Source organism: Leucoraja erinacea, chromosome 23 (assembly GCF_028641065.1).
Source record: "Leucoraja erinacea ecotype New England chromosome 23, Leri_hhj_1, whole genome shotgun sequence".
NCBI lineage: Eukaryota > Metazoa > Chordata > Chondrichthyes > Rajiformes > Rajidae > Leucoraja > Leucoraja erinaceus.
In genome coordinates, this window is record NC_073399.1 from 16,001,659 (window position 1) to 16,253,822 (window position 252,164).

The window sequence follows — 252,164 nt, forward strand, 5'->3', positions numbered from 1 at the left end:
AAACCCTGCTGCAGGGGAGCATGGTAGCTTCGACACCTCATTCAGGATTCTGCATTTAACAGCTGGATGGTGCTGTGAGCCTTGGGTATAATGATGCCCAATGGTTCAATTGCAAAATCTGGACAATGTATTAAAAATACTATTCTTCAGCTAGACTGCACCAGTTTCTGTGCCAGAAATTGCAACTGCAAGTAAGAGACTAAAATATTGTTTTCACGTTCAAAAAATGAATAAACCCCACCAATTTCTTGGGGAGTAGCATATATGGACTGCATTGAGGATTAGACAATCTTTATGTAATAGCAGTTTTAAAATGCAGAATTTTCATACTATCATAGATTTCATCAAGTCAGTCTCCCAAAAACTCCAGCATTAATATAAAGTTTTAATTGTTTAATTAATCCCTTTATGCCTTCTTGAGTACATGCTCCTCCTGTTTGACTCGCAATAGAATCCGTTTCTACGAATATGAGCTCAGGAGAACATTTACAGGGTAATTTAAGATCACTCTCTTTTTCAATCGTACAAGCTGGTGAAAATTAAAAAGAACTGCTAGGTTACTCCACCTCAATAATATAAAGCTAAATGCTCCTTCGGGACTTCCTTTCATGCTATTAAGTTCCAAGTGAACATCTTGACTTTACAATAAAACAAGCTGACCTATCCAGTTCTGCGATGATGTGCAGTTTTCAAGTTTTAAGTTGAGGTGTATTATTGTCACGTGTACTGAGTGAGGTATAGTGAAAAGCTTTGTTTGGCAAGATAAATGTTGTTTCTTTCAAACTTCATCCAATCCCTCAGAACATAATCACAAAATGATTTTATGAGTGCTTATTTTTGTTACACGAGTGAAATTATTCATTTGTGGGTGCAAATTAAATGAATGGTTTTAACTGAACGACTCAGATTGTGAAAAGGATAATCAAATCAGGTGATACTATGCATGAATAAAATCAAGCCAAACTCAAGTGCAAAGATAAGAATGCAGAGTGCAGAATATAGTTTTCAGCATTGTAGTGCATCAGTTCACAATCATAACAAACATAAATATACCCGTGCGGTTTAGTTATATATTAATAAATATATATACTCGGTATATATACCGGGGGGCGCCGTCGAGTATGGCTGCCCAGCCTGCAGCTATCCATCCTTTCATTTTTACATTTTTTAGTATGTTATATGTTTGTTTGGAGGTCTAATCTTTTTTATGTGGGGGGGGTGGGGTGGGAAGGGGGAAACTATTTTTCTCAGTCCCTACCTGGTCAGACTATTTTTCTCAGTCCCTACCTGATTTGAGATGCGGCTTTTCTCTGGGCCGTATCTTCGCCCCTTCCTCGCGGCCTACCACCGGGACTGGAACGGCGTTTCCTACTGGGACCGGCCAGAACTTCGGCTTCAGCAGCGGCGCAGCACAGGGGCCCGACCATGGGTGAACAAGTTCAAGTTCAAGTTCAAGTGAGTTTATTGTCATGTGTCCCTGTATAGGACAATGGAATTCTTGCTTTGCTTCAGCACACAGAACATAGTAGGCATTTACTACAAAACAGATAAGTGTGTCCAGATACCATAATATAAATATATACACACATTAATAAATAAACTGATATGAACAAGGGGAAGAGGACTGGACTTTGTGCCTTCCCTCACAATGTGAACCATTGTAGGGGGATGTTTTTATGTTTTATGTTCAATTCTTTTTTATTGTGGTGTCTTACTTTTATTGGTGTGCTGCAAATGGCAACTCAAATTTCACTCCACCAGAAATGGAGTATGTGACAATAAATGTCCTTTGTCCTTTGTACTCTGCTTTCACAGAAAAGAATATCAATAATAATTAATTGGAAACTCAACGTTGCTGTATGATACAATGCAAATATTTTTTTCATTTAAAACTAATTGATTTGCAGTATCCATGTCAAAATAATCAGTTGATTTTTCTGTAATTGTTCAGTTGAAAATGTCAATCAGCACATGTAGTCAAATATGAAAATCTGGACCTTCCTACCAGATTCAGAAGTTTGAACTTTGGATTGCATGGTTAAATTGTTTCTCAGACCCTGTGTAAACATCGCCTGTCCATGTTTTCCAGTGAGGCAGCCTGACCTGCTGAGTTACTCCAGTACTTTGTGTCATTTTTTTGTTAACCAACATTGCAGTTTCTCGTTTCAAACTGTGTCAGGTTTGATCAGGTGCAGAACTCAATATCCAATCTATTCCATTGGGAATCAGAGACCAAAGAATGTGGGAGCAAAGGTGAAATTACTTATTAAAATGTATCTTGTTTCATTTCAATTTTTTGTTTGCAAGGAAGCATAGAGGCAGTGAAGCAGATAAGGAGAAAAATGTAGAACACAGGTTAATACCTGGAAATAACTGGCAGGGGAGGAGGTGGAATCAGATATAATGACATTTGAGAGACATATAACCATATAACATGGTTAAGAATTACATTTAAGAGATATATTAAAGAATAATGTGAACTAGCTGTAGAGTCCTGTGACTATCTTCATAATTTCTAAATATTTTTGGCATATTTAATTAGTTATGTTAGTTTGTAATCATGTTTTAAAGATTATAAAACAATTACAATTGAAGAAGATGTTATAGAGACACAAACCTATTAAACATTGTAGCTTGTGCATTAACAAAGATCCAGTACCAACTTTGCTTACTGTCAAAGGCTATGAAGGGCATTCTGGAGTCAGGGTCTCTTAACTGCACTCGTAGGATCCTGGTCACCTCTCAAGCTTTACCTGCATATCTTGGATGTGGTGGTCTGGCTGGAATAGACCTTCCAGATCTGGACATAATATGTGGCTTAGATGGAATAGCACAGAAAGTGGCCATTCAAAGAATTATGCTAGTACCAGTTCCCTGAAAAAAACACACCAAATATTCCCACTTTCTTGCATTTCCCTTGCAGCTTTGAGGTTTCGAATGGAGATCCAATTCCCTTGCTATATTTACATTTGAAACCACTTTGATCTTTGAAATGGATCACCCTTTCATACAAAGTATTCTTGATCACGATAAATAACTGTAATAAAAAATCTTCATCCTCGTATTTTTTGCAAATTGATTCAAATTTATGACCTTACTCACTTTAATTTTTGTTTTAAAACAGGTAGATTTAGAATTTCTTTCAAATCTCATCCAATCTCTCAGAACATTATCACAAAAATGATTTTGCAAGTACTTATTCTTGTTACATTATTTAAATTATTGGTTTGTGGGTGCAAATTAAATGAATGGTTTTGATTGAATGACTCAGCTAGATAGTGAAAAGGATAATTAAATCAAAATAAAATATTTTCCTCCTGACAAATGAAGATACAGTCATAAATCACCAACTTTATTTTAATAAATAATTCCCTTAAATGGCCTGACAAAAACCTGTGTAATTGATTGCTCATCTATCTGGAAGAGCAAAGGGGCAAATTAACTGTGAAAGGTCACAGCCTGTTAATTGCTTTGCATAATGATTTTACTGTAATATTTTTGAAGTTGGCATGAAAAATAACATACAGGATATTCTCAGTCAGCGTCCACAGGGAACGCAGGTTGCTAGTTGTAGGAATAAGTCAGCTGTATGAGACTTGTTAAAAAAAAGACTGTACACCACAAACTGTAAACCATAAATAAATTGGCAAACTATATGTCATCTGCTTGTCCTTTTAAATAACATTGTTTTACTCTGCAATTCTATATTTTAAGGCTAAACAGTATTAATGCAAGGTACAACAAAAATAAACCAATTCATTGCAACAAAAACAAACTGCTGGCAGAACTCAGTGGGTCAGGCTGCATCTGTGCAGGTAAAGGAATCAGGACTCAGCTGACTGACTGCTCTCAATATCACATGAAGTGCCAAATCTTCAATGAGGATGTTGCTGCAAATCAGCCTAGGTCTGCACTGCCCTTATTAATATATGTAAATCAACTAAAATTATACTTTATTGTAATTATTATGCCAACACTCAAAACAAAATGTATTATTTGAGCTTATTCCAAGGTTTAGCACTTTGGTGTGAAAACATGGCAGCCAATCAAACAAAAATCATAATTCATTTGACATTTCCCAAAACATTGAAGAAATTTAGGAGTTTAGAAGGATGAGAGGATATCTTATTGAAACATATAAGATTGTTAAGGGTTTGAACACGCCAAAGGTAGGAAACATGTTCCCAATGTTGGGGGAGTCCAGAACCAGAAGCCACAGTTTAAGTATAAGGGGTAAGCCATTTACAACGGAGACGAGGAAACACTTTTTTTCACAGAGTTGTGAGTGTGGAATTCTCTGCCTCAGAGGGCAGTGGAAGCCAGTTCTCTGGATACTTTCAAGAGAGAGCTAGATAGGGCTCTTAAAGATAGCGGAGTCAGGGGATATGGGGAGAAGGCAGGAACGGGGTACTGATTGGGGATGATCAGCCATGATCACATTGAATGGCGGTGCTGGCTTGAAGGGCCGAATGGCCTACGCCTGCACCTACTGTCTAAATTACGCGAGTGGATAAAATCACTGCTTTGTTCAAGCATAAAGTATCATTTTCAACAATTGTTTTAAATGGCATAGACACATAATAGCTAAACTAATAATTAGAATCATAGAAACATAGAAATTAGGTGCAGGAGTAGGCCATTCGGCCCTTCGAGCCTGCACCGCCATTCAATATGATCATGGCTGATCATCCAACTCAGTATCCCGTACCTGCCTTCTCTCCATACCCCCTGATCCCCTTAGCCACAAGGGCCACATCTAACTCCCTCTTAAATATAGCCAATGAACTGGCCTCAACTACCCTCTGTGGCAGAGAGTTCCAGAGATTCACCACTCTCTGCCACCAATCCAATAAGAAATATCCATGATATGCTTTGAGTAAAATAATACGGTAGGAATTTTCCTCATTCCATGCTTATAGAAAAATATATAAAAAATCAAGATACTTGCTTTAATTTGAAAGGTCTTGAAAGTTTTCAGGATTGTCAAATTAGTATATAAACACTACTAGACCAAGGGGGGGGGGGAGGGAGGGGGAAGAGAGAGGGGAGAGGAGAGAGGGGGGGGGAGGGAGAGAGGGGGGAGGAGAGGTGGGAGGGGGAGGTTGGGGGGGTTTTGAAAAGTTTTAAGAAACTGTTGAGAACGTTTTTTGGAGAGGTGTGGGGGGGAGGGAGGGAGAGAGAGGGGGGGGAGAGAGGGAGAGGGGGGGAGAGAGAAGAGGAGGGAGAGACAGTCAGAGAGAGAGGGGGGAGAGAGGCAGGAGGGAGAGAAGAAGAGACAGAGGTGGAGAGGGGAGGAGAGAGGGGGGTAGAGAGAGGGAGAGAAGAGGAGAGGAGAGGGGGGGAGAGAGGGAGAGGGGAGAGGGGAGCAGAGAGAGGGATAGGGAGAGAGAGAGGTGGGGGAGAGAGAGAGGAGGGGAGAGAGAGAGAGAGTGGATTTTAATTCAACCCAAACAAACATTTGCAGGCAGTGCTTTTTTACTTCAAACTAACTATATTTTCATTTTCAAACCAAATTAAGGGTACTCACAGTGCTGTAGACATTTGTTCAGTGTCATTCAGAGCTCAGAGTGACAGAGACTAATTGACAGAGCTCCAGCTTGCAGAGACTAATTGAGGCACACCACTTCCTGGTTTTATAGTCCCTTCCCCTGCCTCCAGCGGGGGCAGCAGAGAGAATGGGGAATTTTGTAAAAACATTAATATCTCTGTCATTTTTCATCGACAGGAAAAATCCTCGGCACACATATGGCGGAGGGGGGCTCTGAGCAAGGTGGCCAAAAATGACAGCCGTAGGTGGCGGCGTTCTCTCGGAAATCGCAGCACAGATGGGCAAAACCGGTCAAGAACAGACTTTTAGCAATATAGATAGATTTTCAGGTTATCTGTGCTGCTAGTTCAGCCATGACGTGTCTTCTCTACAATTTGGCACATCACATTCATTGTCCATCCTAATAATGAACCAATGTATGTGAAGATCAAAGATAGACACAAGGTGCTGGAGTAAGTCAGCGGGTCATGCAGCATCTTGGCTTGGCTTCTTCCTGCTCCTTTTCGGATACATACGATTTCATTTACTTATAGATATTGTTTATGACACTTTATAAATATTCTTGTTTTGTTTTTTGTATGCTGTTTCACACTTGCTTTTTATTCTTTTATTCTGTTCGAAATAAATAATTAAATAAAAATTAAAAATTAAATCTCTAGAGAAAAAGGATGGGTGACATTTTGCATTGGGACCCTTCTTCAGACTTCACATTTTAACTGAAGATCAAGCTGCTCACTGTTTTTCTGCCCTTTTCAATTGTCGCCTTGTGCTTCCAACACACTTGAGTGCCTACATAAACAATCTGGGTCTACAATGCCGTTGTCAGATTAGCAGAAATTATTTTTTGTTTTCTCAGCTGCATGTTATAATTTCTATTGTTGGGTGTTTGCGGAAGGCTGCAGCTCCTTGCATTTGGCAAAGATGGGTTGATATTATAGAATACGTTGGAAGTAAAGTAGAAGATGATGCTTTGTTATCACATTAATGGTTTCTAGGCCCCATAGCAGAAACGTCAAAAGTCGCGGGGCTGGAAACTGGAAGTATCCCGAGCTAATTCTGCTACCACCATCATCTATTGCAACAAGTGATGGCTCCCACTGATTGTCGCCGGAAGCGTGCGTCCTTTTCAGGATGGACGATGACAGCGATGTCAGCATTTGAAACATGGTCATGAAAGAAGAAGAATGGTTTTTAGATTACACTGATTTCTCTACTCCTTATGACAATGGTATAAAGTATGCCTCCATGATTCTGCCACAAAGCCATGTGTGTGGAGAGATGGCAATTCAACCTGATCCGTTTGCAAATGAAACAAGAAAACCAGTGGCAGCTTGTGCTTTATTGTCTGGTACTGATACCTTAAGAAATGTAAACCCATGTGCAGCAGAAATGAAATAAAGTGAATCATAAAAATAATATTAATTCTTGTCGCTTTTCTGCCTTTTTAGTACAAAAATGCTGTTAAATAATTTTGGCAGTTTCAATCAAAAGTCCGTTGCATTATATAAATTGTGTATTCTAAAATACGAATCATTTAATAAATCATGCACGATTTTACATTTCAAATTTAATTCTGCATATACTGACTGCATGGCACTGATAAAAATGACTTCCTTTAACAAAAATTAAAAATGCAGGAAAATTTCAGCAGGTCAGGCAGCATCGATGGTAAGAAACATAAAATTAACATTTCACTCAAAAATCCTTCCTCAGATTCTTCCACCAGAGACATTTATTCTGTTTTTCGCTTCATAAATACTATTTGAACTGCTGAATGCTTACTTCATTTTTCAGATTTCCATTAACTATATATTTTTCAGATTTTCATTAATTATATTTTTTCTAATTATCATTTATTTTAACTCTTTCTGGACTTTACCATTGGTTAACATTCATTTTGTGGCAGTGGCTTTCTTCATATAAGTAGATCCAGCTTCACTTTATTTAGAACCAGGTAATTGTGAACTCCTCACCCATAAAAACAGAGAGATTCTGTAAAGTCAACACCTGAAAAGTAAAGTAAGATGCATGACAGAATGGACACAAAATACTGTGTAGATATTGTTCGAAATGCAAAACGTAAAAATATTCCATGGAAAATTAAATCAAATCTCTTCCAGGAGCTCATTTAAGCATGATCAGGTGAATTTCAGAGCTAATGCAATTCTACTTCCCCCACATCCCAAATTATTATCTCCCCACACATTAAATAGCTGCTTTGATTTATCACATTCAGGGCTTTAACCAGTTGGGAAAATAAACACTGGGATTTTGTCTGTGAGGACAAGGTCAGGTTTAGCAGTGATTACCCATTAGCATCCCCTGCTCTACCTGTCAACTCCCAAATACTCAAGAGTAATAGCCTGTCAAATCCAGTTGAAAGACGTTAACTTGGGTACTTAGATTCTTTGGAAGTATATCCAGCAAGATATCAACAGAGTCAGCTTAAAAAAAAACAAATTAATAGAATGTGAAAAAGAAACACATTCTAAATTTAGCTTAATTTCATTTGTGTTCCACCAAGCAATTAAAGGCAATCTGGACTGAAACTTGGCCCTCACCTTTGTGTCCAAATTATAGGAGAAGTCTGGGAACCAACGTCCATTAACAGAAACTTTATGTGGGGGAGATGGAACTCCAAAAACAGTAACTCTACGTAAATGCAGGTCATCGGCTTGGCTGTTCAAATGAACTATCTCACTCAGCAGCATATTCTGGGGGTGGAGAAAACAGCTTAAAAGAAGAAAGGCCAATCAAATATCCACACAGTTTAGACATGCTAGTTTCTCAAGAATGTTGGTTTAGAAATGAGCAGCTAAATAAAGCCAGTGAATACATCAAACTGATAACAAAATGCTATTTCAACATTATGTTAAATTGCAAAGGTTAAAATTCAAAAGGTTAAAAGATTGTTCTTGGTCTTTTATATTTTCTTCCATAGTAGCAATAAATCCTTCTCCATCAGATTCCTCCTCAGATTCTTCAGGGGTTGTTTTCTTTGACTCTTGAACGACCAGCAGTCTGGTTCTTAGGTGGAGCCGGTAAATTCCGTTTTTTCATTTAAAAATAGCGGTATCCCGTCGGTGTGCGGCAATTTCTGATGACGTCACTTACGCGACGTCGGGTATCTGCCGGTAGATATTTTTAAATCGGTCCCGCTAAAACGGGCGCCTGCTTCCTACTCCATGGCGCCACCGGAAGTCCATGGCCGTTTTTTTTTAGGGTTGTGCCCTCTCACTGCGCTGCTGTCTTTTTGGTGCCATCTCTAAAACACGTCTCCTCTCCAAAAAACTCTCCAGCTATGAATGAACATGCCTTGGAGTGGCAGAGGTGACGTTCTGCTGTTTAAATAACCTTTTTTTTCTATTGACCTTTTTTTCACCCCAGAGCTATTACCTTCGACTGCCTCTGACCACCTACGACTAGCATCACAACCTACCTACGACCTACCTACGAGTAAAAAGTGTCGATATTTTTCCAAGACGGCCTTTTTTTTTTAACTTGTGGACATTTTTTTATCAGGCTAGAAAAAACGCCGTGATCTACTTGATGCCACGAGTACGCGGAGACCACTCACAAGCATGAGGAAAACCTCCCACGACCTCCTACGATCTCATGGCGACCATGTTGCTAGCACGAGTCAAGGGCAAACTCGGTAGAGGTCGTGAATTAGGTTGTGAAAGTGGGACAGGGGCTTAAGACAGTAGCTCTTCCGTTACGCACTGTGCCGCCAATGGTTGCATTTAACATGCCTTTATAGGTGCTCCCAAGTTCCAGCCAAATTTATTTTGTGCAACAGAAGCACCTTGTTCAGAAAAATTGCTAGTGTTTAAATGGTTATTGCATTTTATCCCAAGAAGGATGTGCATATGATTCAACTCACATGATTAATAAAGTATCGGAAATCAGTCAAACTTACGTTTTTTGCTCGGAAGATAATTTCAGTATAATCACCAGTTTCATAAGTCAGTAGACTGTCACCATCGTCCCAGAAGAGATTGCCTCTTGCTCCTCCTTGATTGGACAGAGCCACAATCAGATCAAGTGGGTTCCCACGAGAGGCAGCAGTTGTGGTACTGGGCTCCTTAACAAAATGCAGAATGCCATCAACACTTGAATGCATACTTCATTTTTATGTGACGGTCACAGAGCTAAATCTGAAATCAGGTTACTTCCAAATGTATTTGTAATATGTTCTTGATAACAGGAATGGGCTATGCACTCAGTTGCCCTCAGGAAAGAGGAAACATTTGGAAAGCGGAGGGAATTCTAAAAAGTGGTTGGAATCTGAAACATGCAGCCTGAGGAGATGTTAGTCTCACAACCGCAGATAAGTTCTTGCATTGGCAAGGCATAAAAGGCCGTGGAAAAATACAGATAAATAGGATTATTGTGGTTAAGTACAATAGTCGTCGTCGACATGGTGGGCAAATGGACCTGTTTTTATGCTGTACATAGAAAATAGGTGCAGGAGTAGGCCATTCGGCCCTTGACTACGATACCATGGCTCTATCACAGGAACCCATAAACTTACTATAGTTTTATAATTCTGTAAATTGAAAGGATACAAACATCAAAACATTTTATCATGCAAAATGTGTAGGAAGAAACTGCAGATTCTGGTTCATACCGAAGATAGACACAAAGTGCTGGAGTAACTCAACGGGTCAGGCAGCATCCCTTGAGAAAAAGGATGGGTGACGTTTCGGGTCAGAACCCTTCTTCAGACTTCTTTACCCATCCTTTTTTTCCCAGAGATGGTGCCTGCCCAGCTGAGTTACTGCAGCACTTTGTGTCTCTCTTATCATCCAAGTTGACTGTGGCTTGTGGCAAAAGTGATCTTTTGAAAACATTCAAGTGCAACATAAACTCAGGATAAACTTCAACTTTGGTGGGGGTGCAAAACAGTAAAAGTTAATCTGTGGGATTTCCAACAAGGGGCTGATCTGCTATTATGCATTTTGCAGTTCTGCTGTACTTAAACCTTAGTCTATTTAACGTTACTTGAATCTACTTACTTGTATTGGCAAAATGAAGCCTCCTCGCACATGGACGTTAATAGTATCCAAGGGAGCCTGTAGTACAATATACTGGCCTTTGCTATGAATAGCAGAACCCTAAACATTGAAATGTACAAATTAAGAGACAGAGAGAGATATTAAAATGGAGACTACTTTATAGATGCACAAACACAGGTAAGAATATTTGGTGCACACTGGGATTAACGTAGTTGACTTCATATGATCCATTAAATAATTTTCAGTGTGTCGGGGAGTAAATTTTGAATGGAGTTGAAATCTCCCAGCATTGGATTCTACAACACCATTATTTGTCACTGCTTTGGAGTGAAGCTTTTTTTTTGCGAACCCCCTTCTCCCTCTATCCCCCTCCAGCGATTATAATAAAACTGCATGAAAATTAGCGAGGTAAATTTGCACTGGAGAGCCCAAACAGGAGGAGAGACATGAAATAGACCACTGCATAAAATGGTAAGGTATATTATTGACATCTCAATAGACAATAGGTGCAGGAGTAGGCCATTTGGCCCTTCGAGCCAGCACCACCATTCAATGTGATCTCAGATCAAGCAGTGATATAAATGTAATTACAATAAGTATGGGATATAATAAACATGTAGAATACTATCTGTGATCATACATGGCAACATTTGAGAATGAGAGGTGCATGACACTTACATTGTACAGATTATACCATGTACTTGAGGGAAAGTAGCCAGACACCTCCACTGTTTTAGGCTCTAGCACAGGAGTAATGAGAAGGGCCTCCCCCAGCATGAATTGACGATCAATGCTCCATGTATTTGGATCTTGAGAGAATCTAAAACCAAGAAAGAGAATGTTTAGTTATCTGTATATCTCCAACATAATTTACACTTGTTCCTATTAAGTTGCTTTTTAAATGGATGTCTAAATATCTATTTTATATGTATTGTAAAATAGATATTTTAATACATTCCATAATGCTAACTGATGACATAGGCACTCATTTCTGATATTGCAGGTCGATCCTGCCCAATTTCTCATCTTAGGACATACCTCTTATCCAAGAAATTAGGTTTAACAAACGTTATTTGCATCATCTTTAAGACAGTCATATCCGTTATTATCAAAGGAAACTTAAACTGAATATAGAACTCTAGCTGTCATCTCACCAAAGTCCTGTCCAGGGTTTCCTTATTTGCGTACTTTAGACTCTATATTTTTCCTATCTAAAATAGCTGACGCATCTTGCAAATTTAGCCCCCACCTTACAATTTACTTTGCCAACAAGGTTATTACACCAGGAAGTTTCCAAATGGTGAAAAGGCCTTGGGCCAATGAAGCCCTCATCACAAATAAAAATCCTCTCTTCCAGTTAAGAAATATTACCAGACGAGGACAAGAAAACAGTTTTTAAAGGAGAAAATAAGAAAAAAAAAATGCAGATGTTGGAACTCCAAAACAAAAATGCTGGAAACAGGAAATTAAAAAAAAAATTTAAAGGGTTTTTGCTTCATTTGCAAGCCAAAGTCTAAAATATAAACACGGTGTTTTAATTTAGAATCAACCCGTGGAGAAAGTTTGGTTTCAAATTAGTATATGATTGGGATTATATAAAATAAATCCATAGCACAACACAGTGTGCTGCTGGTAATGGAAATGTCTCACAGTTCTAGCAATCCAGGTTTGATGCTGACTTCTGGTGCCTTCCATGGAGTTTGCACATTCTTCCTTGACTGTAAGGAATTCCTCCGCCTGCTCCGATTTTCTCCTACGTCCTCAAAGCAAACTAGCAAATTGCCCCTACAATAGATGACTGGTAAGAGTATCAGCAGAGTGGGAGTGAGCATGTGTGAAAGAATAGATTACAAAGAATAGATTACAATGTGGGTGATTTGGTTTGAGATCTGATATAAACCTCATGGGCTGAATAGCCTACTTCTAACCTCATTGGGGTGCAAATCCATTTTATACACATTACTGTAAAGATAACATACTCAAATGACAGTGGTTCAACGACCATCTCTCCAGCAGAGTGTGCTTTGTGAAAAAGTGTATAAAGAAAAGGCAGCAGTGTGTATCTGGTAAAGAGAGCTTTCCGCATTGCAGATTGTGCTGATTCACTGAAGACATAAGGTTCTTGAGGCTGAAAAACAAAATGCACAGTCCTTTCTTTACATAAATTGTGCACATTTTAGAATAAATACTAGCTCATGTTTTTATCCTCAATATTACCGGTAGATCCTTAATATTAGATCCTCAATATCATCCAATTGATTGGCTGAGAAATTCTAAATGGCTATCTACATGATGCATGCCAAAGAAGAGACTTCAAATGCAGGCTATTGCATCTCTGATAGAAACCCCCAAGCAACTTTGCGAAGGCAATTTCATAGTGGGGATAGAGAAGAGGGGTTTTCGAGGGGTGTTGGGAATGATGTAAAAGAGGAGGAAATAAGGGGGAGGTCGGGAGAGGTATTGATTAGCATTACCTCAATCTGTGGGATCATATCAATTAAGGTTAATTGTATTTAATTGCTGTGCATCAACTGTGAGCTCATCTGTTACATTTATGTGGAAGCAAGTTTGTGAACAGATTATCCAACTATGCACTGAACAGCATATGTCAAACACTGCATGCCTCTGTGAATAAAGCCTTTAAAGCAACTATTGATTAAGATCACCACATGTTAAAGAGTTTGGTGAATGGTTCTTTTGGGCTACCCAATAATGGAAGCACTGAATACTTTCTGAGAAATGGAAACATCATCAAGCTGTTTTACAGAATGTTTCCTTCCCATATTCCCAGTAGATAGTAAAGTAGGACAACAAGGCATCAAGTCTTGTTATGACTCCCATCATGAACGTCATTTCCTTTTAATAAAGTTAAACCCTTAAGTTGAACATGGGTAAAATTTAATAAACATAACATAGCCAAAATTGTTCTCCAAACATTAATTCCTCTAGTCTTGTACATGCTAGGCAACTGCCACTCATATATTTATCTAAAATTTCAATAGTTTCCTTTTTTTTTTTCAAAGCATTGCCTCCAGTCATGAAGCTGTTATTTATAGCTGAGGAAACCTTTGCATTAATAGTGGTGCCAGATAACAAGCTTTAGTACTTCGTCTTCTTTTCGTGTCCATCTTGATACAAATGTTGACCTCGCTGTCATCGCCAGTCCTGAAAAGTATGCAAGCTTCCAACAATCAGTGGAAGCCATCACGTCGCAATAGATGATGCTGGTAACAGAATTAGCTCAGGATACTTCCAGTTTCCAGCCCCACGACGTGGACTCTTCTGCTATATGGCCAGCTTTAGTACTGAACAGATAACTAACAATCAACCATTTCACTCTGTGCATCCTACAGTATTAAACACTCGCTACTTCAAATAGGTTTGTGTCTTTTTTCATAAACAAGCATCTGCGGTTCCTTGTGTCAATAAACTGCTAAGTGTCCTTCCTGAGATCTTGTGCAGAAAATGAAGCTTTGTTGCTGGACAGTTAGAATGCTATTTTGGTGATGCATAGTGCCCCAAATCAGGAGTAAGGCAATCAAAAGCTGAGATACAGCTGCAGAAGCATTATTGTAGGTGACAAAGTAAAAAATCAACAGAATAGAGATATTCAACAAAATGAATGTTGCAGGATGATAAGCTGCTGCCTCACTTTACCAGAGATCCTGATCTCGGATGCTTTCTGTGTGGAGTTTGCATTTGTGGAATTTGTGGATGTTCTCTCTGTGACCGTGTGGGTTTCCTCTTGATGCTCCAGTTTACTCCCATATCCCCAAAACATGTACATTTTGCAGATTAATTGGCCTCTGTAAAATTGCCTCTAATAGGTAGGAAGTCAATGAGAAAATGGGGATAACAGAGCTAGTGTGAACAGGTGATTGATGGTCAGCATGGACTTAGTGGGCTGAAGGGCCCATTTCCATGCTGAATCTCTAAACTAAATTTCTATGCAATCTTTGATACTGACCAGCTGCTTCCAGGCATTGTGATTCCGCATAAATGGGTAGAATGATCCAAGTTGAGTCCAACGCACGCAGAGTTCTTCACTGGTGGCTCCACCAAAGCCACACACATCCGCTCCCACAAGAGGAATTCCATACATATTAAACAGCATTATAGCTACAATGATAAAGCAAAAACAGGTTTTCTTTCTCATTTTAAATTTCATAGTTAAATTGTACATTATTTCACAATGTATTGTATGACCATGCTACTCCTGAATAAATCAACAATTACAGCTTATAATAAAAAGGCTTTGGTGGAATAATACACATTGCACATTGGATTTAGAATCACACGATTATAACTTCAGTTTCTCCAGATTGCAGAAACATTCATGCACCAGGAATTTTAAAACAAGGAGATTTTTCATATGCATGGTTAGTATACAACAGCTAGGGCAAAGACTGAGAACAGTTGTCAGCTCCATTGTCAGCTAGTAATGATGCTTGGTCCATGTGTTCAAATTAAATAAAAAAATAAAAATCTAATTTGTGAAAAATAAAATATACTAATAAGTTTTTACCTTATATACACCTAGTTAGATATGTATAGATACTTCCTGTATCTCTCCATTGTCTCTGGTATCTAGGTAGCTCACAACTACATGCTATCCTAAATAGCTGGTACAAACAATAGAAAGGCCTATTTAAATCTTAATATAAAATATAGAACAAAATCAATTTTTAAACTTCTAATTTAAAAATAAATTCAAATGCTTCTTTACAAACATTTTATAGATCATCATTAATTACAGAAAAAGGAAAAGATTAGTTGCTTGATACATAATTTACATGACTATGGTATTAAGTTTCCAATTAGAATAACAACTATATTCTAATAGTTACACCTTTTGGAAGGACTCAAATCTCCATAAGTAAAGTGCTGGAAATGCTCAGTGCGTGGAGAATAGCTTTGTAGAAAGGAAGTTACGGTTAATGTTTCAAGTGAATTTACAAAAGAAGGATGCTAATTTGGATACCTGGGATGGTGTAGTACATGTCATTCCAGTTGCTTGAGATGTCCCCTGTCCAGTGTCCAGCATAATGACCATGACTGGGAAATGTGGACCGTGAAATCACAAGAGGACGCTTCCCAATCACCTTGATCAATGCACTAAATGCATGAAAGGAGACAATGTGAAGGCACATGGTGGTTTAACATTTGACCAACTGACTCCCGCCATCTATCTCACTTTAATTCAACATATGGAAGTTCTCTTCAGTGATACATCAATCTCACTTCAATATTCTTTGCTGAAGTCAGTCAGTGATGGATTTTTAAGATTGCTATTGACAGCCACGTCCTTTAATCATTATTGTTCTGCCAATCTATTTAACTTAAAAGATTTAATCACAAGGATCTATTGGTATCTGCACAATTATAGTCCTCACGTGACCTTGCTAATCTCATTTATAAAGCATTAACATGCACTCGTGAAAACACTCCTAGCACCTCAGTAATGTGTTGGTACTGATGGTGCTACGATTTGGAGAAAGCAGAAACAGACAGGGAAAGTTCTCCTAACTGCAAACTCCTAAGTTATATACCACACCAGGGTCTGAGCAGATCAAACACTGGACAATAAGCAAGGAGAACAGGAATACAGGGCATGATCCATAACAGGTTGTGGGGCAATGCCAGAGCACTGGCTTTTCAACAGCCCAGCAAGATCCTGATTCAACACCAAGGTTTCCCAACAATGATAAGTAGCCGAAATATTCCGACTCAGAATAATCAAATTGGAAAACTAGCTCATTATATAAAAAGCCAACAGATTTATAAATGTTACTTTAAATTTAGAAAAGATCAATATGTTGTTCTTGGCTGCCGAGCTATATATGGGAATCATGCTGCACGTGTTTACTTGTGTGGATTTTGTGAGCTCTTGGCATCACATTAAACTGAAGTAGAACAGCATGATAAATTAATTTCCAAAGCTCACACTTCAATAGTTAATTGCTCAGGATACTGGAAAGCAACCAGCACCACGGAAAAAAAGTGCTTTGAATACTTTAAATCCATTCTGTACAAGTAGCATTGCCTGTTATACACAATATTGTGGCACAGGCCCAGTGGAATTAATGCTTAGCTATTATAATTGTCACTCACTTATGGGTAGCAATGGCCTCAGTCAAGCCATACAGACTGTGCAGGTTATAATGTGATGACAGGTACAGTTTTCCAGTCATACAAACTGTGTGAGACCTCAGATATCCTCCAGTCACACCTGCAACAGGCAAATAGACAGCAGTCATTTTCATAGCAAGCGGATTACATTCTTTCATGGAGAAGAATTGTGCAAACAGTTAAATCCCATGGGGAAAAATGCAGAAAATTCCTAATCAGTTACTGCCAATCAAGGCAGATTTGGTAGAAACATAATGAAACAATCTTTTTACTTTACAGAATGAATTCATTTTTACCTGGAACATAAGGAGGATTTTCTAAATTGTTGTCTGGACAGCCATTTATTGCTCCATTAACAAAGCTGGATGGTTCATTCATATCCTGTGAAACAAGGACCTTGATTTCAGTCATTGAGCTTCAGTCAACCTCAAAGAAATATGCTGCTGATGATAATTCTGGCCAGTACCTTCTCTCACATCTTTTAAGATACACCCAGTATACTGTCTTCTAGCATCCCTTCCATGCACTTCAAATCTACTTGATTCTCAAAAATAAGTTTGTGTCAAATGCGTATGTACAATTTTCATGAATAAAGGCAAACTTCTCAATGGAAAATAATTTACTAACAACCTCTAATCTTAATTCCACCTCATAAAGTCATGGTGCTAGAAATAATAAAATAATTATGCACATTTGAAAAAGAGGAGCAGAATTAGGTAATTTGGCCCAGAATCATCTCTGCCATTCGATCATAGCTGATCTATTTTTCTTTCTTGACCCCATACTCCTGCCTTCTCCCCGAAACCTTTGACGCCCTTACTAATCAATCTCCACTTTAAAAATACCCAATGACTTGGCTGCCACCGTCATCTGTGGCAATGAATTCCACAGATTCACCACCGACTGAATAAACAAATTCCTCCTTAATAATTCCTCGTTTTACATTTTAATTTTGTGTTAAGCTAAGTTTTATTAAAGAAATGGAAACACATAGTATTTTTATGTGATAAATTATCATAAGCATATGGAATACAAATTATCGAGTCATACAGCATGGAAACAGTCCCTTCGGCACTACATCCATATGGACCAAGATAGCCCATTATTGATGTGACCAAGCTGGTCCCATTTGCTGGAGTTCGGCCCATATTCCTCTGCACCTTTCTTATCCTTGTACCTGTCCAAGTGTATTTTAAATTCTGTTACAGTATCATGCTCAAGTACCGCTTCTGGCAGCTCATTCTATTTACCCACCACCCTCTGAGTAAAAAAGCTACTCCTCAGGTTCCTATTAAATGTTGCTCCACTCAAGGAACAATCTAATGCACTTTGCACAGCTTTAGCAATTTTTTTTCCTTCAGAAGAAAAATTGGTGAACTTAACTTACATACTTACAATCCAAATTCCATCAAATGGCACCTGATCATGAAACTCTTTAATGTTCTCATACCACCATGCCTGAGTTTCTGGATTTGTAAAATCTGGGAAGGCTGTTGGTCCAGGCCAAACCTAAACAAAGTAATCACAGCACTATTCAAAGACACTTACAGAGGCCGGATGGAGTGGCAAATTAAAACCCGAACTAGATTGATAAAATGAGAGTCTGTGGTGTGGTTAGACTGCACAATATATGCAAATAGTTTCAAGTTCAGTTTGTCGTGAAAGTGGTTTCAAAGCAACACATTTAGAAGTCAAAAGATGGCATGGGAAAAAATTATAAAAATCATGCTATGTTAATAAGATTCATTTGAAATTGCAACTGTGACAGAGTACACTTAATCAAACCTTTCAACAAAGAAATGCTTAATGATAATTTGAAGCCCGTAAAAATGAATAATTTTTCAGTCATTTCACTCCAAGTGGAAAAGATCTGCAGACTTTCTGTTTCTAAATCCTATTCAAAGGAACAGAGCACAAACTTGTTCTTTGTATTAAGTAGGTCTCTCAGCTATTTTCGTGCAACCCTGATGACATTTCACTGTATAATAAAAGATAAAAAATCTACGACGTGCATCTCCAACTCAGTAAAGCTTTATGCAAAGCTGTCAGTTCAACATCATATGTCTTAGTGATTATCCTAATGGGATACACATAAATGTGACAACAATAAAAGTCAATGGAACAGTATATGTATCCACACTGGGACTGAACTTTTAGTGTTTAAAATTAATAGACTTTTAATAGAGTTGGCAATTTTTTAGATTGAGGTTCTGCTCTGAGAGGCATTTAACAAGCTTATTTGTAAGCCAGCAATTGATAATTTAAGAACCACTTATGGTATTCTTACGAAGAATATTTCTAGGATTTCTAATTTCTTCATGTGAGAGCTAGTTAAATGATGTTGTCAATATTACTTAACATTTGGTGAAATGAAAATGTAAAAATTAAATAAAAAGACAGGACAAACTTGTCTTTGCTACACGAACCTTGCCTATAAATGGTTCACCAGTTTCATTTGTGATAAAAACTCCTCTCTTTAGGCCTTCGTCATATGGTTTATAATTTCCTGCTCCCTGTGAACTGCTGATTCCTGGATCCTGCAGTAGAAAACAAAAGAGCAGTTACGAGGAACCCTTAAGGAAAAAGAAATATAAGAATAATAAAAATTATACAGGTAACCATAAGGTGAAAAAGAGGCACATTGGCATATTATGAAATCAAAGGGCATAACATAAGATCATTAGGCAAGGGCAGGGTTGGCTAAAAAATAGTTTCAGCCTTGGCTATCTTGGTTCATCAATAGAAAATAGCAATGTGCTGTACGATAGTATGTCTGGTGTCGACTGAATTGTATTCTTCCAAGAGATTATATCTTCAGCTAGAATGGATTTGATGGATATATAAGTATTGAATCAGAACCTAACAATGTGTGTGGGTGGGGGGGGAGGGGCATGTGGGTGGGGGGTTGTGTGTGGAGAGAGGGGTGTGTGGGGGCACAGGGGGAGTGGTCAGGGGAGAGGGGTGTGTGGGCAGGGGGGGAGTGAGCTTGGAGAAAAGATGGGGGAAGAGCCATGGGGGAGAGGGGGCATCACGAAGGAGGGGGGCGGAGCCAGCGAGGGGGACCAGAGGGGTAGTTGTTGGAGTTTCTGGTGCGATGGGGACTTACAGCGGGTGCTGGTCGCTCTCCTCCGCTGGGATCAGAGTCTCCGCTTTCCGTTTGGCGACATCTCTGACTGGGCTGGGTCGGGTCTCCGCCACTGGGCTGCTGCTTGGGGCTGGGCTGCTGCTTGGGGTGGGGCTGGCTCTTTGGGCGGGCCTGCTGCTTGGGGCGGGCCTGCTGCTAGGAGAGGGGCTGGGCTGCTTCGGGTCCCTCTGAAAGTCCGGTTGGAAACCTCCACCGACATACTCAGCTTTAGTAAAGACGCCATGGTGCAGGAAGGGGCGGACCGTCCCGGGGAATGACAGGGGAAGAGAGTAATTTGCGCGGCGCTGACTGGCAGGAGAAGAGATCGATCTGCGCATGCGCACTTTTAAAGATTTTTAAACCTCGCTAACATTTACGACATTCAACCGACCTTAACAAAACTTGGTACACTCGCAGCATAGGAGAACAGTGAGTGAACTGGTGAAAAATCGTAGCGCTATCGCAAACCGTTTTTGCGCAAATAGAAAGCCTGCCAAACCGGATGATAACAAGATCAGCGTTTTAGTTATGTACAAATTAATAGATAATTTCTGCCTTTTTCTTCTTACCACAATCATGACATATTTCAACCCCTTTTTGTGAAATTCATCAACCATCTGAGGATAATCTCCAAAGAACTGCAAGTTGTACGTGAAGTCTTTCTTCTTGTCCATGTAATCAATATCATTCCACTGTACATCCTGAAGAAAGTAGAATGATTAATAAAGGAACAGTTACAGGAGTAACAGCTCGGCTGTTCCAATTTTTCTAATTAAAGTCCAAATCAAAGCAAAAGGTCAACTAAAATGCAGATGGATTCCCACGGAGTCTGAAGAAGGGTCCTGATCCCCAAACATTATCCATTCTCTCTACAGATGCTGCCTGACACACAGTTCTTACAACATTTTGTTTTTTGCTCAAGTCCCAGCAGCTTAAATCTCTTTTGTCTCTGTGTTTCCATGGAACAGTACCACAGGTGTTGGAATAGTTCAACATATTCAAACAAATGGCTGTGTGTTATATTTTTGTGACTACGTATTTCAGGATTTTACAGACTAAATATAATTCAGTACAATGTAGACATAAGGAACTGTAGATACTGGCTTACAAAAGGATGCTGGTTTTCCCATCCTTTTCTGCTTTCCGCAGACTGCGCTCTCTCTAACTCCATGGTTTCCGTCTCTGCTGCTTTTGCACCCAAGGTGAGATTTTCCACATGACATCAAAGTTGTCCTCTCTTTAATAAACTTGGTTCCTCCCCTCCCCCCCCCACCCCCACTCGCTGTTGAAGATGGATCCCTCACCCAGGTCTCCTCTGTATCTCGTAATTCGGCTCTTGCTCCCCCTCCTCCCAGACGGAACAAAGATAGAGTTCCTCTAGTCCTTACTTTAATAATAATAATAATAAATTTTATTTATGGGCGCCTTTCAAGAGTCTCAAGGACACCTTACAAAAATTTAGCAAGTAGAGGAAAAACATGTAAGGGGAATGAAATAAATAGTAGAGACATGACTAGTACACAAATTAAAGACAGAATTCAATTCAAAACACAATATGAGGCAATTCATGCACAGATGAAAAGGGAGGGGGACGTGGGGCTAAGGATAGGCAGAGGTGAAGAGATGGGTCTTGAGGCGGGACTGAAAGATGGTGAGGGACACGGAATTGCGGATCAGTTGGGGGAGGGAGTTCCAGAGTCTGGGAGCTGCCCTGGAGAAGGCTCTGTCCCCAAAACTGCGGAGGTTGGACTTGTGGATGGAGAGGAGACCGGCTGATGTGGATCTGAGGGACTGTGAGGGTTGGTAGGGGGAGAGGTCAGTGAGATATGGGGGGGCCAGACGGTGGAGGGCTTTGTAGGTGAGGACCAGGATTTTGTAGGTGATCCGGTGGGAGATGGGAAGCCAGTGAAGTTGTTTGAGGACTGGAGTGATGTGATGCCAGGATTTGGTGTGGGTGATGAGTCGGGCGGCTGCGTTCTGGACCAGTTGGAGTCGGTTGATGTAGGTGGAGCTGATGCCAAGGAGAAGTGAGTTGCAATAGTCCAGTCGGGAGGAGATGAAGGCATGGATGAGTCTTTCAGCAGCGGGAGGTGTGAGAGAAGGTCTAAGTTTGGCGATGTTGCGGAGATGAAAGAAGGAGGTTTTAATGACATGGCGGATGTGAGGCTCAAGGGAGAGGGTGGAATCAAAGATCACGCCAAGGTTGCGGGCCTGGGGAAATGGGGAGACAGTGGTGCCGTCGATGGTGAGAGTGGGGTTATTGATTTTGCTGAGTGTGGATTTGGAGCCTATGAGGAGGAATTCTGTCTTATCGCTGTTGAGTTTGAGGAAGTTATGTTGCATCCAGGTTTTTATAGCTGACAAACAGGAGTTGATATGGGAGAGGGGGGGGTTGTGGGGGGATTTGGTGTCGAGGTAGATCTGGGTGTCATCGGCGTAACAGTGGAAGTTGCGGAGTATCTGACCTTGCACCCAACCCGCCTCTGCATCCAATACATCAGTCTCTAACAGTTCCAGCATCTTCAATGTGATCCAACACCAGTCACATCTTCCCATTCCCACCCATTTACACTTTCCGCAGAGACTACTCCTTGCACAACTCCTTGGTTCACTCATCCACACATTTAAATCAAACCCTCCACAAGTACTTTCCTCCTCAACTGCAGGAGATGTAACTCCTGTTCCTATACCTTCTCTTTCACATCTATCTAGGGACTCCAGCAGCCCTTCCATGTGAGACAGAAGATCACGTGGACCTCCTCTAAATTCATCTATTGCATTTGGTGCTCCAGATGTGGCCTCCTTTACATCGGCGAGATCAAACAGACTAGGCAACCGTTTCGCCGAACCTGTGCTCAGCCTGCCAAGGCCTGTGGGATCTCCTGATAACTAACCATTCCCTTCCCATTCCCATACTGATCCTTCTGCCATGGGCCTCCTCAACAGTTGGGATGAAGCCACACACAATCTGGAGGAACAGCACCTCATATTCCGCCTGGATAACTTTCAACCCGATAGTATGAACATTGAAGGTAGACACAAAATGCTGGAGTAACTCAGCGGGACAGGCAGCATCTCTGAAGAGAAGGAATGGGTGACGTTTCTGGTCGAGACCTTTCTTCAGAACATTATGAACATTGAATTCTCCAATTTTAGGTGACCAACCTACAAACACATGCCCTCTAGTTTTTGCCCCCTCTCTTTCCTGTGCCCCAACTGGATGCACTCCATATGCTCCCTTTTCCGTTCCACCTACATTCCTTCCTCTGACTTCACATTTAACAACTTTTTTCTCCTATCTAACTACCTTTTCTCTTTTCACCTCTGGCCTTTGTCCAATCATCTGCCAATCAAAACATCCCTCATCAGTATATACTTATCACTTCTCAGGCATTTTCCGACCCAGCCAGCTTTCTCCCCTACTACTATCAGTCTGACGAAGGGTCCCTTTCCATGTCCTAAAGCAATGCTGCCTAACAATGTTCTATATTGATGCTGTTTAATCCACCGAGTTACTCCAACACTTTGTATCTTTTTGCAATCGAGCCATTTGCAGTGTATAGATTCATGATATGGGAAAAAAGTTTAGTGCAAGATGAAGTCACAAATGTCCAATCCAGGGTAGTTCGAGGGTCACCAAAAAGGTAGATAGTAGTTCAGCTCAGCTCTCTGGTTGTGGTAGGATGATTCAGTTGCCTCATAACAGCTGGGAAGAAACTGTCGCTGAAGCCGGAGGTGTGCGTTTTCACAATTCTATACCTTTTACTGATGGGAGATGGGAGAAGAGGGAATGGCTAGGGTGCAACTCATCCTTGATTATGCTGCTGGCCTTGTCAAGGCTGCGTGAGGTATGAATGGAGTCAATAGAAGGGAGATGGTTTGTGTGATGGTCTGGGCTGCATCCACAATTTGCTGCAATTTCTTGTGGTCTTGGATGGAGCTGTTCCCAAACCAAGTTTGGTGCAGTTTATGTCATGTGTACTGAGGTACACATGACAAAGCTTTTTGTTGCATGCTAACCAGTTGTGATGCATCCTGATAAAATGCTTTCTATGGTGCATCTGCAGAAGTTGGTGAGAGTTGTAGGGGACATGCTGAACTTCCTAAGGCTTCTAAGGAAATAGAGGTGTTGGTGTGCTTTCTTGGTCGTTGCTTCAATATGGGTGGTCCAAGAGAAGTTGTAGGTGATATTGACTCCTAGGAATTTGAAGTTTTCAACCTCCAGAAGGTGTGGTGACCCATGTTCTGGATCTGCTGTAGTTTCCTATTAGCAATGTCCCGTGAATTACCATTAACTAGAAATTCAGTTGGACTGTCTCCGAGAATTGTGGATATGTGAATGGGAATAAGGCTGGGTACAGGGTCTTTTCAAATTTATAAAAGGCATGTCCGGATAATGATGGCATTCTCTCCACTTGCCTGAATAAATGCAGCTTCAACTAAATCCAGAACAAAACAAAATTAGCAACCCATCCATCACTGATTATTCACTGCCTTACCATTTTGAACCACATGTTATGATATAGCAATGAAAATGCTCATTAACTCCTATATTTTAAAATAAAATATTGTTCGAACATATTTGCTTAGATTCAAGTGCATTAAGAGATTGTTACATTTTATTAAACCAAAATCACCTGTGGCATGTTGGCTCTGGCCATATTCTCCACAACCTGTCGGGTGACATTTGTGCTCTTGTAACCAAACCGACACAGATGGAATCCCAGGCTCCAGTATGGAGGCATTATTGGGTAGCCTATGCAGTTATAACAAATTACAGGAAGATACAACATTATACAGTGATAAAAAGCAAATAATTTGAATTTGTATAGTACCTCTCATAACATTCTTTACAAAATACTCAAGTCAAGTCAAGAGAGTTTATTGTCATGTGTCCCAGATGGGAAAATGAAATTATTGCTTGTTTGCTTGCTTGCTGCAGCACAACAGAATATTGTAGGCATACATACAGAACAGATCAGTGTGTCTATATACCATCTATATTACTAAAAGTCTGATCTTGACCACTTCCTGTTGTTCTGTATATTGATTTTAGAAAAACGCTGCCACTTACGGCTGTGATTTTTGGCCATCTTACTCAGCATCCCCCTCCACTGCGCAGGACAAGAGGATTTTTCCCATCGATGAAAAATAAGAGAGTTATTAGTGTTTAAAAAATGTTGAGATTCTCTCTCCTGAAGACCACGCCCCTTCCGGAGGAACTATAAAACCCGGAAGTGTTGAGTGCCTCAGTCAGTCTCTGCAAGATGCGGGAGCGAGAGGGTCACGTCTCTCAGTCTGAGCTGTGAATACCACTGAACACATGTCTACTAAACTGTGAGTGGTTTTACTGACCTGTCAGTGCCCTTAATGGTTTGAAAATATAGTTTGGAAATGCTAAAGCTGTGTGCCTTTGGTTTGGAAAGTTGCTGTTGCCCAATTAAAGTTGCCTTGCCCAATTAAAATTGCCTTGCCCAATTAAAATTGCCTTGCCCAATTAAAGTTGCCTTGCCTAATTAAAGTTGCCTTGCCTAATTAAAGTTGCCTTGCCTAATTAAAGTTGCCGTGCCTAATTAAAGTTGCCTTGCCTTCTATATAATTAATAATCTAATCTTGACCACTTCATGTTTGCGCTTTATATTGGTTTTAGTAAAAACGCTACCACGTACGACTGTGATTTTTGGCCATCTTACTCAGAGTCCCCCTCCGCTCATCAGGTGCCGAGCATTTCTCCCATCGATGAAAAATAAAAGTTATTAGTGTTTTAAAAATGTTGAGATTCTCTCTCCTCTCAATCACACCATGAAGACTACGCCCCTTCTGATGGGAGATGGGAGGGACTATAACACCCAGAAGTGAGGGCGCAGCGCAGTCTCTGCAAGATGGACGAGGGAGAGGTCACGACTCGCTGTCTTTAGTGGCCTTGCACCCTGCTTGAAATGGTATGAAACTGCACTTGAATTTGGTGGCCTTGCACCCTGCTTGATGTGGTAAGAAACTGCACTTGAATTTGGTGGCCTTGCACCCTGCTTGAAATGGAATTTCAAGGAATAGCCATGAGTCAACTGCCAGCCCACCAGCGTGAGTGAGTGAGCTGCCAGCACAACAGGCTTGAGTGACTAAGCCGCCAGCCCAAGAATCCATTCCCACATAATAACCCTCTGGAAACCAGCCCCTTCAATCCACAACACCCATACTAGCGCTCCAGAAAGCCCCCCCCCCAATATTGGAATTGGTGGAGAGGTGAAATATTGCGTTGGGGGATCAGCTTAGTCTGTACACATAAATAAACAGATAATGTCCAATAGGCTGTTATAGTTCAGAGTTTGTTTGAAGTTGTGTTTAATAGTCAGATGGCTGTGAGGAAGAGGCTGTTCCTGAACCTGGATGTTGCAGATTTCAGGCTCCTGTACCTTCTACCCAATGGCAGCGGAGAGATGAGTGTGTGGCCAGGAAGGTGTGGGTCCTTGATGATGTTGGCAGCCTTTTTGAGGCAGTGACTGTGATAGACCCCCTCGATGGTAGGGAGGTCAGAGCCGGTGATGGCCTGGGCAGTGTTTACAACTTTTTGCAGCCTTTTCCGTTCCTGGACGCTCAAGAAGTCATCCCAAGCCACGAAGCAACCGGTCAGCATGCTCGAGAGAGAGAGTCCTCCTTGACATACCAACTCTCCGTAATATTCTCTGGCAGTAGAGGTGCTGATGTCCTTTCTTTATAATTGCATCAGTGTGCTGGGACCAGGAGAGATCTTCGGAAATATGCACGTCCAGGAATTTGAAGTTCTTGACCCTTTCCACCTTCGACCCATTGATATATAAAGGGGATTGTGGGTCCCTATCCTACCCCTTCCAAAGTTCACAATCAGTTCCTTGGTTTTGCTGGTGTTGAGAGCCAGGTTATTGTGCTGGCACCATTTGGTCAATCGGTCGATCTCACTTCTATACTCTGACTCGTCCCCATCAGTGATAATTCCTACAACAGTGGTGTCGTCGGCGAACTTGATGATGGAGTTGCACTATGTCCGGCTATGCAGTCATGAGTTTAGAGTGAGTAAAGCAGGAGGCTGAGCATGCAGCCTTGAGGTGCTCCCGTGCTGATTGTTATCGAGGATGACACATTTCCACCAATGCGACCAGTCTGTGGTCTTTGAATGAGGAAGCCGAGGATCCAATTGCAGAAGGATGCACAGAGACCCAGATCTGAGAGCTTGGTAACCAGCTTGGAGGGGATGGTGGTATTAAATGCCAAGCTGTCGTCCAAGTTGTCCAGAGCGGAGTGGAGAGCCAGTGAGATCGCATCCACCGTTGATCTGTTGTGGCGGTAAGCGAACTTCAGTGGGTCCAGGATTTTGTTGAGGTAGGAGTTGATATGCGCCATGATCAACCTCTCAAAACATTTCATCACCACAGACGTTAGTGCCACTGGTTAATATTCATTGAGGCACGTCACCTTGCTCTTCTTGGGCACTGGTATTATTGATGTCCTTTTAAAGCAGGTGGGAACCTCAGAAGTGAGAGGTTGAAAATGTCCATAAAGACATTTAGCCAACTAGTCCGCACAGGTTTTTAAAACACGACCGGGTATACCATCAGGTCCAGACGCTTTCCGAGGATTCACCCCTCTGAAGGATCTTCTGACGTCGGCCTCTGCGACTGTGACCGAAATACCATCACGGCGAATGGTGGCTCGGGAAGGCACATCAGTGTTCTCCCTATCAAAGCGTGCGTAAAACGCATTTAGCTCGTCAGGGAGTGATGCTTCGCTGACATTTGAGCTGCCTCCTGAGCTGCCTCAAAAGGTCTTTGTTTAAAAATTAACTTATAATGTTGGAAAGATAGCTATTAAGTTTTGCATGGCTGTGATGAGATAAGGACCAGATAATCTGCATTAATGAATCACAGAAATTTATGTCATGGCAGTAGGCCCCTCACTCATTTGTCTCCTTTGAGATTTTAATCAATCTTCATCTTTATAGATTTCAGTCCATACGTTCTGATCGAGGTTCAACCACTCTAGATATTGAACTACAGATACTAATTTGCCTAGCTGAAATTTTTTTTTAATTATTTCATTGTTATCTTAATATTATCAATTCAAAAAAGGAAAAATAGCATTTTCCATTCATCCAATATAATCAAGGGATATGGAATCAGCCCAGTAAAGTGGTGCAGAGGCCATATTTTGAAAGGCAAAGCCAGATGGCCTACTCTTTTTTCTATTTCTAACGTTCTTATGTTCACACTACCGAGATCAAAGTATGTTTGTTGGAAGTGTGGTAACGACATGTATTGTGCTATTCTAGGCCATTTAAATCTAGTTCTATGCAGACATTGGTTCCAGAAGACAGTAAAGAAATGTAATATAAATGTCATATATGTGTAGTTCCGATTGGAAATATAATGCCACCATAAAATTGCAACACTCTTTTTATTAATTTGTTGAGTTAATGTGGAGATGTAGAAGGTGAAGAGGAAATTGTTGGTTGGCAAAGCTGATTCTGGTGTGCATTAAATATTAAGTGAACCATTTGGAATAATGTTTTCTTTTTTCATTTATTAAATTCTCTCCTGCTTCATAAATGTACATTTTTATTCAGTTTTCTTAAACTGAATTTAAAATTGAAAGGAGTAATACACACAATCCTAGATTGTTTTCAATCCTTCTCAATTATTTGTTAATAATATTAACATAAATGCATAACAATCAGATAATTAAAGATTACTCAGCTGTAATTTAATTCTAAATGTACAACATACATCACAGTGATAGCTTCAATCTTACCAATAATATCCATGTATTGCCTGATCACCGTTTTTGGATTTGGACCCAAGAACACATAAAAATCAAAGATTCCTCCAATGGCCCTCCAGGTAAGAGCAGGAGATGGCTGAAGTAATACATCTGGATAAAATAAAATTGCATGGGTTCTCTAGTACAGTATTAACTTAATAATCATTACCACAAGGAGAAATATAAATAAGATTATTTATGATTAGTGATCCGTGGAAAAATGCACCTCATGGATGTGAAAAGGGTATCAAGGAAGTTTGTGTGAATGATTCCAGGAATGAAGGAGTTCTTTGGGGGGAATGATTAGACTGTGATTGGTTTTGTTTGGAGCAAAGGAGATCAGTTGAAATGTGAACAAAATGTTCAAAATTCTTAAATTTATGATGGAATAAATCAGAAAATAGTTGCAGGAAGGATAACAAAAAGATACATAGTTTAAAAAAAAATAGAGGAGTGGAAACATAATTACTCTGAACTTTCTAAAAGGAATTGAAGAAATAGAAATGAGCAATGCAAGTGACAGCAGAGATATGGGAATAATTGAATATTTCTTTCAATGAGCTGGCACAATGACAATGGGCCAAATAGCCTCATGTTGAGCAATGGGATTCTATTAATATAACATTTGAAGAAAAGTCAAAAGAAACAGCATGCAACACATTACTTTGGTAAAGGATGAAAGAGAGACAGCTTTGAATGTTTTGCAAAAGCTCATACAATTATATATTTTTTTAATTCAGTATTTGATTTATATATTGAGTATTTATTGCAAAAAAAGTGTCTTCAAGGAAGTGTAAAAGATCAAAAACAAATTAAACTGCAACATGCAGCATGGCAAAAATGCTTAACCTGCATTGTGGTTCAACGAAAAAAGATAGTTTAGTATTAAACAGGGACTCGTTTAGGAACTCGGCGGGTCAAGCAGTGTCTATGGAAGCTGGTGACACGGTTACTGTTTCAGGTTGAGAAGGACCATAAGGATCTGAATTTTGCGCCAAATTCCAGCATCTACAGTCTCTGTCAGGTTTGAAACAGAGTTTAATTTGCATGTACAAATTGAATAATTTCTTACCTTGGGCATTACTGTTTAACAGGAAAACACCATGAGCTGACCCATCCCCTTCCATCACCAAATAAAAAGGGTGTGAGCCATATAAATTGGATTTTTTCTGTAAAAAACAATGCAGCATTGGTGATAGCACACAGAAAAAAAATATCATCTGGATTCATAAATTTCCTGAAAATCTTTGCATGGGACATTACGACGCAGCCATACAAGTCATTGGTGAGACCACATGTGGTGTACAGTGTGCAGTTCTAGTCATTCAAGATTTAAGAGAGTTTATTGTCATGTGGCCTAGATAGGACAATGAAATTCTTGCTTTGCTTCAGCACAACAGAATATAGGAGGCATAAATAAATACAGAACAGATCAAAGTGACCATATACCATTGAATATATATAAACACACATAAATAAGCAGATAAAGTGCAATGGGCTATAAATGTTCAGAGTTTTGTTTGAGTTGAGTTTAATAGCCTGATGGCTGTGGGGATGTAGCTATTCCTGAACCTAGATGTTGCAGATTTCAGACTCCCGTACCTTCTATCTGAAGGCAGCGGGGAGATGAGTGTGTGGCCAGGATGGTGTGGATCCTTGATGATGCTGTCAGCCTTTTTGAGGCAGCGACTACGATAGATCCCCTCGATGGTAGGGAGGTCAGAGCCGATGATGGACTGGGCAGCATTTACAGTCGCTGCCCAGTCCAATTTGGGAGACACAACAGACTGCAGATGCTACAATCTAGGGGGAACATCCTTCCTTCAGCTACGAGATGTTTGGTATGTATTACTGAGGTCACTTGTCATTCGTCTGAAACAGAAGCAAACAGTACTTACATGAGGTGCTTGATCTCGATTCCAGAGGGTTAATCGAGTCCAATTGACATTCAGGATTAGATTTGTCGAGTGCTCGCCCAGCCCTGAAATGTATTGTGAGGCCAGGGAAGTAGAGATCTGCAGAAATTGATCAGCATAAAACAATGGCCCCACTGTGGTATTCAGCCTGGAAAATAAAAGTAATAGCACATGCTACTTCTTGTCACTTAAATAAACTAGAGGACCTCATTAAAATATTAGATCATGATTTATTTGTTAATTATTTTTCCAATGTTGTCTACTGCAATATAGCAAATTTAACCTGCAGAAAACTGCAGTGTATATAGAGTTATATTACAATAGCATTGAATCATAGCTAATGCACCAGACTCTTTGTTAAATTTAGTTTTATATCTTTGAGGACCATGCATATTATTATTAGAAGTGGATCACACAATTACTACAGACATCCAGCTGGACATTTACGTCTGCATTAATTTTGAATCGGCATTATCCCTTACTTCCATGGCCTGCTGACATGATCCCACTCTCACACTGCTACTGTTGGGATTCCACTTCTAATGTTGCTGCTCCCACTCTGTTGCTGACAGAAAAACACTCGGAGAGCATAGTGGTGTAGCTTGAAGAGCCGATGTCACACGGCACCAGAGAACTAGGTTAAATTCTGGTCTCAGATGCTGTCTGGGATGAGTTTGTGCATTCTCCTTTTGACCTCCAGCACAAGCTGGAGGAACTTAGGGTCGAAGGATCTGTTTCCATACTATGTGACTCATTGATTTCCCTCTTTGATGCCTATAAAACCACCCTGTCATATACCATGAATTCAAGTTCGTAATTTCAGTTCAGTTACTCCCAAGAATCTGATTTCATAAAGTTGAGAAGGAAACATCAGAATGGTCATAAAACTGGTTAACATATATGCATTTTTGCAAAAAGGAAGTTCGCCTCTCACCTCTACTCACTGAAGTCAATACATCCTGCTGTCAATGCTCAAATCCTGTGCGTCCTAACCACTCACAGTGCTATTCTTGTGGAGCTTTACAATTGTCCATATTGAGCTAACAAAATGGAAAATTGCTCGCATAATAGCCCACTTACAATCATTAACGTGATGGAAGGGCTCATCAACAAAGCTAAAATATTGTATTAAATTACTGGGAAAGGTTCACCAATGCTTTCAGCTACAAATGTTAATGTAGATAGGGAACAGCACTAATTCAGTGGGAAAGAACTGCAGATGCTGGTTTAAATCGAAGGTACACATTAAATGCTGGAGTAACTCAGCGGGACAGGCAGCATCTCTGGAGAGAAGGAATGGATGACGCTTCAGGTCGAGACCCTTCTTCAGACTGATGTCAGTCCGTCACTCCCCTGACATCAGTCTAAAGAAGGGTCTCGACCCAAAACGTCACCCATTTCTTCTCTCCAGAGATGCTGCCTGTCCGCTGAGTTACTCCAGCATTTTGTGTCTACCTTCTAGTTCAGTAGGGTCAGGTTACATGTATATTTGTGTGGACCTTTGTTCTCACTTTCACGCCACCAAACTTCTGAAGTATAAATTGTACGTGAAGAAGAACATAGAAAGCAATGCCAAGTGTAATTACTTACAATACAAGACCATTTGACTTTCTTTGTACAATAATACCAAAAGGTCTGGAGGTAAAATTAACAGTGTAGAGTTGAGTTGAAGCTTTTTCAGTAACAACAGGAACATCAATAGGAACTTCATACCGCTTGTTCTCTGGATCCTTGAGCTGAGAAAGCACAAAGGTTTCGTAAAGAGAAAAAAAAAACTTATACATAAACCTTATAAACAATAAAGCTGATTATTGACCTTTACTGGCGATGTTATTAATTCTGATTGATTTGTTAGTTTGTACCAAATCATTTTGGTTCAACTCCAAATATATATTATGCAATTAAATGAATCTTGGAACTAGCAAATGCATTTGAACACTGAAAATTCATTGTGTTGTAACAATTACTCTGACATGCTCAGAAGACACAAGAGACTGTAGCAGAGATGAGTAGCTGGAATCTGGAGCAAAAAAACAAACTGCTGCAGGAACTCGGGCAACATTCATGAAGAGAACTGGACAGACGCCGTTTTGGGTTAGGGCCCTTCTTCAATCTATTGAGGTGCTTGGAACTTTGGTGTTGCTGGACTGACATTTGCATGCTATTCCAATTAATACTCCAATATTCTTTTAATTCACTTTTTTCCTTAGACATTAGACAGTACAGTAGAAGAAGTGCAGAAACTAAGGTTCTGGTATGTTAGAGGGAGCAAGTGATTTAACACCCAGTGAGCCTGATGCTGAACTTTCAGCATGTCCAAACAGATAACAGAACATTAGTTTCAATGTAATACCAGAATTAGAGAGCCTATCTCCAAATTGAGACAGATAATCTGCGACAGTGCAGATATTTAAAGAAAGGGGAGACTAATACACAAGACTTATCCTGAGCACTCTCAGACACCTAATGTTGCAGAGTCAGAAACCAATTAGTCAACTCATCATTGGAAGCTTTATAGATAGTTTGAAAAATACAAGGCAAGTTTGAACATTCTATGATACTATTATATATGGTGATCCATTTATACAATAGACAATCTCTTGTAACTGAAATAAATGACTGCAACACCAATCAGCCAATAGCTTGCACGATAGTGTCTTGGTGGTAAATCTCAGGAGTTCAGTTTTGAAATTTGCTGCCCATTTTCAAACATTTGCCTCTGATTTAGATTAGTAAAGGGTTATGGGAAGAAGGCAGGAGAATGGGGTTGATAGGGAAAGATAGATCAGACATGACTGAATGGCGGAGTAGACATGATGGGCCAAGTGGCCCAATCAGCTCCTATAATGTATGAACTTATGACTTTGGCCCGGGGAGGGGGTGGATGCTGGGAAACACATACGTGCACACCATGACAAATGAGACAATTAGGAATTGTGTACTGATATCGTCCTACTGATGAACACTATCTGGATAAATTGTTAAGAGGGAAAAGAAACCACAAAAGGAAATCCCATCATCCTTTTAACTAAAAATTCTAGTTTCTAGTGCTTAAAAGATAATAAAACTTAAACTTGTTTTTCTTCCATTGTTTATATTCCTATTGAAGGATGACAGATGTTAGAAATAAGCATCATAGTCATTGTATTTATGCAATTGCAAAGAAAGGAAATGATACAGCATACTGACACCTACAGTAATTTGGAGTGATAAAAATGATTCCTTTGTGAAAAATAATGTTGCAAATTATTCAAAGCTCTTTACATTGTCATTTGTTTGAATGGATCTTTGCTATGTTTATACGCACTAACAAACTGGGTTTTTTGTTTTGTATTGTTAAGGATGGTTAATTTAATCTCGGACTTTGTGCAAAGTGAATGTGAAAGTTAGGCACATAGAAGCTATAGGTAGCTTTGTAACTCCTACTTACAATATAATTGAAACAACTATACTTGATATTAACAAAGAATCCTCAATTTAAAATCAAGAAAACCTATATTAATATTTATCTTTGTCACTGAAAAGTGGATGGGAAAGTGAGATAACAGAACTTGTGTGAATGGGTGGATGGTCGGCATGGATTCAGTGGGCAGAAGTTTAATTAACGTCAAACTACCTCCAAAATTCAAATATAACTATTTACATCAATGGGCGATTTAAAGAGATACTTAATGTGTATATCAGTTCCCTTAATACTTTGACAGGCTCTGCCCATCTGCATGACCTCATGAAGATGATCCTTACCAATCGAGATTACTTACAGTGAAATGAAGTCTTTCTGATGTCTCGTACATTATGTTCAACTGAAGTGTCCTTATGTCATTTGGGAACAACGTCCTCTCTTTGCGGCTTAACGTAGCTGTATAGCCTGATTTGGTTGGTGAAATGTTTTCCATGATGTAAGAAGGATAATTTGATGGCAAGAAACAAAGGGGGGCAGTCTTATTGACAGCACTGACCACTGGAATCCAGCAGCAACCGCGGGCTTGACATTCCTTCTCATTCATCAGTTTATTAAAAGCACAATCCAACCTACTATTAGGATCGATATCACAATGTGAGCCATTGTGATTACCCTTATTGAATGGTGAATTATTCTGTTTTTCTGCAGCTTTAGTGTCATTTTTATAATCTGGAGATTGCCACAAGAGGTATAGCTTAATTTTGCCCAAATAAGTGGTTTGATGGATTTTCTGAGAATAATTGTGGTAAGTTATCAAACCAAAAAGAATGAAAATAAAGAAAACGGCCCCAAATTTAAGAGCAGTAATAGTTGGCATTCTTGATTTAGCCAGAGATAAAAGTCCAATAAGTTCCATTCATGAAACAAGAGCGCATATCTTTGATTGACAAACTGGTAGAAATCAGATGGTTGAAGGCCTTGAATTTAGAGTTTTATGCAAATACCTAAATGAGACAGAGAAAACAGTGTGAAAATAATTCTCATTCTCCACAATTACCACTTTTTGCTGATAATAAATCATTATGCTAACAAAAAATTGCTCAAGAAAAAAATATTTAATAATTTTTTGTTTTGTTAAATTGCTCAAATGTTGTGCAGCACATCAGATGCTCAAAAACAGAATCTGCAAAAATTCAGTTTCAAATTTTTCCTGACAAAATGCATAATGAATCGAGCATGGAGTAATTATTTTGACAACTCTAAGCTTGCTCCCTTGCACTGTATACTCATGAAATACCTACATTGTTGTTCTGCCTTCCCATATTTGACTTTGCTGTTTCAAGCCCCCTCTTCACTATTTTAATTACTTTTCAAGTCCCGTCCTTCCATTTTCTGTACTTCTGTTGACCCTCCCCCACTTGTTTTCTGCACAACCCATTGTTGGCCTTTCCTTTCACCAATACATGAATATATCAGTCCTCTCACTGTTGCATGATTGCATCTTTATCTCTTCCAAGTCTTCTGTTCCCAGACTTCTGCCAGGTTGATTATCACATTGAAATCTGCCTTCCCCAAAGAACTTTAATTTCTTGTCTATCCTAGCCCTTTCCCATAACCTTAAAACCTGCATGTTATTTAATATATTTCTAAGCCATACGATGCAGATATAGCGAATGGAATTATTTTCAGGGGGGACCTTATTGTTATGCATTATTAGAAATAATCAGATTCAAATGTATATCTGTGGTAGACTTTAGTTTCTTAAAATATTAATATTAATTCAAAATAAGCAAGAAGCCAAAGCATGTGTATGGTAACAAGTAAAAAGCCAGTTTGTGTGAAAATATGGTTCTTGCTTCCAGATTAGTAACTTGTGCAGGTCATCCACTAAGCCACATGCTGAGATTGTCTTGCAAAATCAACTTCTTGTCTCATTATTCTTGCCTATTGTACATCCCCAAAAGTCATCATATTAGCAAATATACTCCAAATAAAACCGTTCAGGAGAAGTAGGGCAGAAACAACAGTTATAAAGTTTATTTCCCTGACAACAGAAACAAAAAGTGTTCAAAGATCCAAAAACACGGTGCCAGAGGATCTCAGTGCATCATACTCTTAAAGCACACGGCATTGGGGGTTCAGTATTGATGTGGATAGAGAACTGGCTGGCAAACAGGAAGCAAAGAGTAGGAGTAAACGTGTCCTTTTCACAATGGCAGGCATTGATTAGTGGGATACCGCAAGGCTCAGTGCTGGGACCCCAGCTATTAACAATATATATTAATGATCTGGATGAGGGAATTGGCAATATCTCCAAGTTTGCTGATGACACTAAGCTGGGGGGCAGTGTTAGCTGTGAGGAGGATGCTAGGAGACTGCAAGGTGACTTGGATAGGTTGGGTGAGTGGGCAAATGTTTGGCAGATGCAGTATAATGTGGATAAATGTGAGGTTACCCATTTTGGTGGCAAAAACGGGAAAGCAGACTATTATCTAAATGGTGGCCGATTGGGAAAGGGGGAGATGCAGCGAGACCTGGGTGTCATGGTACACCAGTCATTGAAGGTAGGCATGCAGGTGCAGCAGGCAGTAAAGAAAGCGAATGGTATGTTGGCTTTCATAGCAAAAGGATTTGAGTATAGGAGCAGGGAGGTTCTACTGCAGTTGTATAGGGTCTTGGTGAGACCACACCTGGAATATTGCGTACAGTTTTGGTCTCCAAATCTGAGGAAGGACATTATTACCATAGAGGGAGTGCAGAGAAGGTTCACCAGACTGATTCCTGGGATGTCAGGACTGTCTTATGAAGAAAGACTGGATAGACTTGGTTTATACTTTCTAGAATTTAGGAGATTGAGAGGGGATCTTATGGAAACTTACAAAATTCTTAAGGGGTTGGACAGGCTAGATGCAGGAAGATTGTTCCTGATGTTGGGGAAGTCCAGGACAAGGGGTCACAGCTTAAGGATAAGGGGGAAATCCTTTAAAACCGAGATGAGAAGAACTTTTTTCACACAGAAAGTGGTGAATCTCTGGAACTCTCTGCCACAGAGGGTAGTTGAGGCCAGTTCATTGGCTATATTTAAGAGGGAGTTAGATGTGGCCCTTGTGGCTAAGGGGATCAGAGGGTATGGAGAGAAGGCAGGTACAGGATACTGAGTTGGATGATCAGCCATGATCATATTGAATGGCGGTGCAGGCTCGAAGGGCCGAATGGCCTACTCCTGCACCTAATTTCTATGTTTTTATGTTTCTATACTGCATCTGTAGGTGCAAGTGGACAGATGTTTCAGGTGGAGACCCTTTTTCATATTGAACATCTAAGATGATCCAAATGATAGTTAATCAACCTGCAGTGTGGTGCCAAAAGTTAAGGGGTTATTCTGCTTTGATGTGTAGTATCTTTGTACAGCAGATCTCAGTTTCCCCAAAAGAACCACGAAAACAGAAGTAAGAACAGCTTATGGGCCTGCTTGCCATTCAATTAAAAGTTGGTTGATCTTTTATCTCCTGTTACTTATCTGCATTTACTCCATATTCCTTGTTTCCCTTAACACCCTATAATATCATTCTGTCTTGAATATCCTCAGCCTCCACTGCCCCCTTTGGAGAAAGCTCCAAAGATTCGTATTCGGTATCGAACAACTCGAAATCTTTGCAGAACAAAACGTAAAATTAAAGTGCTTACCCTTTCATGATTTAAGAGTGAGAGTAATTGATTAGGGGACAAGGCACAGATATATATATATATATATATATAGAGAGAGAGAGAGAGAGAGTCCCGACACGATGGTCTGAGTGGCCTCCTACTGTTCTCACAGGAGTCCCTTCGCCTAGCTGACTTCGCCAGAAGGTGCTAGAAACACTCGGCCCATCGGGCGATCCCTGTGACTGAGCTTCCCTAACTTCTCCCCTGAATGTTCCTGGGCGGGCGGAGACTTCGATAGACTCTGACGGCGGGGAACAGGATGGGGATCCCAGCGGGGCAGAGACTTGGATCTGAGGCGGGGAACAGATTAGGGATCTGGTCGGTAACCAGGGAGCGAGCGGCCCCGCTGCCGGGCGCCGCCATACAGGGCGAGGGGGTGTCTAGTGCCCGTCGGCCTCCTCCAGCTGCAACCCTGAGCCCACGGAAACTCACCCTCCCCCCGCTGGAAAGTGGCACAGTCCCGCACGGAGGCGGCGGGTTGTTGGCGGCGTCTCCGAGCGACCAGGAACATGGCGGACGGGGAGAGGTGTGGAAAGGAACTGCAGATGTCGGTTTACGCCTAAAATAGACATAAAAAGCAAAGATACTGGAGCCGGATTAACTCAGTGGGTCATGCAGCATAGCTGGAGAAAATGAATAGGTGACGTTTCGGGTCGAGACCCATCTTTAGACGAGGAGAGGTAGAAAAAAGGAACTCCAGATGCTGGTTTACCAAAAAAAAAAGACACATAGTGCTGGAGTAACTCAGCGGGTCCAGCAGCATCTCTGAAGAACATAGATATGCGACGTTTCAGGTCGTGACATTTCTTTAGATCTCTAGATTCCCTCTCCCCTGACTCTCAGTCTGAAGAAGGGTCTCGACTCGAAACTCCTTTCCCCAGAGATGCTGCCTGACTTGATGAGTTACTCCAGTCTTTCTTCAGACCTACTGTGCTGGGTGGGGGAGAGGCGAAGAAAGATGGAAGAGAGGAGGGCAGGATAAAGCATGGCAGGTGATAGGTTTTGAATTAAGACGAGGAGGGCTTTTTGATAGGCAGTCGTAGGACAAAAGACAGAGATGATAATAAGAGAAGGTGAGACAAAAAGATTGAAGATACAAAAGGACACAAAGTACTCAGCAGCTCGGGCAGTGTGTCTAGAGAACATGAATAGGTAATTTTGGGGTTTTTTCGACAGGCATGTGGTTGGAACAAACGCCAGATCGTGAAGCTAGAGGAAGGAATATGCGTGGAAGGGGAGGGAGAGGGGAACAATAGGTGCGCGTCCTGATGGGGCACAGTGGAGAGGCGGTGGAGGTGATTTAGGGGGGGAAGGAAGGAGAGGTGGAGGGTTGTGTAGTTACGTAAAATTGGAGAATTCAATGTCCATATTTTTGGGTTGTAAGTTACCCAAGAGAAATATGAGGTGCTGTTCATCCAGTTTACATGTGGCCTCACTCTGTCAATGGTGGAGGCCCAAGACAGAAAGGTTAGTGTGCGAATGGGAAAAAGAGTTATGGGCTTGTCCCACTTACGCGTCTTTTTCGGCGACTGCCGGCACCTGTCATAGGTCGATGCAGGTCGCCGAAAATGTTAACATGTTGAAAATCCAGCGGCGACCAGAAAGACGCTACGACTGTTTGGGCGACTGAGGAGACTACACACAATCATACAGGCGACACCCTGGTGACATTGAAAAATTTCAGCGACCTGCAATGACCTATGACAGGTGCCGGCAGTCACCGAAAAAGTCGCGTAAGTTGGACAGGCCCATTAAAATGGTTCTCCACTGGGAGATCCCGTAGGCCTTGGCGTACCGAGCACGTGTGCGGCGAAACGGTTGCCAAATCTAATGTTGCTGTCAATGGTGCACAGGAGGCCATGTCGGGAACACACAGGTCACAGGTCGGAGCGGCCCAGCTCGAGGGTGGAACGGCACTCCTGTCGGAGCGGCTCAGCTCGAGGGTGGAATGGCGCTTCCGTCGGAGCGGCCCAGCTCGAGGGAGGAACGGCACTCCCGTCGGAGCAGCCCAGCTCGAGGGAGGAACGGCACTCACGTGAGGGCGATCCGGCTCGGGGCTGGAACGGTGCTCGGGTGGCTGGGACGGCGTTCTGGCGGCTATGACCTGAGTCCTGGGTTCAGCTGCAGGCCAGCGGCTGCGTCCGCTGGACTGGAGGGCGGCAGCTTCGACCACCCCGGGCCGCGGTGTTTGAGCCGGCCGGTTTGCGGGGTTCGGTGAGCCGCGGGACTGTTTGTGCCATCGCCCGGTGGGGAATCACCTCAGCGCAGAGGGAGAAGAGGAGGGAAGAGACTGCAGCCCTAAGATTTTTGCCTCCACCACAGTGAGGAGGTGCTTGGAGGATACACTGTGGTGGATGTTAATTTGTGTTTAGTGTTGTTTATTATTGTATGATTGTATGTATGACTGCAGGCACGAAATTTCGTTCGGACCGTAAGGTCTGAATGACAATAAAGGAATTCAATTCAATTCAGTAGATGAAGTTAGAGAAAGTGAACGTGAACCTCAGTTTTATCTGTAAAGACTGCTGAGGTCCCTGGGTGGAGGTAAGGGAAAACATATAGGGATATGTATAAGATCTCTTGCGGTTGGAAGGACAACTATCTTGGGACTAGGTGGTTATGTAAATATTGTGCTATTGGAGTGGCCAATACGTGGTGGAATTACTTTACATTAGAGAGCATACTGACTGGTTGCATCATGGCCTGGTTCAGCAACTCAAATGCCCTGGAACGAAGAAAATTGCAAAATGCAGTGAACACTGCCCAGTCCATCACAGACACAGAAGGGATCTACAAGGATCACTGCCTTAAAAAGGCAGCCAGCATCACCAGAGACCTACACCACCCTGGCCAAGTTCTCATTTCACTCTTGCCATCGGGAGGAAGGTATAAACATAGAAACATAGAAAATAGGTGCAGGAGTAGGCCATTCGGCCCTTCGAGCCTGCACCGCCATTCAATATGATCATGGCTGATCATCCAACTCGGTATCCTGTACCTGCCTTCTCTCGTATCGGAGCCTGAAAACTGTGACGTCAAGGTTCAGGAGCAGCCTCTTCCCTGCAACCATCAGACTATTAAACTATACAAACTCCAAATAGGCTCCGAACTATATTAAACAAAATTGGAAGAATTGCCCCCAGACTCCCCAAGCGGAATGAGGTGCTGTTTCTCCAATTTCCAGTGGTGCTCGCTCTGGCCATGGAGGAGACCCAGGACAGAGAGGTCGGATTATTTATCTGTTTTTCACTGAACTTTTTTGTTTATTGTGGGTTTTACTATGTTTACATATCTCTTGTGCTGATGTGAGTAAAAAATTAATTGTCCTTATTTTAGATATATGGCAATGAAACACTTGACTCTTGGCTCTCTATCCACATCAGGAGTGTGGTGGGTTATTGTTCATTTCTTGTCTGGGTGCAGCGTCTACAATACTCAGGATGCTTTATTGAAATTACTGGACTGACATTGCAGTCGGCTGGGGTTGACTGCTTATCCAAATCACATCACAACAGCAAGGGAATTTAAATTCAATTAACTAAATACATGGAGACACATGAGACTGCAGATGCTGGAATGTGGAGCAACAAGTAATCTGTTGAAGGAACTCAGCGAGTTGAACGGAAATGCGATGTTTTGGGTCGGAACCTTGCATCATGTACTAAACTCCCCAAAGACCTGCTAATTTCCTCCACAGCAGGTTGTTTGTTAATTAAATATGTTCTGAAAGTGTTCCAGCAGCACATCATTTATTGTCCTTGAAAAAATGTTGGTGATGTCTTTGTGAAATTCTGCAGTCTTTCTGGTCATGGATTTTGAGGAAGGAAACATGTCCTCTTTACCATGTCTGGCCTGTATGTGATTTCAAACAGAACATTTGTTGACTTTTCCAAACTCTCCATAGAAACATAGAAAATAGGTGCAGTAGTGGGCCATTCGGCCCTTCGAGCCTGCACCGCCATTCAATATGATCATGGCTGATCATCCAACTCAGTATCCTGTACCTGCCTTCTCTCCATAACCCCTGATCCCTTTAGCCACAAGGGCCACATCTAACTCCCTCTTAAATATCGCCAATGAACTGGCCTCAACTACCTTCTGTGGCAGAGAATTCCAGAGATTCACCACTCTGTGTGAAAAATGTTTTCCTCATCTCGGTCCTAAAAGATTTCCCCCTTATCCTTAAACTGTGACCCCTTGTTCTGGACTTCCCCAACATCGGGAACAATCTTCCTGCATCTGGCCTGTCCAACCCCTTAAGAATTTTGTAAGTTTCTATAAGATCCCCCCTCAATCTTCTAAATTCTAGCGAGTACAAACCGAGTCTATCCAGTCTTTCTTCATATGAAAGTCCTGACATCCCAGGAATCAGTCTGGTGAACCTTCTCTGTACTCCCTCTATGGCAAGAATGTATTTCCTCAGATTAAGAGACCAAAACTGTACGCAACACTCCAGGTGTGGTCTTACCAAGACCCTGTACAACTGCAGTAGAACCTCCCTGCTCCTATACTCAAATCCTTTTGCTATGAATGCTAACATACCATTCGCCTTCTTCACTGCCTGTTGCACCTGCATGCCTACTTTTAATGACTGGTATACCATGACACCCAGGTCTCGTTGCATCTCCCCTTTTCTAATCGGCCACCATTCAGATAATAGTCTACTTTCCTGTTTTTGCCACCAGTGGATAACCTCACATTTATCCACATTATACTGCATCTGCCATGCATTTTCCCACTCACCCAGCCTATCCAAGTCTCCTTGCAGCCTCCGAGCATCCTCCTCACAGCTAACACTGCCCCCCAGCTTCGTGTCATCAGCAAACTTGGAGATGTTGCATTCAATTCCCTCGTCCAAATCATTAATATATATCGTAAATAGCTGGGGTCCCAGCACTGAGCCTTGCGGTACCCCACTAGTCACTGCCTGCCATTGTGAAAAGGACCCGTTTACTCCTACTCTTAGCTTCCTGTCTGCCAGCCAGTTCTCTATCCACATCAATACTGAACCCCCAATACCGTGTGCTTTAAGTTTGTATACTAATCTCTTATGTGGGACCTTGTCGAAAGCCTGAAAGTCCAGATATAACACATCCACTGGTTCTCCCTTATCCACTCTACTAGTTACATCCTCGAAAAATTCTATAAGATTCGTCAGACATGATTTACCTTTCATAAATCCATGCTGACTTTGTCCAATGATTTCACCACTTTCCAAATGTGCTGCTATCCCATCTTTAATAACTGATTCTAGCAGTTTCCGCACTACCGACGTTAGACTAACTGGTCTGTAATTCCCCGTTTTCTCTCTCCCTACCTTTTTAAAAAGTGGGGTTACATTAGCTACCCTCCAATCCTCAGGAACTACTCCAGAATCTAAAGTGTTTTGAAAAATTATCACTAATGCATCCACTATTTCTGGGGCTACTTCCTTAAGTACTCTGGGAATCAGCCTATCTGGCCCTGGGGATTTATCGGCCTTTAATCCATTCAATTTACCTAACACCACTTCCTGGCTAACCTGGATTTCACTCAGTTCCTCCATCTCATTTGACCCACGGTCCCCTGCTATTTCTGGCAGATTATTTATGGCTTCCTTAGTGAAGACAGAACCAAAGTAGTTATTCAATTGGTCTGCCATGTCCTTGTTCCCCATGATCAATTCACCCGTTTCTGACTGCAAGGGATCTACATTTGTTTTAACTAATCTTTTTCTCTTCGCATATCTATAAAAGCTTTTGCAGTCAGTTTTTATGTTCCCTGACAGTTTTCTTTCATAATCTATTTTCCCTTTCCTAATTAAGCCCTTTGTCCTCCTCTGCTGGACTATGAATTTCTCCCAGTCCTCTGGTAGGCTGCTTCTTCTGGCTAATTTGTACGCTTCATCTTTTGTTTTGATACTATCCTTGATTTCCCTTGTTATCCACGGATGCACTACCTTCCCTGATCCAAAATGATCCAGCAACTCAATCAGCTCTGCGGTAATAATTGCTGTCCTTGCATATGTCACTCTTTGTCCCTTGAATGAATAACAATTACTTCCAGGACAAAGCATCCCTCAAGACCGGCATTTCATCCACCACTTTGAACATTCACTGCCTTCACCACCGTCAGCATATACAAAATACACCACAGCAACTAACATAGGCTTTTTTGAGAGCATTTCCCAAGCTCGCAGAATAAGAGCGGCATGTACCTAAGAACTCTACCTGATTAAACATCAGATATGTTAATATTTTCAAATAATGTCATTGACAATTGATGAGAGGATTAATTTTGATGTCAACTCGTGTTGAGAGTGAGTAATACGATGAGGAAAAGCGGAGGAATGGGACTAAAAGGATTGCTCTAATTGGAACCAGTGCAGACGCTGTGGCCTTTTACTACACCGATACGATTCTGTGATACTGTAAATATGAATTGATAGAACGCCATTAATTTCTTCAAATTAGATAACAATTAGTACTGATCAAAGCAGTATTTTCATAGATCCATGAAAGTGCTCTAGATGCGGTAGTTCACCTATTCAAGGGCATAAAGAACTGTGGCTGCATAGATTAATCATGCATAATTGGAATTGAATTGAAAAAGAAATGGGAACAACAGTAAATGGATAGATTCAACTGGACAATGAAAGAAGGAGCTGATTAATATGAAAACGAGATATGCTTCCAGACAGGAAAGCCTGAGAAAAGTGAACTATGTATTTTGAATAATTTGAGAAAAATAATTGCTATGGCTTTTAGGATGCAAGGAACGGCATCATAGAATAGGAGAGCAGCAGGAATCATAGAGGGGGAGCAGTGAGAGAGTCTTACATAACTCACGTCAGAGAGAGGAGGAGAACCCCTTCAAAGTGGGCACACCTTGAGAACATTTAGTGCGGCCAATATTACAGTGCTAGTTTAGGTTCAATGACCTGGGATCAGGAGTTTAAATATGATTGTTGTTTATTTTTCTGTTATTGGACATCGATGTCAACTTAATTTCCTAAAGTTGATATTAATGTAGAATGCGCATGATTAACATTCATATACAAAGACTGAAAGAAGAAATCTGGACGCCCTCATTTGATCTTCCCAGATGTCAATGCCAGCTTCCACCTTGGCCAATCCCTCTGGACAACTTTTGTATTTTTCTTGTGCTGCTGTCCTTCAATAATAAATTCACTCTTTGCCACTTTTAAAATTCCAAAAATACTCTCCAACAACTACCAGACTGACTAAGCACAATTTCTAGTATCACAATACCTCAGACACTGACACCGTAATGCTAAAAACAATCTTATGATGTTGTCAGACCCTTTTCACAACTCTATGTCATTACATCCTCATTCCCAAAATTATCTTTGGCTGTCCACCAAAATTGCGAAATACATGAGTTTCTCTGGGTTAGGTGGTGGAACCCCATCATAATTTCTCTAGCATATCATTCAAAATTACGAGTATTCTTGATCTATTATATTTAACTTTACACGTACATCCTAACAATCACAGGTGAGACACCCACATATTTGAAGTGTTAACATTCTATCTATCCATCCATCCATCCATTTCTAAAACTCTAATCTTGTGCTCTTCCGGTTTGCGTTGCTTTTACATTTGCACAAAAATGTGCTGCAAGTGCAACACGATTTGTTCCGATCGGTGGTATAATATTGTAGTAGCCATTTAGCTTAACTCAGTTTATTATAATTATATCTAGTTATCTTTAATTTTATCTGCCTGGATTTATGTGGGTGGGATTTATACGCAGTCTCAGGCATATTCGTGGTTAGGTTTCTGACGCAGTCCCAGATCGTTTTTAGTTTAGTTTGGTGAAGATTGTGGGGAAGATATAGTTTTCGACCATGATCACGATATAATCACGAGTATGATAGAAACGTATATAAATGTTGGAAGACGATGTACTTATACAAGAAGTTTTTATGAGTAATTTTACTGTTTTGTACTACTACAATAAAGAAACTATTAATCAAGAGACTGTTTCTGGAATATTCATCTTTCGATGGCTTCGAATGTCTCGTGGCGAGCTCGTGGAGAGCTCGTGGAATGTGTAAGATTACCTTCTGAACGACGGTCAGGCCCTGGTCCCGTCCCTCTCTCTCCCTCACTAACCCCTCACTCACCCCACTCCCTACGGCAACGGCGGACCCGTCTACCCGTCCCCCTGGATGAATGGCTGCGACTGTCTGTCTCCTCATCCGCCGCCGCGTTAACTCACCCTCACAGCCCTCTCAGAGGAGATCTTCTCCACCAGCTTCTCGAAACTCGTCGTGCCCAACGTGACAAACACCAACGCCATCCCTCCTCCCGTGGCCTGGCCCGACCCAGCGGCAGCAGCGAGCAGGCAGGCTGGTGGACAGTACGGGGACAGGCCGAGCGGCAGCAGCGGGCGGGCGGGTCGGTGACAGGCCGAGTGGCAGCAGCTGGTGGTCGGGCTGGGCCGCAGTGGGCAGAGGGAGGGAGGGAGAGTTGGGATTCAGGGTGGCCGGGCAATTTGCGTGGAGTTTGAGTAACTCAAGCACATACACACACACAATGCAATCTGGTCCAATCGTCAAGTCAACTGGATCTAAATCACAGATAATGATGAATGACTTCTGGAGGAAGGAAATGCAGATTTATTTTATGGAGGAAGGGAGGGAGTGACAGAGGGTAGGGGCAGGAGAGGGAGGGAGATAGCTTGCTCTTTCATCTTGCTGACAGGGAAAGATTGTTGGCACTATGTCACTAAGCTCTCTATCTATTTCCTGTACTCTGTCTCTTCATTGTTCAACATTCTGCACACTGCAGTGGTGTCATCTGCAAATCTGTAAATGGAGTTAGAGCAGAATTTGGACATAGTGCCCAGGAAATATAGTAATTGGCTGAGAATGCATCCTTGTGGGGCGCTGGTGTTGAAAATTATCATGAAATATGTTTTGCCGCCTATCTTCATTGATTGTGGTTTAAGAGTCAGGAAGTTAAGTATCCAGTGGCAGATAACAGGCTCTAATTAAACAATTTCACAAACCTGATACGCTATTATTCATAGCAAATTACATGAATCCTAGACCTGAGGGAATTTCAAGAGAGGCGTAGCTTTTAATTCATTATATATACCGGTAATCATAGAAACAGAAACATAGAAAATAGGTGCAGGAGTAGGCCATTCGGCCCTTCGAGCCTGCACCGCCATTCAATATGATCATGGCTGATCACCCAACTCAGTATCCTGTTCCTGCCTTCTCTCCACACCCCGATCCATTTAGCCACAAGGGCCACATCTAACTCCCTCTTAAATATAGCATGTATAATCAAATTATATATTGTATATAATTCATTATATATAATCTATAATTTGATTATATATAATGTAATTCATTATGTATAATCAAATATAAATTTGAATGTAGAGAAATGGCATTCAACGATATTTAATTGCAGCTCTCCAATTATAATAGCTATGTACAGCTGAAAATAATCTTGAAAATATCTATAACCCATGACTTTCGATTTGCTGTCATTTCTAATGTGAGTTACAGCACTTGATAAGTATTAGCAAGCATGGCATCGAAAACTATTAAAAGTAACTATTATATGTGTTTATTTGCATTGTATTTCTTTTCAAAGCTTTTGAATGTAGGTTAAACAAATTTATTCCTACCTTCAGTGGGGCTCTGTATCTTCAAGAAAATCCTGAGTGTGCAATAGTGTTTATCCAGGTGTATGTGGTAAATGCTGTTTATGAAAATATTGCACCTGCAGTTTATCCATACAATGTAAAAATGTGTCTCAAGAAAAAGATATGTGGCTTTAGTGTTCAAATTGAGAATCAAAATACCAATAACTGAGTATGAAGTAACAATACTGAATCTTCATGGTACAATAGTTTGTTGTCCCAACACAAATGAAAACCACCTGAATATTTGCTCAGCCATTTGCAATTTAGGTTGAGTCTTTATTATATGTCAGTCATGTTAAATAGAGATCATTCAAAAGGTAAACGTAATAGTATGTTTTATTGTTTAACTACAAAATTGAAATAACTTTCATTAAGGTTAATGACATAATTATTAACATAGTTCCAATCTAGAAGATATAGATTGAGGTGATGGTGATCGATGAGAGTAGGGCAGTGATGTTGTCTACATGGATTTTAGTAAGGCATTCCATAAACTTCTGCATGGTAGGCTGATCAAGAACATTAAGATGCACAGGATTAACAGTGACTTGGTCATATGGATTGAGAAATGCCTTACTGAATAAAGAAGGAAAAAAAAACTGGCGGAAGAACAATATTCAGGCTGGAGGACTGTGACCAGTGGAATTCTGCAAGGAACTGTGCTGGAATTCTGTGATATTAATAACTTGAATGTAAACGTAGTTGAGCTGGGTAGTAAGTTTGAAGTTGACACAAAGATTGCTGGGCTCTCAGACTGTGAGGAAAACTGTTAAAGTGTACAGCGCAATATAGATCAGCGACAGAAATGGGCAGAGAAATGGCAGATGAAGTTTAATCCGAGCAGGTGCGAGGTGTTGCACTTTTGGAGGTCGAATGTAAGGGGAAATATATAATTAATGGCAAGCCCCTTAACAGCATTGATGCACAGATGGATGTTGGGCTCCGTCCATAACTCCCTTAAAGTGCAACACAAGTAGAAAGAGTGGTAAATAAGACATATAGCATGCTTGCCTTCATTGATTGGGGCATTGAGTATAAGAGTCAGGAAGTCACGATGAATCTTTATAAGACTTTGCCTAGGCTGCATTTCGAGTGCTGCATGCAGTTCTGGACACCCTATTACTGAATGTGGAGGCTTTAGAAAGGGTGCAAAGTAGGTTTACCAGTATGATGCCTGGATTAGGAGGTATTAGGTGCAGTGTTAGGTTGGACAGACTTGGATTGTTTTCTCTGGAATGCTGAAGGTTGACCTGATAGAAGTATGTGAAATTATGAGATGCACGAAGCCTGTTCCTGTGTTGTACTGTTCACTGTTCTACCCTGTAAGAATTCATTGAATAGAGAGCAAAATACTGAGACTGACTGAAATAAAAGGCCGTGATTCAAATAAGACCATTTCTCATAATTTTATATTTAATTTGATATCACATAAACAATTTATCTAATTTGATATCAGAAATCAGATATAGCTGGGATGTTTTTCTAATTCTTTTCAGATAAAGTTGTATTTGGTAACTGTTGTGAACTAATTACTGTGCAGAAGTAAGTTTGGTCGAATCTTTACTTTGAATAACATCTGTTTAGACAAATCAATTATAATCTGTATAGGAGTTTTTTTGAGGGAACTTTGTTTATCTTTAATGCAATTATGAATAATATCCACAGGACAAGGATTGTTTTGGCAAAGAAGTATCATTACTTCACTCCTTTCTACTTATGCGCATTGGATATTTGCATGGACGCCACCTATATTGAGGAGTTTTAATTGTCACCTCAAAAGGTATCAGAGCACACTCTCATCAAAATCATTGCACTGTGATCAATAACATCATTAAATAAAATGCATTTGTAGAGCTATATACAAGTCTTACTAATGTTTTAGAAATTGAAGGGCAAGTGCTTGAACATGACTTACATTTGTAGATATTAGACTTGTATGCATACGAAACAAGTGGAAACAGAGAAACCTTATATTTGTCTAGAATAGACGGATGGTTTTTCTGCTGAAATCTTCTATTGCTATGGTTACAGATGATTGGGTTGCTAGGAAACAGGAATGGAGCTCCCCCATTTGAAACTTTCTAAGGGATGTCTGAAGAATATTCATACATGTGAAATATTTAATCTTTTGTAGCAATTACTGTCCTGTGGAAATATTACATAACATGATTAACAGAAAGATAACATGATGCATACTTCAAATGGTAATAGTACTGAATTCAAAATGACACAGAACTTGCTTCACTTACAGTATAGAAATTATGTTGCATCGGGTTATACACAGAATACTTTCAGGGTACCAAAGGTGCACCTTTTGGACAACCAGACAATCTTTGGTTGATTAAAAAACAGACCAACAGTACTTTCCTTGAATGTACACTGAATTAGAGCATGTACTATCAAGGTCTATTACTTTAGGTCATCAAGTTTATTTCCATCACTTCCAGCCTCCTGTTACAAGTCTCAAGATACCTTCAGGATTGCTCTCAGTGGTGAATCAATACTATTGTATTTCTTAGCCATGCTCATTTGTGAAAGTGAAATAAGTGCATGGATGCCTACTAACTTACTTCAGGATGAATCACATCAAATTACTTTCACCTATTACTCTGTTGCAGATAAATCCATTCTGGCATCTTCAAGGTTTGACCAAAAGAGCAAAGTAAACAATGAAACCTTCAGAGGTCTACTGTGGCACATTTGTGCATCAGATTACAGAAGAAACGACTCGAGATGCTGGAAGTATAACATTTAGCAGAAATTGCTGCAAGTACTAAGGAATTCATGAAGTATCAGTGAAGAAAATGATTTCAAAGGTTTCAAAAATGATTTCAAAAGGTCTTTTATTGCCACATGTACCAATTGAGGTACAGTGATATGTGAATTATACAGCCATACGAGTAGCAAAAGTTTCCCCCTACACCTCCCCACCTCACATAAAACAAGCTAAAGAACGCTAAAAACATACATTTAACATAAACAATTAAAACACAAAAGAAGAAAGACTGTTGGCGAGGCAGCCATTGCTGGCGCCACCCAGTGGTCCGAGTTACAGGTGAAAGGCAATTGACTTGTAACTTCATCTGATATTATCTGACCAGTTCAATCTTCCAGCATTTTCTGTTATGATTTTGCGATATCTATCTTTATGATAATAATGCAATTATTGTAATTTGTTAACAATCAACATCAACCTTTAAATTTAGGTTTGTTTAGAGATGGAAACAGCGTGGAAACAGGCCCTTCAGCCTACCGAGTCCATGCCGACCAATGACCACCCTATTGTGTCCTACACACTAGAGATAATTTGCAGATGCTAATTAACCTACAAACCTGTATGCCTTTGGTATGTGGGAGAAAACCAGAACATCCGGAGAAAACCCACACAGTCACAGGGAGAATGTGCAAGCTCCATACAGACAGCACCCGTAGTCAGGGTCGAAACCGGGTCTCTGGCACTGTAAGGCAGCAACTTTATTGCTGCACCACTGTGCAGCCCTAAATCAAACTGATAATATTTTTACCATATTTGAGTCGCTGCTTCAAAAAGCCAGCCAACATCATCAAAGACCCACACCATCCTGGCCACACACTCATCTCACCACTGCCATTGGAAAGAAGGTACAGGAGCCTGAGAACTGTAACGTCAAGGTTCAGGAACAGCTTCCCTTCAGCCATCAGGTTATTAAACACTACTACATCATAAGCTATGAATTATAATAGACTATTATTATTATTATTGCACTGTTATTGTTTGTTCTTTTTTCTGAGTTTTTGTTATATTATTTATTATGATTACATATTCTGTTGTGCTGCAGCATGTAAGAATTTCATTGTTCCATCTGGGACACATGACAATAAAACACTCTTGACATCTTGACTTCTAATGGGTGGTTCTTACCTATTTCACAACATAATGGGTGGTTCTTATCTATTGGTGAAAATATATTTTAATTATTTTTACAATATGTCTGCACAAAATGTTTTGGACTTGTATTCTGAAAGAAGGAGTGGTACGACTGGCTGGGAACTCACTATCAAATGTGGTCAATGTCATTGAAAGAATTTAGTGTCAGAACATTTTGAAATAGAACATATGGCACAAATACTAACCAGTTTATGCCAGAAGATATTGTTTTTGATCAAATGCTACAAGAAGTGATTTAAAAGAAAAGGTATACATTCACAGATACGGGCAATATGGGCAAGGCTACAAATGATTGTCTGCACTTAAATGCCCTTAAGAAGTTACTGTGAATCACTGCAATCCATTTTTTGAAGATGTTACCATGATTTGAGGGTCATGGAAAGATTTTGAGATGTCAAGAATCATTGCCAAGCATCTGCAGCATCTAATCTGCTCTTCTGGCACAGTATTTTTCTGGAAGGTGCAATTAACAAGTTGGCCAATTATAATCACCCCCCCCACATCAGGATATTGGTAGCATGGAATTTAATAACAAAAAGCTCATGGTTACATTTTCTCTCCTATCCAAAAAGGTCATAACCAATCAGCTCGGATTTTCAATGAAGGAGTCCTTCTTCACGTCCTCAGAACCATCTTCAGCTGCTTTATCAATGACTGCCTCACCATTACGACAGAATTTCACTCATGATGGACTGTCCAGTTTCATTCACAATTCCTCAGATGAAGAAACCCATCACAGCTTGATGCAAAATCTCAGAAGCTTGGGGTATCAAGTGGCAAATAACATTTGTACCCTACATTTAAAAAAAACTTTCACAAACTTAACCTGCAGCTCATCTGTGTGGAATGTGAAAAGAGTATTTCATGAAGAACTACTTCATGGCAGTGTCCCTGACATTAAAACAAAATGCTTACATTTAAAATCTGAACATTAAACACAAATGACTTCTGTAGGATGGCATCCAATGCCGATCATAGATTTCAAATGAAAATTAGCTACTCTAATTTGATTTATTCAAAATCTATGTTTTTTGCTAATGATTGACAGAGTACCCTGATGGGCCTATGCTCCCCTTCATGCATCTTCTGTGGTAGAATCATCAGCTCCCCCACACTGAAAGGAGGAATATTGAATATCCATCCTTTCAACGTGGCCACAATCTTGAGAAACTTTGGTATGTTGCAAATCAATACAATTTATTGGAAAATGTCATGGACAGTTCAATGAGTATTGGACACAAGTGTGCAAAATAGTTTATCCTTGTTAAAACCTCAATTTGTTTCTAGAAAACATTACAGGTGCACAACCTTTTATCCGACGATCCAAATAACGAAAACCTCCGAATAGCGACATTTTTTCAGTCCTTGAATAAAGGTCCTTGAAAACTTTCACCGAGGGCGGCTCGCAGAGGTGACAGCGGAACCTCCGGTCGGTCCTCGAAGAAAGGGGAACTAAATCCCCATTCATAAAAGAGAAGGTGAGGGTATATTGCGCGGGAGGGTTAATAATTGACAATATGCTGCTGCCTGCCCGCTGAGTTGTAAAGTTCCCACGGTAGACTCACGATACACAGTGTATCGTGAGTCTTGCGTGGGAACTTTTTTAACTCAGCGGGCAGGCAGCAGCAAATTGTCGCTCCCTTCAGTTTCACCCCACCTACACCCACCCCTCTGCTTCCCGGCCATGTGTGTGACCCCTTCCCTCCCCGCACCGGCGCGGGGGTGTTTGCACTGTCTTCACGCCGGAGCCAGTGCCAGTCACCGGAGACGTCAGGACCAACGGGACACCGACCCCCAGGCCCACTGCAAGCACAGAGAACCCAGAGACCCACAGCCAGCAGCGGCCCAGCCCCGTTCCAATTCCAGAGGAACACGCTCTCCGCTGTCCCCGTAGGGGCAGAAGGTGATGGCTCGGGCTGTGACGTCTCCGGCCACTCCCCTGTACAGGAGCTGAGACTGGGAACTGTGGGGTTGTTTGCAGTTGCAGAGGGAGGGGGCAAGGGCGGTAAAGTTCCCAGTCTCAGCTCCATTCCAGGGGGGTGACTGGAGACGTCAGGACCAACGGGACACCGACTGCAAGCACGGAGATCCCAGAGACTCACAGCCAGCAGCAACTCTAGCCCAGCCCCGCTCCAACTCCAGAGGAACCCGGGTTGCGGATGAGGGGGCGCAGCTCGGGCTGTGGGCGAACTGCCACTTGTCGCTGTAGCGGCGCATCGGGGAGCGGGTTCCTGTTGGTCCTGACGTCTCCGGCCATCCCCCTGGACAGGAGCTGAGAGACGTCAGGACCACCAGAAGCCGCTCCCCGATGCGCCGCTACAGCGACAAGTGGCAGTTCGCCCACAGCCTGAGCTGCGCCTCCTCATCGGGACACCGACCCCCAGGCCCACTGCAAGCACGGAGATCCCAGAGACTCACAGCCAGCAGCAACTCCAGCCCAGCCCCGCTCCAACTCCAGAGGAACCCGGGTTGCGGATGAGGGGGCGCAGCTCGGGCTGTGGGCGAACTGCCACTTGTCGCCGTAGCGGCCCATCGGGGAGCGGATTCCTCTGGAGTTGGAGGGACAGGGAGACACAGCGGCTTTTGAGAATGGTGGGCAATCACTTCCAAAGTTCTGCCCACACAGTCAGTACACCTCTCCTACACTTGTCTCCCGCACTAAGATCATCTCGCAGAGAATGATCCCAGCCTAACCCTCCCTATTCTCTCCTATTCTGCAAGAAAAAACTACATTGAAGACTCAAACTCGCGATCGAGTAACTGCCGGGATCGAGGCGCAAACTCGCGACCTTGCGGATATGAGCCGAGCACTCTACCACTGAGCCAGCCGTTAAAATCTACGCTAAAAATCTTCCATTCCGAAAGCCGAAAAATTCTGAATTACGAAAAGTGTCTGGTCCCAAGGCTTTCGGATAAAAGGTTGTGCACCTGTACCATGTTTGCAGAACATGGTAATTCTGCTGAATAACAAAAAAAATCTCAGCATAAGACTGCAAGTTTTTTTATTTAATCAAAGATCTTTACCTAATTTGAATTCATATTATTAAGACAAGTACATACAGTACAAAGACCAGAATTGATAGGGCAGACTAAGTGTTAAGAATACACAGATATTGTCCCAGGTTCCCAGATCTGGAACAAATATTTATAGCTGAGGTCCATCTGGTTCAGACTAATTGAACGTAAACAAGATTAAGAGACACTCCATACAACGAGTCTCAGAAAATGAAGAGCTTGGGTCTTGGGGTAAAGATGACAAAGGAGAAGATGGAAAAGGGTTTCCTGTTAACACTGGGTTGAAAGGAAATGTACGTTATACTATCTGTAATGAAGGTGAAAAAGCTGTAAGGAAGACAGACACAATGCAATCAAGACATCAAAGCCCAGAAGAGTGCCTGCGGGCGAGAAGAAATATGATAGCAATTGGCAATTCTATAATTAGAAAGATAGATTACACCCTCCACATCCTTGAACAAGGTCAGAAGAGTGTTTTGCCAACTTGTTGCCAGGGTAATGGATTTCTCAAGGTTGCTGGAGAGGAAAAAGCAGATCAGTTAACATGAAGCTAAAGGGCCAGTGTGTAAATTAGTTCCTATCTAATGGACAATGCATTGCTATTTGGAGAGAAAGGAGCTGTACAGGTGGAGTGGACTCTATCTGGATCAATGTGCGACCAAGTATCCAAGTTGATAGGGCAAATGGGCAGATAAGAAATGAGTAAAATGAAGAGAAATGAAATTCTTACTGGATGCTCAAGAGTGCAGCCTTTTATTATTTAAGATTGTTTAATAAAGTAAACAAGAAAGGAGACCACAGGACATAATTGTATGATATATTATATTAATTTGCAGGATGTAGATGTGATAGGCAAGGACAGCTCATCTCTAAAGGTAGTTTGTAATCATAGTTCTCATCCTGTCACACTTGGACATTATGCAAATTCACTCAAATATTCCTAATTGCAAAGCCTGAAGCTTTATGCTCTGACAAATAGCAGGATTACTCCGTGTGTTTCTTTGTCAGTTCCAGTCAGGTCGGCTACTTAAAAGCAGAGTGTGCGTGACAGGTTACCATGGAGAATGCTGATTAAAGTTGTATAAACAAAAGTGATCCTGCAAACATGCATGTAAACTGGTTTACAGCAAGTCTATCTAGATCAAAGTTGATTAAGATGCATAACACACCAGACCTTTTTGAATTGCAGCTTTGAATAATGCTCGATTAAAATACTGTCCTTTTTCCTCGGATATCATTGAAACAAGAATCATTCTAAGCGTCCTGTTTCAATGAAATGAAAAACATTTGTAAAGTAACAATTTCAGTTTCAAAACCTCGAGACTCACACTAATCACACTGACACATTAATAAAGATGCTTGGCACTCAGCATTTCCTGTGAGAATATTTTAAGGCACGAGGCATTGCAAAAGTCAAATGACACCAAGCTTTTCTCTCAAGCAATTTCTGCATTAAATACTCAATAGACAAGGTGCAGGAGTACGCCTTTCGGCCCTTCGTGCCAGCACCGCCATTCACTGTGATCCACAATCAGTACCCCATAATCCCTTGACTCCGCTATCTTTAAGAGCTCTATCTAATTCTCTCTTGAAAGCATCCAGAGAATCGGTCTCCACTGCCTTCTGGGGCAGAGAATTCCACAGATTCACAACTCTGAAATTGTTGGAAAGATAAATGAAGCTCTACGATTAGCCATGCAGCATACTCCCTACCCAGAGGAAAATAGAGCCAATTAAATGAAACATTAGTCCGGAATACGTATAATTAGCATCGAGTAGTATTTTTGAATTACACAAAAAGATAAATAGACGGTTGCATTTAGTTAAATTATGGTGTTGTTCAATATTTGTTTAAAAAAACAGGACAATTCAATTTGTAATTTCACTTCTAATTCAGAAAACCTTCATTGATTTGGTTGAGTCTGTGGAATAGACAAAAATAAAAATATTTTAAAAACAAAATCGAGTGTTTATTATTCATATGCACCAGATATGAAACGGAAAACTGAAATTCCTTCTTGCTGTAGCTTTATAGGCACATCAATGGTTTACATCAATAGTGAGACTTTTGAAGAGAGGCAGTTCACCTTCATGGATCTCACAGTCAGTGCTCTCCAAATCCTCCAAAAAATTGATTCAATCAAAACTCTGTTTAAGTATAAAGTTATAATTTATTCCATTTCAAATGATGTGTAACAACATTATTCCTTTATCATGTAGTGGTACACTGTGGATGGCTTGACTGTAATCTGCTGAGTGGTTAGTATGCAACAAAAGCTTTTCACTGTACCTCAGTACACGTGACAATAAACTAAATAAAATGAAAACTAAAAAACAAATCACATCAGTCTAATATTTAGTTTCAAATCATGAATATTTAATTTTTCTCTACTTTTTAATCATTGATTTTGAACCAGCGGTTTTGTTCCAGAGAATTTTTTGATTCGCTTTTTTCTTCAGAACCATGCGATTATGAATTGCTCTCCTAATGGAATAGCGAGATTCTGTAAAGTCAGCACCTGAAAGGAAATTAAATGAACAAGAGATACAAAATATTTTATTGTATTATTGCAAGAAAAATCTATGACATTATTATTTGCAGGTTTGGTATATATGATTTGTAAAAGCGAATTCAAACCCCTATAGTAGATCAGTTAAGGGAATCTACTTGTAGAATCATACAAACAATACCATCTTAGCCTCTTTCCCACATTCTGGCCTCCTCCCTTTATGAATAAAGCTTTTAATCCAATGGAATTTACCTTAATCTTAGAATATATAAAACATCTCATCAACCATCTTATTAGCCACTTCTTTTAAGACCCCTAAATGAACCCTATCAGATCCAAAGACATCACTCCACAGCTCCAATGTTATAACCCATAGGAGCACAGGAGGCCATGGGGTGATCTTATGGAGATGTAAAACATCATGAGAGAAATAAATAGAGTGAATGGGCAAGGGCCTGTCCCACTTGGCCGTCATTTAGGCAACAGGCTGGTCATCATGCGTCCGCACAGAGTGCGTGACGTCATTTGAATACCCAGTTTATGATATTTATCCAGTTTATGATATTTATGGTGATTTTCTAAAATGTTCCAGTTTCTTGAGTGGTGCTAGCAATTGGAAAAACTGCAGATGTAGTGCCCCTATTCAAAAAAAGAGGTCAATGAAAAGTTGCAAGCTGCAGACCAAATTAATCGGTGGGAAGGAACTGCAGATGCTGGTTTAAATTGAAGACAGACACAAAATGCAGGAGTAACTCAGTTAGCATTTCTGGAGAGAAGGAATGGATGATGTTTCAGTCTGAAGATGGGTCTCGACCCGAAAGGTCACCCATTCGATCCGAAACGTCACCCTGTCCCATTTGGCCGTCATTTTCGCGACAGGGCGGTGGCGCGCGAAGATTTCGTACAGGACGAAATCCTGGTGCGCTGCGCGATACCGTTCGCAACTCCACGCCACTCCATGCGCCCGTCCCTCGCTACCCACAAACTACCAGGTCGCGTAAATGGCGCGCAAATAACGGCCAAATGGGACAGGCCCTACAGAGTCTTTAACCAGAGAAGCGGAAGCAAGAACCAGAGAACATAGGTTTAAAGTGAGAGGGAAAAATTTAATAGGAACCCGAGGGGCAATATTTTCCACAGGTGTAATATAAGGAAAAAGCTTCCAGAAAAGGTAGTTGATGTATGAAGTTGTGGAAATAACGACAAGTAGTTTAACTTCATATAAAGTTTAATGACCACATTTAAAATACATTTGGATAGGTACATGGACAGGGAAAGGTTTAAAGGGCCAAATGCGGACAGATGGGACTAGTATAGATGGGGCATCATGGCCGACACGGGCAAGTTGGGCTGAAAGGCGTTTCCGTGTTTATGACTCTATGACCAGTTGGGCAAAAATAACCTAGACTTTATCCAATCTATGTAAATTAAAGTCTCTCAACTGTGATGTTCCATTAGCAAAGGGCCTTTGAATAATTTGTTGTTGACACTAATGCATTGGAAAGTGTGAACAAGGGCAATAGCATAAGACACCCTGGCAAGAGGACATTATCAGGAATAAACAATTTTAGCAGAATCAGAAATACATTTAAACATCAGAATTAATTGCATTTGTTTTCAATATAATGTTCATATGGCCTCACCTTTGTGTCTATTCGGTAAAAGAAGTCTGTGATCCACATTTCATTCACCAAAACTTTATTTGGGGCAGATGGAACTCCGAACACAAAGATATTATTTAGTTTCAGGCCATCAATCTGGTTGTCCAGATGAATTATCTCACTGAACAGCACATTCTGGGGGTGTAAAAAATCGAGCTAATGAAAACAATACAAAGAAAATCATATATGCTCATAACGTGACAATTTCACAATTTGTGACCATCCATTAATTGGGAATCATATAGAAGGAAGTTGTTATGCGCTCCCTCTGCTGGTGTTATAGGGTACTCACCTGTTTCTGTTTTCTCCTGAGTGCAGGCGTGGCTGTGAGTCAGGAATCACGGGGTTAAAGGCTCCTGTACCCGATTGGCCAAGCTGCGTCAGGTGACGGGTGACTCATCTGAAGCTTAAATACCAGAATCTCCCAGGATTCTCTCTCTTCTTCGTCGACCCTGACTTGTGAGCAGTCTGCTGGTGTGAGCTGCAGAAGGCCTGGCCACATGGCATAGAACTTTGTGTACTTTCACCATTCCTTGTTAACAAATATTGAATTGGGACGGATAAGGGCTGACCTTAGTGTTTTTGTGTATTTTGTTTCAGGGTTATATCTCTTTAGGCAGGTTTTAGAGTCTCTGGTTCGACGGTCCATTACGTGGCTGGCTGGAGCACTGTTTAATTGTTTGTCAGTCCATCCATATCCCTGACTGGGTTGTTTAAATCAGGTTTGGGTTTTGTGTTCCATTGAATAATTAAAAGATTTTTGAACTTGAACCTGGTTTTTGAATTATGTTACGCGGCTCTGAAGTACCTGCATTCGGGAGTCGTAACAAAATGGGGGCTCGTCCTAAGCTTTGAGGACCCTAGACGTTTTTGGGGGTTTTTTTTTGGTAGGCTTCTGGTGACTGAGGAAGTCTGTGTGTTGTGAGGGAATTTTTTCTTCCCTGTTAGTGGTAGCATTTGTGCCCAGAGTTTAGCTGGTGGTTTGGTGCTACATTTGATATGGAATTTAAGGTGCAAGACTTTGTTGAGGCTCCTAGTCGGGAGTTGTTTGATAGGTGTACTAGGGGAGAGTTTGATTTTGCTGGCAGATATCTATGGCGTGTCTATTGATAAGCATTCGAAGAAACAGTCTATAAAGACGGTGTTATGGTCTGCTTTGGTGAAAAGTGAGGTATTGCCTGGTTGTACAGTCAGTCCTCCATCTTCTATACAGCCTGGTCAGGACATGGAGGCAGTCATTAGGTTGAAGGAGATGGAGCTTGAGTCACAGAAAATGGCCTTGAAAAAGGATGAGCTAATGCATGTTCTTGAAATGAAACGACTTGAGGAGGAAACCAAGAGAGGCAGAGATTAGGCTGCGGGAGAAGGAATTGGATGCCTCCCGGGTTTCTTCTAGGGAACGGGAGTTTGATATGAGCAAGAACATCCGCCTGGTTCCCCCGTTTAGTGAGAAGGATGTGGACAAGTATTTCACAGTGTTTGAACGGGTGGCTTTGTCCTTGAAGTGGCCTAGGGACATGTGGACCATGCTATTGCCTTGTGGGTAAAGCACGGGAGTTGTACTCGTCTTTGTCTGTTGAAAGCAGTCTGGACTATGAGTGTGTGAAGTCTACAGTATTAAGGGCTTATGAATTAGTTCCAGAGGCGTACCGGCAGAAGTTCCGGCGCTATAGGAAGTTTGATAGTGAGACATGTGGAGTTTGCTAGGGAGCGGCCTCTGCAGTCCGTCTGTATTTTCATTATTTTTGTCTTGTTTCTATGTAGTTTTTTATTATTTATTTTTTTTATTTTATTTTTTGTCGGGGTATGTGTGTGCGGGGGGTGTGGGTGGGGGTAACTTTAAAATCTTTCCCCTGCACGGGAGACCCGACCTTTTCTTGTCGGGTCTCCGTTGTCGTTGGGGCTGCAACGTGGAGCGGCCTCCAACAGGAACGACCTGGGGCTCCAGTTGCGGAGCTGCGGTCCTACTCACCGCCGCGGAGCTGGCCGATCCGGAGCGGGTGAAGCTGTGGTGGAGCGCTGCTGCGACCCGACCCCCGGAGATTCGGAGGCTACAACCGCGGGTCTGGCGGACGGCAACACCGGAAGCCCGCGCCGCTTTTCGGGGCTTCCACAGCGGCGACTTCTCCCGCCCGAGTTGCGGGGTTGAAGAGCACCTGTAGCGGGTACTTACCATCGGCCCGCGCGGCTTGGAATGGCCGCGGGACTTTGCAAGCGCCCGCTGGGGCTCTAACACCAAGACCCGGTGCGCGACCTTGCATCACCCGGCGTGGCTTTAATGGCCGCGGGACAATCACCATCGCCCGCCGGGGGCTTTGACTTTGACTCTGACATCGGAGGGGGGAGAGTGCAGTGGAGGGATAAGTTTTTTTGTTTCCTTCCATCACAGCCATGTGATGGATGTTTATGTAAATTGTGTTGTGTCTCGGGTCTTTTTCGTTTTGTAATGTATGGCTGCAGAAACGACATTTCGTTTGGACCTCAACAGGGTCCAAATGACAAATAAATTGTATTGTATTGAGAAGGAGGCACTTTTTGACAGGTGGTGCGCTTCTCAAGGAGTGAGGGATTTTGAGCTACTGGGGGCCTTGATGATTATGGAAGACTTTAAGAACTGTCTCCCTGAGAGGGTTGCTATTTACCTTAATGAGCAGAAGGTGAATGAGGTGTCTAAGGCCGCGGTGTTGGCAGATGAGTATGTATTGACTCATAAATCTGATTTTGTTGGGCGATCCTATAGTTTTGGTGCATGGCCGGTTGATCGTGGTGGTGTCGCCGGTGGCAGTGTCAAAGCTGTTTCTGTGCCTGCAAGTGGCAGCACATTGATACAGGGGGAGGTCCAAGCTGATAAGGTTGACGGAAATTTGAGGACTAAGGAAGGTCCTGTGTGCTACTATTGTAGAGAGAAAGGGCACATGTTAAAGTCGTGTCCCGTTCTGAAAAAGAAGGATGCAAAGCCTGCGGCTTTGGTGGGTACACAGAAGACACCTGTGGTTCCTGAGTCTGATGCGTGTAGGAATTATTCTGCGTTCATCATGAATGGTTTTGTTTCTCTAGAGGATGGGGGTGATAGAGTTCCAGTATCCATCTTGCGTGATACTGGTGCTACTCAGTCCTTTATATTGGATAGTGTACTGCCGTTTTCTGGGGAATCATCGGTTGGGTCAAGTGTCCCAGTGGTAGGATTCGGGATGGATGACATGGTAGTGCCTTTGCATACCGTGAGTCTCGAGTCCGAGTTGGTTTCAGGCCGGGTAACTGTTGGGTTACGGCCGTTTTTTCCCATTGGGGGAGTTTCTGTGATTTTGGGAAATAACTTGGCAGGAGGTAGAGTTTTAGTTACTCCTGAGGTGACGGCTCTTCCAATGGTGCAGAGTCCTGATAGATTGGCTATGCAGCATCCGAGGGTCTTCGCAGCTTGTGCTGTCACGAGGGCTATGGCTAAGAGCCAGGCGAAGTTTGAGGATGTAGTGGACCCGAGTTAGAGCATTTTTGGGGTTCAGGATGATAGATCCTTTGTTGTGAAGGGTGTTTCTACATCTCAAGATGGGGTAGTGTCTGGAAATGTGCCGGTGTCACTGTCACGTGACCGGCTGGTTGAGGAGCAAAAGAGTGATCCAGGTTTATCTGATCTGTTCGACTGCGCGGTGCTTGAGGGGGATATGGATTCCACAGCAAAGGGGTATTTTCTAAGGGATGGCTTACTGATGCGAAAGTGGTCTCCCTTGGATATATCTGGGCATGATGATTGGAGCGTGGTTGATCAGATTGTGATACCTCGTCGGTATAGGGACGAGATACTCTGTTTGGCTCATGATGGTCCTCTGGGTGGACATTTGGGGGTCAATAAGACGTATGACCGTATCTTACGGAATTTTTTTTGGCCAGGGTTGAAAAAGGACGTGAAACGGCACTGCAGGTGTTGACACATTTGCCAGGTGGCAGGAAAGCCGAACCAATCGATTGTTCCTGCGCCTTTATATCCAATCCCTGTGGTCGGTGAGCCGTTTGAGCGAATACTAGTTGATTCTGTGGGTCCTCTACCTCGGACAAGGGTGGGCAACAAGTTTTTATTGACAATTATGTGTGCGTCTACCCGCTTTCCGGAGGTGGTCCGTTTGCGTAGAGGTACCATTGTGAAGTCCCTTTGCGTTGTTCGGTTTGCCAATTAGAGTGACCAAGGCCCCAACTTCATGTCGAATTTTGGTCAGGTAATGAAGCTGTTAATATTTTGTTACTAAAAAGAGCCAGGGAGCTCTCGAGAGACCAGACTTTGAAATTAAATTGGCTGCTGGAAAAAGCTTACATGCTTATTCATCTAGTCAAATTTGCAGTGCGTGAGGTCGTGCAGGAGTCATTAGGGTTTGCCTGTGTGACCTGGTGTTCGCGCATCCTGTACGTGGTCCGTTGAGGGTCAAGTGACAGGCAGAGGCAGGAGGCTACAAACCGTAGTATTTTAGGTCCAATCTTTAAAGTGAGATGCCATAAGGAGGGCAATGACCAACTGTTTATGGGGGAGGATGCTTCTGCTAAAGCAGATGGCCTACGTTTATGAGGGACCAAGTCTACAAGGAAGATATCTCCAGGTGACAAGGTATATCTTGTACCATGTAAAAAAAAAAGTTTGATGTGATGCATTCTGTGGAAACCTTTTCCAGTACTTCTGAGAATGACTAATGAGGATGTGGAATGTGATAAGACTCAGCTCTGTCAAAAACCTATTTAAAGCAAGTGTAATTCTGTTGTTCAGAGAAGGTGGCTGAGCACAGTCAAGTGTCTGTGTTGGCACTTGACTGGAGTTCTCCCTCCCTTCCATCGGCCGATGTTAAGTAAAGTTTTGAACTGGTCTACCAAACAGTTTGTGTGGTGTCTGTTTATTAAGAAGCGAACCTGGTTTAGTAGTTAAGATAAGTAGCTTTTTCACTACCATTGTGAAGTCTCTCACTTAGTTTTTTTCGTTGTTCGGTTTGCCCAAGGTTGTGCAGAGTGACCAAGGTTCCAACTTCATGTCGAAGGTTTTTGGTCAGGTAATGAAGTTGTTAGATATTAAGCATTGTTACTCCAGTGCGTATCAACCTGAGAGCCAGGGAGCTCTCGAGAGGTTTCACCAGACTTTGAAATCTATGTTGAGGAATTACTGCCTGGAGTTAGAAAAAGACTGAGATGAGGGGGTTCATCTAGTTATGTTTGCGGTGCGTGAGGTCGTGCAGGAGTCATTAGGGTTCAGTCCTGTTGACCTGGTGTTCGCGCATACTGTACGTGGTCCGTTGAGGGTCCTGAAGAAGAAATGGTTGCAGGAGGATACAAACCGTAGTATTTTAGACCACGTCTGTACTTTTCGGTCTAGACTGAGGAGGGCATGCGAACTGGCAATGGGTAATCTTGCTTCTGCTCAGTCTAGGATGAAGGACTGGTTCGACAGGAAGGCTTCTAGTAGGAATTTATCTCCAAGTGACAAGGTCCTGGTGTTGCCTATTCCTGGTTCCAGTCTGCAGGCTCGGTATAGCGGTCCCTATCAGGTGGTTAAGAAGGTTGGCGAGAGGGATTACGTTATTGGTACCCCTGATCGAAGACGTAAGACTCAGCTCTGTCATGTCAACATGCTGAAGCAGTACCATGAGCAGGAGCCTGTCGAGGTTGATGGGGAGGAGCTGTGTCCGTCGGTTTCATCTAAGCCTGTTTTGGCTGCAGTGGTGCTGCCCCCTGACACGGGTGGTGATGTGGGTGAGGCACGGTTGTCTGTGGCAGTGACACAGGGAAAGCTGTGTAACTCTGAGGCTTTGGAGGTGCTTCCCTTGCGGTTGTCTCATTTGACTGGAAGTCAGCGGGGTGACCTGCTTGCTTTGGTGGAGTCAAATGGGTCACTGTTCTCGGATGTGCCTTCTCAGACGTCTGTGCTGCAGCATGACATTGACGTGGCCGGTGCTGCGCCAATTAAACAGCATCCGTATCAGGTCAACCCTGACAAGCGTCATTGTCTAAGGAGTCAGGTTGACTATATGCTGCGGCATGGCATTGCTGAACCTAGTTGTAGTCCATGGAGTTCTCCGTGTCTACTGGCTACGAAGGCTAATGGGGAGGACAGGTTTTGCACGGACTTTCGGAAAGTGAATGGTGTAACTCAGCCGGATTGCTATCCTCTCCCACGGATGGAGGATTGCGTAGATCGTGTGGGAAGTGCATCTTTTGTGTCTAAGTTGGACTTGTTAAAAGGGTATTGGCATGTTCCTTTGACTAGGCGGGCGAGGGAGATCTCTGCGTTCGTTATGCCTGATGACTTTCTTCAGTACATGATAATGGCATTTGGGATGCGCAATGCGCCGGCAACCTTCCAACGGTTGGTGAACATTGTATTGTCTGGTTTATCCTTCTGTGAGGCATACCTTGATGATTTGGTTGTGTGCTCCAGGTCGTGGATCGAACACATCGGTCATCTGAAGGAGTTATTTCATCATCTAGCGGAGGCAAACCTAACGATCAATCTGGGGAAGTGTGAGTTTGGCCACGGTAACGTATCTGGGTAAGGTGGTGGGCCGGGGTCAGGTTCGCACTCTCGAGGAAAAGGTGGGGCATATTGTCGCATTTCCTGCTCCAACCTCTAGGACTGAACTCCGTAGGTATCTGGCTATGGTTGGGTACTATAGAGGATTCTGTCCAAACTTCTCTGCGGTGGCTGCCCCTTTGACGGATTTGCTGAGTCCGAAGGTAGCTTTTGTGTGGTCCGCAGAGTGTCAACAAGCCTTTGATCATACTAAAAGTCTTCTGGTGCGCGCACCTGTGCTTGCGGCATATCTCTTTAGGCAGGATTTAGGGTCTCTGGTTCGACGGTCCATTACGTGGCTGGTTGGAGCACTGTTTAATTGCCTGAGGCTTCTGCTTCCGTTTGTGGTGTTTTTGATGTTTCTTTATTTTACACGTCTTTTCCTAATATTTCTTTTGATTGTTATTTTTGGTGTGTATTAACTTTTTTGTCAATGATTAGTGATGTACAGCACTTTTGTTGCAGCCATGTTTGTTTTTAAAGTGCTCTATAAATAATATTATTATTATTATTTATTATTTATTATTATTATTATTGTTATTATTATTATTATTATTTGTTAGTCCATCCATATCCCTGACTGGGTTGTTTAAATCAGGTTTGGGTTTTGTGTTCCATTGAATAATTAAAAGATTTTTGAACTTGAACCTGATGTTTTTACTTGTGTTACGCGGCTCTGAAGTACCTGCATTCGGGAGTCGTAACAGAAGTACATTAACAATACAAAACAATACTAATATCAGCATTCTATCAATGTCCCTCAGTTTCCAATCTACCCATTACAACATCTAAAATGAATTGATTTTTGAAGCCAAAATATTCAAAAGGCACTCAAAAAAATCATGCAGATGCTCGAAATCTGAAATAAAAAAACCCAGAAAATTCTTGGTACTCAACACAATCTATGAAGAAAGAAATAAGTTAATGTCTTTGACTTTAAAATGCTTGGTAGATTACACGATAGGAATATGCCAGTATATAAGATTTCAAATATTCGATCAATATTCATATAAATCAAGTTTGCTCCTTAACATTCCATTAACTTTTTTTTGTCAGAGATCACAGGTGAAGTAACACCCAAGGTCATCCTTCCAGGTTATTTGAAAGGAGCTATCCCGCTTAATTCCCCTTCCAGCACTTGTTCTGTAACCCCCTGCTGGTTACTTTGGTGTGCTCCTATGGTGCACACCAAAGTATTGTATAAACATTTTCTGATAATGTGGTGCAAATCTTTACATTTTACTATGATTTTTTTTCCCAGTCTCCTCTTTTGCAAAGGGGGAGAAAATCTCTCAATTTCCCATTGCAACCCTGGCATCATCTCCTCTCAATCTATTGTTCTTGTGGAGCTGTTTGTGGATTTTCCTGGCTGCTACTGATGTTACTTCATGATGAAACATCATGAGTTACTGTGCTAGTTTAGTTCAATTAGCTTTAATACTGGTTGCCACACTAATGTGGTTTAGAGTCACAACTCAGTTTTGTTTTTCTTGATTGACATTTCTGAATAAAATAATTGATTCATGAAGTTTACAGTGAATATCAGGGAATATTTGGATGGACGTGCTTCAAACTTAGGTTCTTTACAATCTACATTCATAGTGGCAACTTTACCATACATACCTCCTTTGCCAGGAAAATAATTTCACAATAGTCACCATTTTCATATGTCAGCTGACTGTCACCATCATCCCAGAAGAGTTCTCCTCTTGCAATTCCTTGGTCAGACAGTGCCACTATCAGACCAAATGGGTTTCCACGAGAGGCAGCCGTTGAAGTGCTGGGCTCCTCAATACAATAATTTAAATGCAGTTATCACTTGGATGCAACCAAAACCAAATTATTTCATTTTAAATTTATTCTTTTGTCTAAAACTTTATTTGGTTGACTGGGATACAGAATTCACACACATGCTCTTGGGATAGTGGGAAATCCTGTCGAGAAAGTGTGGAAAATTGTGATTTAAAATATTTTTATATTTTGAGGTGAGAAACTGAAGTGTAGAAAACATTTCCTTTCCACTTTTTTTTTCCCCCCAAATGAGCCAATCATAATTAACAGGTTACAAAGAGAAAGAAAATGGCACTCAGAAAGAATGATTTAATTGCCAGGGATGTTCTCCTGGTATTCAAGCAGAACGCACAACTACTGTGCCTTGAGATCAATACACTTTAGACATATGCCTGCTGAATCCTGGTCAGAAAAACCCAATTAAACAAATAAAAGTTTTTATATCTGATTTGACTCGGGAATGTCTTAATTTGTACACAGAGTATTTTGAGGTGGAAAGTTGGTCATTAATAGCTATCTGCACATTCAACTCATTGGTGATAGATTGGTGATAGATAGAATATATCCAGTTATGTAACCAAAAGCACTTTGAGAAGTCAAATGTGCTTAATTACGTTTAAATTTACAATTACATTTACAATGCATTTAGACAGGTATTGAGTTGGGAAAGACACAGAGGCAAATGAGATTAGTGGAGATAGGCATCATAGTCAGCATGGATGAGGTGGGGTGAAAGGGCCTAATTCTAAGGTGTACAATTCTATATTCTAAGATAAAAGAGGTAGTGGCTTTTTCAAATGGTAAGGATGACTGCATGTAATTAAATACAGGTATCACCACTTATTGTTACTAAATGCTGATATACAGTCATATGCTCAGAATCATAAAATCACAGAAGTGCACAGCACAGTCCACTAAACTTTCTGAAGGCTAATCCCACTCCCTCACTCTTCCCCCCCCCCACCCCCCGTACATCTTTTAACTTTACTATTGAAACTATTGCACTCCTTAAAAAAAAGTAGCCCATTCCAAGTCATAACCACAATGTTATCTCCGCTGCGTAGTCTCTTCCATCTAGCAGCAAGTAGAATACATAAATTAAAGCAGTTTTAAAGCTAGTCTTGATTTTTATCAAAACATCCCTTAATCTTTGTAGGAACCAACTGCAGATCTTGGTTTACACCGAAGATAGGCACAAAATGCTGGAGTAACTCAGCAGATCAGGCAGCATCTCTGTTGGAAAGGAATAGATGAAGGGTCTGAAGATGGGTCTCGACCTGAAAAGTCACCTATTCCTTTCACCAGAGATGCTGCCTGACCTGCTCCTCTGAATTATGGGAATTGCCCTACGTGAAGAAATTTAGGTAACACTATGTCAAAAGTCGAGAGTGCTTCATTGTTTCAAGAATTAAACAATGAAATTAGTAGCATAGTAGTACAGGTACAGCGTTTCTAAGATAGTTGATACGTTATTGTAAGAAAAATCTTTCCCCTCGGCTGGGTAAGTCTAGAACTAGAGGCTACAGAATAATGGATCTATCAAAGACAGAGATGAGAAATTTCTTCACTTAGATGACTTTCTGACCTATACGTCTGAAGGCTCAGTATATTCAAATAATAGATTTTTAGAAATTAAGGGAATCAAGGGATTTGGGAATGTTTAAAATGAAGGTCTGCTGAAGATGAATGGCAAATTGGAAACATGTGGCTCCCCAGCTCACAGTTCTCAAACCTTTCATGAATCTCTGCTAGCCTTTCTTTGCTGACATGTTTGTTCCCATTTAAGTTATTTATATACGCTTACCTGAATAGGTAAAATACAGCCTCCTCGCAAATGAACATTTATTGTATCCAAAGGTGCCTGGAGTATAATATACTGACCCTTACTATGAATTGCAGAACCCTAAAAAAAAAGGAGAGACTCTGAAATGATGACAAATTCACAGCTACCTGCACATTAATATGGTGAAATACAGTACTAAACACAAAATTAAAAGAATAAACCTGAATTTTGTAAGAAATTGTCAATAATGTTAAAATATTCTCACAGGGGTGGCACAGTGGTAGAGTTGCTGCCTTACAGCTCGAGAGATCCGCGTTCAATCCTAACAAGTTAAACTCTGTACTGAGTTCCCACGTTCTCCCTGTAAGCACTTGGGCTTTGCTCCACATGCTCCGATTTTATCCCACATTACAAAGATGTGCAAGTTTGTAGGTTAATTAGCTTCTGTAAAAACATTGCTCCTGGTGTGTAGGATAGTGATAGTGTACAGGTGGGCCGAAGGGCCTGTTTCCACACTGTTTCTGTAAACAAAACTGATTTCTGTCAGCAATTTTGGGGTTTCCAGGCCTATACATGCAAAATTCCTGAAGCTGAAGTAAGTTATTCATTTTGACTTTCCTGACTGTGCTCGAATGTTGGACTTCATGTAGTTCAGTCAAAGAACACCAAATTTTCTATGACCTTTGGAGCAGAATCTACACAAACTGTCAGCACCAAGATGGAGCTTAAAGAAGAATAGTTGCCTCTCCATTTATTCCATTGGAGGGAACAGTTACAGGGTCTTTGCAAGTATTAAACCATCTGGATTCATTTTTTAAGATATTTGAATGTTTTAGGTCTTTTCATTCAGAAACATTGCATGTTTTAAGCATTTGACATTTTTGATACATTGCCATGAGGGATCCTGTTGGTTTTGCTTTGCAAGATGGAGCTCTTTAGATTTCAGGTAAGCTTAGATCAGGAATCTGGAGCAAGGATGGGGATTTTGCCATGCCCATCATACTTTGGGGAACCCTAAGATTTCCAGTTTGGAGTGAATACTTATTTGCAGAAAGAAGGAACTGCAGATGCTGGTTATTACACTAAGGACACAAAGTGCTGGAGCAACTCAACGAATCAGGCAGCATCTCCGGAGAAAATGAATAGGTGAAGCTTTGAGTCAAGTCTGAAGAAGGGTCTCGACCCGAAACGTCACCTGTCAATGTTCTCCAAAGATGCTGCCTGACCTGCTGAGATACTACAGCACTTTGTGACTTTTTGTGGACATTTATTTGTTCATTCGCCAATTACTAAAACATTTCCGGAACAAGACAATAAACTTGAACTCTGTCTTGCCCCAGACCCTGAAATAAAAATATTTTCATGAATTTCCTGAGAATTTAATAAAAACAAAATATCTGTGTAAAGGCGAACGTGGCAAACTTACACTGCTGAACACACAAACTGAACAGAATGAATGCAGTGAGCATGTCACACACCAATATAATTTTCTTTCTGAGATCACATTGAAAATGCAGTACTTACAATTAGAAATTACAATACTTACATCATATAGACTGTACCATGTAGTTGGGGGAAAATAGCCAGACACCTGCACTGTTTTCGGTGTAAGTACTGGAGTGATGAGAAGTGCATTCCCCCACATGAACTGACGATCAATTCTTATCGTATTTTGATCTTGAGGGAATCTAAAGCCAATAAAATACAGCATTTACACACATGGCATAAATTAAGCTATTTAAATAAAATATACTTTATTCAAATGTACCACCTTGGTGATGTACCACCAGCAGCATCGGTGCCTAGTTTTAAGATCAAATACCACAGTGCTGGAGTGACTCAGCAGACTGAAACAGTCTAAAGAAGGGTCCTGACGTCACCTATCAATGATCTCCACAGTTGCTGCCTGACCCTGCTGAGTTAATCCAGCACTTTGTATCCTTTTATGTAGTAACCGACATCAACAGTTATTTTTTTCAACTGCTTAGAATTCATTGTATTGGTGAAACTAATGGAGCTGAAAGACTGAAATGCATGTTCAGGACCCAATGACCCGCATCCTTGGGTATTGAAGAAGGGTGCAACCCACTGGTTGACGTTCTTCAAACATTTTCCAGGTGCAAGAACGGTTCTTTAAGATTACAAATGTAATTCCACTATTTAAGAAAAGGAAAGCAAAAAATAGGAAAGTATAGATCAGTTAGCCCATCCTCGGTAGAAGGGAAAATGCTGTAATCTATTAATAAATGAGTTGAAAAGGGATATTTGGCAAATAATAATAAAACTAGGCATTCACTGCGTAGTTTTTGAAAGAAAATCCTGATTGGCTATTCCTATTATTATGGAAGTTTTCTAATTAGCAAAACATGAAGGGCAAACCAGTTGAAGTGGCGTACTCACACTTTCTGTAGGTTTTTAATAAGGTGCAATACCTTTGATCATTAAACCAAATTGGAACACATGGCTCTTGGGGCTACATGGGGTATAAAACCCCATGAGGTCCAATTTAGACCCCACACAACTAAAATACCAACTTCCTTTGTTTTAGTATCCTATAACAAGAAGCTTCTGATTTTCAATAGAAAAGCAGTCCAACAAAGTTAATGTCAGAGCATTGAAGAATTCTAATAATGCAAATCAGGAAATAAATGGGTCAACCTTTTAGTTGATTTTTTTTAAAAAAATCTTTACAGAAAATAAAAAGTTTGCAGTACACAGAAGATTAAAATGGTAGCTGAAACAAAAATATGTAACATTTGGAGCAGCACTGGAAAGCCACTCCCCCTACTTAAGTGACCTGGGTTAAGTTCTGACTTTCATTGGTGTGGGTTGAGTATGCACTTGTTCACCATTACTGTGCCACAGATTTAAGGTTTTTGCAGTGAGTGAAGTCTCTGAAGAATTTAAAATTACAGGCAACAATTTGTGAATTTTACACAGTACAGTCCACTTTGGAATGTGCAACTGCATAAAGTTGCTGTCAGTTTTTCAGCTGCTACTGATGGTTTCATTGTTAATCAATTGTTGGACATTATCATTTTTTACTTTGCGAACTGATAAAGAGTACTGAACCATGCTTAAGATGCATCTTCAATGACCAAATATGAACACATTTGGCTCCTAATGACCCAATTTTGGCTTTGGAGTCCTCATGGAAAAAGTCTGAATTCAGATTAAAATGGGATTGGATCACTCAAAACAAACCCACAGGCAAAGTGATTAGATCTAGTTTTAATCTATTTTCCAACTTAATTGTATAAATATTTCACATGCCATATTAAAAAATTAACATACTCAAATGATAGTGGTCGAACAACCATCGCTCCAGTAGAATGCGCTTTATGGAAAAGTGTATAAAGAAAAGGTAGCAACATGTATCTAGTGAAAAGAGCTTCTCGCATTGCTGATTGTGCCGACTCACTGAAGACATATGGTTCCTGAGACTGAAAAACAAAATATAGTTCTTCCTTTATACCTGGCGTTCCATTCAAAGCAAAAATATTAATTTATATTAAAAATGGTCTCTCAAATAGTCTGAATGACCATGTCTAATCAGGAGCCCCAAGCCGCAATATCAAACAGTGGAGTGAAGGCCCAATGCAAATGTAGAGGAGGTTTTGCTGTTCTTTACTTGCAACTCAGGTAAATCACTCTGATTTGTTCTGGCATTTTCCTAATCTCCAGCTTTCCTCCTCCCCATCCACTTTCAATCTGAAGATGGGTTCCGACCCGAAATGTCACCCATCCTTTTTCTCCAGAGATGCTGCCTAATCCGCTGAGTTACTACAGCACTTCATGTCTATCTTCAAGAAAAGTAAGTTGGTCGGCATAATGTAGTGACAGAGCAGTTAAATTACTAAAATAATCACCTTGAGGACCACACTATGAACTTGGAGACCCAAATTCAAATCATCTGATTGACACTTAAATGTTCAGTGAAAATTGGGTAGAAGCATTCCTGAGAAAAATAATAAATTTTAAAAAAATTGGTGGGGTCAACAAAACAATCTGGTTGGCAACGAGTACATGCTTCTTACCCAGGGCCGGATTTAGATGAAGAGAGGCCCTAAGCTATTTCACTTGAGGCCCCCGACAGCCCCGACTTGTGAAGCGTTTTAAGGCAGCAACTCTACCAAATCTCCACGTCCCATCCGCTATCTCATCCGGTCCAGATCTTCATTAGTGCTAAGATCTATATTTAACTCTCTTGAACACATCCAGTGAATTGGCCTCCTCGGTGGGGCGGCGAGGTTCGATGGGTCCGGTGAGGCAGCGAGGCGAGTAGGCCCTCCTAGATCTCGAGGCCCTAAGCTTAAGCTTGTCTAGTTTATACATTAATCCAGCCCTGTTCCTACCCAACCTGTTGGAGACCCATTATGAATTGAAACATTGGGGTTGTACTATATAATTTAAGCCCTGGTATTTCATCAGGAATGTATTGTTGTAGTTTTCATCTCTGGCTTACTATTGCCACTACATTGCTTTTCAGAGAGGCAAAGAGCCTAGTCGTGATTTCTCTCAAAAATGCCCTTAACAAAAAAAAAAAAATCTTTTGATTGAAGATGATCAAATTTAATAGTACAATACCGCTCTAAAATTTAGCTCCTGGCAGCAGTTTAAATTCTCTCAAGCATATTGGGAACATTTTACAGACACATTTTATTTTCATAAATACATAATATTACTTTTGATAAGTTTTCAGGTAGTCACCTTTAATAGAATAGAACCTAACTTGAGAAGCAGGAATTCATTATGCATTTTTTTCTATTCTGTAGCCAATTTTTTTTTAATGAAATGGCATGATTGGAACAATGCCATCAATGTGTTATTTTTGATATAAATCAATGAAAGGCCAATTTAACTCTGTTTTCCTATTTCGGGCCCTCACCTTTGCACTTTTTATTGAGGACAGCCAGCAACATCCAGGTCACAGACATTTGAACCCAATGGATCCAGTCATAAAGTCAGAGTTGTACAGCACAGACATGGGCCCTTATGCTCACCAAGTCTATGCCAACCATTTTGGTTATTTACACTAATCCTCCTTGCCTGCTCTGTGACTATCATTCTACTGTTTCATTGTGTATCATTCTATCTCAGACACAATTAACAGTTCAAAATTTTTTTGCGACTCGAATGCTGCTATTAGTAATGAAAATTGCACGAAGATGAAGATCCTAAAGGGGAAATTAACCAATTGGCATTTTCATTGATTTATACGTAAAAATGTTGCTATATTTGCGATTCATTAAAAATTATTGTATTACATTTGCTACAGAATGAAAAAATGCACAATTTCCACAATGCAAGTAAAGTTTTTTTCTAATCATTAAAGTGATCTAGCTGAAGATATTACTACTTTCTTAATTGCTATACAGGATGCCTATCAATTTATCCTTATACATTTAAAAGGAATGAATATTCACTGTGTTTAAAAAAATACAAAATTTGCTCTCTCAAGGACTCACCGGCTGTTTCCGGTCATTATGATTCCGCATGAATGGGTAGAAAGATCCAAGTTGTGTCCAGCGTATACAAAGTTCTTCATTGGTTGCCCCACGAAAACCACAGACATCTGCTCCCACCAGTGGAACTCCATACATGTTAAACAGCATTATTGCTATGAAGTAAACAATTTTAATTTTTTATCTTTCACTTTACAAGTTTCGTATTTAAATTATTGTTGTACAACAGATAAAAAATTGTTTCATCTCTTCAAAAAAAATTAACAATTATTGGCTGCAATAAAAATAATTTACTTTGAGGTTGTATAATGTACACAAACACTTGTATGTACAAAGTATTCAACTAGACCTCTATTGCAGGATGAGATGAGGAGGTGGAATGCTGCTTTTTTTATACATATTTAAGTTTGCAAGCATATAACAGCAGAGACAAAGCACAAAACCTCGGATCAGATGCCTGTCTGTTGTTAGCCAGTTGCTGGAATGTGAGTTGCTGGAATGAGAGATTTCGTGAAAGGAAAATGAAAAAGATCTCAATTATTAAAAATTGAACTGGGCATGGAATCCTGTTGAAAATTAACTTTTCTCTGGTACAATCCTGCCAGATAACCCAACAGTTATAATTTGGAAAACCCATAAAATTCCACAAATAACAAAAGTAACATATCAGCCAACATCCTTGGAGAAAGGAAATTAGCATTAACTTCTCAGGCGAATGAACAAGATCCACGTTAATTTATCTACCTGGGATGGTGTAATACATGTCATTCCAGTTGCTCGAGATGTCTCCAGTCCAATGTCCTGCATAATGACCATGACTGGGAAAACTGGACCGTGAAATAATAAAAGGCCGTTTTCCTCTCACTTTGATCAAAGCACTAAACACAAGAGAGGTTGCATTATGGCTTAAAGTTTGCAATAAATTCCTGCCGCCAACAGACAATACTTTTGTTCCACTTCGACATTATTTATTTCCTCCTTTTTCTTGGCAATACCTGTTGCTCCTTTTTTGCTGTTGGCATTTCTGCGCCATACTTGTTGTAAAAGATTCAGTCACTAGTCACTGAGTTCAATTGGCATCTGCTTCTAGACTCCTTGGATTCCAAACCCACCCCCTTCCACCACCTCAGTCTACAGTAAATTACCATTTAACTGTGATCAGACATCATATACAGTGCCCTCCATGTTTGGGACAAAGACCCATCATTTATTTATTTGCCTCTGTACTCCACAATTTGAGATTTGTATTAGAAACAATTGCATGTGGTTAAAGTGCACATTGTCAGATTTTAATAAAGGCCATTTTTTTACATTTTGGTTTCATCATGTAGAAATTACAGCAATGTTTATACAAAGTCCCCCCATTTCAGGGCACCATAATGTTTGGGACACAGCAATGTCGTGTAAACAAAAGTAGTCATGTTTAGTATTTTGTTGCATATCCTTTGCATGCAATGACTGCTTGAAGTTTTAGCTTTGAAAAACTCCTTTGTTGCCTTAGCAGTATGTTTGCGATCATCGTCTTGCTGTAGAATGAACCGCCGGTCAATGAGTTTTGAGGCATTTATTTGAACTTGAGCAGATAGGATGTGTCTATGCACTTCAGAATTAATTATGCCACTACCATCAGCAGTTGTATCATCAATGAAGATGTGAGGCAGTACCTTCAGCAGCCATACACGCCCAGGCCACAACACTCCCACCACCGTGTTTCACGGATGAGGTGGTATGCTTTGGATCTTGGGCAGTTCCTTCTCTCCTCCATACTTTGCTCTTGCCATCACTCGGATACAAGTTAATCTTTGTCTCATCTGTCCAGAACTGTGGTTGCTCTTTTAAGTACTTCTTGGCAAACTGTAACCCGGCCATTCTATTTTTGTGGTTAACCAGTGGTTTGCATCTTGCAGTATAGCCTCTGTATTTCTGGTCATGAAGACATCTGCGGATAGTGGTCATTGACAAATCCACACCTGACTCCTGAAGAGTGTTTCTGATCTGTCGGACAGCTGTTTGGTATTATGGAGGGGATTCTTCTGTCATCAGCTGTGGAGGTCTTCCTTGGCCTACCAGTCCATTTGTGATTAGTAATCTCACCAGTGCTCTCTTTCTTCTTAATGATGTTCCAAATAATTGATGTTGGTAAGCCCAAGGTTTGGCTGATGTCTCTAACAGTTTTATTCTTGTTTCTCAGTCTCATAATGGCTTCTTTGACTTTCATTGGCACAACTTTGGTCCTCATGTTGATTAAACAGCAGGATACCTGGAGCGGGGCCTTACAAATCGCCCGGCGTGGCTTCAAAGACTCTGAAGGAAAGACCCAGTGCTGAGAGATCGGCGCTTATACAATTGCATTAAGGAGGGGCTCTGACTTTGACTCTGACACGGGGGGGAGAGGGAAGAGCAGGGGAGAGATACGCCTCTTCCATCACAGCGAGGTGGAGATGCCATGGATGTCTGTGTAAATTGTGTTTTGTGTCTTGGGTCTTTTTTTCTTGTATGTATGACTGCAGAAACAACATTTCACTTGAGCCTCTATGAGGTTCAAGTGACAAATAAATTGTATTGTATTGTAACAGCAATGCACATTTCCAAAGGTGATGGAAAGACTGAAGGAAAGACAGTGCTGAGAGATCTCTTATACTTGCATTAAGGAGGCAATTAAACACACCTGAGCAATTACAGACGCCTCTAAAGCCATGTGTCTCAAACATCATGGTGCCTTGAAATGGGGGGAGGGGCGGGGGGGGGGGGGGGGGGGGGGGGGGGGCTATGTATAAACACAGCTGCAATTTCTACATGGAGAAACCAAAATGTACAAAAATACCCTTTAATAAAATCTGACAATCTGTCACCACATGTGTTTATTTCTATTGCAAATCTCAAATTGTGGAGTACAGAGGCAAATAAACAAATGATGGGTCTTTGTCCCAAACATTATGGAGGGGTGTTTACCATTGTATCTGTGCTGGTTCTGATGATGTTCTCCGATTTGGAGTTAGGCAGGTCATCATGAAGCAACAGGGGCTGTGGGCCAAAATTATGTCTAGGACAACGCATTGGCGCAGACCTTAAGACAATGGCTATTCATTAAAATCTCTGCGACCGTTAAATGCATTCAGATTAGGAGTTTGCAATTTGGCTACTGGTTCCTTCTGAGTGGTACAATTCAAATATAGCCTTGGAATAGGAAATTAAAAAATGTATTTCCTGTTCAGAGGCTGGAATTCACGCCTTTGTTCAACCACCGAAGCCAAGATTGGGCTTTAATGCAATGTACTTGCCCGACAACATTTACTTTCAAACTCACACAAAATTAGCAATTAGCTCAAGGAATTAGCAGAAAGGTGAACTGTACATGAAAACCTTCTCATGAAAACAAAACTGCAGTGTTCAGAAACCCCTGACTAATTCATGTTCAGTACTACTAATACTGTATTTATGATTAAATTGATACTCACTCATGGGTAGCAATGGCCTCAGTTAACCCATACAGATTGTGCAGGTTATAATGTGTTGAGAGATGCTGTTTTCCAGATGCACACAGTGTACGAGATTTCAGATATCCTCCGGTCACATCTGCAGCAGAGAAATGGAGATTTACTAAATTATTTTCCACAAAAGTCAGAAATACAAGGAAAAGGGAAAACTAAAGATTTAAACAAATCAAAACACTCAAAACAACTAATTACAAAGAAGGGCATAGAATGGTTTTGAAAGTGAAAGTTGGATTTTACCTGGTACATAAGGAGGATTTTCTAAATTGTTGTCTGGACAGCCACCTATTGCTCCATCCACAAAGTTGGATGGTTCATTCATGTCCTGCAAAACAGTTTATTTAATTTTTTTTGACAATGTAAAAAACGTTATCTCAGACAGATGTAGCTCTTTCACGTCTTTTAAACCTTCTACACTTATTTAATCTACAGACATTACCATCTCAGTGCTTGAATGAAGAAGTCTAGAATGACATTGAGGCAAGGGCTGTACCCAAGCCACACAATCAGAACAACGTAAAAGGAGTGCCTTTTTTCCCCTCAAATCAAACGTCATTTATGGACTGACCATGTTGGTCATTGCTAGTGGTTTTGTTTCTAGTGCTGAAGTTTAACTGTTTCCATGTCAAGTCTCTGACATCTGCAAAGACGAATATTTGGAACTTGCAAACCGATGTGCAAGTGTAAAAATAGGCAAGGTCCCACTGAATCAACATCTTTCAAATTCTCAGCATTGACCAAAAATACTCTGCCGATGAAAGGAACAATTTTATTTCAGAAGGGTCCCGACGCAAAACTTCTTATCCTTTTCCTCCAGAAATGCTGCCTGCCCCACTGCGTTACTCCAGCCCTTTGTGTTTATTTTTCATATTGTTCCACATGATATGTCCATGCTCCATTCATTTACCCCATCTAAACAACCTCCTCAAATTGTTCTACATCCTTCTCACAGCCCGTTGCCCATAAGAGTTTTCCATCATCGGAAAACTTGGAGCTGCTATATTTGATCCCTTCATCTAAATAAATGATATCTTATGATGTTCATTATCTTAAGTGGCCAAAAATGACCTGTTATTCATTAGATGCCTTTTGTCCCTTATTCAATCCTTAATCCACACCAGTTTTCATCCCTGATACTGGGTGCATTAATGTTATTAATAAACTCTCTTGTGTGGTACTTTATCCAAGCAAACCACATCAATTGAATTGCCCTTACCTATTCTGCTAACCACAATCTCCAAATCCTCTGAATTTGTTACTTGCCAGGAGTGTCTTGGGGGCAAGGGCTGTTAACTGGGCAGCCGTTGGTTTTACTGCTACTGAGACCACATACAGGACTTCAAGGCACAGTAAGGTCCTGCCTCCGGGAGCAGATTACATAAATATAACTGTACTTTCTTCTGTATTATACTCAGAGCTGCCAAGTTTTGCCAGAGCATTTCAGTATTCTAGTACCAGAAATTCAGTATTTTACAGAAGAAATCAGTATTTTTACGCAGTGCCATTTTGCTGAAAAAAGATTTTTTTTTAAATGTGCGGTCATACCCATGTAAGAGTACAAGAATGCATAACTTTGCTACCAATTGACATGTCTTCTACGCACCTTACTTGACAGTGCATTCATTGCCATCTCTTTGTATACTGCTGCTTGAACGGCTAGAGAGAGAGACAGCGAGCCTTTTTACTTCAACCCAAACAACCATTTGCAGCCAGTGTTTTTTTCCCCTCAAACTCACCATATTTTCATTTTCAGACCACATTATGGCTCCTCACAGCTGTGGAAACATTTGTTCAGTGTTATTCAGAGCTCTGAGCCACCATTTGCAGTAAGTAGTGCCTTTCAACTTCAAGCCACCATTTGCAGTATGTAATGCCTTTCAATTTCAAGCCATTGCACCCAAGCCACGGGAGGGGAGAGCGAGGGGGGGGAGAGGAGGAGGAGGGGAAAGAAGGAGGGGGGGGGGGGAGGAGGGGGAGAAGGAGAGGGGGGGAGAGGGGAGGGGGGGAGAGGAGAGGAGAGGAGAGGAGGGGGGAGAGAGAGGAGGGGGGGGGAGAGAGAGGGGGGGAGAGAGGAGGGGGGGGGAGAGGGGAGGGGGGAGAGAGGGAGGGGGGGGAGAGGAGGGGGGGAGAGGAGGGGGGGGGAGGAGGAGGGGGGGGAGAGAGGAGGGGGGAGGGGAGGGGAGGGGGGGGAGAGGAGGGGGGGGGAGAGGAGGGGGGGGAGAGAGGAGAGGGGGGGAGAGGGGCGGGGGGGGGAGAGGGAGAGGGGGGGGGGGGGGGGGGGGGGGGGGGGAGAGGGGGGGGGTGGGAGAGGAGGGGAGAGGGGGGGGAGGGGGGAGGGGGAGGGGGAGAGAGGGGGGGGGGAGAGGAGGGGGGGAGAGGAGGGGGGGAGAGGAGGGGGGGAGAGGAGGTGGGGGGAGAGGAGGGGGGGCGGAGAGGGGGGGGGAGAGGAGGAGAGGGGGAGGAGGGGGAGGGGAGAGGGAGGAGGAGAGGCGGGGAGAGGAGGGGGGGGGAGGGAGGGAGGGGGGGGGAGGAGGAGAGGGGGGGAGGAGGAGAGGGGGAGAGGGGGGGAGAGGAGAGGAGAGGAAGGAGGAGGGGGGAGAGAGGGGGGGGGGGGAGAGGGGGGGGGGGGGGGGGGGGGGGGGAGGGAGGAAGAGAGAGGAGCAGGGATAGAGAGAGGGGGAGGGAGAGGGAGAGGAGGGGGGAGGAGAGAGGGGGGGAGAGGAGGGGGGGAGGAGAGAGGGGGGAGGAGGGGAGGAGGAAGAGGAGGGGGGAGGAGAGGGGGGGGGGAAGAGGAGGGGGGGAGAGAGGAGGGGGGAGGAGAGGAGGGGGGGGGAGAGGAGGGAGGGCGAGAGAGGGGGGGAGAGGAGGGGAGAGGGAGAGGAGGGGGGGAGGAGGGAGGGGGAGAGGAGGGGGGAGAGGAGGGGGGGAGAGGAGGGGAGAGAGGAGGAGAGGGAGAAGAGGGGGGGGGAGGAGGAGGGGGGAGGAGGAGAGGGGAGAGGAGGGAGGGAGGAGAGGAGAGGGGAGGGGAGGGGAGGGGGAGAGAGAGAGGGAGAGAGAAGGGGAGAGAGAGGGGGAGAGGAGAGGGAGAGAGAGGGGGGGAGAGGAGGAGAGGAGGAGAGGAGGGAGGGGAGAGGAGGGGGGGAGAGAGGGGGGGGGAGAGGAGGGGGGGAGAGGAGGGGAGAGGGAGAGGAGGGGGAGGAGGGAGGGGGGGGAGAGGAGGGGGGGGAGAGGAGGGGGGGGGAAGAGGAGGGGGGGAGAAGAGGGGAGGGAGGAGAGGAGAGAGAGGAGGGGGGAGAGAGGGGGGGAGAGAGGAGGGGGGGAGAGGAGGGGGGGAGAGGAGGGGGGAGAGAGAGGGGGGGGGAGAGAGAGGAGAGGGGAGAGAGAGGAGGGGGGGAGAGGAGGGGGAGGCACGAGAGGAGGGGGGGGAGAGGAGGGGAGGAGAGGGAGGGGGGGGGAGAGGAGGGGGGGGGAGAGGAGGGGGGGGGAGGGAGAGGAGGGGGGGGGAGAGGAGGGGGGGGAGAGGAGGGGGGGGGAGAGGAGGGGGGGGAGAGGAGGGGGGGAGAGGGGGGAGGGGGAGAGGAGGGGGGAGAGGAGGGGGGAGAGGAGGGGGGGGGAGAGGAGGGGGAGGAGAGGAGAGGGGGGGGGGGAGAAGAGGAAGGAGGAGGAGGGAAGAGGGGGGGGAAGAAGAGGAGGAGGGGAGAACAGGGGAGAAAAAAAACATTTTAGAAACCAAAAGACACTTTTTGCAGACATTTTAGAACCAATAGACACATTCTGCAAGCGTTTTAGAACCACTAAGGGCACTTACATTTGAATAACATGTGTTCAGTGTTATTCACAGCTCAGAGAAACGTGACCCTCTGCCTTCCTCCAGCTTGCAGACACTGATTGAGGCACACCACTTCCTGGTTTTATAGTCCCTCCCCCCTGCCGCCAGCAGGGCAGCAGAGAGAATGGGGAATTTTGTAAAAACATTAATATCTCTGTCATTTTTCATCGACGGGAAAAATCCTCGGCACACATACGGCGGAGGGGGGCTCTGAGCAAGGTGGCCAAAAATGACGGCGTTCTCTCGGAAATCGCAGCACCGATGGCCAAAACCGGTCAAGAACAGACTTTTAGTAATATAGAAGATAGATAGCGCTGTCGCCAACAGCTCTTCGTTTACATTCCCACGTTAAACTGACAGCGCTCTGTTTAAACCTGGAGTGTGACAGGCAGATCAAAGCTTACAAAAATAATCATCCAGATCTTGAAATTTAAAATACTAATAGATTTAATCTGCGATCATTTTTAGATGTACAGCATGACTTTTTATCTATCTATCTATATATATATAAAAGTCTGTGGCTGCCGCCTGCCGTCCGGCTGCCACTGCCTTTCTTCCTTTTTATTCGCTGCTCCTTCCTGTCAGCTTCCAACACACTTCGAAACAAAGTTGCAAGACAGGAACACTGAACTTTTCACTGCTGCAGCAGGCAGGGGAGGTGCAATTGAGGGAGGCAGGGGAGTGCTGGAAACTTACATTTGGCAACGGCTTCAGTTCCATTGGAGGAGACGGGTGCATGGTGGAATATTGGGTTGGGGGAATCACACCATTGGGGGAGCAGACCCAACGGGTCTGCACTTGGTCTAGTATAATATTAAAACTCTCGCCCCATCCGACCGCCTGCCGTACGGGGCCCTTCCTGCCTTTCGATTCGTACCCGCCGTACGATGTCACAATGCCCGATGCTCGCGGACGTCCAATCGCGATGCCCGACGCTCGCAAACGTCCAATCGGAATGGATCCATTTGCATGTACGGCTTCCAGCCGCGTTTCTTCCTTTGATTCCCCGCAACTCCGAAACCGGACGCAGAATCGCCGACATATTTTCCATTTCGGTAGAGATTTCACTTTTCTTTCAAAGTATCCGCTCCTCATTACATTTCGTCGTGTTTAAGTACACTTTTTTAATCAAATTCTTCACCCCCCCACCACAATATTTCAAAAATAAACTGGTTTCTCACCCATAGAAGCAGCACCTGCCCCAGCCCCTGGTGAACGTTCCATCGTGTGATGTCACAATGCCCGATGCTCAAATACATTGTTGCCATAGAGAACGCTCAGTGATTATTCAAATTCTTCACTAACTGTCATTCTGACTTTGCTTGTGAAAAGAAAAGTCCTGAATTGCATTTGTCTGATGCAGGAAGATTGTTCCAGATGTTGGGGAAGTCCAGGACAAGCGGAACACAGTTTAAGGATAAAGGGGAAATCCTTTAGTACTGAGATGAGGAAAACATTTTTCACACAGATAGTGGTGAGTCTCTGGAATTCTCTGCCACAGAAGGTAGTTGAGGCCAGTTCATTGGCTATATTTAAGAGGGAGTTAGATGTGGCCCTTGTGGCTAAAGGGATCAGGGGGTATGGAGAGAAGGCAGGTACGGGATACTGAGTTGGATGATCAGCCGTGATTATATTGAATGGCGGTGCAGACTCGAAGGGCCGAATGGCCTACTCCTGTACTTAATTTCTATGTTTTCTATGGGGGACCTCTCCTCACCCCTCCCCACCCCTCTGCCACCCATCTCTCTCTCCCCCACCCCACTTCCCTCTCTCTACCCCACCCACCCCCCTACCACACACCACTCTGTCCCTCTTCCACCAGTCTCTCTACCCCTTCCTCCCCACTCTCCCCTACTTCTCTCCTATTACCCCACCCCTCTCCCTCCTCCACCCCCCCCTCCCCCCTCCCCCCCCCACCCCCCCCCCCCCCCCCCCCCCCCCTCCCCCCCCCCCCCCGCCTCCCTCCCCCTCCCCCTCCCTCCCCCCCTCCCTCTCTCCCCCCACCACCCTTCCACTTCTCTCCCCCCCCCCCCCCCCCCCCCACACTCTTTTCCCCTCTCTCCCCCCACCCCTCTACCCCACCCATCCCACTCTCCCCCTCCCTCCACACTCTTCCCCCTCATTCCCTTACCGTGCACAGTCTCTGCCTTTAAGAAGGAACTACATATGCTGGAAAAATCGATGGTCGGCATAAAAAAAGCTGGATAAACACAGCGGGTGCGGCAGCATCTAGGGAGCGAATTGAATGGTCAACGTTTTTGGCCAAAACCCTTCTTCCGGGTTTCGGCCAAAAACGTTGCCCCTTTCCTTCGGTCCATAGATGCCGCTGCACCCGCTGAGTTTATCCAGCTTTTTTGTTGATGTTCCAGCCTCTCTCTCTCTGACCCTTTCTCTCTTCTCTCGACTCATGCACACCCGCTCCAACCCCTCCCCCCCCACCTCCCATCCCTCCCCCTCTTCTTCTCCTTCCCTCCCCCTCCCCACCCTCTTCCTCCGCTTCCTCACACAATATTTTTTGTGGGGGGGCGGGTCCACAGTGCGTGTGACTGTTTGTGGAGGCAGCCACTCGCTCTCCATTCAAGAAGACGCTCATCTGTTTGTGGAGGCGCGAGCTTAGTGTGTGACCAAAGATCTTATAGCGGAGCTCACCGCTACAAGATCTTTGTGCATGACGACACACGCTCCCCTCCTCCCCCCCCCCCCCCCCCCTTTGGTGCAGGAGGCTCGCGCAGCATCTGAACGTTCAGCGATTGTTCGAATTCTTCATTAACCGTCATTCTGACTTTGCTTGTGAAGAGAAAAGTCCTGAATTGCATTTGTCTGATGCAGGAAGATTGTTCCCGATGTTGGGGAAGTCCAGGACAAGCGGGACACAGTTTAAGGATAAAGGTGAAATCCTTTAGTACTGAGATGAGGAAAACATTTTTCACACAGATAGTGGTGAGTCTCTGGAACTCTCTGCCACAGAAGGTAGTTGAGGCCAGTTCATTGGCTATATTTAAGAGGGAGTTAGATGTGGCCCATGTGGCTAAAGGGATCAGGGGGTATGGAGAGAAGGCAGGTACAGGATACCGAGTTGGATGATCAGCCATGATCATATTGAATGGCGGTGCAGGCTCGAAGGGGCGAATGGCCTACTCCTGCACTTAATTTCTATGTTTCCCTCTCCTCACCCCTCTGCCTCTCCCACCCATCTCTCTCTCCCCCACCCCCCTTCCCTCGCTCCCGCCACCCCCTTCCCCCTACACCTCTGTCCCTCTTTCACCACCCCCCCCTACCCCTCCCTCCCCACTCTTCCACTTCTATCCTCTTACCCCACACCTCTCCCCACCCCCCACCCCTCTCTCTCTTCCCCTCCCTTCCCCTCCTCTCCCCCACCCCATCCCCCTGTCCCTCTTCCACCACTCCCCCGTCCCTCTTCTACCACTCCCGATACCCCTCAACCCCTCCCTCCCTCCCCACTCTTTCACTTCTCTCCCACTCTCACTTCCTCCCCTCTCTCTCACCCCCTCTCCCATCCCTCTCTCCCCACCCCCTTCCCTGTCTACTACCCACCCCCTTCCCTCTCTCCCCCCACCCCCTATCCCTCTTCCATCACTCCCGCTACCCCTCTCCACCTCCCTCCCCACTCTTCCACTTCTCTCCCCCTCCCCTCCACTCTCCCTCCCGACTCTTTCCCCTCTTTCCCCCCCACACCTCTCCCCATCCCTCCCTCCTCCCCATCCCCCCTCCCCCACATCTCTCTCCCCATCTCTCACCCCCTACCACGCTCTCCTTTCCCTCCCAAATCTATCCAGTTTCCTCCTCCTCCCTCCCCTCTTCACACCTCACGCCCCCCTCCCCTCCTCCCCCCCAAACGCTGTTGGGGAAACAGACCCAACGGGTCTGCACTTGGTCTAATATCTTTTTAAAAATCCGTATTTAACGCAAAATCGTACATCAGTATTCTTATCACATTTCCGTGCAAAATATGGAAATTCCGTACTACCTGGCAGCTCTGTATACTGCTCACATGCAGATTAAATAATTTTCGTTGTTTAACTGACCTTGGCTAAATCTTCTGAACACAATGGAAACATTTAAAAAATTGAGAATATTAAAGTACCTATTCAACTGTAATTTTTTTCACTTTACACAGCTTTTAAATCTTACAATTTGAGTTTTTTTTATTTTCTTCATATACTTACAATCCATATTCCATCAAATGGCACTTGAGCATGAAACTCCTTAACATTCTCATACCACCAGGCCTGGGTTTCTGGGTTTGTAAAATCTGGGAAGGCTGTTGGACCTGGCCAGACCTAAATAAAGCAATCAGAACAATCTGAATATGCTCCAGCATGAGGATTGGGATTATTACTGGCACAACAATTAAGCATCTGGACAAATTGTTAGCAGCAATATTATCTGGATACAACACAACATTATTTAACTTGAAGGTACACAAAAATGCTGGAGAAACTCAGCGGGTGCAGCAGCATGTATGGAGCGAAGGAAATAGGTGACGTTTCGAGCCAAAACCCTTCTTCAGACTGACTTATTTAACTTGTGTAATAATTTGTTCTTAATGTCATGATCACTCTGGCAGGATCCATAAGTTTCTTTGCTTGAATTTTCATTTAGCCTGGAAGACTGATGTTAAATTAATGTGTAGGAAGGAACTGCAGATGCTGGTTTTAACCACAGATAGACACAAAAAGCTGGAGTAACACAGTGGGTCAGGCAGCATCTCTGGAGAAAAGGAATACAGTAGGTGACGTATTGGGTTTGTTTTGGCCTCACAGTCTGTCTTCACAGATGGTTTGAAGAAGGGTCTCGACCCAAAACGTCACCTATTCCTTTTCTCCAGAGATGGTGCCTTATCCGCTGAGTTAAGGGCCTGTCCGACTTGGGCGTCATTTACACAACATCATTAACTTTTTCCTGTGACAAAATAATATTGCTTGCAATTAATGATAAGAAAATGGAAAAAAAACATACAGTATGTACAATTCAAGCTGCTTCTTGCTGCACTGACCTGTCCTATTAATGGTTGGCCCGTTTCATTCTTAATAAAGACACCTCTCTTGACACCATCGTCATATGGTTTATATTTCCCTGGTGTCTCTGCACTGCTGATGCCAGGATCCTGCATCACAAGAAAAAATACACAAAGAATTCTCAAAGGAAATGGAATCACCTTTCTACAGGCATAAAATTAAACTTAAAATGGTTGCTAACAATTAGCTGTATTTCCATAGAGAAAATCTCAGGACCGGGGAATACCTAAGGGGCCTGTCCCACGTGCGCGTCATTTACATGACAGGTCGTGCGCCAAGTGTTCTTGAGGGCCCTGCTTCTTTTGGGAGCCATTTGCGATGTCGTTCGTACATAGTCCGATCTCCAGTGAAAATCAAAGATACTATGGTGAAAAAATTTCAAATCTACGCCTGCTCTATCCACGAGTGGTCAAATGGCGCGCCGACTGCATACGGGCAGCACATGGTTACCGACGTTGACGCACGGTGATCCATAATAAATGAGCATAGGCAATGTTCGTGCTTCACAGTGCGTAACCATGCGTCACCACGCGCTACACATACGCCGTCAGTACGTCAGCGTACGCCATCAGTACGTCAGTGTGTGCAAGGGATACGCATGTGGCGCGCGAGGATTTTGAGCACTGCAAAATCCTGGGGCGTCGCGCATCACTGCATGCGCCACCACGCCTCACCACCCGCGTCATGACACCAACCAATTTTTAGGATGTCGCGTCAAATGACGCCCAAGTGGGACAGGCCTTTAAGAAACCGAAGGAGGAAGAGGCAGCAGCTTCATCCCATTCAGCTAAAGATGGTAAGAGAGCCCATGGGTCGGTAAAGACATGAAGCGGTCACTGATAATCCCCAACAAAGTCCACCTTGTTCCTTCCTGCAGATCAGACTGCAGCCCTGGATCCCCTGAACCCCACTATGTATAAACACAGCTGTAATTTCTACATGGTGAAACCAAAATGTAGAAAATACCCTTTGATAAAACCTGACAATATGTCACCACATGTGATTTTTTTTCTATTACTAATTTCAAATTGTGGAGTACAGAGGCAAATAAATAAATGATGGGTCTTTGTCCCAAACATTATGGAGGGCACTGTATATTTGAAATAAAAAACACAGTAATGCTGGAAATACTCAGATCGAGCAACATTTGTAGAAAGATAAACTGATTTAATGTTTCAGGTAGAAGATCCTTCGTCAGAAATTGACCTTCCTCGTTTTCTCTTTCAATGGATGCTCCCGATCTGCTGAGTGTTTCCAATATACAATATCAGATACAACAGTGTATATTCTCCACAGAATTTGTGAAACATGGATACTTTCCTGTTCACGTTAGCAATTAAATCAATTTGAGCAACTACTTTTTGAAGTCTGAATTATTTATGTATTTTTCTTCTTACCACAATCATGACATATTTCAATCCCTTTTTGTGAAACTCTTTCACCATCTGTGCATAGTCTCCAAAGTATTGCATGTTATAGGTGAAGTCTTTTTTCTTGTCCATATAATCTAGGTCGTTCCACTGTACGTCCTGCAGAAACAAAACTATTTAACAATTTTCTAGCCAGCTAATTAAGTGTAATACAGAAGGGTAAGGCAAGACCTTCTGCTAAATATTGGGCTGCATTATTCATTCCTGTGTATCCAGATTAAATGCATGCCATTTGAATGCATGTCAAACAGCAATGGCCCCAGCACTGTTCCCCGAGGCACGCCACAGTCTGAAAAAAACCTTCTGAATAAAGCCCTCAATTTCATACCATCAATCCAATACTGTATCCAGTTAATTCTAGAATGAACCATAGGCCTTGGTGGACTGAGCACAAGTGTTCATGAAACCGTCGTCAAGTCTACGCTTGGTCTCGCTGATGTAACGGAGACCACATCAGGAGTACCGGATGCAGTAGATGAGGTTAGAGGAGATGCACGTGAACCTCTGTCTCACCTGGAAAGACATCTGGGATCCCTAAATGGAGGTGAGGGAGGAAGTAGAGGGACAGGTGTTGCATCTCCTTGGTTGCTGGGTCCACGGAAGCCCATGGTATCTCCCATTTGATAACCATTTTAACTCCCCTTCCCATGCTGTCCTTTTTATCCTGAGCCTCCTCCATTGCCAGAGTGAGGCTACACGCAAACAGGAGGAACAGCTGACAACCCTACAGTATGAACTTTCAAATCTCCAATTTTAGGTTCTTGAGAGATGCTGCCTGACCAAATGAGTTGCTCCAGCACTTTATATCCTTTTGTGTAATAACCAGCATCTGCAGTTTATTGTTTCTTCAGTTAATTATTTCTGTGTTTCTCTTCCACACAATGTTTTTGTTTATTCCTGACACAAACAGTTTGGGTTATAAGCAGTTATCTAAAATAGATTGAGATTGTAACCTGAAGATTTCCTGCCCCCATCTTTTACCCATATTCTCCATTCTGTGGAAAAGCAAAAAAAATGTTGGGATTAATACTCCCTGGAGTCAAGATGATTAGGAGAGATTTAATGGAAACGTTTCATGGCAGTAATGTGATCAGCAAAAGACATTTCCACCAGTAACACGGAAATCAAAGATAAAGATTTCAGCTAATTGGCCAAATGTCCATGAGAGGAAGGAGGATAATTTATTTTATATTGCAAATCAATATAATTTGGATTACATTATTTTAAAAGACTCAGACTAAATGGTAACTTTCAAATGGGACCTAGAGAAGTGCTTGAAAAGGGGAAAGGGAGAATGAATCTCATTTGATCGTCATCCTGCACCATCTAATAGATTAATTAATCTATGCACCTAAATATATTACAGTTCAGTGCTCATATCCTGCAGCAGTTACAGAGAATATAGCCAATGACCAGACCTTTCGACCACAATGCCTGTGTAAAAATGACATCAAGACCAACTCCTATTGGCCTGCACATATTCCATTTCTCTACATTATTTGTATATCCATGTGCCTATGCAAAAGCCTCTTGATTGCCAGTATCGTATCTTTTTAGAGTAATAGAATCATACAGCACGAAAGCAGGCCCTTCGGCCCATCTTGTCCATGTCAATGAAGATACCCCATCTACACTCGTCTCACCTGCCCACATTTGGCCCATATCCCTCTTAAGTTTTTCCTATTCGTGTACCTGTCCAAATGTATTTTAAATATTGTTATAGTACTGCCTCAACTACCTCCTCTGCCAGCTTGCTCCATACGCCCACCGTGTGGAAATGTTGCCCCTCAGGATCCTGATAAATCTTTCCCCACTCACCTTAAACCTACGTCCTCTGGTTCTTGATTCCCCTATTCTAAGTAAAAGACTGTGCATTCAGCCAATCTATTCCCCTCATGATCTTACAAGTTCAACCCCCAACCTCGTGCACTCTAAGGAATAAAGTCCCAGACTGCCCAACCTCTCCCTGTAGGTTAGGCCCTCAATTCCTGGTAACATCCTCGTAAATCTTCTCCACTCCAGCTTAACAGCATCCTTCCTATTGCAGGGTGAACACAGAATTCCAAATGTGGCCACATCAATATTTTGTACAATTGTAACATAACATCCAACTTCTATACGCAATACCAGGGCTGATGAAGGTCAATGTACCAGAAGCGTTCCTAATCACCCACTCTACCTGTGATCACACTTTCAAGGAACTGTGTACCTGCACTCCTAGATCCCTTTGCTTTACCACACGCCTCAGGGCCCAACCATTTACTATGAAGATCTTGCCTTGGCATGACTTGCCAAAATACAACATCTCGCACTTATCTGCATTAAACTCCATTAACCATTTCTCAACCCACTTGCCTAACTGATCAAGACCCTGCTGTAATTTTTGATAACCATCTTTACCATCTACAATACCGTCTGTCTCCATCACCACACCTGGTAGCACATTCCAGGCACCCACTACCCTCTGTGTAAAAAGAAAACCCACGCACATCACCTTTAACCTTTGTCTCACTCACCTTCAAGCTGTGCCCTCTAGTATTTGATATTTCCATCTTTGGAAAAACGTACCCTATCTATGCCTCTCATAATTGTATAAACATCTATCAGGTCTCCCCTCAAACTCCGGCATTCCAGAGAAAATAATCGAAGTCCGACCAATCTCTCCCTTTGGCTAATAACCAAATCCAGGTATCATTCTAGTAAGACACAAAATGCTGGAGTAACTCAGTGGGACAGGCAGTATCTCTGGAGAGAAGGAATGGGTGATGTTTTGTCTTGAGGACCTTCTTCAGACTAGTCAGGGGAAAGTGAAATGAGAGATATGAACAGTGATGTAGAGAGATATAGAACGATTGAAAAATATGTAAAAAAGTAACGATTATAAAGGAAACAGGCCACTGTTAGTTGTTTGTGTAGTGAGAATGGGAACTTGGTGTGACTTAGGTGGGGGAGGAATGGAGAGAGATGGAATATAGGGGTTACTTGAAGTTAGAGGTATCAATATTCACACCACTGGGTTGTAAGCTGCCCAAGTGAAATACGAGATGCCGTTCCTCCAATTTGCGATTAGCCTTAAAGGGCTTTCTCACGGTGCGACCTGACCCAAGACTTAACAAGAGTTTAACATCGTGGGAACCTCCTGCGATAACAGTACGGCATTCGTGGACCACCGAAGACCTCCGTGGCGCTAACGGCAGGTAGTCGTGGAACTTTGTAAGGTCGGGAGAAAATTCAAACATTTTTGAATTTCTCCAAGAGTGACTTGAGCACTTTGTGGTGAGCGTTGCAACATTGTATGAACGCAGATGCCAGTGCGATATCCGTGCGATATCCGTTATGACTCTTGTGGGTACCGTGGGAACTCCTGCGAACGGTAAACCCGGAAGCTTGACAGAGGGGACATAAGGTGAGTAAAAAAGGTGGTCTCAATATCGCCAATGGACCATGTGTCCATCGAGGACGTCCCACCTAATTGTCATTGTTTGAGAATCTTTTTTACAGTAAGACGTGCAGATAAATTAATAGTTTAAGAACTCAGGATAGCAAACTGAAAACAAAACTGCAGGGCAGAGAAACCATAGGGATTAGCAATATATTCGTGTCATTGTAACATTCTTTACACTTATGAGTTACTAAGTAAAACTGCGACTCTTGATCAGAAAAGCCAACGTTTCTGAGATGAATTGGTTCACTGTATCTAAGAGCAGAAAGCCTGAATCTGGCAAAATGAATAAATTCACAGTTGTTTTTGAGACTTACAACAGAGAAAGTTGCAAACTGTATTAAAGAGTATAATTGGACATATACTGCAAAGAATTAGGCTGAATGTAATTATTTTGTTTGTGCAGCAGATGCTCTTGGAAGCTGTATGCTCTCAGTAATTTTCATATTTCCTTAGCTCATCTCAAATCTGTCAGCATATATGAAATATAAAAATGTTGTTTTTTTAAGCTGTTTGAGTATGTACTGTATATGGATAAGTGAGGGTGTAATTTCCTACACACTGATTTAAATATATACGCTTAATTCCAATGTAGATTTGTGTGTTTTTTTACTTTTAAAACCATATGCAAAATGTTGTAGTTGGAATAAGGGGGTCTTGTAAGCTTTTACAAGATCCAACGATGCACACCATTGTTTTTCAAAGACAAAATGTGTAGGAAGGAACTGCAGATGCTGGTTTAAATCGAAGATAAACATGAAATGCTGGAGTAATTCGGCGGGACAGGCAGCATCTCTGGAGAGAAGGAATGGGTGACGTTTCGGCTCGCGACCCAGGGTCTAGACCCAAAATTTTCTCAATGGTCTTAAACTGAATACTGAAGAGGGGTCTCGACCCGAAACATCACCCAATCCTTCCCCAGAGATGCTGCCTGTCCCGCTGAGTTACTCCAGCATTTTGTATCTATTTTTCAATGACATTTTGTTATAGGATTCTTCTGTCAATAACCATATGAAACACATAGGGTTGAAAGCAGGCATCTCATTGAAGCTTCGACAGATACCTGCAGGGATTTCTGGATCAAGGGTATTATCAATGCCACCTTTATATTTTTTAACTGTTAATTATCTCGCCTCATACAACTTTTTCATCTGTACATTGAGTATATGTTCCAGTATATAGATCATTCCAATACAACCCACTGTTTGCAAGCAGTTTCAGTTTAATCTCATGAAACAGTGATATGATAAAAGTTTGTTGCTGAGTCTATTTAAAATAGTGCCAAGGCTTGCTGCATAAGTCTTGCCCAAGGGAAAGATGCTGGCTTCTTTTTTTATTTGCTGACTATGTTATTTTCCTGCACCAACACACTGCAGTATTTTGTCAATCTGGGTTATTCTTCATTTAACCCTCGGCGATCGGAATACATGATTGCATCCTGCAGCATTCTGCGGAGATCTAATATTATGGAGGGGCAAATTGCAAGTTTATTTTTGGATCGCATGTGCATCAAACAATTTGTTTTGATATCACCAAATATTTATCATGCTGCAGGTCACAGACTGTCTTACATGACTCGATGGGCTTGGAGATACCTTGTTATGTGAATAAATGTATAATGTGCTTCTATGTTTGAATGCCTTCCTTGCATCTATTTGCAATGTGCTGCATTAATACGATTGTCATGTCTTCTAGAAAAGTATTAAAATTACATTTACAAATGAAGCAATTGATTTAATATAATGTAAATTGTAACACCCAACGATCAATATTTGAATGAACGTATTTCAAGTATAAAAGTAATCTTTTTTTTTTTCATTTTGTGACAGGAGCACAGCAATGCTAATAAAACATGGAACTTATTGTTTCCTTCAGTGTTTGTGTTATGTTATCGAAAGAAATACTGCGTGGTCCATTGGTGATATTGAGACCACCTTTTTTATTCACCTTATGTCCCCTCTGTCAAGCTTCCGGGTTTACCGTTCGCAGGAGTTCCCACGGTACCCGCAAGAGTCATTACGGATATCGCACTGGCATCTGCATTCATACAATGTGGCAACGCTCACCACAAAGTGCTCAAGTCACTCTTGGAGAAAGTCAAAAATGTTTGAATTTTCTCCCGACCTTACAAAGTTCCACGACTACCTGCCGTTTGCGCCACGGAGGTCCTCGGTGGTCCACGAATGCCGTACTGTTATCGCAGGAGGTTCCCACGATGTTAAACTCTTGTTAAGTCTTGGGTCAGGTCGCACCGTGAGAAAGCCCCATTACTCTGCAATGGAGGACGGGGTCCCTGGACAGAGTTGAGGGAGGAGGTATAGGGACAGGAGATATAGGGCTAGTAAGCCTCATCTGCACCTTTTCCAAAGTCACCACAGCCTTCCTGTAATGGGGCAACCAGAGCTGTACACAATACTCCAAATATGGCCTAATGAAAGCGCTATAATGTTGCACCATGACTTCCTAACTCTTTTACTCAATGTCTAACCAATGAAGGCAAGTATACCATGTGCCTTCTTATTGAAAGTTATTTGGAAGATTCTGTGGGGTTTTTTTTTTTACAAGAACAAACTCTCTTTCCACTAAAAATGATATTTTGACTTTGTATGCTCACCTGAGGCATGTAAGCTCGAGTCATGTTCTCCACAACCTGTCGGGTGATGTTGGTGCTCCAGTAACCCCACCGGCATAGATGGAATCCTAGACTCCAGTAAGGTGGCATTATTGGATAACCTGTACAGTCGTGATAATAAAACGTTATGCGAGACTAAATTCAGAAGAAAAATGGATTAGTTAATAGTCTTTATTTATTTATTTATTTATTTAATTTATTAGAAGCAGTGTACAAAAATATAAGCAGCGGCATATGACATAATACAGTTATTGTACAGCTTCAATTTTAATTTTTAGCTAAAGTTAAGAGAAAAGAAGAGAAAAATAAGCAAGAGAGAGAAAAAGTGGATGTGGAAAAATAGAACCCCTAGACGACCAAGTTGGTGTAGCCCAAGAGTGAGTAAGTAAAAGAAATAAGACGTAGAGAAATAAAAAGACAAAAAACAGAAAGAAAAACAAATGGTGATGATATACCTGCATCGTATCCCTCCCCACCCATCATTCAACCCGTAATTAGATTTAACTCCAAAATTGTGTTGCACCATACTATCTTTGTAATAAATCAATGAATGGTGTCCATGTCTTCGAAAAATGCTCTGGTTTTTCTGCTAAGACAAGTCTAATATTTTCAAGATGGAGCATCTCAGACATGTTTGTGATCCACATTTTGAGAATAGGGGCAGATGTATGTTACCAAAATTTTGAGTATTAGTTTTTTCGCCGTTATCAGACCATAATTGAGGAAACGTCTTTGAAATATTGTTAGCTCAGAGCAGTCTTCTGACGTTACTAGAATAATTAGTTCCGTATCGGGGTCCAATTTTGTTTTTAATGTTTTTGAGAGAATTTCAAAAATGTATCTCCAAAAGGTATGTAATTTTATGCAAGAGGCGAAGGAATGTGTTATAGTTGCTTCTTGAAGGAGACATTTGGAATACATTTGGAAAGATCTTATTCAGTTTAGACTTTGAATAGTAGAGTCTATGCAGTATTTTAAATTGAATTAACGTAGTCTAATGTTAATCGAACTATTGTGTATATATAAAAGGTTTTCTTCCCATTGATAGTCTCGAATTTGAAGATATCTGAAATATTGATTACCTTTCAGGTGATATTTCGACTGTAATTCCTGAAATGAGAGAAAAGTTCCCATCTCGTAGAGATCTCCAAGTTTTTTGATTCCTAGTCTTTCCCAATATCTAAACGTTTTATCTATAATAGATGGCTTGAACAAAGGGTTATTGGCTATTGGTGAAAGATGAGATAAATTTCTTAGTTTAAAAGTTGATTTTACTTGTCTCCAGATTCGTAGAGTGCTGTGAATAATCGGATTTTTATTATATAGTGTGTTCTTCAAATTTGTTGGGGAGAAAAGAATCGCGCCTATATTAAAAGGCAAGCAATCCTCTCTCTCCATTATTAACCAGTCTACCTGTTGGCATGAGTTATCCAATTAATATTCTTCACAGTACTGTAACAGTAATCAAAAGATTGAAGTTTAGAATCATGTGCATGTGTGAGAATGCTAGGTGTTTACTTGTCATCAATAACATAATGGTGTCAGTCTTACCAATCACATCCATATATTGTCTGATCACTGTTTTAGGTTCTGGACCCAAGAACACATAAAAATCAAGGATTCCCCCAATGGTCCTCCAGGTTAGTGCAGGGGTTGGCTGGAGCAAAACATCTGGGTAAAACAAAATGGGTTAATTTAACCATATCTTAATTACCATCATTGCATGGCTCACACAAATAGCATTATGGACACAGTGACCATGAATCAATGTATAAAATAATCACATGCTTACTTTTCCAAGGAAGGCAAGAATAGTTTAAGACTAAACAAAACTTCCAAGTCTCTAGATTCAAACCGAGTTTGAATGAAGTTAAGTTAATGTCTTACCCTTGGCATTACTGTTTAACAGGAAAACACCATGAGCTGACCCATCGTCTTCCATCACCATGTAGAAAGGGTGTGAGCCATACAAGTTGGAATTTGGCTGCAGCAAACAGGATGGAGAAAGGAACTTTACAACTTCTTTAAGTAGTTTCATAACATTTCCCAACTTTCTCCCCTCTTTGTTCAAGGCATGTCATGCTGCACTTTGTTCAGGAGACATCAGCAGCCCTCTGGTAATTTAGCCAAATCGCCCTGGAAAATGTGGTCTACTTTCCATATCTCAAGAGCTATTTCTTAACAAAAGCAAGCTCTGATGATGAAATTCACCATCACTTCCAATGTACTCCATGAAAAACTGGAACATCCTGAATTGAAATAACATACGAGTCGTTGGCCCATGTGGAAAATGGAAATTGGGATGGCAGTGAGAGCCTGAAGTATCTTCATCAGAGGTGTACAGAAGCTGAGTAGAAAATAGTGGAAGCAGCACATCACCTCCTATACTGTCCACCTGCTCCTGTCCCAGGGATCTCACTTTGGGTTTCATCACCACCTTAGAACCCATTAGAACTAAATTGGAAGCAAGTCATCCTCCACCCCAGGGGACTGCATAAAAACAGAAGAGGAGATTTGAAACTGGGAGTTACTATTGACTGGAAACTGAATGGAGTAGTCACATACACAATGTTGCTACAGGAGCAGGTCGGAAGCTAGGAATCTTGCAGTAACTTATCTCTGAATTTTCCAAAGCCTGTCCATCACATACAAGGCTCAAATGAGAGTGTGATGGAATACTCACCACTGGCCTGGATGCCTCAACAACATTCAAGAGCCTGACACCAAGCAGGGTATAGCAGTCTGCTTCATAGGCACCCCATCCATAGCCATTTACTCACTCCGCCACTGATGCATGGTAGCAGTAGTCTGTTCCATCTGCACAATGCACGGCAGCAACTTACCAAGACTCCGAAGACAGCAGCATCCAAATCCATGACCTCCATCAGCTAGGGATGGCATGGGAACCACACCACTGGAATTTGCCCCCCAAACCACACACCATCCAGACTTGGTAATATTTTGTTGTTCCTTTACCACTGGGTCAAAATCCTTGATCTCCCTTTATTGGGGTCCATTACGTCAAGGACTCCAGCGGTTCAAGAAGCCAGCTCACTACCACCTTGTATAGCGCAGTTAGACATGAGCAATTAAATGCTGGCTTAGCCTGTGAAGCCCACGTGGAAAATGGAAATGAGCTGAAGCTCCATAAATAGTCCCATGTGATGTTCAGTTTAGAGAAGAAATTCAGTATTTCCAAGTGGGAACATTCTATGGAATAGAGGATTATATTTCAGGCTATAATAAGTCATCCAGCTTGCTCTGACATTATATTTTGCACCATTTAAGACAACCATGGGATCTTCAGCACAAAATGTACAATTTATTTCTGCAGCAAAATGGGAGATGAGCTTATGATAGACACAAAAAGCTGGAGTAACTCAGTAGGACAGGCAGCATCTCTGGAGAGAAGCAATTGGTGACGTTTCGGGTTGAGACCCTTCTTCAGACTGGTGAGCTTATGCAGTCTCACTGGATGATAGTAGCATATGGAATAATTTTCATTAGACATTAAATACTATTAAGTGAGCGAGACGAAGGGACTGGTGTGTGGCACCCAGTGAAGTAAAAGATTGCTTTGGGTTTACATTTAATCTCACCAGCCTGAAGCACAGTACTGACCAGTTTCACATTTTCGTAAATTGTTTCCACGAAATTTCAGAATGGAAAATCAATACACAAAGCAATGATGAAAGAAAAGTATAAAACAAATTGAAACTACACTTGTTTCCACTTGACTTGGAGAGGGAAAATTAATCAGCTATGGTGTACCGGCATATTCTGTTGCAAATAGTTACATGTACAACAACTTAGGTTTCATCAGGATTATGTTTTATGCGGACATGTAATCCTTACCACATCCAGGACCAGGATTGGTACTTTGAAGGCCCAAGAAGCAAAGGAAAAGAACACACAACTCACACTAGGGCCTTGATCCCGATTCCAAAAAGTTAATCGAGTCCAGTTGACATTGAGGATCAGATTTGTCATGTGCTCGCCCAGCCCCGAAATGTGCCTCGTAGCGAGAGAGGTTGAGATCTGCAGAAACTGGTCAGCATAAAATAATGGAGCCACTGTGGTGTTCAAGCTAAGTAAACAAAAAGAACCTTAAAAATCTTTCATACATGGCAAAATACTAACTCGCGGTATTTTATACATGACATTAGAATCGACTTGCCATTCTGTTTGATTCAAACCGTTAAAGTTATTGAAGCTATTGTACGTTTGAGCATTCTCAAAATACAAATTTAGTTACAAACCAAATTCAAACTGGAAAACTGAAATTAAAGGTATTGGAAATACACATCAGATGAGGCAGCATCTGAGAGAAAGAGAGAGAGTTTACATTTCAGGCTAATGATCTTGCATCTGTGATAAGACAGAAGGTATGAAATTAAATCAAATATATTGTGTTGCAAGGCAAAAGAGTTAAGGTAATGGGTCAAATGAAGACAAGGTATAGGTGGGAAAAGCAAAATCATTACCAACTGCCATTGGAAAAAATGGGGAGATGGTCCCGATCTGGTTGCCGAACTCAGTATTTTGTTAGAATGTGGTAGTGTCCAATCAATAAGTGAGATGCTGTTTCTCAAGCTTACATTGAGCTACATTAGACACTGAGAACAATGCCAATGATGAAGAGGAAGCACATGGTGGGACAAAGAATTATTTTATAAAATGCAGATAACCTCATGTTCAAAAATGCTGGCCACATCCAGGCTCCACTAATTCAGAGAACACAGGTTCAAATGTTGAGAACGAATTGTTAAAATAAATAAATCTGGTTTATAGAATTGGTATCCATAAACCTACTGGGTTCTTGTAATAAAAACAAACTGATGATTTTTGAAATATGAACCTGCCATCCCTACCTCTGCCTCTTAACTGCCCTCTAGTGGTTTAGCAAATAAGTCTCCAGCCAATACAAAAAGCAAAATATTGAGGAATCGATATGAAATTTAAAAAAAAAAAGAAAATGTTGAGAATACTTGCAGAGCAATCAACATGTGCAGGAAGGAACTGCAGATGCTGGTTTAAACCGAAGATAGACACAAAAAGCTGGAGTAACTCAGCGGGACAGGCAGCATGTCTGGAGAGAAGGAATGGGGTGACGTTTCGGGTCGAGACCCTTCTTCAGATGGTAAGTCAGAGGAAAGGGAAACGAGAGATATAGATGATGATGTCGAGAGATATAGCACAATGAATGAAAGCTATGCGAAAAAGTAACGATGATAAAGGAAACAGGCCATTGTTAGCTGTTTGTTGGGTAATAACGAGAAGCTGCCGCGACTTGGGTGGGGGTGGGGAGGGGGAGAGAATGAAGTTAGAGAAATCAATATTAATACCACTGGGCTATTTGCCACCCAAGCAAAATATGAGATGCTGTTCCTCCAATTTGCATTTAGCTACACTCTGACAATGGAGGCGACCTAGGACAGAAAGGTCAGTGCTGGAATGGGAAGGAGAATTAAAGTGTTTAGCAACCGGGAGATCAGGTAGGTCCAGGCAGATTGAGCGAAGGTGTTCAAATAAAACAATCTTTGGAAGTGAAATAGTCCTATAAATAAAATGAAACAGCAATGTTTTTCCCCCCTCTCTGCACTGCCGCTTGACTTACTGAAATACAGTGCCCTCCATAATGTTTGGGACAAAGACACATCATTTATTTATTTGCCTCTGTACTCCACATGCTCAATTGGGTTGGTAATTAAGATTTGCAATGGAAAAAAAATCACATGTGGATAAAATGCACATTGTCAGATATTATTAAAGGCCATATTTATACATTTTGGTTTCATCATGTAGAAATTACAGCAATGTTTATACATATACCCCCCCCCCCCCCATTTCAGGGCACCATAATGTTTGGGACACATGGCTTCACAGGCATTTGGAATTGCTCAGGTGTGTCCTTGTGCCAAGGAAGACCTCCACAGCTGATGACAGAAGAATTCTCTCTATAATAAAGAAAAATCCCCAAACACCTGTCCGACAGATCAGAAACACTCTTCAGGTGTGGATTTGTCTGTTGCAGACTTCATGAACAGAAATACAGAGGCTACACTGCCAGTTGCAAACCACTGGTTAGCTGCAAAAATAGGATGGCCAGGTTACAGTTTACCATGACGTACTTAAAAGAGCAACCACAGTTCTGGAAAAGGGTCTTGTGGACAGATCAGACGACGATTAACTTATATCAGAGTGATGGCAAGCGTAAAGTATGGAGCAGAGAAGGAACTACACAAGATCCAAAGCATACCACCTCATCTGTCAAACACGGTGGTGGGGGTGTTATAGCCTGGGCATATATGGCTGCTGCAGGTACTTGCTCGTGTCTTCATTGATGATACAACTGCTGATGTTAGTAGCATAATGAATTCTGAAGTATATAGACACGTCCTATCTGCTCAAGTTCAAACAAATGCCTCAAAATTCATTGGCCGGAGGTTCATTCCACAGCAAGACAATGATTCCAACCACACTGCTAAAGTAAAAGGAGTTTTTCGGTCAATTCTTGAGTGGCCAAGTCTATCACCCGATCTGAACCCAATTGAGCATGCCTTTTATATGCTGAAGAGAAAATTGAAGGGGACTAGCCCCCAAAACAAGCATAAGCTAAAGATGGCTGTAATACAGGCCTGGCAGAGCATTATCAGAGAAGACACCCAGCAGCTGGTGATGGCCATGAATCGCAGATTTCAAGCAGTCATTGCATGCAAAGGATATGCAACGAAATACTAAACATGGCTATTTTTACATGGCATTGCTGTGTCTCAAACATTATGGTGCCCTGAAATTGGGGGAACTATATATTGCTGTGATATATATAAACTGCTGTGATTTCTACATGATGAAACCGAAATGTGTAAAAATGGTCTTTATTAAAATCTGACAATGTGTACTTTAACCACATGTGATTTTTTTTCTATTACAAATCTCAAATTGTGGAGTACAGAGGCAAATAAATAAATGATGGGTCTTTGTCCCAAACATTGTGGAGAGCACTGTACTTTCCCTTTTTGTTTCTATTTCAATCAGTTCAATATACTTCACGTGATATTAAGAAACAGCTGAGCACACTGGCCCAGCCACAGACTTTAACTAGATCATGACGGCCTATGTTCAGTACTAATTCAATCTAAGGTATTTTTATGTGATAGTCATAGAGTTATACAGCATGGAAACAGGGCACATGGACATAATGTGTCCCTACTGACCAAATGAGCTTGTCCCATATCCCTCCATACCTTTTCCATCCACGCATTTTAAATGTTGTAACTATACCCACCTCTACCACTTCCTCTGGCAGTTTATTCCACATGTCTACAACCTTCAGTGTGGGAAAACTATCCTCCATTTCCAGGTAAGCAAACTCTCCAATCAACTGTTCATCTGTCATTATTGACATCACTATTTCATCTTACCATCCTTGGCCTCCTACGATGAGCTGCTAAAACACAAAGTAATTGTGCGGAACAAACAGTATCTTAACTTTCGATTTATCACCTTATTGTGTTCCAGATTAAGCAATGAGTTTAACAGTTTCAGATGATTATTATTTTCTATCTTTCCCCAGACAGCAGTTATTGATAATCAAGAGTTTCACATCTCTCCTATTCATGTTTTGATCTTCTCCTTGTTCCACCATCCCTTTTTTCTTGTACCATAATCCTACGTAATTCAATAACACCTGACTTTCACTCTAAAATTGACCTTACCTTTTCATGTTTCTCTCATCGCCACTTTCTCATTATTAGTTTTAAATCAACCACATCTCATTCATTGATCTGAAATTCCACTTTCTTTCTATCTGATGAATACCTATATTCTCACACTGTAATATACAGCCAGAGCGAACTACAAGTTTTGACTGTTAAGACCAAAGATGGAAATACCAAGGCTAAACGTACTTACAGTACAAGACCATTTGATTTCCTTTGTATAATCATGCCAAAAGGTTTGGATGAAAATGTGACAGTGTAGAGCTGTGCTGAAGCTTTCTCATTTACTTTCGGAACATCAATGGGAACCTCATATCGTTTGTTCATTGGATCCCTAAGCTGGAATGACAGAAACAAGATTTACTGAAGAGTAAAGCAGTAGCTTCCAATCGTACCTTCAAACTGAAAAGCTTATTATGTAAACTGAACAGACCGCAGATGCTGTAATCTCAAGAAAAAAAAAAAACAAAAGCTGGAATTCAGGAAGTATCAGAGGAGGGAAATGAAAGACGGCATCTCAGGTTGGAATTCAGGTCTATGATCCTTCAATTCATTTTATTAAAAAAAGTCAAAACGAATCTGGTATCAGAATTGGCCAGCATCTATGTAAACCACATAGAAAGTAGTAGAACTGACTGGGAGTTCTCTTAAAATTGCATTGGAAGTGACCAATATATTGGACAGGCAATCTCTCCAAAAAAAAAAACACAGACGACCCTGCATCTAACAGTTGCTGTTATCTGTTTTATGTAATTGGCAATACTCCATTGAATTGAAACTTGGGTCCTATTGCTGATCTTAAAATCCGGTTCTTATAAAATCATAGAAATGTACGGCACAGAAACAAACTATTTTTGCACATCATGTCCATGTAGACTGTAATGTCCATCTACGCTAGTCCCGATGTTGTACAAGGCCCATATCCATCTATGTCTTCTTTTATTACCCATACCTGTCCAAATGCCTTTTATTTCTCCCTATTTCCCTGCCACCACCTCCTCTGGCAGTTCTTTCTAAATATTCGTCACCCTGTGTGCAGAAAAACTTATTTCCATTAGATTTGTCCCTTCTCACTTTAAACCTATGCCCTTGCCCCCTATCCTTGGAAATCGGTTCTAAATATTTAACCTATCTATACCCTTGATAATTACATTTAACACTACTACTGCCCATTTATTTTTTTTAAAGTGCTTCCCCTCAAATAATTTTGATATCTTGTCAGTTAATATTCATGCCAGAGGGCACTCCCATTTAAAAAGTCCTTAAGTGTTATATGCATCTCTGTAATCTTTTGATGGAATATTATTGAAACAACTGCACCTGGGAATAACAAACAAGATTCCTAATTTTAAAGTCAAAAGAATGTTCGATTATTTAGTGATTTTAATATAAAGCATCCTAAAATAATTCCCTTCAGCATAGTCATTCAAAACTGGATACCAAGACATATAGATGGATTTTAAGAATGATATTAATTTATAAGGGAACATTTAGAGAAGAAATATCAAATTGTGAGGTAAATGTAACACGCCAAGTAAAGCAAAATAAACTAGATTAATTTTGCCTTTAAATGAATTATATCTATTCTCATGCAAATTAGAATCAATATGGTCAACCTCTGAATAAGAGTGAAATAAATTAAATAGACATAATGAACAAAGAATATTTTATTCATTTTAGCCATTCTTACCAGTGGTAACAACTTACATTCATTTAATTAATGTCTATAAATTTAAGCAATTTGGTCCACTTCTTAATATTTTTTATAAGGTGGCTATTGCATACAATAATTGTTTTTTTTATTAATTTGGAGGTTGTCTTCAAGCATGAGAGACAAGCACGAGTGTGTAGAAAGATAAAAAATGTTCAGAAATCAGTCTTTAGCTAAGTAGAAACAAAATGTTGCAGAAGGCATCAGATATAGAAAACTTCAGAAATGTTCTTCTATATTCAAATTCATTTTTCATGCTGCAATCTCATAATTTGATTTTATTTGAAAATATCAAATGTAACTAACAACATCAACTGGAAATATGCTATGATAGATAATAGCTGTATCTTTTCTGTTATTGACAGCTACACACATCTTCATGACCACACTAAAATTAGCATTTCTAATCAGGATTACTTACCGTGAAATGAAGTCTGCCTGCTGCCTCGTACATTACATCCAACTGAAGTACCCTTATGTTATTTGGGAAAAAAGTATTCTTGCTTCGGCTTAGTGTGGCTGTAAAGCCTGTCTTGGTTGGAGAAAGGCTGTCCATGTTGTATGTAGGATAATTTGATGGCATGAAACAAAGAGGGGCAGTCATATTGACAGCATTGACCACTGGAATCCAGCAGCAGCCACGAGCTTGGCATTTCTCCACGTCAATCTGTTCATTAAAAGCACAGTCAAACCTTCTATTGAAATCAATATCACATAATGAGTGATTGTAATAACCCTTACTGAATGGCAGCTTGGTAGTTTTTTCTAAGGCTTCTGTTCCATGCTTGTAAATTGAAGATTGCCACAATAACTTTTGTTTAATAATTTCTATGTAACTATATTGTGAAGCGATTAGAAACTCGGGTATGGAATAAGTGTGGTAAATAATCATTCCACCTAGAATCACAGTTAAGAAGATGGTTCCATATTTAAGAGCCGTTCTTAGATTAGTCACAGATGACAGTCCATTGGATCCCATTCTTCAATTTCCTGAATAAAAGGCCTCAATCTGCATATCACAAAGTACTGGAAATGTGATGAAAAGACAAAGTCTTCATCTCGAGATTTAGGATTTTACCCTAGATGATAGCAGAAAAGACATATTTTAAAATAAGCAACTTGGTATTTATAATACAGGAAGTTAACAAACATTTCAAAGTTAGAATAAAATGCGTAATGTATTGTTGACAATATCCAATTTTCTTTCTATTGCAACAGTTAATTTTTGTTCAACTGAACAAGGAAGACAGAATGAAGCATACACTGCAAAGTTTAAAGGACAGATTATTTTTTGTGAAACTACAATAAAATGAGTCTTAAAAGAAAATCATTTAGTTATTCTGGGTTGAACACAATTAATGTTCTTATTATTTTTTATGGAAATATTCCTATTTTTAATACATGCACAAACATTATATCAGGATATCTATTACAATCAGATTCAAACAACAAATGTAGGCCTTATGTGTAGGAAGGAACTGCAGATGTTGGTTTAAACCGAAGATAAACATTGAAAGCTGGAGTAACTCAGCGGGTCAGACAGCATCTCTGGAGAAAAGGAACAGGTGACATTTCAGGTCCTTGAATCCCCCTGGTTCACATGGTTCACAACAGAGACAGTTAAAAAAAAATTACATTCAGAAAACTATACATACAAATAATAATACTGTGGACTAAATGCTGCCCTTGCTAACATGTCAATGCCATATGCTTGGTTGAAATTAAGCAGGACTTGGGTTGCATTGATCACGTCCCAGTCTCTGTATTGCTACTTCCACTCCTATCTCTCCTCCTCAATTCCATCTACCAATTTACCTCTCCACACCTGGACCTATCTATCACCTGCCAGCTCTTGCTCCTGACTATCTCCCTTCCACTCTCCCAATGGCTTTATTTTGAAAATCAATTACAGAAATCAAACACACAGAACATATGTTTTTTTGGTATAACCCAGCCTTGATATTTCATCTCTAGATAGCTATTTGGAGTTGCACAACTTAGCTAAATATTCTGGTTTTCTTGACTACAATCCATAAAGTTAGACACTTCAGGAAAATCTTTTAACCCAATCAGGAGAAGCAGAGCAAAGCAAAGTTCAAAATAAATAACACAGAAAAACAATGTCAGGTGCAGGTGATCTAATTAATCGTTACACAATCTTATCCACGACAACAAAGGCAAGGCTGGATTAGTATTTCAATTACTCAGTTATCTGACAACTGGCCATTAGAGACAGATTTTTTATGAACTCTCATATTGTACCTTGGTCCTTGGTATCTAATCTTTCTTCTGACTCTTCATACATCAACCTTTATCAGAAAACTACCTGGCCTCCATGTTTTCTTTGCAGAAAATATGCCCTAAAACTTGCTCAACTAGAAACCTCATTTTTTTTTAACAAAAAAAAAAAATAGCAGTAGATACAAGACTTGGATCAGTTGTGGTCTCACGTGCAACACATGTTTGTCAGCACATTCTGAGCATAAAAATGTAGGTTGGTGCTTCAGCACGGTACATCAAAGGAAGCAAGAGGAAAACCTTTGGATGATGCATTAAGCGAATGGCCCTATGATGTATGCTCTTATGGCACTATTAAAGTTAACTCTGGTCTCTTGACTAGTATTTTCCTCTCCTCTGCACCCTCTCCATCGCTACGACATACTTTTAATAGCGTGGTGACCAGAACTGCACACAGTACTCCAACTGAAGTCCGACTAAGATTTTTATAAAGTTGGAGCATAACCTCCCATATTCAATATTTGATGCCCTGATTAATGATTACCAGTATCCTATAGGCTTTCCATCGTCTATCTAGGTCGCCACTTTTAAGGATCTATGGGCTTGTACTCCAAATTCCCTCTGTTCCTCAATACTCTCCTACAATTCCTATGTATGGCCTAGCCTCACTTGTACTCACGAACACGTCACCTCACCTTTCAACCCATCTGCCAATTTTCAGCATCAAATCATATTCTCTCTGCAGCCTGGTAGCTTTCCACTCTAACAGCTCTGTCAATCCTTGTATTATTCATGAAGATTGATTATGCCTCGTATATCTACATCCGTCAATCATGTGTATTGCAATCACATAAGACCCCAGTGTTGATCCTTCTGAAACACCACTAGACTCAAGTATCTAATAACAAAAGGGGAGTGCAGCGTAGGTTCACGAGGTTAATTCCCGGGATGGCAGGACTGTCATATGTTGATAGCATGGAGCGGCTGGGCTTGTATACTCTGGAATTTAGAAGGATGAGAAGGGATCTTATTGAAACATATAAGATTATAAGATTACTAGACTAAGTGGGACCCGTTGGGACCCAGCATCACACGGGAGGGCTGGTCCCCCAATGCAATATTTCACCTCTCCACCAATTCCAATATTGGTGGCCAGTGAGGGGGGGGGGTTCTGGAGCGCTAGTATGGGTGTTGCGGGCTGAAGGGACTGGTTTCCAGAGCGCTATGGTGGACATTGTCGGCCGAATGGATTCTTGGGCTCGCAGCTCAGTCATGCAAGCCTGTTGTGCTGGTAGCTCACTCACTCACGGCTGGCAGTTGACTCACGGCTATTCCTTGAAACTCCATTTCAAGCAGGGTGCAAGGCCACTAAATTCAAGTGCAGTTTCTTACCACTTCAAGCAGGGTGCAAGGCCACCAAATTCAAGTGCAGTTTCATACCATTTCAAGCAGAGTGCAAGGCCACTAAAGAGAGCGAGTTGTGTCCTCTTCCTCCTCCATCTTGCAGAGACTGAGCCATGCCCACACTTCTGGGTTTTAAAGTCCTTCCTCCCTCCCACTAGAAGGGGCGTGACGTTCATGGCGTGATTGACAGGAGAGAGAATCTCAACAATTTTTAAACACTCATGGGAGAAATCCTCGGCACCTGATGAGCAGAGGGGGACTCTGAGTAAGATGGCCAAAAATCACAGCCGTACGTCGTAGCGTTTTTTTCTAAAATCAATAGAAAGCGCAAACAGGAAGTGGTCAAGATTAGGCTTTTAATTATATAGAAGGCAACTTTAAAGGCAAGGCAACTTTAATTAGGCAAGGCAACTTTAATTAGGCAAGGCAACTTTAGCATTTCCAAACCAAAGGCAACACAGCTTTAGCATTTCCAAACCAAAGGCAACACAGCTTTAGCATTTCCAAACCAAAGGCAACACAGCTTTAGTATTTCCAAAATAAAGGCAACACAGCTTTAGCATTTCCAAACTATATTTTCAAACCACATTAAGGGCACTGACAGGTCAGTAAAACCACTCACATTTCAGTAGACATGTGTTCAGTATTATTCACAGCTCAGACTGAGAGATGCATCCCCCCACCCCCACCATATCTTGCAGAGACTGACTGAGGCACTCAACACTTCCGGGTTTTATAGTCCCTCCGGAAGAGGCGTGGTCTTCAGGAGAGAGAATCTCAACATTTTTTAAATACTAATAACTCTTTTATTTTTCATCGATGGGAAAAAATCCTCTTGTCCTGCGCAGCGGAGGGGGACTCGGAGTAAGATGGCCAAAAATCACAACCGTAAGTGGCAGCGTTTATTTCTAAAATCAATATACAGAATAACAAGATGTGGTCAAGATCAAACTTTTAGTAACATATAGATTAAGGGGTTGGACACGCTTGAGGCAGGAAACATTTTCCCGATGTTGGGGGAGTCCAGAACCAGGGGCCATAGTTTAAGAATAAGGGGTAAGCCATTTAAAACAGAGATGATGAAACACTTTTTCACCCAGAGAGTTGTAAATCTGTGGAATTCCCTGGCTCAGAAAGCAGTGGATTCTGAAGTTTCCAGAGAGTTGGATATAGAGCTCTTAAATATAGTGAAGGGATATGGGGAGAAGGCAGGAACTTATGGATGATCAGCCATGGTGCTGGCTCGAAGGGCCGAATGGCCTACACCTATTGTCTATTATCCACAATCATCCTCTGACTCTTTGCCAAGCCAAATATTGGATCAAATTTGGCAAAACTTACGTTTTGAACTAGTGTCATGTCTCCCATATGTCAAAGGCCTTACTTAAGTCCATCTACTATCCTTCCCTCGTTGCTACACTTGATTACCTCTTCAAAGAATCCAAAACAAATCTGTCGCACAGTACATAAAGTCATGTCGGCTGTACCTTCTGGTAACTTATGGAAACAAGGAACTGCTGATGCTGGTTAATACACAAAAGGCCATAGAGTGTTGGTGTAACTCAGCAGGTCAGTCAGCTTCAATGGAGAACATGGATAGGTGACGTTTCGGGTCGAGACCCTTCCTCAGAGTAGGTCTGAAATTTGAGGAAGGGTCCCGACCCGAAATGTCACCTAACCACGTTCTCAAGTGCCGAGTTACTTCAGCACTTTGTGTCCTTCTGGTAACTTGACAACTCAACAACAAGAAAACCTATCAAAAAAATGAAAGCAACCAGACATAAGAAACATAAGTGCTTACCACTTCATATTTCAGGAGTGAGAGCAATTAATTAGAGGACAAGGCCGAGAGTAAAGTTGTGATGCTGCGCTGCAGACCCGTTTCGATGGGCTGAGTGGCCTCCTGCTGTTGACTCAGCCAGAAGGTGCTGGAAACACTCGGCCCATCGGGCGTCCCTGTGACAAAGCTTCCCTAACTTCTCCCCCGAATGCGCATGGGCGGAGACTTGGAGAGGCCGCCAACCTGGTCGGTAACCAGGGAGCGAGTGGCCCTGCCGCCGGGCTCTGCCACACAGAGGGAGGGGGTGTCCAATGCCAGCCCGACCTCCTCCAGCTGCAATCCCGAGCTCACGGAAAATACATTCCCCCCTCGCGGGAAAGTGGCAGAGCCCCGCACGTGATCCGCGCTGAGGCGGCGGGTTGTTGCCGGTGTCTCCTAGCGACCGGGAACATGGCGGATGAGGAGAGGTACTCTGCTTTGGGAGAAATATTGTTTCCGAAACACTAATTTCAGATGAGAAAAGTTAACTTTGTCAAATAGATGTCGTTTCTTATTTCGTTACAGTTCATGTGATCACTAGATCATTTAATTGTGGCTGAAGTCCCATGGTTTTGGGTTTGTTTTTGTAGCCTGGGGATATTGGTCAATTTGAATTTAACTTTTGAATTTATCTGGATGCTCATAGTTATTAAAAATGTCATTTATGTCAACTTTTGATTGTGAAAAATTACGATTATATGGTGAAGGTTTCTATTATGTGGCGATTTGGTAATGACAATGCATATCCATCCAGTTTTATGTGTCTATCTATATGTCCCTATTTGTTCTTTAGGCAGCCCCCACGCTGCGACCCTGTTGTTCTCAGCTGCACCCCCTCGCCAGGTCCCTCTTTATTCTCAGCTAAAGGCTATTCGTTGTAGGCTGAAAAGCTGTATGACTATTACGTTTTTTTAGTATGAAAACATACTTCTGTGGATCAGTCACATAGAGGTTGTGCACAGAGAAACGCATTGTTAACCTTTCCATGTTGAAGAGAAGGTGGCTATTCAGCCTATCAAGTATACACGCACTCACACAGCAATCCCATTCCCTCAACAAATTTCCTTGTTTCCTCAATCCCTTCAATTTCCCTGGATTCTATCACATCTAAAATTGGAGCAATTCATAGGGGCCAATCAAATTATTGGTCTGCTGTCTTTGGATGTGGAAGAGAAATGCAGCAACCAGAGGAACCCTATGCAGTCACATGGAGAACATCCAAATACCACACAGCACTGGAGGTCAGATCAAACCTGCTTTGCTGGAGCAGTGACTCAGCAATGCAACGAGCTGTTTCATCACAACGGAAAAGTGTTAGATGTCTCATAGGTTTAAAGTGCTTACAAAGGTATTTGGAAGCCCTAAGGCAAGAAATTAAAACATAGCACAATGTGACTTTATGGAATTTTAAGGATCAACATTTTTAATATTCATAAAAGAGCTTGGAGGAAATAGATGCATGACTCTCCTCCTAGATAGCAAATAACAAGTGTAGTGATATGCATTTAGGGGTAGAATGGCAATGAAAATGATAAAGAATAGAATACGTCATCAACAAATGTGTACTGTGGTTAGGGTTGAATGATCATTGGAGAAGGTGATGAAAATGTGAATACGCAGAGCAGTTTGAGAGGAGATGTAATAACTTTAGCACAAAATAATGTGATATACTGTACATTTATTGACCACAGCACAAGATTCTTTAAAACCAGCCAAATGCAAAAACAATTAAAATGATTCCATGGTGGGATACTTTCATTTTAAAAGAGAGAATGGTGAAACTACTTATAAAACCAAGATATAATTGGAAATTGCAGACTGGGATTAATTGGGATAATTTGAAATTGCAGACAGGGTTGCAGTCCCAAAGATTGGGACTGCAACCCCTGCAACGGGGTACTGATTGGTGATGATCAGCCATGATCACATTGAATGGGCGGTGCTGGTTCGAAGGGCCAAATGGCCTACTCCTGCACCTATTGTCTACTGAAACAAAAAGCACAATTTAAGCAATCAATGCATTCAACTATTAATATTTCTAACATTTTTAAGTATGCAACTAATATTATTTTGGAACGGTTTTGATTAACATGCAAATTGTTGATTTTGTCCAATATTCTTAACTAGAATTATATATTTTTCCTTTTCTTGAAGTATATCTTTAAAATATTTGTTTTTTTAGTAGCATTAATCTGGTAAATTGCTTCCATATTTCTGTACATAATTTATTTTGGGTGATGGCTGTTTAACTGTAGTTTTTTTCTCATCCCTAGTCACACTCCAGAGATTTCTGAAAACTTGAAGCAAGATCAAGATGAACCAGAGAGTGTACAGGAGGTAAATATAGCTTTGGTTGATTCATTTTCCCTGTATCTCTAACAGCAGCTGTCCCATGATTTAGCTGCTGTATCAGGAACCTCTGTTGATGGGCTTGAATGATCTTTTAAAATTGCTCCAAAATTTCATGACAATTTATGCCATGGAATATTTCCCCCATTTAACTTGTCGCTTTGCAGACTAAAGAGTCCAGTCAGAATAGAAATTTCAGTTATGGTACGAGATTCAGATCTGGCATTGTAAGGACTGTGCATGGGTTTCCGTTTAAAATGATTGCATTGTGTTCCATGTTTCTGCAGTAGCACACTGAAGCAACTGATTGTTGAAGGTGCAAAAAGGGAACGTGCTATGCATTGTTTCTCTAATAGCAACTGGAGATATAGATTTAGTTTAGAGACATAGTGTGGCAACAGGTCCTTTGGCCCGCTGAATCCACATCACCAACCAATCACCCGTACACTAGTTCTATGTTATCCCATTTTTGCATCCCACACATGACGGGCAATATTACAGAAGACAATTAACCTACAAACCTGCACGTCTTTGGAATGTGGGAAGAAACCCACACGGTCAATGGGAGAACGTATAAACTCTGCACAGACAGCATCCGTTGTCAGGATAGAACCATGGTCCCTGGTGCTGTAAGAAAACAGCTCTACCGCTGAGGCACTGTGCTGCCCTTCTACTGGCAGTTGCAGTTATATTTATCATTTGCTTGGCTCTTCAAATCATCCATACATCACATAGCATAAGATGAAAATTTTTAAAAGGCAATAATGAAACTAGAGTTGATATTCCAAACATGATGGCAGAACCACAATTTGTGCGAGTTACTGCCTTAAATTCCTCTACCATCATCTGAAACATCAAATATTGGAGTGAAACTATTAAATTCAAAGCAACAAGATTAAAGTTAAACTACGAGAAAAGCTCAAAATCCTGAAATAAAAACAAATTATGATGGAAGTATTCAGACAGTATTATGGAAGCATTATGTTAGAGTGTCAGACAATACCTCTGAAGTGAAACATAGTCAAATAGCCTTTGTCTGAACTGGGAAAGGGAAAACAGGGTAATGTTTAGTTGCAGAAAGAGTGGGGGGGGGGGGGGGGGGGGGGGGGGGGATAAGGCAAAGGGAATATCTGGGGGGGGGTGGGGGGGGGGGGGGGGGGGGGGGGCACCTATTCCTTTTCTCCCAGAGATGCTGTATGACCTGCTTTTTAACATAGAAAATAGGCGCAGGTGTAGGCCTTTCGGCCCTTCGAGCCAGCACCACCATTCAATGTGATCATGGCTGATCATCCACAATCAGTACCCCGTTCCTGCCTTCTCCCCATATCCCTTGATTCCGCTAGCCCTAAGAGCTCTATCCAACTCTCTTTTGAATGCATTCAGTGAATCGGCCTCCACTGCCTTATGAGGCAGAGAATTTCACAAATTCACTACTCTCTGGGTGAAAAAGTTCTTCCTCGTCTCAGTTCTAAATGGCCTATCCCTTATTCTTAAACTGTGGCCCCTGGTTCTGGACTCCTCCATGTTTCCAATCTAGCTTGTCCATCCCTTAACAATGTTTGATCCTCTCTCACCTTCTAAATCAGTACCCCGATATAGATATGCCATTCTCCCCTATACATGTACAGTGAACTGAAAGCTCCGCTCAGCCCTAAGAGCTCAATCTAAAACTCTCAGAAGGGAGATGAAAAATAGCATTCAGTGGCGCTAATCGGCCTATACAGATGGAAGCCCGTTCTGAGTCAGTGCAGAGAATTTATGGTAGACAAATTCTCGGGAAGCAGCTATTCCTGAGTCTGTATGTCCTGGCTTTGATGCACCTATAGCGCCTTCAAGAGGGCAGCAGGTCGAACAGTCCAAACGCAGGATGGGAGCGGTCTTTGGTGATCTTCTTTGCCCTGCTAAGGCAGCGGGAGGTGTAGATGTCCATCAGGGAGGGGAGAGGGCAACCAATGATCCTCTGCGCTGTCCTGGTTTCCCTCTGAAGCCTCTCCCTGTCCATGTTTGCCTGCATCCATGCTGTAATGCAGTATGTCAGCAATCCCTTAACAATTTTATCCATTGTTCCTGAGGACCCTCAGAAGTGCAGCCGCTGCTGAGCCTTCTTGATGACCGCTGTCGTGTTGTCCGTCCAGGAGATGTCAGCCGCGATATGGACGCCGAGAATACAGCCCAGTCGTTCCATTCTTTCATCATATGACAGTCCCGTCATCCTGGGAATTAACCTTGTGAACCTACGCTGCACTCCCTCAATAGCAAGAATATCCTTCCTCAAATTGTGAGACCAAAACCACACACAATACTCCAGGTGTGGTCTCACTAGGGCCACATGTACAACTGCAGAAGGACCTCTATATGCTCCTATACTTAAATCCTCTTGTACAAGGACACCCCAGGTCCCATTGCACTTCCCCTTTTCCTAATTCGACACCATTCAGATAATAATCTGCCTTCTTGTTCTTGACACCAAAGTGGATAACCTCACATTTATCCACATTGTGGTGCATCTGCCATGCATCAGTCCACTCACCCAACCTATCAAAGTCACCCTGCATCCCCATAGCATCCTCTTCACAGTTCACATTGCCACCCAGCTTTGTGTTATCTGCAAATTTGCTAATGTTACTTTTAATTACTTCATCTAAATCATTAATATATATTGTACTAGACTAAGTGGGACCCGTTGGGTCCCATGTTCACACGGGAGGGCTGGTCCCCCGACGCAATATTCCACCTCTCTACCAATTCCAAACAGAGTGCTAGGCCACCAAATTCAAATCCATTTTCCTACCATTTTAAGCAGGGTGCAAGGCCACCAAATTCAAATGCAGTTTCTTACTTCTTCGAGCAGGGTGCAAGGCCACAAAATTCAGGTTCAGTTTCCTACCATTTCAAGCAGGGTGCAAGGCCACCAAATTCAAGTGCAGTTCCATACCACTTCAAGCAGGGTGCAAGGCCACCAAATTCAAGTGCAGTTTCATACCATTTCAAGGATGGTGCAAGGCCACAAAATTCAAATGCAGTTTCATACCATTTCATGTAGGGTGCAACAACATCACATACAAATGCAGTTTCATACCATTTTGTGCAAGGCCACCTCATTCAAATGCAGTTTCATACTATTTCAAGCAGGGTGAAACCACCATAAAAACCACCATAAAACCACACAGTAGACATTCAGTGTGTTCAGTTGATTCACAGCTCAGTCGTGACCTCTCCCTCCCCATCATGCAGAGACTGAGCCACACCCACACTTCCGGGTTTTATAATCCCTCCCCCTCCCACCAGAAAAGGTGTGGCCTTCATGGCGTGATTGACAGGAGAGAGATTCTCAACATTTTTTAAACACTAATTTTTTCATTGATGGGAAGAATCCTCTGCACCTGATGAGAGGAGGGGAACTGACTAAGAAGGCCAAAAATCACAGCCGTAAGTGGTAGCGTTCTAAAATCAATATAGTGCAAACAGGAAGTTGTCAAGTTTAGACAACCATTTGCAGGCAGTGCCTATTCACTTCAACCCAAACCCCCCAAACAATCATTTGCAGGCAGTGCCTTTTCACTTCAACCCAAACGCCCCAAACAACCATTTGCAGGCATTCTCTAGGAAATCGCAGCACAGTGGGCCAAAAGCGGTCAAGATCAGACTTTTAGTAATATAGACTAAACCAAGTGCAGACCCGTTGGGTCTGTTCCCCCAACGTGCGGTTGTGGGGGGGAGGCGGCATGCAGCGTCACACATTAACTACCCCCCCCCCCTCGCCGCCCCGCACTCACGCTAATGGAGGGGAGAGAGAGAGAGAGAGAGAGAGAGGGGGGAGGAGAGAGGGAGTGCTGAGAGGGGGGTGAGATGAGGGGCGGGGGAGAGGTGGGGGGGAGCAGGGAGGGGAGGGAGGATGGAGGGAAGGGGGTAAGGGTGTGTGGAGGGGAAGGGGGTTTAGGGGAGGGATGGGGGGGGGAGGAGAGGGAGACAAAGAGAGGAGGAGAGGGGAGAGGGGGGAGAGGGGAGGGAGGGGGTGGGGAGGGAGGGAGGGGGGGGGGAGGGGGGGGGGGGGGGAGAGAGTGCCTTTTTACTTCAACAACCCAAACCCAAGCAACCATTTGCAGGCAGTGCTTTTTTACCTCTAACCATATTTTCATTTTCAAACAAAATTAAGGGTACTCACAGTGCTGTAGACATTTGTCAGTGTCATTCAGAGCTCTGATTGAGGCACACCACTTGCAGAGACTGATTGAGGCACACCACTTCCTGGTTTTGTAGTCCCTCCCCCTCCCTCCAGCAGGGGCAGCAGAGAGAATGGGGAATTTTGTAAAAACATTAATATCTCTGTCAATTTTCATCGACGGGAAAAATCCTCGGCACACACGCGGCAGAGGGGGGTTCTGAGCGAGGTGGCCAAAAATGACGGCCGTAGGTGGCGGCGTACTCTCGGAAATCGCAGCACAGAAAGCCAAAACCGGTCAAGAACAGACTTTTAGTAATATAGATATATATTAATATATATATTGTATATATATTAATAGCTGTGGTCCCAGCACCGAGCCTTGCGGCACCCCACTTGTCACTGCCTGCCATTCTGAAAGGGACTTGTTAATTCCTACTCTTTGTTTCCAGTCTGCCAACCAATTTTCTATCCATGTCAATATCCTGCCCCAAAATTTTGTGCTCTCAATATAAGGTGGTGATCTTCTTGAGGTGTACAAGACCATGAGAGAAATAGATAGGGTAAATGCACAGAGCCTTTACCCAGAGTAGGGGAATTGGGAACCAGATCACATAGGTTTAAGGTTTGGGGGGAAAGATTTAATAGGAACCCGAGGGGCAACTTTTCTTTTTTATACAAAGGGTGGTGGGTGTATGGAACAAACTGCCCAGAGGAGGTAGTTGAGGCAGGTACTATTACAATGTTCCTTACATTTGGACAGGTACATGGGTAGGACAGGTTTAGAGGGATATGGGCCAAATGCAGGCAGGTGGGACTAGTGTAGATCGGGCGTGCTGGTCTTCGTGGGTAAGTTGGGCCGAGGGGCCTGTCTCCACGATGTAGGAGTCTATGAAGCTATTAGAAAACAGTGAGAGAAGATGAACTATCAATGTCAATAAATAAATAAATCATCATAGCAGAGGTTAATGTGAAACCTTGAATTGCTTTTCAACAGTTTGTGAAATAAATTGTACTAAGTACTATCTTCTTACCAAAGTGATGATCTGTTAGAGCCATACAGCACAGAATCAGGTCCTTTGGCCCAACTCCTCATTTATATGTCAAATAGATGGCTTAATTTGTTGCTGGTCATTTAATTGATATATTGATGAGGATAGTTAAAAGAGAAAAAAACATCAAAGGGACAAGTAACAGCTGCGAAACACAGATCAAAGCTGTAGGAGATGCCCAGAAGATTAGGTTCTGTCAATGGTGAGGAAAAATAGCTGAGTTAATGCGACAGATAGATTACTTGCAACAGAACTGGCCACCTCTGATATCGAGAAAGTAAGTTGGAAATTGGATTTAATATTATGCTCAGATGAATGATTAAGTGCTGTGCCTCAAACATAAATGAACCATGTGTGAGAGGCCCCAGAAGATGGGCCTGCGTAAGAGCAGCAAGAAAATTTGAAGTGACAGGCAACGGGATGTTCAGTGTCGTTCTTGTGGATTGAATTAAAGTCCTTTGCAAAACTGTCACATGATCTGTGTTTCTCCATCCTATAGAAAGCCAGATCATGAGCATTGAATGCAATTTATGAGATAGGAAATGTTTTTTGTCCCTGGATGTTGGAAAGAATAATGTAAAAGACCAAACGTGGTATCTTGTGCGGTTGTATAGGAAAGTAGACTAATATAGTCAAAATGGAAGATCACTAACAGTTACAAATTCTCTTCAGAATGCTGAAAGCAGGGAGGCTAATGGTGGAATCTCATCGAAAATGGTGAAAATTTGCAGGGAAAGTACATTGGTGCTGATGAAGCAGTAGGTGAACACCTGTGGATCTCTATAGTTTCTCTATTCACGAAGAGAAGAGGGCATGTGGAAATAGAGGGCATGTGGTCAAGGATGTTGCATGGAAAAGTTTAAGGAAAAAGTAAGAAACATATGGAGAGAATCATTGTCCAAGCAGTGGACTTGGACATCTAAATGGTGGCCGATTAGGAAAAGGGGAGATGCAGCGAGACCTGGGTGTCATGGTACACCAGTCATTGAAAGTAGGCATGCAGGTACAGCAGTCAGTGAAGAAAGCGAATGGTATGTTATCTTTCATAGCAAAAGGATTTGAGTATAGGAGCAGGGAGGTTCTACTGCAGTTGTACAGGGTCTTGGTGAGACCACACCTGGGGTATTGCGTACAGTTTTGGTCTCCAAATCTGAGGAAGGACATTATTGCCATAGAGGGAGTGCAGAGAAGGATCACCAGACTGATTCCTGAGATGTCAGGACTGTCTTATGAAGAAAGACTGGATAGACTTGGTTTATACTCTCTAGAATTTAGGAGATTGAGAGGGGATCTTATAGAAACTTACAAAATTCTTAAGGGGTTGGACAGGCTAGATACAGGAAGGTTGTTCCCGATGTTGGGGAAGTCCAGGACAAGGGGTCACAGCTTATGGATAAGGGGGAAATCTTTTAAAACCGAGATGAGAAAAACATTTTTCACACAGAGAGTGGTGAACTCTCTGCCACAGAGGGTAGTTGAGGCCAGTTCATTGGCTATATTTACGAGGGAGTTAGATGTGGCCCTTGTGGCAAAGGGGATCAGAGGGTATGGAGAGAAGGCAGGTACGGGATACTGAGTTGGATGATCAGCCATGATCGTATTGAATGGCGGTGCAGGCTCGAAGGGCCGAATGGCCTACTCCTGCACCTAATTTCTATGTTTCTATGACTTGCTATTGATATCAATTCCCCTTTCCCATACCCATCTTTCTTGGGCCTAGAGGTTGGCCTGACTGCCTGATATTGTAATATTCCAGAGCTGGTAAAAACAACTGCCACCTGATTTTTAACCTGTGAACTATCAGAGTTATGTTAACAAGGGCAGACCGAAAATGTTTGTGAGAAAATGCATTTTCCTCATGACTTTTCCAATCTGTACCTTGGAAATCTATGTAAAGTTCTCCCTTCCTTCACCAACTTCCTTAAAGTGTACCTTTTGATACATTTTTCATTTATTATTCCAATCTCGTTCCCCTCCTCAAGCTAAAGGAATCAGGGCATATGGGGAAAAAGCAGGAATGGGGTACTGATTTTAGATGGTCAGCCTTGATCATATTGAATAGCTGGCTCGAATGGCCGACTCCTGCACCTATTTTCCTATGTTTCTATGGTGCACTTATTTTTTACCTGTGTTGCATGGTGAGCAATGTATTAGTATACAAAGTTATTATGAAAATGAGGTTATCATCTGTTTAAAAAAAATCTAATAGCTACAGAATGCAGTCTATTAGTGCCTGCATTTTGGGAAATTGTGTAATTGTAGCAATGTCCAATTTCCGGTCCCGCTGCACTATGGGCTGAAAAGGAATTAAGGGAAGGAAAGGAAGACATTAGAATAGGCGCAAGGATGAATATATATATGCCTGTGTGTGTTTTCATATACACGTGCTATGTGTGTACAGCAGAGCCTGGTCTAAAATTGTCTTGCATCCCCTTACCATTGGATGATGTTCTCATCTTGTCAAGAGTGTATGCTAACTGTCGTGTGCAACTCCGAGTCATCTCATGGTAGATGAATTCATGCCCATTGCATAGGCATCTTACACATGTATGCGTGTATGGAACAAGCTGCCAGAGGAGGTGGTTGAGGCTGGGACTATCCCAATGTTTGAGAATCAGCCAAACAGGTACATGGATCGGACAGGTTTGGAGGGATATGGACCAAATGCAGGCAAGTGGGACTAGTATAGCTGGGTCATGTTGGCGGGTGTGGGCAAGTTGGGCTGAAGGGCCTGTTTCCGCAGCATATCACTCTATGACTCTATGAAATCTCAGAACTGGACTTGAAATAAATTCATTGCAACCAAAAGGGTTGCCTGTGGAAAACGTTCTGTTGGGCTATCTTGCGGGCACGCATTTGTTAATTGATTGCATTTTCTTGCAAATCAGGAAGAAGCTACTGAGGATGTGGCTGACGAAGGAGAACCCACGTCACTAGATACTCAAAATGTTCCAGAGGACACAGAAACAAAAGTGGTAAAAGTCCATAACATTTTAGAGCCCTTTTTATGTGACCACAATTACAGAAACATGTAGCATTTTGCATATTAAGATCAGTCATGATCACATTGAATGACGGTGCTGGCTCGAAGGGCCGAATGGTCTACTCCTGCCACTATTGTCTATGTATCTACACATTATCATTGGTATCATTTACAACTGGTTTTGCTATTTCATACCTTTGCAGTCTTGTTCATTTCTATTTTTCAAACTCTGTTCAATAAACTCTAGCCTCCTTTGCATCCTCATTCTCTTCATCTATTATCACTGGAAAGACTGATAGCCTTCTTCAAAAGTTTCAAAGGACTTTTATTGTCACGTGCACCAATTAAGGTACAGTGATATTCATATTGCCATACAGCCATACTAAAAAAAGCAACAAGACACACAACTACATAAAAGTTAATATAAACGTCCACTACAGTGGATTGCCCACATTCCTCATTGTGATGGAAGGCAATAAAGTCTAATCTTCTTGACATCAAATATGCATTTCTCACCCTTAATTTTCTTTATCAATGGTCCAAAAAATAACCAATTCCAATTTGTCCTTCAAAAACACTTCCCTCACCACGATGAACCTGTCAAGTTTAAAACAAAATTTGTTCACATGTTCATTTGTTCAGTTGTCTTAATTGCAGGCAATTACTGTAAATCCCTATATGTTAATGGAATAAATTGTTCTTTGAAAATGTATTGCTGATGAAAAACAAAACAAAATTGATTTTTATCTGTAAGGACTAATTTTATGGAAGAACCTTATCATTGGTAAAATTTACATGCAAATCAGACCCTTTCCAAGTATCAATCTAATTCACCAAAATATTTTTTAATTTCCCTTTAAAATTATACAAAATGGAATCAGAAGTAAGCTATTCATCCCCTTGTTCATGCTCTACCATTCAGCACAATCATTGCATGATCATCCACGTAACTATTTATTTAACCTAATCCCCTCATTGCTTTATCACTTTGGAATAATTTAATATATCTACCTGCCTGAATATATTTAATGACTTTATTGCCTCTAACCTATGCAGCAGATATTTCCACCATCTAGACGAATCCATTTCTTCAGACAGGGCTTGTATACACTGGAATTTAGAAGGATGAGAGGGCATCATATTGAAACATGTAAGATTATTAAGGGATTGGACACGCCAGAGGCAGGAAACATGATCCCAAACATGGGTGATTCCAGAACCAGGATCCAACCCTTAGACAGAGCACTTAAAGATAGCAGTCAAGGGATATGGGGAGAAGGCAGGAATTTGGTACTGATTGTGGATGATTAGCCAAGATTACAGTGGCTTGAAGGGCTGAATGGCCTACTCCTGCACTTATTGTCTATTGATTTCCAGTTCTCAATGTCATAGTTACTGGCCCTGTGGTTTTGCAGAAGAATACCTTTTTTTCACTTCTCTAGTTAAAAGGTACGACCTTCTAATAATATCTATCTTGCATACTATTTCCACCAGTTCACATTCAGGTGAGAACTTTAGCCTTTTTAATTCCACATTTGAAATCATTACCTAACCTTCTGCATTGTGCTACTTCCTTCAATTGCCTGCTTAAAAACTAACTTCAGTCATCATTTATAATTCTTATTTTTCATTTTGTAGCTCCTTGGTTCAATGTAGCTATTTAGTTCAAGGTTTATAAAAATCTGTGACAAATCAAATGCAATTATCTAATAATTGGTTCATTTTCATGCATATCAGGAAGAAGCTACTGTGGAAATTCTTGACGATGAAGATGATAGACTGTCTATTGATGTTCCCATATTATCACGTCCAGGAGATATACCGGCAGATGCGGTAAAGGGTGGCATTTCTATAGTGCTTTCCATAATTTTTATTTTGTGAATTGTTCTTCTACTTTGTAAATTTTAAGATAAGAAACCTCATACTTCGCATGGGTAGTTTACACCACAGCAGTATGAACATTGACTTCTCCAATTTCAGTTAGCCCTTGCTTTCTCCCTCCTCCCCCTTCCCAGTTCTCTGACAAGTCCTACTGTCTCCGCCCACTTTCTATCTTTTTCCCATCCCCTCCCCCCCCCCCCGATAGTCTGGGGAAGGGTGTCGACCCAAAACGTCACCCATTCCTTCTCTCCATAGATGCTGCCTCACCCGCTGAGTTATTCCAGTATTTTGTGTCTACTTTCATCTATTCCTGCAGGTCACTGATAAATAGAATATTGTGTATGATAAGAAAAAGCAGTCTCACTTAAAAAAACAAGTGTTGATAGCATTTTTATACAAATTCAGGAAGGAAGTAATGAAGATATGACTAAAGAAGAAGAACAGTCACCCACACAAGAATCTGTCACTACAGTAAATTTCGCCCTGTCTGATACAGACACTGCACAAACATATATGGTAAAGTGTGTTATGTATTATTATCGATTTTCTCTGGATTGTAGTTTGTAAATTATTAGATTATTAAAACCTCCCTATGGCCTCTAACCTTGGTATAGAGAGTGCCACATATGATGGTATTTCATGCATAATTGGAAATTATTAGTCATTCTTCACTCTCAATATCTGATAGCAACTGTTTTTGGACATCTGTCAAACAAATTCATAGAGTAGTATAGCTCCCAAAGGGACCATTTTGTTTATCTTTACAATCTCCCCTTCAAATATTTATCCAATTCTCTTTTGAAAGCTTATCTGTTTACTCCACCCACTTCGGCACTCATTCCTGAAGTGCTAATAATTTTAGAACTCCCATCAACGCTTGGAAAACGCCACGGCTTTTCCAGTTTATTGGTTTAACCAAAACCCCATAACTCTTGAAAATGTCCTATGTAATATATCCAAAGTCTTCATCTTCTTTCTAAATTCTTGTGCTTAGAGAAAGTTCTGGGCACTGGCTATCACAATTTTCTGAAATTTGAACTGTTAAAACATGCCACATAAAGGAATGGGGGGACATTTTCTTGAAAATGTTCTAATTTTAGATATGTAATTGTGTTCTTTCATCTCACTAGTGAATTATGTAAAATTACAGTGACACTGAAGAAAGAGAATTGAAATAGCTTAGAAATAAAAGGTCCCAATGGCAACAAATATTATTCCTTCACCATTCCCATCAGCTGCAACAAGATCTCACTACTAGCCACATTTTCTCCTTCCCACTCTTTTCTGCCTTCTGCGGGGACCATTTCCCCCCGTTCCATTCATCCTTCTCCATTCAACCATTCCTGGAACTTTCCCCTGCAAACACAGGAGGTGTAACAGTTGTTTTAATATCTCCTCCCTCAATCCATCCAGGACCCCCAAACAGCCTTTCAATAGACAATAGGTGCAGGAGTAGGTAATTCGGCCCCTTCGAGCCATCACTGCCATTCACTGTGATCATGGCTGATCATCCACAGTCAGTACCCCGTTCCTGCCTTCTCCCCATATCCCTTGACTCAGCTATCTTAGTTACAACTTTCTGGGTGAAAAAGTTTTTCCTCATCTCGGTTCAAAATGGCCTACCTCTTATTCTTAAACTGTGGCCCTTGGTTCTGGACTCCCCCAACATCGGGTACATGTTTCCTTCCTCTAGCGTGTCCAATCCCTTAATAATCTTATATGTTTCAATAAGATCTCCTTTCATCCGTCTTAATTCCAGTGTATACAAGCCCATTCGCTCCATTCTATCAACATATGACAGTCCCGCCATTCTGAAAGGGACCCGTTAATCCCTGCTCTTTGTTTCCTGTCTGCCAACCAGTTTTCTATCCATGTCAGTAAGCCAGGCAACGCAAAGATTCACATGCACCTCTTCCAACCTCGTCCACTGCATGCAGTGCTGCTAGTGTGGCCTCCTCGACATCAGCGAGACCATGTGCGGACCTGTGCTCTATCCGCAAAATTAATTTTGATCCTTTAGTACTATTATGCAGGCAATAAATGCAATCAGTTACCATATAACCTTTAATCAATAATTATTTTAAACAAAGTTGATTTTATATATTTGAACTGTGTATACTTACTTACAGACGGTGCAAGATGAAGTTGCCTTAGGGACTGCTGAAATGCCACCAAGGAATTTAAATTTGACGGTTGAGCTAGTTGATTCCCAACAGCCGATCACTGTGGAATCCCAAAGTTTAGCACTTGTTTGTCCAGATACATCAAATAGAGGTAAATTTGATAGCTTGGCCTGGTCTTTGGCCTCCTACCCACTGCTATGCTAGAGGCCCAAATGAATGGCCACTGCAAACACCATTGTTGTAAGGTTTAGGACTGTGTTCAGACAGTTTAGATTATACCACCTCAACAATTTTACTCAACCAGGAAATTCCTATTGCTTGCCACTTTAGTTCTCCATCTAGTTCCCTTTCTGACCTGCCTTTGTCCTTCTGCACTATTACCAATGCTAACTTGAGGAACACTACCATATCTCCTGGCTATGAAATTTGCAGCCTTCTAGGCTGTAATAAATTCCACTACTTCAGTAATTTGCTTTCTCTGTCTGTAGCTGAACTCTCTATTTCTACTGCATGTTCCCTATTTGCAACTTTGGCTCAGAATTTCTTCCTGCATAAGCACAACTTCACTTGCAAGGCATAGATAACGGCATTGTATTTCACGATATTTTATCTTCCATGGTCAGTATTTGTTCTATCTAATCCTCTCTTCACCTTCTCTGTAATTTAAAACTAACCTTTTCTTCCTTTCCCAATTCTGACCATCAGTCTTCAATCTGAAATGTTCTGTTCTTTTAACCATAGTTGCCACCTGACCAGCACTCCTTATTTCATATTTCCAACATCAGCAGCTATTTTTAGTTTAGTTTAGAGATACAGCACTGAAACAGGCCCTTCGGCCCACCAAGCCTGCACCGATGAGCGATCTCCGCACACTAACACTATCCTACACACACTAGGGACATTTAAAAAAATTAATTAACCTACAAACATGTACGTCTTTGGAGTGTGGGAGGAAACCAAAGATCTCAGAGAAAACCCATGCAGGTCACGGGGAGAAAGTACAAACTCCGTAAAGACAAGCACCCGTAGTCAGGATGGAACCCGGGTCTCTGACGTTGGAAGACATTAGCTCTACTGCTATGCAACCTGCTGCCCTCAATTTTGATTTCCGTTTACTCAACCTGATTCTGTCAAATGTCTCAGATGCCTATCCAATTACCTGCTCATTAAGGATGCCTTTAACAGTTCTGGCAGCTCTGTGCAAAAGAATATATGAAACAGGAGCATGTGAACCAATCATAGTAGAATAACATCACTAACCCCACCCCATTGTATGATTCATACTAACACCTACTTCCTACACTGGTCAGTCTTGGATGCGGTAACAATGCACTGACAACTAACGACCTGCTGTAACGTTGTATGTGGGTACTGATTAAAGATGATCTTGAACTACAGATTGTGTAAATTGCTTATTTACATGGTGTCATTAAGCTTGGAGTAACCCACTGCGCCTGTTTACCGGTTTTTATTTTTGTTTATCAGTTTTTTTTCTTGATTCGCTATGGCTCAATCATGCAGAAAGCCTGCGCAGCTTATTTTTGATTCTGACATCGGCGAGCGATGGAGGCTCTTTGAGATTGATTACGGACACTACATCAATATCGTCCACCGAAATGAACCAGACGCTGTCAAGGCTTCCCTCTTACATAACCTGGCGGGACCCGAAGCCATGATGAGAGCTCGGACTTTTGAATACGCACCAGCTGTCCAGGACGACAACTATCAGGTAGTTGTGCCTGCCGAGTCTATGCATGACCCTAATGTTTTACTGCGCAAATTCCGTGAAATATGCGCCCTGGGCTTCCCATGTGCCATCATCGTAGACGATATCCTGGTTTATGGCAAAGACACAGCGGAGCATGACAACAACCTAAAGCTTATCATGGACCGGGCACGTCAGATCAACCTGAAATTCAACCCTAACAAGTGCAATTTCAGTGTTCCAGAGGTCACCTATGTCGGACATGTATTCACTCCTGATGGTCTCAAACCAGATCCGAAAAAAAACTGCTGCCATCACAGAGATGTCAGCCCCCACCGACGTGTTTAGCCTGCAGCGATTCCTGGGTATGGTGAACTATCTGGGAAAGTTCATACCGAACCTCAGTGAACTGAGTTCGCCTCTGAGATAACTGACTCGAAAGGATACTGCCTGGTCCTGGTTCCAGCAACACCAAAAAGCATTTGATGCTTTAAAATCGAGGCTGACCAGCGCTCCCACCTTGACATTTTTTGACCTGAAGCGCCCTGTGACAGTTGCCTGCGATGCCTCACGATACGGGCTTGGCGCCGCCTGCCTACAATCAACTGCCGATGGGACTTTATGTCCTGTCGCATATGCCTCCTGCACCATGATGGACACCGAACAGCGCTACGCGCAAATCGAGAAAGAGCTGCTGGCTGTGGTCTTCGCTTGTTCTAAAATCAAAGACTTCGTCTTTGGGAATGTTTTCACGGTCGAGACAGGCCACCAACCTCTGGTGACCATCCTCAACAAACCTATCCACGCAGCACCTGCACGTCTGCAGCATATGATGATGCAACTCCAGCGATTTGACTTCAAAATTGTTTGCAAAAAGAGTAAGGACATGCTCGTGGCTGACACCCTGTCTCGCGCACCACCGGCATCCAACGAACGGCACCCCTATGAACGGGACGAGTTTACGGTTCTCTGCATTGACTTTGTTCCCACAAAACAATTGTGCCGCCCAGCCGAACACACAGCCGCTGACCACCCTCCAGCTACTCTCATCCATAATCAAGAAAGGCTGGCCAGACAGGCAATCCAGCATACCACTGGAGGTGCAGCCGTTCTTCTTAGTCCGCGATGAACTGGTCATACAGGACGGTGTTATAATTAAAGGCCACAAAGTCGTGATCCCTTCATCACTACGTGACGAATACTACAAATAGGCACACAGCGGCCATGCCACGCTGGCCCACGCACAGAATATGTTTTACTGGCCTTGCATGGCCAAGTACATACGGGACAAGACAGCCTCGTGCCCCATCTGCAACAGCCTGGCGCCACACCAATAGAGACGGCCCCTGCTGCAACAAACTCCACAGCACTGCCCTGGACGTTGCTGGCGGCAGACATTTTCGAGTGGCACGATAAACATTATCTAGTCCCAGTTGACCCCTATTCTAACTGGTTTGAACTTGATTTACTGCCTTCTATCACATCAGAGATGGTCATTCAAAAGCTACATAAACACTTCTCCACATTCGGCGCACCTGTCGACTTGCAAACCGACAACGGAAGACAGTTTACCAATCACGCCTTCAAACACTTTGCCAACCGATGAAATTTCCACCACGTCACGAGCAGCCCCGAATACCCACAAAGTAACGGGCTAGCTGAACGAGCCGTCAGAAGCGCTAAACAGCTAATGGAATGCGCCCACCTAGCCAAGTCAGATGTGTATCTCGACCTTTTAAACCTCAGGAACATAGCTAGAGACGGGGTCCTGGGCTCACCAGCCCAACGTCTGATGTCCAGGACAACAAGACCTCCAATACCAATTGCCCAGCAGACGCTGGTGCCGCAGGTGCTGAAGCCAGCCACGATCCAGAAGCGTATCCAGGAGAAACACGACATCCAGAAACGATCTCATGACATGCCCAGCAAACCACTTAAACCACTACTACCGGGCCAGGTCGTCCATTTGCAAACTCCTGTGGAACATTCCCGTCTAGGTTGCGTTGTTGGCCCGCCCGAAGAACCACGATCTTACCTTGTTGACATCGAGGGCGTCTTGTACCGTCGGAGCCGCCAACACTTGCTGGCTGCGAAGGAACCACGTCCACCACCAGCCGATCCTTTCGCTATGACTAACAACAATACTACCTCTCCCGCATGCTCCCCCTGTCGGCCACCACATGTGTCCCCTGCTGCTTTCTCACTTCCGGGTTTACCGCCTCCCTCTGACTTTTCTGGCGAAGGGGGAGAGGGCTTGGTCCGTACGCGTTCGGGCCGTATTAGTAGACCGCCTGACAGATATGGCGAGTATGTTTGAATTCTAGCTGCATGTGTGTTTAACTATATTCGCTCTTTACGGGGAAGGATGTAGATTGGTTATTGCATGTGAACCAATCATAGTAGAATAGCATCACTAACCACACCCCACTGTATGATTCATACTGAACCCACTGGTCAGTCTTTGATTCGGTAACGATGAACTAACAACTAACGACCTGCTGTACCGTTGTATATGGGTACTGATTAAAGATGATCTTGAACTTCAGATTGTGTAGATTGCTTATTTACACTCCCCATTCCATTATAACCAGAAGTCTATTGACCTGTGTTGAACATTATCAATGACATCCCTCCATTGCACTGAAGTGTAGAGAATTTGAAAGATTAATCACACTTTGAATGAAGAGATTTCTCCTTATTTATGTTCTAAATAGTCAACTTATTTTGCCATGACTCCATTTGCTTGATTCCAGACCTAGGGGAAATATCTTCCTTACATCTATCCTGTTGAGCCCTCTAAGAATTGTGTATGAACCAATGCAGTCACCACTTATTCTTCTAAAAAACAGAAAATAAAGACCTAGCCCACTCAATATCTCCTTGCATGACATAGCTGCCATCCCAGGGTTCACTCTAGTAGGTCTTCACAGGACTGCCACTGCAGTAGAGTATAACCTTTTTCACAGAAGGAAACTGAAATTATACACAATATTCCAGTGTAATTTGTAGTAAGATATTTTCACTCTCGTACTCAAATCGTCCTTCACCAGGTTTATCTGATTTGTTTGTTCTATTATTTTCTTTCTTTCAAGGGTGTTGAACATATTTTTTCCTGTTTGCCTAGGCCTTGATATAGAATGTCGCCCCATGGTAGATGAGTCAAACGTTGAAGAAGATTTGGATACAGATGAAGAACAAGCAGAATTGATTGTGCTTGACCCAGATCATGTAAGAAAACCTTTCGCATTAGACAAAGTATCTGTTTCAGAGCTTGATGATCGTTATTTTCAAAATCATTATGGGTTGCACTTTAAATTACAAAATTGATGTACATTTATCATAACAAAATTAAAAAAAAATGTGTATTAAAGAATATAGTTACAAGAGGCATAGATAGGGTGGGCAGTCAGAATCCTTTTCCCAGGGAAAAAATGAGAAAGATTAAAGGCAAAGTTTAAAGGAGACTGGACTAAGTGGGACCCGTTGGGTCTCAGTCACACGGGAGGCGTGGGTGGGGGAGGGGAGGGGGAGTGGGCGGGGGAGAGAGGTGTGTGGGCGGGAGAGGGGGGGTGTGTGGGCGGGAGAGGGGGGGTGTGGGCGGGAGAGGGGGGGTGTGGGCGGGGAGAGGGGGTAAGGGGGGGGGAAGGGGGGGTGGGGGGAGGTGAGGGAGGGGGGCGTGGGGGGGGGGTGAGAGCTTGGAGAAAAAGACGGGGGAAGTTCCAAGGGGAAGGGGGGGGGGGGAGTCAGCGAGGGGGACCAGAGGGGAAGTGGCTGGAGCTGGGGGGCAGTGCGCCCGGCCCCACCTGTGCCCGGCCCGGGCCTCAGCCCCACCTCACAGCCGGCCGGGCTCTGGGCCACTCCACACTCTGCTCGCTCCACTCCTTTAGCTTTATTGTGACAGAGGCACCGGCCAATCAGTTCAGCGATGGTGCGCAGGAAGGGGCGTCGCCGTCCCAGGTTACTGACAGGAGAGGAGACCAATCTGCGCATGTGCGGCTTTTAAGATTTTTAAACCTTGCTAACCTTTACAATAGACCAGCGATCGGAACGAAACGTGTTGCACTCACAGCACAGGAGAACGGCGAGTGATCTGGCGAAAAATCGTAGCGCTATGACATACCGTTTTTGCGCAAATAGAAAAAACGCGCAAACTGAAAGAGCACAAGATCAGAGTTTTAGTTATGTAAAGATAGATATAGATAGATAGATGTGCGGGCAAGTTTTTTTACACAGTGGACAGTGGGTGCCTGGAACGTGCTGCCAGGGGTGATAATGGAGGCAGATACGATAGTGGTGCTTAAGAAGCTTTTAAATAGGATATGGATATGAAGGCAATGGAGTCATATGGATCATGTGCAGGCAGATGAGATTAGCTTCTTGGCATCATATTTAACACAGATATTGTCGGCCGAAGGGCCTGTTCCTGTGCTGTACCTTTCTATGTTCTATATTAAAAATATGTTATTATGCTATAAACCAAATAATCCAAATAGTAATCTGAGGAACTGATAATTCACACCTGAAAATATAGACTTTCTTGGGTCATAGGGAATATTATGTGGAAATTATGATGCCAACAATGCCAAATTAACCTGAAATCCCAGACTCCCCACACAGACCCATTGACTGTGGCAAATCCTATAAAGTGAAGTTAAGGGGCTGTCCACTGCGGCGACCTAATTAGCGAGTTTAGAAGAGTTTAGGAGAGTTTGAAAAAATGTCATGTTGAAGATCTCCTTTGACTATGTACAAAACCTCCTTCGACCTCCTTCGACTATGTTGAAGACTAGCTTCGACTAGCTTCGGGAAAATTGGACACATAATAGTGGAGAGTGAAGACGACCTCCTTCGATTTCCTTCAACCTCCCTTCAACTATGTAGAAGACTATCTACGACTACCTTTGATTACCTTTGCCTACCCTCGATTACCTACGAATAACATGCTGACCTACTACGACCTAATTCGACTAAACCTACGAGTAAAAAAAGTATCGATTTTTTTCCAGGGCAACCTTTTTTTACTAGCGGACATTTTTCAACGTTAAAAATTATGCCGCGACCTAGTTGAGGCCTCGAGTAAAAGGGGACTACTCTCGAGCATGAAGGAGAGCTACAAAGACCTCCTAGGACCTCGTGTCGACCATGCTGCGAGTTTGAGTCAAGGGCAAACTCGCCAGAACTCGCGGATCAGATCGCCCAAGTGGGACAGCCCCTTAACTTAATTTACAAGTTTGATGGTGTCAAGACAACAGCCTTTCCCTCAATGTCAGAAAAATGAAGGACCGATCATTGCTCTCAGGAAACGGGATGTAGTACATGTCCGAGTCTGCATGAATGATGATGAACTGGAGATGGTTGAGAGCTTCAAATTCCTTGACGGAACTATCACCACCTTATGTGAGACGCAAATTTATTAAAATTAATGAATGCGGCCTCATTATTACAGACAAACCTAATGCCTAGAATAGTATCATCACATAATTGATTCATGTTAAAACATTAAATTAATCACAAAATCTTTGGTTACTCCCCCTCCCACCACCTCAACCAAGAAAGTGAAATAATTATGGCGGGCGAATAAGCAAGCCACGCGTGGTGAATCAAAGAGATCTTTATTGGAGAAGTAAAGAGAACAATACACACGCGAATAGGAGAAGGCTGACCCGGGACTCAATACTTATACTAGGGCACACCCCTAAACCTCGTGACAACTCCTTCCCACCATTACCCAGTCATGTAACCCTACCCCCGACTGCCGAGGGTTCGCATAGTAAGTGGCCTAACCACCGGGTGGCGCCACATCATGAAATTTTCCTCAGTAGGTGGATTAGTATTGATATATATATTGTTCATTTAAAATATTGGATGAAATGAATCTAATGGACAGCTGAGGAACCAACCGTTTTCATCTTCTTATGGCTTGATGCATTCCAGCTTTTCACATTTGTTTGGCTAAACATGGAAGTCAGATGTGGACAAGAGGTTGAATGGCAGTGTATCTGACTTCCTGGCTTTGGACACAGCTGCATACTTTTTAAAAGGCCCAAATGCTCATCTTCATCCCAGGATTGATTGAAGTATAGAAGGATTACTGAACCTGTGGAAAAAGAGTTGTTATAGAGTCGTGGAATTATGCAACACAGAAACAGGGCCTAGGAGGAACAAGCTGCCTCTCTGATCTTGTCGTTTGTCTGCATTTGGCCGATTATTATTCTTAGCCTTTCGTATCCATGTACCCACCCAAATTTCTTTTAAATGTTGTAATCTGACTTTATTTTGCACTAAATGTTATTACCCTTTATTGTTTGTCTGCACAGTGTGGACGGCTTGATTGTAATCATGTATAGTCTTTTCTTTGACTGGATAACATGCAACAGAAAGCTTTTCACGGTACCTGTGACAATAATAAACTAAACTAAACTAAATAAACTGTATCAAGGGGTGTTCAACTACATTTCATCTTTAGTTATTTAAATTTAATGGATTGTAATATTTATAAATGTTCCTGGCTGTTAGAAGCATTTAAAAACCCCTCAAAAGCCCTCGGCAAAGAGGAGCTTTTAAAGACTGTTAGGATATTTCGGGCACATGGTCTCAGCAGTCAGTGCAGGTAGTGCAGTGCATAATTTAAACCATTACTTTGTTATGTAACATGGGGAGATTTCTGGTTTTCTTTAACCAGCAATTCAATGGTGTAAAACGTTAATCTGGAAATAATGGGTGCACATGTGCATATAGTTCCGTAATAATAACCAATTCTGTGTACTTCTGTAAAATCCACTCACATTTTGGTTCTGTGAAGAGAACACCTTTGGTTTGCCACATCAACAGACATAACTGATCCGCAATTCCGTGTCCCTCACCATCTTCCAGTCCCACCTCAAGACCCATCTCTTCACCTCTGCCTATCCTTAGCCCCACGTGCCGTCCCTTTTCATCTGTGCATTACTTGCCTCATACTGTGTTTTGTATTGAATTCTGTATTTACTTTGTGTACTCGTCATGTCTCTACTATTTATTTCATTCCCCTAACATGTTTTTCCTCTACCTGCTAAATTTTTGTAAGGTGTCCTTGAGACTCTTGAAAGGCGCCCATAAATAAAATGTATTATTATTTATTATTATTATAACATTACATTATAAATGTGAAAATAGTTCCATTCTCAGCATTTGGCATTACTTTTACAAATAATTTGTTTTACCTTTACTTTTAATTTCAATAAAATGAATATGTAAATAACCTTAAATAAATCTCTCTTTTAATAATATAGCCTCTAATGAAGCGCTTTCAGGAAGCCCTGAAGAACCATCTTTCAAAGCAGTTGGACAAGTTAACTCTGGAGCTGAGGGAAGTGGTAAGTAGCGTAGCATAGTCCTTGCCTATATATAACCAAATAATATAAAATGTAAATTATAGCCGTCCAATGTTAATAAATTTCTATCGCAGTAATGGGTATCTTGATTGCTATATTTTATTTTTTGATTACAGATGTTTCAACTTGACAGCACTTTACCTGAACTTAAAAGTTTGAAACATTATTCGATCGACACTCGTGCAATGATACTCTGTAAAACAATGTAACAAATAGCATTTAGTACTTTTAGCTTGCAGTAACAAAAATAAGTTTTTAGCTGTTAAAAAGAGCTTTGTATTAAAAAATAACTCGGTGTTTCATGGAGGGGGCCGCTAGATGGTTGGAGCGAATCCCTTACTCGGTTATAGCAGCAAATCGGCAATAACGGACTCCAATCACCCTCCTATGGTCTGATAACGAGGGTTATCTATGTACTGGAGGTCCTAGATTTTAGGTGAGAGGAGGAAAGTTAAAAGATTTGTAAGACAATTTTTTTAACATGAACAATGGTAGTTGTCTGGGAGCATATTTGTGCACAACATTTAGGATGCATTTAGACTGGCACATAAATAGACAGGGATGCACATAAATAGACAGTGATGGACAGACATAGACTATGTGCAGGTAGATGAGATTAGTTTAAATTGGCATCATGATTGGCACAGATAATGTGAGCTGGATGTTCTCAGCTCAATGTTCAAAATGCATTTGAAATATGTGCTCAGTTGTGAGCCAGTTGTAATGACAGCATATTGTTGGAAGCTTGGTGTATGCAATGTGTTTGTGTGCCAGAAGAGGTAGGTGGAAACCAAACTCGAAGCACTATTCTGCCGGGATCTTTACGAATAATTCATCCAAATGCTACAATAGTGACTAAAACTCCAGTAATCTAGCCACAGCTAATTCATAATCAATCCTCACAGCCTCCTCACACCATTATAAAAATAAAAGTAACTGCAAGATAAACCTTAATTTATAAATTAAATTGTGCTTTATTGCATACTAAAGTCAACTAATAACACGTAGATTCTCTGAGTGACCTACAGTATCCTTCTTCAGTAAAGCAGCATAGTTAGTGGGAGACAGTGGAGGCATTTGCAGACAGTCTTGTAGGATAAACTCATTCAGCCCTGTGTCTTGAAGGCACAGCTGAGTGCAAAGTCATATTGGCATTAGTCGCAGGATTCCATGCTGCTTGGCTGATGCATTAGCCAGAGCACCATTGGAGTGGCAATAAAGGAGGGTGCATGAAGGCATGAGACATTGCAGATGCTGGGACCGTGAGCCAAACATAAAGTGCTGAAGGAGCTCAATGGGTCAGGCAGGATCTGGGAGGGAATGGACAGGTGACGTTTCGGGTTAAGACCCTTCTTCAGGCTTAATTTATTGAGTCTTTATTAATTTAGCCTGAAGAAGGATCCTGATCCAAAACATTGTCTGTCCATTCCCTCCCCAGACCTGTCTGACCCACTAAATTCCTCCAGCAGCTTGTGTTTTGCATTGGAGGGTGAATGTTCTCTTCCTGTGAAAGAGAGCTATTGACATTTCCCAGGAGCAGTTAACAATTCTGGTTATCTATGAAACCAATTATTAAACTGATTTTGCACCTTTCTAGTCCTGGAAAAGGAAAAGTATATCTATTCATTTGTTTTGTAGGGAAGGAGGAACAAGGGGAAGGGGGGAAGGTGAAATGTTGGAGAGTGGACTAGAACTCTCATCCTTGGTGATTACTGTCGCTTCAGAAATGCTATCCCATGACTCTGGAGTTTACAAATGCAAGGGGATTCCACCTTTAGGTTTGCTTTTACATCCTTTGTTTGTGACCCATCCAAGTACTGCAAGCGAGGGGAAGTTTTTAGTGGCTGTCGTGCAAAACTATTTGAGTGATGTGAGAAACAAGATTCAGTAGCTGGCAGAGTGTGCAGGTTTTTATAAATGTGAGAAAGCCTTTCAACATTGCTGATTTTGGAGCAGGAGGTAGAGCATGTGACCATTAGATGTGAGTATTAATTGATAATGTTGGTATGTGATGTGATGTAGCAAAAAGATTTTGCTCGAGGCTGGCAGTGCAGCTGTTTCCGTTACCTATCACCACTTGAGATATCAATGAACTACAGTAGATCCTTGGAGTTTGTCCTGCCATTTGCCACCATGGCCTTTTATACCTTCTGCCTGTGTTTGGTGGGTTTCAACGTGCCCTGCAGGTGGTACAAGATAACTTGCATTATTTCCAGATTCTGGTCCACTCTATTACAGCATTGGAGAACTTTCGAATCAACTGTCCACCGTATTGTGCCATTCTTTAAACATTTCCAAAAGTAGCTCCAATTACTACCAGACTGGGGTACTTGCTGCATGTTCAAACCATCTCCTGTTTCAGGTGAAGGCTGTCTTTAACTGTTGCTAATCTGTCACATTTTTGAACTTCCACTGGTGTGTTTTGCATGCTGATGTGCTGTGGCCCATATTTGTGGCTTAAATGTTCATTATTCTTATTACTCGAGTGTGTACATGGTGGAGGACATTTGATACATAGAACAATGCATTGTAATCAATTCTCCAAAAACTTTATTTTGATGATTTGAAACAAACTATTGAGCCAGCTCATGCTGACAGCTAACATAGACACCAAAAGCTGAAGTAACTCAGTGGGTCAGGCAGCATCTCTGGAGAAAAGCAATAGGTGACCTTTTGGATCGAGACCCTTCTTCGGTCTGAAGAAGGGTCTCGACCCAAAACATCAGCTATTCCTTTTGTCCAGAGATGCTGCCTGACCAGCTTTATGTGTCTATCTTTGCAGTAAAACAGCATCTACAGTTCCTTCCTACACACTCATGCTGACAGTTTATTGGCATATTCATAGAGATCTCCTGTCTAGCAGCAAAGTGCCTGTCACCAGACTTGCAAAATAATGAATTCAAGGGTTTTATTTAACTTTCATATCCAGCCCTTCAGCCTTATGCTAGCCACTCAGCATCAGATAGATATAGATATGCCATTTATTGTCACTATACATGTACAGTGAAACTGAAAGCTGCTCGTACTCAGTGCATACATACAATTTTACACAAAAAACAAGAAACAGAAAAACAAAACAGAAGGGAGATGGGGGGGGGAATAGGTGCACAAATTCTACGGCGCTACATACATATATACAGATGGAAGTCCTGTTGGGCGGTGTAGTCAGTGCATGTGTGGATTTGAATTTATGGTAGATATAATTCTCGGGAAGCAGCTATTCCTGAGTCTGGTTTGTCCTGGATTTGATGCACCTATAGCGCCTTCCAGAGGGCAGCAGGTCGAACAGTCCAAACGCAGGATGGGAGCTGTCTTTGGTGATCTTCTTTGCCCTGCTAAGGCAGCGGGAGGTGTAGATGTCCATCAGGGAGGGGAGAGGGCAACCAATGATCCTCTGCGCTGTCCTGGTTACCCTCTGAAGCCTCTCCCTGTCTTCCATGGTGCAGCTGCCATACCATGCTGTAATGCAGTATGTCAGCAGGCTCTCGATGGACGAGCGGTAGAAGGTCAGCAGCAGGTTAGAGTCCAGGTTGTGCTTCCTGAGGACCCTCAGGAAGTGCAGCCGCTGCTGAGCCTTCTTGATGACCGCTGTCGTGTTGTCCGTCCAGGAGATGTCGGCCGCGATATGGACGCCGAGAAACCGGAAGGTGTTGACCCTCTCCACACACTCGCCGTTAATGTGTAGGGGGACTAAGTCGGTGCTGTGCCTCCTGAAGTCGACAATGAGCTCTTTTGTGATCACTCCTGTGATTTGAAAGAGACCTCCAACATCGGTTCAGAAAAGTCTTTTTTTTTTTGCATCTGAATATTTATGGTTTTAATTTGTTCACACAAACAAATGTATTCTTAATTTTTCACTGTTATTTATAAATCAATTTGAATTGTTTTTAAATCACTGATGAACAGATAATTTTAATAGAAATGAAACTGCCTGCTGTCAATTCAAGTTGCCAGAAGCAGTCAGGTGATTAAGCATTGGAGTTGCTGCAAATCGGTGGGAGGGAGGGGTGGGAGATGGGGGACAGAAAATGTGGGAAATACTGAGCATGTCAGGCAGCATGAGCAGATCCAGCATTTTGTGTTTACATTGCATTATTTAGAGACTTGATCTGCTCAAGGCAAGATCATAGAACTCGGGTCTTGACAGCTGAGCAGCCATCAAAAGGTTAGTTCAACATTGGGGTTAGCACAGTGTGGATGGTGATTGTGTTTGAGTGTGTGTGGTGGGTCACATTGAGGATGGCCAGTATTCACTGGCTTATTACTTTATCTTTAAGTCATGGCGAATGAAAAAGCTAACAACTGAACGCGAAGACACAGGAGTGATTCTTTATGGCATACAACAATCTCTTGCACAAATGCAAATGGAGCTTGAAAAATATGATAGCCGTTGCTCATTGGCTGCAGCAAAAAGAAGAAAGGTCGAGGAAGATTTAGCATGTGTAAAGAATCTTTACCAAATGCAACAAGCCAAAACAAATAGTGAGCGCTCAAAAGGTAAGCTTAATGATTTACTTAATTATTTGCTGCAGCTAGTGATTTGAAACAAAACTCTGATTGAAGTCAATAAATTATTAATGAATGAAACCCAGCAACTGAAATAAGGTTGTCTTTGTTGGATATGTAGAAAGAAATAAGGATGGATTGACCCTCAAATGTCGGGTTGGACCCAAATTGAATGAATAATTAGAACATTTTGGCAAACTCTTCTGTGTATGCAGCTGAATCAAATAAGCACTTTAATTTTAAGTAAAGTGATCCCTTCAATAGCGAACAATAAAACAGCGGGACACAATCCAAAGTTTTGACACAAACCTGTTTGGCACAACAGTCAAAGGTGAATGTCAAGTCAAAATACTCATCAAGTGGGTACCTAAAACAAAGTACTTTAACCACACTTTAATGAGGGTCTTAAACAAGAAAGGCAGGAAAGTGTAGAGTAGGTATTGTAAAGAACAAAGACAGTAGTTACTTGAGCAATGAAGGATGGAGAGCATCAGAACATTTGTAAGGCTAGAGCAATAGGTCAATGGCGTTTAAACATGGGTTTGAAATTTAAATTGAAGCCAATGGAGGTAATCAATTGTATTGATTCTCTCTTCTGAACCCATCCTCCATGTTCTCCACTTTTCCCTCCTGGTTCTATCCATCCAGAAATGAGAAAATCCTTTTGTTCAGCTGCAGGGAAGATAGGGGAGAGGAGTGTCTTTGACAGCAAAAAACCAAGATGACCATGGGGATAAACTGTAAATTGGGTTATTTGGTCATTGAGTGAACGAGGAGCAGTTAGAGAATGAAATCAAAGAAGAAAGAACATAGATTAAATATGGCAGGAACTGCAAAATGCAGAGCAGGAACCATGCCCGGCAGATTCGACTGGTCATGCCATCGACTGCGAGAGAAGGAAATGAAAAATAGGGGTAGAAAGCAACAAACAAGCTGAGCCAATATTTATAGATGTAGCAATAGACAATAGGTGCAGGTGTAGGCCATTCTGCCCTTCGTAAAACTATGCTGCACTCCCTCAATAGCAAGAATGTTCTTCCTCAAATTTGGAGACCAAAACTGCACACTATACTCCAGGTGTGGCCTCACCAGGGCCCTGTACAACTGTAGAAGGACCTCTTTGCTCCTATACTCAACTCCTCTTGTTATGAAGACCAACATTCCATTAGCTTTCTTCACTGCCTACTGTACCTGTATGCTTACCAAAGATGCTGATAGAAATCAAGGGACCTGAAGTTGTCAAATTCAAGATTAAGTCCAGAAGGCTGCAGTGCGCCCATATGGAAGATGAAACGCTGTTCCTCAAACTTCTGTTAGACCTCATTTTAACAGTACAGGGGACCACAGACTGATTGTTCAGAGTATGAATCAACGGACATGGATTCTGCAGAAAAGTATCACTGAGGTTAAAACAAGATTACGTGATCTTCTTGAATCGTGGAGCAGACAAGAAGGGCTGCCTACTTCTGCTTCTATTTCATATGTTCTTGTGTATAATGTGGCTAACCTATTTATCGTTTATAATAAAAGTAATGCAGATGTGTAGAATCACAGAATTCAGCTAAACAAAATTAACTATTTTATGGATTTTTGTAATTGTAAAAGAAGTGTTCCTGTTTAATGTAAACAAATGGGGATAATTCTAGGATATTCTTAAAATTCAATGTAAACATTTCAAAGTAAAACCCTCTGTAGATATTAAATATTCAACATGTATGGAGTCCGATTTGTTTGATGGATTGGATAGATGCAAATATTTAATATTGCTGTACAAAGAAAAATCTTTTGATATTCTAAGTTGCAAAGCTCACTGAACTTAGTCATTGTGTTATCCATCCAAACCCTTTTATGTGTTTTTAACTCATGAAAATATTTCATCAACTGTTATTCCTCTTGCTAATAGATAATTCATCAGCCGGAAAATAGGTGTCAATCTTGTCAACACAATATCATTAATTTTAATTTGCTATAAATGGGTCACTGGCAATTAGATGGAAATCTGTTCTCTGTTGTACATGTGAATTGTGTAACACCTCAAATTTGTAAAACGGTATCAAAAAGACAAATGTTAGAACATTGCTTGTTTAATGCACACAACAGGGGACACGTTTATCTCCTCATTTTGCAAGTTGTTATAGTGTAAAACATTTAAAAAATTCAAAATATTGGAACAATAATACTTAATTCAATAATTGATTAATTCAATAATTGCTGTTTCTATTTTAATGGCATATCCCAATTTCCTTTCTGATCATCAGCTTGAATAAATCTTTGTTTATTTTTTTGGATGTAGGTTTGAAAAATGTTGTTGCAATTTTTTAAAAACTATTTTTCCCCAAATATTAACAATTGTTACAACCCATTAAACCAATGCTTGGTGCTCTTGGTGAATAGCAAATAGAACATTTTCGATAAACATATGCCTCCTTTAGACATAGACTGGTGAGATTATGTTGATCTAATCTTATTATCTCGTCATAGTATCTCAACTACAAACGGATGTTGAAAATATTGCATTGCGGCATTTCTACATGAACAGCTTACAACAGGATACGTCTTCTGACATTATGGTGATGAAGCGTGCCACAGAAAAGTTGGAGACTGAAAAATTACAGGCAACAAAGCTGAAACAGAAGCAGGTACAGCAGATCACAAATTTATCTTTATAATTATCTCAAAGCGAACCTTGGCTCCCTTAATTGTGAGCATGCAGAGGCCCATCAAACAGAGGAATGAATGCACCTCCTCTCACACAATCTGCCCATTAAATATCTGCTAATTTGCATATTGGTTTAAATGGCTATTTCTGCTCCCACAAAGCTGGGGCAGAAGCACATCATGCTCAATCCCAAAAGACTTCATAAGAAATATACCTTAATTCATAACAATGTTTCAAATAAACATGTTACTGAGTGGGAGCAAAGTAACAATACAAAGAATTGGATAATCTAGAACTCTGGAGAACTTTTTCCCATGACATTGTTCTGAATAGGTACTTGGCATTATGTGAATAAAGTGTCAACTTTCTCATTTCTCATTGGCCTTATACAACATTGCAGCAAGGTTTTGTGATAGACACAAAATGCTGGAGTGACTCAGCGGGTGATGCAACATCTATGGAGAGAGTACATGGGCGACGTATCAGATGTCTTGCCCATTCCTTCTCTCCATAGATGCTGCCTCACCCGCTGAGTTACTCCAGCATTTTGTGCCTACCTTCGATTTTACCAGCATCTGCAGTTCTTTCTTACACAGGTTTTGTGATATCTTTCTAGATTAAAATATACAATTTTCCTGCCACCTAATTTATTCAAGTAGCTTGTGAAAATTGGCAGTCCCTTTTTTCAGTTTCTATTTGCATCAGTTTTATAATGTTACTTTATAGTTTTAGATTTCCACAGGAAATTTAAGAAAATGTTAATAAATCATTCTACTTGCTCCTTAGCAATATACTGTACTAGAAACTAATTAGCCAAAATATGTAATTGTTGCGTGTGTAAAGCATGAAAAATATATTTAATTACATATATTTTAAGTGCTTGCAGTTGTTTCTTAATGATGACACCCAACTGGAAATTTGGCTGAGCACTTTTTGTACTTGGATCCCGGCTCTTACATCATTACCATGTCATATTTTGTGTGTGATGACATCAGCAACTGTGGTATGTTTTTGATATTCCCATGGAAATTGGATCAAAACGTTGCAACATTACTTATTCAGTAAAATCACACAATATCATATCTATATTACTAATAGTCTGTTCTTGACCTGTTTTGGCCATCTGTGCTGCGATTTCCGAGAGAACGCCGCCACCTACGGCCGTCATTTATGGCCACCTTGCTCAGAGCCCCCCTCTGCCATATGTGTGCCGAGGATTTTTCCCGTCGATGAAAATTGACAGAGATATTAATGATTTTACAAAATTCCCCATTCTCTCTGCTGCCCCTGCTGGCGGCAGGAGGGAGGGACTATAAAACCAGGAAGTGGTGTGCCCCAATCAGTCTCTTCAAGATGGAGGAAGGCAGAGGGTCACATTTCTCTGAGCTGTGAATAACACTGAACACATGTCCACTCAAATATAAGTGCCCTTAGTGGATCTAAAACGCTTGCAGAATGTGTCTATTGGTTCTAAAATGTTTGCAAAAAGTGTTTATTGGTTCTAAAATGTTTGCAAATAGTGTTTATTGGTTCTAAAATGTTTGCAAAAAGTGTCTCTTTTGCTTCTACAATGCTTGCAGAATGTGTCTTTTTTGGTTCTAAAATGTTTTTTAAGTTCTCCCCCCCCCTCTCCTCCCCCCCCTCTCCTCTCCCCCCCCCCCTCCTCTCCCCCCCCCCCCCCCCCTCCCCCCCCCTCCCTCCCCCCCCCTCCCCCCCTCTCCCCCCCCCCCCACCCCCTCCTCCCCCCCCTCCTCCCCCCCCCTCCTCCCCCCCCTCTCCTCTCCCCCCCCCCTCTCTCTCTCCCCCCCCCCCCTCCCTCTCCCCCCCCCCCCCCTCCTCCCCCCCCCCCCCTCTCCCCCCCCCCCCCTCTCCCCTCCTCTCCCTCTCCTCTTCTCTCCCCCCCTCCCCCTCTCCTCTCCCCCCCTCTCCCCCCTCTCCTCTCCCCCCCCTCTCCTCCCCCCCCCTCCTCTCCCCCCCTCTCCACCTCCTCTCCCCCCCCCCCCCTCTCCTCTCCCCCCCTCTCCTCTCCCCCCCCTCTCCTCTCCCCCCTCTCCTCTCCCCCCCCTCCCCTCCCCCCTCCCCCCCCCCCCCCCCCCCCCCCCCACCTCCCTCCCCTCCCTCAATCCCCCCCCTCCCCCCCTCCCCCTCCCCCCCCCCCCCCCCCCCCCCCCCTCCCCCCCTCCCCTCTCCCCCCCTCCCCTCTCCTGTCATACTTCCTCTCTCCCCCCCCCTCTCTTCCCCCCTCCTCTCCTTTCTTCTACTCGCCACTCTTCTCCTCCCCTCTCCCCTGCTCCCCTCCTCTCCTCCCCTCTCCTATCCTCTCCTCTCTCCCCCTCCCTCTCCTCTCCCCCCCCTCTCCTCTCCCCCCCTCTCCTCTCCCCCCCCTCCTCCTCCCCCCCTCTCCTCTCCTCTCCTCCCCCCCCTTTCCATCCCTCTCTCTCCCTCCCTCTCCCTCTCCCCCCCCCCCCCCCTCCTCCCCCCCTCTCCTCCTCCACCCCCCCCCCCCCCTCCCCCCCCCCCCCCCCCCCCCCCCCCCCCCCCCCTCCTCCCCTCTCCTCCCCTCCCCCCCCCCTCTCCTCTCCCCCCCCTCTCCTCCCCCCCCTTCTCCCCCCTCTCCCCCCTCTCCCCCCCCCCTCTCCTCCCCTCCCCCTCTCCCCCCCCTCCCTCCCCTCCCCCTCCCCCTCCCCCCTCCCCCCCTCCTCTCCCCCCCCCCTCCCCCTCCCTCCATCCCCTCCCCCCCCCTCCCTCTTCCTCCCCTAAACCCCCTCCCCTCCACACACCCCTACCCCCCCCCTGCTCCCCCCTCTCTCCCTCCCCCCTCTCTCTCCTCCCCCCTCTCTCCCCCCCTCCCCTCCCCCCTCCCCCTCCCTCCTCTCTCCTCCCCCCCTCTCGCTCTCCCCCCTCTCTCCTCCCCCCCTCTCCTCCCTCCCCCTCTCTCTCCTCCTCTCTCTCTCCTCCCTCTTTCTCTCCTTTCTCTTTCTCCTCCTCTCTCTTTCCCTCTCCCATCTCTCCTCTCTCTTCTCTCCCCCCTCCCCTCCTCCCCCCCTCTCTCCCCTCTCCCCTCCATCCCCTCCCCCACCCTCCCTCCCCTAAACCCCCCCTCTCACCTCCCCCCTCCCTCTCCTCCCCCTCCCTCTCACCCCCTCTCCCCCCTCTCCCTCCCCCCCTCTCCCCCCCCTTCTCCCCCCCTCTCACCCTCACCCCCCTCTCCCTCTTCTCCCCCTCCTCTCCCACCTTTCCCCCCTCCTCCCACCCCCCTCTTCTCTCTCCCTCTCCACCCCCTCTCCCTCTTGCCCCTCTCTCTGTGTGTCTGTCTCTGCCCCTTCTCTCTCTGCCCTCACTCTCTACTCCCACCCCACCCCCTCTCTAGATGTGATTGCAAGTTGGGGGCTATGCGTCAGTAGATAGGGTGTATATGGGGTAAAAGGAGCAAATTAATAATATTAATATAATATCAAGGGGGGTAATTAGCGTGAGTGCGGGGGGGGGGGGTTAGTTAGTGTGTGTGACGCTGCATGCCGCCTCCCCCCCCCCCCCCCCCCCGCACAACCGCACGTTGGGGGAACAGACCCAACGGGTCTGCACTTGGTCTACTATGAACTAAATGCTCCCTGCTGGGACATTCTTTTTATTACTGTATTTTGTCCATTTGATTGGTACCCTGTCTTACACACTAACGTTTATTCTTACCACCCAAGTGCAACTGCACAGTGATAGCACTTGGTTCTACCTGCTTAACTGCAGTTACATTTCTAGGTTCTGACAGCACCTCCCCAAAACACAAAGAAGCACAAGGACAGTAGGCACATTGGAGCATAACCACTTGTGGGTTTCCTTCCAAGGCGCACATCACTCTGATTTGAAAATATATTGCTGGGTCTAAATTCAGGAACTCCCAACCACATCATGATCTGAATGCCTTCATCAATGTTCATGGACTTGTCTCAGCAACAACTTCACAAGAGTAAGGAGTGATGTAGAGAATGCAATAATTGTTCTCTATTATAGAGAAAGGTGATTCTGGTTAAAATGCATATAGTAAAAGTTCCCATCAAAGAGCAAGTGTCTGAAAATTGATGTAACCTATTTATGATGTGCAAAAATAGGTGTCACAATAAAAAAAAAATCAATATTTTAGTAATCCTTACTGTTATAAATCGCTACCATGGATGGTGAGAAACCTTTTGAGTTTTTTTGTTGGAATTGCACTTATTCTGGCAAGCAAAATATTCCATCACACCTCTGGCTTGTGTCTTGCAAATTGTTGCAAATGGTGGAAAGGGCTTGGGGTATCAGAAAGTCCATCAGTCACCAAAGGATACCCAAATGTCTGACCTGCTCTTAAGGTTTTTCTGATCAATGGTGACTACCAGCAGATTGGTGGTAGACAATCTCTTGTACGGATGATCATTGCCTGTCACTATGATGGCGCAAATGATACTTATTTTGCAGTCTGTGCCTGTGTGAGCTATCCTGTGCATTCAGTAGTGCCATACAACCACAAATATTGCTTACCAGTTATAATTTATTTACATGAAATATATGAATCATTTAGAGGAGCTCATATATTTTACTTTCAGATCCACTGTTTGATGGTAACAAGGCTGTTAATTCATCCTTGTCATCTTCCGAATGCTGTCTGACTGTTCATGGTGATGCTCTGGTGTTTCTTTCTTGAGCAGCTGCAGACCATCTACAACGGCAATGGGTAGCTACCCGAAGAAAGTGTGTACTTGATTTGAGCACTAACATGAAGTCCTTCAATAGCAAGAGCTTATATAATAATGGCTTCTCCCAGTTGTTTTCTTCTTCAGGAATGAGGATACTTCAACTCATGTTTTGTTGGTTTGAGGTGTTTGATGAGCGAATTTTGGAACCAGAGATGGGACAAGAGGCCCTCAAAGGGTAAATTGATGGGTAGTTAAATACTGAAAATTATTTGTGTTCTAGGACATGTTTGTAGACCGTTTGGTAACTCAAATGGATGCATTGCGAGAACAAATTGCGATGTATGATGCCCAGTACTTAGCGCAAGCAGAAGAAACAAAAGCAGCAAAATATACAGTGGCAGAGGTGAGATAAAAATCCTTAGTGCACCAGTAACTATCTTTGATTCTGCCTATTTTACTCTGTATGTATTTCATTGTTGTATTTTAAAATAATTTGTTACTTTTGACAGCGATGTATTCAGAAGGACTAATTCTAAATGTCTGAATTATTTTTTATTAATTTTCAATTATAAAAGTTTCTAAATGTCATTTTTGCATTACTGAAATCCTTGGTAATTTATCAGTAAATTTTGAATCAGTGACACTTGTCCGACTAGAAGCAACCTCCAGATTGGAATGGTAGATATACAAGCTAAACGGCGAAGGGAAACTCCAGGCTGATAGTATGGTCAAAGCCGCTCTGATCCAGCTGGTAGGCCGCGAGGTGGGGGGCGAGGATGGATGTCGCGTACCTTACCCTGCCCTCCCCCTCCCCCATTAAAGCCCCCTAAAACAGAAAACTAACTAAAAATATAAAAAAAAGATAGAAATTAGCTGTAGGTAGAGGCTGCTGCCAGGGCAGCGCCTACCGGGAGAAATTCAAAGACCAGCAGAGGAGGACAAAGGGCTTAATTAGGAAAGGAAAAATAGATTATGAAAGAAAACTGGCAGGGAACATAAAAACTGACTGCAAAAGTTTTTATAGATATGTGAAAAGAAAGAGATTAGTTAAAACAAATGTAGGTCCCTTGCAGTCAGAAACAGGGGAGTTGATCATGGGGAACAAGGATATGGCGGACCAATAGAATAACTACTTTGGTTCCGTCTTCACTAAGGAAGATATAAATAATTTGCCGGAAATAGCAGGGGACCGCGGGTCAAAGGAGTTGGAGGAATTGAGTGAAATCCAGGTTAGCCGGGAAGTGGTGTTGGGTAAATTGAATGGATTAAAGGCCGATAAATCCCCAGGGCCAGATAGGCTGCATCCCAGAGTACTTAAGGAAGTAGCTCCAGAAATAGTGGATGCATTAGTAATAATCTTTCAAAACTCTTTAGATTCTGGAGTAGTTCCTGAAGATTGGCGGGTAGCAAACGTAACCCCACTTTTTAAGAAGGGAGGGAGAGAGAAAATGGGGAATTACAGACCAGTTAGTCTAACATCGGTAGTGGGGAAACTGCTAGAGTCAGTTATTAAAGATGGGATAGCAGCACATTTGGAAAGTGGTGAAATCATTGGACAAAGTCAGCATGGATTTACGAAAGGTAAATCATGTCTGACGAATCTTATAGAATTTTTCGAGGATGTAACTAGTAGCGTGGATAGGGGAGAACCAGTGGATGTGGTGTATCTGGACTTCAAGAAGGCTTTGGACAAGGTCCCACATAAGAGATTAGTATACAAACTTAAAGCACAAGGCATTGGGGGTTCAGTATTGATGTGGATAGAGAACTGGCTGGCAAACAGGAAGCAAAGAGTAGGAGTAAACGGGTCCTTTTCACAATGGCAGGCAGTGACTAGTGGGGTACCCCAAGGCTCAGTACTGGGACCCCAGCTATTTACAATATATATTAATTGTAATTGTAAATTGTAATTGTAAATCTTTATTGTCATTTCCTGAGTATTCACATACCCAGAGGAAACAAAAAAACGTTGCTCAACCAGTGTCCATTCAGTTTGCATTAAAAAATAAATAGGAATTAAAATTAAAAAATACATGTCATGAAACAAATTTAACACTCTACTAAACATTCAACAGCCGTTCCGACCGGCAGCGGCACAACAGTGGCTCTGCTGCAGTGTGGGGGTTTGTGCGCGATACTTGGCAGGGGGCAAAGTCCATTTAACAGTCTTATAGCCTGTGGGAAGAAGCTGAGGAGCATCCTGCTGGTTTTGCAGCTAATGCTCCTGTACCTCTTCCCAGATGGGAGGATGGAGAAAATGTCATGCGATGGGTGGTAAGGGTCTTTGATGATGGAGATGGCTCTGTTGATACATCTCTTCTTGTATATGTCCAGCAGGAAGGGGAGTGGGATTAATGATCTGGATGAGGGAATTGAAGGCAATATCTCCAAGTTTGCGGATGACACTAAGCTGGGGGGCAGTGTTAGCTGTGAGGAGGATGCTAGGAGACTGCAGGGTGACTTGGATAGGCTGGGTGAGTGGGAAAATGTTTGGCAGATGCAGTATAATGTGGATAAATGTGAGGTTATCCATTTTGGTGGCAAAAACAGGAAAGCAGACTATTATCTAAATGGTGGCCGATTGGGAAAGGGGGAGATGCAGCGAGACCTGGGTGTCATGGTACACCAGTCATTGAAGGTAGGCATGCAGGTGCAGCAGGCAGTAAAGAAAGCGAATGGTATGTTAGCTTTCATTGCAAAAGGATTTGAGTATAGGAGCAGAGAGGTTCTACTGCAGTTGTACAGGGTCTTGGTGAGACCACACCTGGAGTATTGCGTACAGTTTTGGTCTCCAAATCTGAGGAAGGACATTATTGCCATAGAGGGAGTGCAGAGACGGTTCACCAGACTGATTCCTGGGATGTCAGGACTGTCTTATGAAGAAAGACTGGATAGACTTGGTTTATACGCTCTAGAATTTAGAAGATTGAGAGGGGATCTTATAGAAACTTACAAAATTCTTAAGGGGTTGGACAGGCTAGATGCAGGAAGATTGTTCCCGATGTTAGGGAAGTCCAGGACAAGGGGTCACAGCTTAAGGATAAAGGGGAAATCCTTTAAAACCGAGATGAGAAGAACTTTTTTCACACAGAGAGTGGTGAATCTCTGGAACTCTCTGCCACAGAGGGTAGTTGAGGCCACTTCATTGGCTATATTTAAGAGGGAGTTAGATGTGGCCCTTGTGGCTAAGGGGATCAGGGGTATGGAGAGAAGGCAGGTACGGGATACTGAGTTGGATGATCAGCCATGATCATATTGAATGGCGGTGCAGGCTCGAAGGGCCGAATGGCCTACTCCTGCACCTAATTTCTATGTTTCTATGAAAGAGAATGAAAAAGGACTACATCTGTATTAAAAGAAATTGCAGATGCTGGTTTATACCAAAGATAGACACAAAATCCTGGATTAAATCAGCAGGTCAGGCAACATCTCTGGAGAAAATAGATAGGTGTTCCCTGGAGCATAGGAAGCTGAAGGATGACTGGAGCGAAGGAACTGTAGAATGACCTGTTAAATCCATATAAGATTATAACAACCAGAGAAAGGGCAGATTGTCTCAATTTATTTTCCATGGTAGATGTATCCAAAAGGAGAGGCCATAAGTTTAAGGTGGTAGGAAGGAGTTTAAAAGGGGATCTGAGGTGCAAGGTTTCATTTAGGAGTGGGTGATACCTAGAATGTGCTGCCAGATCAGATCCTGGGTGGAATCAAATATAATAACGTTTAAGAGGCCTTTAGACAGCATTTTGATAGGCAAGGCATAGTAGGATATGGTCCTAAGGCAGGTAAATGGCATTAGTGTAGATGGGGAATAAGGTCAGCGTGGATGTGGTGGGACAAAGGCCTTGTTTCTATTGTCCCACCCTCTGACTAACATTTTTTATTTTGTTTCATTCACCTTGATTTCAAACTGCTTTTGGTTCAAAATATTCTTAAATTAGTTTTAAAATACTCTGAATCCAGTTTTTTTTTTTAAGGTTTAAGATGCATGTGTGCAGTCTTTTTCTGTTATGATCATATATGATTATATTGCGACTAGAGATGAGAAGAAATGTGTTAATCCGGAGGTTTGTAAATCTTTGGAATTCTCTACCTAATATCACTGTGGAGCCCAGCTAATTGGGAGTGATCAAGAAATAGCTTGATTAAATTTTTAGATATTTAGGATATGGAAATTGCACAGGAAAATGGCACTTGGGTATCGTATTAGCCATAATCTTACTAAGTGACAAAACAGGCTCCAGGGACCAAATGGCCTACATTTGCTAATATTTTGTATATTCTGACTGACAGTAATTTTAATGTTAGGAAATACTGGCATAGTCCCATCTAAAATCTAAGTGTTCTTTTACTTTTTTTTTCATGTTTAATTACACCATTATTCTCCTTATTAAATCTGTCAAATAATTTCCTAGGCCAGCACAGAAATTGTGGCAATTAACCTTGAGAAGAAGCAATTATTTGAGCAATGGAAGAGTAGTCTAATTGGAATGCAGCGACGTGATGCGGTCTATGCTGCAATGCAGGAAGCTGTCAGGTATGAATGGCATCTAATTGCAGTGATAACAGTCCAGAAAATGTTATCAATTTGACATATTTTACTTTGAGTTATTGTGTTTGGCACACCTCTCAGCCAATATTAGATTTCTCTGTTAAAAAACTGATTGAAAACAATACAATTTACAATTATTGTTATTACCCTTGTTTGCAGACATTAGACATTAGCTGCATGGCTTGTTTTCAGACTGCATATTTGTTTTAGTCTCCAGGCGCTACTCGGATAGTAAGAGAGAAGAAAGATTTATTCTAACAAGTAGATACAAAATTACACTGATATATATCATTTGGTTACTGTAGCTTCATAAAAAGGTATTTATAGATTCACGTTCATTAAATGATTTTTGTTTCTTCAAAAGGTGAGAATTTTCCGATGTACTTCTTCTATCATGGAATCAATAGTCAATAGTCTATTTAATTGTCATTTGGACCCCTGGAGGTCCAAATGAAATGCCGTTTCTGCAGCCATACATTACACACAAATAGACCCCAGACACAACATAATTACATTTTACATAAACATCCATCACATAGCTGTGATGGAAGGCCAAAAAAACTTATCTCTCCACTGCACTCACTCCCCCCCGATGTCAGAGTCAAAGTCAAAGCCCCCGGCTGGCGATGGCGATTGTCCCGCCCCCCCCCCACCCCCCCCCCCCCCCCCCCCCTCCCCCCCCCCCCCCCCCCCCCCCCGCCCCCCCCCCCCCCCCACGATGTCAGAATCAAAGTCAAAGCCCCCGGCTGGCGATGGCGATTGTCCCGCGGCCATTAAAGCCACGCCGGGTGGTGCGAGGTCGCACACCGGGTCTTGGTGTTAAAGACCCCGGTGTGCGCTCGCAGAGTCCCGCGGCCATTCCAAGCCGCGCGGGGCAGTGGTGTTAGGCCCCGCTCCAGGAGCTCTTCAACCCCGCAACTCGGGCGGGAGAAGTCGCCGTTGCAGGAGCCCCGAAAAGCGGTCTCCCTCCAGGGATCCGCGGGCTCCCGGTGCCGCCGTCCGCAGACCCGCAGTAGCAGCCTCCGCATCAGCAGCAGCAGCGGCAGCGGCAGCGCTCCTCCACCGCTCCACCCGCTCCGGTCTCGGCCAGCTCCGCGACGGCAACGGTGAGTCGTAGCACCAGAGTCCCCGGCTTCTTCCTGTTGGAGGCCGTTCCTCGTTGCGGCCCCAACGACAACTGAGACCCGATGAGAAAAGGTCGGGTCTCCAGTGCAGGGAGAGATTCAAAAGTTTCCCCCCCCCTCCCCCCCACCCCCCCCCCCCCCCCCCACACACACACACAACAACAAAAATAACAAAAACTACATAAAAACACAGACAAAAAATAATAAAAACGCGGACAGGCTGCAGAGGCCGCTGCTGACCAGAGTCGCGCCGCCTACCATTTATTGGAATTTATATATTCCAAGTACATTTTCTTAATACAACTCATAACATGCAATATGTGTGTTGTATCAATTGTTGATATTCAAGCTAAAGCCTTTGTAATCTTTGAAAACCTGACATTTGTCAGTCTCGGCTTGTAATTTCGCAAAACCTTAAGCATTATTTTATAGCTTTTTTTTCTATGCTACATTTCATGATTGTTTCTAATGTTTTTGCTGTTTTCATCCAGACAGGCAAAGCAACAGGTAGAAACACTGAGGACTGAAATACAGGCCTATAAAAAATTTATCGTGAAGCAAGAGGAACGGAATGAGGCTCTCACTGTTGGTCTGAACAGATTGTTGAATGACGTTAATATGACCCAGAAACTGATTATGCAGAATCTGGCGAAACAGGAAGGTTTAAAGCAGGAATATACCACCTACACTCGGACACTGCAGGAGACAGAACGTTTGTTCAACAAAGCCACATTAGTAAGAGCATTGTCATCTTGAATACAATAAATAGTTTAATATTAATAATAGAAACCAATAGATATCTAGTTACCTCCATGTATTTGCTGGATTCCAGTTATAAAATCCTAACATGAACTTGGTTCCAGGAAAGTAGACATACCTAAAAGAACGGTCTCAACCCGAAACGTCACCCATTCCAATATCTCCAGAGATGCTGTCTGTCCAGCATTTTTTGTCTATCTTTGGTTCCAGGAAAATTGGGTTCTAAGTATATCATTTGACTATCCAAAGAACAGAATGCAATGCTGGCATGAAAACTCAAGTTACTTTTCTCAGGTGGTTGATGTCTCATGTTCTCGGATACTAAAATATTGTTGCCTTGAATTTGAAATGTATTTTTAAATCTGAGGCACACAGCCAAATTAATATTAAAATTATTGACTCACTTCTCATGAAAGACCGATTAGCCATTGGCTCCAAATAATCCTGGTTGAATTGGATCGAACATTCACTAAGATTGGGATTAGGTTTCCTATTTAAGAATGTGAAATATGTTAATTAGTTTAAAGTGGAATAATAAATCTACTTTTTGTGAATGTTTTCAATTTTGATATGGAACTAAAGCGACTAAAACGTAATTGATAAATGGTCCTACAAATTAAAAATGAAGACTGGAATTAAAATGTTGCTTTAATCTCATCATAATTGTCATGAATTTTTTTAATTAAAATTTATAGTTTGTCTCATATTTCCTACTTAGGACCAGAACATGCACCAAAATGATGTGAATGTTCTGCGAATACAAGCAGAAAGGGAATATGCAACAAAGGTGGAACTAGAAGACAAGATTATGGCAAAATTGCAGAGTAAATTAACCATGAATCAGGAACACAATTACTTGAAAAAAATGGCAAACAAGTTTCGAATCCAAAAACGTCAACAGGTATGTATACTAATGTTCATAAATATTTATAATGCTACTTTGTTCAACTTTTCCAACTTTGAATTCCAAAAAACCAAAAACTCTTCAAATATTTCCTCATGATAAGTTTTAATGCACAATATAAGAGTACATACTATTAGGGCAAATATATTAACTTCGATAAAGAATTGGTTAACTAACAAAGGACAGGGTCTGGATTAATACAGCACTATCACTTACAATAAGATATCAAACCGATATGATATCGAACAGATACGATAGTGGCATTGAAGAGATCTTTAGATAGGCATATGGATATGCAAGGAATGAAGGGATATGGATCACCTGCAGGCAGAGAAGATTAGTTTAACTCGGCATCGTGTTTGGCATGGACATTGAGGGCCAAAGAGCCTGTGCTGTACTGCCTATGCTGTATGTATGTATTCACTGTACTGCTCACAACACTAACTTTAGTACATAATAGCCTCTTAATTAATCAACGTTATCAGCTGTAAGCTCACATTCGAAAGGAGAAAACATGAGTCCCAGTGTACATTGTATACTTTAACATAACAGTGGATCTTGTAATATTAGCCATTCATCCTGCATATTTTGACTTTCCTTAACTAATACATGTTAAAGGAACTTACAAACATATCCACAGTTCAACACAGTTCATCCTCTCCTTGACACTTGCAGAAAAATGGAATATAATAACTTTAGCAAATACTTTAACTTCCAATTAATAAGGCAAATATATGATTTTTGTTTGATCTATTTAATTGTTATCAATGAACTATTAAAATATTTCTTGTCTGCTTTACAGGAAATTGATTATGCAAACTTAGAAAATGATTATGCTCAGGTAATGCTGGACATAAATGACAGAAAGGTGGAACTGAGCATACTGGAGAAATCTCGGGATGACCAGAACAATGAATTGAATGAGAAAAATAACATTATCTCAAATAGTGTAAAAGAGATTGCAAAAAGAATGCTTGTCATTCAAAACAAACAGTCGGTTCTCAACATGCAGAACAAGAAGATTGTACAGTTGATAGCAGATATGGGAGTAAGTTAAAAAAATCTATGTAATTTGTCAATATAATGGATAGTATAATAATTAATGGATAACTTTGCAAGTAAATGGCTCTATATAATTTTTGCATGAAAGTAAAAAATTATGGAAATACCTGTTCTGCTCTACAAACATTGAGTCGAGGTATATATGACATACAAATGTGAAATCTAAATAAGAGTTTAAAAAAAAATTCTCTTCTGAGGCAGTTCCTCAAGAACCTGTTTCCACTCCACTGGGTTTTGAGGTGACCGTTAAATACAGTGTAGACTTATTTATAGGTGGAGCAGGAGTTACTTTAAACAAATGGTGAATGGATGGTTTGGTGATGGTGCACTCCTCCTGATATTTTATCTGAACTTTTTGTTCTGGATACATGACTCATAGTTCTTACTGTCATCTCAAATGGTTTATTCTTTAGTTGTCCATGAGACCGAGATGCCTATGAATTGATAGGGATTTAGCATTTCCTCAAGGAGGCTTCAAGAATGCCTTTGAATCTTTACCTTTAATCAACTTACTGTGATGGTGCTTGGAATCGAGCGTTTCATTGTGGGAGTTTGGAGCTGGGCAGTAAATGGTAGAGCTTCCACTTGAGTTTGATATGTTTGCTTATCCTGCTCGTATATTTAATGGATTTTACAGAGTAACTTCAGAGTGCCAGATATAGGTAATCCATGTTGAAAAGCATACAGGAGAATGTACATATTCATAACCGAAAGATCATATTATCAATGAAGAGGACAGGATATGACATGAATGGATTTTTCAGTGACGTTGAGACCATCTCCTGTCCAAATATCCAAATATGGTGTCAAGCAAGGCTAGTGAGTGTGGATTATATGGGAACTGATCACCAGTTGCAATAGATATCAGAGAAGCAAATTTGGAGGATGGTAGATAAATGGATGAGTGTGTATATGTACTCGGCCTTTTTTGAACACTGTAATATTTAATATAGATTCTTATATTCAGCTCTATAATGGCAAATAGGTGTGTACCTTTGTCACAATGTAAAAATACCTTTCCAAATGCCCATCAGAATGACATTAACTGACAAAACATCAATTTTTCCTCACTAAGGGTTTGTCCAAAGCATTTAAAACCTATGAGCCACAAAGGAAAATGAAAATTTGGATTAAAGTGGATTTTCTTAGGTAAAAAAATAGGTTCTGCCTGATTTAGATGTTAGAAATTTAACTATGAAAACATTCCAGGACTACTGAGGCCAATTTGCACAAATAATGTTTATAGCTTGTATGTAAGTTCGAATGCTCTATTGCAAGCTGACCCATGTATAATTTCAAATTAGTACATGGGGGAAGGAAATGAACTATTAATTCACTGCTTGTTCGTCCTTGGTCTTCAGGGACATGAAATGAGCCCTCAGGAACTTAGAATCAAAACCTTGACGATAAAGATTGAGGAACATAACAAAGAAATTGAATCACTGCAACAATTTTGGCTTCGACAACAGCACGAGCTGGTCATGCTGACCCAAGAAAGGGAACAGCAAATGGCCAACGTGGAACTGCAGAGGAAGCAAGTCACTATTCTTGAACAAAAGAAAATCCGCACTGAAAGTAAGCCGAGGGCAACCTGAGTAATCGGATTTTACCTTGATGTTCAATACTCAAAATATCTTTGTCTGTGCCGCCTTTGGAATATACATAATTTACTGTATAAATGTTCCGTTCAGATTTTGCTTTGTCCATGCTAACAAGAGAATTTGGCAGTGATTTGTTCTAAATGTGATAAAAACCAAATACTTAGACATTTAATCTCAATATCTCTCAGCCCACTTCAACATTTTGTCTATTAGTCATGCCTTGGGAATGGAATAACACAAAAACATGTGACGGAGATTGCTGCTGCAGCTGGCTTCCCATACCAAGGGAGTTATATTCACAAGTACAATGCACAATATGAAGATTAAAATGAATGTTAGATCCCTGGATACCTCTGGATTATAATTCACAGAATACATATCTTAATGAAGGGCCCCAAAATATCAGTGTCCAGATAAGGTGACAGAATGTCTGATGTGAACCACAGGATAAATGACTCTCCATGTGAAATTAGATTCTTGCTCGAGACAAATTTTGAACTATATCTCAGGTTTTAATTATTTTGCTTTCATTCTTGTATTTGCACATCTGGCCAAATGGCAACGTGGTCAAAAAATGCATGAACGATTGATTTCAGAAGATGAAAGAAAAATTGGGATGAAGAGGAATGTGGTGTGAATAAATATCAATGTTGTACTTAGTAATTCTGTAAGCTAAGCAAAGGAGTATAGGTTTCAATGCAGCTGCTTCAATGGAAGCTACCCAAATAAACCTACAATACAATACAATACCTTTTATTTGTCGTTTGAACCTCACATGAGGTTCAAATGAAATTTGGTTTCAGCAGCCATACAAGAAAAGAACCAAGCCACACACCACTCCAGAGATCAGAATTACCATCTTTTATTTATCCATCTCAACCACATTCCATGACACAATACTCTGTCCATTCTTCAACTTTCACAACAAACTTTCTTCCACTTTGTCAATGTAGCCTGATATAATAAATCCAGTATTTTCCAGTATATGGCTTAAATGTACCAGTGATTTGACAGGACAGCACACAAAACTGTTTTTTGCTATAATTCATTGCATGTGACAATATCAATCTTTTTTTGCCATCTAGATATGATACAACAGGGACTAAATGCAAGGAAGGACATTGAACGTCACCTAGGGGTTCTGTCCAATGATATGGTGAAGCTCAACACACTTTTAACAAAGAACAGTTCCCTAAAGGATGTACTTGAGAATATGAATGTATTCATGGAAAACGAATTTGTAAAATCATTGAAGGTTAGTTGAAGCAGAATACATAATTGAATACCAGGCTAACAAATAGTTTTAGTTTTTTAGTTTTAGAGATACAGCATGGAAACTCCATCGCTCCATCAAATCTGCGCCAACCAATGATCACTCACACACTAGTTCTATCCTACAATAGGGACAATTTACAAAAGCCAATTAACCTACAAACCTGCTTGCCTTTGAAATATGGGAGGAAACCAGAGCATCCAGAGGAAACCCACAGTCAAAGGGAGAACGTACAACACCCGAGGTCAGGATTGAACCCAGGTCTCTGGTGCTGTAAGGCAGCAACTCTACTGCTGCCCCACTGTGCCGATTTATAATATTTTCCATCATAAAATCCAATAGCAGCTGTGAAAAAGATTTAAAAAAAGACTTCAAGAGTGAATTACAATTTTAAAATAGTTACTCCGGCAAGAATAATTTAGTTCAGTTTTATAGGCCGAGATGAATCCAAGGAATATCTACTTGAAGAAACAAGAACATGAATAAATTAGACGTTAGATGAAATTAACTTAAAATTTCAAACTAAACGCTATTTATTATCATTCAGGATGCAGAGCGACAATCTATTGCAAAACAACAGTATCTGGACCAGCTGAAAGAGGAGAAAGAGCGACAGCTTAACAGTCTTGTGGAAGCAGAGTGAGTAACTATTACTGTATGTGGCTCTGATTTTGGATTGGCAATCAATAATTCAATAATATGATTCTTGAATGGTTTAAACAACATTCCAATGTGTTTTTCAGCTAGGTAAGAAGATAAAGGAAGAGATTGAAATTCCAATCAGAGTTAAGTTTCAAGGAGAATCTTAAAGGGGTTAAAAAAACATTGTTTCTGGGAGAGAATTCCAGTGCTTGAGCCATCTGGCTAGCTGTTGGATTAAGAGAATAGTTCAAAATCTGGAATTACAGGAAAGCAAATCTTTAATTGATATCAGTCTGTCTGGAGAAAGTTACAGAGGCAAATCTTGGATATAAGAACAAATCATTGATAAAATAGAAATTGAAATGTTGGTTGCCAGTGAATAAATATAGGTGAGCAAGGATTGGGTGACAAACGAACCATACTTGGTAAGGGTTAGAGTGCGAGCAGTGTTTTAAAAAAAAAACAATCCTGACTGGACACTGGATGATTAGCTTGCAGAAAGTGGAATATTGGAGACTGTTTTGGTGAATGTTGGAGAAAGGAAAATGTCGTCAGCAGTTGGGCCGAGGCTGCGGTTGCACAGATAGCTGTGAACAGTCTTTGTGCTGGGGTTAGAAACTTACTTCAGAGTTCACATAAGATTGCAACTTCCTGAATAGTTTGGCCTAGTCAAAGGAGGTGACCAAGGAAGGTGTTAGTAGCATGGGAAGGGAATTTGTGATCGGAGGCTGAAGGGAATGTCTTCAATTTTCCCAATGCTTAACTAAGTGGTTCACTCAGGCCAGAATATTAAAGAAGCAGTCCAGGAGGACAAGAAAGATGATGATGTGACAGAGCTGTGTACAGCTAACATTTCCACTCAAGACCCTTCATCTGGACTTGAATGGAGGGGAGATGGCCAATATATGGAGGCTAAGGAGCTGGGGTAAGTGCTGATAAGTAATGGGTAGATCCAGGTGAAGAGGAGTATATTGGTGGATGGAGTCAGGTGGGGGAGAGTGGGATGGAGATAGCAACAGAGTCTGGGATTTGATTGATGGAGATAGCAACGGATTGCAAATGATGGAACCTCCAACGGGTGGCTCCGCGATGGCAGCCTCGCCAACAGTCTGTCTGTCTTTACAGTTTTTTTTTGTTATTTTTAGTGTGTTTTAAAAGTTTGTGTTAATGTTCTCTGGTTTGTTTTATGTGGGGGGGGAGTCGGGGGAAACTTTTTTTCAATTTCTTACCTTGTCAGAGATGCGATTGTTTTCCGTATTGTATCTCCGGTTGCTCTGCGGCTTAACATCATGGAGCTGGCGGCCTTGCTCGGCACTGACTTTGAGCCCCACCGCGGGGTTGTGGACTTACCATCGGAGCCGATCCCTTGCCTGGGATCAATGCGGATTTCACCATTGAGGAGCTCGTAGTCTCGGGTAGAGACCGATATCGGGAGCTTCAAACTATGCAAAAGGTTTCGACCAGCCCTGACCCGGAGTCAGATCGGCCAGTGCGGGGGAGCTGAGATTCCCTCCCCGATGCAGGAGCTTGATGGCCCCGGAGAACTAATGCCTTACAGCGCCAGAGACCCGGGTTCGATCCTGACTACAGCTGCTTGTCTGTGCAGAGTTTGTGCGTTCTCTCTGTGACCTGCATAGGTTTCTCCGAGATGTTCGGTTTCCTACCACACTGCAAAGACTTACAGGTTTGTAGGTTAATTGGCTTGGTATAAATATAAATTGTGCCTAGTGTGTGTAGGATTGTGTTAGTGTGCGGGGATTGCTGGTTGGTGCAGACTTGGGGGGCCGCAGGGCCTGTTTCCCCGATGTATCTCTAAAAAACTGTCTGTCTGTCCCCACGCAGACACATATACACGCCCGTGCGTACACAAACACAACTGAAGAAAATGGAACAGAAAAGACGATACAAAGCAGAATTGTTCTTGCAAAATCTACATTCAATGTTGAATGAAGCATTCAATTAAAAAAATCCAACCTTTTAATAGGTTAATATCTATTTTGCAGAAGTGTGCTAAAGACAAAGCAATCAGCAATGAATAAACAATTAATCTGTTAAGAATTTCTTTGTACGTACAGAATCTGAGGTGAAGTATGCAAAGATTGGGTCAAATTCACTTCTAATCTTTCATTTTTCTAAGCAACTTTTAAGGGAATAATAGCATAGGGGTTATCTAAACTAATATTACCAGAGCCATGTATAAATGAACAGGAGCCATGAGTTCAGATGCTACCATAAGAGAATTTAATCAAATAATATGGAATTTTAAAATAACATGCTCACCTTGAAACTCCTTGGTTGTCAAACCCACTTAACTCTGCAAACCCACTTAACTTTTATTTGCAGCCATCTGAAGCTGAATCTAGGATAAGAGGTCTGACCTCCAGATTAGTTGAGCAACAGCCATAATTATGCTTTACAGACAACTTCCCTGGCAAACTCAGAATGTGATATGGCCTTGAACATTATCTGCATTAACTCTGAACATCATCTTTATATGGCATCAGGTCAACCACAGTTAATGAATCTTTTGCTGAATTCCATCCACCACCTTTTTTCAGCTGTAGGTTCATTATTCACTCCCACTGAAAACCATTCACCAGACTATACTCTGGGTGGGGTCTTTAGTGCGAGTGGCTCAATAGCACAACTGCAAAAGTAGCCAGCTTAATCATGAGGATACAGCTGACAGACTGGGTAGGAGGAGAAAATGTAACAACCAAAGGAGATAATGAGTGAGCCTCAGTCGCACAAATCTACCCATTATTGATAGATCTGTCCATGATAGTTTGGGTCGGTGTGACCCTTGCATAGTAGCTCTGCAAATGAAAAACCATCTTAAAACTGAAGACGCTTCAGGGACGACACGTGGTACAGCGGTAGAGTTGCTGCGTTACAGTACTTTCAACGCCAGAGACCCGAATTCGATCACGACTATGGGTGCCGTCTGTACGGAGTTTGTATGCTCTCCCGGTGGGTTTTATCTAAGATATTTGGTTTCTTCCCGCACTTCAAAGACGTTCAGGTTTGTAGGTTAATTAGCTTTGTATAAATGTAAATAGTCCCTAGTGTGTGTGTAGGATAGTGTTAATGTGCGGGGATCACTAGTCGGTACGGACTCAGTGGGCCGAAGGGCCTGTTTCCGAACTGTATCTCTAAAACTAAAACGCTCTCTACAGTGTTGTGTGGCACATCTATCATGTTAACTCTGATAGATTTGGAGTTAATCTCGTTGCACCAAACAGAGATTCCATTAGATCCTGTGGGCCAACAACAGCAGCAACATTTTATTTCACCATGTCTAATTTCATTGCTCAGACAAATAACTACTCATGACTGTGTAGCCGGACATAGTGCGAACTCCATTTTCAGGTTTGCTGATGACACCACCGTTGTGGGACGAATTACAGATGGTGATGAGTCAGAGTATAGAAGTGAGATCGACCGATTGACCAAATGGTACCAGCACAACAATGTCAGTAAAACAAAAGAACTGGTTGTGGACTTTGGAAGAGGACGGATGAGGACCCACAAACTTGTTTATATCAAGTCAAGTCAAGTTTATTTGTCACATACACATACGAGATGTGCAGTGAAATGAAAGTGGCAATGCTCGCGGACTTTTGTGCAAAAGACAAACAACAAAACAACCAAACAAATTATAAACACAATCATAACACACATATTCTTTTACATAATAAATAATGGAAGGAAAAACGTTCAGTAGAGTTAGAGTTAGTCCCTGGTGAGATAGGCGTTTACAGTCCGAATTGCCTCTGGGAAGAAACTCCTTCTCAACCTCTCCGTTCTCACCGCATGGCAACGGAGGCGTTTGGCTGACCGTAGCAGCTGGAACAGTCCGTTGCATGGGTGGAAGGGGTCTCCCATGATTTTATTTGCTCTGGAGTTGCACCTCCTGTTGTATAGTTCCTGCAGGGGGGCGAGTGAAGTTCCCATAGTGCGTTCGGCCGAACGCACTACTCTCTGTAGAGCCTTCTTGTCCTTGGCAGAGCAATTCCCAAACCAGATGGTAATGTTCCTGGACAAGATGCTTTCCACCGCCGCTGCGTAGAAGCACTGGAGGATCCTCGGAGACACTCTGAATTTCCTCAATTGCCGGAGGTGGTAAAGGCCTTGCCTTACTCACGAGTGCTGAGGCGTGTGATGCCCATGTCATATCCTCGGAGATGTGGACTCCCAGATATTTAAAACAGTTCACCCTATCCACAGGATCCCCATTTATCCTCAATGGAGTGTGCCCTCCTAAAGTCCATGATCAGCTCCTTCGTTTTTTTGATGTTCAAGAGGAGGCTGTTATCCTGGCACCAGAGTGCTAGATCAGCCACCTCCTCCCGGTAGGCCTTCTTGTCATTGTCTGAGATCAGGCCCACCACCACAGTGTCATCAGCAAACTTAATTATTGAGTTGGAGCTGAACCTAGCCACACAGTCATGTGTGTACAGGGAGTACAATAGGGGGCTGAGGACGCAACCCTGGGGCGATCCTGTGCTCAGGGTGAGGGACTTCGATGTATTCCCTCCCATCTTGACTACCTGGGGCCTGGCAGTGAGAAAGTCCAGGACCCAGGCACACAGGGAGGTGTTGAGCCCCAATGGGACGATGGTGAAGAGAGTCAAAAACATCAAATTCCTGGGGGTGCATATTTCCGACGATCTTTCCTGGACCTAGCACACTGATGCAATCATAAAGAAAGCACATCAGCGCCTCTACTTCCTGAGAAGATTACGAAGATTCGGCGTGTCAAAGGGGATTCTCTTGAATTTCTACATGTGCACAATAGAGAGCATACTGACTGGTTGCATCGTGGCCTGGTTCAGCAACTTGAACGTCCTGGAGCAGAAAAGATTGCAAAAAGTTGTAAACACTGCCCAGGCCATCACCGGGTCTGACCTGCTCTCCATCGAAGGGATTTATCATAGTCACTGCCTCAAAAAGGCAGCCAATATCATGAAAGACCCACTCCATCCTGGGCACACACTCCTCTCACCACTGCGATCGGGAAGACGGTACATGAGCCTGAGAACTGTAACGTTCAGGAACAGCTTCTTCCCGACACCCATCAGGCTATTAAACACTACCTCATAAGCTCTGAACTACAATAGACTAATATTATTATTATTATTGCACTATTGTTAGTTCTTTTTTTTTCCCCTGAGTTTTTGTTATTATTTATTATGATTACATATTCTGTTGTGCTGCAGCATGTAAGATTTGTATTGTTCTATCTGGGACATATGACAATAAAACACTCTTGACTCTTGATTCTAATTTCATTTTACCTTATTTATTTGAAATACCTTGTACATTCAGTACCATAAAATAAATATTTGCGATTAATGATCATGACAATGGCCATGTTTAGTCACAACAGTTATGTTTGCACCTTTAGATCTTCAATGACTCTTTTTATGAGTCTGGCATAGGCTCCGCTGGCACAACTCAGGCGATGGTTGACCTCAGGAAAAGAGTCTTTGAAGACCAATACCTAAAGGCTCAACCAAAACTGCTGGTCTACAGTGCCGTTGTCCTACCCATCCTGTGGTATGGATCCGAGTCATGGATCACCTACAGCAGGCACTTGAGAGCCCTAGAACATCAAAGATCCTTACAAAAGATTCTGAGGATCAGCTGGGAGGACAAATGCACCAACATCAGCATTTTGGAGGAAGCCAACTTGACCAGCATTACCACCACAATAATGCAGCACCAACTTTCATGGACTGGCCATGTCATCCGCATGTCAAACACACGTCTCCCTAAACAGATCCTGTACTCGCAACTGAAGGAAGGTCGGCGGGCCCCCTGCGGGCCAAAGAAACGGTTCAAGGGCAACATCAAGAACAGTTTGAAGAAATTCCACATCCCATCGAGCAACTGGGAGCAAATTGCACTGGACAGGCGCACCTTGAGGAAATCCGTGCAGGAAGGAGCTGCACGTCATGTCGCAGAGACAAATAACAGCACCGTAAGGATGGAGAAGGGGGCCCAACGACTACCAACCACCGCCAGTCTCCACTGCGCACGTTGCACCAAGGTCTGTGGATCGCAGATCGGCCTCTCCAGACATCTGCAGACCCACAAGTAGATGACCCTATGGAGAGGAGAGGTCAGTCATACTTGTTTCGAGTGACCGCCGATGATTAGTCACAGGATAAATGAACAAGGCAAAATGACACTTTTACTTTTAAACAATGATCCTGCTGATGGACCTTTGTTGCAGAATGCACAGAAATCATTCGGCTTTCCATATTTTAATTTCGGATTCAGATTAGATGATTGTGATCAGCATGCAATGAAATTCCTTGTTTGCATGAAATCATTAAACAGTATACATAGTTACGACGAATACAACGATGAATGTAAAGGAGCAGAATGGTGCATAGATTGTAGTATAATCTGAAGTGTGCAAAAAAATGTAAATGCAATAATGGAATATCCAAATGAGATAGTTAAGGGTAAAGGGCCTGTCCCATTGTACGAGGTAATCCAAGAGTTCTCCCGAGTTTCCCCTGATTCGAACTCGGAGAATTACGCTAGTAGCCGTTCGTAGGTACTTGGGGCTCTCATGGACATTTTTCACAGTGCTGAAAAAACTTCACCAGTTACCGCGTTTCCCGAGTACCTGTCATTAGCATTACGAGCTGCTTCGAGACATCCACGAGCTCTGACGTGGCCGCTATGTACATTCTACGTACTTAACACGATTTTGATTCTTTTTTTTAACTCTGGAGAGCTCTTGAATTACCTCGTACAGTGGGACAGGCCCTTCTATATATGTGGCAGCACCTATGGGAAGTGGGTGTGAAAGAGGTGATTGGTTCAAGATAGACACAAAATGCAGGAGTAACTCAGCAGGTCACACCTGTCTCTGTCCAACAATTGGCCTATCAGGGAACCTCCTTGCCTAATATTATGTTATTGGCCCTAATTTTCCTGTTTTTTTCTGCTTCTAGTCCCCCCCCACCCCCTACTCTCCCTACCATAATCAGTCTGAAGAAGGGTCTGACCCGAAAAGTAACCTATTCATTTTCTTCAGTGATGTTGTCTGACCTGCTGAGTTACTCCAGCATTTTGTGTCTATTTTTGGTATAAACGAACATCTGTCATTCCTTTTTATTACGTTATGATTGGTTCAGGAGCAGTGCTGGATTTAGATGAAGAGAGGCCCTAAGCTGTTCCACTTGTGAGGCCCCCAACGACCGGACAGCCATGGCGGCCAAATCTCCCACAATTCAAAGCGAGGGAGAAAGTGCCCAGCGTCGACCAGTTGCCGTTGCAGTGCGCATGCGCAGGGCGGCCGATGATGTGCTGGCCGTGGTTGTGCGCATGTGCAAGGCGGCCTGCCGTGCCGGCGGATGAGGAGCGAGCGGAGCCCGGCGGCCCGGACACGGATAGCGGGGGAAGATGGAGAGAGAGAGATAGAGAGGGGGGCCGCCCAGAGTTGAACGGTAGGTGTTCTGCCTTGGCCAGAGGCCCCCCTAGACCTCGAGGCCCATCAATTTTTTCGGGGGGCCCCCTAGAAAGTCGGGGCCCTAAGCTATACGTAAATCCGGCACTGTTCAGGAGTCCGATAGCAGCGGGGAAGAAGCTGCTCTTAAGCCAGGACATCTTGGATTTCAAGCTCTGTATCTTCCCCAGTAGGTGGAAGAAAGAAAAATGATTGGCCAGGTGGCAAACATCCATGATGATAATTCCAGCCATTTATTTCCACAATTGATATGAAACTTTATTTCTAGAAAAAAATCATCACATATTTGTTTTTACAGGCGTCAAATTATGCTGTGGGAGAAGAAAATACAGTTGGCGAAAGAGGCAAAAACAGCTGTTGACTCGGAGATTGGACAGGGTGAGATGCGAGCCATGAAGGCTGAAATTCATAGGATGGAAGTGAGTTCATCTGCAAACATGACACACAATACTGAATTAACAATATTTCATTGGTAATCCAAAAGCAAAATGCGGAAGATGCTAAAAGACATTTTTCTAGATATCCCTGGAAGAAGTTTTGTTGACTCCTCACATCCTATTCTATCTGCTCCTGAGCTACCCACCAAATAATGGGCGGCAAGGCCTGACATCTTATGATGTGGCATTCAGTCAGTCTCCATGAATCTTGACAGAAACTGTGTCAGTTATCCAAAGACTTATCCAGAACCGTTAAATCAATGGAGCAATTTTATTTTGTAGCAGAACAAATGTCTTCATTAACAGATTTTGTGATCCAGCACAACATATATTGAGTGGATACTGCAAACACATGCATGGATAATGCAGCAGAGTTATTTTGAAACATTTCGGCTTTTTGCATAAACCTTAGATTTGTTTGCAGTATTCATTCCATGTTTATAACCATACTTCACTATGCTGTGTTGGATAAAGGCATCATGTCTATTGCCGTAAGGTTTGTTGATTGCAGTCAGAAACTTAAAGGATGTTGAGGAAAAGGAAAATTTTCAGATCTGATACAGGTTAAAACTGACATAAAAATTTTGCAAACTTATATAGTGCTCACAATGGCATCATCCACAACAAAGATACCTGTAATCTCATCATAGCTCCTTGGTCTTTCACACTGGTCTCTGGCAAAAGAGAATGAGATGTAGTTAACTTGCTTTGAGTACAGTGATGGCCCCTTAAGCAATAGCAGTCAAACTGGCAAGATCGTATCTGGCAAGATGTCCTGCTCCATCTAGGAAGGAACAAACATAAAAGTTCATTGATATTTGAATAACCACTGATACTTGTCCTTCTTGGTGGCTACATTCTGTGAAGTCATCCTTGTTGATGCACAGATGTCTCATAATTTATTTAAGATTAGTAAATTAATGGCAATAATTTGCAGTTATAAGTTATATACCCTCTTCTTTGATTGTGGAAAGTAGCCAGATATTTCATTTACCTAATTTTTCTTAAAATTTGATATTCCTATGGTGAACATCTCTGGCACTGGATTGACAGATGTCTGTACATTTGTATTCTTGATTCAAAGATACGTCACAATCAGATTATGAGACTGCAAGAACAAATGATTCGTGACATGGAGGCTACTGTTTCACGCAGAGAGACAATTTTGACACGCGGGGAAGCACAGGCAAGTGTGGACAAGAAGCACGCGACTCGGAATGATTATCGTAACAAGATACAGGACCTGTGCAAGAAAATTGCTGATGTGCAAAAGGTATCATAAAACAGATTATTTCTATGAATCTATGCAAGTAAATAAAAAATATTGCCTATTTTCTTCCAATTCCGCTAAAACTTGTTCATACATTGTAACAAAATCTTGATCAAATAACCTTTCAAAATCTGGTCAAAATTAGTAATATTCAGTATTCAGTATTTTTGAAAACTCAAAACATTTGTTGTTACGAAGCCCTACTAAGTAAGCTTTTTAAATACTTAGTAGCATAAAGATCGAAAAAGGTAATAATTGGGGTTGTCAGCAAATCACACTAAATGTACTTGATTTACAAAATTACAACTAACGTCATTTTTTAAGCAGACCACTCCACTCCCCAAGAATATTGCCAGACTGCCACATCTGAATCCTCCACTCAGTGAAGTGGTAGAGAGATGGGTGGGAAGGGGTGGGCAAGATAGACAGTCAGAGGGAGTGAAATAATAGGGTAAGTGTAAAGGGCTATGTATGTGTGGAAGAGAGAGAAAGGGAAACAGAGGGAGATGGAAGAGAGCACAAGGGTGAGCAAAAAAAAAAATCAGATGGGTGAGAGAGAAAGGAGAGAAGGAGCAAAAGGGACGAGAGAGAGAGAGAGAGAGAGAGAGTCAGTCAAGTAAGGAAAGAATAAATGAGAATTAGAGAAAGAGTACAGGGGAGGGTAGGAGGCAATGTACAGAGGAAGGAGGAGACATAACAAAGGCCAAAACTCTCCACAACTGAATTCAGCAATTTTGATTGAGAGCCAGCTCAGTTATTTCACTGCCTACTAAATATGGGCTTGAATAGTACTAGCCACTTTTTTTTTTATCTTTGCTGTTCCTTACTCTTCTATCTCTACCTGTTTTTTTCTCATCCTCCCTGCCAAATCCAATGTACTTTATTTCCAGATAATTATAAACTTAGAAAGTTTAGAGAGAAACAACATGGAAACAGGCCCTTTGGCTAACAAAGGCCATGCTGACCATCGATTACCCATTCATACTAGTTCTATGTTATCCCACATTCTCATCCACTCCCTACACACAAGGGGTAATTCATAGAGGTCAATTAACCGACATACCCGCACGTCTTTGGGATGTGGGAGGAAAGTGAAGCTCCCAGAGGAAACCCACAGTGTCACAGGGAGAATGTGCATACTCCACACGGTACCCGAGGTCAGGATCAAACCCGGGTCTCTGGCACTGTGAGACAATAGCTCTATAAGCTTCGCCACTGTGCTGCCCACTATTAATGTTCAATTATTGTTTGAAAATGTGGATTAAGTTAAAATTAAGTTTTGATATTTTTATTGTTCAGTGCCCTCTACTAATAATGCATTTTGAAAGAATTAGGACAGATCTAAAAAATGTGCCATTGTAAAATCATAATTACTTGAAATTGCAACATTAGACAAACTAATTTGGCCTGATGTATCAACACTGGTACCTGTTCTCAAACTATCAAATCTAATCCCAAGATTCTTAGTGTACAAAATTCTGTATTCAACATTTTCAAGCATTTAAATACATTTTAAGTTGTGTTATGGTACTAGCCATTGAATATTCTTGCAATAAAGATTCCTTGATTTGAGAAATGCAAAACTCCTGGGAAATGGCTAGACTATGCCACAAGGTTGTACCACACCTATGATCGTACCATAAACAGGATTTCATTGTATCAGTTGAGAGTTGCATGTCAATTTGGCTGGATCCTTAAATCTCATTATACCAGTCTCACATTGTACAAGTTGGTTTCTGAAGAGGTGTCTTCTGCTCGGGCTGCAGGGAGTATTTGTAAGTTTGCATATGAAATAAATATAAGATGAGTTTGCACCCTACCGACTGAATTGACCTACATAGTGAAAAATCTTTGCTTATTTTCTTGGTTGATTCTGTGGTCCACAGAGGATATTTAAACTGAGGCCCATTTTAATTAATTACTAGACTAAGTGGGACCAGTTGGGTCCCAACATCACACGGGAGGGTTGGTCCCCCAACGCAATATTCCACCTCTCCACCAATTCCAATATTGGTGGCCAGTGGGGGGCGGGGGGCGCTTTCTGGAACGCTAGTATGGGTGTGGTGCGCTGAAGGGACTGGTTTCCAGAGAGCTAGTATGGACATTGTGGGCCGAATGGATTCTTGGGCTGGCGGCTCAGTCATTCAAGCCTGTTGTGCTGGCAGCTCACTCACTCACGGCTGGTGGGCTCGCAGTTGACTCACGGCTATTCCTTGAAATTCCATTTCAAGCAGGGTGCAAGGCCACTAAAGACAGCGAGTCGTGACCTCTCCCTCCCCCATCTTGCAGACTGAGCCACGCCAACACTTCTGGGTTTTATAGTCCCTCCCCCCTCACGGGGCATGGCCTTCATGGCGTGATTGACAGGAGAGAGAACCTCAACATTTTTTAAACACTAATAACTCTTATTTTTTATCGATGGGAAAAATCTTCGGAGTGGAGGGGGACTGAGTAAGATAGCCAAAAATCACAGCCGCAAGTAGTAGCGTTTTTACTAAAATCAATATAAAACGCAAACAGGAAGTGGTCAAGACTTTTAATTATATTGAAGGCAATGCAGCTCTAATAAAGCAAGGCAGCTCGCTTTAGCATTTTCAAAACCAAAGGCAACACAGCTTGCTTTAGCACTTTCAAAACCAAAGCAGGGCTCGAAATTAACGATTGCCCGGGTGCCAATGGAGACCTAAAGTCCCGCCGGGCAACCTAAAAGCCTGCCATTTTAGAAACATAGAAACATAGAAATTAGGTGCAGGAGTAGGCCATTCGGCCCTTCGAGCCTGCACCGCCATTCAATATGATCATAGCTGATCATCCAACTCAGTATCCCGTACCTGCCTTCTCTCCATATCCCCCCCTTAGCCACAAGGGCCACATCTAACTCCCTCTTAAATATAGCCAATGAACTGGCCTCAACTACCCTCTGTGGCAGAGAGTTCCAGAGATTCACCACTCTCTGTGTGAAAAAAGTTCTTCTCATCTCGGTTTTAAAGGATATCCCCCTTATCCTTAAGCTGTGACCCCTTGTCCTGGACTTCCCTAACATCGGGAACAATCTTCCTGCATCTAGCCTGTCCAACCCCTTAAGAATTTTGTAAGTTTCTATAAGATCCCCTCTCAATCTCCTAAATTCTAGAGAGTATAAACCAAGTCTATCCAGTCTTTCTTCATAAGACAGTCCTGACATCCCAGGAATCAGTCTGGTGAACCGTCTCTGCACTCCCTCTATGGCAATAATGTCCTTCCTCAGATTTTGCCCGGTTTGGCAAGCACACAGGACACCTATCGTTCAACTCTGAGCAGACATCTCTCTATCTCTCTCTCGATGTCGTTCTCCGTCTCCGCCCGCCATCCATATCCGTGTCCAGGCCACCGGGTCTCCGCTCTCCACCCGCTCCTCATCCCCCGGCACGGCCGGCCCCTTTACACATGCGCAATGCCACGGCCTGCACATCCTCCCTCTGCACATGCGCACAACCACGGCCAGCACATCATCAGCCGCCCTGCACATGCGCACTGCCACGGCAACTGGCCAGCGCCGGGCACTTTCTCCCTCCCTTTGCATTGAGATAGATCTGGCCGCCATTGTTGTCCGGTGGCCGCTTCACCGCGATCGCTGAAAACCAACGCAGAATCACTCCCTGGACCTGGAGTAACTCCCTGGGGTAACTCTTGCTTCTTGGTTTCCTGGTCCTCCAAAAATATTCCAAATGGAATTTAAACTGGAATGGACCTTCCACCACCAATCTCCAAACTCTGAAAAATAACAGCCTATTGCACATTATCTGTTTATTTATTGTGTATATATATGGTCTATGGTATATAGCACACTGAACTTTTATCTCTTGTTCTGTATTATGCGTACATATTCTGTTGTGCTGGGGCAAGCACGAATTTCATTGTCCTATCTGGGACACATGACAATAAAACTCCCTTGACTCTTGACTTGGACTTGAGCAAAAAAAGGATTCTTGGGGGAGGAAAGAGCTACCTTAAGTTTAGTTGCGTCTGGTTGGGTAACTATGTTTGGGTGAAGACTATGCCATGCTTTAATTGTGCGGGGGAACTCCATGGAGCAGCCAGCATCTCTGGATAGAAGAAATTGGGTGACAATTCATGTAGAGACTCTTCTTTAAACTCCCTCTGGTTTTTGTCTTTTTAGTTTAATTTAAAGATACAGCATGGAAACAGACCCTTCTGCCCACCGAGTCCACACCGATCACCCGTACACTAGTTTTATCCCACACATTTGCGACATAAGTCAAGAGTCAAGAGTGTTTTATTCTCTCACTTCCCAGTTAGAACAATGAAATCCTTACTTGCTGTAGCTCAACAGAATATGTAAACATAGTACTCTGTAAACAATGTTATAAATAAGAAAACAAAACAGTGTATATTTATATATGAAAATATAACTATATATATGTGTGTTTGTGTGTGTGTGTATAATATAAATACCCACACACACACATACTTTTCATCCTGAGATTAATAAAGGTCTATTGTATAGTATCGTGTGTGTAGGAAGGAATTGCAGAAGCTGGTTTAAACTGAAGATAGACACAAAAAGCTGGAATAACTCAACAGGTCGGACAGAATCTCTGGACAAAAGGAAAATACTATGTTTTGGGTTGGGTCTGAAAAAGGTTCCTGCACACCTTTGCAATGTGGAAGGAAACAAGAGCACCCGGAGAAAACCCATGCAATCAAAGGGAAAAGGAGCAAACTCCATACACACAGCACCCATATTCAGGATCAATTCCAGGTCTCTGGCACTTTTAGGCAACAACTTTGTGGCCAATGTACTGCCCCTTAGTCTTGAACTGAAATAAAACATATAGTAGCTGCAAAGGGGGACAGAGCGTCACTTAAAGATTTAAGACTGAAAATGGATAGTTTCTTATTTTAGAAACCAAAGTTATCACCGTATAATTTTTTGTGAGTTGGAAAATAATATATAGTGGCACAGCTGGTAGACTTGCTGCCTCACACGCCAGAGATCTATGTTCGATCCTGTCCTCGGGCACCGTCTGTGTTGAATTTACACATTCTCCCTGCAAGTGTGTGGGTTTCCTCCCACATCCCAAAGATGCATTGGCTATGTAGGTTAACTTGTATCTAAAATTGCCCCTAATGTGTAGGGAGAGGGTGAGGAAAGTGGGATAACAGAACTTGTGTGAATCGTAGACAAAAATGCTGGAGAAACTCTATGGAGTGAAGGAAATAGGTGACGTTTTGGGTCGAGACCCTAATTCAGACTGATGTGAGGGTGGGGGCGGGAGGGGGGGAGAAGAAAGGAAGGGGTGGAGACAGTGGGCTGAGGGAGAGTTGGGAAGGGGAGAAGAAAGCAGGGACTACCTGAAATTGGAGAAGTCAATGTTCATACCGCTGGGGTGTAAACTGCCCAAGTGAAATAAAAGGTGCTGCTCCTCCAATTTAAGGTGGGCCTTACTCTGGCCATGGAGGAGGTCCAGGACAGAAAGGTCGGATTCGGAATGGGAGGGGGAGTTGAAGTACTGAGTCGCCGGGAGATCAGGTTGGTTATTGCGAACTGAGTGGAGGTGTTGGTCTCACCAAGGTTGATCATACGCTGAATAATCCAACCACATATTTGTTTGGAAGTGGAAAGAAATAATAGAAATTGCATTCATTGCAATGTGTAAAAAGAGTTGAGATACTGTATTATAATTTTGCTGCATGTCATTGTGGTATATATCATGTCTTGATTGGTGAATATGTTTAGTTTGTGACTTTATTTGAAGCAGAAATAATATGTGAATGCTTCATTGAGCATAATTCTAACTGGTAACTACGCACTTCGTCCGAACACAATATCGCACGCTTCATGCAAGCTGTCTTAAATGACCACCTAAACTGTTATTTGGCAACCTAAAAAGCTACCAAGGTTGCCTGACTGACAACTGAGAAAAAAATGTGAGAGCCCTGCAAAGGCAACATAGCTTTAGCACTTTCAAACTGAAACACACTTTTGCATTTTCAAACCACATTAAGGGCACTGACATGCCAGTAAAACCACTCATAGTTTAGTAGACATGTGTTCAGTGTTATTCAAAGCTCAGACTGAGAAATGCGACCTCTTGCTCCCCCCATCTTGCAGAGAACTGAGGCACCTCCACACTTCCGGGTTTTATAGTCCCTCCGGAAGGGGCGTGGCTTTCAGGAGAAAGAATCTCAACATTTTTTAAACACTAATAACTCTTTTATTTTTCATCGATGGGAAAAATCCTCTTGTCCTGCGCAGCGGAGTGGAACTCTGTGTAAGATGGCAAAAAAAGTGGCAGCGTTTTTTTCTAAAATCAATATACAGAACAACAGGAAGTGGTCAAGATCAGACTTTTAGTAATATAGATATCAGTCTTCATGCAGATGTATACTGTGGATAGGGTTTATGTTACTGAGACTGACCAGAGATTGCCAATAATGATGAAATGGCTTAAGAATTCAATGGAGTAAACATTTTAACAGATCGTTATTGTGCTAAATTGGCATTCTGTAACAGGTTGAAACTGCTAGACCATGCTCCTTCAGTGAGGAAAATTCATGGCCTTTGGTTAGAAAGCAAATCACCTTTTCTATCTTGCTATTGTAGATATGTTAAACAATCTACCAATATATTTCAGTTTCCTTAATTTAACTAATTAATTACATAATCTAGATTATTAAATAGTGTTATCGATGTAACTGTCCTATTTTCATAGAATATTGAAGAGTTTGACAAAACTATTCAAGAGTTGAGGACATCGCAGAGAACTTTGTATGAGAATTTGGGTGGAAAGCAGTGTGAGATTCAAAATAATAAATCTTCAATCAATCTTCTTGATGCAAGCATTGAATCTCTACAAGAAAAGAAAGGAGTGGTAAGAATAATTTCTGGAAGACAAACAGCATAATTGATTTGAAGAAACTTAGCTGACATTAAAATAACTAATTTTGAAATTGTTAAGATTTTACATGATAATTATATGCAATTAAGCTAATCATATGGCATTAGATTATTTTTTACAAAAGCAAACAGCTGGAGGAATTCACCGTGTCCTATTTCCCTCGAGAGAAATGGACAGACGACATTTCGGGCCTGGACCCTCTTTCATCCATTTCTTTCGCCAGATGATGCCGGTCCCACTGAGTCCCTCCAGCAGTTCATTTTTTGTTCCAGACTCCAGCATCTGCAGCCTTTTGTGTGAGCATTAGTTTAATGTTATTTCATGGCAGAGAATAATTGCTGTTCATTTAAAAAAATTGATTTTCCACCTAGTTCCTTTGATGTGGGATATCCTTTGAATGCAGTCAAATCTGAGTTAATTTACAATGAAAGTTGAGCAATCACAGTAAGGTTAGAAGTACACAATGAATAGGGTTTTCATGGAGGTGGTAGAGTAAAATAATTCCAATTTGCAAACTAAAATTTGGACAAAATCAATATAAAAAAGGCCCTACAAGATGATAAGCTTTTATGCAAATCATGAACATGGCTTTTAAAAAAAGACGTTCAATTTTCTCTCCAGCTTACATTTAAGACCTTGGGAGCATCACTTCAGATATATTGTCCAAGATCCAAATGTCTTCAATAGCTCCATTAATGACGTTCCTGGCATCATAATGTCAGAAGTGGGAATGTTTGCTGATGACTGAATAATATTAATTTTCATTCACAGCTGCTCAGAAAGAGTGGCAGAACCGATCGAACAGCATGCAGAATTACGATAATCCGATAGGGCCTCCAAAATCATCTACTTCTGTCGCCAAGAAGAACATTATCACATGCAATCTGCTCTAAGTCATTTACTATCCCTACTTGGAAATATATCACTGGTCTATTAACGCTTAGTCTAAATCATGGAACTTAATGCACAACAATTTTATGGTTATCTTCTCAAGAAGAGCTGCAGCAGTCTAGAAAACATGGCTCAGCAACACCTTCTCTGAGCAGTTGAGAGTAAACAATAATTGCTGATCTCCCAGCAATGCACATGTCCCATGAAAGTAAACAAAATTATATAGAATTGCCATGGTTGCTAGTTGTTTGCTGGCAGTTTGGGCAATCTTGTTAATTGTTGGGAATATCACAGATTGTAGGAAGTCCTCAGGTCAGAAAAGGTCTCTGTCTTGAGAACTCTTTGTAACCTAAGTTGTTTGAAGGATGGAAATTAACAAAATACATTTGGGAGAGGATCACAGTTGTGACAGGAAAACAAGCAGAGGTCTTGTGCAGGTCTTAGTGACTCGGTGAATGAGCGAGTCTGCACAGCATTCTCTGCTCCAGATTGTGGGTTTACAGCAATTCCCTGTTCCCAGCCGGCAGTGGTCCCGCAGCAGCTGGCAAATCCATCCCACTGATCCCCCAAATACTCGCTCGTATGTGAGGGGTGTCCATAAGTCAGGCATAAGTCGGTGAGACCAAGCGCAGGCTTGGCGATCGCTTCGCCCAACACCTCCGCGCAGTCCGCATTAACCAACCTGATCTCCCGGTGGCTCAGCACTTCAACTCCCATTCCCATTCCGAATCCGACCTTTCTGTCCTGGGCCTCCTCCATGGCCAGAGTGAGTCCCATCGCAAATTGGAGGAGCAGCACCTCATATTTTGCTTGGGTAGTTTACACCCCAGCGGTATGAACATTGACTTCTCCAATTTCAGGTAGTCCTTGCTTTCTCCCTCCTTCCCCTCCCCTTCCCAGCTCTCTCGCAGCCCACTGTCTCCACCTCATCCTTCCTTCTTCCCACCCCCACATCAGTCTGAAGAAGGGTCGCGACCCTAGACGTCACATATTCCTTCGCTCCATAGATGCTGCCTCACCCGCTGAGTTTCTCCAGCATTTTTGTCAACCTTTGATTTTTCCAGCATCTGCAGTTCTTTCTTAAACATAAGTCAGGTATTTATAACCTGGAGAAGACCTGTATATTGTAATCGATCTATATATCCATTGCCACTGGATTGCTGATTAAACAATTGGAGCTAAAATCAGTATTCTTATCTTGGATCCATATTATTATGATTTTTTTTTGTACACCAGTTATTGGTCTAAATTACATAAACATTTTAGTACATAATATTACTCAGTTTTGTGCATGTCTTCATGCATTTTTGTAATTTCCGGTTGAAGACTTCCACTGAGAAAGTGAACTAGGCATAAACCAACCATATTCGATGTTGGTCTATTGTGTGTGAATGCAACTAACAAAAAGGAGATGCCCCCTTTATTCCTTCAGAAAACGGTGGAATACTGCATTTCCACAAATATAATCACTTTACCCTTACTGTTATCACACGTTTCTATGTCAATACATTATTAGACTAATTTTAGAAAACGTATCTCATCCTGGCCTAACTTCTACAGCTGTGCAGTCCATTTAAATAATCGCTATTTTTTTCTTCAAGGGTTGCTGAGGACAACTGTAATACCTCACTCCCTTTTGGTTATGAAAGCTGACTCAGCACAGACAGAAATAAAATCTGAATCTCAGTACTGCATAAATTGATGCAATTGTAGATCGAATTACAAAGTGTGCAATGATTTTGTAATTTAGAAACATTAATCATTGTTTCCTTTTATTACATTTTGATTATTTACTTAAAGCCAGAAAATGGTACTGTGGAAATAATCTCTGCACTTTGTATAGTTCATAGTGCAAATTAGAAAATGAGAGGTGAAAATTAATGGGAGTCCAAACAACAAAATGGTTCCAGAAACTGAACTGCAACTACTCTAAGCTAACACTGAAGTTTTTTGGTCATCAAGTATTAGCACATACTGCCAACTGGCACATACCTCGGTACACATGGCAATAAACTAAATTAAACTAAACCACAGTGCGGGAGTTCATCTGAGGGATGCACTGAAGCTTTGTGCAGGCACACAAAGGCTTTGGAGGGAAGGACCACTTCCTTGGGTACTGCTGCCGCTGATGTCTGAGGGGCTGGGCCTTGTGTAACAGCCTCTAAAACACTTCATGGATGTATTGTTTAAGGAGGAAATGTGAATGGTGTTAACAATTGTCAGAACATTTATTGAATTTGATTGTACAATTAATATAGTGAAAGAGGTTTATGAAATTGTATTGATGGTATGTATATTTTGAATAAAGTATATTTTGAAATATAGAACAATATCAACCCAGATGTAAATGAGAGTGCAAATATTTTTCCATGCTTTGATGTTTTAACTTTTTGGCTTTTTCCCACTGCCAGAGAAGCAAGCCATTTTCTATCTGCCTTTTAAAGTCTTCATTGGAGATCTGGAAAAACTAACAAACAAATATCATTCTGTCACTTTATGATCCAGTATAATGCATCAAGGCAAAACTTTAGCAGGCTATTGAAAATGAATTGACGACTAGGAATAATAAAAATACAAAGTAAATAAAACCATGCACAAAATCAAACATATTTCTATATCTTGTTGTCTAGAATCTGAACACGATAGTGACTTTTCAGACTCGCCTCAAACACCTCCAGGCTGTGAAAGAAGGAAAGTACGTAAAACAGTGCAGATCTGAAGAAGCACTGAGAAGCGAACTACAGAAACAAGTGAAACGAATCCACACCATCGACACTATCGTTGACCGTGTCAAGGAGGAGTGGCCCCAATACCAGGGAGTGCTTCGTAAAGTGACTCTTGTATTAGTTACACGACGCACATTACAGGAATGACTTTCATAAAGAGATACTCAGAAATTATAGCGAACTAGATGGTGGAAAGAACTAATGTAATAAACAATCAAAATTTGATAATTCAGTACCCCATTATATGTCAATTACTAAGGCCAAATGGGGGCTTGTTGACAGAGTGTTTCTGAAGAAATATCTGAAATAATTTTCTTGTGAAAGTGCAAATGTATGCTGGTGTGAATTCATATTTTCAAATAAAAAGATTTAATTTAATGATGATTTAATCATTTTAAATAATTTAATCAGTCAAATTAAAAAGCATTTAATGTTTGAGTACAAACTGATATAGACATAGAACCACAGGAGGGATCGTAATCTGAAATTTAATCAATTGCGAAGTGCTTATGAAATACACACAAAAAAGGAGACGGGGTGGGAAGATAGATATGATTCAAAATATAAGTAGACAAATAGGAAAAATGTATGAATGTGCTGTGAAATAAATATTTGATTTCTTTAGAGGTTCAAAGAATTGCATTCATTGATTGATTATTTTAGTATTAAAAAGTACAAGTTAACGTGCTATATTTAATTTAGTAAATTGTGTATCAAAAGTTGTTGATCATTCTCTGTTAAACAGTTGGCTCAAAATTGAACAAAAATAAACTAGATGAGCAGACATGAATAATAATTATAATTGACCAAGAGAAAGCTGCTAAAAATATTCTCAGGAATATTGAGAGAAGAAAAGGTGAGTCATAAAGCCAAATAATCCTTTTTATAAATAAAAACATTTTCACAAACTGCTCTGGAATGCCAAATACATACAGTTAAACATTAGCGTCAAAGTGTCTACAAGAGGAAACAAAAAAATAATTGAATTTCATTTCAAATCACAATATTAGATGGGGATAACCATCTTATTTTTGAAAGTGTGCTGTTTTGAATAGCATGAAATAAGCATTTTGTCCACGTGTGCATTACATAAAGATGGCATACACCACTGTTGCCTTGTGTTTCAACTTCGTAGGCCCTCCCCAGTCAAGCCTGGGCGATGTCATATGGAGGACAGGCTGTTGCCCATGCAGCACGTCCCCCCTTTTCACGTCGTTGATCGATCCGAAGGAACAGCAGGGCCGTTACAGTTTGGCACCAGCGCCGTCGCAGGAGCTGCCAGAGCGAGGTTGTAGATAACGATGAATTGCCTTAGGGGCTCTGACTCCAAACTACAGGTGCACAACCTTTTATCCGAAAGCCTTGGGACCAGACACTTTTCGTAATTCAGAATTTGTCGGTCTTCGGAATGGAAATTTTTTAGCGTAGATTTTAATGGCTGGCTCAGTGGTAGAGTGTTCGGCTCATATCCGCAAGGTCGCGAGTTTGCGCCTTGACCCCGGCAGTTACTCGGTCGCGAGTTTGACCCTTCGAGTGTTTTCTTGCAGAATAAATGTTTGTATGAAATGCAGTGTAGGAGAGGTGTACTGACTGTGTGGGCAGAACTTTGGAAGTGATTGCCCACCAGTCTAAAAAACCGCTGTGTCTCCCTGTCCCTGGGATAGCAGGGGGCGATCAAACAGCACAATACCCCCCTCCCCCTCCAACTCCAGAGGAATCCGCTCCCCGATGGGCCGCTACGGCGACAAGTGGCAGTTTGCCCACAGCCCGAGCTGCGCCTCCCCAAGAACACCTTGCACACCATCAGCTTCTGCCCCTACGTGTTCCTCTAGAGTTGGAGCGGGGCTGGGCTGGAGTTCCTGCTGGCTGTGGGTCTCTGGGATCTCCATGCTTGCAGTGGGCCTGGGGGTCGCTGTCCCGTTGGTCCTGACGTCTCCGGCCACCCCCCTGGACTGGAGATGAGACTGGGAACTGTACCACCCTTGCCCCCTCCCTCTGCAACTGCAAACAACCCCACTCTCCTGCAAGGGCGGTACAGTTCCCGGAGGATAGCAGGTGGCCGGAGACGTCAGGACCAACAGGAACCCGCTCCCCGATGAGCCCCTACGACGCCCCGAGCTGCGCCCCGTCATCCGCAACCCAGGTTCCTTTGTAGTTGGAGCGGGGCTGGGCTGCTGCTGGCTGTGGGTCTCTGGGTTCTCCATGTATGCGGTGGGCCTGGTGGTCGACGTCCAATTGGTCCTGACGTCTCCGGTGACTGCACTAGCCTGCTGCCATCGCCGACGTGAAAACAGTACAAAGCCCCCGTGCCAGTGCAATGAGCGGGGAGCTGGAGAGGGGAGGGATGGGGTCACACACATGGCCAGGAAGCAGAGGGGTGGAGGTGGGGTGAAACTGAAGGGAGCGACAATCTGCTGCTGCCTGCACGCTGAGTTAAAAAGTTCCCACGCAAGACTCACGATACACTGTGTATCGTGAGTCTACCGTGGGAACTTTTTAACTCAGCGGGCAGGTAGCAGCATATTGTCAATTATTAACCCTCCCGCGCAATATACCCTCACCTTCTCTTTTATGAATGGGGATTTAGTTCCCCTTTCTTCGAGGACCGACCGGAGGTTCCACCGTCACCTCTGCGGGCCGCCCTCGGTGAACGTTTTCAAGGATCTTTCTTCAAGGACCGAAAAAATGTCGCTATTCGGAGGTTTTCGTTATTTGGATCTTCGGATAAAAGGTTGTGTACCTGTACCAGCCACGTTTCTGAACCGACCATGATCTGTTTTTCTGTAAAGGATTAATTAGTGATTTGTTTCTTGCTAAATTCCATGATGAAGCTGTTAACTTTAGTATGCTTTCCCCAGCAGAGAAGCAATAGAGTTTCTTTAATCCTCATCTTTCACTCCACCAGCCTACAAATCCAGCACATCATTTCTGCCACATCCAACGTGATCCCACCACTGATGGGTCTCAGTTTAAAACAACATTTTTCTCTACAGGTGCTGATTGACCCATTGAGTTCCTCCAACTGCTTTCCTTTTTTTTGTTACAGATTCCAGCATCTGCCCTCTCTTCTGTTCCCTGTCACATCTTCCCCTCCCCCCATCTTCACAATTCTACAGGGACTATCTTGTGACCTGCAACTCTTCTAATTTGATCTTCTGCATTGAGTTCTGGCTGCATTGAGTTCTGGACGTGTGTGGCATCCTCTAGACTAGGCATTCGCTTTGCAGAATTCCTGTACTCTGCATGTCATTTTAGCTGCCTTTCCATTCTCACTATAATCTGCCTATCTTTGGTTTTCTTCATTGTTGCGGAAAGATCAAGATGAAATTGGACGAGCAACATCTCATATTTCACTTGGGAACTGTGAATTTGCCAATTTCAGGTAATCCACTTCCCCAATGTTCTCTTCCCACTCCATTGTCCACCTAGATTTCCTCTTGTTCACCTTTTCCATCCCATCTCCACTCCATCTGGTTCCATCTGCCAATCACCCTCTCCCATTTAATTCCACTTATCACCTACCAGGTCTATTTACTGCTCTGCACTTAAAATCTATCCTGTTCCCTCTCAGCCTTAAGGTCATACAGAATAGGAGGATTAAGGCCCTTCGGCTCATCGAGTCTACTCCGCCATTCAATCATGGCTGATCTATCTCTCCTAATCCCATTCTCCAGCGTTCTATAACTTCTGACATCTTTAATAATCAAGAATCTATCCATCTCTGCCTTAAAAATATCCACTGGCGGCCTCAGCCTTCTGTGGCAAAGAATTCTACAGATTCACCACCCTCTGACTAAATAAATTACTCCGCATCTCCTTAAAAGAACGTCTAGTCCTACACTCTACCACTAGCGGAAACATCTTAATGCAGATCTCGACTTAACCTTTAAATTAAAAAGGTCAATTTAACCTTTTACATCCACAGATGCTGTATGGCCCATTGAGTTCTTCCTGCATTCAGATTTTTGCTCCAGATTCCAGAAGCTGCAGTTTATTTAATCTTAGTAATATTGGTTACATTTTTTTGGCAAGGTGGAGTGCACTCCTGAGATTTTACTAGTTTTTATTCACTCACTGAGCCTTAGTGAGTGAACGACAATGGCTTAGAGGGTGGGTAAATAATTCATTATCTCAATGAGCATCCATGAATTTGTGTTTTTTTAAATGTATTTTCTTCCATTTGTATGGATAATTAATTACTCACAAAAGGAAAAGAATGTCTACTTCCAGGAAAAGCCATTTTGGAAATTAGTCAATAAATGTATTTGAAACAAAATGAACATTTGTGTATATGTAGATTTATATAACAACAATGCTGCTGCACTTTAATTTGACCCTGATTAGAAATCCTGTGATAAACTGGTCTGCTATTTGTGGATAGAACAGAAAGAATAACATTCTTTGTGTCAAAGATTAAGCAAAGTACATTTACAATCTCAAGCTTGCATGGAAAATTTAGATTAGAAGTTTTTTTCTTGTACCTTCAAGAGACAGTGGAAATAATAATATTGCTTTAAAAAAGAACAAATTTAGCCTGGTCAGAACAGCGTGTTTGGTTATTTTCTGTTCTCCGATAGGTACCATTATATCTATTAAAGTGGTTCTTTAAAAATAATTATTCTTTGTGGGCCTGGTGGAAAGAAATGTTGAAAGAAATTAATTTATCTGCTCACTTTCTTGCAAGTTGTGTATGGCTAGAATGGCAGAACTTGTTTTGACATAACTTTGCAATCAATTATCTTATGATTTGTTGTTAATATCTGCTGGATATAACTAATCTTGTCTATTTCTCCTTTCCTATTTGTTCTGAATTTTTTCCCCCTATATTCTATTCGCATAGGTAATATGTGGTTGAAAGTACAGCATGTTCTCCGTCATTTTGAATAAAATGTTTCAGGCTGTTCAAGAGTTTTAGACTTTTGGGACAAGCAAAAGAATGTTCAGGTTAAAGGAACTATGCTTGTGAAAAAGACTGGAGTATTGTTCCATCCGACATTTAAACTCAGTTGTGGCAAATTGGAAGTTGATGTTTTATTTTGCACACTTAAAAAAAAAGTAAGATTGGAAGTTATGGAACCCTGCCAAATCCTCACACAAAAAGGGCACATAAATAAATTGTGAACTTGAAGGTTGAAATGCTGATTCTAGCCCAATGAGATCTTGATACAGTCTAAACAAAAAGTTTGGCTCTACCTTCGTGCTTCCCATGTGCACCATACACTCATCTGAGGTCTCCTGTGTCTGGCCATTGGTGATCTAAGATTTTAATTCCTGCAACATTTCTGGCCATGCCTTAAGTTCCAGCTCTGGAATTATTTCCCTAAACAGGTAATTTCTCCTCCATTAAGACACTTTTCCTTGTCGGAATTATCTGTCCTTTAAAAGGTCTGATAAAATTGTGTCATAGAATTAGATTTTTATTGATAATTTTTCCTGGGAAACGCCTAATGTCTTAATGGGAAAAGTGTTTGATGCAGTAAACTCTATTCACTGGTTTAGTGGAAATATTACATTTAATGTCAATATATATCTACAATTTTTGATAATTGGACAATTTTACAAGAACAGAAGAAAAATAAGTATGAGGGCTTTTTAGCCCCTCATGCCTATTCCAGAATTCAATGAGATAAAGGATGACCCTTTACTTGAGTACCACCTTCCTGCACTTTTCCCACATTCCTTGCGTCACTAAATATATAAGAAATTATTGATCTCTTTCTTGAGTATATTCATCAACTGAGACTTCTTAAAAGATTCGCTAACCCCTCGGTGAAACATGTGGATAATCCCATATATGGATGGTTTACCAAAAACAAATCTGACTGCTTCATCATAACCTATCGTCTTCATAGAAATTTCCCAGTGCAGCACAGAATGTATTCAAGATTCAAGAGAGTTTATTGATAGGACAATGAAATTCTTGCTTTGCTTCAGCACAACAGAACATAGTAGGCATGACTACAGAACAGATCAGTGTGTACATATACCATTATATAAATATATACACACATGAATAAATAAACTGTTAAAGTGCAAATAACAGATAATGGGCTACTAATGTACAGAGTTTTGTCCGAGCCAAGTTTAATAACCTGAAGGCTGTGGGGAAGTAGCTATTCCTGAACCTGGTCGTTGCAGTCTTCAGGCTCCTGTATCTTCTACCTGAAGGTAGCGGGGAGATGAGTGTGTGGCCAGGATGGTGTGGGTCCTTGATGATGCTGCCAGCCTTTTTGAGGCAGCGACTGCGATAGATCCCCTCGATGGTAGGGAGGTCAGAGCCGATGATGGACTGGGCAGTGTTTACTACTTTTTGTAGTTTTTTCCTTTCCAGGGCACTCAAGTTGCCAAACCAAGCCACGATGCAACCGGTCAGCATGCTCTCTACCTTGCACCTGTAGAGATTAGAGAGAGTCCTCCGTGACAAACCGACACTCCGTAATCTTCTCAGGAAGTAGAGGCGCTGATGTGCTTTCTTGATAATTGCATCAGTGTTCTTGGACCAGGAAAGATCTTAATAGATGTGCACGCCCAGGAATTTTAAGCTCTTGACCCTTTCAACCATCGACCCGTTGATATAAATGGGACTGTGGGTCCCCATCCTACCCATTCCAAAGTCCACAATCAGTTCCTTGGTTTTGCTGGTGTTGAGGGCCAGGTTATTGTGCTGGCACCATATGGACAGTCGCTCGATCTCTCTTCTATACTCTGACTCATCCCCATCAGTGATACGCCCCACAACAGTGGTGTCGTCAGCATGATGATGGAGTTCGCACTATGACCGGCTACGCAGTAATGAGTATAGAGTGAGTACAGCAGGGGGCTGAGGTACGCAGCCTTGAGGTGCTCCCATGCTGATTGTTATCAAGGTTGACAAATTTCCACCAGTACGAACAGACTGGTCTGTGAATGAGGAAGTCGAGGATCCAATTGCAGAGGGATGCGCAGAGACCCAGTTCTGCGAGTTTGGTAACCAGCTTGAAGGGGATGATTGTGTTAAATGCCCAGCTGTAATAAATGAATAACAGCCTGACATATGAGTTATTGTTGTCCAAGTGGTCCAGAGTGGAGTGGAGGGCCAGCGAGATCGCATCCACCGTTGATCTGTTGTGGCGGTAAGCGAACTGCAGTGGCTCCAGGTTTTTGTCGAGGTAGGAGTTGATTTGCGCCTTGATCAACCTCTCAAAGCACTTCATCACCACAGGCGTTAGTGCCACTGGTCGATAGTCGTTGAGGCACGTCACCTTACTCTTCTTGGGCACTGGTATAATTGATGCCCTTTTAAAGCAGGTGCAGACCTCAGACCTAAGAAGTGAGAGGTTGAAAATGTCTGTAAAAACTCCAGCCAGTTGGGCCACACTGGTTTTAGAACACGACCAGGCATACCACACCGGATATGTTGAAATATCATGGATATCAATTAAGTTGAGATATTTTGAGGCACGGAGTCACAGCGGTAGAGTTGCTGCCTTATAGCGCTTGCAGCTCCAGAGACGCGGGTTTGATTCCGACTACTGGTGCTGTCTGGAGGGAGTTTGAACCTTCTCCCTGTGGCCGTATAGGTTTTCTCCGAGATCTTTGGTTTTCTCCCGCACTCCAAATACGTATAGGTTTTGTAGCTTAATTGGCTTATGTTTGTATAGTTGGTAAATTGTCCCTAGTTGGAATGATAGTGTTAATATGTGGGGATCGTCGCGAATTCGGTGGGCTGAAGGGCCTGTTTCCTCGCTGTATCTCAAACTAATATTAAACTAATCTCATTGATGGCCATAAAGGTCGTAACACACTATTTTGGAGAACAGCTGTGGAGCTATTTGCAATATCCTGACCATTATTTAATCCTTCGATTATGACGGGTCGGCACCACGGAGGTGTGAAGTGGGGGTGTGGACAGCGATGAGGCTTCGGCGGCAGTAGCGGTGAAGCCTTGCGCCGATGGGGTCTCGGCGGTAGTGAAGCCTCGTGAAGGCGGTGATGCCTCGCGGGTCGACCGAGGGGATGAGAGCATGGGGATGGGGGGGGGAACCACCGTGAGGGGAAGAACAATGGAAGACCCGGCTTGGGGGGACCGCCGTGTGGTAGGTGGGGGGATAACAATGGACAATTGGGGAGGATGGGAGAACAAAGGACAATGGGGACCCAGCGTGGGAGAACAGCTGGGGGGGGGGGGGTAACTTTGTCAACGCCGTAAGTGGCTGCTATTTGTATACATTGGGTATGCATGCAAAGAATTTCACTGTGCCTAGTCACATGCAAAGATAATAGAGGCTCCTCTAGTATCTTTGGTCACATGTGACAATAAAGTAATCTATTCCATGCAATGATTGGCAGGTTCCCTGTGAGTGTTGGGGAATAGAGGGACCTTTGTGTACAAGTCTAAAGATCCCTGAAGGTAGCAACACACATCAGTAAGGTGATATGAAGGTTGCAACTTTGTAAAACTTTAGTCAGGCCATAGTTGAAGTATAATATGAAGTTCTATTTACCGTACTACTGTCACAGTCTGCCCTCTCCTCATTCTCATCCACTTCACCTCCCAGTACTTTTCCACCGGTCCCTCCTTCTCCTCGCCTGCCACTACCCTCTCATCAGCCTAACTTTCCTCACCTGTTGCACTCAGTTGCCTCTGATCACCTATTAACCCGGTATATAGACTCTCCTCACCGTTCACACAATGCCAGATTGTTCTCAGCATTCATGCAAGACTCCAGCGATTTCCCGACTGCCTACACGGATTCGAATCTGCCTGCCCCTGACCATTTCGTCCTGTCGTCTTCCCGGATAGCACCTCAGCCTTCTGTCCCACGACCTCCTGGTTTCTGTCTGCCTCTCTCCTGGGCTGTTTGGTGTATCCCTGCAACGGCTCCTCGACTACCTGCCTGGCTTCGACTCTCCTTTCGTCTGTCCCTCACTGGTTTGTTTGCATCGTGTGTTGGATCTCCTGGTTACCGGACCTTCCGCTACCCTGACTACGTCTCCTGCCTGTCCCGCTTCGGAACCCTCGCTCAATCCTGAGACTCTGTGTGAGTACGGTGTACCCATTCCTGTGTTACTACTCTGTGTTACAGTATCGTAATAAGGTTCATTACCAATTATACCTGCCTGATTTTGTGCTGCTATTGGGTCCAAGCTATACCCGTTACAGTACAATCTGGCCAACAATGGACTCAGCGCACACGTCTCCGTCAAACCGCTTTGAGAGGATTGAGCACACGCTCCTGCAGCATGAAGCTATGCTCACTGCCTCCAACTCCGAGGTTCGACAGGCTGTGTCAAGCCATGAGCAGGCATTGGTTGCACTAGCCACCCAGGACCATCACCTGAGCCTCGGAGGGCTGCAACCCATTCATCACAAACTGTTCCATTCTCTTCGCCCTACACCTTCGCCCAGGAAGCGGCGAGAGTGGCATTTACCATTAATCACCTGACTAGCAGAGCTCGGCTGTGGGGAACGGCTGAATGGGAGCGACGCACGCCGGCTTGCTCCTCTTTCTAGGCCTTCGTCGCGGAGCTTCGTAAGGTGTTCGGTGAGGTTTCGATGGGTCCGGACGCTGCGGGAGGTCTGCTGGGGTTGAGCCGGGGGAACCAGAGCGTCGCTGACTTCGCCATCAATTTTCGCACCAGGGCCCGTCAGAGTGATTGGAACGCCCTGGCCCAGTGTGACGCTTTCTTACTGGGCTTGAATGACGATATCAAGGATGAGTTTGTGTCCCACAACCTTCCTTCTTCTCTGGATGGGCTTATCGAGCTAACGACCCGTCTGGACCGACGCATCCTGGCGAGACGTCGGGGAGGCAACAGGGACAGGCGGTCCGCCAGCTACCCACCCAAGCTCGTTTTCCTCCGGAGACTGGACTACCCTCGTCGGGGCAACCGTCGAGGCAACCTGAACCCATGCAGGTGGGTCGCACCAGTCTCACCCCCGAGGAACTGGAACGTCAGCGTGGGGGGGAACCTCTGTCTCTACTGTGGCCTGGCGGGTCATTACATTTCCAAGTGTCCAGTAAAAGGGCCAGACTCGTCAGTAGCGGAGGAATTACTGGTGAGTCGAACCTCTGAACTTTCCTCTGCCCGACGCCCTCTTTGTCATGCCCGTCTGCTGTTGTCTGATGGTTCTCACACCCTCGCCACCTTCATAGACTCGGGTTGTGACATTAATCTTATGGACATGGAACTAGCCCATCAGCTAGGCATCAGTTGTGTTCCCCTGCCTAAACCTGTTCCCGCCAACGCCCTCGACCGCCATCTCCTGGGGACTGTTTCTCACCAGACGGTCCCAGTGCGCATGCTCCTGTCTGGTAATCGCCATGAGACCATCCAGTTCCACATCCTGCAGTCTCCCCGTCTTCCCCTCATCCTGGGTTACCCCTGGCTTCGGCGACACAACCCCAACATCGACTGGAGGACGGGGGTCATCTTGGGTTGGAGCCCTTCCTGCCACCAAGTGTGCCTGAAGCAAGCCTCATCTCCTCAACCGGCCACCTGCTCCAGTTCTGCTCCAGATCTGACGGGGGTCCCAGCCGAGTACCATGACTTTGGGGAGGTTTTTAGCAGGTCTAGGGCCACCTCCCTTCCTCCTCATCGGCCCTATGAATGCGCCATAGACCTCCTGCCTGGTTCCGCTCCTCCTAGGGGTCGCCTTTACTCCCTGTCCGCCCCTGAGAGAGGCGCCATGGAGAAATACATAAGCGACTCCTTGGCTGCTGGTCTCATCCGTCCCTCCTCGTCTCCTGCTGGGGCTGGGTTCTTCTTCGTGGAGAAGGATAAATCTCTGCGTCCCTGCATAGATTACCGGGGGCTCAACAGCATCACGGTGAAGAATCGCTACCCTCTCCCACTCATCTCCTCTGCTTTCGAGCTCCTTGAGGGGGCCACCATATTTTCGAAGTTGGATCTACGAAACGGCAACCACTTGGTCCGCATCAAAGAGGGAGATGAGTGGAAGACTGCCTTCAACACTCCCAAGGGACATTACGAATACCTGGTGATGCCCTTTGGCCTCACCAACGCCCCGGCCGTCTTCCAGGCTTTGGTCAATGACATTCTCAGGGACATGTTGAACAAGTACGTGTTCGTCTCTATTGATGACATCCTCATCTTTTCACGGACCACGGAGGAACATGTACACCACGTCCAAGCAGTTCTACATTGGCTCCTGGAGAACTCGCTCTTCGTTAAAGCTGAGAAGTGCGAGTTTCACTCCCCGTCAGTCCTCCTTCCTAGGATACATCGTTGGCCAAGGGAACATCAAGATGGACTCCGCTAAGGTCTCTGCTGTCCCCGCCTGGCCTGTTCCTGACTCCTGCAAGCAGCTCCAAAGGTTCCTGGGGTTCGTCAATTTTTACCGACGGTTCATCCGTGGCTACAGTACTGTGGCCACACCCCTCATGGCACTCACCTCCTCCAAGGTTCCATTCTGGTGGTCTGCCGCGGCCGACGAAGCTTTTCAGACACTCAAGACACGGTTTACATCGGCCCCCATCTTCCAAGTTCCGGGCTCGGAGAGACAGTTCGTGGTGGAGGTGGACGCCTCCGACGTGCGGGTGGGAGCTGTTCTGTCCCAGCGGGCTGCCGGGGACCGGAAGCTCCATCCATGGGCCTTCTTCTCCCGACACCTGACCCCTGCTGAGAGGAATTATGACATTGGCAACCGAGAACTGTTGGCGGTTAAGTTGGCGTTGGAGGAATGGCGTCACTGGTTGGAGGGAACCGAGCAGCCTTTCTTGGTTTGGACTGACCACAAGAACCTTGAATACCTCCAGTCAGCCAAGAGACTCAACTCTCGTCAGGCCCGCTGGTCTCTCTTCCTCACCCGCTTCAACTTCTCCCTCTCCTACCGACCTGGGTCCCGCAACGTGAAGCCCGATGCCCTCTCTCGGCAGTTCTTGGCGAAGGAGGAGCCTGCCTCTGGCCCCAAGACCATCCTCCCGTCCTCGCACAGGGTTGCCTCCCTCACCTGGGAAGTGGAGGAGAAGGTCAAGGCGGCCTTGGAGAACCAGCCGGGACCCAGCGCATGCCCTCCTGATCGCCTGTTTGTGGTTTCTGCCCTGTGGTCCGACGTCCTTCAGTGGGCCCACAGCTCTCGACTCACCTGTCATCTCGGCATTCAGCGGACCAAGGAGATGGTGCTACGGAGGTTCTGGTGGGCATCGCTGGAGGAGGACACTCGGGAGTTTGTCAACGCCTGTACCGTTTGCAAGCAGCACAAGTCTCACACCAAGCTCCTGCGGGTCATCTGCTTCCACTGCCTGTACCCCATCGACCATGGTCCCACATCTCCCTGGACTTCGTTACCGGCCTACCCCCATCCAGTGGTCACACCACCATCCTGACCGTGGTCGATGGATTTAGCAAGATGGCTCACTTCGTGCTCCTGCCCAACATTCCATCAGCCAAGGAAACGGCCGAGCTCATATTACTCCACGTCTTCAGGCTCCATGGTCTCCCCGTCGATGTGGTCTCCGACCGGGGACCCCAGTTTGCCTCTGGGTTCTGGAGGGAGTTCTGCACGCTTGTGGGGGCCGCCATGAGTCTGACGTCCGGATTTCATCCCCAGTCCAATGGCCAGGCTGAAAGGAAGAATCAGGAGATGGAGACGGCGCTGCGGTGTATGGTGTCCAAGCATCCCTCCTCCTGGTCGCAGCAGTTGTTGTGGGTGGAGTACGCCCACAACACCCTGACAAGCTCGGCCACTGGGCTCTCCCCTTTCCAGTGTGTGCCTACGGGTTCCAGCCTCCACTGTTCCCGGCGCTGGAGAAAAAGGTTTCCTGCCCGTCCGTCCAGGCCTTCATTCGTCGCTGCCGCAGGACGTGGACCCAAGCCAGGGCGGCTCTTCTCTGCTCCGTGGACCATTACGCCACGGCTGCCAACCGTCACTACACCCAGGCCCCCACCTACCTCGCGGGCCAGAAGGTGTGGCTGTCGACCTGGGACCTTCCCTTGAGTGTGGAGTCCAAGAAGTTGGCGCCCAAGTTCATCGGTCCCTTTAAGATCCAGAAGGTCATCAACCCAGCAGCTGTGAGACTCATGTTGCCTCGTTCCATGCGGGTCCATCCTACGTTCCACGTGTCCAGAGTAAAGCCAGTCCGGGAGAGCTCCCTGGTCCCTGCAGTCCCTCCTCCTCCACCTCCTCGTCTCATCGACGGAGGCCCCGCATTTATGGTGCACCGCCTCCTGCGCTCCCGCCGTCGCGGGAGGGGTCTCCAATACCTGGTCGATTGGGAGGGTTAAGGTCCAGAGGAGAGGTCCTGGGTTCCTGCTCGACACATCCTGGACACCTCCCTCATCAGGGAGTTTCACCGGCGTCATCCCGACCAGCCGTCCAAGTCCGCCACTCCCAGAGGGGTCGCCGCCCCCGAGACTCTGGCCCCTCTTCCGTCTGAGGCGCCCAGTGACGACGAGACGGAGTTTTCCTCTGATGCCATGGAGGAGGATGCGGACATGGATGTCTTGGATGAATATTAGCCCTCCTCCGGTCCCCCTCCTCCCACCCGACTCTGCGTGGGATTGGGTTTATTTTCTTTATTGGGTTTTTTTTTGTTGTTGTTTTGGGACGTCAGGAGCCGTCCCTTGAGGGGGGAGGGGTTCTGTCACAGTCTGCCCTCTCCTCATTCTCATCCACTTCACCTCCCAGTACTTTTCCACCGGTCCCTCCTTCTCCTCACCTGCCTGCCTGCCACTCCCCTCTCATCAGCCTAACTCTCCTCACCTGTTGCACTCAGTTGCCTCTGATCATCTATTAACCCGGTATATAGACTCTCCTCACTGTTCACACAGTGCACAGTGTTCTCAGCATTCATGCAAGACTCTCCAGCGATTTCCCGACTGCCTACACGGATTCAAACCTGTCTGCCCCTGACCACTCCGTCCTGTCGTCTTCCCGGATAGCACCTCAGCCTTCTGTCCCCGACCTCCTGGTTTCTGTCTGCCTCTCTCCTGGGCTGTTTGGTGTATCCCTGCAACGGCTCCTCGACTACCTGCCTGGCTTCGACTCTCCTTTCGTCTGTCCTTTGCTGGTTTGTTTGCATGGTGTGTTGGATCTCCTGGTTACCAGACCTTCCGCTACCCCGACTATGTCTCCTGCCTGCCCCTCTTCGGAACCCTGGCTCAATCCTGAGCCTCTGTGTGAGTACGGTGTACCCATTCCTGTGTTACTACTCTGTGTTACAGTATCGTAATAAGGTTCATTACTAATTATACCTGCCTGATTCTGTGCTGCTATTGGGTCCAAGCTATACCCATTACAACTACATGATTGAGGGTGCAGAGGATATTCATCAGGATGGTGTCTGGGAATGGAGCATTTCAGCTATGAAGCAAGAATTAATTGGCTGGGCTTTATTGCCTTGCCGCAGGGGAGGCTGAGGGGGATCCTGATAGATTATTTGGGACATAGATAATGTCGGCAGATGGGAACTTCTCCCTGCAGTAGAGGTATCTAAAATTATAGGTCAATAATTATATGTCGGAACAAATCTGAGGTAGCAATTTTTAACCCAAAGTTGTTTGGGATCTTTTTCTGGGATCTTGCTATGGACTAATTCAGTACCACATTCTCCATAGCACAGCATAGATTCACTATCCTTTAGAAAAAGATACAGTATGTCGTCATATTTGTGTGGTTTACTGAAAAACCAGCCTGACTTCAGAGAGTTGTGGATGTAGCCCAGTCCATCACTCAGAAAGATTCCCCACCATTGACTCCAACACACTTCATGCTGCCTCGGAAAAGTAGCCAACATTGTCAAAGACTTGTCGCACCCCGCACCCATTCTTTCTTCTCCCTGCTCCTGCCGAGCAGAAAAGATAGTAGCTTGAAAGTGCGCACCGGAACAGATTCTTCCCCTCCATTATCAGGTTTCGGAACGGTCCTTCCATTAGCCAGGGGACTGTCCGATTCACCTCTATCTCATTGTAGACATTGGACTTTGGCTCTGGAACTGTTGTGCTACAATGCTGAGAACTATTTTCTTTACCTTTACCTATATCTTTACCTTACCTATATCTTTATATTTACTCTACCTATGAACAGACGTAGAAACAAGGAACTGCAGATGCTCGTTTACAAAAGAAGGTATGAAGTGCTGGTGTAACTTCGTGGGTCTGGCATCGTCTCTGGAAAACTTGGATAGGTGAGGTTCAGGTCGGAATCTTTCATCAGACAGAATTTAAAAGTCTGAAGAAGGGTTTGGGCGCTGAAACATCACCTGTCCATATTCTACAGAGGTGCTGCCTGACACGCTGAGTTACTCCAGCACTTTGTGTCACACTTGAGTTTGACGATTGTTTTTGTATACAGTAGCATCTGATCTGATTGAAGAGCGTGCAGAACAAAGCTTTTCACTGCTGCTTGGTGGAGGTGACAATAATAATAGACCTAAAACTCCTGATGTCGCTTAATCTGTCTGATCTGAAACCAGGACAAGGCAACATTTTGCTGAAAACCTTCGCTCAGCCCGCCTTGACTTATGCGTTCTCCCGGTTGCCAAACACTTTAACTCCCCTTCCCATTCCCATACTGACCTTTCTGTCCTAGGCCTCCTCCACTGTCAGACTGATGCCAAACACAAATTGGAGAAATAGCACCTCATATTTCACTTGGGCAACTTGCAACCCAGAGGTATGAATATTGAAGATAGACATCAAATGTTGGAGTAACTCAGCGGGACGGGCAGCATCTCTGGATTATAGAAGGAATGGGTGACGTTTCGGTTTGAGGCCCTTCTTCAGACTGAATATTGATTTCTCTAACTTCAAGTAATCCTTGCATCCCCTCTCTCTCCGTCTCCCCAAACCTAGTGGTCATGTTAGATTCACTGTCGCCCTGCTGAGTTTCATTGTTTGTATCATTCATTATCACCTACTCCAAAGCCAACAACGGACCATTGTGGACTCCACCTTTCCTTGATCAGCGTTGCTAACTTTGATCTGTCTTTTTGCATATCTTTCATTGATTTTTTTTTTCACATCTCTCGGTTCCCTCTCCCCTGACTCTGTCTGAGGAAGGGTCTCGACCCGAAACGTCACCTCTCCATGTTCTCCGGAGATGCTGCCTGACCGGCTGAGTTCCCCCAGCATTTTTGTGTCTGTCTTCTGTCTCCACGCTCCGCCATGTCCCTCGTTGCTAAGATACGCAGACAACAAGCATCGACCGCCGCCTCGGTCACGTGGGGGTGGGATGGTGCCACTACCCGGGTCGAGGGGTGGTGAGGTCGGGAACACCAGCGGTAGGAGGACGGGGACGGTGACTGGACCCCGGGCTGCAGAATACAAGGTGGAAATATTATAATTCCAGTGAGCTGGGCGGCGTGCAGAGGGAGGCCGCTCTGTAATTCAATCACCGGCGGTGTGTGATGGTTGGGACCCCCCTACCGCCGCGGTGGCGGCGCCTGGAGCCGCAGGCTGAAGGTTGTCCCAGGCGCCGGCCCCTCGTCGTGGCCTTGCTCCTTCCCCGGAGACAACCCAGCTCCGCTCCCCGCACTGCTCCTCCGAGGCTATTGTAATGCATTTGCTTCATACATGCACCGTGGCTGTCGCTGCGGCTTCCAACTGAGGCACGGATCTCGGGAGACAGCACCCCGACCCAAACGCTGAGCGGGCACCTGCTCTCTGGCTCTGACTCAGGCCTCTATTATTCGATCTTTTAGCGGTTTCAGTTCTCATGGATTTCGACCAGGCAACTGCCTCCGGCATACAATGAACCGGAACTTGTTCCTGTTCTACCAGTGCTTCTCCATGGTTCAACGTGTCCCAGTATAGCAGGAAAAGGTTGGAGAGCAGCAGAGTATTGAACGCATCAGTCCCCAATTTAGTTTCGCAGGGTATGCCGAATCAGTGGGGCAGAAATCTCACTGGGCTTTAAGAGGGTAAGAACTTTTATTTCATTCATTAACTTGCTCACTTCATTTTTGGTGTTTAAAGTCCTTCCCAACTGAAATTTGCACAGAAAGGTGGATATTTAGGGCATTAATCACCTCAAACAATGTCAATCACCTCAAACAGTATTGGTCAATGGGCTGGCAGACTGTAAATCCCGTTTTTGAAGTTATTGGGGGAAATATCCGGGGTATTTTTTTAAAGAAAAAGAGGAAACGGTTTTGTAAGTACTGACCACTACTGGGTATACTTCCCTCATGCTTTCAGCTTTCACCATATTGCCTCTAATTGTTGTTTGATCATTGTCTGAAGAAAGGAATCCTGATGTTATTTGAGTTTTTTGTTGAGTTATTTAAGGCCAGAGTGGTTCGGTTTGTGTATGTGTCAGTGTACACTATTTGTGAAATAGGATTAGTTTGGCACAAGGCGGTGGCATTTTCCAGGAGTTGTGTGAGACAGAACTTGAGTTTATGGTACAAAATCATTGCTTGCATTGAAATTTGGTCTGAAAGTAAATGATCATGATAATTAATTGGATTTGGAGCATGAAGTCAGCGTGGGTGACAAATGGAACACTGAGGTGAGTATTTGTAGAGTTTCATTTAAAGATCAATAACATTAAGATACCTAGGGAGACAAGATCCAAAAGTGCAGATAAAATTGGTTATTATTATTAATATTAACAAATCTCTATGTAACAGAACTGTCTACTAGGAAAATTAAGTTGCATCGATCTCTTGTCTTGAGCTAAGAAAAATTCTAAGGAAACGTAAGATTTTTAGTGTCAGAAGGAACTGCAGAACCTGGTAGAAATCGAAGATAGACATAAAATGCTGGAGTAACTCAGCGAGACTGGCAACATCTCTGGAGAGAAGGAATGGGTGACGTTACGGGTCGAGACCCTTCTTCAGACTGATTGTAAAGATAAGCGGAAGATTATAAGATTTTTAGTGGACTTGACAGAGTTGTTGGCCCTAGTGGGGACATTTAGAACTAAGTGGCAATATCTGGCTTGGAGATTTAACATATAAGACTCTTCATCTTTGAAGGAGGTACATCTTTGAAATTCTCAATTCCGGAGAGATGCAGATGCTTAGTTAGATTCATAAGATAAGAGACCATTTTGGAAATAATAATTTTTCCGTTCATCTAGAAATTAGTGGATCTGTGTAATCTTTTACCCTTGAGGCTCAATCATTGATTGCATTCAAATCAGAAATTAAAGAATCAGGAAGGAAAATATTGTTGAAGTAGAAAATGTACCACAATCCTGTTGAACAGCAGACTAGGTTCAATGGGCGAATGGCCTAGCACTGCTATTTAATGCTAAGATAGATTTTAGGACTACAAGGAGTTTTTTTGGTATCGGGTAAGAAAATTGAATTGTGGTCAAAGTTCAGGTTTCTCATGATTTTATTAAACAATGGCTTTGGGGGGCTTGTTTTACACCAGTTCCTTTTTGTGTAGGAAGAAACTGCAGATGCGGGTTTAAACTAAAGATGCTGGATAACTCAGCGGGACAGGCCGCATCTCTGGAGAGAAGGAATGGGTAATGTTTCGGGTCGAGACCCTTCTTCGGACTGGGTCAACCCGAAACATCATCAGTTCCTATTTCTTATGTTCTAGTAGCAGGTCTTGTGGTGTTCAGAATCATGGGATAATTTAGAATTCATTGTGGAGTGAGAAATGAAGGCATTGTTAAAACTATGTGGTTTATGCTGGGCAGAAACATTTAGAATCAAAAGATTGTAGTCCTCACAGGTATATCATGAAGAACCAGTAGATGAGGATGGAATAGATAACATGTAAGGATGCCATTAGTCTTTTTGAAACCAATGAAGTACTTTGAGTCCAAAGAAGAGTCCTGACCCAATATGTAACCCATCCATTCCCTCCACAGATGCTGCTTGACCCGCTGAGTTACTCCTACATTTTGAGTTTTGCTCAAGTATTTTGAGGAATAAGTCAATTTGAATTGTACAAAATGTAAACAAGTGCCACAAATTCCCAAACTGAATATGTTTATGATTAGTTAATCTGTTTGTGATTGCTAAGAAATGAACCTTAATCCTTTATTCTAGGCAGTAAAAATTATCCTCTTTGAATCATGCCAATGAATATTTTAAGTCACTTAGAGGGGGACAGTGGTTATAACATACTTAGAAACAGAATGCAGGTATCCGGTACTTAGCAGGTCAGGCAGTATGTGTGGGAAGAGAAACAGTCAACATTTCAGGTCCCCGTTCATTCAGACCCTTGAGTATTTTCAGTGTTTACTTCAGATTTTCGGCAACTGCAGTTTTACGTTTTCAGTTTTAACAGATTATTTGAAAAACAGGCAGATTGTTGAAAAATTACAACTTCAAATCATAATCGTCACGTCACAGGTTCACAAAGATTTCAGCTAGGCCTTGCAATATTGTTATACGTATTCAAACAGAACTACAGAAGAATGAGATGTGATTTCACTGAATCTTATAAAATTGAGATTCTATATATCTATACACATCCTTTCAGACTGGCAAGCCTAAAACATGGAACCATTGGCTTGGGATAATGTCAATCATGTAGTATTGACCGCTTTATTTAAGAGAAATTTCTTGACAAATAATTGTGAAATTCTCTATCTTAGAGCTGCAGATTCTCATTCATTGAATATTTTCATGCTGAAATCAGTATTTTTTTTTTTTTTAAACCACAAGGGAAGAAAGCGTTTCAGGGATTGGGAAGACAAAGTTGGCATCAAAGATATGAAATTATGAACAAATTTCCAGCATTGTGTGACAATCCTCTCTCTGTCTTACTTGCTGAACAACATTGGTATCTATCTCATTTAAAGGCTTCATGTTAATTGAAACCAAAAATAATTAGTGCTCTGTTTCGCATAGACGTATTTTTCCTTGTAAGAAGGAAAAAACATGTACAGCATTTCATGTTGTAAATTCTGAAATTTGTATGACAAGTGGTGACTTTCTTAGATGGTACAGTCGGGATGTAGAGAATTGTGGCATTTGGCTATCCACAACTGAAGTTCAAAATTGCTTTTTCATTGATTGCCTATATGTATACATAAAACTCCTCAATATTTGTGTGGATGTATGCATGTTCTATTCTTGCAGTGTATGCAACTGTGCTGTGGAATTTTAAGTTTCAAAGAATTTACCATTGGTTACAAAGTCTAAACATATGCAGTCAACACTTGATGGTCCTTTGATTGGCATTCGCAAGATATTGGTGTATTTGAGGACACCATTGTTTCGAGAAAATGTACATAACCTTCCAGGAACACTAAACATTGGGAAAATTATAGCGCTAATAATTTTGGAATTGAGAACCTGTATTGTGAAGGATCTTTGTTGAACTAATTTTTTTTGTTGAAAGTCCTTCAGTTTACCACTTAACTTCAATAAAATTGTATGCATGTAGCAGACAATAACTGAATTTCATACCTCAAATTTAAACGCAGTAATTCTTTACAATAAATGCTGATGATAAAATGTATCATGCAGTTTGTAATGCCAGGTGCAGAATCCACTTGCAGTGCTGACCTACCATTTTTTTATCATTGTTGCTATGGCAGCAGGCTGTCTGCTTAATCCTTTGAGAGCTGCTTCAGTAGTTTTGAAAATTGACAAATAGGGCAAGGCTTGAAGTTATTATGTATGATTGTTGTAATTATTTGATACATGGTAAATTACTGAACATCTTTGGAGATTCAATTAAATGAAGTCTACCTCTTGTGAGTTGACTAAGTGCAGGGACCAAATGAAGCAGGCTTGTGAGTCATATGTGATAAAAAGGAATCCATGAACCTCCACTGAGAGATAAACAAGCTATGGTTAAATATGATAGTTCTGACTCGGTGAAACATATTTTAAGGGCTGTATTCTTGAGATTTAAGAAAATGAATTGACAACAGCAGAGGACACAAATTAATGTGTCTCTCTGTGGGTAGCTTTCTGTGTTGCCAGATATCCCAGCACACTGAACACCTGCCTCATTCTCACCACCTCCCGTCCCACAAAATTCAACTTTGAGTAACTGAAATGAGAACATTGTACGTTTAGCGATATGTACAATAATCAAATGTTGATCTGAGTACTTGGATAAGAGTTTTTTTGCTTGAGTTTCAATCCTAAGATTCTTGGCAATTGAATTTTTCACTTGGCAGCATCAAAGTTTCGGTGTCTAAAATCAACATTATTTCTGCCAATGTCTGCTTTAACGTGAGTTTACATTTACCCTGGGGCCACAAATGCAAGCTGTAAATCCATCTGTAATCCAATCTGTACCTTTTTAGTTTATTTTGGGAGGAAGGCAATAATAGCCTTTTTATTAAATTGTGAAATAACTTATTTCCTTCATAAAATCTATAGACACACTGAACCGTATACAAAAAGATTTACTTTGTCAGAAGGAAACACCTAGCTGTTTGCCACGATTTATTAGAGTACTTATAAGAGTGACCTGTGTACAACTATGGCTAGAGTTGTTACTATTGATGCACAGTAAAACTATTGAGATGCGAGTGCAATTAAGTGAAACATATTTGCAATTAAGATCGCTTCTTTTAGCTCCCTTTACTATAAAACCCAGAGCTATTGCACATTTTAAGGATTGTTATGCTGTGATAGAAATGATTACTGGCACACATTTAGGTGTAGACTGTGCAGTTGCTTGGCATCAACACTTGATTTACTTTTTAGAATATATGCTTAACTAGCAAGAACAGCATCTATTCCCCATCCCTAAAAGCCCTTAGAAAGTGTTGATGAAGTTTGAATTGCTGCCGAACTTCTGGTGAAGCTACTCCCACGATTCTGTGGAGTAGAGAATTCAAGGATTTAGATCCAGCAGTAAATTTCGAAATCAGAACAGTGTGCTATTTGGAGATGATTGGGTTCTCATGCCTCTTTTGTCTCTGTCCCTTTTGGTAGTGGTAGAGGTAATTGGTTTGAGAGGTGCAATCTAACATCCGGGGTGTTATTTGTAGATGGCACACACTACAGATAAGGCATGCTGGTTGTAGAGGGTATGGATGTTTAGGAAAGTGAATCGAGTGCCAATCTAGTGGGCTTTCCCTTGGATTGTTTAGTGCTTGGTCCCCCATGATTGAACAGAAGACCTGGTGGATCACCGCTTCAGAGGGAGCCCGCTGAGCTGGTCCCTTGCTCGTCCCTGAAGACCAGAGGACGGAGGGAGCTGGTAATGATGACAATGGGCGTGGAGCAAGCCAGTTAGGAGAGGAGAAGGAACAGGGCTCTGGCCTACTGAGGTAGGCACTCCTGGGGAACAAGGACAAGGAGAGGGATACGGCGTCCAATAAATTAGATGGTAGGAGGCCCACAACAGCCTGAAACCTTCCTAGAACCGGCATAAGAACTGGAGCATATAGTTTGAAAACAGCGCCAAAACATGGTGCCCCTTGCATGCGTAGACTATTTGTGTACACTTGTTAATCAAGGATCGGGGGTATGGCTATATTGTTCGTAAGAAAAATAATTTCACTGTGTTAGCACTTCGCTTATGTGACAATAAAAGGATTATTGAACCATTCATGTGTATTTTGGAGGTGCACTTATCCAAGTTAGTGAAGCATATTTCATCATGCTTCTGACTTAGCCCTGTATGTGTTGAAAAGCTTTGGGTGTTCAATGGCGAGTTGCTTGCTGCAGAATACCTAGCTTCTGGCCTGCTTTTGTACTCCTAATATTTATTTGGCTAATTTTCTTGTGTTTCTGCATAACAGTGATGCATAGGATGTTCATAGATGCAAAGGTCGATGGTGATAATGTGCCATTGAGTGTCAAGTATTGGTGGCATTTCAGACACAAATGTTAGTTCTCTGAATATTTTCTAGGTCTTGGTGCACGTAGACATTTTCTGAGGAGTTGTGAATGAAATTGAACGTTATGCAATGATCAGCGAACATCCCACTGTTGATGAAAGACCATGGTGGTCTTTGGGAATTGACTCTCTCTCTCTCTCCACAGATACTGTGTGGCCTGTTAAATATTTTCAGCATTTTGTTTGTTTATCCCTATTTATGATTTAATGATGAAAGGAAGTTCATAGTTGAAGGATCTGAAGGTGGTTGGGTGGAGCACACTAACTTTGGAGCAGACGTAATGAAATCCTGCAATGATTGACCATCAACGACCAAATATCTTGCTTTTCCCTCCACAACTGACCCTATGACACTATAATTGCTACAGAGTGGGTGGATTATGATGAAAATATTTGCATATCTTCCTTTTCATGCTCATTGATTTTTTTTTTTAACCAGTTTCTTGATACCACACTGGGTTAAATTTTGAATTGATGTCATCAGTCACTTTGAAATTCATTCTATATAGTCCATGTGGTACCAGGTGATTCTGGTGAGACCCAAACTGAGCAAATTGAGTGTATTATTGGCAAAGGTGCATCTTGATGATATTGTCAATAACCCATCAATTTATTCTAGAATTTAGGCAGTCTGATTGTGTGATAATTAGCCATATTGGATTTTTATTAACGGGAAATGCTATTTTTCCTTATTGTCGACTTGGTGCCTGTGCTTAAACTGTATTAGAATAACTTGGTTTGAGGTGCAACTAAATTTTAAGTGGAAATCTTCAGTTCTGCTGTCAGGACTGTTGGTTACTATGGCTTTTTCTGTATCCAATGTTCTTAGTTATTTCTTAACATCACATAGTGATTAAAATTTGCTGTACACCAGCTTTAGTGTGGATTGCAGGAAGAAGTCAAGATGGAAGTCAATCACCATTATTGGCTAAACATTGTTGTAAACGCTTCAGTCTTTAGCATTCCTGTCTATTTTCTCACCTCCATTTGCAACTTAATTTAGTAGGTGTGCAGAGTTTGTCTCTGATCCATTGAGGGGTCCATTAGGTCATTTTGTCACGTGTTGCATTTGCTGCTTAGCATGCCTTTCCAGGGTTCTCACTTAACTTTTTTTCCTTGGTGCCAGCCGGGCAACCTAGGTAGCTTTTTAGTTGCCAAATGACAGTTAGCTGGTCATTTAAGACGGCTTGCATGACATGTGCGATAATGTACTCGGACGAAGTGCGTAGTTACCAGTCAGAATTATGGTCAATGAAGCATTCACATATTATTTCTGCTTCAAATAAAGTCCCAAACTAAACATATTCACCAATCAAGACATGATATATACCACAATGACATGCAGCAAAATTACAATACAGCATCTCATCTCCTTTTACACGTTGCAATGAATGCAATTTCTATTATTTCTTTCTACTTCCAAACAAAATTCTGGTTGGATTATTCAGCATATGATCAACCTCAGTGAGACCAAGTGCACACTTGGCGATCGCTTTGCACATCACCTACACTCAGTTCGCAATAACTAACCTGATCTCCCGGTGGCTCAGCACTTCAACTGCCCCTCCCATTCCGAATCCGACCTTTCTGTCCTGGGCCTCCGCAAATTTGCGGTGGGCCTCCAGAGTGAAGCCCACCGCAAATTGGAGGAACAGCACCTCATTTTGCTTTGGTAGTTTACACCCCAGCGGATACCGCTGGGGTACAGCAACTAACTAAGAATTGGCTTCTCCAATTTCAGGTAGTCCTTGCTTTCTCCCTCCTTCCCCTCCCATTCCCAGCTCTCCCACAGCCTACTGTCTCCGCCTCTTCCTTTCTTTTTCCCGTACACTGTCTGTATGGAGTTTGCTCCTTTTCCCTTTGATCACATGGGTTTTCTCCGGGTGCTCTTGTTTCCTTCCACATTACAAAGGTGTGCAGGAACCTTTTTCAGAATCAAGCCAAAACGTAATATTTTCCTTTTGTGAGACGGAGAGTGACAGAGAGAGGGAAAGAGAGAGAGAGAGAGAAAAATATAGAGGGGGCCTGCTCAGATTTAAACGATAGGTGTCCCGGGTGCTTGCCAAGCCGGGCAAAATGGCATGGCTTTTAGGTTGCCCGGCGGGACTGTGGGTTGCCATTGGCAACCGGGCAACCGCTAATTTCGAGCCATGCTTTCTCGTTTTTAAGTATGCTTACTGCTGCTTCCATCATCCTCTCGTGGAACTAGGGTAGGTTTTCTGGCTTGATTGTACTAATAGATTAACCCTGTCTTCCATGTGGTAAACCATTCTGATGCTTTAGCATGCCATGTGATGAATTAATGCTTGATCATGGAACAAACCTGCTCTGGCATTTCCTTTAAAAGTGGTTCACGGTCTTTTGTGCATTTGTTGATATTTGCACTATGGGCAGAGGGGCATGAATTATCTCAATTATTTCTGAATTATCCCAACTTGTGATTCATTAAGCATTTGGCATATGATAGTTTTGCCCTGTCCTCCAACTGGATTGTTATTGATCCAGATATATGATTGTGGACTTTGGAAGGGGTAGGATGGGGACCCACAGTCCCGTTTATATCAACGGGTTGATGGTGGAAAGGGTCAAAAGCTTCAAATTCTTGGGCGTGCATATTTCCGAAGATCTCTCCTGATCCCAGAACACTGATGCAATCATAAAGAAAGCACATCAGCGCCTCTACTTCCTGAGAAGATTACGGAGAGTTGGTAAGTCGAGGAGGACTCTCTTGAACTTCTACAGGTGCATAGTAGTGAGCATGCTGACCGGTTGCATCGTGGCTTGGTTCCGCAACTTGTGCGCCCAGGAGCGGAAAAGACTGCAAAAAGTTGTTAACACTGCCCAGTCCATCATCGGCTCTGACCTCCCTGCCATCGAGGGGATCTACCACAGTCGCTGCCTCAAAAAGGCTGGCAGTATCATCAAGGACCCACACCATCCTGGCCACAGTCATCTCTCCGCTGCCTTCAGGTAGAAGGTACAGGAGCCTGAAATCTGCAACCAGGTTCAGGAATAGCTCTTCCCCACAGCCATCAGACTGTGTGTGTGTGTATATGTATATGTATATGTATATGTATATATATGTATATATATATATACGTTTGTGTGTGTGTGTATATATATTCAATGGTATATGGGCACACTGATCTGTTCTGTATTATTTATGCCTGCAATATTCTGTTGTGCTGAAAGCAAAGCAAGAATTTCATTGTCCTATCTGGGAAAGAAATATGCCATGTGTAATTGATCTGAAATGTATGCAAATACCCACCAGTGTAGTTGAAAATGAACAATCTTCTCTGTTCAAGTGCATTTATAGACGGGCTGTAAATAACAGCATTGGGGACGACATCTGTATCCCAAGAACAACAAATAAATAGAAGGAACCTATTTTTTCTCTTTAACCCACTTTGCCCTATTCCCTCTCCCTTCTCTGCATGTCCATTCCATTGCTTCTCCAGTCAGTTCATTTTCTTCCTTCATCTGATGAAAATTGTTTGAATTGACAGCATTGTATTCAATCACAGTAGATTAATTCAATTTATTTTTTCAAATATTATTTAGTCAATGTTGGCTTAATAATACCGCCCCCTTCCTGTTTTGCTGGCATGTATTTAAATAACGAGGTGACTGGGATGTCTTCCTTAAACCTGTCATGGAGGTAAGATTTTTGGAGCGAGTGGACATTGTTTTTGAATTACTTTAGTTAGTCTAATGTTAGGATTTTCTTTTTACTGCCCATCTGTAGTTTAAAGACTGAACTTTTATTCTCAAACCACATGTGGATAAATATATTTTCCAATCGTGTCTAGATATCAGAAGATTGGTGTAGTGTATTTGTTATTTAACTGTGTTCTTTATCAGCATAATGTTTCTATAGTTCTTTGAACTTTTATTGCCAACTCTGGAACACATTTTTATGATCGCCACGGACAAATGTCATTCGCAAGTCAACATTAACAGAAGATATAGTATGGGTTCTTTCATATTACTGGACATACAGTGAAAAGAGACTTATTCACATAAAATTACTGGAGAAAACTCAGCAGTTTCAGGCAGCATCTTTCGAGGCAGAAATAAAGTTAATATTTCTGGTCAATGGCATTTCATCACATGTTACTTCTTTTGATTTCTCTCCACAGATGCTGCTTGATCTGTTAAGTATCTTCAGCCTTTTCTCTTTTTGGTTCAGATTTCCAGCCGTTGAAGATTTATGCATGACAATTCATATCTCATCAGTGTCACCAATGAATCTTCCCAGGAAGGAAGGGAGTATTCGAATATTTGTTGGCAGTAATCCAATGTCAACCACAATTAAAGCAAATACCCACGTAGCATGTGGGACTGTGTAAATTGGCCAAAAGTTTTGTCAGGTGAGCAGATTGTCTCGAGCTTGAATTTTAACTCAATTTGTCCTTCTCCCTCTCCCTTCTCAAGCTCCCTTGTCTCGAGCTGTCTGTCTGTCCAGGACGGACTGTAGAAATGCAAGTGTCTGCAGATGCTGTAGTATGAAGCACACAAAAAACCTATAAGTCAGGCATTATATGTGGAGAGGGATAGCCAACGTTTCTGGCTGAGGTAACCTACGAAAGGACTGTCCTTCGTATCTTAAATGTCGACTCTCCCTTTACCTGCTTCCTGACCTACTAAATTCCTCTAACAGTTTGCATTTTGGGTTTTTTATCGATCTCTAAACTAAATGAAACTAAATGCCACAGGCAAAACTCCGGTAAGATTGTGTCATATTGAGGTGAACTTGATGGTCCGGAATTTGATTTTAAACATGATGGCCAGTATGATTCTAATGAGAAAACATGACGTTGAAGAGAATTCACGTGCTGCAAAATTTGTTTCTGCAACTGTGCTTTATTTAAAGTACAATTTGAATTAAATCTTGAAATGATTTGCTTGGTAGTTCACTACTCCAACTATGTATGCCTTTGCATTTATATTGGGCTATTTTGTTTCTTGATAACGACTTATTTAATATAAAATGCACAAGCCACATTTTTTGTTTATCTCACAAACAATAATGCGATTTTCTTTTAAAATTTCTTTATACATTGGACAAATTATACCCTAAATGGTTACCTTGCTATAAGTTGCACCTCATAATAGTATACTGTTTCCAAGAAATGAATTGTTGTCCCTGCATCATCAGCTTCTTTATAATTGATGCAAGTTGGTATGCAAGTCATTATCAAGTTAGTTACACAGTGGATCTCATCAAAAGTAAAAACGGCTGAGCTTATTGTCATTATGCATTAACATTCTTTATTATCCAAGTACTGCTTATCATTGTCACCAGGAGAACATTTTGATTCTCTTCAGGCAGTTCATTATTGATGAGCTCCTCATTTGATTCCAGTGTAGATTAGCAATAAAACAGAAACACAAGAGACTGCAGATGCTGGAATCTGGAGCAATAAAACTAACTGGTGGAGGAACTCCGCCATTTCAGCAGCATGTTAGGGATGGTATGGTGGGGAGGGGAGGGATTGTCAGCATAAGATCTTAAGACAAAGGAGCCGAATTAAGTCATTCGGCCCATCCGTCTGTTCTGCCATTCGATCATGGCAGATCTATTTTTCTGTCTCAACCCCATAACTGCCTTCACCCCAAAACCTTTGACATCTTTACTAATCAAGAACCTATCCACTGACATCTGTGGCAATGAATTCCACACAAGTCACCCTATGGCTAAAGAAATTCCTCCATGTCTCCAATCTAAATGCATGTCCTTCTATTCTTAGGCTGTGAAAACTACATTGGGATTGAATTCGAGAAGAAAGATAGCTAGTATAAAAAATAAGAGGAATTTAATTTTAGTTTAGAGAAATAGGCCCTTCGGCCCACCATTTCCGCCCTGATCAGCGATCCTGGCACATTAACATTACCCTACACAAACTAGGGACAATTTACACTTATACCAAGCCCATTAACCTGCAAACCAGTATGTCTTTGGCATGTGGGTGGAAACAAAGATCTCGGAGAAAACCCGCTGTCACGGGGAGAATATACAAACTCCATACAGACAGCACCCGTAGTCGAGATTGAACCCGTGTCTCTAGCGCAGTAAGGCAGCAACTATATTGCTGCGTCACCGTGCCGCCCACAGTGGTTGACGTGGGGGTCACTTTCCATATGCAAAAAGACAAAATCCTGACAAAACTATTAAAGTAAAACCCACTGATACAAAGTTAGCGCTTGTGAAATTGTTTACAATTTTTCTATAATGCTTGAGATTTATGTGATTTTTTTTTTCACCCTCTCTTAACCATGTGTGTATATATACATCCTTATGCCTCTTTTTATACTACATTTTCTTCAGTTCAAAACATTTAATATTAAGGTATACTTGTACTGAACCTTGGATCACTAATGGAAGTACTTCATGTCATTCTGACCAGTTGCTTCAAGGATATAGAGATACTAGTGATGGTATAAGTAGGATTCGTCGGAATATAGTAGAAATAAATAGGCATACTTAGCTGAAAAGACTGGTACTCTTGCTTCTAAATAAGATGGAACTAATGGAGGCTTTTAAGTCCATGAAAGATAGATAAGGGTGATTGGGGGAGGTGATGAAGTTATCATTTGGATGTCCAAAACTGTCGGCCATTGCATAAAATCGTTCGAAATAAATCCCATAGTAACTTCTAGAGTACGTTCTTTACATAGATGGTGAATAGAATATAGAATGTATATCCATGAAAAGTGGTTAAAAATAACTGATGGTGAAGCAGAAAGGGACAAAGAGACATGTTAATAGTGTTCTTTGTAAGTGGAGTAGGCTCAAGTACACTTGCCGTTTTCAAAGACTGAATGGGGTGAGTGCTTGTACTCTGTAATTTTTTTACAGTCGGCTTTTTTCCCAACCAAATTAGATCGCAGTTTTTCATCAAGGATTAGCTTCATCTGCATTAAGGAGAACATGTCAGAAAGTAGTTACTAACTAAGATTTTTGGAAAAAGCAGCAAGCACAGTGTTATACAACATCACTAAATTATTGAATGGACTGCCAATCTGCACTTTAAAAATAAGTCGGAAAGCCATTTTCGATTTGATAATTGAATGTAATTATTGAACATAATTACTATTTTGGAAATCGGCATGGGTTTTGAAACAATCTTATCTCATATTGCAGAAGCTCAACTAGCCTGTGAAATAAAGCCCCAAAGAATAAGTGGCCATTAGCATACCACAACAGGCACAAATATGTCAGTAATCCAACTGTGTAGCTTGAAAGTTGTGACTAGAAATAAGCCAATCTCACATGTTTTATTGTATTAATGCTATTTTTCTCATTATCTACATGTAAGTCCTGCTCAAGTTATGAACTATTGACATCGGGACACCTGTACATAAGAACAAACCACACCAATCAGGCTGGGTCGAGCTGAGCAGAGTTGGAAGCACTGAGCAGACTCACTCCCTCACTCTCTGAATCAGTAAAGCCGGCTGCCAGTTGCTCTTCCCACATTTGTTCACTTTCCTGTCACAATTGTTTATCTGGCCCTCTCCCTCACTTTTTTTTCACTTCTGACTTTGCGGAAATTCTCAGGAATGGTAACCCTGGAACTATTTTTCTAGAGAAATCTGAGTACTTGTACTCGTGAGGCATATGTAGGTTCCCACATAATGCTGTAAGATGTTGAAATAGCTGAATTTTATTCTTTATTTACATTTTGCATAACTAATACAAAACCCGAAATAATCGTGTAGATCAGTCTGATTATCCACAGGAACTAACATAAAACATAATAGTGACAACTATTGTTTCAAGAATGCCATATTATGAACTTCTCAAGTAGTCTGCACAATTTATTCAAAAGATAAATGTAACATAACAATAAAGGATCCATATAGGAATCCAAAAATAAATTTTGTTGCTTCCAGAAGTGATTACCATTTTGATGACTTTTTCCCACTGTTTGTTGTACATTAATTGATTCTTGAAAAAAATGTAGTTGAAATAGTATTTTATGTTGCACATTAGGAGGATTCTTTCTGAGGTTCATAGCAAAAGGATTTGAGTATAGGAGCAGGGAGGTTGTACTGGGTCTTGGTGAGACCACACCTGGAGTATTGCGTACAGTTTTGGTCTCCTAATCTGCGGAAAGACATTCTTGCCATAGAGGGAGTACAGAGAAGGTTCACCAGACTGATTCCTGGGATGTCAAGACTTTCATATGAAGAAAGACTGGATAGACTCGGCTTGTACTCGCTAGAATTTAGAAGATTGAGGGGAGATCTTATAGAAACTTACAAAATTCTTAAGGGGTTGGACAGGCTAGATACAGGAAGATTGTTCCCGATGTTGAGGACGTCCAGAACAAGGGGTCACAGTTTAAGGATAAGGGGGAAATCTTTCAGGACCGAGATGAGGAAAACATTTTTCACACAGAGAGTGGTGAATCTCTGGAATTTCTCTGCCACAGACGGTAGTTGAGGCCAGTTCATTAGCTATGTTTAAGAGGGAGTTAGATGTGGCCCTTGTGGCTAAAGGGATCAGGGGGGTATGGAGAGAAGGCAGGTACAGGATACTGAGTTGGATGATCAGCCATGATCATATTGAATGGCGGTGCAGGCTGAAGGGCCGAATGGCCTACTCCTGCATCTATTTTCTATGCTTCTAATCTCTGTCCGTATTATTGAAATGGAACTGAGTTGCAGTGAAGGTACTTAAATTATCCTTGATGCTCAAGGCCAAAGAAATATAAAATATCAGAATCCTTCTCCCACTGATAATGGAAAGGTGGGAGAACAAAGGACAATGGGGACCCGGCATGGGGGAACCGCTGTTGGGGCGGGTGGAACAAAAGGAGGAGCCGGCGTGCTTTGCATCTTTGTCAGCACCGTAAGTGGCTGCTATTTGTATACATTGGGTATGCAAGCAAAGAATTTCACTGTGCCTAGTCACATGTGACAAAGTATTCCATTCCATGTCTGTAAAGTATATGCATGAATCTTGTGAAAATATTCACATGGTTTAAGCACCTGTAGACAATTCAATGGTTGTTAGTTGAATTGTACACTGATGCTCAAACTCAAGAGCAGCTCATTTATCAGGTTTCTGGATTAACTGAGGCACATCTACAAAGATTTGTGAAGTCATGGGAAAATTGCAATGCTGATGAAAAACAAACATGCTTTCTAGTTGAGAACCTAAGGTAGACTTGATTTCCATGAAATACAAATTAGGTACTTTGCTTGACTGGTTATTCAAGTTTTCTTAAGATTTACAAATTTGCAAGAAGAAGGAATAATTAATAAGTTTGATTTCATTAAAATTATGTTTTAACAAGGTTTCAAGCTAAAGTGCTTTCACAAAGTTTCTTGAAAGTATTTTTATTTCTCTGTTTTTAGAAAGTTTGAAGTTTACGTACTACACCGGAGATCTATTACAGTGTGTTTGTCTGCTGACTAATATGGCGTGTGCTGCAGCAGTTATTGCTGCTTTCTTTCATTATTGAGACAAAGATGTCAGATTGACGTTTCTTCTGTCCTGTTGGGTTGTTGTACAAAGTCGGTAAGCTAGTAAACAAACCTGTTTATAGGAATCCAAGTCATATCGGCTGTCATTGCCACAAAATTGGTACTCCCCTGTTAAGATTCACTTGATCTTATATTTTAAACTGAGATCTCAAACTCTGTTCTCAGTGCCTCTGCAGGCTTTTGTTTCAGTATTCCCTCCTATTTGGCCGAAGTTTCTGTTGTAAGCTTTCATTGTTTACCTATATAATCTCTACTGCTAAACCTGTCAAGCAAAGCTACTGGCCTCAAGCCCAGTATCAAGTAAATATGTGTTGGGACCTGTACACAGATTTATTTACGTGGTTGGTTACTCCTAAAGATTCTTTTGTTTCTACCAGCGTTGGCTCTAGCCATTTTGTTTTACAATGTTGAATCTGTCCTCAAATGTACATGATTTTGCACTTCCTTTCTAAAGTTTTTGAATGAATTGAAAAAGAATCATTATTTTTTTCCCCAGTTGAATAGTCTTATAGCTGCCAATTGCCCCTTTATTTTGAGCATGGTAATTGAGTAAATTGGTCGCTGAAAATAAATTCAATTCAATTCAACTTTATTGTCATTGCACAAATACAAGTATAGGTACAACAAAATGCAGTTTAGTGTCTGGTCATAGTCCTAGTGCAAGATAGTAGAAAAAACCGTGGCGACGCAGAGCCTCACGTTGTGCACACGACGCCATCTTGGAGAGCATCCAAGCTTCCAAATGAGAGGTAGTTGGAGCAGGAAATTGCAGATGCTAGAAATCCAAAACGAAAACAGAACATGTTGGAAACGCTCAGCGGGTTAACGGCATCTGTGGGAAGAGAAAAGGACACAAAGGAACAGCAGATGTTGGAATCTTGTGTAGAATACAAAGTACTGGAGTAACTCAGCTGGTCAGGTAACAAATCTGGAGAACATTAGTAGGTAATGTTTCATGTCGGGACTCTTCAGACTCTGGAAGAGAAACAGAGTTAGCTTTCCACATTAAGGAACTTTCCAGAACAAGGAACCTTCATCAGAACCAGGAAAACAAGAAAGTGAAGCCCCTGTCCCATTTACGAGTCCTTGGCACGCTAATTACGCGACCTCGTGGTCGCGTTGAGGTGCGACGGTGTCGCGAAGGTCGCACGCGACTTCACGTGTCCGCACGGCCGTCTGGAGCGCGTGACGTCATTTGAAGATAGACACAAAATGCAGGAGTAACGCAGCGGGACCGGCAGCATCTTTGGAGAGAAGCAATGGGTGGTGTTTCGGGTCGAAACTCTTCAGTCTGAAAGAAGGGTCTTGAGCCAAAATGTCACCCATTCCTTTTCTCTAGAGATGCTTCCGGTCCCGCTGAGTTACTCCAGCATTCTGTGTCTATCTTCAATTTTCTTGGCACCGCTCTGGGAGTCGAAGTGGGGGCGGACGGGATCCGCAATGGCCGTGAGCCCCAGGCCGAGATCGGCGATCGTTTGCCTGCTTCTGCTGCTGTTGGAGATGAGACGTTGCGTCGCGCCAGTGTCTTGGGCCTGTCCCAGTTTGGCCACCAGTTACGCGACAGGCCGGTGACGCACGAAGATTTCGTTCGCTACAAAATTTCGGAGCACCGCGCGATACAGCGCACAACTCCATACCCCTCCACGCTTCTCAGTGGGACCGGCCCCGCGCGGCCACACGATGCCCGTGCGCCTCAACGCAACGACGAGGTCGCCTAATTTGCGTGCCAAGCAGGACCAGCCTTCGGAGGTGCGGGGCCCAATTGGGAACAATTTTCATAGAAATATAAATATATAATTATAAATTAGTCATATTCAGGCACGTCGTAAGTAATATGACAGTCAGTCGGTTTTTAAAAATCTTAAACCGTGCATGCGCAGATTGTTCTCTCCGTAAAAAAACAAATAAATAAATAAATAAACAACAATTCAATTTGCCCAAGGCTTCCAAATCTCCTTCTTTCTGAATTACTGAATGGGTGGAGGTTGACGGCAGGTGGAAAGATGGTGGGGAAAACGGGAACACACCAGGACAAGTTGAATCAATTTGCATCTTATTGAATGACTATACTAGTTCAAGGGACCAATTGGGGAGAGAGTTCCTTTCGCAGCATGTTGGGAGTTTAGCCAGGGGTAAAGTTGCCGGGAGGGCGGGACCGTTGAGAAGGAGGGGCTTGGGTTCATGCCAGTAACCCACTCACTCACTGCTGCCGCGGCGCTCCGCATTGTGGCCGGGAAGGGAAGTAGCTCGCGTGGCTACGAGCGGCTGCCATCACAGGACAGCGGAGCCGACTGCCATCTCAGCGCCTTCTGCCGGCCTGCTCACCTCTGGCAGTGCTCTCCGTCTGAACAGTGACGGGACCACCTCAAGAGCAAAGATCATAGAGCGGAGTAGGTCAGTGGGTGATGGATAACATCATAGTGGGCGGTGGAGCTTACTCCTGTGTCAGCGCGAACAAGGGATCAATTGAGGTTACTCGCACTGACATATGGAGTAAGCTCCACCACCCGCTCTTGAGCTGGATGCTGGCATGATCCCCGACCCCCTCCTTCTCAACGCTCCTGCCCTCCCCACAACTTTACGTCTGGCTAGACTACCCACACGCTGTGAAAGGAACTCTTGCCGCCCCCCCCCCCAGTAGCGCTGTCCTTTTACAGCCGCTTCCCATCAGCTGCTAGCAATGAGGAATAGACTTGGCTATACCTCAGTACAGCAACATTGTTCTTGATGTTGCCGTACTGAGGGATAACAAAGTCTATCTTTCTTGGCTAACAACCCAACCTTCGGCCTCCAAGATGCAGGTACATTTTCTAGCAATGTTACAACATTTTGAGATTTTAAAAATCAAGTCTGCAATTTATCCCACCAGATAAAGCATAAAAAGAATTTTAATTTGACACCTAATTCACTTTTAATATCTTCAGTATTAAAGAAGTTATGGCCATTTTCATACTTGGAAATTAGCATCTTGTTCCCTATTGCTTTTCCATTGACTGAACACAAAAATTGTGATCGAGGACAGTCAAAAGCCCATAACTTTCTTAAAAATTAAGAGAACTGAATGAAATTTTTAGTTATTATAGATTGAAGCATTCTGAAACAAATATAAAACATCTTACTTGGATGACCTGAAATTAAAGCATATAATTAGTTAATTACCTAATTGTAGCTAATTACAAAATTGACCGTTGTGACGGAAATAGTAATAAACACCCAGACTGCCTTGAAAATTCAAAAATGTGATATTCTCAAGATCAGAACTTTAATATTATTGTATAATATGTTGTAATCCGTAACGGATAGTTAAATAAATTACAATTTCTAGCAATAGACAAGGTCTTTATGGAGAAGATCAGTTGCTAGCTGGTACATTGGCATACCATAATCAGTAGCATCATCATACTCCTCAGATTGTAACCAATAAGCAACTATACACCTTATTTTTCCTCAACTTTTCAATTTTGGCATTGTAAACTACAGGTTTTTGCTCTTCAAACCACGCATGACATGCCTTTCTGCCCACTACTTTCCCATTAAGAATGTCCTGTAGATTCCATTTCATAAGAAACGGATATTTAAAAAAAAAAAGGCTATGTATCCAAATAACAAACTAATCCCATTCACACAAGAATATAACAAGATTTTTAAATCTCACTGTCATGAATTTATATGCCAGATCAGTGATGGAAATGGCTCCCCCTCCCCTTCCCCCACCCCCCCCCAACAGAAAAGAACCGCAGATGCAGCCGTCACTGCAAAATGTCGAAGAAGGAACTGCAGATGCTGGAAAATCGAAGGCAGACAAAAATGCTTGAGAAACTCTGGGGTGAGGCAGCATTTATGGAGTGAAGGAAATAGGCAACGTTTCGAGCCGTGTCTAAAGAAGGGTCTCGACCCGAAACGTTGCCTATTTCCACCGCTCCATAGATGCTGCCTCACTCGCTGAGTTTCTCAAGCACTTTGTCTACCGCAAAACGTCAATGGTTCCGGGAATGCCGAGGCCACAGGGTGAGAGAGAGGGAGTGAGAGAGCTAGAGAGAGACGAGATGGAGAGTGGGAGAGAGAGAGAGAGAGAGAGAGAGAGAGGGAGGGAGAGAGCGAAAGACAGAGAGACACAACGTGGGTCGGTAGGTAAATTGAATGACTAACCTGCTGCACACCAAGAAGCTCGCCAAGAAGCCCTCAATCATGATGGTGAGTTTTAAGAAATTCTCAATGTCATCAATGCATCGATCTACATTCCTCAGTAAATGTAATTGTGTTTTGAACAAGTATTAATGATGCTGCGTGAATTGTATTCAAAGGAACGCAGCGTCATTAATACTTGTTCAAAACGCAATTGCATTTACTGAGGAATGTGGATCGATGCATTGAAGACACATTGTATGACTACTTGTTTACTACTGGCTGTTAACAAGAGCTGCAGTAGTAGTTAAAACATCGTTTGTGTCTGATAGCCGTGCAGCAGTTGTCATCTATGTTCGTTTTGTAAAATAATCTGTATGGCGAATATTAATTTTTAAATATTTATTTAAAAAGCGAATTTGTATTTCTGTCCGAAACACGGAAAATTAACGTGGGGCCCAATTGCGAGAAATCGGTTCCAATCGGCTTAAGGCCGGCCCTGGTGCCAAGGACACATAAGTGGGACAGGGCCTTCAGTGTTTGAAATTACAGAGAGGGGAAAGTGTGAGAGGAGGTGGGTGCTGGCCAAAGTTGCTAAGATTTTAAAAACTTTAAAAAGACTGGCAGGTGGAGACAAAAGAAAATATTGAAACTTGTGGAAAGAAAAAAAAGTGGATTCCTGAAATTGTCGCATTTTATTATTAAGTCTTGAGGACTTACTTAGATGGACAATGAAGGCTGTTCCTACAGTCTCCGCCCTACAGTCCAGCGGACGATGCTGTTGTTGCGGGAGCTCCGGAAAAACAGGTCACCAACCTGCGAGCTCCCGACGATGTCGGCCACTGGGCCCGCGGCCGAGGCTCCGAAGTCAGGCCGCCGCCGCCGCCGGAACACCACCGCAGCCCCGTCGGCCAGCCTTGCGTTGGTAGGTCCTGGCTGGCTCTGCCTCCGGAGTCTCGAGGTCGGTCCCAGTTGGGCACAAGCTCCACCATTAGGCCTCAGTGCACACTGAGACGGGGGATACGACCAGAAAAGGTCGCATCCCCCCGAAGGAAGAGACCAAAACCATGTTTCTCCCCACCCCCCCCTTTACAAAAATAATAACAATAAAACAGAAAAAACAGACGGACTGCAGGCGAGCCGCAGCTGCTAGGGCAGCGCTGCCACTTCCGGAGTTGGTGGAGCAATGTCGGAGATTTAAAGTGCAGGTGACTCAAATGCGCAGGGTTATATTTGGGGTCTGTGTGGAACTGATCTGAAAACCAGTCATCCAATCTACATTTGGTTTATCCATTGCAAAGGAAATTATATAATGATCCCAAATGCAAAATACTAGACTGTGAGAGGTGAATTGCTGCTTCACCCAGAAGGACTGTTTGAATCCTTGGATGATGGGAAGGGAAGAGGTTAAAGGGCAGGTGTTGAATCTCCTTGCAGTTGCAGGGGAATGTTCCATGAGGAAGGTGATAGTTGAGATGCAGGAGCAGACTAAGGAACACAGAGGGAGACGTCCCTTTTGGAATACCTAAAGGAGAGGGCAAAATATGTCTGCTGGTGGAATCCCCTTGAGGATGATCTGTTGAATGTGGATGCCACATTGTGGAATGTTGAACGCCTATTTGGGGAAACCCAATCGACGTCCCGCCGTAGAGGAAAGGGGAAAGAAAACTTCTGTTTATCAGCTCATCTGAAACCTCCTTCAAATTGCTTAACTATTGCTTTTCTTAAGTATAGGTAGTTTTATAATGCGATAGTTGAATTCCTAACGACTATTGTTTTACAGAAAAATATTGTAAAAACAATTGTATCAATGGGGGACAGTGGGTTATGTGCTAAACAGTTTCAGACTTGCAATAATAGTTATTTTATCCCATAGGATTATCATAAATAAAGGTATTTTCAATTGGTACCAGTTACTGAAGGCTGTATGTTACATTGTTTAATAGAATGATAATTCACTGATGTCAATAGAAGAGATTCTTATCAAATTCAATGGCCACCTGCAGTGAAACTGACAGACAGCTCTTAATTGTCGCAAATGGTGCCTGATTACTGAGGGGGGAGAGGGGATTAGTGGAAACGGTTTGTTTTCCCTCGGGTAACTTTTAAGTAATTCTCCAGTTGGTGGCAGAAATTGCATTAGAACGTGGTTATTTATTATCTTAAGTATGTACCATTATTCCCATGTTTACTTCATGCAAGTTTTTTAAATCTCAGCTCTTTTTCAGTGTGCCCCCCCACCTCAGTCACTATGGGGCTTTCTACGGCCCCCGCCTTTGCGATGTATGTGTTCCACTCTGATACTCGCCGTTCCGGTTTTTCAGGCGAGTGCCACGAACTTGACAGTCGAAGGCAGTCCGCATGAAAAATCACTTAAGTGGGACAGGCCCTTTAGTGAAGATGGATCCAAAGTACCTGTTCAATTCATCTTCCATTTCCTTGTTCCCCATAATAAATTCACCTCTGTTTTGCCTCTGTATTTTAAATATTTCAATACTGGTACTTAAATTGCATTTACTAATAGAGCAGCCTGAGTATTTATTATTATCTTTGTTGTTTTCTCTGTTTAATATGCCATATTATTGAGCATTAGCTAATGTTAGCTAATTATTATACCAGTCTGTCAGCCAGAAGAGTTGATTCATCTCACTTTAAGCATAATGGTAAGCAATGCAGTCATCTTAATCTGTGCTTTGAAATGGAAAATTGCAATTTGTGGTGCACTGTTATTGAAACTTTGTTTGGCGTATTTTAAATCGAGGCTCTTAATATGATTGGCTATGCCACAAGTCCCAGCTGATACGTTTCGCCACTTTTGATTCAAAATGTCCGATTTATTCCTCTAAACAAATAGCACCATTTTATATGTTTTAAAAATTAAACATTCATGCATTATTAAGTGTATACAGTCTTGTCATGTAATCTATATTCTCCTGTCACAGTGGATGATTGTCTTTGTAGGGCACCAGAAATTCAGGCCACCATGACAGTTTAAAACCAATAAATAAGAGAAAAATAACTCACTGGTACACCATGTTTGACAGGAATGTTACTGTATGTTTCAAAAAGGGGTAAATGCTGTGCTTTAATGCATATTTTTAAATTTAAATCTTCTTAATTTCAACTATTTTATGCAAAGTAGTTTTATTGCTCCTAAAATAGATTCTAATCTGAAGATTAGATTCAGGACATCTACGAAGTGACCACAGTAAGTGTTTATCTTGTGACTCTAACATCTTAACCTTCTCGTCTCTGAGAACAATTCCAGTTTCTCCATGCCATCCACATAGCTAAAGTCTCACAGAAAATTAAGTCTCATGGCATTCCTGCAGATGCTGGAAATCTCAAGGTAAAATAGAAAGTGGTCAAAGCATTCCACACATCAGCTATCATCTGTGGATAGAGAAACGGTTAACGGTTCAGGGAAACACTTTGTCAAAACTGGGAAAGATAGAACAAGCTAGCTTTAAATTGCAGAAGCGTGGGTGATGATTGGGATATCGTTAAATATCAAGGGGATAAGCTGTGAACTAATTTATTAGTTTGATAGATTTACAATGAAAGAGAGAGAGAGAGGGAGAAAGCAAACATGAAGGAAAGCTAGTGGAGGGTGAAAAACTGGGATAAAAGCCCAGGATCATACAAAGCCAGCATCCAGCTTTTATTATGAGGATTTGTACGCAGGAGTAAGGAAGTAATTTGCATTTATATTGGGTCTTGATGAGACCACAGCTGGAGTATTGAAGGTAGACAAAAATGCTGGAGAAACTCGGCGGGTGAGGCAGCATCTATGGAGTGAAGGAAATGGGCAACGTTTCGGGTCGCAACCCTTCTTCAGACTGATGTGAGGGTGGGGGGCGGAAAGAAGAATGTAAGAGGCGGAGACAGTGGGCTGAGGGAGAGCTGAGAAGGGGAGGAGAAAGCAGGGCCTACCTGAAATTAGAGAAGTCAATGTTCATACCGCTGGGGTGCAAACTGCCTAAGCGAAATCTGAGGTGCCCCCCCCCTCTCTCCCCCCCCCCCAATTTTTGGTGGTCCCTACACTGGCCTCCTCCCCCTCGGCCCCTCCCCCCCTCGGTCCTCCCCCCCCCTCCCCCCCTCCACGGTCCTCCCCCCCCCCCCCCCCCCCCCCCTCGGTCCTCCCCCCCCCCCCCCCTCTCTCCCCCCCCTCCTCCACCTCCCCCCCCCCCCCCCTCTCGGTCCCCTCTCCCCCCCCCCCCCTCTCTCGGTCCTCCCCCCCCGGCCCCCCCCCCTTCTCCGCTCTCCCCCCCTCCCTCCCCTCCATCTCTCCCCCCCTCTCCACCTCTCTCCGAGAACGGGGGGGGGGAGCAGGCTGGCGTGGGAGTCCAGCTGCGGGAGGTGTGGCGTGAGCTTGCTTGTGCTGGGCGCGGGGCTTTAGCCCACAGTGGCAGAGGGGGGGTGGCGCATGGAGGCAGGTGGGCCACGATTGGTGGGAATATGGGCATTGTGACGTCAAAGCGGCGATTATATTTTAAAAAACGTGAATTTTGTGATCAATTTTATTCAAAATCTGGGGAAATAATTGACCAACGAGTGGATTTCTGAACTCGTAAGATAAATCCCTACCGAAATTGTAAAAATCTCTGCGCTTTTGCGTCAGGTTTTCGAGGAAATACGTTACAAAGGCAACACACACACACACACGCACACGCACACACACACACACACACACACACACACACACACACACACACACACACACACACACAGATTTTAAAAGTATATAGATATGATGTGATAGATAGTCTATTGTAGTTCAGAGCCTATATGAGATTGTAGTGTTTAATATCCTGATGGCTGTAGGGAAGAAGTTGTTCGTGACCTGGATGTTACAGTTTTCAGGCTCCTATACCATCTTTCCGATGGCAGTGGTGAAATGAGTGTGAGGCCACGATGGTGTGTGTCTCTGATGATGTTGGCTGCCTTTTTGAGGCAGCGACCGATAAATCTCTTCTATGGTGGGGAGGTCAGAGCCGGTGATGGACTGGGCAGTGTACACAACTCTTTGCAGTCTTTTCCGCTCCTGGACGTTCAAGTTGCCGAACCAGACAATAATACAATCGGTCAATATGCTCTCTAATGTGCACCTGGAGAAGTTCAAGAGAATCCTCTTTGACATACCGATTCTCCGTAATCTCAAGAAGTAGAGGCGCTGATGTGCTTTCCTTATAATTGCATCAGTGAGCTGGGTCCAGGAAAGATCTTCGGAAATATGTACGTCGAGGAATTTGAAATTTTTGGCTCTCTCCATCATCGTCCCATTGATATAAACAGGATTGTGGGTCTTCATCCTTCCTCTTCCAAAGTCCACAATCAGTTCTTTGGTTTTACTGATATCGAGAGCCAGGTTGTTGTGCTGGCACCATTTGGTCAATCGGTCGATCTCACTCCTATACTCTGACTCATCGCAATCTGTAATTCGTCCCACAATGGTGGTTTCGTCGGCGAACTTGACGATGGAGTTCGTTCTATGTCCGGCTACACAGTTATGAGTATAGAGTGAGTAGAGCAGGAGGCTGAGCACACAGCCTTGAGGTGTTCCCATACTGATTGTTAATGAGGGTGAAGCATTTCTGCCAATTCGAACACACTGTGGTCTGTGGATGAGGAAGTCGAGGATCCAATTGCAGAGGGATGTGTAGAGACCCAGTTCTGTGAGATTGGTAATCAGCTTGGAGGGGATGATGGTATTGAACACCGAGCTGTAGTCAATAAACAACAGCCTGACGCAAGTGGTTTTATTGTCCAAGTGGTCCAATGCAAAGCCAGTGAGTTCGCATCCTCCGTTGACCTGTTGTGACAGTAGGCAAACTGGAGTGGGTCGAGGTTCTTGTTGAGGTAGGAGTTGATATGCCCCATAACCAACCTTTCAAAGCACTTCATCACCACGGACGTTAGTGACACTGGTTGATGGTCATTGATAATGTGGGGTGTTTCAATTTACAGAAGGACCTTGATAAGGTGCCAAGTGAAAGTATGAAACAAAATGACATTATGTTCTATTTGGATGAAAACAATGGTGCCGATTGGGGAAAAAAAACAAGGAACTGCAGATGCTGTTTAACAAAAAAAGACACACAATATGCTGGAGTACCTCAGTGGGTCAGGCAGCATCTCTGGAGAATGTGAATAGATGATACAGTTAATTTTGCCTTTATAACAGTTTCCCTACTACTACAGAGATTAAACTACGTGGTCTGAAGTTGGTGGGTTTATGCTTGGTAGGCTTTAAACATAACAATGCAATTCTCTAGACCTCTGCCCTATTAACAGGATGGTAATGGCCAGTTTTTCCATTGTTTATGTCCTTCCCTCAGCAATGCAGCTAGGATGCATTAATCTAAACCTGAAGTTTTGCCCACTTTAACTGCAGTTGGTCCTTCTGGTCCATCTCCTTAATCAACCTGTAGCCTGTCAAGTGTCTCAACTTCTTTTCTCTGACTTGAGCAGTATCTTCTGCCTTATTAAACTAATTTAAAGTATTAATTTGGAACGGTTTGCTCTTTTGTAGTATAGACAGAGCGGATTCATTGAGGGACAAGTTTCCATCAGCAATTTATTTTTAAGAAATTGGATTTGTTTTATTCTAGAGTGAAGAAATCAGATGATGGAAAGTTATTACTGGAGATGTCTCTGGGTCAGCTGTTGCGACGGGCATCTTCCAAAGCCTCTGATCTCCTGACCTTTAATCAATCAAGTGGCTCTTCCAGAATTCTAGACGGCGAAATTATTTACTCCAAGAATAATGTCTGTGTCCATCCTTCAGATGTGCTGCGCGTTCTTGGAGAACATCACCCAGGTATGATACAAGCAACTGAATATTTTTTTGTTTCTTGGTTGAGATGTCTTCGCTGCTTAGAAGTAACAATCAAATTGCAATGTAAGGTTATAAATGGCAAAAATTATATTTAATCCAATTTATATTTGAGTATACATTAGGGTGCAGTGTTTTTGTTGGATTTTGGAGCCTAGTTGACAGATATTGCTATTGCTTAAATTTGGATAAGTTTAGGCATGTACAATTATTCATCTAAAAACTATTGCTTCTTCTTGTGTATGGCATGGACTGCCTAAAGTTGTAGGACAACTTGTTCTATTTGATCTTATTTGATTGTGCACGCCAGGTTGATTGCATTTGTCGAAACAGGGCGGACCACGTGAAGGTTGCAATCTTCCACCCCAGAAACTATTGCGATACCACTCTTATGTCCCTTTCTGGCAGTCAGTTTAAAAAAAAAAAAAAAATTGAACAGGGCGTTCTATTCTTAAATTCTATCCCATAACATAGTCAGCAGAGCTTTGTGAATTCTATTTTGTAACATAGCTTTGTGCATGGGAAATAGTATCTCACCAATTTGAGTTTTTTGAAGAGATGATGAAGAGAATTGTTAAGGGTAGCGAGGTAGGCATTGTCTACTAGGCCTTTCGCAAGGCCTTTGACAAGATACAGCATGATAAACGAGTTTAGATGGTTAAATCTCATGTTATCTCTGACGAGCTAGCCAATTGGACAAAGTTAGCCTGAAGGTAGGAAATGGAGGGTGTTGAGAGGGTGTTTTTAAAACTGGAGCTCTGAAATAATGGGCTCACCACAGGGATCTGTGCTGGCTACACTGATGTTCATTATTTATAACGATTGGAACATGGATGTGAGTAGCATGGTTTGTATGTTTGCACATGACACTGTAATTAGTAGTACAGTGTTAAGTGAAGTTGTGGAGGTGGGTACAGTTACGGCATTTGAAACGCACTTATTCAGATACATGAATGGGAAAGGTTTGGAGGGATAGTGGCCAGGCGTACGCAAGTGGGACTATCTTGGTTAAGGTACTTAGTCGGCATGGACAAGTTGGATGGAAGAGCCAGTAGTTTCTGTGCTATATAGTTCTATGACCATGTGGTGGTCATTATCCTGAAAGGGGATTCAAATAAGAACAAACGATCCCCAAACAGTACCCCGTTCCTACCTTCTCCCCATATTATCTGACCCCGCTATCTTTAAGAGCCCTATCTAGCTCTCTCTTGAAGACTCCCTTCTTTAGACTGAGAGTCAGGGGAGAGGGAAACGAGAGGTATGAAAAGGAAGAGAACAAAGAACAGATAGTTTGGGGTAATTTTGTAAAAGAAAATTGCTTAAATAAAACTACATTTTAATTAAACATCTTTAAACATCTTTGTTCTTGATTGCTGTCTGTGCAGAACTTTCATGTTAAAATGTGTGGATTATTGCTAATAACTGTTAATAACCATTAATCTCAATTCCCAGTGCAAAAGGAGTGCAATTTCTTAGTTCTAACCAATTAAAAGTAAGAATTGTTCCAGTCCAATTTAAGCCACATTAAATATAGATTTTAAACTGTTGTTACTTTCAACTGAATTATACAGCATACTTTGCTTGCGAACTTTAAACCAATTAAAACAAGTCTGAATGGAGACAAGAGATTGCTGGTGCGAAAGTCTGTAGGAAAACAAACTGCTGGAAGTACTCCACGCAGCATCAGTGGAGGCATCGGGATAATTGACATTTTGGTTAGAAATCCTGCATCAGAACTCAATGCAGAGGGTAAATGGCCCGTCTCAAAGGGTGAGGTAGAAGAGAGAGACAGAGGCTGGTAGATAAAAATAGAAACCTATAAGATTGGGATGAGGGGTAGATGAAACTAGGCGAGGGAGAGTAATGAGTCTTGGTAGCAGGTTGGTTGGGTAGGAGTGGAAGGGAATGGGAAAAGTGAACAAAGGGAGGCAGTACTTGGGTGGACTGATGGGAATGGGAAAGGAACATGGGGTGTGTGTATGTTATCTGAAATTAGAAAATGCAATGTTAAATCTATTGGGCTGTGTGTTATCCCTGCAGATTATATAGCTTTGTTTTTGTCTTTGCACTATATTGTTGTATGTTGTGCATTGAACTTATTTTTATTGTTTATTATGGTGTCTACGGGGTACTATGTTTACATATCTGGTGTGATGCTGCATGTAAGAATTCCATTGTTCTGTTTCAGGGCATATGACAATAAAACACTCTTGACTCTTGTGTTCTAGTTTGCATTAGGCCTCATCATGGGAACTCAGTTTGCCTCATTCTGCTTAGGTGGTCTGAATATTCTCACCTCAACAATGAGCTCAAGGGCCTGTCCCACTAACGTGACTTTTCAGCGACTGTCTTCGACCTTCAAGCTCGAGTGCACTCGCTTGAAAACCCTCGAGCTGGGTTGACCATCAGCAATGAAACCGCGAGCCGGATCGACCGTCTGCACACACACACAGACACAGACACACACACCGCAAAGGCGGGGGCCAGGGAAAGCGGGGGAGCGCTATCTGAAATTCACACCCACGACGAACAGGAAGGTAAAAGACGGCTGGCACATTTACGGTAAGCCCTTTAGAGAGCGCAGAGAGGGGGGAGAAGGAGTGGAGACACTTTTAAGAAGCCAGACAACTTTTAATAAAGTTTAGCGGGCATTTAACATTACCGGTTGGTTTTCCTTGGTTCTGAAAACTTCAATGAGCCAATTAAAATGCCCGGTCAGCAAAGGTGATTGCCTACGGCTACCCTCGACTGCCTGTAACTACATAGCGACCCCACTCCACTGCACTACGAGTTCAAAAGATCCATGCCGACCAATTTTTACTTGCGGAAAATTTTTCCTTGACCAAAGTGAGGCCGCGAGTATGCGGGAACGTCCCTCGAGCATGAAGGATAGCTCCAGTTACCTCCTAGGACTACGTGTCGACCATGCTGCAAGTTTGAGTCAAGAGCAAACTCTTCTAAACTCGCAAATTTGGTCGCTGCTGTGGGACAGGCCCTTCAAGCTTCAGGTTGCCTGTTATTTCAAGTCCCATTCCCACACTGACTTGTCTGGCTTTGGCCTTCTCCACTGCCACATTGAGGCCAAATGCAAACTCAAAGGACAACACCTCGTATAACAATACTAGGGCACCTTATAACCCAATGGCATGAAGGTTGAATTTTCTAACGTCAGATAACGTACACAGCCTTTGTTTCTTTCCCACTCCAGGTTGTTCTTCCTCTATTCACTTTTTCCAAAACACTTTCACTGCCCCCCATTTGCTTCCATCTACCCAGTGTCCAAGTTTTATCACCTGGGTTTCCTCCTTCCTCTCTCTGGGTTCATCTTCCCTATCACCTTCCCCCACCCTCTTTCCCCTAACATACCTGGCTCCATCTACCCAGGATTATCCCCCATCTAGTTCAACCTATCACCTTCCACCTACCTGTCTTACTCCTCCCTCTCACTTCTATATACAGGCTGCCTTCCCTCCACACTCTCAGTTTTAATGCAATGTCTCAATCTGAAATGTCAATCATCCCATTGCCTATACAGATGCCACAGATTACCGATGCCAATAAACTAAACTAAACAAACTGCTTGACCCGTTGAGCTCTTCTAGTAGTTTGTTTTGCTTTAAACGGCGTTAGAAGATTATTGAATGGAAGATATACACAAAATGCTGAAGTAACTTAGCGGGTGAGGCAGCTTCTCTGGAGAGAAGGAATGGGCGACGTTTCGGGTCGAGACCTTTCTTCAGAATGGAAGATGTTTCTTTTTATACCATGAATTTTAGCTGTGATTCTGTGATATTCTAGCAGGCCTGGTGTGTTTGCCATTATTCTGTGCATTAAATCCATGTTTTCAAGTGATGGATACATCCAGATCACATTTATTTTTACATTCTCATCAAACAGATGTAGAATCTCAGATGAGCTGCTAAATATAATTGCATTTAATGCAATTTAATATTTTGCATTATCTTGTGTACTCCTTTATAATTTTGGGCTTTTTTCGTCAATCCTTTACAGATTGTTGCAAGGTTATTAAAGAGGTGATTATCAAAGAATAAATCAAATCTCATCATTCCTGAAACTGCAGTGCATGTGATAATGGATTTTGAAGTAGATCAATATCAACATCTGTTTAAAATCCATCGTGTACTCTTTTCCGTTAATTAATGTGCCACCTTTTTAGAGAACTGTATAATATGGTGCTTTTTATTTTGAATGGAGAAAATTATGTGCAAGAAAAGTATGCAAAGGTTTGAAGTGGCGTAACCAATAGGATCTCCCCAGTCACTCCATTAATTAATTGATAGATTTCGATTTAACTTGAACGATGACATTTTATTGCTTCTGAACTCTTCTTTATTTTACCCTAGATTTAAGGGAAATAGCAGTGCCCTCTAGTGTTGATGCCATTTAACGTGGCCTGTAAAAATAGATGAGGGAAAAGAATGAGTTAAACCCCAAATGTCTTATCAGCACTTGGAAAATAACGTTAATTGGTAATTGGAGTAAAAATATTTTATTATTACCAATTATGGCTTCTTGCAAATATTGGTAATGGGGGCATAATGTCAGAATCAATTTAATTAATTATTTGTAATATTTGGCCTTGACTAATTATAACTATTGTAGCTGCAATTCTACAGATTATTTTCACATCTTAAATAACCAACTGCTGCAACTATATTTTACAAGCCTACAAAATCCTTGGAAAGAAATAATTAAACTTAACCATTGAGCATTATATATCCATTTTACAGTTTTAATGAAGAATCTCGAGACAGAAATTTCAATTCAGTCTCTTTCCTCAGATTGTGATTGAACTGCTGAGCAAGCAGTTTCTGAAAGCAATTTCTGCTTTCATTTCAGATTTCCAGCTCCTGCACTGGGTTGTGAAAAGTGAATGGTGTAAAAAATGTGATCAGAGATGACTTGTCAATGATCAAAGTAGATAAATTGCATTAGATGGAAATGCTGAAGGGTGACATTGATGTATATGGACAGGAAAGATTAAGAGGGATTTGAGACGAATGTGGGCAGGTGGGACTAGTGTAGATAGGACATCCTGGTCGGCATGAGCAAGTGGGGCTGAAGTGCCTGTTTTCATGCTGTATGACAATCGTATCTATCTGGATAATGATATACATAAAAGCCGTATGAACTACTGAACTTCAAAAATGTATTGTATTTGGTCGGGTCGAAGATTTGTTTCTAACTGTTAAAGTTTAAATGTTTTACCAACCGAGTCCGTGCTGATCAGCTACAATGCCCTCCATAATGTTTTGGACAAAGACCCATCATTTATTTATTTGCCTCTGTACTCCACAATTCGAGATTTGTAATTAAAAAATCACATCTGGTTAATATGCACATTTTAATAAATGCCATTTTTATACATTTTGGTTTCACCATGCAGAAATTACAGCTGTGTTTATACATCAGATTCAGATTCAGATTCAATTTTAATTGTCATTGTCAGTGTACAGTACAGAGACAACGAAATGCATTTAGCATCTCCTTTGAAGAGCGACATAGCAAACGATTTTAATTAAAAAAAAAAAAATAATAAGTGTCCGGGGGGGGGGGGGGGGGTTGGCAGTCACCGAGGTACGTTGTTGAGTAGAGTGACAGCGGCCGGACAGAAGCTGTTCCTCGACCTGCTGGTTCGGCAACGGAGAAACCTGTACAGCTGGATGTTTATACATAGTCCCCCATTTCAGGGCACCATAATGTTTGGGACACATGGCTTCACGGGTGTTTGTAATTGCTCAGGTGTGTTTAATTGCCTCCTTAATGAGCTCTCAGCACCTATTATTTCCATCACCTTTGTAAACTTTTATTTCTGTTTATCAACATGAGGACCAAAGTTGTGCCAATGGAAGTCAAAGAAGCCATTATGAGATTGAGAAACAAGAATAAAATTATTAGAGACTTCAGCCAAACCTTAGGCTTACCAAAATCAACTGTTAGGAACATCATTAAGAAGAAAGAGAGCACTCGTGAGCTTACTAATCGCAAAGGGACTGGCAGGCCAAGGAAGACCTCCACAGCTGATGACAGAAGGATTCTCTCTATAATAAAGAAAAATCCCCAAACACCTGTCCGACAAATCAGAAACATTCTTCGGGAGTCAGGTGTGGATTTGTCAATAACCACTGTCCGCAGAAGACTTCATGAACAGAAATACAGAGGCTGCACTGCAAGATGCAAACCACTGGTTAGCCACAAAAATAGGATGGCCAGGTTACAGCTTGCCAAGAGTACTTAAAAAACCAACCACAGTTCAAGAAAAAGGTCTTGTGGACAGATGAGACGAAGATTAACTTACCGTATTTCTCGGCATCCAAGGCGTTATTTTTTACTCTAAAATAAGGCCCGAAAATTTACCTGCGTCTTGGAGGCTGAAGGTTAGGCCAAGCAATGCGGTATATCAGAGTGATGGCAAGAGCAAAGTATGGAGGAGAGTAGGAACTGCGCAAGCTCCAAAGGGGGCCATAACACCCCCACGGTGGTGGGGATGTTATGGCCTGGGCATGTATGGCTGCTGAAGGAACCGGCTCACTTATCTTCATTGATGATACAACTGTATGGTTTGTATCATCTATACACTTCAGAATAATGAATTCTGAAGTGTATAGACGCATCCTATCTGCTCAAGTTCAAACAAATGCCTCAAAACATTGGCCGGAAGTTCATTCTACAGCAAGACAATGATCCCAAACATACTAATAAAGCAACAAAGAAGTTCTTCAATAGACAATAGGTGCAGGAGTAGGCCATTCGGCCCTTCGAGCCAGCACCTCCATTCACTGTGATCATGGCTGATCATCCACAATCAGTATCCCGTTCCTGCCTTCTCCCCATCTCTGCTATCTTTAAGATCTCTATCTAACTTTCTCTTGAAAGCATCCAGAGAATTGGCCTCCACTGCCTTCCGAGGCAGAGAATTCCACAGATTCTCTGGGTAAAAAAGTTTTTCCTCATCTCCGTTCTAAATGGCCTACCCCTTATTCTTAAACTGTGCCCCCTGATTCTGGAGTCCCCCAACATCGGGGACATTTCCTACCTCTAGCGTGTCCAATCCTTTAATCTTATATGTTTCAATAAGATATCCCTCTCATCCTTCTAAATTCCAGTGTATACAAGCCTAATCGCTCCATTCTTTCAAAATATGACATTTCCGCCATCCCAGGAATTAACCTTGTGAACCTACGGAAGATCCACCTCTTCAATCAACAATTCCTGGCCCATCTGAACTCCACCAAGGACCTCAAATTATCCCGCCTCCAGGCCGCTCCCGACGCCCCGCAACACCCGCAGACTCCGGGCCCCAACTCTGCCCTGCATCGCCTGCCCGAGTCCCACGACGCCATCTTGGCCACGAGGAGCGCCTTCAACACTAACCAGGACGCCGCCTTCACCGACCTCCACGTTGATGCTGCCGCCGACCCTCACCTGCCCACCGATGACGCCCAGCCTCGCCGCTTCGGTAACTCGGACTTTCTTCTCCCCGCCGATTCCTCCGACCCTCGCCGCCCTCTGGGACAACCTAGCCTCATCGCCGCACCGGGCCCACCCGACATCGCCGTCGCACTGGGCCCCCCCCCCCCCCCCCCCCCCCCCCCCCCCCCCCCCCCCCCCCCCCCCCCCCCCCCCCCCCCCCAATAACGCCGCTGGATCGGACCTACCGGGCATCGCCGCCGGACCCGACCTACCGGGCATCACCGCCGGACCCGACCCCGACCTACCGGGCATCACCGCGGGACCGGGGCTTTCCCAGCATGGCCGCTGCACCGCACCCCGCTCATCTCGTCGCCTTCCCGGGCTGGCCGAGCCGTGCCGCCCCGCCGACCATCCGCCCACCGGGACCTCCCACACATCGCCCGCGGACCCCGACTCAACCGCCCATCGACTCCGAACATCGGGTCCGCTGACCCGCGCCACTGGACTCTCACCATCGGGTCCGTTGACCCTCGCCACTCCACCTCCCTCCAACAACCCACAGCCGTCGCCTTACCTGGAGCCTGGACTCTCCACTGGGCCTGAAGCCTTCACGCTGCTTACTCCCACTCTCCTGGGTTTGACTCCACTGGGTCCTAGTGCCAGTCGACCCAGCCTGGTCTACCTCAGTGGCAGTTCGACTGAGTCTCCTCCCCCCACCCCCTCTAACTGTGTGGCCCCTGCTCTTCCCCACCCACACCACAGCCCTCTCACCCCCCCACCCCCTGACCACCCACCACCCACCACCCACTCACCACACATCGCCTCGTCCCCACCTGCCTTCCTCCGGCCCCAACCTCGATCCCTGTCGGGTGTTCACCATCCCCCCCGACCTCCCCCTCTCCAACACCGAACGGTCTGTCCTCAACAGAGGTCTTACCTTTGTCCCCCTCCGTCCCCACCTCAATGAATTCCGCGCCCACCACGACTTGGAGCGCTTCTACCGTCGCCTCCGCCTCACAGCGTACTTCCATGGGAAGGAGTCCTCGCCCATCACTGATGACCCCTTTTCCCGTCTCCAACGCACCCCCTCCTCGTGGAACCCCCCTCGTGGCCAATTTCCGGCTTTAGAACTTTTTATCAATAACTGCCGTTGCGACATCAACCGCCTCAACTTCTCCACTCCCCTGTCTCACTCCAATCTCTCACCACATGAACGTTCTGCCATCGACTCACTCCGCAACAACCCAGATTTGGTTATCAAACCCGCTGACAAGGGAGGTGCCGTGGTAGTCTGGCGCGCCGATCTCTACAAAGCTGAGGCCACGCGCCAACTATCGGACACCTCCTCCTACTTACCCCTGGACCATGACCCCACTGACAAGCACCAGGCCACCATCTCCAGCACCATCACCAACTTCATCCACTCCAATGCCCTACCCGACCGAGCCTCCAACCTCATCGTTCCCCAGCCCCGCACAGCCCGATTTTACCTTCTCCCTAAAATCCACAAACCTGACTGTCCCGGAAGACCCATTGTCTCCGCCTGTTCGTGCCCCACCGAACTGATTTCCAAATACCTTGACTCCATCCTATCACCCTTGGTTAAATCCCTTCCTACCTATGTTCAAGACACCTCAGACACTCTCCGTCGTCTCCGCGCATTCAATTCTCTAGGCCCTCATCCCCTCATCTTCACCATGGACGTCCAATCACTCTACACCTCCATCCCCCACCACGATGGTCTCATAGCCCTACGGTTCTTCCTCGACCAGAGAAGCAACCTATACCCAGCCACTGACACTCTCCTCCACCTAGCGGAGCTGGTCCTTACCCTCAATAACTTCACGTTCGACTCCTCCCATTTCCTCCAAATACAAGGCGTAGCTATGGGCACACGCATGGGCCCCAGCTATGCTTACCTATTTGTAGGTTACGTCGAGCAATCCTTGTTCAATACATACCAGGGCCCCATCCCCGACCTCTACCTCCGCTACATCGACGACTGCTTTGGTGCCACCTCCTGCACCCGCACACAACTGACTGACTTCATCCACTTCACCACTAAGTTCCATCCGGCACTCAAATACACCTGGACCATTTCCGACACTTCCCTACCATTCCTTGACCTCACTATCTCCATTGCAGGTGATAGACTTCTGACCGACATACACTATAAACCCACTGACTCCCATGGCTATCTGGACTACACTTCTTCCCACCCTGCTTCCTGTAAGGACTCCATCCCCTACTCCCAATTCCTCCGTCTACGCCGCATCTGCTCCACGGATGAGGCGTTCCACACCAGGACATCTGAAATGTCCTCATTATTCAGGGAACGGGGGTTCCCCTCCTCCACCATAAATGAGGCTCGCACCAGGGTCTCTTCCATACCCCGCAACACTGCTCTCTCTCCCCATCCCCACACTCGCAACAAGGGCCGAGTCCCCCTAGTCCTCACCTTTCACCCCACCAGCCGTCACATACAAAAAGTAATCCGCCGTCAGTTTCGCCACCTCCAACGTGACCCCACCACTCGCCACATCTTCCCATCTCCCCCCATATCTGCCTTCCGCAAAGACCGCTCCCTCCATAACTCCCTTGTCAATTCTTCCCTTCCCTCTCGGTCCACCCCCTCCCCGGGCACTTTCCCTTGCAACCGCAAGAGATGCAACACTTGTCCCTTTACCTCCCCCCTCGACTCCGTTCAAGGACCCAAGCAATCGTTCCAGGTGCGACAGAGGTTTACCTGCATCTCTTCCAACCTCATCTATTGCGTCCGCTGCTCTAGATGTCAGCAGATCTATATCGGTGAGACCAAGCGGAGGTTGGGCGATCGTTTCGCCGAACACCTCCGCTCGGTCCGCAATAACCAAGCTGACCTCCCGGTGGCTCAGCACTTCAACTCCCCCTCCCACTCCGTCTCCGACCTCTCTGTCCTGGGTCTCCTCCATGGCCACAGCGAGCAGCACCGGAAATTGGAGGAACAGCACCTCATATTCCGTTTGGGGAGTCTGCATCCCGGGGGCATGAACATCGAATTCTCCCAATTTTGTTAGTCCTTGCTGTCTCCTCCCCTTCCTCAGCCCCCCTGCTGTCTCCTCCCATCCCCCAGCCTTCGGGCTCCTCCTCCTTTTCCCTTTCTTGTCCCCACCCACCCCCGCCCCCGATCAGTCTGAAGAAGGGTTTCGGCCCGAAACGTTGCCTATTTCCTTCGCTCCATAGATGCTGCTGCACCCGCTGAGTTTCTCCAGCTTTTTTGTGTAACCTTGTGAACCTACGCTGCACTCAATAGCAAGAATGTCTTTAATCAAATTTGGAGACCAAAACTGCACACAATACTCCAGGTGTGGTCTCACCAGGGCCCTGTTCAAATGTAGAAGGACCTCTTTGCTCCTATACACAACTCCTCTTGTTATGAAGGCCAATATGCATTAGCTTTCTTCACTGCCTGCTGTACCTCCTCTGGCCACTAGTACATCTGGGAGATTGTTTGTGTCATTCTTAGATCCAAAGTACCTGTTCATCTCGTCTACCATTTCCTTGTTCCCCATAATCAATTCACCTGTTTCTCTTCAAGGGACTCACATTTGTCTTAACTAATTTTTTTCCTCTTCACTTACCTAAAAACGCTTTTACTATCCTCCTTTATATTCTTGGCTAGCTTGCCTCCGTACCTCATCTTTTCTCCCTGTATTGCCTTTTTAGTTATCTTCTGTTGCTTTTTTTAAAGGTTTCCCAACCCTGTGGCTTCCCGCTCATCTTTGCTATATTATACTTCTCTTTTATTTTTATGCTGTCCTTGACTTCCCTTGTCAGCCACAGTTGCCTCTTACTCCCCTTTAGAATCTTTCTTCCTCTTTGGAATTAACTGATCCTGCACCTTCGGTATTATTCCCAGAAATACCTGCCATTGTTATTCCACTGGCATCCCCGCTTGGGTCTCTTTCCAGTCAACTTTGGCCAGCTCCTCCCTCATGCTTCCATAGTCCCCTTTGTTCAACTGTAATACTGACACTTTCGTTTTTCCCTTCGCCCTCTCAAATTATAGTTTAAAACTTATCATATTATGGTCACTACCTCCCAATGGCTACTTTACCTTGAGTTGTCTTTATCAAATCCGGTTCATTACACAACACTAAATCCAAAATTGCCTGGTAGGCTCCAGTACAAGCTGCTCTAAGAATCCATCTCGGAGGCACTCCACAAACTCCCTTTCTTGGGGTCCAGTACCAACCTGATTTTCCCAGTCTACCTGCATGTTAATATCTCCCATAATCACCGTAGCATTACCTTTGCGACATGCCAATTTTAACTCTTCCCGTACCTTTCTCTCCAATCCCCTTAGCCACCCTCTAACTCCAAATATAGCCAATGAAGTGGCCTCAACTGTGGCAGGGGGACTGTAGATTCTTCTCAAAGGATTTCTTTATCCTTAAGCAGTAGGGTCTTTCCTGCATCTAGCCTGTCCAACCCCTTAAGAATTTTGTAAGTTTCTATAAGATCTCTCTCAATCTTCTAAATTCTAGAGAGTATAAACCAAGTCTATCCAGTCTTTCTTCATAAGACAGTCCTGACATCCCAGGATTCAGTCTGGTGAACCGTCTCTGCACTCCCTCTATGGCAATAATGTCCTTCCTCAGATTTGGAGACCAAAACTGTACGCAATACTCCAGGTGTGGTCTCACCAAGACCCTGTACAACTGCAGTAGAACCTCTCTGCTCCTATACTCAAATCCTTTTGCAATGAAAGCTAACATACCATTCACTTTCTTTACTGCCTGCTGCACCTGCATGCCTACCTTCAATGACTGGTTTACCATGACACCCAGGTCTCGCTGCATGTCCCCCTTTCCCAATCGGCCACCATTTAGATAATAGTCTGCAATAGGATCTTTTTCCCCTTACAATTCTCAGTTCTATCCATACTGTTTCTACATCTCCTGATTCGGTCACCCCTCACAGGTGACTGAATTTCATTCCTTACCAACAGCTACCCCACCCCCTCTGCCCACCTGTCTGACTTTTCGATAGGATGTATATCCCTGAATATTCAGTTCCCAGCCCTGGTCCTCTTGCAGCCATGTCTCTGTAATTCCCATACCTCATACTTGCCAATTTCTAACTGAGTCTCAAACTCATCCACTTTATTTCTTATACTTCGCGCATTCATATACAACACTTTAAATTCGGTGTTCACCTCCCTTCTCACGCCGGTCACTATTGGCCCTGACCTTACTCGCTTATCCCTTCTCGAACTTTCCTTCCGATTAATCCGAGAGTCTTTTGTAACTTTTCCTGTACTCACTTCCCCTTTAAATCCATCTTTACACTCCCAATTTGTCAACCGCTTCCCCCCCCGCTATTTAGTTTAAACCAGCACATGTAGCCCTAGCAAACCTGCCTGCCAAAACGTTGGTCGCCCTCCAGTTATAGAGTAACCCGTCCCTTTTGTCCAGGTCACCCCTACCCCAGAAGTGATCCCAGTGGTCTATAAATCTAAATCCCTGCTCCCTGCACCAGGCCCCCAGCCACATATTCAGAACCCCTATCTCCCATTTCCTGCCTCACCAGCACAAGGTACAAGAAACAATCTAGAGATAACCACCCTAGAAGTCCTGTTTTTCAGTCTTCTTCCTAACTCTCTAAACTCGCGTTGCAGAACCTCCGTCCTCTTCTTCCCAACATCCCACATGCACGACTACTTCCGGCTGTTCACCTTCCCTCTTGATGTTCTGAAGTCGGTCCGTGACATCTTGGACCCAGGCACCAGGGTGGCAACAGACCATCCTCGAGTCTCGCCTGCCACCATAGAATCTCCTGTCCGCACCTTGGACAATGGAGTCACCCACCACTATGGCTTTGCCCGACGTCGGTCTCGCCGGTCAATTCTCATTGCTAGGATTGGAACCACCGACCTGTCCGCCACTCGGACTGGAAGAGTCATCTGCCCCGACAGCTCACAAGAGGGTGTACCTGTTTCATTAGGCACAGCCACTGGGGTCTCTTGTACTCCACGTTTACTCTGTTTTCTCACAGTCACCCACCTTCGCTTTTCCCTGTATCCTTGGCGTAACAACCTCACTGTTGGTCCTGTCCAGGAAACTCTTGTTTTCCCAGATGGCCCTGAGGTCATACAGCTGCATCTCCAGTTCCTCAATACGTTTATTCAGGGGCTGCACTTGGACACAATTTCTGCAGGTGTAGTTTCCAGAAGCTCCACTGGTGTCCCTGACTTCCCACATCCTGCAGGAAACACACTGCACCAACTTGCCTGTCATTTCTTCAGTGGTCAAAAATCACAAATTTCGATCAATTGTAGCCTCCTTGCCTCTGCTTCCTCGCTGAAGACTCTCAAGCCGAAGACTCACACTTTACTCACTAAGGCACTTCACCTCAACAAGGCTGCTCCACTACAGCTGCACTTTGTTATCAGTTACCTAATCAACTACTTTTGGGCTAATTTGTAAATTACTCAAACCTGGGCCTTTGGCGCTCTTTTTAAATCTTCTTTCCCTCTAACTCGCCTACTTCCAGCCAATACTATCTCTGGCTGCTGCTTCTCTCCGACCTAAATTTTGAATCTAAATAATGGTCAATTCTTGAGTGGCCAAGTCAATCACCCGATCTGAACCCAATTGAGTATGCCTTTTATATGCTAAAGAGAAAACTGAAGGGGACTAGCCCCCAAAAGAAGCATAAGCTAAAAGGATGGCTGCAATATAGGCCTGGCAGAACATCACCAGAGAAGACACCCAATAACTGGCGATAAACACTGCTGTAATTTCTACATGGTGAAACCAAAATGTATAAAAATGGCCTTTATTAAAATCTGACAATGTGCACTTTAACCACATGCGCGATTTTTTTTTTCTCTATTACAAATCTCAAATTGTGGTGTACAGAGGCAAATAAATAAATGATGGGTCTTTGTCCCAATCATTATGGAGGGCACTGTAGTTCAAGATTCAAGAGTTTATTGGCATGTGTCCTTGATAGAACAATCAAATTCTTGCTTTGCTTCTGCACAACAGAACATAGTAGGCAATGACTACAGAACAGATCAGTGCGTCCATATACCATTATATAAATATATACACACATGAATAAATAAATTGATAAAGTGCAAATAAACAGATAATGGGCTATTAATGTTCATAGTTTTGTCCGAGCCAAGTTTAATAGCCTGATGGCTGAGGGGAAGTAGCTATTCCTGAACCTGGTCGTTGCAGTCTTCAGTCTTCACCTGAAGGTAGCGGGGAGATGACTGTGTGGCCAGGATGGTGTGGGTTCTTGATGATACTGCCAGCCTTTTTGAGGCAGCGACTGCGTTAGATCCCCTTGATGGAAGGGAGGTCAGAGCCGATGATGGACTGGGCAGTGCTTACTACTTTTTGTAGTATTTTCAGCTCCAGGGTGCTCAAGTTGCCGAACCAAGCCACGATGCAACCGGTCAGCATGCTCTCTACTGTGCACCTGTAGAGGTTAGAGTCCTCCTTGACAAACCGACTCTCCGTAATCTTCTCAGGAAGTAGAGGCACTGATGTGCTTTCTTAATAATTGTGTTCTCGGACCAGGAAAGATCATCGGAGATATGCACACCCAGGAATTTGAAGCTCTTGACCCGTTCTATTCTAGTATAGTTCTGTCCTACAGATTAGGGAGAGGCCAATTAACCAACAAACCTGCACGTCTTTGATGTATGGGTGGAAAGAAGCACCCGGAGAAAACCCACAAGGTAACAGGGAAAATGTACAAACTCCGTACAGTCTGCACTCGTAGTCAGTATCAAACCCTGTCTCTGGCGCTGTAAGGCAGCAACTCTACCACTGCACCACGGGCTGCGCCCATCATTTGAAATTTTGCATGTTTATGTCTGTATATCAGTAATATACATTTATTAGACTTATAGTCACACTAGGAAGTAAAGATTTTAACTAACCCCCTATTACATTGACTGGGACAGCCAGCGTTTTATTCAATGAGGAGGGGTCAAGGAAAGAGTGTTCACATCGCGGCCCCGTTTCCACCAATTTCTCCACCACACACAAGAAGCGCAAGACAGACACCATTGTGTGCAGATTCAGCTCTGGCTGAACAACTTCTAATCTTGTGTGTGCACTCGATAAGAAGAAGATTCAATGAGCACATTGTAACATAGGCAAGCTTAAAGTATAAAGAACGTGGAATGAGGCCAAGCACTTTCATAAATCAAATGAACATTTCTCATTTTGAAGCATGCTGTCCCATGAATAAAGGTAATGACAAATAGTGTGTATGGTGTAAAATGCAACATTCTTCCATGGGATTCCCGTTTATTACACTTGGTCTTTGCAGCCGGATGGCTCCTATTGAACTTGGAGCTTTTACTGCCAAGGCCATTGTTGTGAAGTTGTGCAATTTACAAATAGTGACTGTGCCTTAGTCAATGCAAACTGAGACCCAGGCACCCTAGCTGTCACAAAGTAATTTAGAAACAGCTGAAATCTAAAAAAAACATCAATGGTATAGTTGGTGTAAGACCAAAGGGCCTGATTTTTAAGTATATTTGGGATCTCAATTCCTTATTTTACAGAACCCGAAGCTAAGTTAGGGCACACTATGAGACTAGAGGTGGAAGTGAGGAATGTGCTGAGAATCTCTCTGAACTAATAGCTAAATAATAAGAGCAATCAAGCCCATTTTTATAATCAGACTTTGCCATATGAATTGTCCTTGAAATTTTGCTTGTTGATCTTGTATGAAATTCCTTTGCATCTTTGAACAGAGCTTTCATTCATTTTAACAGTTTGATGTTTTAAACAAAATAGAAGATAAAGTTGGAATGTTCAGGCTGTATAATTCCAAGGATTTTCATTGGCATGTGAACATTTCTACATTGCACAGTGAATTATGCAAATTTGTTGGAAAATCTTCCATTCTGATCTAGATTCAAAATGCTTAAAACTCATTAACCAAAATAGACATCGTACTGGAAAAACTCTGTTGAATACACAAATCAACAACCACTGCATTTGACTAGGAATGTTTTATGTTGGCGGGTTACAAAGAAAAAACAAATTTTCATATTTACATTCCTATTCGGGCAGTAAATTGGGACAACCCATTAAAAATAAAATGAAGTTTTCTCATATATTTATGGTTATTGGAAATTCATCAAAGATTACTGACGAGCAAGAACTCAAAATGTTGAACAGTGGAAATTTGGATAGGTCAGGCAGTTTAACCTTGAAGCAATTTTAAACATTGAATTATACTGTAGTTGGAATAGCCACTTAATAGGATTGAGGGTGAAGTGAATTAATGCATTTGAATTGGCTTCTGTTCCATGTGATTATTTGGATTTAATTTTTTAAATTTCACAATATAGGTTATTAATAAACTGAAGCTAATTTTTTTTGTAGATCATGTTGTTCCTAACATTTGCATGTCATCAGTTACCATTCATGTGCAACTCTAAAGTTCACAATTCAGAAGTGTTAACACCAATTTAATTTACATTGTATGCAATAATAGGCAGACTCTAATCCATAGACCCTTTGGAGTGATTCTGAAACATCCCAAAAATCTTTGATAGGAGGTGGAGTCTCATCTGTTAAACATGGGAGGCATTTTATTAACAGTTTTAAAATGTCTCTGATATTTGGAAACAATAAGAAATAAGATTGTTTGAAAGTACAAATTTAAAAAATGTAACCTAATTAATTTTTCACATCTGACCTTCTCGGGCCCGAAATCCCTGTTCAAAGAAATGGAATTACAGTTTCCATGCCAGGTTTGTTTGGCATAGGATCAGAGAAGCAGATTCACCAGCATCACGGAGTCCACTACTGTAGCGAAGTAGCAAACAATGAGGTTGCATGACACAAAACGAGGCCATTTGCTCCATTATGTTGATGCTGATTGAAAAAGACCTCTCCAGACTAGTCACACCTTCCGGCAGTGTGAACAGTAGCTGAACTGGTTATGGCTTTTCAAGGACACCCAAGTACAGTTTAAATCTCAGGAGCGTTTCAGCGTCTACCACTGTTTCAGACAGTATAATCCAGACCACACTGAGTGAACATAATTTCTCTCATCTCCACTCCATTCATTCCACCAATTACTTTAAATCTTTGCACCTTAGTTTTGACCCCTGTTAAAGGGAATGTGTCCTTTCTGTTGTTTTTTAAGTCCCACACAATTTTTTAAATTATATATAATATTAATTTAGTTAATAATTAACAGGAATCAAATCATACATATATATATTTATTCGTTTTCTATCGAACACACCCTAGTTTATGTTCAAATTCTTTCTGCTACAAAGTCTTTTCTGCTACAATTTTTTTTCTGTCCTGAATTTTGTAAATTTCCTTTTTAGTTCAATCATATCCTTTGAGGTGATGACCAGAACAATATCCAGTACTCAAGCTGTGGCATAAGAAGTTTTTAATATATACATTTTTAACTTGACCTCCTTGTCCTCAGCCTCCGTTGGTAAAGGATGTCTTTTCAACCATCGTTTTTATCTTCCTTTAAGGATCTATGCACGTCTATTCCCAAATTTATCTTCTTCCGCACCACACAGTATTACCACATTTATATTCATATTCCTTTGCCTTGTTGTGCCTCTCTAAATATATTACTTAAATTTCATTAAACTATTTTCTGCCCACTGGACCAAACCATCTATATCAACTTGCAGTCTAAAGCTTTGCTCTCCGGCTCCTCTTTCATCAGCCTCTGTCATTGTGCGCATCCTGAAAAAATGTGGGACTGAGCGAAGGTGTTGGTTGGCTGCCCATGGAAACAGAGTGCAGAATATAGTTCTCAGCATTGAAGCACACCATCACTTCAAGGATGCTTCTATGGAAAACTGACCCTTGAGATTGCAACTAATCACCAATGAATGAATGTTTTCTCATACATTAACCTCCCAGAAATTTAAGACTAACTATAACTAAATACATTTTCCCATTTGTGAAAAAAATATGGGACAACAACTGTGTCTGGGATGATGAGCGTGAATCATTTTGTTTTGCTGAACATTTTTGAGAAATCTGCATCTCCTCTTTCATTACTGGCCAGTAGATACTTTCCACTTTCCATACAAAGGCAACCATTCACAGGCAGATGTGGCAAATTATTGTCAGTGTGTCAGGCATCATCTGTGGAGAAAAGGAATAGGTGACATTTCAGATTGGAACCCTCTTCAGACTATGGGTTCCGATTCGAAATATGTCTTTTCTCCAGAGATGCTGCCTGACCCACTGAGTTGCTCCAGCATTTTATGTCTATCTTGGATATAAACCTACGCATGACAAATTATCATCTTATTATATCCTTCGCAGCTTTGAAGGAATCAAATCATAATGAATGCCCAGATAAGCTCTCACATGGAAATATAGTCTGAAAACAGGTTCAATCTCACACTGTGACTCTTTATTTCTGAATGACAGACTTCAGCTGCTGCACTGTGTCTTTTTGTCTGACAGCATCCTCTTTTGCATCCTTGATAACAAGGAGTTGACCTTCCAAGTAGTTGCCTTAAGAAAGGGTTTTGGCGCAGGGTTTTGCTCTGCCAGACGCATTGTGCGCAATTTAAACTGGAATTAATTGCTGTGATTTTCAGACTTGAAAAATTTGCGTTGGTAATTGGGAGAACTATTAGCCATAAGACTGTTTCGTAAAGCACATCCTCCATAAAGCACTAGAGATTCTAGTGAATACTTGTGAGGACAACATAAAGCTTCAACACTTTCTAGGAATACATATGCATGCAATTGACGTGCATAAGTAAGCTGGTGCTAAAGAGATGCTAAAGATTCTAAGCAGGAGGTGAGCAATGTGGTGCAATCTATTCTCTTAGCTATTGATACAAAAGATTGAGGATCTGTCGAACAAAAAGACAGTGGAGCAGCTGAAGCATGTCTTTCAGAAAGGAAGAGCCACAGTGTGAGATTGAACCTGTTTTCAGACCATATTTCTATGTGAGATCTGAACTGGGCATTCATTATGATTTGGTTATTCTTTCAAAGATGCGAAGGAATTGCATGATAAGATACAATAATTTGCCACATCTGGCTGTGAATGTTTACCTGTACAGCAGTGGAAAGTGCCTACTCGCCAGGAATGAAAGTGGAGATCATGGATCCCATGCAGATTTCTCGAAAAATATCATATAAAATGACGTGTACGCATCATCCCATACAGAGCTGTTTGGATTTTTCACAAAGACGAAAATGTATTTAGTTCTATTTAGTTACTTTTAAAAATTCTGGGAGGCTGATGTGTGAGAGAACATTCATTCATTTGCGATTAATTGCAAGCTCAAGAATCAGTTTTCCAGATAAGCATCCCTGAAGTGTAGATGCACTTCAATGCTGATAACTATATTCTGCTCTCTATTGTCCTTGAGTTTGATTATCTCTATGCATGGTGTATCTGATGTGCGCAGATAGCATGCAAAACAAAGCATTTTACTGTACCTCAGTACATGTGAAGATATAAACCCAAACCTAAACCAGGCCTATGATCAAACCAGACTATGCAGTGAGATTTTCAATGGATTGGTGACTTGATCAGCAAATGTTATTAACGTTGAAATATTTATGGGGCAGGATTTATCAGTATACTTGTTTCCTTGTGTCACCTGCCCTTCAGATACTGCAATGTTAACAAGCTGTACTTTTCACCTCAATTGTTTTTTAAATCTTTTTAACTATTTGGACTATTAGAAGTTAATTCCAAGCAGTTAGCACCAGGTGTTCAAAAATGGGAAGGACTATTGCCACAGGGTGAAATGACTACTACGACAGATAACAAAAAATTGCTGCCCTTAAAAATTGGAGAAAAGAGTGAAGCCTGCACCAAATGTGATAGAAAGCTGTGCTGATTCAGTGTACATCGTATCCCAGATCAGACGTGGTCAAGGAGGTCATCCCATTATCAGAAGAATATCAAATGGGATACAATCTAGGTGTTTATCGACACAAAATGCTGGAGTAACATTGGGACAGGCAGCATTTCTGAATAGAAGGAATAATTGACTCAGTGGATACCTCCCCTTCTCAGCTCTCCCTCTGGCTCCTCCTCTTCCTTTCTTCTTCCCGCCCCCTCCCCCACCCTCACATCAGTCTGAAGAAGGGTTTCGGCCCAAAATGTTGCCTATTTCCTTCACTCCATAGATGCTGCCTCACCCGCTGAGTTTCTCCAGCATTTTTGTCTACCAGCAGATACAGTAGATGAGGTTGGAGGAGGTGCAAGTGAACCTCTGCCTCACCTGAAAAGACTGTCAGTCGTTGGACAGAGTCAATGGGGGAGGTATAGGAACAGGTGTTGTATCTCCTGTGGTTGCAATGGAACGTAGCTGGCGAGGGGGTGGTTTGGGTGGGAAGGGACGAGTTAACCAGGGAGTTGTGGAGGGAACGGTGTCTGCGGAAAGGGGTGGAGATGGGAAGATGTTGCTAGCGGTGGGATCCCGTTGGAGGTGGTGAAAATGTCGGAGGATTATGTGCAGTATGCGACGGCTGATGGAGTGGAAGGTGAGAGACCCCAACAGTTTTTTCAGGTGAGGCAGAGGTTCACTTGCACCTCCTCCAACCTCATCCACTGTATCGCTGTTCCAAGTGTGGACTCCTATATTTTGCCGAGACCAAGCGCAGGCTCAGCGATCATTTCACTGAACACTTCCACTCAGTCCGCCTATACCTACCTGATTTCCCGGTTGTTAAACACTGTAACTCTTCCTCCCATTCCCACACTGACCTTTCTGTCCTGGGCCTCCTCCATTGTCAAAGTGAGGCACAGCACAAATTGGAGGAAGAACATCTCCTATTTTGCTTGAGCAGCTTACACCCCAGCAGTATGATTATTGACTTCTCTAACTTCAAGTAACCCTTCCTTTCTCTATATCTCCATCCCTCCCACTTCCCCAATTCTCCGACCAGTCTGACTGTCTCCGATTACATTTATCTCTGTTTGTTTTGTTGTTACCTTCTCCCAGCTAACAATGATCTATTCTACATGTTCATTGATCTCCATCCCCTTTGTCTCGTTTTCACACCTTACACTTCCTTATCTCTGTATCTCCCTATGCCCTGACGTCAGTCAGAAGAAGAGTCTTGACGCAAAACGTCATCCATTCCTTTTATCCCGAGATGCTGCCAGTTCCGCAAAGTTACTCCAGCAATTTGTATCTATCTTCACCCAGGTGTTTAGTTTGGTTGCAGTAGATGTGGAGGATGAGAACACTTTGGTTCAACAGCAATCCATTCAACAGTAAGAATCACAGTTAGGATTCATTGAGAAAGGACAGTCTGTCTCCCGACGAATCTCAAGGACCTTGTACCAAAGTACGGCATTGTAGAGACTGTTATTGGAAAGTTTGTTTCATTCGCACTTTTAATTTTTAAAGGAGGGATGTAAAATGTGTATAATATTCAGGGCCGGATTTACGTATAAGCTTGACAAGCTTAAGCTTAGGGCCTCGAGATCTAGGGGGGCCTCGCAGTGCCGGATTTACCACTAGGTTTCATAGGCCTCGAAATCTAGGGGGCCTCCGGCCAAGGCAGTACACCTGCCGTTCAACTCTGGGTGGTCCCCTTCTCTATCTCTCTCTCTCTCTCTCTCTCTCTCTCTCTCTGTCTGTCTGTCAATCTCCGTCTCTGCCCACCATCCGTGTCCAGGCTGCCGGGCTCCGCTCTCCACTCCTCATCCGCCGGCAGGGCAGGCTGCCTTGCACAAGCGCACTGCTACGGCCAGCACATTCTCCCCCTGCACATGCGCACAACCACAGCCAGCACATCATCGGCCGCAATGCGCATGCACACTGCCACAGCAACTGGTCGGCGCTGGGCACTTTCTCCCGCGCTTTGAATTGTGGGAGATCTGGCAGTAGCTGTAAAGGGGGATATACCGTCACTTGGAGATTTAAAACTGAAAATGGATATTTTCATTTTTTTAGTAACCAAAGTTATCAACGTATAATTTTTTGTGTGTTGGAAAATAAAATATTGTGGCACAGCTGGTAGACTTGCTGCCTCACACGCCAGAGATCTGTGTTCGATCCTGTCCTCGGGCACTGTCTGTGTTGAATTTGCACGTTCTCCCTGCAAGCGTGTGGGTTTCCTCCCACACCCCAAAGACGCATTGGATTTGTAGGTTAACTTGTCTCTGTAAAATTGCCCCTAATGTGTAGGGAGTGGGTGAAGAAAGTGGGATAACAGAACGTGTGAATGGGTGTACAAAAATGCTGGAGAAACTCAGTGGGTGGGGCAGCATCTATGGAGCGAAGGAAATAGGCGACGTTTCGGGACGGGAAGAAGAAAGGAAGAGGCGGAGACAGTGGGCTGAGGGAGAGCTGGGAAGGGGAGGAGAAAGCAGGGATTACCTGAAATTGAAGAAGTTAATGTTCATACCGCTGGAGTGTAAACTGCCCAAGCGAAATATGAGGTGCGGCTCCTCCAATTTACGGTGGTCCTCACTCTGGCCATGGAGGAGGCCCAGGCCAGAAAGGTCGGATTGGGAATGGGAGGGGGAGTTGAAGTGCTGAGCCACTGGGAGATCAGGTTGGTTATTACGGACCGAGCGGAGGTGTTGGGCGAAGTGGAAAGAAGAAATAAAAATTGCATTCATTGCAACGTGTAAAGGAGTTGACATACTGTATTATAATTTTGCTGTATGTCATTGTGGCATATATCATGTCTTGATTGATAAATATGTTTAGTTTGTGACTTTATTTGAAGCAGAAATAATATGTGAATGCTTCATTGAGCATAATTCCGACTGGTAATTACGCACTTCGTCCGAGCACATTATCGCACGCGTCATGAAGCCATCTTAAATGACCACCTAAATTGTCATTTGGCAACCTAAAAAGCTGCCAAGGTTGCCTGGCTGACAACAAAGAAAAAAAATAAGTGAGAGCCCTGCAAGGTGTATAATATTTTTGACACTGTCAGAGGCCTTTCTTACATATGCTGTCACAATGCAATGTAGTCTCTAAACAACCCTTCAGTAATTTTCCTTGCCCTACATTTCAGAATAATACTGTTTTAAGCCAATAACTCGACACTAGCATTGACAATAAATAAATAAATAAAAAGCGCAGCTTTCCAGCCCCTTATGTCATTGGCCACGCTCGGCTGCAAATCGGTGTCAATCTGGTGGACCACCTTCCTCTAGTCGTGGGGGTGGGGGATTGGGAGGGGTCTCACAAGTGGAACAGCTTAGGGCCTCTCTTCATCTAAATCCAGCCCTGATAATATTTGAACACAAACGACGATTGTTCCTTTATTGCTGCCGTCCCTTGAAGGATTGTTTGAATTAAGTAATAGATGGCTTGCTTTGAAACAGAATTTTGGCAGAGAAAAGTTGCAGAGGAAGGCTGTTTGAAAGAAAGCAACTGAAAGGATTCCAGTTGGCTTCACCAGCAGTTTAATGAATAACGCATAATTTAAAATGTTGATTATTTCTGTTATCTTGCAGAAAATATTAAGGAGAAACTCATACCAGTAAGTTCTTACAATAAATATGATGAGGTAATTGTGGGATAGTGCATATTGTAGCAGTGAATTCTGGTACTGAGATGCACTTAGCTAAATGTAGGCTGATTACGGTGTACTTTTTAAAAAAAAACAATATTTGTTTTTGAATGAGCTACTTGCTAAGCAAACAAAGTAATGAAAAATCTTTAGAGACTTTTCTTTAAATAACTATGCACTTTTATTGTGAATGCAGACACGTTTATGAACTATTAAAGAGATAGGAATATATCAGTGTGCGGAGGGTTTGAATTTATAAAGTACTTTCGAAGAATAAAAATTAATGTGGAATAAGATGTAGAAGTTCCGAAGGACTGAGATACATAAACCCAAGATGGATTTAAGAGGATAAACTTCAAATATAACGTTGTCACAGTCATTTTCTGTGCAGAGGCCAGACATGATAATGAACTATTTTCTGCATTTTTCATCAGGTTTGTTGATGTTCTTCTTAAGTAAGATCATAAACATTTCCTTGCAGCCAAGCTTGTGACAAAAGATAATCAATTTATAAAATGCACTGAAATGACTTTCTTCTGATCTAATTAAGATTTAATATAGTGTCTTATAATTAATAACTGCCAGTTATAGTTTATTTGGCAGCACACTCACTTTGAGTTCAGAAACTGATCTGGCGGTTTATGCACAAAATTCTGAGTTAAATAATTGTGTGAAGCACTGAAAAGGTGTTATATTGATGGGGGTACTATTACAAGATTGAGACATTAAAGCAAAGCCTCTTCTACTCTTGGTTAAAGGACATAATGGAATATGTGACATTATTTTGATGAATAGCAGATTTATCTTTGGTATCTTGGCTAATATTTTTCTGTCACTTTACTCCACAAAAACTGATTATTGATACTTTATCATATTATTGCCAGAGTTAGCTCATTTTGTGCATGTTGGCTCCCGATTTCTTGTATTGCAACTGTGACATTTCTTCAGTACTTTTTTAAAAGTATTTGCAAAGCTAATGACAAATGAAAATCCTTTTGAAACTTTTCATACAAAAAAAAAACAGAATTTTGGATTTTATATACTTGTTCTGTGGTCAGTGTGGACACATTTATGAATTATTTAAGTGATAAAAGTAATGAAAAACAATATGCAAAAGCAAATGATTTTGTTATAGAAGCTTTTGCATGGCAGAATTGGTAAAAACTAGCTGTTTTCAAGAGTCAATAAACTAGGAGGAATCTTGTAGAATGTTGTACACCATTGCGTTTTTTTTTAGTAACTCTCTATTTGGATATTGCTATCAGTGGAACTCTTTCCCACACTTCTGGTCTTCTAAAGTCAATTGGTGTAGCAATATCTATATGATGAGCCAGCCATACTCTGATGTGATATGTCCATATATATCTCGTCTGTTATTTCAATGAATATACTGTTGATTTTAGAGGAATAATTCAGGGCCAAGGTTACTTATTAGCGAAAGGCTTAACTCTGCACCTTTTAAAGAAGTGGTATATTTTTTCTCTTTTTTTTTTCTGGAGCTTTTTTCAAATATGGACTGGTTAAAATGAGCCTGCTTTGCAATCTGCCAGAAAACGTGTTTAGCACTGAAAGTGATCCTGCCACTCTCAAGGTTTTGATAGTTTCCTTTTGCTAATATTATTAGCTGCTTTGTTAATTTCTGGAGACTCCTCACAACATTTCTGCTCAATTACACAAACACTGGAGTAAAGCCCTTCAGGCTGAACAACTGAGGCAAAATATTGATTTTCTTTGATATAATCACTCTTTTTTTTCATGACCATCATGTCACATTACAATCCATCCAAAGACAAATGAGATTGGCCAATAGTCTGTAGATGCGATAGAAACAGTAAATAAAAAATATCCTGTTCTTATTTCAGATTTCAAGCACCTACACTTTTCTTTTTGGGTTTTCAGTCAATATGTATAGTTTAAAATCCACTTCAAGCATTTTGAAAGCACAATGTAAATTCTCCAAGATTGCCATTTATTGTTAGTATTAAGTTATTATTAGTAGAATAAGAATTATTTTTCCAAGTAGGCCTTGAGGGTTCTTTTGAAATGTTTATCAGTTAAAACCAAAAACATAATCCTTTAATATAATGTTATTCTGTGTTGATATACATTTTAGAATATCTCCATATTATGATGAAGAATATGGAGCTGCTAGAGAGGGTATATCCAGGGTTTATAGGGATGATTGTAGGGTTTGGGTGGTTATAGTCATTAGAACGGTGGGAGAAATTAATATGGTAGATATGAAAATCTACTTGTGAGAGAAGGCAGAATTAGGAACTGACAGTCTAAGATGGTCAGTGATCCAACGAGGAATTTGGGAATAGCTTCTCTATCTTTAAAATGGTCGGGCTTATGAATTTGCTTTAACAGGAAACAGTTTAGTTTGGAGATCCGACCAAGATCACCCGTTCTATGTTATCCCAGTTTTGTAGCTTACTCGCTAGGGACAAATTACAAAAGCCAATTAACCTATAAACATGTACATCTTTAGAATGTGATGAAATAGGAGCACCAGGAGGAAACCCACGTGTTCACAGGGAGAATGTACATACAAACTCTGTAAGGCAGCAACTTTACTGCTGTGGCGCCCCAGTTGAATAACTTTAAGGAGAAGTTAATTAAGTATATAACGACGGTTGGAATAGATGATTCGCTGTAATCTAAAACAAAAAATTGTGGACAGAGGCTTTTGCTGAGAATAACCAATGGTAAGTCCCTGTTCTGTATTGCAAAAAACATTAGTTCTTTAGTATTATGAGAGGAAATGCAGAAAAAAAAAAAAAAATAGAGAACACCATATTTATTTCACTTTGAGATGTGGATAATAATCTCAAAGATTGCATATTACTTCATTTTCCCTCACTTGACAAGCCAAATGCTGAACTGAATTAAGTTTGTAATCAGTGCATATGGGAGGGTTTGATTGTAGATCAATAGTTCATGTCTTTGCATTTTGTTTTTTACTAAAAACTATTTTCCTTGGCTTTTCTTTCTCCTTCCCCATCTTCACATCCAGGTTACTTATGCATACATTTGGAAAAGGATGAATCACTGGGAACTACTCTTATTGTCACCTGGATCCCAAACACCCGCATTCAACGACAAGATGAGGAGGCTTTAAGGTACATCACTCCTGAAAGTTCTCCAGTACGAAAAATACATCGTAGGAGATCCCGGCGTGCACAATCTGCTGTTGTGCAACAACAGCCAAACAGCATAGCACATAAACAAGTTTTGACTTCACCAGAGGATGATGAGATAATAACCGTATCACGGAGTATGACCAATTCAATGTACGTTGTCTCACCAGAGGCGCAACAGAACGCATCTCAGCATTCCCTCAGTTTGCATATCTCCCATGGAACATTGCAGCAAACTCCCAAGGATTCAGAAAATGCTTCAGAAATTGCTTCATTAGATTCATCGTTAATCTGCCCCGATGACCGCAAAGGTCTGGAGGTTCCAACAGAATATCGGGACGAAGTTAATAATAAGCGAGATGAAGGACAACATGAGGCACCGGGTGATCTCACCGCCGATGATGTCAGCAGAGATAGCATGGTTGGGTCGGATTCTGATTCTTTTTCTCCATTATGTCTCTCCCCGATTGGTGACCCATTGGCAGAAAGTAGCAGATCTGTGTTTCTTGATGCAGAAAGCAGGTACTGTCACCAGAAATATCCATGATATTATTGAAACAGTTTTAAATACTTTATTGAACATTTTGTAACAAAATATAATTTCAAAGCCATAACTATTGTTGCCAAAAAAAAAGCACAATGCTAGCCCATCTGTTGGATGAAACGGGGCACAACATCATAAACAAAATGCAAAAAGGGTTGCATAAAATAACTTGCTTCTGAAAGACCTTATCTGATATTTCAAATGTAGCCTTACCCAGAGATTAAGGAGGACTTGCAAGCTTGGGAAAACAGGAAATTGTTGGGCTGAGCCATTGCATTGAAGTAAATTGAGTTTTGCATGCAGAGGGATCATGGTTGCTCACATCATTGCTTCTGCCTGCAAACATTTTGCTGGAAACCAGCTGTCCTTTTGGCTGCTTCCCATTTCTCATCTCCCTACTGTCCCTCTATGATAGTTTTAAATTCCACATGTTTGCTGAAAATCTCAGCTCTTCGTGACTAAACCTTTCAGTCCCTTTATTGCTACAGTACAGTGATACTCATTTACCCCCCCCCCCCCCCCCCCCCCCCCATTTTTTTTGTCCTGGAAGAGATCATTTAAGGATATCATAAAACATGGGGATGTTGAGGGTTTCAGAGGAAATGGACATATTACAAGAATGGGAGGAAATGGAAATAGGACAGCAAAAGTAGGTAGGACCATCTATGATATCAGCATGATACCTACATGTGTACATATGCAAAATGAATTCCACTGTGCATTTGCACATGTGACAAATAAAGCACCATTGAACTATTGGATGCCAGAGAAAGCCTGAGAGAACGCATGGTTAACTTCTACTTTCAGAGCATAAGAAATAAAAGCAGGAGTAGGCTGTTTATCCACTCAAGTTTGCTCCACCATTCGCTAGAATCACGATTGTTCATTTATCTCAGCACCATTTCCCTTGAATTCCTACACATCTAAAATCTACTGATCATTGTCTTAAATATACTCACCAAGTGGGGCTATTTCTTGTGTTGTTAAAATGTCCACGTTAAACATTGGGAGAACTGAAGTTGATGTTTTTGCAAACCACCACTTATTCCATTTCCCAATTCCGATATGTGTTGCTGGCTCAAGATAAAACTGGATTATATGTAGCTTTGACAGTCCATTTGATCCTGAGAAGAGCTTGCACGCCTTTTTAAATTGCTCCCCTCAAAATAGTTTTTTTAATTAAATGTTACATTTTAAAGTTGGCATAATGTCAAATTTTCCTTGCAATGATCTTGCAACAAACTTTGGGATATTTTGCCATATGAAGCTATATGAACGTGTTTTGTTGTTGTTACTGAGTGAAAAGGTCACATAAGACTGATGCCATCTTTCGAATGATTACCTTACTGCCATGTGTTTGATAGTCTGGGACTGATAGACAATAGGTGCAGGAGTAGGCCATTCGGCCCTTTGAGTCAGCATCGCTGGTATTATGATATTATGATATTGTGATATTATGGTATAACTGATTTTATGCAACAGTTGGGAACAGTTGTAGTTTGAATTTTGAAAGTCAATATGTCATTTTCTTGACTTTCCTATTGGCGATATTAGCTCCAAATAGTTTATGACACAAAATAACTGTTGAAATGTGTGAAGATGGGAGAGAATCAAAAAAATCTGTAAGTATAACTCTTAATTATGTGTATTGCTTTAACGAATTAGGATTATCTCTAATCCACCACAAAGTACAGAAATTCCAAATATTGTGTTCAGAATATGATTGTTTAAGTAGGTATGTTACAAAACCTACCTGAATCGTGTCTGAGTATCTGCCCCACCCCATGTGCGCGATTTTGGCGCTGTTTAGAGGGGGCGGGTTTAAAACACGATTTTTACTAGGCTGTTGCAATTGTTCAGCCTAGTAGGTTTAAGAGAAAAATCGCTGGACATCGCAAAAGAGGGCCTTGTATAATCAATAGTAGTTTAAAAATCACTTTCTCAACCCGCAACCTCTCGCAGCCCCAGGTTTTTATAAAGCAAACAATTAAAGGTATGTACCTTATTTTTACATTAAAAGGGGCTTCTTAAGCACCCTGTATATAAAGTTTTCTATAGCGAATAGTTCATTTTGGGCTCTTCATATCCCGCAGTATTTTTCTGGGCATGTGGGGCACAAATCTACCGCAATGTGAACGTTCTAAAACCAGCGCGTTCACAGGAACCCAGTAGAAAGCCAATTTAAATTTACTTTAATTTACAGCAATTGAACACTAAATTCCTTCCATTTGGCCTATAAATTGAAGTAAATGAGATTTAAAAATCATGCTTTATGTGAATTATTTGTGAATATTATTTGGACACTTAGGATTTAAAAATGTTAATCATTTATTAAAAATTGATAGATGTTTAGATCTAGTAATTGCAGTTTGAAATTAGCTACAATTGGGTAACTAACTAATTATATGCTTTAATTTCAGGTCCTCAAAGTAAGATTATTTTATATTTGTTTCAGAATGTTTCAATCTATGATAACTGAAAATTTCATTCAGTTCTCTTAATTTTTAAGAAGGTTATGGTCTTTTGACTGTCCTCGATCACAGCTTTTTTGTTATGTCCATAGAAAATCAATAGGTAACTGATGCTGAAGGAAAATGGCCATAAGTCGATTACTTGAGATCAAAGTGAATTAGCAAATTAAACTTATTGGTATGTTTATAGATGGGATAAATTGCAGATTGATTTTTTAATCTCAAAATTTGGTAACCCAGCTTAAGGGCTCCTTTTGAGAGGTTTGAGAGGAGTGGACATCAGAGGGCCTCTTGTCAAATAAATCATTTTCTACTAATTAAGGCTTTGTGTGATCACTTGCATAATGATCCCAAAGAACCAAGCTTTATAAAATGTTTAATATTCTGACTGATTTTATTGTGGAATTAGTCTATTAAATGGTACCAAAACCTTGATTGGTTGACAGAGTAGATAACCATGGGTGTTTCTTAAGAAATAGGGTAAAAAATATGATTAGAGATCTTTGTGCATAGAAAGTATCGTGTGATATGTGAGAATAATAAAAAAATAAGAATTTTTAAAATTTGATCAGCAATGAAAATTGCTATTGTGCAAACACCAACTTGTGTGGCTGCCAGTGAAGAGATAATTAAATTCTGAAGTGAAGGAAGGGCCATAAGTCGATGATCATAGATAGCAGGAGATAGTTATAGAGTTATTAACATAGAAATTGACTATTTGGCCCACCTTGTTCCTGCCGACCAAATTGACATTTGCCTGCATTTGGCCCATAGCCTTCTTATCTATATATCTGTCCAAATGTATTTTAAAAGTCATACCTGCATTGCTTCTATAGTTTCCTCTGGCAGTTTGTTCCAGATACTGAGTGAAAAAGTGCCTGTTAGTTCCATCTTAAATCACTTTCACCTCACCTTAAGTCTATTTCCTTTAGTTTTCTAATCCTCCACCCTGGGGGGAAAAAACTGTGAGCATTCACTTTATTCTTGACCCTCAAGATCTTGTACTCAATAATGTCACCCCTCAACCTCCTATGCTTATTGGGTCATCCACCATGTATTGTATGTTGGTTTACCAAATTTAGTTTCCATGGATAGTTGTGAGTCACGCTAACAAGGAATCACTTCTTTTACATCCAGCGTCTATTTAAGCAGCAGATGTGACATCTCAAAACTTTGTATCCGTGAGGTACTGTGGATCATCAGCAGCAGCAAAATGGTATATGAGGAGGAATTTCTTTAGTCAGAGGGTGGTGAATTTGTGGAATTTATTGTCGCAGAAGGTTCTGGAGGCCAAGTCAATGGATATTTTTAAGGCAGAGATAGATAGATTATTGATTAGGATGGGTAAGGGGTTATGGGGAGAAGGCAGAAGAATTAGCCATGGCAGGGTAGACTTGATGGGCCGAATGGCCTAATTCTGCTGATTAAGTGAGTTCAGAGGAAAATGCAAACTTTTTGGCACTTATGGCATAAAAAATGACACACTCAACTCCTAAGATTGCTCAAAGATCCAGTTCAATGAGAAAAGTACATGATTTACCTGCAGGTACATGACTGCTAATCTGTACTTTTCATCAGTGACCAAGTCAAGGTAAAGGAATTAACACATGATTTCCACCAGTGGGCAATTCCAGCAGCAGTTTTAAAAGGCGTTTCAATCATCTTTGACATATTTTACTTCACTTATTTTTAAGTAGCTTTTGGAGGTTTTTATTTGCAATGGGAATCCCCTATTTTCTTTGATGGTGAGATGCCAACGCAATTCATTTGCTTTCTTTCAATATGCTTGCTAATCGTACAAATTATAGGTTCTTCTATTTTGAAAACAAATAATTAGAGCCAAGTTTTGAAAAAGAGCTGAAATTCACAGTGTATTTGGTTTATGCTGGATGATACATTGCATGGAATGCTTTAGAGTTTGGAGCGTGAATTTTGAGTGTAACCTCTGATTTTAAATTTACTTGTAAATTTGTTGTTTTAATAACAAGGAATAATAACGATTATGTCTTCTGGTTGAACATTTTTTTGTGTTAGAAAATATTATTGAGTGCTTATTCCACTGGTTTTACTGAATTTTCAAATCTATTTTAAACTGGGAATTGGTAAGAACTTTGTAAAGGGAATATACTTACTGAAGTTGCTGCACTCATCTCTGAAGGAGTTGAATTAATATATCTGCCTGAACCTGAGGAACAGTTAATCATCTATTAACTCTGCACTTATGTATTGTTGAAGTATAGTATAATTCAAGCCTGTAACTCCAATGATAGGGTCATCTTACTTTCCTAGTTTAGTTTATTTTAATAATGTATGACCATGGTAAAAATAGCTATTGAAATTATTAATATTAATTAAAATAGGCGTGAATGGATTATTGATAGCAAACTTAACTAACCTTAGTTAAAACCCTGACTTCGGATAGACTAATTTGGTAACATTAATAATAAATTTACTATCGTTGTTTTGCCTGTTTGTGTTTCCCAACTAAACACTGTAATTTTACCTCAGAAAATGGTCTTTAATAATCACTTTCTCTCCCCTTTTTCCTCATTATACAGAGAGATGTGTGAGGAACATATGGCTCATTTGGCGAGCACCATGTCAGACCACTCCTCTGATGCAGAGTACACTTTGCAGTTTACTGAGAATTGTACACAACCGCATAGCACAAAATGGGAAGAGCAGCAGAAGGTGTTGGCACTTGAGCAACTCTATGGTGTTTTTAGAGTTGATTTAAGCCAAATGCGATCACTGCGCCTTTTTTTCAGGTTAGAAATCTAGCTCCCTAATATAAGGGATTTCTCCATTTATTATTTCTTTTTTTTCTCCCATTTGAATGTTTCATCTGTAAAGAGAAGTTCAAAACAGTTTATATAAAATGTGCTCTCTCTATAATCAACTTGGATTGTTACCTGGAATAATTCCAACATGCTCAGTGGGCCTAATTGGCATGACTGATAAGGAAGATACTACTGCCTGTGCTGCATGAAGGTGTGGTAGAGCCTGCATTTTTAAACCTATTGCAAAG

General features: G+C 42.5%; 4 protein-coding genes across 10 annotated transcripts in view; 2 read left to right on the forward strand and 2 right to left on the reverse strand.

The window, feature by feature from the left end:
• Nucleotides 1-6,577: 6,577 nt before the first annotated feature.
• Nucleotides 6,578-37,919, reverse strand: LOC129708288 (lysosomal alpha-glucosidase-like). 2 transcript variants are annotated; one of them, XM_055653956.1, is made up of 20 exons: nucleotides 37,616-37,919; nucleotides 34,287-34,932; nucleotides 32,116-32,261; nucleotides 30,508-30,673; nucleotides 29,682-29,778; nucleotides 28,601-28,720; nucleotides 24,457-24,575; nucleotides 20,389-20,520; nucleotides 19,122-19,232; nucleotides 18,091-18,204; nucleotides 16,992-17,076; nucleotides 16,678-16,795; nucleotides 15,548-15,681; nucleotides 14,534-14,685; nucleotides 12,546-12,694; nucleotides 11,245-11,386; nucleotides 10,567-10,665; nucleotides 9,468-9,632; nucleotides 8,110-8,262; nucleotides 6,588-7,555 (listed from the first exon to the last, which is right to left on the reverse strand). In XM_055653956.1, the coding sequence occupies exons 2-20, from the start codon at nucleotides 34,842-34,844 to the stop codon at nucleotides 7,493-7,495; spliced, it is 2,823 nt and encodes a 940-aa protein (XP_055509931.1). In that variant the 5' UTR covers nucleotides 34,845-34,932; nucleotides 37,616-37,919; the 3' UTR covers nucleotides 6,588-7,492. The 2 variants fall into 2 exon arrangements, with proteins under 2 accessions (XP_055509932.1, XP_055509931.1); XM_055653957.1 differs by lacking the exon at nucleotides 8,110-8,262 and having other exon boundaries at nucleotides 6,578-7,555.
• Nucleotides 37,920-56,600: 18,681 nt separating this feature from the next.
• LOC129708287 (lysosomal alpha-glucosidase-like) lies at nucleotides 56,601-108,918 on the reverse strand. 3 transcript variants are annotated; one of them, XM_055653955.1, is made up of 20 exons: nucleotides 108,738-108,918; nucleotides 103,716-104,373; nucleotides 101,777-101,922; nucleotides 97,784-97,949; nucleotides 95,750-95,846; nucleotides 95,414-95,533; nucleotides 93,845-93,963; nucleotides 87,756-87,887; nucleotides 86,337-86,447; nucleotides 85,507-85,620; nucleotides 77,731-77,815; nucleotides 77,455-77,572; nucleotides 74,741-74,874; nucleotides 74,000-74,151; nucleotides 71,826-71,974; nucleotides 70,078-70,219; nucleotides 68,553-68,651; nucleotides 66,581-66,742; nucleotides 58,399-58,551; nucleotides 56,601-56,764 (listed from the first exon to the last, which is right to left on the reverse strand). In XM_055653955.1, exons 2-20 carry the CDS (start codon nucleotides 104,271-104,273, stop codon nucleotides 56,702-56,704), a joined length of 2,820 nt encoding a protein of 939 aa, XP_055509930.1. In that variant the 5' UTR covers nucleotides 104,274-104,373; nucleotides 108,738-108,918; the 3' UTR covers nucleotides 56,601-56,701. The 3 variants fall into 3 exon arrangements, with proteins under 3 accessions (XP_055509930.1, XP_055509928.1, XP_055509929.1); XM_055653953.1 differs by having other exon boundaries at nucleotides 66,581-66,745; nucleotides 108,738-108,915; XM_055653954.1 differs by lacking the exon at nucleotides 108,738-108,918 and adding an exon at nucleotides 106,973-107,201 and having other exon boundaries at nucleotides 66,581-66,745.
• Nucleotides 108,919-109,035: 117 nt separating this feature from the next.
• On the forward strand, nucleotides 109,036-177,176 carry ccdc40 (coiled-coil domain containing 40). 4 transcript variants are annotated; one of them, XM_055653948.1, is made up of 22 exons: nucleotides 109,036-109,183; nucleotides 111,029-111,092; nucleotides 119,207-119,293; nucleotides 121,039-121,134; nucleotides 121,588-121,698; nucleotides 123,312-123,456; nucleotides 128,135-128,238; nucleotides 132,282-132,365; nucleotides 136,661-136,880; nucleotides 139,371-139,528; nucleotides 144,499-144,621; nucleotides 148,634-148,755; nucleotides 150,386-150,629; nucleotides 151,372-151,554; nucleotides 152,360-152,605; nucleotides 153,981-154,194; nucleotides 155,306-155,475; nucleotides 156,041-156,132; nucleotides 163,920-164,040; nucleotides 165,143-165,331; nucleotides 172,045-172,203; nucleotides 175,752-177,176. In XM_055653948.1, exons 1-22 carry the CDS (start codon nucleotides 109,167-109,169, stop codon nucleotides 175,992-175,994), a joined length of 3,192 nt encoding a protein of 1,063 aa, XP_055509923.1. In that variant the 5' UTR covers nucleotides 109,036-109,166; the 3' UTR covers nucleotides 175,995-177,176. The 4 variants fall into 4 exon arrangements, with proteins under 4 accessions (XP_055509923.1, XP_055509925.1, XP_055509927.1 ...); XM_055653950.1 differs by lacking the exon at nucleotides 121,588-121,698; XM_055653951.1 differs by lacking the exons at nucleotides 109,036-109,183; nucleotides 111,029-111,092; nucleotides 119,207-119,293 and adding an exon at nucleotides 119,510-119,650.
• Nucleotides 177,177-191,825: 14,649 nt separating this feature from the next.
• Nucleotides 191,826-252,164, forward strand: part of tbc1d16 (TBC1 domain family, member 16) — a 114,205-nt gene continuing 53,866 nt past the window's right edge. Inside the window, exons 1-4 of the mRNA XM_055653959.1 lie at nucleotides 191,826-192,709; nucleotides 218,801-219,009; nucleotides 245,998-246,643; nucleotides 251,695-251,904. Coding sequence (XP_055509934.1) covers nucleotides 218,838-219,009; nucleotides 245,998-246,643; nucleotides 251,695-251,904 — 1,028 coding nt within the window. The 5' untranslated portion in view covers nucleotides 191,826-192,709; nucleotides 218,801-218,837. The remainder of the gene's footprint in view (nucleotides 192,710-218,800; nucleotides 219,010-245,997; nucleotides 246,644-251,694; nucleotides 251,905-252,164) is intronic.

Coding starts and splice junctions, on each gene's coding strand:
- ccdc40 (XM_055653948.1), top strand. Junction 139,529..144,498: donor CAAAGCTGAAACAGAAGCAG/GTACAGCAGATC, acceptor TTTGTGTTCTAG/GACATGTTTGTAGACCGTTT. Junction 151,555..152,359: donor GAATCCAAAAACGTCAACAG/GTATGTATACTA, acceptor TCTGCTTTACAG/GAAATTGATTATGCAAACTT.
- LOC129708287 (XM_055653953.1), bottom strand. CDS start 104,273: ATGGGATCCAATGGACTGTCATCTGTGACTAATCTAAGAACGGCTCTT. Junction 101,923..103,715: donor CAGGCAGACTTCATTTCACG/GTAAGTAATCCT, acceptor CTGTCATTCCAG/CTTAGGGATCCAATGAACAA. Junction 95,847..97,783: donor ATCGGGATCAAGGCCCTAGT/GTGAGTTGTGTG, acceptor TGTTTGCTGCAG/CCAAATTCCAACTTGTATGG.
- LOC129708288 (XM_055653956.1), bottom strand. CDS start 34,844: ATGGAACTTATTGGACTTTTATCTCTGGCTAAATCAAGAATGCCAACT. Junction 24,576..28,600: donor GCAATACATGGATATTATTG/GTAAGATTGAAG, acceptor ATAACTGCATAG/GCTACCCAATAATGCCTCCA. Junction 20,521..24,456: donor CCAGAGCCAACATGCCACAG/GTGATTTTGGTT, acceptor TACTTTCTTCAG/GATGTACAGTGGAATGATAT.